The 288358-nt window shown below is 37.7% G+C and overlaps 1 pseudogene; it reads left to right on the forward strand.

Moving 5' to 3' along the window:
* The first annotated feature begins 24091 nt into the window (after positions 1-24091).
* On the forward strand, positions 24092-24646 carry LOC100751177 (annotated as a pseudogene).
* Positions 24647-288358: the final 263712 nt, after the last annotated feature.

The following is a 288358-nucleotide window of genomic DNA, read 5'->3' on the forward strand; positions in this document are numbered from 1 at the left end:
AGAATAGCTGAATGTGCTTACTATGTAGTTTATGAATTAGTTACTTCTTCAAGTCGGCAAAAGTATCCAATAAAATGCCAGTTGAAGTATCTTATGCCTCCTACAAACTCTCTGTAAGGAGAACAACAATTTGTCCTCCATGTATTACAGATTGGTATTAAACTCTAATTGCCATTCATACAGAAAAAGACAAAGAGAAGATAGGGAAACAGAGAGACAGACACACACAGAGAGAGGATACTTGGACCATTAACATTAATTTATTGTAAGCCATATACATACCATGTCAAATCCTTGAGTCTTGGGTTGCCAATATGTAAAAGAAATGGACAAATGTATTTTGAACCTATTGGACACCCATAGATATGTGGTGCTTAAACAATAAACAAATCATATTTATCACCTACTAGACACCCACAGGTGCGTGGAGGTTTAGACAACTACAACATAGATCTACACTTTTAAAAATGGGTTACCTCTGTCAAGAAGCACTTCTTTCTTTCTGATCTTACCTAGTCATTTACTATTGAAGAAATTTAGTTGGTATTTGTAACAAAAGAAATATGGCACTTTGGGGCACTTTCTACTGCATTAGATGGCGCAAAGGAACACAGCTCTATTTTAAATGGCTCTACCAGCTCTCCCCAGAAGGGTATGATCTGACCCGGAGGGACTGCCATTAGTGCATAAGTGAGAAGTGGAGTGAGCTGCCACTCTAAGGGTCTTTTAGTGTCCATTCTGCCAGCTCTCATTACATTGCCTGAATCCATTAAGACAGAAATGTTACCACCATGAAATGATTTTTGTGACTAAAGAGGACATTTTGAGCTTTAATCAGTGATAGACCATCTAGTTTGACAAGACCGAGTGACATGGGGTGCTCTATTGCCATCTTTACTACTGAGCAAATACATCCCTAAAGGAAAGACCTTACTCTCATTAAATTGCCCTTGGTTGGTGTATCAGTGCTCCAGTGAAAATAATTATTCTGAATATGCTTAATGTAAACATTGATGCCAATCTTTACTCTGTGGATGCCTGATCCACCCACAATAGCTCAGTGAAAGCCTTAAGGTTGTGGAGATAACTGTCAGGACATTTCATATTGAGCATGTGTCCATATAACTCTAGTGTCTTAGAAAGGAGGGAATGATCTCACTTACGTGAAAAATAAAGCCTGTCTCTGCTATGTGTTGTCTCAGTAACAGTCTTGAATGGACTCTCAAAAATGTTGTAGCTTGAGATACTGAAGAAGTCAGCCAGATTGTGATGCCAGTATGTTTTTAAAGATGTGTGTGTGTGTGTGTGTGTGTGTGTGTGTGTGTGTGTGTGTGTGTGTGTGTGTGTTAATATAAAATATCATATATGTAGGGTGAAATTGTGGCAATATGATATACAATAGGATAAAGAGTCCTATAGGGAAATACACTTTAAAATGACCGATTAGGTGCCTTGGTTTATACACACATATGAAGTTTGGAAAGAATAAAATTTAGAAGTATATAAAATTGAAATGGATATTAGAAGGTTTTTTTTCCAACTGTCTGGATGGAAAGAACATTAGAAGCAAGCATATGGCTCAGGGAATGGAAATGGCTAACTCTGAGCTTCATGAAACCTGACTCTGTGTATGTTTACATTGTATGTAATATATATATATATATATATATATATATATATATATATATATATATATATATTGCTAAAGAATTATAAAAATTATTTTAAAATATTATTGCCCTCAACAATTTATTCTAACAAAATTTTAAACTAAGTCTCTCACATGGAAACCTACAGCTGTTTACATTTAACCACCATGACCTGACACATTCCTTTGCTTATTGGTGCTTCCATTCTTTTGCCTCTTTTCAGAGGTCATAGGACCCTTTGGGGTTTCATGCTTTCATGACTGATCCTACATTAAACACACTGATACTGTCATTGTTCTATTGGTCTACAGCTTCACTCAGCCTTGGACACTTCCATGGAGAAATCCAGGCCCTTGTACATAGAGACTAAATCTCACACACACATGGACCCTAGCATGAAGAAAAATCAAAAGTTCTAAAATCAGTCTAAGCCACCACTAGCACCATGTTTCTCATTTAAAGTCACCAGTCTCAGGCCAAAATGATTAGCAAAGGCAGTTTCTGCACCAACTTCAATCCCAACTTTGCTACTCCCTTTGGTCAACAATAAAAATTCTCCAGATACATCTGTTGTACAAACAGGAGCTAAAATGGATAAAGCAGCTTCCAAGACAAGACTCAGTCTTTGACCCAAACTCAGCTAAAGATTCCTGTGACTGAGTGTTATGTTCACCATATCAGGACAAGCCATGTAGTGGATCACCTCCCCTCAAATTCTCAGTGCAAAGATATCATAAAATATAAGACTTGTGTTTATTTAAGATGTCTATTAATCTCACATGGCCAGAAGCATAGAAGCCTTAAAAGTCTCTGTTTTGGGAGCTGAGAAGGTGGTTTGGCCAGTAAAGTGCTTGCCCTGCTTTCAGGGTGAGCTGCTTTCATGCCTATGGTGTACATACAAGGCCAAGACAGTGCATTAGGAATTGCAGTAGTGGCGAGATTGAGACAGGAAGATGCTTACAGCATCTCTTGCAACAAAGCCCCTTTCTCAAAAATGAGGTGAACATGGAATGATGCTGGCCAAGACAGTACATGCTCATGAGCACACCCCAGTTACAACCCTGTCTGTTCTTAGAAAGTGTGTTAGTCCCTCCCAAATCATTATAGACATCTAATGGGTAGTGTTTTCATCCTTCTGCTCATGTGAGTTTTCTTATTTGGAGGCATTCATATTTGTGAAAAGACATTCCTGGGATGAAGAGAATGTATCTAAGGTAGCACGTCACTTCTGCAGCAGTCTGTTCATCTCACTACCTCCACTCCTGTTGATTATGCACAATAAACTTCCCTTCTAAGAAACATACTTGAGATTAACTCTACTCCCAGCTATTACTATTTTACTTTCTTCCTCTCAATATTCAATTTATTTTGCCTTCAGAGTGTGTGGGCTCTTCGAAAATGACATTCATAAAATGTAGCACTAGTTTTTTTTCTTTCAAAATTGTGGTGTCTTTAAATGTACGGGGTCATAAATAAGCTCAGTGGTTCAACTTGTGTGTTTCAAACCCTAGCTTGTTTATCTCTGTCACTGCAAAGGCCTTTCTGGTCTGTCTTTCCTGGTGCCTATGATAAAATGCTTACATGGGAGTCATCAGTCTTCTATCCTCCCTTTCTCATCTCCTCATTTGTTAATTTCCTCATTTCAGTCAAGCTCTACTTTGGGGTCTGTGATAGGCCCTCATGCAATGTGTTCCTGAAGCATCGGGAAATCAAAGATGGGGGAGCATGTTGCCTGAGTGGTTACCTTGCAGAACTGTCTCTTGGCTTCCTTAGATTATTTATTAATGGTACTCTTGTGTCTCAAGGGTTTCTGATATCTCAGCTTAGAAGATGGGTACATGTCTCTCTACCCTTTTCCTGAATGGATTTGCTAAACCAAAATAAGTGACACTCAGCTTTCCTTGCTGCAGTGGTTCCACTCCTGGGTACTATGAGATCACTCTGTTTTGTAATGTTGTCAACAGAGAATGGGAACCGACTTCTTTGTAAAACTCTGTGGGTACAAATCATTGTCAATTTCTATATTCATGCTCTCCTCCTCCTTTGTCTAGGTGTCTAAAACTACAAAAACAATGAGATTATGGGTGTAATACTTTCATTTTTGTTCTCATGTAATGGTACCATTACATTGTGGGGCAAGGTTTTACCCTTTACTTTCAATACTCAGAAATTAAAATGGTCATACAAAGGGATCCTCTGAGCCAGGGAAATGACTCAGTAGGTAGGCACTTGCTCATAGCTGTCAATCTTAGTTTAATATGTATATCCCAAATAACAGAAGGGTAGACACATCTGCAAATTTTCTCCTGGCATCCATACAGGCACTGAACATACACACAGAAACACACACACACACACACACACACACACACACACACACACACACACACACACACACAAATAAATAAATAATACTTTTATGTGTTATATTATTAAATGGTAGTTGGCTTATTTTTGCAGACCCACGTTTAAAAAATAGTTACTTATCAGTTCAAAAGTTACATTCCCCAAGCTGTATGACAGGCATTATTTTTGGTTTCCTCAAAGAAATGGATCATGCTTATTTTTTAGGAGTATGACTTCTCCAATAAGGAAGAATTGACCAAAAATATTGCAGCTTATCACCACAAGTAGGCAAAAATCTGTGACTCACAAAACTGGAGTAGCCAGAGTCACAAATATCCACTGACACTGTCATAACAGAAGCCAGTGGATGTCCTTGTTGTGCAAGCCTTTCATTTTTATGAAGAACAGAGTGGAAGAAGAGTAAGTACATTTTACTTAATTTCCTGCTTATATAAATAAGTGTGTTATGTTGGCCCTGCAGAGAGTTTGAATGATTGATAGCTGTCCTAGTCCATAGAAATGTCTTGGCAAGCATTGAAAACATTATAACTCACCTTCTTTTCTTTACATCTCTCTCCCTTTTTCAATCCTCTAAATATTCTGTAACTGTGCAGTACATTTGAAAATATTTGAGTAATTGAGTTACTAGAAAACTTTACTTACAACCATTTCCAGAGAGAATGGGAAGTACTGACTAAGTTAGAGATTTCAGAGCACAGGGTCAAATGTTTTCTTCACAATCTTCTTTACAAAGCATAATTTTCCAATTATTTTCTACTGTATTTTTCCTTTTCTGGTTGCTTCAAATTACATGCAAAAAAGCCCCTGTACAAAGTGATGAGTCTCTGAAAAGCTGTAACTATATTTACTTTCTCTATTTGTTTTCCCAAACTGCTGAGACTTTTTTTAATCCTAACTTAAAGCATAAAATATAATTGCTTCCTGTGATGCAGAGCAAGTAGAACACGGTTATGTCAGGAGTGGGAGTGGAAAATAGTACAATTACTTTTTGCAATACTGTTTGACAGTTTGTTACCAAGGTAAATTTATGTCTATTCTATGACCCATCAATATTACTGCTAGGTATATATACAAAAGATAAATGAAAATATACATCCACACAAAGAATTGTGTCAAAATATTCATGACAGGTTTATTCATAATAGAATCAAACTTTAAACAGCTCATATGTGACTCAAGAAAAGAATGTATAAATAAACTATGATATACTCATTCAATGGGATAGAGCTGGCAATAAAGAGAACTAACAAAGAGTTCATGCAGCCACATGGATGAATTTCAAAAGTAGGAGGAACAAAGAAGAAGCCAACAAAAATAATCTGGATAATTCTTTTTTGTTAAATTAGAGACTAGATTCAGACAGCTCATGCTCTAGCAAATAAAACTGTAGTTATGTCTGAGTTGCCCATTATATCAGAAAATCATTGGAATTTTGTCAGAATGGTGAACATATTCTCTACCTTCACATGACATAGATATACACTCCCTCAAGTCCTGTAAAGACTAATCTAACACTAAGTTGAAAATCTCTCCATTTAATTTTGCATGAATTACAGGTAATTTTTCTTTCTTTTGTTAGGCAACCACTAGACTGTGTAGCCTCCACCATAATTGAAATTATTATAATCCTACCTTAAACTCCAGAGGGCTATAATTATGGGCACAACTATCATGCCAAGCTGCTTTTTTAAAATTACCTTTACTTAAGTGTTTTCTTGTGTGGTGGCATGCACGACCTACAATGCATAACGGGATTCCATGGAAAACTCCTGAGTGTTTCTCTCCCCTTTCATATGGATCTTAGAGATCAAACTTAAATCATCAGACTTGGCTTCCAATGTCTTCATTATCTAAAACACCTCACTGGCTCAGCTATATTTTATTGTTGTTTTGCTTTTTGTTTACTGGCACATACAATGTTTAACATAAAAGTTGAATTGATTACTGACTTAAAAATATTTAGACATGGTGGTGATTACTTTTGTTTGAATGATCAACTAAAATATCCCACATAATTTAACTGTCTAGATTTCAGAAGGATATAATTTAAACAAATTGACTTTCCTTTGAAATAATACTACTCAGGTGGATGAAGATAGACAAGTTGCTCAGAAAGGAAGATGCATAGTGGCGAGTTTGATTTGACTCTTTGAGATGTCCCCTCTTGGTCTGCAGAAGATGCACTCTCATTCACTGTAAAATATGGCAGCTTTTCTCCAGCCTTTTAATCCCCCGTTGAAACTGTTGTTCAAGCCTGCACACATTGAGAATCCCTCAACAGGCTGTGTTTCCATAAAGGCAACAGTAGAAACATTTTTGTGTCTTGTCCACACACATAATCAGAGTTCTCAGTCCAGTTAGTTTTCTCAGCATCTTTTTAGTTTTTTATTTTAATTTACATTTCTTTTTTATTTTTAAAGCATTCTTTTTAAATTTTATATAGCAATCCCAGTTCACCCTCCCCCTTTCCTCTTGCTCCCCTCACCTTCCCTCCACCCCACCCTCCATCCTTTCTTCAGAGAGGGTGAAGCCTCCATTAGTGGTCAACAAAGTCTGTCACATCACCTTGCGGCAAGACCTCCTTGCTGCATCTAGGCTGAGCAAGGTATCCCTACATAGAAAACGGGCTCTTAAAAGCTACTTTATGCACTAGGGATTAATAAATCCTGGTCCCACTGCCTGTGGCCCTATGAACTACCCAAGCCACACAACTGTCAACCACATTCAGAGGGCCTAGTTTGGATCTATGCTGGTTCTCCAGCTGTTAGTCTGGAGTTAGTGAGCTCTCCCTAGTTCTGGTCAGCTGTTTCTGTAGGTTTTCCCATCATGGTCTTGCCCCTTTTCTTCATATTACTGCTCCTACGTCTCTTTGAGTGGACTGCAGGAATTTGGCAGAGTGCTTATCTATGGATCTCTATATCTGCTTCTATCAGTTACTGGATGAAGATTCTATGATGACAATTAAGGTTGTAATCATTCTGATTATAGGGGTAGGCCAGTTCTGGCACCCTCTCCACTTTTGCTTAGAGTCTTAGCTGGGTTCATGCTTGTGGATTCCTAGGAATTTGTCTAGTGCCAGGTTTCTGGCTAACCACACAATGGCTCCTTCTATCAAGAAAACTCTTTCATTGCTATCCCTCTCTGTTCTTCCCCCAACTCAACCATTCCATTACTCCATATTTTTCTCTGCCTCTCCTCCTTCCTTCCACTCTCATCTCCTACCTCCATGGTCTCAAATTACACTGGAGATCTTGTCTATTTTCTCTTCCCAGGGAGATCCATGTATATATTCTCTTAGAATTCTCTTTATTACCTAGGTTCTCTAGGTTTGTAGAGTGTAGCTTGGTTAGTCACTGCTTTATATCTAATATCCACTTATGAGTGAATACATACCATGTTTGTCTTTCTGGTTCTGGGTTACCTCACTGAGGATTTTTTTTTTCAGTTCTATCCATTTGGCTGCAAATTTCAAGATGTCATTGATTTTTACCACTGAGTAGTACTCCATTATGCAAATTACCACATTTTTTTTGTGTATTCTTTGGTTGAGGGGCATCTAGGTTCTTTCCAGGTTCTGGCTATTATGAATATTTCAGCATCATATTTATCCTGATGTTCTCAACATTCATTGCTTTTGATTACTTGGTGTGTAGTTATTTATATTGGTAAGACTGTTGCTCTCCTTGGGAAAGCAAGAAATGAAAGCTAGATGCAATTATAGACTCCAGTACCAATAAAACTTTCTCAATCACCTTGCAACATAAGTGAGATTTTGTGATTAAAATAGTAACAACAAAGAATTAAGGGAAGAATTATAACAATGGTTAGCTTGCATGTAGGACTTACTAAATTCAAGCTATCCATAAAAACAGTGAAGTGATTCTCCATTATGATCACAGACTCATATCTTAGTTCTAAATGTACTTGAGTTAACTTACGTTGCTAACAATTATGAAAAGTGTGAATAATTACCAATTTTTGAATGGGTAAATTTAGTAATTTATTCTTTATTTTGACCATGTGTTTCTTTTGGAAGGAGAATTTTTTTTCCAATTCAGCATAGATTTCCTTTGAGCCTGTTTGCAGTTACATGAGTTTTTAAGTAGAAAACAACATGAACTATTATTCAATTATTCTGTTTCATATTGTTCGTAGAAATGAACATCATAAATGGAATGACTATGTGTGCCCAGACCATAACTTCACAGTAGAATTCAATACAATAAAATCTCATGTATCATGCTATGACCACATAGTACTCAGTATATTTGTGACCTACTGCATGTGATTAAATTATCTAAATATGTCACGACTTAATACAGCAAGTATTAGTACAAAACAGAGTGTGTGAAAGTGCATCTGATAGTCTCTTCAGAGCCTGAATCCTATAAGTTTTGGAGTCTGCTGTAATCTAAGAGCTTGACTGGGGCTTAAGGTTTTGATTTTAAGAATACTCACTCATAAGTAGATATTATAAATAGAGCAAAGGATAGCCATCCTACTATTTCAACCACAGAGAAGCTAGGAAATGAGGAAGAACCTAAGAGAGACATACATAGACCCCTGGAGAAGAGAAAAGAGAAAAATCTCCTGAATAATTGGGAGCATGGGTAAGGGGAGGCAGGGGGAGAAAGAGGAGGGGAGAAGGGGAGAGAGAGGAGAACATGAGGGATCAGGAAGGTCAAGTTGGGGGAAGAACAGAGAAGGAGAGCAAGAAAAGAGATACCTTAATAGAGGGAGCCATTATAGGTTCAACCAGAAATCTGGCACTAGGGAAATCTCCAGTGATCCTCAAGGATGACACCAACTAAGAATCTATGCAATAGTGGAGAAGCTACCTTAAATACCCTTCCCTTCCCGTATATTGGGATTAATGACTACCTTAAATGCCACCATTAGAGCCTTCACATACTAGCTGATGGAAGCAGAAGCAGACTCTCACAGCTATGCACTAAGTAGAACTCCTGGAATCCAGTTGTAAAGAGGGAGGAATGATGAGCAAAGGGGTCATGACCATGCTGGGAAAACACAAAGAAACATCTAACTGAGCAAGTTGGAACTCACAGACTTCAGTCTGATAGCTGGGGAATCAGCATAGAAATGAAGCAGGACCCCTGAAAGTGAGTGTCAGTTAGAGGGGCTGGGAAGTCTATGGGGCCTCTGGCAATGGAGCCAGTATTAATTCCTAGTGCACAAATGTGCTTTGGAAGCCCATTCCCTATGGAGGGACACTCTCTCAGCCTAGATATAAAGGGGAATGCCTAGGTACTGCCCTAAATAATGTGACAGACTTTGATAATCCCCTATGGGAGGCCTCACCCTCCCTGAGGAGTGGATGAGGGATGGAGTGGGGTTGGGTTGTGTGGGAAATGGGAGTACAAGGGGAACAGGGAACTTGGATTGGTGTGCAAAATATGATTGCTTAAATAAAAATTAATTTATGAAAAAGAAGGCTTCTCTGTATGGCTGTTGCTGGAAGGTTTCAATTTCTCATCTCAGAAACAAGTTCATTGTTTCTTTCGGTGTCCTCATAACATAGCAGTTGGCATTCCTCAAAGTGAGTTATCCAAGAGAGCAAGTACCTTTTATGGACTTATTTCAGAGATCAGAGTTTTTCTGGCACATTCTATTCATTTTGAGTGCATCAACATGTGTAGTCCACATTGTAGGAGAAAGACATAAGATACCACCCTTTGAAGAAGGTTCAAAGAATTAGTGAAGTCTACTGTGGTGATGCATACCTTTAATTCCAGCACCAAAGCAATAGAGTCAAATGGATCTTTGTGTGTTTGAAGCCAGTATGGCCTATGCTGAAAGTTTCAGGCCTGCCAGAGATATACAGTGATACCCCATCTTACAAAGAAAGGAAAGAAAAACAATGTGTGAACATATTTTAAAGTTAATCCTTACTGAGCATTCATCTGTCACTTACAGAATAAAATGGGGGTAGACTTTAGTGTTTAATCATAAAGAACTAGTCTCAACAATAAGACACTGTCATGGGAAGAATGAACCAAAAGCCAGAATGGGAAGCTAAATAATTCTCAGAAAGCAAAGCCAGGGTAGAGAAAGAGGTTAATGAGGCATTTATCTCTGTCTGGCTTTGTCCTCCTCTTCTAGTCCTAATCCCAGGGCTCTTATGTTTTGCCCCTCACTAAAGCAAGTCACTTTTGCTGTCTTAAATTAACATCCAGAAGCCAAGCAGCACTAACACGCATCAGTGTTTGTTAGCACGTGACTGCATAGTTTGATATTAGACATTCAGGGTACCTTTCAAGCCTACATAATTAGGAGGGGGCATTCAGAGTGTCATTATACCCTCAATATCTTGGTTTATTTGTGTTAAACTGAGAGGGATCAAGCTGGTTTTTACCCAAGGCCCTAGAAATGGCTAGTAATTTTTAACAGTGTCAAGTCTTAGAGAACTAAATATTGTTTTCCTCTTCATGAATCCATCAGTTGTGGTTGAGGCCTGCCATCTATTACTTTTCAGATAAAGCTATGTTGTTTCCTGTGTGATTGTTGTTCTTTAATTTGGAGTCCTCCTTCTTCATTAATTTGGTGGATTTGCCCAGTCTTGCTCTGGGCAAGTCTTCAGGGCATAATGCAGTATTGGTATCATTTTCTTGTTTCATTAAGGTGCCCAGAGGACTTGCAGCATCATATGCCAACAAATTTAAATTATTAATTTTATTACAACAAGCATTCCATAATGACAGGACTGAAATGCTTTGTAAATTAGTTTTTAAGTAGAAAAATAAAGAGATGGAATTTAGACACTTGGGAAATAATGAAAAGTGAGACAATATTGTTATTGATTTGAAGTCAGGTCAGGGGATAAATACTTATATATTTTAAACTGCAAAATTCACAAATCACTGACTTAGATGAGATAGTAATGATCCTTCTGAACAACCTCCCAAATGTGTAACAATGAAGAAATTAAGTAATCACAAGAAACAGAAAATGGTAACATTATTATATAAAATTTTGAGAATCTAATTAATATTCTTTTAAATGACTCCACCTCTTAATTAAAAGCATGTTTTCATTGAGCCTGGTTTAGAGCTTACTATACACAGAGACAAGGGATGATTCAAAGTCCCATTTCTGAATGATCTTGGGTAAATCACAAAAACCAATTTGAAACTGTCTTCACCTGAAAAATGGGGACATTAAACCCCCACACAGGGACTTTTTTGTGGCTCAAATAAGGTATTGCCCATGAAAGCAATTTGTAAACTGTGAAATACTCTAGAATACAGAGAATTTATAAATTTACAGATATTTGTCATTTTCAATTAATTTTACTGAGAGTCCTTTGTCAGTGTTAGGAAGGAAAGAATGGTGTGTTCTATTGTGACTTTATCCTTCAGATAGCAAAAAAATGACCCTGAAAAATATAGCTTGACATGGATTTCTACCTCTATAAGTGCAGTACTATAGGCTCTGGGATAAATAGTAGCATCATGGATCAGCAGAACAATTATTGTCAGTGTATGTTTTTTGTTTGACACTTAAACAAGAAGACACTCAGGTAAGGGGCACAAAAAAACAGTCATCAAAATTCATTAAAGTTTTACTGTGTCTAATTTGCCATGATATGTCACCTTCATGTTTTCTGTCCTGTTTGCTTTACTAGCCTCTGATTTGCAGCTGTGATCACTCAGATGGTACAAAGAGGAATCAGCTAAAAGGTAGAAATAGGCAAGAACTGGATAAATAACCTTGGTAAAAATCTGAGCAACCACATTGCCCCTTCAGATAAATAAGCCAACATAATTCCTCAGGATACAGAAAGCCATCTTCTCAGTGAAGGGCTTAGCTGGTATAGAAATACGAAGGTTCACTTCACCCATAAGGTAAACAAACCAGCGCATTAATGTGGCAGCAACATAGTGATCTGTATGGTAGAAGCCAACAGGATACCTGTTGCAGAATAAAGACTAGAGTTAGACAGTTCAGTGCTAAGAGCTGAGGAAGCATAATACCAGTCAGAAGACAGTACTGTCCCATCACAGTGTCTTTCATGGCAAGGAAATCTAAAGTAAAACTAGTCTAGAAATCCATAGCTACACTACCAGAAAGAAAAAGTGAAAGAGACCTGTGAGCTATCCTGATGCTTTGCTTAGGTATGTAGTTTATTTTATGACTGACTGGAGAGCAAGGGATAAGGAAAGATCCAAGGTGACAGCTTCACTGTCCCAACGAGGCAAATCTGGGACAAAAAACAAGAGAACTGGTGTTTCTATAATAGAATTTCATAGACGCCATCACTGAGATAAAAATAATATTATGATTCCAAGATTAACAGCTTATCATCTCTGAAAACTGTAGGGTCAGGTATGTTTTTGTGAACTAAACCCTGGAGAGCTCTTTAAATTTGCATCTCCTTTTCTGCTTAGAGAACAATGAGTGTCATGGAATCACTAATATGATAACTATGGGGCAAATTCTGAACACAATGTCATTTCCTATGTTGTCTGATTTCTATTTAGGAGCATATTTCAGGATCTTCCTCACACTACATCATGAATAGTGGTGTCCCCAGTGGTGATGATGAATTTGTGGTTCTCAAACTTGACAATAGGCTCACATATGCTCTGTGAATTTACACAAGATGAATTAGAAACCTTTTGGTATGTGCTAATGTTTTTGTTTGTCTGTTTGTTTTGATAGTGAATGGTTTCTGTTGGACAGAGCAACTAGCTTCACAGTAGCTCATATAAGCTGGCTGTTAAATTATGATTAGCATAACCAGGTCAGAAGTGACTGGACCATTCAGCTGTATACACTCTTACAATGACTACATCATTTCACTCTTTCAGCCCAGATACACAGAGGAGGGCCCAGGCCCTCCCCTAAATGATGTGACAGAGAGTGATGATCCTGCATGGAAGGCCTCAACATCCTTGGGGAGCAGGTAAGGAGTGGGTTGGGATGGTTGGTAGGGAGTGTGGGATGGCAAGGGAAAGGGGGGGTTGATATGTGAAATAAGAAAAAAAAAGGACTACATCATTTCAAAACTCCCTGTGGAGAAGAACATTAACTAGCTATGTTGATTTTCACTCTTTGCTGTTCTTACACCTGCCCTCTCTTCTAAGAGAACTTAGATCTTCAATCAAGAACTTTTTTACCATCCAGGAAGCCTGGTGAATAGACACTAGGGCAACTGAGTCAGTCTGTCTATCTTTCCTGGGGTAGAGATGGGTTTCTCTTACCTTTCAGAGAACACAGGAATGTTTCTCACATTCACATAAAAAATAAAACACTATAAGAGCACAGGAGAAGGCTTATGGCTAGAGAAAATCAAAACAAACACCCAGGTTAATTAAAGGGCCATTTTTTTTCAAGACTCAGGATACTGAAGCTATATTTTCCCAGAGCCCAAGAGATTACTCTCTGAGCAGCTTGCTGCTGGCTGGCTGCTGACTTTGGAGGACCTGTCATCTGTTCTTAAAGGAGAATGGGGCAGTGCTTATTGTCCCTTGTATCTGGCTCCTTCATTTATTTCCCTTTATAACTTTAGCCCCTGACTTCAGACTTTCTGATGACCACTAAAAGATATTTCCATGTCTCCCACTCAAGGGAATGCCCATCTGCCTAAACTCTGGCACTTCTAGCTGGATTTGACACAAATTTGTCACTAACAGCAATCTCTTTTTCTTTGCTTTCTTCAACCCAAGACTGAACATCTGCCTTGTACCCTGGCAAGAATAATACATCCCACATGAGCAAACACAATATGCTCTCCTAGTATCACACTCAGAGACAGAATTTGGCTTGCCAGTAGGGATAATTGCACCATATTACATAGAGAATGCATTTATTCCTGGCCTAAGTCACATGCAGTCTTACATAGAGAAGCATATTTCCACTAACTATTAGAGACTAGGAGGACCTTATAACAGTCAACTTCCTCCAACATGTAAGAATATCAAACATCCTTTTCTTCTTGTGACACAGAGGATGTTGCCAGTATTATTCTGCAGAAAATGATATCTTTATTTTGATAGTTTTCAGTTGTTTTTACTTTTGTAATAGGATCTTGGATCTTGCTGTGTAGCACTGACTGGCCTGGTAGTCATCACATATTTAGGCTTGCCTTACATGCAAGCATCCTGCCTTAGCCACACTGTGCTGAAACTATAAGTGCATGCCTCCATATCTGGCTTTCTGATAGTCATATTTGACTTTATAGCCTAAACATATCTTCAGCATCTGATATAGTATCACAAATAGTATAGTCTCTTTTTCTTTTTATTTGTTTTGTTTTTGTTTGTTTTTTTGTTTCTGTTGATGTGACCAAAAACGTCCTAGGGGAGAAAAGAGTATGCTTGGCCCAGGTTATAGTCTACAAACAAAGCTAAGAAGTGACAAAAGCTCAGTGCAGGAACCCTGGAGATAGGAATTGAAGCAGAGATCACAGACAAGCACCGCTGTTTGGCTTGCTCTGCCATTTCCCTTAATCAACCCAGGACTACTTGTGCAGAGAATGACACTGCCCATATGAGGGTTGGTCTCCCAAGTCAACCATTATTCAAGAAATGGCTCTTCACATATGTCCACTGACCAATCTTATGGAGGCAATCTTTTAACAGATTCCTCTTTTTGTCAAGTGACTTTTGATAAAAACTGTCAGGTACATATACCTTCAATGAATGCTGGCTGAATCACAAACCAACAAGACTTATTATGGGCTTCAAATAAAATATCCAAATTTTACTTCATCAGAAAATTGTGGAACAAAATGTCAATTCACATAAGGCAGGCACATTTTCAAATGTAATATTAAATATAACATCTAAATTAAAGTCCTAAGCAATATGTAAAAAAGTAATATGATCCCCCAAAAGAATTCAAGCAAAAAGAGTCCATTGAAGATAAAGTTAACATGTTCAAATTTTCATGTAAAAAAGATAGAAACATAGTTTCTCAGTTCAAGCAAGTTGATGTAACAGCTTCCATTATATGTAGTAAAGAGTTAAGCTAGAAATTATGTCTAATGCTTCTATTTTCAAAGCCTCTGTCCCAGATGATTCTGCTATGACAGGCATCCCTTCCCTGTGGAAATCTTAAGGATTTTTCTAACCACCAATTTTGAGAATTATTGAAAGTTAATTTAGAATTCAAAATCCAGGCTATAGAAATAAAAACAAACAATCTTTGGGATGCTAATCTAAAATGGGAATATTTCCCAAAGCTCCTGCTTTCATCTCTTTTAGAAACAGGCCACTCTCGGGAATAAGACAAGTTACAAGGTATTGCTCTTCATACATAACCCCCACCATCACCACCAACGTGTCCTGAATCCCAACAACTAGCCAACTCCATCACTAGTAATCAACTCTTATCCCAAAAAGTGAGCATAATCAGATGCTAAATCAAATAAATATGTCTTACTTTCTGTTCTGATGTCAGCCAAATTCCATTTCTGGTGGAAAGCCAAAGGGAACAGGAGCCAAACGCATATGGCTGTGGGCACCATTGTGCCAGAAAGATGTCAACACATTGGAAAGGATTCAGAGAAGGGAAACAGAGGTGATTAGAGGGCTGGGGAGTTTACTTAAGAGGGAGATTAAGAGAGCTAAGTGTGTATATATTGGCTAAGCAATATATGGGAGGAAGCAAAGAGGTAGATGATTTGAAGTGTTGACAAGTCCATTCAAGAAGTTAGTGACATGGAAAGCAGAGAAAATAAGGAGTATTAATAAAAAAGTATCAGGAAATAAGGGTAATAAGCAATGCCTAGTTGTCATGACATTATGCAAGAACATGATAATTCAAAATAAAAGTGTTTTATTACAGCATATGTGGGAGTAGATATACATTATAAAAAGGAATAAAAAGCCATGTTCATAAATAAGAAGATCTGAGATATATGCACAAGAAAAAAGTATGGCTGTTCCACCCCCTGGCTCATTGGGCTTTATTTCTACGACTAAACCGACTATTCCCTTACTGCCATCAAAAAGACTTCAGCCATACATAGCAAATTATTTCACACTAGTCAGCTCTTATACCACAACTTAAAATTCTTGGCTTCTTTCCCCAATCAAGTGTTTGGAACATGGTGAGCATTGAGTTATAGTAATTCTAAGTACCCCTCCACACATGTACAGGAATGTAACAATTTAGAAGGCATATTAATTATTCTTATACAGTGCATATTTCCATGATTATTTTGTGTAATCAGAGTTGTTTAATCAATCACCATGATGAGTCCTGGAAAATTTCTTTTGCTCCAGAAGTAAAACTTAAGATCTCATAACTATTAGATGTCACCCCAAAATTATGTCCTTCAAATTAAATTCAAATTGACAAATATATATCTTGTTAAAGAAACAACAAAAAATGAAGTCTCCACCAAAATGATGACCTGGAAGACATAATCTTGATGAGCATATAGAAAGTCAATCATAAATATATCAAGTAGATTTTCTACATTTTTGGATCCTAGCAACATTCATTCCTAGAAACAGTGTCCACATCTACACCAAGAAACTCTAATCTACTCACTGTTTCTACAAAATTGCCTTTTGTTATAAGTTCATGTAAAAAGGACAATGTTACCTGGGCCTTTGTTTCTATATTTTTTAAATGCAGAGAACATTCATAAGTCTATGCTTGCTAAGTGTGAATTGATACTGCAGTTCTTCTCTCAGACAAGCAATAGTGTATGGTATCAATGTCACATGTGTATACCTTTCCACTGGTGGATGGCTATGTTTATTAACATGGAATATTCTATTTATTTACACTTGTTGAAAATGCCTAATCACTTCAATTAGGCCTGTGATCTGCCTAAGACAGGATGGGTTGGTCTAGGACCATCCACCTCTCTGGAAAGATATTTGCAGTCTAAAGCAAAATAAGTGAAGCTGGAATTTGACATCATGTATTAGTTTTGCTGGAAATACTGTGATTTCCAATGACTTTCAGGTGCAGTTATTCCATACTTCTCTTAGCAACATTCAGACAGTCTTTCTTAATGACTTTCACACTTGATGAGTTTTCCAAAATGGTGAACAGAGGTTGGTGCAGTCCTCTTATTCCTCTAGCAACAATGAAGTCAGTCTCTTTTTGTTATCTCTGTCTGAAGAATTTAACATAGTCATGATATAAGATATTTTGAAATGTTATGGAAGTGAGCTTAAAAACATACTCCAAGGTTGGCTGCATCAGTAAAGGCATCTGCTACTAAACCTGGCAACCTCTGTTTAATACCTGGAACCCGAAAGGCAGAAAGAGAGAACTGATTCCTATAAGATGCCCTCTGACTTCAATCTATGAACCCAGGAACATGTGTGAGGAGTATACACATTCACATGCACACACACACACACACACACACACACACACACACACACACACACACCACAATAAATAGATAAATAAAATTGTAGTACAAATTATAAAAGTTATGCTCTAAGTCTGAAGAATTGTCCCAGTGGTTAAGATAACATACTGTTCTTCCAAAAGACCAGAATTCTGTTCCCAGCACCCACATCATGTGACTCACAACAGCTTCTTGTACAGGTCCAGGGGATCTAAAGCCTGAGTGCCTCCACAGTCACTTGCACTTATATATATCTACATACGGACAGATACACATTTACACACATTTAAGAGTAATAAAAACAAATCTTTAAAAAGCACACTGTAACTCTTAATAGTAAAGTGAAACCCTTATCTGAAATTTTGGAAACCAGTTCACAAACAGAAAGGACCTAAGAACTACATGAACAAAGCAACATGATCACTTGGAAACTACCACACCCTCAATTATACGGCTTAATGTTTAGTGGAAGTTGATATCAAACTAAGAAGAGGATACTACATGAGATATAAAGGGCTTAACTTATATCCTGATAGTTGATACTGCCTCCTGAATATAAGAAAGATAGCTACAATTATGGCTTAATAGCTCTTTGTATGGCTCCATTCTTTATGGATAACAGGACTTGCAATAATCTGACTACTAAGTACTATCAGTCCTCCCATTTATTAATGTGGAGAAGTCAGTTGTAATTCTTTCTAGGTGTAATATGGTATCTAAATACAGGTAAACTGGCCTGGGGTCTGAATTTCAGCCCCACTTCCTCCTATTGCTACAATCCTTTTCTCTGTGGGGGATTTCAAATAGACTATGCACTCACCACAAGTCTGACCATCCAATAGATTCTGCCACCTGAAATTCTTCACTCTGATTTTAGGCAGAATGACTTTGCATATTACATTACTCTCACTCAAAAAATTTCAATGTCTAAGGACACAGGCTCTAGGGAATTGTCTGTAGATCTACAAAGATGACACCAATTAACAATCTAAGCTACTCTACAGAGGACAGTCTACCTTAATTGCCCAACCCTGATAATGAGACTGATGACTGACTTATATGCCATCCTATAGCCTTCACCCAGCAGCTGGTGGAAGTAGAAGCAGACACCCAGAGTTAAATATTGAATTGAACTGGGGTCTAGTTGCAGAGAAGGAGGTGTGATGAGCAAAGGGGTCAAGACCAGGCTGGTGAAACCCACAGAAACAGCTGACCTGAACAAGGGAGATCTCTTGGTACCCAGACTGATAGCTGGGAAACCAGTATGGGACTTATCCACACTCCAGGAATGTGGGTGTCAGTCAGGAGACTTCTGAAATCTATGGGGCCTTTTATAGTAGATCAGTACTTTATCTCTAGCATATGAATAGCCTTTGGGGGACCTTTCCACATAGAGGGATGGATACTTTCTGAGCCTAGACACAAGGGATTGGGCCTAGGCCCTATCCCAAAGGACATGACAGACTCTGAAGACCACCTATGGAAGGTGGTCTCCCTGGAGACCAGAAATGGTATGGGATAGGTAGGATGTTAGTTGGACGGGAGGGCAGGGGAGGAGGGGAGGCAGAGGGAGCTGAGATTGACATGTAAAATAATCTTGTTTCTAATTTAAATAAAAATGGAGAGAAAGGGTAAAAAATTTTCAATGTCTCTGCCAAGGAAATAGACCATTCAACTCCTGAACTCTAGCTTGTCCATCTCAACAATTCATCATTATATCCCTCTGCCTAAGAAAGACAAATTTTATCTCTGTTTGTTAAATTTTGTTACTTGTGTAACTATTGGGCAAACTCCCGTAATAAACATCCTTTGTGAAAGCACACACACACACACACACACACACACACACACACACACACACACACACACCTGGCAGTGGCACAGTGAATACCCAGTAGATATGTGGTCCCATGTCTCCTCTCTTTCCACAACATTGTCATATACCGTCTCTGACTTCTCGATGCTGCAATTTTGCCTTTCTGCCTAAAACTGCTTTGGTTTATACCACACTGTTAAGAATTTAATTATTCATTACTAATTGCCTCTACTACTTACTATTTGAGGTCATGTGTTAAGCTTAATTTCAGAAGCCAGGTAGAGTTTTTAACAGTTACTCGATATCTTTTATTGAATGACTGATTCATCAAATCAATATGGACAGCTTCAGATGAAATTTGTTTCCTGTAGTTTTTCAGAACTTTGAATCAAATACTGACTGCCCTCAGGGATGGTTCCTCCTATATTCCCTTAACAATGATGAGTTCTGGCACAACACAGTCATTTTTTTTTCCAAAGTCTAGTCATTAGGAAAAGCAAATAAAGCTATTGTCCGAATAAGATTGGGTAAGATTGGGTATACTTATTGAAGACCAATGCATTCTCTGAATTTGTAGTTTTTAATTTTATTATTATTCTATGTGTATGCATCATATGAATGTGGCATATGTTTACAGGTCTGAGGATGATGCTCAGGAATCAATTCTTGGTTATTTCCTTCCCCTGTAGTATCTATGCATTGAAATAAGGTGATCAAACTCACACACCAAGTGCTTTTAGAATATATCCCTCATAAAATGCCTATCTATCTATCTATCTATCTATCTATCTATCTATCTATCCATCCATCCATCTATCTATCTATCTATCTATCTATCTATCTTTCATTTTATAATTCTAAGGTATCTGTACCTAAATCTTATCTACTTATGTAACTATTTTGAAAGCAACTGAAGGTTCAGACTCCTCAAAGTAGAGTATTCAACTTGCTGAAATGAGTCCAGAAATGAAGAAGCTAACACATCTATGATGTGCAGGATGCTGCTTCTTTTCATATATTGCATTGGGCTTGCTCTTTACCCAGAACCCACTGTGCCAAATCAGGCTTGTGATTAAGATCAAGTCTACCGGGAAATCAGCAAAGAGTTGGAGAGCATTTGAAAAGGGCCTTGCTGTCCAAAGCCTGAAACCCTGGCTAACAGCTGCTATAGTGCTATTGTTTTATTATTATTTTTTTTTGCTTCTTTTAAAGGGCAAGCTCTGAAAAATAGGGAATTTATAGAAAGAATTTTAGAACAAAGAATGCTTCAAATATAATTTTTTCTTGAAACAAAGTGAATGGCCAACTGTACAGAATGAGCATATGTGGGTGGCTGTGCCTGCTTCAGGGTCCATTTGGAACAAAAACACCTTTTCCTGATTGAAAAGACCTATTCTCCCCTCAGGCAGACAATGAATATACTGACTACTCTCATATCCATTTAAAGCCTCTCAAAAATGTGCCTCCCATCCCATGATGAGCAGAAATTGTTTCTTCATTGGGACAAAGGATACTGAAGCTGGAATAGACATTCAAGGCCTTCCATTTTCCATTTATTTGTTCCTTTACCTCCTTTCTGTCTTTCATCTGAAACTAATGGCAATAAAGAAAGAACAAATGTCTCAGTAATGCAGAGCACAGAATGCAAAACCAGATCAAGCTCATTCTCTACTAGGCCTCAAGTGCCTCTACTTTCTACACACAAGCCAGCATATCAAACAACAGTTAATCTAGAGGATTGATTAAACAAGGCAGTGCCATGAAGGCAAAATGCTGTGATATTTTGTGTCTAAATTAACCATGTGTTCTAAGCCCATGTGATTTAGAAACAGAAGTTTCTAGGTTTCCATATTCCATTCAAAAATTTGAAATTTGTTCCTGGACAATCATGACATTGTCTGAGGATATGTTTATGTCATTCTCTCTCTCTCTCTCTCTCTATATATATATATATATATATATATATATATATATATATTCATTAGAGATTGGTGAGTAAAATGTCTGAGAAGTATTATGATTTAAATATAGTATCTCTGAAATTGACTCCTATACTGAAAGTGTGGTACCTAGATGCTGCTGACTAAGACACTCTGGAATGTAGAAGGTAGGGTCTAGTTAAAAGAAGATCTTTTTGGCCACCTCAGCCATTCTGTTCCTGTGTTCCTCTACTCTAACTTCCATGTACCATGAGGCAAGGAACATCTTCCAAGGTAGACTGACACCAGAGTGTTTTCCTTCCTGCCTTTGACCTTTTGACCAAGCAACATGGACTAAATTCTCCAAAATAGTGAGCTTCAACAGAGCCGCCTTTTCAAGATGTTCTCTCAGCTATTTTTATTTCAGCTATGCAAATGTAACTAAGGAAATAAGAAAGAAAGCCATAGAGAATTACCTTCCTTAGGTTTTTATTGCTTTGAAGAGATACCATGAACATGGCAACTCTTACAAAGAAAATATTTTATTGTGGTGGTAGCTTACCGTCTCTGAAATTCAGTTCATTACCATCATGCCCGGCAGCATGGCAGCATGCAGGCAGATGTGGGGCTGGCTACATCTTGACCAGAAGGCAGCAGGAAATCAACTGATTGTCTCACTGAGTGAAGCTTGAGCAAAAGACCTCAAAGGCCACCTTCATAGTGAAACACTTCCTTCAACAAGGCCACACTTCCTAATAGTGCCACTCCTTTTGGGAATGATTCTCTTTCAAATCACCACAAGTATCAGCAGAGAAAGAAAACCAACAGATACTGTGGAATTGCAAGAGAGCAAAGAAGTATGCCAGGCAGCACTGTTTATGGATGGATGGTCCAGTAAGGAAGAGCAAGATTTCAGGCTGCTGCAGGGCCAGAGATCACATCTCTCAGAACTAAATGTTCCATTCAACTGTCTCATTCAGTCTTACTTGTCTTCTACAGATTCTTTATCCAAGTATGTCAATCAAATGCATCCAATAACATCATGATATTCTTGAAACAATACATGATGTATAGAAAAGAAAAACTAAAACATAAGAGGATAATTAAATAGAATGCATCAATTATTTAGACTTCAAGGACAGCATTTTCAAGAATGCAAATATGTTTCCCAAGATCTGGTATAAATCCGTTAAGAGACAATATTTGTGGAGAGCATGAAAAAATAAGGGCATTTCTGTCTCTCATAAAACACAAATGGTTAGGAGTGTTTGGAAGCATATTATTGCCCAAAGCACTCATTCTGTCTAGGTTGACTTCAGTGTGACCTCTTGCTAATTAGACACAGAAACTATCATAAATATCTAGATGTATGTGAGGGGAAGAATCCTTTCATCCCTCAGTCAAATCAATATTTTATTTTTGAACTCTTGAGCCATTTTATAAAATTTGCTATTTAATCATAAAATCAAGCATAGTTCTGGGACATAGGCAAAGGAACTCATGAAGGAAGCATAAACTCAGAGACTCTGGTTGTGCGGAAACCCCCTGAGTATCCCAGGTGTCCACACTCCAAGCTTCTTTGTTTTAAACCAATCACACTGTGTCTTTAGCTCAGCCCACTTTATAACTTTAATTAAACAAAATTAAAATTAATTATTAATGGAGCAATTAGATGAATTAGCTAAGGTGACCCAATACTTAATTTTTTTCTCTTTAGAAGATGTCACCAGCTCATCTACTCAGCACAAATGGTGTATGAACAGTGCTGAATAACAACAAAGTTCTTCCCTCAGGTGCTTTCCTTTTATAAGAGTCAGTAAAAGACAGGCTGTAACTCAGGCTTTAGTGAAGACAACTGCTACTCTCAAAATAAGAGATTATCTTTGGCCATTCTCAGAAAGAGTTGAAACATGGCTCTGTGACCTGTTGAACTAAAGGACTAATTCAGTACTGTTATTGGATTTAATGAATATTTAGAACCAAAATGTATTAATTACCACTAGTTTCCTCTAATTTAGAGATTAACATAATCCTATGAAGAGGTTTTTCTAGAATGGTGATTGAATCATCTTTTATAATGCAAGAATCCCAAACTGAAACTTATTTCGTATTTTGTATTGTTCGATATTTTGCTTTGCATTGCTGGGATTTTAGGCCTTTCTCAAATAAGTATTTTGAGCATTTGTTGTGAGCAACATATTTATTCTATAAAGCCAAGTAAGTGTTTCAAATTTGGTGAGATATCTCAGTGGATAGTGCAACTGCTGCTCTTTCAGAGGACCAGATCTAGATTCTCACTACCAATATGGTAGCTCATAACCATCTATAATTCCAGTTCATGATGAATTGACAGTCTTTTGGCTTCCAAAGGTACTAGGTACATACACAAGTAATGCAGATAAACACATGAAATCAAACATTCATGCACATAAAAATGTAATTTAAAAACACAAGTGTTAGAATGATTCATTTTGAAAGGAGTTTCATTGTACTACTTGGCAGGGAATAGGAAAGGACTATCCACTAGGGTGTGTTGAGCCTTCTGTGTTGTATTGTTTAGAAGCATTAAGAAACATGAATGAAGAAATACTTGAAACAAAAAAAATTAAAAAAGACAATGGGAGAATTCTTGAGAGTCCTTGTCCACTGAAGTTCCTGAATTATTCTCAAAGGATGAGGTCTGTATCTGTCCTGACACTCTATGTTAAAACTGGCCATATCTGTATTTCTTCATAAAACAACAGCAAACAGTACTAAATTTTTAATGATCATATCTTTACATAGAAATCCTGGATGTTCTTCAAACTCACATGTTTTCATGGAGAATTGTATTTTATTTTCATTGGACAGGCAAGATCAAATTGGTATTATTTTAATATCATGCGTACATGACATACTTGAAGTGTTTCAAATAATACAAGTGCCAGAAGTATTCGAGTCTGGGGAATTCATGTGGTGGTCAGAGTGAAAGCAGGTGTGATTGGGTGCAACAGAAAGAATTATGGCTGCCAAAGTGTTTGAGTCCATCAGAAATTTCAGCCTGAGTTTAGCAGTTGCATGAGGCATGGGGAACTCTACCTTATATAATGTGGATGCTGTGCACAGAGCTGTCATCTTTGATGGATTTCATGGAGTACAGGACATTGTGGTAAGGGAAGGGACTCACTTTCTCATCCCTTGTGTTGAGAAACATATTATCTTTGACTGCTGCTCACAACCATTGAATGCACCAGTCATCATTGGTAGCAAAGATTTGTAGAATGTCAACATCACACTATGCATCCTCTTCTGGCCGGCGGCCAGCCGCCTACCTCATATCTGCACCAGCATCGGTGAGCACTATGATGAGCTGCCATCCACCATCACAGAGATCCTCAAGTCAGTAGTGGCTCGCTTTGATGCTGGAGAATTAGTCAGCCAGCGAGTGTTGGTCTCCAGGCAAGTGAGCAGTGACCTCACAGAGAGAGCAGCAACATTTGGGCTCATCCTGGATGACATGTCCCTGACACATCTGACCTTCCATAAGGAGTTTACAAAAGCCGTGAAAGCCAAATAGCATGGATAGCTTAGCCTTATGACCTGAATTCAATCTCTGGAACCCAGATAGCAGAAAGAATGAACAGACTCCTACAAGATGTCCTATGGCCTCCACAGAGAGACCCACAAACAAACAAACAAAGAAACAAACAGATAAATGAACAGTTTCCTTAAAAAGGAAGTTGCTTTTATTATATTTACCTTTGAATACTAAGTTGATGAACACACTCACTCTTTTGTTTCTTGTAAGTAGAAAATATCTGAGGTTCTCAGAAAACTAGAACACTGGTGGTTCAGGGTAGAAGAATCTTATTTAACAGTGTTTCTGTGGTCATGAAGGCAGCTTTCTGGACAATGGTTTGTAGTAGCATGTGGTACTTCTGTTCAACTAAATTATCATGAATAACCAAATATTTTTTCTGACCAAGACCAGCAATTTGCCAGGCAGCAGTGGCACGCACCTTTAATTCCAGCATTCAGGAGGCAGAGCAGGCAGACTCTGTGAGTTTGAGACCAGCTTGGTGTACAAGAGATAGTTCCAGGACAGCCTCCAAAGCCACAGAGAAACCCTGTCTTGAAAAACAAAATAACAGCAAAAGAAGACCAGCAATTCTATCCAAAATTATGGACTTTGACCTGGTCATTAAGGTACACTCCACATAAATCTGAAACATTGAGGAATCACATGTTCTAAAGAAATGAAACACATCTGTACAACATAGAGAAAATAACACCCACCTTCATTTGTGGGAACAACTAAAATAAGAGATTTTAGGGGGTTACACCTCCATGTCTTTGTAGTTCATATAAACACATGCCAGCATCTAGTATTTTTTAAGTCAAATAAACAAAGCCATTAAAAATATCAATGCCTGTGAATTCAATCTTATCCAAAAAGCTATCAACCTTCATAATCTTCTCTTTGCAGTTTTCCTTTGTTCTATCCTCTACCTGGCAGATAAACAAAACAGATGATGAATATCTTAGGTGATATTGATTTGTACCCTATGTAAACTTAACATATAAAAGTATATATCAGAATGCTAAAACTCATGTCAAGAATGTCACATGCTTGAGCACAAAGGCAGAAGCTTCAAAATCATGTTATCTGCCTGGAAAACTTGAATTATAGGTGCTATAAACTCTGGTATTATCTAGATATTTCTCCAGTAGACCACAAGTAGTTTCTGGTCATATGCACTCACTAATCCAGAAGTCATGAAGACATTTTTCCTTTCTTTGTATCTCTCTTCTATTCTTCCTCACCATCTAGCCCTAAAGCATAAATATGTTTATGCTTCCAATATAGAAACTAAGACCTAGAGAGCACAGAGAATTATTAGGGCCATTAATAAAGCTTGTTCTAATCCTCAATGGAATCATATGTGCAGATAAATTCTGTAAAGTGGTGATGATGTTTGAGTCAGATTTGAGGATTGCTTATAATCTGATAGGACTGTTGCCCTCCTAAGAAGTAAATGAGTCATGAGCCACTGTCCTTATTTTTTTTCAAACAAACACACATCAGAACAACAACCATCTGTGAGCCAGAAAGAGAAGTCTTGCTGAAACTAAATTGACAGCCTCTTTGCCAGGGATTTCTCAGTATCCACAATTACAAGAAAATTAATTACTCTTAATGTACTTGGTCTTTGGCATTTTGTTATGCTAGCTCAAGCTGGCTCATACAAAGTCATATTGCATTTCTCTATAATATATAGGAAACATTAGATGTTTATTTTCATAAATTATTGTTTGATAGCATTCTTCCTAATGAAAGGGACAATTGGGTTATTTTAATGAAAAAAGTTGTGTCAGATGGTTTCTATTTATCTAACAAATATATTTATGTTAATTTCTATTATATTGCTATAGCAAACCATATATGCAAATTAAATGAGAGAATAATGCTTTATTTTTTCAAAGGTTTTGTCCATCATATGTATGTGGACCTAGCAAAACTTTTTAATTCAAGACAGCTAGGAAAAAGAGCAGGAGGTGGAATAGCCCAGTGACATATTTTCAATGTCTACATCCTGCCTCATAAAGAACCTGGGACATCACAAAACAGAGACACCATCTGAGGACTCTATGTAAACACAAAAGTATGAGCAAATTTTCATATCAGAAAGAGCACTATCTGGAGGAATTAATTGTAATGGCTATTATATTAGACTGTGATCCATGTTTTTTTGCATTAAATTTTAATATTTTAGAACCTTAAACCTTTAGGAAATATGAGAGTGTTTTCATAGTTAACAGTTATTGTAGATAACAACCTGCAGTTGCTATAATGGTCTATGATCAGTGCTCCTATGACGTAGGCGTTATATTTCTCATTCTATAGCTGAGAAGATTAGGATAAAAAAGTTAAGTAATTTCTTATTGTCACACAACTAGTTAGTGGAAAGCAGTCTATTATTCCACATTTGTTCTGTCAAAATGCAAAGCACATAGCATGTACTATAGCGCTCTTATAAAAAATCAAACAAACAAACAGAGAAACGCACAAGGCATAGTGTTAGTCAAGAGTCCCTAATTGTTAGTCCAGAGTCCATGAGCTCTCAAGATCAGGTCACCTGTCTCTGTGGGTTCCTACTCTGCATGTGTATGACAGTTGTATATCTTGGTGTCTTTGTAAGACTCCTGTCAATGAGATTGGGACTTGACCCCTGGCACTCAGTGGCATTAGGGATCCTGTTCCCCATGCTGGATTACTTTGCCCATCCTTGACTCAAGGGTAGGAGCTTGGACCTCTCTCAACTTGATGTGTCTTGCTTTGCTCAACAACAAGGAATGCCTGCTCCTTTCTGAATAGAGCTAGAGAAGGAGTCATAGGGGACACAGGACGCGAGGGAAAGAGAAACTGCAGTCTGTATATATAAAATAAATGAAAAAAGTTATTAAAATAAAACTTTTAAAAACTCACAACGGTTACAGACTGCTTTTATAAGTTTGTGACACATTTTATATGCCTTTATATTGTTTCCAGTCATCAGATTTTCATGAATATCTCCCCCACATGATCCAGGTATATTTTCTGAGGAGTTTTCCATGACATGGGTCCCACCACTCCACTTGTCCCTTTAATTCTGACATGCAACCAATGTTTTCATCATCTAACTCAAAATCTATGTCTTTTTCATCCAACCAGCTAAAAATATCTCTCAATCCAAGATTACTGAACCATGATCACCATTGACATTGCCTGATGCTGCTTCTTCAGAGAAAGATCCTTTCAAAAATCCTTCTGCATCTCCTCTGTATATGCCAAATGTTTGTTTTATCATTATTTTAAGGGCTTCTGTTCTATGCCATAACTAAGAATTTCCCAGTGTAGAAAAGCATGTTAATTTCACACTAAAATAATTAAATTCAGCTGGGCAGAGGGGGCCCACGCCTTTAATCCCAGCACTTGGGAGGCAGAGGCAGGTGGATCTCTGTGAGTTCAAGACCAGCCTGGTCGACAAGAGCTAGTTCCAGGACAGCCTCTAAAGACACAGAGAAACCATTTCTCAAAAAAAAAAAAAAAAGAACCTTAAATTCTACACTGTGAGTAACTTCTTCCACCAAGGAATTTACACAAAATGTTTTACTGGCACCTTTCAAAACTTATAGGAAGAGTGCATTTATTCATGTGTGTGGAAAAATTAATGTGTTTAAAAATGGTATTACATTCTTCTATATTTGTTTTTTCAAATGTTTATGTATTGTTATTCTGGTTATATTCTACCTATAAGTGTTCTTGAGGTTGAAACCTCATCTATTTAAATATATGCTTAATTCAGATGAATGTGCTGTGCCCACTAAAAAACAGAAAATCAGCTAGAACCTCCATAAACCTGAACTGTATAGAGGTGGAATTTGTTTGAAGAACATGAAACAAATACGACTTTAGAGGTCAGATCAGACTGAGTCAGCTGTAGACGAGTAAAATGTCAGTATACGGGAGGAGTTTCCTCTCAAGAAAGCTTTGTAACAATATCTGATGGGCTCCTTTGCATTATCCCATACATGTGAAATTTTTAAAAGATATGAATAGTGCATTTATTTTATCATTGCAATTATTTTACCTCTTACTACTTTCTGGGATCTTCCTTCCTCATGTCTGAACCCATTTATTCCTATTTAGTGCCTGACTGGCTTCACCATTAGAAAAATATATTTGTATTTATGACATATGTCAAATTGGAACCTAATGTATTTCAAATCTTTGGCACTCTAGCTTTATAACAATTTATTGAAACCAAGCAACCCAATGTCAACCTTCAAAGGGAAAAAACTGCATGCACATATATGTATGTATGTATGTATGTATGTATGTATGTATACAGCAAAATGTACTCTAAATTTCTGAAATATGTGTACAAGGCCATGGATACCATGTATCCCATATAAATTTAGCCCACAATGAATTATCATAAAACATCCAATTATTTAAATAAATGTAAATCAAAATACAAATTCATAATATTTCAACACCATAGATGATATTCTGCTGAAAACAAATCATCTCTGAGTGGGGTAAAATGGCATTCTTAGGTTTGGCTTACTATGTGTCTTCCTTCCCATAGGGGTTTAGAAGGAACTCATTTAGGTATTTTTTTAAAAATTTTTCCATCTTTTTTTATTTGAATTAGAAACAAGATTGTTTAAATGTCAATCCCAGTTCCCACTCCCTCCCCTCCTCCCCTACCACCCCCCAGCTAAAACCCTACCAATCACATATCCTTTCTGCTCCCTAGGGAGGGTGAGGCCTTCCATAGGGGGTCATCAGCATCTATCATATACTTTGGGATAGGGCCTAGGCCCACCCTCGTGTGTCTTGGCTCAGCGAGTATCCCTCTATGTGGAAATGAGTGTTTCATTTAAGGTCCCTATCCTTTTCTCATTAACAAAACTCAAAGTACCAATACCACCGTTATTCAATATCAGAACCAATGTGATCAAAACTAAATGCAAAGGTCAGGGCTGAAGTCACAGATTGCTCTACTAATCACATAATTTCCCCTGTTCTCTATGGACCCCAACCAGAAACCTTAATTTGTTCTTTCACTTACAATATGACAAGCCAGCATTCTGCTTGACTCTTAGCCTCCATGGTACTACTGTACTGGTCACACACCTTTGATTACACCTGTATTCCTAGTGAGCTCACTGCTGAATCCCTGGCTCATTCTTGGTTTCTCTCTTATATAAGATACAAATTAAAATATTACCAAGATACAACAAAAGAAAAGACCAGCATGCCTCTGCTCCTATGGGTATAGAAGAATATACCCGAAGATGCCCCCAACCTCCCCCACCCAAACACACACAAGATTTCATCACATCTCCAAGCTGAGGCAGCCAGTCCTATTTTCTAAGGTTCTAGTTTGTTACTTTCCATTGACTAAAATATTTTCCTATCAAGTCACCCCTGTGATTAAATCAAAATTTAATCTGTATTGCTTACACTCAGTAGTATTTCTCATCAAAGAATCTCCTATGCCATTCTCTTCTAAAGAAATGATACACCTACTCTAGTTATAAATAAGGGATAAAACATTTCAGCTTGTATGTGTTTCCTAATTTTCCATTGTCTGCCATTACACAGTCCTTATCAACACAGCTCAGCAGGGATATCTTGTGAGTGCTGTTTTTAGGGTCACTTGTTCCATGTTGCTCACTACAGCAACACAGGTAACTCATATGCCTTGTCTATTCTCCCTAGCACAGTCCTGCTGTACAGATTTTCTTAAAGCAGTCACCTAATCCAGACAGGACTCGCTAATGATGATCACATCAAACAGTATTCTGAGTTTGGAAAGACATTCTGTGCTCACCTCTGTAGTTAGTGTTTTCTGGTCCATCCCACCAGTTCCTCCAGTCACTTATGTAATTAATAATCACTCAGAGGCTAATATTAAATATCATTATTTTACCAATAGCTCAGCCATATTACTGACTAGCTTTTATAAATAAATTAACTCATGCCTATTGTTCTATATTTCACCAGGCAAGTTGTGACTTGTTATGTCACATCTTGCCTCTCTAGCAGCTACATGGCATCTCCCTGACTCTGCCTTCTTTGTCTGCATACCTTTGTTTGTATTCCCTGCCTAGTTCTATCCTGTTTGGCCATTGACCAAATCAACACATATTCACAGTATACAGAAGGACATCCCATATTATACCCCCCTTTGATGGAGATGAATATGAATATGAATATGGAGATGAATAGATTCTGAGGTTTCATATTCAGAGAATGTATTTTATGACTGAGAAACATTGGATGTTCAACAATTTTCAAAGGGTGGATATTAAATAGTAAAGCTTGTTTGTTTCAACTGACTTTACATAAATAACATTTTTTATCACAAGTTTCTGTATTTAACATTTGATAAGTAGTCCACTGTGCTAAGATCCAGAGGCATGAAATTTCACACGTATTTCTTGATGTTAGATGAGGAAGAGGACTCCTTTGTTATTAGTATTAAGACAGGAGCTCATAGACAGTGGAAACATGATCCTGGGAACCAGAAAACTCATTTAATTCAGATATTAAATAGTTTCATTGTCAGAGAAGATGATCTACAACTTGAGAAGGGTTTCTTTTCACTATGCTGGGTGGCTGTGAAGCCTCCTTCTAGGCAAAACCCTAAGTCATGCCTTCTTTAAAATCATTTGTCTTGACCCTTCAAGATTCTTATTTGGGCTTTGTAATCTTTAATTGATCATATTGAATCCTTAACCAAGTCCCTAGGGTTTAAAGTGTTCTCTGCAAGGAAAACTTAGCAATGACCACAGATAAACTTCTCTAAAAGTAATTAACATCTATTTAGTGCTTTGCTGTTTTTCATTTGAAAAGCAGTGGGATCTTCAGAGAGGTCAGACTGTTATTGCTATCTTATTTCTCCAATAAGAAAATTGAGGCCACATTCCTTGTGCAGCTAAATGTCATGTTGTAGTACGAGGTGCAGAACCAGCAGTAATTCAGTTCTCTGGGTGCCTGGCCCATCTCTTTTTCTAATATTTATCACTCATCCATTTACTGTTTTCACAATGATCAGACTTGCTTGCAAATACTATAATAAGCAGCATTTCAAGTATAAGACACTATCTGCTACTTCCAATCTATTTCAAATTATGTTCTGTCTGTGCCCCCCCCTTGGTTGTTGTTTAGGCTGTGCCATTGTGTATGGGTGAGTAAGAGATGGAGTTTCATGTAACCATGTCACCTAGGCTCAAACTTACTATATGGGTGAAGAAGAAAACCTTGCATGTCGTCTTCCTGCCCTTTTCTCCTGTGAATGAGATATATATCATCAAGTAGTATGGTTTCTAGTCTGAGCTGTTATTTAAGGGTCTCCTCTTTGATGTAGTTATAATATACCCCATTTCTTCATTTGAGCTTACTTTCAAATAACAATCCATGAAATAAAAATATTTATTGAATTTAAATTAATCAAATGTATTATGCCACTGATTTCTTCCTGCTCAGCTCCTGCCTCATATTCCTAGACTGCTTCTCCTCAACTTCAAGCTCATATCATGCATTTTCTGCACTGGGCTCTTAAGACATATCCTCTGTGTTTAGTCACAGCTTCTCTCTGATCAATTAAAAGTAAGAAGCAGCACTTATGAGGCTCAATGCCTAAAGGCAGATGATCATAGAATAAATAAAACTTTAAAATTCTTATCTCAAAGAGGAGACTCACAGATTTTGTTCCTGTTATTGTTGCAGATTTTCAGCTTTCTATTTTATAACACAGGGAGCAGCTGAAGTAAAACATGTTTTTATTTTCATTTTCAACTTGCATATATTAACAAATGAAAGGCATATCAAGCTGCAAGACTCCCTCAACTTCAGTCTCCCTTCCCCCACTACATTTTAGGAGCTTAGAGTAGGGCTACCAGATTTTTTTTCTTAAAAAATCTAGGGACACATATTTGCATATCTGCTCGCATGTATTTGAATTTTAATTTGCATAAATTTGCATGCTAAATGCAAAAACCTCAACTTCAAGTATATAAAGAGAAATAAATTTGATTAATTACTGCAACCTATAATAGTTGTTCCCAATCCCATTAATCTGATTGTGGTGGAATATTGAAATCAGTATTGGCCTAAAGGCTGGGCAGCCAACCTCACAGCTGGTGCTTACACTGGGCCCAGCTCCACTTGCATGAGCGGATCAGATATTGCTATGACTGATAACAGACCACTATATCCCCAGGACACAAGTTTGGGGCAAACACTAAAATAAGAATGGGGAACTAGGCTGGGTATGGTCTTGTGTTCAGTGTCTTTCATCTTGGCTAACGGTGAGCAGAATAAAACTTCTTCCAAGCTCTCAGAATCAGTGCACTCATAGATGCCTGGAAGCCCACCACAGACAGGACCTTTTTGTCTGGATCAAAGGTCCTGAGAGTAAAACTAATAGTTCTGGTCCAGTCTTAACTTAGCTGTATATAATGTCACCACCTTATTTGTACAGAATGTTTCTTACTAATTTCTTGAAATTCTTTCCTGATTTTTCCATTCTTTATGTCTCCTGCCCTTCCATTCTTCCCTTTCTTATTACCAACATATTACATAGATTTTAAAAATAACAAAAGCTGTAACCAAGCATTGCTGAGGCTTTTCTCCCATACTTTAGTGTCTAGATCTTTCCCTGTATTTCCATAATACCAGTATTGAAACTTCGGTATGTTACTTGCCATGTAAGAGTGACCTTATATATGTATGTTTTTCTTGTATAATGCTTTCAATTTTGTGAATTGAATGCTACACTGAAGTGAAGTAGGTCAAAAATATTATTATATAGAAATAGTAACTACAGGAGTGTTCATGTGAGAAGGTAGAAGTTGATTTCTTTGGTTCATAATGGATTAACAGTTGCCAGAACAGCCGGTCTAGGCAGGCAGAGGCAGGTGGATCTCTGTGAGTTTGAGACCAGCCTGGTCAACAAGAGCTAGTTCCAAGACAGCCTCCAGAGCCACAAAGTAACCCTGTCTCAAAACACCCGCCAAAAGGTGCCAGAACAGGACAAACTGTACTTGTACCACATTGTTCACTGAAGTGAGTGAATTACACAGTGTTTTATTGAATCCCCACTACAACCTACTGGAAAAGTGAGAGATTTTATCTAATGTGTAACATATTAGAAAACTGGGCTCTTGGGGAATTTATCACAGCTCACCCCTCTACATAATCTGTCACAATTCACTTTTCTAGGATACAGGAGAAATGAGACTCAGACACACTAGGTCTCAAGCCCCTAGCCTGGAGCTGCTCAGTTACAAGCTTCTTGTTTTGTCATCCTCCCTGAAAGCCTTTAGACATAACTCCAACCTCAGAGTATGTGCTGTACAGAAAGTGGTAGAGATATGCAGAGCATCTAAGTGTGTTTATAATTTTGCTGTCCATTCCCTCTTGTTCAATTTAAATCTAATATTGCCAGAAATCTGGAAAATTACAATTTAACATTTTTCTTTCATTCAAAAGCCTCCTCCATACCTTATCCTGGTCAGACTGATGGGAATATATTATAGTAGCAGAACACAGAGCTGGGGTCATGGCTCTTAGCTTCTCCAATTATACAGCTTGCTGCAAGGAGCAGAGACAGCCATGAGTGACAGCCCACTCCTCACGGCCATGGAGTGCTATCTCCTTGGCCCCTGGCATTTGACCATGTTGAATTATGAATGTGCTCCCAATCACACTGTTTGCCTTGGAGCTGAGTAGGGTGAATACTCCACCTTTTGGGGAGCTGGAGTTTAAAAGTAGAATATGCCATTTTAAAAGTAAAGTTTATTCAAAAACTCTTGTTATCTGAAGATTTTCTGGATTATGGGGAAATGGCACTGGCTCCTGGATGGGCTTACATAGCAGGTCTCTGTAGGTCCTGTGGCTTTATTTAATGTTAAGCAAAACTGACCAGTCAGGCAAGGATGGGCTGGGGTATTCAGTCAGTTCCTGTTTCTAGCTTTCTCTACAGTCTTTTCCTGAGAATCAAGCATCTCAATTCTGTCTAAGATGAAAATTCTGTATAGAGGAATGCAAAATCTCTCTTTCATTTGGGGAAGGAAATGCTGTAGTTTGCCTGACTAGTAATAATTAACAGAGTTGGTTAAACAGGAATCTCAGTGGGTAAAGAGGATTGCTACCAAAACTGAACCTCAGAATCTGGAGTAAAAGCTATAGAAAAGAACTATATCCAGAAACTTTGCCTCTGACTTCCACAAGAGTGCCTATCAAGTACACACACACACACACACACACACACACACACACACACACACGTGCACGTTTTGGATGGGCTTACACATGCTTGCATTTGCATACAAATACACAACAAATAAGTAAATTAATAAATAATACAGTTGATGATTTAAAACTATTGACCAATCAGTGAAATCAGAAGTGAAAGTTGTAGGTTGCTCTTATTTGGCTAGGATTAAGTTGGTTAGGATTTCTTGGGAGCAGAGAGACAAAGGGAATATCGGTACCAAGCCTTTGGCTTCTCTGGGTCTTCTTCTCTTAGAAGATGGAAAAGTACAGTAATATAGACAATGGCAGACTTTCCATTGCAACCAGAATGCTAAGTTTTCCTAAAACATCTCAACATTATCTACAGATTTTCCCTTAGTTTTAGAATGAATGACTTAGAGAGAATATATTTGATGTCTAAAAACCTATTTCTGACTTCATTTCAGTACTTCTTCATTCACTTCTTCTTAATAGAACAAACATCTGGTATGTCAGATGACCTTATGTCATTGATCAAGGAATAGGGACCCTCTTTAGATAAGGAGGTTCATGCTGTATCCTGAAACATGACTACCTATACAGAGTGGCTAGTGATGTCTTTACTCACTTTACCAAGGAACATGAAGAAATGACCAGTACATGCCTAGAATGTTGTGCTACAATATTAGTCATAAGTAAATTGCACAATAAAAACACAAGAATATACCCTCTTGTTCTGCCTAAATACTCCATAAAACATTAGCAATAGAAACTATAGATGGGTGACTGGAAGACCCACCCTGAGTCTGGACACACCTCACCCCTGTCGACACTCCACCCTCTGTCCTGTGGCGGGCATTTGAACATCAAGTGAATCTGGGCACTGCTCTGCTCGCCAACCTCCCCCATCAACATCTGCTCACTTCTGCCTGAGCACACCTGGGAAGAGCGGACCTATCCAGACTGGGAAAGCCCATCCTGAGTCCGGACACACCCCACCCTCCTCTACCCACCACCTTCTGCCATCCAGCTGCCACCAGAGGCTGATCCCTCCATCTGCCACTGAAGAGAGGGAGAGAAACCACCTGAACACACAGGAAGAAGATATGGGAAGAAGACAGAATAAGAACTCACTCAACAACAGAAAGACCAATATGATACCACCAGAATCTAGAGACTCCACACCAGCAAGATCTGAAAAGCCCAACTAGAGAATGAAGAAGAGCTGGACTTCAAAAATTATCTAAGAAGATGATAGAGTACGTTAAAGAGAAAACAAGAAAATCCCTTAAAGAAATAGAAGAAAAAAAAACAAGCAAAAAATTACATGAAATGGAGGGAAAGACAAACCAAAAAATTCAAGAAGTAAACAAAGTTCTTAAAGAATTTAAAGAAAGCCAAGAAAAAAACAACTAAACAAGTGAAGGAAGCACTCAAAAGAGTTCAAGGCATGAAAGCTGAAATAGACACAATAACAAAAACACAGAACGAGGGGATGTTGGAAATAGAAAGGCTGGATAAACAATCAGGAACTAAAAATGTGAGTATAACCAATAGAATTCAGGAGATGGAAGAGAGAATCTCAGTTGTTGAAGACTCGCTAGAAGATATACAGTCATCGACCAAAGAAAATCTCAAGTCCAATAAATCCATAACACAAAATATCCAGGAAATATGGGACACACTGAAAAGGCTGAGCCTAAGAATAATAGGTATAGAAGAAGGTGAAGAAATACAGCTCAAAGATACAGAAAATATACTCAATAAAATCATAGAAGAAAACTTCTCCAACATATAGAAGGATATGCCTATGAAAGTACAAGAAGCTTACAGAACACCAAACAGAATGGACCACAAAAAGAAGTCCTCTCGACTCATAATAATCAGAACACCAAACCTATAGAATAAAGAGAGTATATTAAGATCAGCAAAGAAAAAGGCCAAGTAACATATAAAGGCAGACCTATCAGAATCACACCAGACTTCTCAATGGAAACTGTGAAAGCCGGAAGTTCCTGGATAGATACCCAACAAACACTAAGGGAGCATGGATTCCAACCTAGAATACTGTACCCAGCAAAACTTTCAATCACTATAGATGGAGAAAACAAGATATTGCATGACAAAACCAGGATTAAATAGTACATGTCCACAAATCCAGCACTACAGAAACTACTGGAAGGAAATTTCCAACCCAACAAAGATAACTAAATTCACAAAAACATAGTCAACAGGTAATCCAATTTTACCAAACACGAAAAGAAACAGGAGAGCAAAATACACACACAATGACACCACTAACAATAAATCCAAAGCAAACAAGAAGCAACAATCAATGGATATTAATAACCCTCAATATCAATGATCTTTACCTGCCCATAAAAAAGATACAGGCTAACAGAATGGATGCAAAGACAGAATCCATCCTTCTGCTGTTTACAAGAAACACACCTCAACTTGAAAGACAGGCGTTACCTCAGAGTAAAAGGTTGGGAAAAGATTTTCCAATCAAATGGGCCCAAGAAACAAGGTGGTGTAAAAATCCAAATATCCAACAAAACAGACTTCAAACTAAAATCAATCAAAAGAGATGAAGAATGGCTTATCATACTCATCACAGCAAAAGTCCATCAAGATGAAGTCTCAATCCTGAACATCTATGCCCCAAATACAAAGGCACCCACATTTCTAAAAGAAACATTAGTACATAAAACCACACACAATTATAGTAGGAGACTTCAACACCCCATTTTCAGGACAAGACAGGATCACCAGATAGAAAGTTAAAAAAGAATCGAAGGATCTAACATGAGTTATGACCCAACTGGGTTTAACATTCCATCCAAACACAAAAGAATATACTTTCTTCTCAGTGCCACATGGCACCTTCTCTAAAATTGACCACATAGTTGGCAACAAAACAAACCTCCACAGATACTAAAGAATTAATACCCACTGTATCTTATCAGATCACCATGCTTTAAAGCTAGAATTCAACAGCAATACAAATTGCAGAAAACCTACACACTAGTGGAAATTGAATAACACCCAATTGCACCAATTCTGGGACAAGGAAGAAATAAAAAATTAAAGACTTCCTAGAATTTAGTGAGAATATATACACAAATTACCAAACTTATGGGACAGTCTGAAAGTTGTGCTAAGAAGCAAGTTCATAGCATTAAGTACCCACATGAAGAAAGTGGAGAAAAGTCACATTAGAGAATTGACAGAACAACTGAAAGCTTTAGCAAAAAAGAAGCAAACTCACCACAGAGGAGTAGATGCCTGGAAATAATCAAACTGAGGGCTGAAATAAATAAAGTAGAAACTTGGAAAACATTACAAAGAATGAATGAAACAACGAGTTGGTTCTTTGAGAAGATGAACAAGATAGACAATCCTTTAGCCAAACTAACCAAAAGGCAGAGAGAGAGCATGCTAATTAACAAAATCAGAAACGAAAAGGGGGATATAACAATGGACACTGAAGAAATCCAGAGAAACTTCAGGTCATCCTTTGAAAACCTGTACTCCACAAAATTCAAAAGTCTAAAGTAAATGGAGAATTTTTGGATAGCTCTCACTTACCAAAATTAAGCCTAGAACAGATAAACAGTTTAAATCGACCTATAACTGCTAATGAAATAGAAGCAGTCATCAAAAGCCTCCCAAACAAACAAAGCATAGAGCCAGATGGCTTCACTGCAGAATTCTACCAGAAATTCAAACAAGAGCTAATACCAGTTCTCCTCAAATTGTTCCATACAGCAGAAGCAGAAGGGACATTGCCAAACTCTTTTTATGAGGCTACAATCACTTTGATACCCAAGCCACACAAAGATTTAACTAAAAAAGAGAACTACAGACCAATATCCCTCATGAACATCAATGCAAAAATGCTCAACAAAATATTGGCGAATCGAATCCAAGAATACATCAGAGAAATCATCCACTATGATCAAGTAGGCTTCATCCCATGGATGCAAGGATGGTTCAACATATGAAAATCCATCAATGTAATCTACCATATAAACAAACTAGATGCTAAAAAAGCATTTGACAAAATCCAACATCCCTTCATGATAAAGATCTTGGAGAGAATAGGAATAACAGGAACATACCTAAACATGATGAAAGCAATATACAGCAAACCAAGAGGCAACATCAAACTAATTGGAGAGAAACTCAAAGCGATTCCTCTAAAATCAGGAACAAGGCAAGGCTGTTCACTCTCTCCATATCTCCTAAAATATTGTACTTGCAGTTCTAGCTAGAGCAATAAGACTACAAAAGGAGATCAAAAGGATACAAAATGGAAAGGAAGAAATCAATCTTTTACAATTGCAGATGATAGGATAGTCTACATAAGTGACACAAAAAACTCTACCAGGGAACTCTTTACACTGATAAACACCTTCAACAAAGTAGCAGGATAAAAAATTAGCTCAAAAAAAGTAGCCCTACTGTATAAAGAAGATAAATTCAATTAGAAAGAAATCAGAGAAACATCACCCTTAACAATATCCACAACAACATAAAATATCTTGGGGTAACACTAACCAAAAAGTAAAAGATGTGTACAGTAAGAACTTTGAGTCTTTAAAGAAAGAAATTAAAGAAGATACCAGAAAATGGAAAAATTTCAGTCTTGCCAAGATTAATCTACAGATTCAATGCAATCCCCATCAAAATCCCAACAAAATTCTTCACAGACCTTGAAAGAACAATACTAAACTTTATATGGAAAAACAAAAAACCCAGGATAGCCGAAACAACTCTATACAATAAAGGGTCTTCTGGAGGCATCACTATCCCTGACTTCAAGCTCTATTATAGAGCCATCGTTCTGAAAACAGCTTGGTATTGGCACAAAAGTAGACAGATAGACCAATGGAATCGAATTGAAAACCCTGATATAAACCCACACACCTATGAACACCTTATTTTCGACAACGATGCTGAATCTATACAATGGAAGAAAGATAGCATCTTCTACAAATTGTACTGGCAAAACTGGATTCAGATATGCAGAAGATTGCAGAGAGAACCATATCTGTCACCATGCACAAAACTTAAGTGCAAATGGATCAAAGATCTCAAATATAAATCCAGCCACACTGAGTCTTCTAGAAGAGAAATTGGGATATACCTTTGAATGAATTGGCACAGGGACTGTTTCCTGAACATTACACCAGTAGAACAAACATTGAGATATGCAATTAATAAATGGGACCTCCTGAAACTGAGAAGCTTCTGTAACGCAAAGGACACAGTCAGTAAGACATAAACAACAGCCCACAGATTGGGAAAATAACTTCACCAACCCCCATCTGACAGAGGGCTGATTTCCAAAATATACAGTGAACTCAAGAAGCTAGCCACCAAAAGACCAAACAATGAAATTAAAAACTGGGGTTCAGAGCTAAATAGAGAATTTTCAACAGAGGAATCTTAAATGGCTGAAAGACACTTAAGAAAGTGCTCAAAATCTTTGGCCATCAGTGAAACACAACTCAAAAAAAAAACTATGATATACCACCTCACACCTGTCAGAATGGCTAAAATCAAAAACACTAATGACAATCTATGCTGGAGAGGATGTGGAGAAAAAGGAACACTCCTCCATTGCTGGTGGGAGTGCAAATTTGTAAGACCACTTTGGAAATCAGTATGGCACTTGCTAAGAAAAATGGGAATCATTCTACCTCAAGATCCAACAGTTCATCTCTTGGGCATATACCCAAATAATGCATATTCATACAAGAAGAACACATGTTCAACCATGTTCATAGCAGCATTGTTTTTAATAGCCAAAACCTGGAAGGAACCTAGATCCTCCTCAACTGAAGAATGGATAGAGAAAATGTGGTATATTTATACAATGGAATACTACTCAACAGAAAAAGCAATGGAATCTTGAAATTCACAGTCAAATGGATGAAACTAAAAGAAACCATTCTGAGTGAAGTAACCCAGTCATAACAAGACAAACATGGTATGTACTCACTCATATATGAATTTTAGACATAGAGCAAATGATTACCAGCCTACAATCCTCATCACCAAAGAAACTAGGAAACAAGAAGGACTCTAAGAAAAAAAATGCATGAACCCCAGGAATGGGAAGGGGCAGGAAATCCTGAGCTAATTGGGAGCATGAGGGTAGGGGAGAGAGAGCTGTCAGAATGAAATGAGAAGAGGAGACGAGAGGAAGAAATGGAGGAGCAGAAATATTGAGTTGGGGAAGAATAGATGAGAACAGGATGAGAGATACCATATTAGAGGGAGCCATTATAGGTCCGATGAGAGATCTGGCACTAGGGATATTTCCAGAGACCTACAAGGATGACACAAACTGACAATCTAGGCAAAGGTGGAGAGGATAACCTAAATGTCTTTCCCCTATAATGAAACTGATTACTACTTTTTCTGCCATCCTGGAGCCCTCATCCAGTGGCTAATGGAAGCAGAGGCTGACACCCACAGATATACATTGAACTGAACTCTGAACTTAGTTGCTGAGAGGGAGAAATGAAGATCGAAGGGGTGGGTACCAGGGTGGTGAATCCCACACAAACAGCTGGCGTGAACAAGGGGGAACACATTGACCCCAGATGCTGTGTGGGAGGCCAGTACAGGACTGATCCAGACCCCTGAACATGGATGTCAATTAGAAGGCCTCTGCACTCAAGGGGGCCTCTGGTAGTGGATTACTATTTTTCCTTGGTGTAAGAAGGAACTTTGAGAGCCCATCCCATATGAAGGGATGCACTCTTGACCTGGAAACATGGGGCAGGGCCTAGGCCCAGCCCAGGATGATGTGGTAGACTTTGGGGAGCCCCTGTCGAGGGCCCTACCATGCCTGGAGAGTGGAAGGTGGATGGGGCTGGGGGTAGGTCGGGGGCAGGGGTCTCCGGTGGAGGGAAGGAAGGGGGAGGGAGAGGGGATTGACATTTGAAACAAGCTTGTTCCTAATTTGAACTAATAAAAAATTACAAAAAAGGAAAACATTCAAACTTAAAAAAAATCTATAGATGGCAGTATATAGAAGCAGGAAGCTCCAAAGTTAACCATGACATCACTCTGATGGAGCAACTAATCTGGATCCTCTGTCTTAAAGATACTTGTCCTAGCATAATCAGGAGATGCATTGTGCTATGAAGTGGTGCTCCAACCATCTCCATGAACTGAAAAGTAGAATATCATGAAACAATAGAGTTCAACATCCCTCATGCTACCTGGTTCTAGCAGCCTCTCTTCCTTTAATAGAAAAGGAATACAGAGCCTGCGTCGTGAAAACCTAAAGAATCCACACATATTAGTGTTTCTGAATAATGTTTTACTAGTTCCTAGAATGGGGTACTAAATCATATGCCAATTTGCTACTATCCAAGACCCAAATTACATGTAAAATATTTCTATGAAAAAATGTGATTTTTAAGTATGAGGTGGCATAATATCACTGCAAAAAATCAAGTTGCATATTCTTAACTTAATACCATAAATATAGAACTTGGGAAAGATCCTGTATGTGGCATAAATTAGATTAATTTTCTCTTCACTATAGTGGAAAGAGAAAACACTGATTGCTTTAAAATTCTATAAGCTCTTGGTGCGATGTCATTAAAAGTTACCCTTAAGTTAAGTGGATATAGAAAATGATGGAGAAACCACTCTAACCTAATCAAGCCACTTCAGCATTTAGAGAAGATTTTCAGGAATGAAAACATTTTTGACATTTTTGATGAGTGTTTGGCCATTCAACATTTTCTAATGTTGTAAAAGAAAATGATTAGTAGATGGTGAAGCCAATTGAAATGCTGGTACCCACAAAAGCATGAATAAAATACAGGTGGTATTCCTGCCTCAGGAGACCTAGCATATGGAAATCCAGGTTGGCTAGGAAGACATGCTGGGATACTATCATTTTTTTTCTTATATTCTCTATGTATCAAAATATTCTATGTAAGAAAATATTCTCTATGTAACAAAAGGGTTTTCTTGGTACTCTACTGCAATCCCCACCCTCAGACATCAGGCCCTGATATTTCACTTAAACATGAGTCAAATTTTAAGCCAAACTACAGGGGCATATTTATTGAATGTGCCAGCAAATTATGTATAGCTAGTCAGCCATTAATTCCTGGAACCTGCAGAGTGCTTGAAGTATGCTATTAATATGAAGTAATGATTAATTAATAAATGGATTAATTAACTTGTTTTACATAAGAGATCTCAGTTCAAAATATATAAATTAAATTTCTTGTAAGTGCTTCCTACTAGCTTCCAATAGCATGAGAAGCATAAAAAAATTAGGAAAAGGATATTCTTTCAAATATTTAAATGAATTATCTTTTCTTATGGTATGCTCTCATTATAAATGGACAAATTAGTGAATTTAAAATGTCCAGGTTTGTTATCAGTTCACGGCTCTGACAAATAATGGAGTGATGATTGGAAACCTTGAGAGAAGTCTATTGATAACCAGCAACTCCAATGAAACATAACGGGAAGTCCTAATACTTCTGGGTAACTTCTGCACAACTAAATCCTTATCAGAAGTTTTACACAGCATGGCTGTCTATCACAACCAAGTTAACAGCAGCCAGGCTTTCTGTTTCTTTTTTCTCTTTTACTACCCCTCAAACCTAATCAGACAAAACATTCCAAATTTCCACACTTCCTCTGCAATATTCAACTCAATTCTCCAGCCCACTGACCTGAAGCCACAGATGTCTGAATCCTGGGTGAGAAAGCCCTTTCTGACTCACACAGAAGCAGATTGGTTTAGCACATGAAAGTATCCTGTAGCAGGTGGCTTCGCCCAGTACTGGTGAATGTTCCTGCTGTGTTTGCTAGTTTTGATTTGCTCTTATATCCTCCTGTCCCCTGGATTTCCTCATTGTTTCATAGCTTCCTCCTCTCCCTGTACTCTGGGTCTCTTTATAAGAAATGTTCCTTTTCTTTCCATTTTTTTTTCTGTCATTCTTTCCCTCTATAACAGTTGAAGCTCTAGTTCACTGCTTACATGAAGATGGATTTTAAACCCAAGAAGCACAAGACCACAGAGAAATCAAAACATAAGGGCAAATGAAACTACTATAATGTTACATGGGTGAAAACAGTAAAGAAAGATGGTTTAAGAAAGGGCATAGACCAGAACTTAGGCTACATGATAATCGGGTTACATGACTATCCTTGGCATAGTCCTTGCAAAAGGATGCTTGCTCCAGATGATATTCATCACTCTTTACTGACTGGCACAGATAAAAGCAATGCAATTTAGCTGTTTAGAATTGATCAAGGTTTGCACCTCCCGCAAGGGAGCAAGAAGACTCAGAGAGGCATTGTGCTATCAGTTCCCTTGTCACTAGTCCCCCTTTTACTAGGCCAAACAACATTAAATAATCCACTCCCTGAAACTGTACCTTTTCTTCTTTCTTTCCTTAATGGTCTCTAAACAGGATATTTATCTGTAGTGGATAGAGGAATTTGCCCAGAAGGCTATCATTTTCCATCAAAGGAGTGGTGCAGCTTCTCCTCAAGTTAGTCACAAAATCTCTGCTATCCTTAATGCTCACCCATCACTTTCATTTTTCCTGTGTTTAATGTCAATAACCCTAACAGGTCCCTGTTCCCTTAATCTTTGTCGACAACTTAACCCCAGTTCATTTTAAAAAGCATATTTTAATTTAAACATGTATTATTAAAGTATGTGTATGATGAGTGCATGCATGTGTAGATGCATGCACACACATGTGTGCACGTGTGTGTGTGTGAGTGTGTGTGTGTGTGTGTGTGTTGATGTGTATGAACTAAAGCATGTACAGAGGTCCACGGACAATTTCTAGGGTCAGGTCTCTTCTCTAGCTTTACTTGGGTTATGGAAATTGATCCCAACTTGCCAGGCTCATATCCTTGGATGGTAATTACCTTTACCTGTTGAGGTATCTCTGTCTCTAAGACAAAATCTAATACTAGATCAACTCTTTTGAAATGGCTGTATCGATATTTTCCTTTTTTGTTCTTTATACTGTTTACACCAATTTCAGTATAGCCAGCATCACAAACTGTATTGTAACTGTTAATTTGTAGATGTAGAGGAACATCATTTTACTTGTGACTTACCCATGTAAAAATGGATAGCATATTAGGACAAGAACTTTATTAGTTTATTTAACTTAAAAGGATGATTTGTTTGTCTAACTACTTTTCAAAAAAAATAAAAAAAGATACTGTAGTATGACAAAAACTTAGAATTCCTCGAAGTTTTGTGGTTAGTTTTGTCATCACTGAGATTAGATTTACCAGCCACTCTGGACTGTAATCATTGGTTGATTATCTTCAAAGAATAAGGATCCTGAGTCATCACCTTCCTCTAAGTACCACCAACAAGGTTTTCACATGTAACTCAGTAATGTGCCTTACAGTGGCAGATTTACAGTGTCAGTGGACTGGGCTTCTTTTCTCTAAAGTGTAAGTCAAGCTCTTGATCACCAACTATTAGCAGGAAGGTCAACTACAAAGGTTTTCAGCTTATCTAGATTACACCATACCTACTCAGTAGAAATTACACATAAAATGCCATGAGAATGATATGGAGTAGAGATGTACCTCAGTGCTACAGTACTCACCCAACAAATGTGAAATCATGATTCAACATCCCTAGATCAGAAAAAAAATCCGCTAAGTTGCTTAAAGTTCAGGAAGTTCTCATGTTTGATATCTCTCAGTAGCTAGCAAAACAAACTAGAAAGAAAAATAAACATAAATGAACTTTCCATATCTTCTGGAAATTAATGTTCAAACAATATGTGTGCAGTCCAGTGAAGGTCTGACACAGGCTCTGAACGTTCATTGTTTTCTTAGAAGTCAATTCAGTTAGTGCCTCATACACCTTCTCTCAAAATGGCAATTTTAACCATTTTTGAGTGTTATTGTGTATTTTTGTTGCCTAAGTAAAACAGTTATTAATTCAACTTACTTTTACAATTTTACACAAACAGACACATAAGTATTAATATAGTGACTTATTTTCTGGGTCCATTTCTTGTCACTGAAATCATTTGTGGAACTTTTTTTGAAGATTGCTGTTCATGATAACAACTTATATTCTCTTCTAGCCAAATGAGTATTTTTCTACTACTTCATCAACCATTTTGCCAACATTATTTATATGATTGCTTACTGATCTAAAGCTCAGTCTCTCTCTACTTGGATAAATTTGTCTTTTAAGAGTTATTGTTGAGAATATTTTTTTAAAAATGTAAAAAAGGGAATATGGGGTCTAGAATATATACTTTCTAAAGTAATGTCTGATTGACAGGGAAAGAATTCACATGGGTAGGTGAGTCTCTTGGGAGTTCATTGCAAATTAACAAACAGCAAAACACCTACCCCAGAAAGATCCTGTTAACACAATTGTAGGATTATCCTATGTCAAACAAAGCAAAATGGCCAAATACAAGGTAATATTTCTGAGCTTTTTCAATGCAATAGAATACGAATAAAAAAGAAAAGATGAGGAAGAGGAGATGGCTAATTAGTTAAGAGTAACTCTTTCTCTTAATTGTAGTTTTTGGACAATCCAACAACTCCTCTCTGGAAAATATAGTTGTTTTACTTTTATTTAAATAATATTAAATCTGTAGGTGCCCCCTGATCAACATTTCCTACATTAATGGCATATGATAATATTATAATTTTCAGAATATGTTCAGAATTTTTCATATCATCATTGTTTAAAATCATTTCTATACATTATCTTTTATAGAATCTGCTTGAAAAATACCTTATGTATAAATATATTTTACAAATAATATTTCCTTGTAAATGGATATGTAACTTACAAGCTTTTTAATGCATCTCTGCTTATTTACTTTATATAATACTATTAGTGAAAACTCTTAGATAAAAGATACTGCTGCAATAGGGAAGGTGGAGAATACTGTTTTTTCAGGGACCAGAAAGCCATTTCTCGCTCCTTAAACAGGGCAACTCACAACTGCCTGCGATGCTACATCCAGGGAATCAAAAGTCATTTTCTAGCTCTAGGTACCTTCACTTGTGTGCACCAACACTCAAGTAAGTATAAAATAGAAAGACAGAAGTAAAGAAGGAAGGAAGAGAAGGAAGGAAGGAGGAAGGAGGGAGTGAATGAAGGAAAATAGACTTTGGACTGATATTTTTGCAATTTTGTTCTTATTAAAAAATGAACTGAGTTTCAGTCCTTATATGTAAAACATAATAGTCTCTAGTCACTGTTGACTGTTCTGAGTGAACTGTGTGCTAGTCTGGGTATAAGAGAAATAACTCCTTGGGGAGGCTTTGTTTGATCTACAGAAGCTTTATTATTATTACTATTCTATGACAAATTGGAATGCAATTTAATTGGAGACATAACCAACCAGAAGTGAGAAGCAGAAAAGGAAGCAATCTAGAAAGGCTGTATTTATTGAAAAAAACACCCTGAAAGCATAAAATATGATCTAATTTTGAATTTTAAAAGACTGGAAATGAGAAAATTGGAGACTTTAAATCTATAATGAAAAGTTCATAATGTTCTGTCAGTAATACCAATAACTAGAGTCCTATTTTAATTTCAGTGTACCTATAACTAGCTTTCTCTCACTGCATTCCATGACCTGTGTGTATACAGAATCTTTTTCAGTAACACACAGAAGATACTAAGCACCTGTTTTGAGTTTTGCTAACATAAAAGCAAACCCTCCCTTACCTTCAACTCTGAGGACTTTGGGGCTGCAAATAGGGGAAACTCCATTTATTTTCTGCTCTTCTTTATTGTTCAGAACACGAAGTTTATGATGAGAAGACAGAATTACTTGATTTCATGCCCCAAATGAACTTGGGGAGGAAAGCACTTATTTTATATTAAAGTTTGTAGTCTATCATCCAGAGAAGTGAGGGTGGAAATTCAAGGTAGAAATCTGAAGATAGAAAATGAACCTGAGACCACAAAGCAGTGATTGTTCCTGGCTTCTTTTCACCACATGCTCATCTTATGTCCTTATAGCACCCAGAACCTCCTGTCCAGGGCTGGCATTGGTCATAGTGAGTGGGGCCCTCTCATATCAATCATCCACAAAGAAAATGCAATATATGGTTATGCATGGGACAGTCTGGTGTGGACATTTTCTTAATTGTTCCCCCCCCCTTCCAGAATGACTCTGGCCTTTGTCAAGTTGAAACAAAACTGGATAGCACTAATGTTTGGTTATTTTTGGTCTTGATGAAACAGTTTATGTCTTAACATGTGAAAAGTAAATATGTGGAAAGTTGATTCAGACCCCCTGAAAAAGGATGTCAGTGAGGAGGCCTCTGCAATCTATGGGACCTCTGGTAGTAGATCAGTACTTATCCCTAGCATAGGAATGGACTTTGGGAGCCCATTACAAATAGAGGGATACTCTGTAAGCCTAGACACAGTGTGGAGGGCATAGGACCGGCTCTGAATGATATGACAGACTCTGAAGATTCCCTATGGAAGGCCTCACCCCTGGGGAGCACAAAGGGTATGGGATTGTGTTGTGGGGGAGCAGGGAAGAATGAGGATACTGGGCAAAGTATTATTCACTTACATCAACACCATTGAAAATCCAAAAGCATACTGTGTGGTAGCCACAGTATTAGAAAGTTATTGAATACATGATGTATCATGTTCTTAGGACACACACACTGAGTACATCCCCATCCATGATGTTTGCTATTCAAGACAGTAGGTAGTTTTGTTTCAATGTAAAATATCTCCCAACATCATGTGTTAAGTAAGTTTTTACCAGTTTAGAATAGGGTCTGAGAGTTACAATTTCAGATGTAGATTGGCCTGCCCAAGAATTCACAGCCAAGTAGACAGTTGAAGTATGGTGCACACTGTATGGAATGGAGCCTTATTGGAGTTCTTGGGTATTTGGGCCATGCCTTGATAAATCACCTTGTCAGGAGTCTTTTCCTTCTTGCTTTATTTCTTTCCATCCCTTTGTTTTCCTTACATTCCCCTCAGGCCCACCCACCCCTAATCCTTTCCTTTCCAGTCATGATGAAGTGAGTATCTTTTCTCCACTGTGATGTTGCTCTGCCTTGCCAGAAATCTAAAGCAGCAAAGCCCAGGGACACCTGTGCTGTAACTTTTGAAATCATGCATCATAAGAAATCTCGTTCTCATAAATTGATTTTCCTGTGCTTTGTCACAGTAACAGAGAGCTAACAGAGGAATGCTATTTAATTCCTCATTTGAAAACTGGAAACAACCATCTCACCATGTTACTTTTGAAAACATCTTTCTTTATTTTTTTGTTTAATTTTATTTTTATAATTGTAATTAATCCAATTTTAAATTAGAAACAAGCTTCTTTTACTTGTCAATCTGAGTTCCTTCTAACTCTCCTCCTCCACCACCTCCCCTCATCCAACCCCCTCCTGCTCCCCAGGGAGGGTGAGGCCCCTTATGGGGGATATTCAGAGTCTATCACACCATGTGGATCAGGGCCTAGACCCTCCCCTGTGTGTCTAGGATGAGAAAGCATCCCACCATGTGGAGTGGGCTCCCAATTTTTATAAATATATGACTATATATTTTGTGGTACTCCGTTAAGCTATGATGCCTGTGCACTACATCAATGACCAGGATGACACAAATACATACTATAGCTGACAGCTCTTTAACTGGACTTAAGACTGCTTAATAAGAGGTAAATGATTCCTGGTCTGGAAAAACCTAGCTACCTACTCAGAGCTAGTGAAGTGATGGTTATATGAGGAGAATATAACCATAAAATAAAAAGCCATAAATTTCTAAGGTGAGTATAATTTCTAATGATCTGTGAACATTTGTACTTATGCCCACAGAGAAGTTCAATCTTTGCTTCTCATCAACTGACAAAGACCACAACAGAAATTCACAACTAGTCAAATTCAGAATTGGAAAGTTCAGACCCAATGGATACATGTACAAATCACTCCCACCAAAGGCTCAGGAAACAGGGCAGAAATTGTAAGAGCTAGAGGACCAATGACTTCAGTGTGAGATTGTATAAACTGTCATCAATATGACTGGCCAATTTTGAGCAGAACAAGTACAGCACTAGTGGAAATATCCAGGTGGATATAGAAAGACAAATTCTCAGTTCTACACAAAGAGACCACAACCCTTCATAAAGAAGTATAGGCACCTGAGGACACCAGTGAATGTAAAAGGTGGTCTTCCCCAGGAAACAGTACATGAACCAGTTGTGCAGTGAACCAGTTGTGCAGTTTCAAAAGGTCAGTCCTGAAAACATACATACAAGTAACATTATAAAGATTGAACATATTATATTTTGGAATATATACATACATATACATATATATAACTCATATATATATATATATATATATATATATATATATATATATATATATGAATGCAATAGCAATTACTGAAACAAGAAGCCATGAATTTGAAAGGGAGAGAGGAGGGATATTTGGGAAGTGATAGAGGGATGAAAAGGAAAGGAAAAATATCACAGTTATTCTATAATCTCAAAAATCAAACAAATTTTTTAAATCCAGTATTTCTATTTCTGCAGCCTTAGAACATTTCTATCAAATTCAAACTCTATAATATCCACTTGTTTATGTGTATCCATACCTCCATCACACTCCACCCATCACCAGACCATCTTAGCCTTTGTCTAGAGCACTTTGACCATTTTGAAAGCTCCAAGGCAATGCTCACCAAGGCATTAAAATATTCAAAATATTTTACACGCAATACTAAATGTGAAAGCAAAAGTCTGCACAGTGCTAAAATTGATAAATACCTGGGAATTGTTTCTCTTTTGAAGAAAGGAAAATGTCCTTTTGCATTCTGTTATGTCTGGATTCCAGGCATTCTCATGGATTCATTGCCATTAAGTCTTGTGTGTTGCTATGCATGCAAATGTATGTTAAATTAAATAATTAGAACAAGAGCTGTAGAGATAGCTTACCTGTAAAGGTATTTGCCACCAAACCCAGTGACCAGAGTTCAGTCACCAGAATGCAGAGAATAGAAAGAGAGAATCAACTCACACAGATTGTCTTCTGATCTTCCTGTTTATGTCATGGCACATGTACACCCTCCCACACACAAACACATACACACATGAATAAATTCATTAAAAATTTACACGGCATAAGCAACAAAAAGATGAGAGAAAAAGAAAAATCAACAGAGAGATAGAAGGAAGGAAAGATGGAAGGAAAGAAAGGAAGGAAGGAAACTATATACCAGATATAAAGTCCTTTGTTACTCACAACTTGGAAGGTTGGACAGATATAAAACAAGAAAATAATAGAGTTAATAACATCACATTTTACATCCACTATAGGGTATTCAACAATAAGCAATAAAAGGAGAATGAGAAAAAGTAAATAGGAAAAAAATCAAAGCACCTTTTTATCTCTGAGATTAAAATGTCACTTTTCTTCTATGTTAAGGTTTCATTAAACAGAAATTCCCATACCCCAAACTCTCTACACAACCTACAGTGAGACCACAGACTCCTGTGTTTGCCATGATAGAGCTGAGGCCTCAAGGTGCACAGACCACCTTCAGTTAGTCTTGGCTGTCACATGCTGCCTGGTCAGGTCTTATTTCTTTCCTTTCTACCTGATGCATGATGCCATCTCTCCTTTCTTAGGTCCCACCCACATGTCAGCTGGGGCAGCCTGGCTTTTTGTTTCAACATGGAAAGAAGTATCATCTTCCTTTTTAAACAAGGTGATATTGTTTCGGCATCCATCCATCCCATCAGCTACTACAGAGAAACCCCTGGCCATCTGACTGCTCATTTGCTTGCTGATGCAGGAGAATCAACCCCAGGGGGGATTTCTGTGGGATTTCTCTCCATTATACCCACCCTGATTCTTGCTTCTTTTCACATTCTGTCTGCTTGTCTTCTGTTCCTGGCTCCTTCCACACTGTTGCTTATATCTAATTTCTCTTTTCTTCCTTCTTTTTGCCCCTCTCCCTCTTTTTCTGCTTTCTTCCGTTATTGTTATTGTGATTACTAAATAAGGACAACATAAATTTCAAATTTCACTTTTTAGTTGGAAATGGTTTAGTAATGAATGATGTATGTTAATCACATCAAAGCTTTCCCAGTTTCCATTTCTCCATGTTTAACTGAATATCCTTTAAAATCTAGGTGTGTTTCTGGGTATTCAGTTAAACATGGAGGAATGGAAACCGGGAAAGCTTTGATGTGGTAAACATACATCATTCATTACTAAACTATTTCCAACCAGAAAGTGAAATGTGAAATCAATTGCCACATAGTTTCTGTCTATCTGTTATGAGCTAAATTTTCTCATAGATGAAGTACAGGATGTCAAAAGAAGAGATCATTCTAAATGTCAGTTTGGTCACATTAGGCATTTATGTACATTCTCATATGTGCATGAATACATAACGATTAACAATTGAGGTCAAAGTAAAATGTCTTTTGTTCTGTGACTAATGTCCTCAACAATCTGGCTAGTTGTGATTACTGCAGTCATAATCTGTTTTATTCATATTGTTAACGATTTACTTTCTTATTAATAGTTTCACATTTTCTTATAAAAATCAATGTGTTTAAAACTTTTTCTTTGACTTCTTGGAGCCAATAGGCATCACACCAGGCCTTTTCTAAAAGAATAAATTCATCCACTACTGTAGCCAGGAGGAAAGGATGTCAGTAATTGACCCATGACACTTCTTTTTAAATAAATTAAATATTAAATATCCAGTGATTTTTGGAAAATGGTATAATAAGAAGAAACACTCTTAAAACAGACGTACATATTCATTTCTTCCAAATCTTCTCATGTTTCAAGGACAAAAGTCACACTGGGGGAGTGAATAAATTATCTTATGCTTCACATCCATGGCTCTTAACTATTTATTGGACTTGGAATCCTATGAGACTTTTATATAATGAAAGAATAATTAAAGCAAATATTTATTCACAAATTGTAATAAGATATTTTTCTATTCATTTTCTGTATATTAAGTCTAATAATTTTCAAAAGTATTTGAAACAAAACTTCTATTCCTACTTTATATTTGCATTGTCATTCAACAAGACACACACTACTTTATGTGCCCAAGGTAATGAAGGAAGGTAGGAAGGCATGGGGGTATGAATCCAGAACACATATTCCATTTTTACAGCCAAGTGTCAATCACCAAATGATTACTGCCTCAGATATCAGACATAGGCTTTCTTACTATGTCAACCCAACTTGGAAATTTACAGAATTCTGAATGCTATGCCACGTATCAGGATTTCAATTGATAATTCAAATTTTTTATTTCAGTTTTAAAGAGTTTCTTACATAAGGACACTGGATTTATATAAAATCCACAAACCCCTCTATCTAGCCTCACCACTCCTCCTATGTCTCCAACAACCCCATAAATTCATATTATATAGAGAATGGTGTTTGGAGAAGCATTTCAAATATATATATATATATATATATATATATATATATATATAGAGAGAGAGAGAGAGAGAATAGGATTAAAAGAATATATCTTAACACAATAAATTCTATATATGTCAACACCACAGTCATCAGCACACTAAATGGAGAAAAATTCAAAGCTATCCCACTAAAATCATGATTGATAGAGGACTGTCCACTATCCCTACTCATTTAATACCCCCACTTCTTAGTGTAGTGCTTAAAGTCCTAGGTACAAAAATAACTGAAGAGAAGGAAGTTAACAGTGTACAAACAGAAAAAGATGGGGCCAAATTATCACTAGTAACAATAAAATTGTTGTTATGCATAGCTGATTTAAAAAATTACAAGAGAAAATTACTAGAAAATCTCAGTTTCAGTGACATCGCAGGATACAAAATCAACTTTTTTTTAAAAAAAGTAGCCTATCTATACACCATAGCTATCATGTGAGAAAGAGAAGGTGGAAACATTCCTACATGTAGAATCTTCAGATATAACTAGGAATAAACCTACCAAGGGAAGTAAAAGACTGGAAATCAAACACTTTAATCTGCAAAGAAAGAGATTTTATAAGACATTAAAATGTGAATACCTCCAATGTTCATTGGTTGTTGGAATTAATCTTATGAAAATGGCCATCCTATACAAATCAATTTACAGTTTTAATGTAATCCCTGTCAAAGCCCATGACATTTCACAGAAATAGAAAAAATACTAACATTCTCAGGGAAGTACAAGAGTTCACAGATGTCCAAAGCCATTGTGAGCAAAAGGAATATTATTGAAAAGAGTACAGCCCAGATTTTAAGTTTGCTTCTAGAGGTATAGTTATGAAATAGCATGTCATTCTTCCCAAAACAGACATGTAGATACATGGAAATATCAGAAGGTGTAAGATACATAAATGCTACTACAGTCATCTGATATTCAGCAAAGACATAGACAAATAAAAATATTTTTAAAAAGTGATGCTAGGAAACCTGGATGTACACATATAGAAGCAGAAAATGAGATATGTGTCTATTGCCCAGCAAAATGTCAACTGCAAATAAATCAAAGACCTCAATGTAAAACATGAAACTGAAACAAAACAAAAAACAAACAAACAAAAAACAACCACTAACAGCTTCCTGCAGAACACAGCTGCATGAATTCACTTGTTTGTGATTAAGGCCAACAACTGGCAAGTAGAACATCATAAAACAAAAAACGTTACATAAGTCATATAAAATAATAAATTCAATGAGGAGGAAGGCACTTTGCCCCCAAAATGGAAGGTATCTAGAATATGTAAAGAACTTATATATATATATATATATATATATATATATATATATATATATATAATATATATATATGTATATTATACACACACACACACACAGAGAGAGAGAGAGAGAGAGAGAGAGAGAGAGAGAGAGTCAAGAAAGCAAATGGCCCTTTTTAAAATGGGCTATGTATCTGAACAGAGCTACTCAGAAGAAGAAATAAAAATTTCTAAGAAATACCTCAAAAAAGTTCATCATCTTTAGTGAATAGGGAAATAACAAATCAAATCTTCTTTAAATTTCTTTTAACCCAATCAGGATGGCTACGAAAAAGAAACCAAGTTTTAACAAATGATGGTGAGGACTTAAGAAAATGAGGACCTCATTCCAGGTTGGTGAGATTATAAGCTGGTACTATCTCTATGAAAATCAGTGTGCAGAATTTTCCACAAGCTATAATTTTATCTACTATATGACCCAGCTACTGCACTCATGGAATGTGCCTAAAGGTCTTGATTTCCTACTACAGAGATATTTACTTAGACATGTTCATTGCAGCTTTACTAGCAATAGCTAAGAAACAGAAACAGCTTACATGGTCTTCAACTGATGAATGGATAATGAAAAATGAGGTGTATGTTCACTGTGGAATTCTATTCAGTTATGAGGAAAAATAAAACTATGACTTTTGCAGGTAAAGGGAACTAGTGAATATTTCATCAAGTGATAAAACCCAGATCCAGAGAGACAAAAGAAGTATGAACTTTCACATTGTGATTATAGGTCAAATCTCTAGATTTGATTATGCTACCTCCAATGAATCAGAAAACAGGGAACTAGAAGGAGGTCAGATATCACAGATGGACCTGAGGAGGGAAATAGGAGGTGTGATGGCTACTCCTGGGTGTCAGCTTGTCTACATCTGGAATTCACCAAAACAAAATGAAAATGCAAATCTGTGAGGGATTTTTGTTCAATTTGAGGTGTGAAGATAGATTTTAATCCAGATATTTGAGGTGAAAAGACATGACTTTAACCAAGATCGTTTTATTTAGGAGGATACACCTCTAATGTGTTCCACACTTTCTGCTGGAAGACTATAAGAGGAAACGGAAGACTGAAGATTCTGTTCTTTGCCTCCTTGCTCATGAATCAATAGTAAGTTCATTTCATCCCTGGCATTGGAGTCTACTTCTTTGAGAATCTAGCATGTATTGAAGACCTGCTGAGACATACAGCCTTGTCTACCAAACAACTAGTGAACTCTTGCACCTTCTGTTCATAGTCAGGCATTGTTGGATTAGCTGGACAATAAGTCATTTTAATAAAATACTTTTTCTATATATAGAGAGAAATTAACTCTCTTAAATTCTGTTACTCTATAGAACCCTAATACAATAAGATACAGACAGATAATGGGATATTTAATTTTAAGTGGAGATGGAAAGGAAGGGGTAACATAAAAAAAAGAAAGAATATTTCTATTTTGACCTAGCGAGATCCCTCACTGTCCTTGCAAAGGATTAAACCAATTTTCAGCACTCATATGGTAGCTCAAATCCCAAGTGATCCAACCTCCTCTTCTATCCTTTTCAGGCAGTAAGCACACGTTTTGTGCACATTCATACATGAACACATAAAATAAAATAAATAAATTGCTTTTGAAAGGAATGTTTGGCATAATTTTAAATTTACATAGATCTTACAAGGAACTTCTGCAGTGCTAAATCAAAACCATGGATCATTTATATCTTTCTCTAGACATTTATTTTTCAAGATTTTGCTATTGTTTTCTTCTGACTTATTCTAGAATACATTCTGTATTTAATGTATTTCAAAACATCCAGATTAAATGCAATATGGAGAAACAATATATATCCGTTTCTGCAATATGTTCAAAACTTTTAATAAACACATGTGGGAAATATAAAGCTTATGCTGGCACTTCTGCTCTTACTCCCTTCTTGCCCTTCTATTTCCTTTTCGTCCCTGCTTTAAGATGCTTATTTGTTATGGCTAGAATAATAGCAGTAAATTCTAAATTAGAAATAAATTCTATTCCCAAAAAGTAATAATCTGTCAACTAGAGTTTAATAGCTACAAATTTCTATTATGTTTCTGGATCAATACACTACCAGGCTAAACAGTAATCTTAATTGTGCCATTAAATATTTTGAGGAAATCACATACTAAGTTCACACACCTGTCATGGTGGAAGGCAACTTCATCAAGAATGAAGGTGTTTTGTGCTGGCTTCCCTCATTTTTCTCTCCCAAAGGGAACCTTTTTTATCATCCTTTGAAATAATAGATTATAAATGTGTAGTGAACAGGTTCACAGAAGTGAAATCTGCCTTGCACAACGCATTGTTCATTTTCATTTTCCTGTTGGAATGGGATATATTTAGTTTTGAGGAAATAAAATTATGTTTGCCTTAGTCTTATGTGCTTTTCAGCATAGGCCTAGGATGAGTTGTCAATCCAAGGCTTTTGTATTATCTTGTAATAGGTTGACTATTTAGATTTTGTCTTCAGATTAATGATCTATTTTATTTTTGCATATGTTGTGAGGTGGGGTGTTGAGCAATATTTACAGAAAACTACTCTTCACCAAACATATTAAAAACCAGTTGACATAGAAGTGAGTGACTGTTGTGGGAAGTCCTAATATGTTATATTACACACATATATAAATGCTCACACAATGTAATACTTCAGCTTTATATTTTTAAATTGGCAAAGCTTTCTTTATATTTGAGATTATTGTGACTATCCTGGTTCTCTTGTTTTGCATATCAATTTTAAGAGCATTTTGCCTATTTTGTCAAAAAGGATGTCAATAACCATTGTGTGTTATTTGTAGGTATGTCATTGTTAGCAATTGAAGCTTTCTCATCCATATGTTTCCACTTACAACCTCGCTTACTTCTTTCAACAACATTCTGTAACTTTCATGTCAAATCATTTACTCTTTCATTAAGCATATGTCCTTACAGTTTTATTTTATGATGAATGAATTTATGTATTTATGTTACAAACATATTTTTCACATTTCTAAAAGGACTGCACAATGACATAATTGTTGTTTATATGTTGGGTCTTCATCTTTTGAACTTTCTGAATCAGTTTGTTTCAGGTAAACTTGTGATTTCCTATATACAAGTTCAATCCATGTAAGACCAAAGGGTACTTTTCTTCTAAACTTTCAATTTGCATGCTTCTTTTTTTCTTCCCTAAAAACCCTGAGTAGACCTGCTACAAATGACTTGATCATCTGGCTTTATGTGCAATATTTCAGGTTGCTGTGGCAAATTTCAGTTTTGTCTCTATAAAGCGTTTTCAGAAATGTCTTTCACAACCATCCCAGAGCACTCCATTTTGTTCTTTCATTTTTCTTTTTATGATTTGAAGATAGACTTCTGTTTACTTCCTTATGTTGCATCTCTTAATCCACCTGAATGCAAGCTTTTTGCCACAGGGATATTTATGCTTCTCAGGATTGAGTTGTACATGTGATACCTAAACAGAACCTTATAGATACTTGGTGAATGATAAAGGAATGAGTCATTGGTCAATGATTTAGTGCCTCAGCTGGATAAGTCATCTTCTCATCTACTCATATGCAGAGTATCTTTGAGTTAATCATGTCTTTTTAAACTTTTGACAACAGTGAATACTATAAATTATAAACTTCCAAATTCTGATTTTTTTCATTTTTCCTTTTTATTGAAAATAGTTTCTTTTCTCATACAGTATATTGTAGAGAAGAAAACAGTTTCTCTTCCCTCTACTCCTCCTAGCTCCTCCCTTCTTTAGTGTCCTCTGGGTCTACTCCAATTTGTCTATCATTTGAAAATAGAAGGTATATAGAGGATAACAATGGAACATGACAAATAAAATATAAGAATATAGAATAAAAAATATGACCTCCAGGTTGGACCAGGCAACCCAACGAAAGGAAGAATGCAAAGAGCAGGCACATTCGTCAGAGACCCATTCATTCACACATATTTATATATACTAAAAATTCCCATAAAATACTAATCTTAAAACTATAATATATACATAGAGGACCTTGTGCAGACCATTGTAGACTTTGTCCTTGCTTCTTCAGTCTCTATAAATTCACCTCAAATTTGCTTAGTTGATTCAGGGGGTCTTGTTCCCCTAATGTCCTCCATGTCCTTTGGCTCTTACATTCTTTCGACCTCCTCTTCTGTGAAAGTTTATGAACTCTGAGAAGAGGAAACAAATCTGAGAATAAAATATAAAATATTTGCTTTCATTGCTATGCTTATTTTTGTGTATGTCTGTTCCTGTGTGAGCTTGTGCCATGGGAATAAAGGTGTTTACAGAGTCCAGGAGAGGTTTTTGGATCCCTTGGAAATGGAGCTACAACTGATTATGAGCAGCCCCAAGCTGGGTGGGGGAAACTGAATTTGAGTCCTTTTTGAAGAATAGTATGGTACTTTTAATAAGCAATTCATCTTCCTCTCCTAAAATATTCCCTCCTTTTCAAACAGAGCTTTTAACTTAAAATAAATTCTTTTCTCCTATGGTATTTCCCAATTATAGTTTCCCCTCCCTCTGTACCTCCTGGTTCCTTCCCTCTTCCCTTCCCCTGTGGATCTACCTCCTTTCTGCATCTCATTAGAAACAACAGGTTTCTAAGAGATAATAGTCAAATATAAAAAAATAATAATTGGATTAAAATTATCATATCAAAGTAAAATGAAGTTGGATACAACCCAACAGGAGGAAAAGGAGTCCAAAGAGCAGTAACATGAGTCAGAGACACTCATTCTCATGGTCAGGAGTCCCATGAAATAACTGAGCTAAGAGCTATAATAAATACACAGAGAACCTGGTGCAGTCTCACATAGGCTTTGTGCTTGCTGCTTCATCTCTGTGAGTTCATATGCACCTTGCTTAGTTGATTTATCAGGCCATGCTCTTTTGGTGTCCTCTACTCCTCTGACTCTTACTGTCTTTTCACCTCCTCCTCCATAGGATTTCCTGAATTCTGAGGGAGAGCTTTTTAGAATCTGTCTCTCATTTTTACTTCTAATTTAGACTCTCTGTGTAATGTCTGGCTCTGGGACTCTGCCTCTGTTCCCATGTGCTACAGGAGGAAGCCTCTAATGATGACCGGACAAGGCAGAGGAAGCTCATCAGTGGGCCATGTGCTGAGTCATTCTCTGCCCCTGGAAAGGTCTGATACTGGGGCATCCCTTTGCCATAATGAGGGTACTCCCTGAGTAGGGAGATGAGTTACCAGAGAGCACAGTTCCATTCATTGGCAGCCTGGGCAGGAGAGGACCAGAGTGGGTGGATCTCTCTCTCTCTCTCTCTCTCTCTCCCTCTCTCCCTCTCTCTCTCTCCCTCTCTCTCTCTCTCTCTCTCTCTCTCTCTCTCTCTCTCTCTCTCTCTCTCGGATGTCTCTTTTCTACTAAAATATTTTAGTGAATTTCAATTTGAAAATTTCCAAATTGAGCAGAGGTTTGGGTGTGGGGAGTGTGTCTGTGTGTGTATGTGGCTTTGTGTGTGGTGTGTGTGTGTGTGTGTGTGTGTGGTGTGTGTGTGTGTGTGTGTGTGTGTTTGTGTGTGTGTTTGTGTGTGTGTGTTGTGTGTGTGTGTGTGTGTGTGTGTGTTTGTGTGTGTGTGTGTGTGTGTGTGTGTGTGTGTGTGTGTGTGTGTGTGTGTGTGTGTTCTCAGTAGTAGAGTTACCTTTGCTCCATGCCTGAAACATTAACGGAGTTTGCTGTTGCTTGCCTCTGACCGTGTCTATATGACAATTTCTTGCTCATCCTGTGAATTCTTTATTAATTCCTCCCCTATGATATAGCTATAATATTTTGTTTGGTTTTCTTTCACGGCATATGCTAGCTTTTGACTATTTTTTGTCTGTTTTGATGTTCCCTGCTATGCTTTGGGAACTACTTCTTACTCATCTTCATTTATCTATAGCACCTAGAAGAAATTTATTATTACAGCAGATACTTCATACACAATTTAGCAGAGTTTCTCTGGCATGAATTGCACTTGTTTTAATTATAGGTGCACTTGATCAGCATCTTAGAATATACCGGTCTTGAGAAGGCCTCCAAAGGATGTATAATTATTAAATTGATGAAGAGAAAAAATGGGGTCCTCCTAACAGGCAAGAGGAATCCTATAACTGAAGTACAGAAAGAATGCAGCCCTTTTTAGGAAAGTAATAGTGTTTCATGAACCCAACATATTGTAGATTGTGCTGTTACTCATTTCTCAGGAACACAGATTTTAAAAGATGAATGAATGTCTCCCTACAGTCTGTGTCCACTTTCTTGGCTTTGGGGTCCATTTGGTTCTACAACATGAAACTCCTTCAACTGCAAGCAGGACACTTTACAGGAAAATTGTTAAAGTTGCTGTCTTGTAGCTCCACCAAATGAGACCTTAGAAAAGATGAACAGGAAAATGCCTGGCTGCCATATAATTGACAGGGAGGGAGGTAGATCACATATTGTGTGTCCTAAGGAATCACACATAGTGTAAGCAGTTCACTGATCTGTATCAACACATTAATGATTTATGTAGCTTTTAATTTACAACACAGACATATCTAAAATAATCAGGTAGAAGTAGGCATTAAAAATTCACTGCATGGGTCATAAAATGATTAGTTATTCAAGTGACTTCAGATTTGTATTTCATTAAGGGATAATTTTAATTTACTTTTAAACAGTTTATATACAGAGATTTAAGGACTCTTGCAAGATGATTATGCATACTCTGGCTTTTATGTATCCAATATACTTGAGACACTCACATCTCTTTCTTTTTTTCCTTGCAAGCAGTATTAATTCGCTTGAGAGCATACATTCAAAAAATATGGCCCATAATTTTGTAAAAACAACTTTAATTTACAGAAAATGCTTGGCATTTCTTTCATTATTATTTCTATTATGTGTTCCTTGTGTGGATTAGGGACTCGGGGAGGCTTCTTGCTGTTCTAACCGTGAAATGGAATCATCCAGGCATTGCCTGGTCGCTTTGCCTGAGTATGTAACCTCTGCATTCTGATTAAAATCAGAATGGCATCAGGATGTTACTGAAAGAGCCCTCAGAAATCCTTAAGTCAGTTTGCTCATTTGTGGCTTCAAAATTGGATCCAGTGATTTAGAGGCTTGAATGAAACGCAGGTTGGAAGCAAGTACCCTCTTCCTGCCTGATATATGTTCCCTTGTACCTTGAAGATCCTTCTGTGCATTGTGGCTTTGGAACTTCTATGGTTTAACAAGCAAGCTCACTGGTCCACTTTGAGTGTTTATTGTCTGCCTCCTTCCTGATCAAATACTGCAGCAATCTGTAAAAACATAACCAGGCTAGGGGCAGTTTAACTTGAAATTAATCTTATCTAGGCTATTAAGCACCTAGTTCATCCAATTTTTGCAATTCTCTCACAATAAACATTCCAAGATGTTGGCCTCAACTCCTGAAACCAATACAATTACAAGAAAATAGCTCAACTGTTACCAGACTTATCTAAAAGGAAATGTTGCTCCTCCTGTCAGCAGCACCTCTTCTTTCAGTGTATCCCCTCCTCATTTTTATTCACTACCATGCTCTATCCTACGTATGCCTCCCCTTTCTTTCAATGGACACCTGTCATGTGGAACTTTTTTGAGGCCCTTCTGAAGCTCATGATAAATCATGAATATTGTCAGGCTTTATATAACCTTCTCAAAGTCAAGAAGTTTGGTACATTCCTGTTCTTGCCTAAATGCAGTTTTTCTTTCTCTCTCCATAGAAGATAATTCTCGTACCTTGCATGCCAAGCAAAGTTTCTATTTTCAACACAAGTTGTAAATGCCAAGTTAAATGATCCAGTGAACATTCACTTAAAATATTTAACTTTGTGGTACATAAGTTACCCACGCCAGGCTAATATCCTCTGTCTGTGACAAACCCCTGATATTACTTCTAAAATTTCCTGCTGCAGACCCCATTTTTCCTTAAAAGTTAGATATAAAATGGCAATTTAAACACTGAGTTGTATGTTTGCACGTTCAGTTATGTGCCAAATATACTAAAACTAGACTTGAAAGTCTCACAGCAGTTACTGCTATCTCTCCACTGTCACCATCTGGAGCTCATGCTGACGTCAACGATCATTCTGTGGAGAGATCCCGGGCTCTATTCTCGTGAAAAAGATGCTAAAACTAACTCCTGTCCAAGCTTTTAGAAGCAGTCTTTTGCCTCATGTCTAGCCCTCCTTCTCTCACTTTTCTGTCTCCTGGAAGTTTCTCATTGCAAGTCCAAACTCCATCTAAGTTCTAGAACCTTCCACATTCTATAGGTCACTTTTCCTAACAAGAAAAGCCCATGCATTCCACAATACCGTTTAATACAACTTCCATGGCGTCTAATTCCTATTTATTCACCAACACCCACGTAACTCTCCTATCTTGAATTCATCGGCTCTTGACACTCTGGATTTTGCCCCTTATTGCTATGTTATACCCTAAACCCCATGATAATGAAGATCACATTTCCCATTGAAGCTGTCTCTAGAACACTGTTATAAGTGCACTTGACAGGACTCAGAATATTTATGTGCTAGAATGGCCTTGAGTTGTTTCTGTTCTCAGAGGTGATTAGCCCATACCCCTGCAACCTCTTACCTTTCACTTCTTTATGTGCATAGACATTCACTTGTGAGGAAGGCCTGTGACATTTAGTGCCTACTTCTAATTTATATTCTCATCAACCCCAGCAATTATACTTTAAGCTATTTTTAATATGTATTTTTTTAAATTTTAATTATAATTACATCATTCCCCTGTTTCCTTTCCTCCCTCCAATCTTTCCCATATCCCCACATTTCAACTGTCCCTTTATCTACACACTCCTCACCTACTCTCAAACTCTTTGCCACTTTTTATTTATTTATTATTGCTATACTCATATGTACATAATGTACATAAATGAATGAAAAAATCTGCTGAACACATTTAGTGTTACTTCTGTGTATATGAGTTCAAGGTTGATTTCTTGATATATGATAACCAATTAGGAAGCTCATCCCTGAAAAAGACTAAGGTTTTGCATATTGGGAATCATTAGTTGCCTATAGTTCTTTGACTTGGGAGGACCCCTGTGAAGTTTACCCCTTCCATGTTACTATGTATATTGATATGATCTTTATTCAAGTCTTATTTGGGTAACCATATTGTTGAGGTGTCATGTGTGAGGCCCCCCATCCCCCACCCCTGCCCCATCATATCTAGGAGACAGCCTCAGAGCATACTTTCTATTCTTCTGGTTCTTACAATCTTTCTAAACCATTTACCATAATGTTCCCTGAGCCTTATGTGCTGAAGTTGTCTTGAAGATGCATGAGCCAGGACTGGGCACACCAAGATCAGTCCATCTCTGAAGTTTGACCAGCTGAGGATTTCTGTAACTGTCTTTGTCTGCTACAAGGAGAAACTTCTTTGCTGAGGGAGGGAAGCTGCACTTATCTCTGGGTATATGAAAGCATTGGCAAACACTGTTAGTTTTTATATTAACTGTATAATCTACCAGAGTTCTACACATGCTGAAGCAAAGCCACTAGAAAGATAGGGTATGTAGGAGCAATGCTCAGATTACTTGATATTCAGTAATATCAAACATTCAGAATGGACCTGGCCATAAATAAAAACCCATATTTATTATAGTCACGTCATGTTTATTTCTGATTTGAATGCTTACAAAAAAGGTTACTTTGTTGTAAATTAATTAATGCTGCATTTATTTATCAGGTCAAAATAAATTTATATGACAGAATATTTTCACTGAGCTAGAGAGTAAAAGTAATTATGCAAGTATTTAGTTAATAGTACTTTGTTTCTAGTCTAGTCTTAGTTGCTTTTCTTTTTTCTATTTTAAAAGTATTCTGAAAAAATTAAGGAAGGAAGGCTTGTAGGCACAGTCACAGCAGGAGGACTGTGTCACACATTCACACTGCCACAGTCTGAATCAGCTGATCACACTGCTAGTTTCCTCCAGGAACAGAGTGTATTCGATGCCTGTGCTCAGTTCACTTTCTCTTTTTATAGAGTCTAGGAACACAGACCAGGGAGTGGTGCCACCCAGAATGGGAAGGTCTTCCCTATCAAAATGATCTGTAATGAACATATCCAGAGTCTGATAACCCTTGGGATTTTAGATCTTTTGAATTAGATAGCTGAGACTCTACAGCACATCCAGGAAAAGGCTAAGCCATCTATGTTCCTATTTGATATATTTTCTCTCTATCATCTATGACAAAGAAAATAATAGAAAAAAATTAAACATAAGACACTTTCAGAGACACATTTTGTTTTAAAGTATCTCTAGTAATTTTTCTACTGCTACAGATACTACAGTACACTAGGTTTGTGCTACTATGAACACTAATGTTTCTGTTAAGAAGGTTAATACATTTCATAAAGAGGAAGCAGGGATGATTTGCTACTCTTGGTTCCAAGCCATAATCACAACTTGTGCTCTACCCATAATCTTCCTTGTAGATGACCTATCCATATGGAAAAACTAAACCCAGAGCTGGGAGAGCAGCCACCAACACAAAAATGAAAATGGTAGTAAGAAAGAAAGGCTGGGAACAGGTAATAAAATAGCAGGCAGTGTTCTCAGAGCACCCTTTATTCCACCTCCTATTGTAATTCTCTGAGAGCCTTTATTTGTTCTTTAAATCCAAAGTACTCAATGAGTGGGAGAAGCGTGGAGGACCATGCTTCGGAATGTGTGATATGGAAAGTATAGTTATGGATGTGAAACTCCAGTGATACCCAATAGAGGGTTGGCAGAAGACAAAGTACCAGCGTGGAATGCAGGCTTCATGACTGGTTTTGATAATCCACTTGACTAGATTTGGATTCAAGTAAGATAATAGCTTCTTTAGGGTCTGGTGTTAGTGAATATGTCTTCAGGAAGGACTAACTGAGATGAGTATACCCTCCCCACCAGTGAGGGGCACCATTCAGAAACAGACTAGTTATAAGAAGATCCAAACTGAAAGCTGGTTCTTTTTACCTGCCTGACTCCTCTGCCTGCAGACAGATGCATCAACTCTGCTCTACTGCTGTTACATTTAGTTGATATTGAAATCCAACTTGTTTGAACCTCCAACATGAACTGGAGACCATTGGATTTCCAGGAATCTCACAGGCCTTCAGCTCTAGAAAAACTCTAAAACTGCTGAGGTTTTCAGGTCATGGCTCTACTGCATTCATAGCTTCTCCAGCTAACTGATGGTCATTGTTGGACTCTCCTGTTTGAATATGGTAAATATACAATGTAAGTCAAACTAATAAACTGCCTTTGTACTATATATTTATTGTATCAATAGCATTTCTCTAGAAAGCCCTGATGAACACAGCATACCTGAGATTTCAAGAGTAACTATTTCCCAGAAATGGACATCTAGGCCCTGTGAACTCACTTAATTGCAGCTTACACTCTCAGTTGGTATAATTTTCTCTGGACTTTTCATTCCCTTGACCACTATTTACCTGTCATGCTATTCAACAGCATCCTTATGATAAATGTATTTATTGAATACTTACTTTGAGAATGGTTTAAAGATTCAGTAATACTGTACATGTCTCTCCCATTTTTCATGTTTAAGATAATGATGGATGCCTGCTATCATTTTTTTGTCTCTACATTTTAAAAAGTCATTGCAGCCTTTGAAAGGTTTAGTGAAAAGTCATTTGAAAGACCAAGGTATTAAAACTAAAACTTCTATTGAAAATCTGGCAAGTTATTCTCTATCCCAGCTGCATATTTAAAATCACTGAGAAATATGATTGTCATCCATGTATAAGTATACTAGGGCCTCACACAAGACCCATAAAATCATGATCTGAGCAACTCCAATCTTGTGCAGACATGGATGACAATCACTAGGTTAAAGAAATCCTAAGTTTGCTAGCTGTGTGTAATTCTATGGAAGGTATTACTAAAGAATGTAATGCATAATTCTTGCATTAGAAAAAAAATTCTCTAATTGAAAGGTAGAAACCATCAAGTCATTCTGTTACAATAGAAGGTAAGATTGATTGCAAACATTTGTATTAGCCTTATGTAACATTCCTAAGTCACAAGAATATGTGAGAAAGCTTAAGTGAAATTTACAACAGTCCCATTTCACTGAAAAATACTTGGGGAAATTTACTCTAGAAGAATTGTTACAAGTGTAGAGACTGTTCTTTTTGCCAGAAAATCATGATCTAGTAGAGTGGATTTGTATTTGCAGTTTGAATGTATGAACATATATATATATATATATATATATATATATTATATATATATATTGTGTGTGTGTGTTTGTGTGTGTGTGTGTGTGTGTGTGTGTGTGTGTATGTACAGATGATCTTGTGTCACAAAAAGCATATCATATAAAAAGGATAATATCACTTGTCAAAACACACCTTCTCCCTTGTTTGACACAGGGTCCTGTTGTTGTTTAGTGCTGCATAAAGTGGCCAATTAGTGCCTAATTATTCCCCTGTCTTCACCTCCCCTTTCATCTTAGGATCACTGAGATTACAGCAACAACCTACATTGCTTGGCTTTTGGCTTTCTTTTTTTAAACTGGGAATTTGAACTCAGTTCCTCCTGCCTTCTGAGCAAGCATTTTATCAACGGATCATTTCTCCAGCCCCAAATGCACTTTTTCTTTTGAGAAAACTTAAATGTTACTCTATAGATGGATTTGTATAACACCTGAGGGAAACTTCTTTTGTTGTTGTTGGAAAAAGAGTTTTGAGGAATATAAGAATCATTTTTTTCGGTGGACTATGATATCGCTGCAACAAATTCTTTTAAGGTCCTATTCTTATTTTGAGGGCACCATCATTTCTGAATGAACAACTTGTCCTCCTGATGTGACTGTTTTGAAAGACAACACAATCTGAGAGAATTCTCATCTATATCTTGATCAGCAAAGACAAAATGGTTCACTTTGTTCTATTGCTTCTCTGTAGTAAACATGACTGTGGTTTTGTAATGTGTTCCATGGTTTGGTACCAGACAAAATGGACAGGGTCTCCAGAACGTCTTCTCGTGCTTGTTTCCCTCCAAGAAAAGACAGGTAAAGAAAGCCTTTTGAGGTTTCTAGGCTAGATTCCAAAGCACCTCACTGTTTTTCTCTGTTCTTGGTCTGGAAAATTATGACTGACACCAAGTCAGCTTGAATGACGCACAGCTTGGCTTCTCTTCTGGCCCTGATTTTCAGTAGACCAAGGCTTTTCTATTTATTAAATTAATACAAATGCGTATTAATTTTTGTTTGTTTCTCACTTCCTTGAATTTTCTTTTGTCATTTATCTGTTAAGAAAAGACTATTTCTGTCTTTTAGGGCAAGTGTTTGCATAAATGCCAGAATTATTCATGATAGGTAGACAACATTAATGAAGCTGTTACAGATTGTGGGATACTCCGGTCTTCACCTTTATGCATATCAATTTTCAATCTCCCTAATGTACATACTCACATGGATATAAATGAAAAGAGAGGCACAAATAAATACTGAGGTGGCACAGCCTGTGACCAGTCACATGGGAGCCAGGAGAGTCTCAAGTTCAGAGTAAGTCCAGTCTTCATAATGAGATGCTATTTAAACCAGAACCTTACATTACATTGCAAAGAAACACTAGAAAATAAAATTACTGTTTATAAAATAGGAGTTGTGCCTAGTATGCACTGTGGGTGTGAAGGATGTGTAATATATACATATATATGTGTGTGTGTGTGTGTGTGTGTGTGTGTGTGTAGTATCAATATGTATAGTGTATATTCATGTGAACAAGTGTAATCCAAATTCATATTGCCCCTGAGCCATCTCACTACTGCCATGATGACAATGTTGAAGTTTCAGAATGTATATTGAGTTTCTCTGAAGAAAAAAAACAACATGATTGCTCTAATTAGTGTATCCTAAGTCTTCCAATGTATCCTTGCAAATACAAACTCTATGTAGTTTTAAAGGCTCAAATATGTCTATAGATAGCATGATTTTAGTAAAATTGGACGAAAGTAAACTAAGGATACCATGGCATCACTTTTTCATTTTACTCACAATCAGAGATAACCAGGAGTGGTCCTTAGCATAGTCACTGAGACAAGAGCTGTGGAGTCAGCTGTCCCAGAGGCTCTAGTCCTCTTCCTTCAGCTTTGGCTCATTGAAATTTCACTCCTCTTCATTTCAGCAACACAGCAGGTGTCTGCTTCAGATGTTTCCCTCCTTATCTCCACAGCTCAAAGACAGTGTATGACTGCATTCCTTCCTCTGGAGCACAGGAAGACATATGCCATCTGGGAGATGCCTGTATCCTTACACTCCCTGGCACCTGGGCACCTCCACTGTACAATGGAGTTTCACTTTCCATTTGCAAACCTACTTCTCTCTGCTCTAAGAACAGCCTGTGGTGAGACCTTTCCCCAAGGGCTGTGATTCCGTGTGCATGCAGCAGCACCTGTCTAACACCAGCTTCCCTTTCTCCTGTTTGGTTTTGAGAAAAGCTCTTGGGAAAATCCCATTTGAAGAGCATGTTGCACCTAAAGTGAAAATGGTTTCTTCATCTCAGAATGCAACAACTTCAGTCCCAGCTAAACAAAGAAATGGTGTGAGCCACAGGAAATGGGTCAAGCCAACAAGCAAAGTTCTGGTTTGCAGAGTTAGTAGCTTCTCACACACAGGAGCTAAAATAATCATGCTGCTCCATAGACACATGGGGTCACACCTCCTAAAATTAACTAATGAGAAGCGAGTGGATTGGTCCTTGTTCATAGAGACACAGTTTTCACCTTTTTTAAAGTTGAAATTGATTGGACTCGCCCTCCCTGGGGAGCAGAAAGGGTATGGGATAGGTAGGGTGTTAGGGGGGCAGGGGAGGAGGGGAGGGAGAGGGAATTGGAATTGACGTGTAAAACAATCTTGTTTCTAATTTGAATTTTAAAAATGGAGAAAAAATAAAATTGTGATCTTCCAAAAATAAGTTGAAATTGACAGAAAATAAAATAGTCCTTGGTGGTAGAGTATTAAGAGAGTAGAAGGCAAATCCCATAAGAATCAATCTATTTATTAATGACAGGGTACTCCTGGATTTCTAACTCTTAGGAAACAGGCAGGAGGACCATGAGTTCAGGCACAGCTATACCACACCCAGTTTTTATAAGGGATTTGGGAGTTGAACACATGCATGGCAAGCACTTTACTGAATGAGTTATGTCATGATTCCCATGTTGACTGTGTTGATGTCTAAAAACCTTGGCTTACATAAAGGAATTCTATCTTAAAAGTTACAGTATTCATTTTTCCCTTATTTTCTTGTCAGCCATCTTTCTGACTCCTTTAATGGCATATTTGCAGTACCTCATTTCTAATCAATTGAAATAATTTCCATGGTTGTTTAATTGGGGAAATAAGCATGGAAGACAAGAGAAAAGTTACCTAAATCCATGGGAGTAGCTCAGTTTTGGAAACAAAGACAGCCCAGGCTTCTTGTTCTTGTTGTAGTCCACTCCATGGAACAATTGTCACAACGAAAATGCCATCCATCACTCATCAGCTGTGTGTACAGGAGCTGAGCCCTCCTTTTCTGGCTGCCAACACTGAGTAAGCCAGTAGGCCGGAAGTTGTCCAGTAGAGGGATTAAGGGTACCCATGTCGAAATTAGCTTTAAAATCCTGATTGGAAGTCAGTCTGCCTTGCACTGAATTTGGCTTAAGAACTGGGAAAGAGAAGCTGTTTAGAGAAGCCAATACAGCCTCACATTTTGTGGTCACACTGAATGTATTTAAAACCCAAGTCTGACATTTAGCAGGAATGTAACCTTGAGGAAGTTGGTTAGACTTCACAGCTCTCCTATTCTTCAAGAAAGTAGTAATGCCTACTTCCCAAGGTAGTGATATTTAAAAATGACTGTACATCAAAGGCTGAGTAGGCAGTAAATACTCAGGGAGTGTTTTCTCATCCTTCACATCCCCCACTCTTTCCCTCTCCAATGCCCTCTCCCAAGAATCTGCAACTTTTTCACAGGTGGTACTTGTCATGTCATCACCATGTGAAATACCTGAATATTAATGCTAGACTCACAAGATGGGCCCACATGACATTTTGAAAACACAATCTGGGACTGATGAATTTAAGCCGTTCAAATCCCTGGGAGATGTGGGTTCTGTGACACAGACAATTCTGGAGACAGAGCTTTACATTAAATGATACTCAGTCTTATTTGTATATAAAGTGTCCATTTAGCTACCTTTGTCAACAGGATGCATTAAACTGTAATATGTATGTGAATAAGTGTTTAAATATGCATGTATATATGCAAAGATGCTCATATATATGCACAATGTGCATATATAAAGTGTAGATAATAGTGGATCTGATTAACATTCCCTTAAATCTCAATAACAAATGAAGAATGTCACTGCTTAAACACAGTGGGTATAGCCTGGAAGTATGAGGGCTATCATGAAATACAAGTCTGTTTTGGGATCTTGTGACCAGGAAACTCATGCACAGAACCTCAATTTGGAGACCAAAGAAAATCATTCTTGACAAGCAAGTCTTTGCCAATGCCTGACACTTCGATGATGCATCAGAAACATCCTTCTGTGGTCTTCCCTTGCCATTTTTGCCTAGCTTTTCTTCTTTGATTAGGGTACACAAAATTAAGAAGATAAGAAACCAATCTCTTCATTCTAGCATCTGAAAATTACCTCCACATTTATAGCACCAGTAATTGTCCCCCAAAAGTGATGTCTGGTGTCCAGAAGCCCCTAATACAAACAAGTACCTCTGATCCTAGGTAAAATATCACAGGCAAAATACAGCATACTCTTTAGAAAATAAAACTCGAGCATGGATTAGACATTCTTATTTTACAAGGGAAAATGAGAGAGATTAAAATAAATTTGTCCAAAAACAGAGCTTCACTCATTGGTTTTAATTGTCTGGAGAATCTCATTTCTCTGTGTATTTCCCCACAAGAAAGGAAGCAGGGAATCATGAAGAGAGAGGGCGAAATAAAGACAGTAGCAAAGCAACAGAATTTATCTTTATGAAAGCAAATTCTGTAGATATTTTGCCAAAAAGGACACATAGTGAAAATGGATTAGTTCATTTGAGTGGTTTGTGGAAAATATATATTTCCCGAAGCAGGTGGTGCTATCAAAGTGAATAGGGAGAAAAATGTCCTGTATGAAAAATATTTTTTCAAAATGCTATTTTTCAAGTGGAAAGGCAAATGACACAAAATCCTCCACTGACTCTGACAGTGTATTCTAATGGGTTCTGGCTGTATTTTAGAGAAACTCTCACTCACATACAAACAGAAACAACGGTTTTCAAAAAGGATATGTATAGAAAACCCTGGAGGTTTCACATTTGTAAGATGGGGGAAAACAGAAAGACAAACTGCCTGCCAGATAATGAGATGAGTGAGCAGGTAAGTCACTGGAAGCTCACTACATGCACTTTTCTGAGCTATTCCCTCTCCTGTAGTTGTGAGCAAAGGGACTGGGATGGAATACTAAACAAATCATTCCCCTAGAGATACTTTAGTAAGAGACCATAAAACACCACCTATAAAACATGATCTGTGTTTTAACATTTGAATCAATTCTTAGTCCATTCTTACTCCATTGTTTTTCTTACTTTTAAGTTCATTTTTAACAAATAAAGTTCAACTAACAGATGTTTACTGAGGTCCTAACATAGAATATGACTGGAGAAACACTGAACATTTTATGGTGTGTGTTCATAGGCAATAGAAAGAACTTATGCAAGTTGATCAGGGGAGTTAGCCTGTCCCAATAAGAGATTAAATCATTGGGTGGCTTATAAAGGTCTATCTCTAACTTCCCAATATCCTCCTCAGTTTATTCTCCCTGTTGGAATATTTCTTGACATATTTTAATAGAAATAGAACATATTAGGATGTATAAGCATCAATTACACTATGTAACTGATGATGTCACTTCTTTGAAGTAGCCAACCTATCTTTGCTCATGCCTGGTGGGGGTAAACTATGCAACAACTAATCCCATGTCTATCTACACAACTGCTATTCATACCATAACAAAGACAGGGCCCCTTAAAATTAGATGAGGAAGCCCACGCCCAGATGCACTCTGGAGTCTTGTGGCATGTACTTCCTTAACTTATGGACAATAAACACTTCCCTGGAGACTGCTCCATATTTCTAAACACACTAAGAGCCAACAAAAATCTCAGGTCTTGCACAAGTTGCCTCCTGATCCTGCCACTGCTCCAAAAAAAATCTTACAATTATTTTATCTTCTATCATCTGATTTAGTACCTAATTAAATATCTACATTGTATCCACATTGGCTAATCAAAATTATTTATAATTTTATAAACTGTGTCCAATAAGTAAATAAGTATTTAATGGTTGAACTCTGCACTTGAACTTGCCTCCAAGTTCCATCCTTGCCAGGGCACAGAGGCTAAATACTGACTGTTAGTCCTCCTGGAATGTTCACTCAGACCCCCCTGTTTTTCTCCTCATGTGATCAAACCATTGATATTCAATATCTCAAGCTACAATTCCCTGAGAAGATACAATTACAGAACCTTCTACCCAGTATACAAGGAGCCATGCACTGCTTACATGTTTCCTCTCTACCACCTTATTACATTCTATGAGTTCCATCCATTGGCTGTCTACTGGGTTATTAAAAAAAGAATCATCTCTGCTGAATGTTCCTATATTTCACTCTGCTCATCCAAGTTGTGGTAGGCAACTAACTTTGTTAAAATGAAAAGAAAGAGGGACAAGGGTAACTCAGCAATTAAAAGCAGTTTCTTCTCTTGCTGAGCACATGATTTCAGTTTCCAGAATACATATTTAGTTATTCACAACTTCTTGTATCTCCAGCTCCAGGGAATCAGACAATCTTGCTGGCTTCCTCTATCATCCATATCCATTGTGAACAACCACACAGATACATATACACACATATAAAACATAAAGGTATCTTTGAAAGAAAACAAAAGAGAAGCACAGATCGTCCCATCTTGGGTCAACTTAAGATGCCTCACTGGGGTCATTCGGTATAAACCTCAAGATCCCTCGAAATTACTTTCTCTTATTAACAGGTCATTATGGGAAAAGAGTTAGTCAAATGGACTGGTTAATATCTTTGTTAAGGGGAATCAAAACCTAAGATTAAGTGCCCTTCTCTTCCAGTTTTTACTTAGCAAGCAGAAACAGACTCAGTTTATAGCAATAAAGGCACTAATTAAGCAGAGTATGGGAAAATGTCAATGGGAATTGACAGCTGTGACTTCACACTTAAAATATTAAGTAAAAGTTGCCTGCATTCCATTTCCTTTCTCTGCCCTATCCTCCTCCTTACTTCTCTAGTGTTTGATTAAATACACTACAACTAAAACATCAATTCATTCTAGTTAGAGAGTGAGGCATTGTGAATTAATGAAGTCAGACTCATGGCCGGTTTGATTCAATTCTATTACACTCAAGTACTTATGATAACTGGACCTTAATTCTTCTGACATAGAGACCATTAGTATTATTTAGCACATATGGTATTGATTAGCTAAAAGTAATTTGTAACTAGGAAATGCATATGCCATATTTACATATATTTACATATATTTACATACCCCCACATATATATGCCTACACATATGTGAATGTACATGAAATGTATATTTATACTAAACAATTTAACTATACACATATTTGTGACTGAAAATTCAGGGCTTACTAATAATCATTTCATTTTCATTTTTATTTTATGGGATACTTTATATCTTATGCATTGGAGCACTGGTTTTCTACCACACTTTATCTTTTGGTTTTTCTGTAAAGGAAGGGCTATAATTTAAATCGATTTGCATTTCCATCTCTTCTTATTTTGGTGGCATCTGAATTAGAAGATTTTACTACAAGAGATCAAGTTAAAATAATTATATTTATTGCAGGCTAATTCTAATAACAGACAAATTGCTTCCTTAGGTCACAAGTATGAGTTCTGAAGTTACATATTTTTTGGTGGAAATCTTAAGTGCAAGGATGACCCAGGCTTCATTACCCAGCATCACGCTTAGAGCAGTGATACTTCTGTTTTTAAGTTGTATTTATCGAATGCTAACCAGCTTCTGAGCACTTAATTGAATATATCAATTTTCAGTAGGCTAGAATTGTTGTGTTTATTTAGAAGATTGTTCTAGAAGTGTTTCACTGGCAACACTGGAAATCTGTAATATATTTTTGTGTGTGTGAGCAAAGCTCAGGGTGTAGCTGTAATTTGCTTTTGCAATCATTTTGGTTATTCTGGCAGAATGCAGTCCTGGATCTCACATGGCAGTTTACAAATTAGAACCTGTAGAAATAATTAAAAAAAGGAGATATGTACAGGGATGCTACGTGAAAATGCAAAGCTCTAGCAGCTTGCTCAGCTGAGTGATAACTAGACGTGAGGCAAAGACTAATTGTGCTTATCTATGTTTCAGAGTGAGAACAACACACAGGCTGGCTCTGTGGTAGCAGGTAAAAAGGAGGTACACAGCGTTTTTCTCTCTTAAAGGTTCATATAATAAAAGAGAGCCAATACCAGAAACTATATGAAAGAAGAATCAGGGATAGGGTACAGCATGTGTTAGAGAGACTCTTATGATTCTTTCTGCCTTTTAGTAGTTCTGCCCTCACTAACATATTTTTGTTTTCTATTCAGGTAAGGCAAACACCTGCCTAGCCTGAGAGCTGAACTCGAACATGGCTTTGGGAGCTGCGTGCCTAATGTCTTATATCTAGGTTCACTACCATTTTCTTTTGTCTTTTCTATCCACACAATAACATCTAACACATACTTAGGCACATACCACTCATAAAATATTTCCTTATTTTTAAGTTAACCAAATGTTGATGATATGTATGTATATATCACATGCATTTAGTTTTAGATATATGATTACACACAAACTTGTGACGCGTTTTTCTTTCTCTTCCATAGATGTTAACTACAATTCCAGAGTCAACACTTCAGTATCCCAAAGAGAATTATTGTCCCACAGGCCTGGACCCAAACTGGAATAGCTGTCACAAGCAACATTAATTGCCCACCTTATTGGCAAGGGGAAGGTGAAAATTGGTACATAGAGAAAGAGACAGGAATCCTAGTTCCTTTAAAGAGGTGGCCACTGGGGACCTGAGGCAGCCCATTTCAGTTGAGCTGCGTGGAGGCAGGTTTGTTGTCTCTCTGAACTGTTCCTATAGACTGGGTAAATAGATATTCTAATTCCCTAGAGCCAGGAAACATCTTTGGGATTTTCTGCTAATCTTACTGCAACTAATATTAGTTTGGGGATAAAGAATTTTCTAATTTTTAGCAATTAACCCAGGAAAGCCCAGTTGTGTGCCCTTACTAGGACCCCAAAGATCCTACAGAGAAGAGCTCACATCCACCCACATCCAATTACATAGACATGTCTCCTTCCCAGTAATCCCCATCTCTGCCATCAGAAGTGGAACAATGTCATTCTTAAAGAACTATGGCACAAGTCCTTCTCATCTAGCCATTTTCATGTTTATTGCCTCTCTGAATTCCTCAGGCACCACACCTACCTTCTGTTTCTTCTCCATTGCCAGGTGTCCTGCACTGCATCTCTAAGATCTTCTTTCTCTGAGTTTTTACCTGAGTGATTACCATCCAAGTTCAGAATTCACATTGCTTTGCAGCTTCTAAGACAACATGAAGTATACAGAGTTGTCAGATCACAGTGTGGTTGATGAGGTTTTTGTTATTGTTGCTCACAGCAATAGTGAAGTAGAGGATTTTGATAAATATTCCTTTGCCATTTTAAGTATCCTCCATTATATGTCTGAACACAGCTATTTAATGTACCTTCCACTTTACTCTGGGACTGCTAATGTGAAGTCCCTGAAGAAACATTGGCATCCCAATCTGCCCAATATCATTATAGAATAATCCAATAAAATATTCTGTGTGGGAAATCATGATAAATCAGCAAGCATTTAATAGAAGAGTAGAAAAAGGAGGTGACTGAGTTGAATATGAATATACTTGTCATTCTAAATTTTCCCCACATGGTGGACCGTTGTGGAACATATACATGGTGAAACATGCATGTACAGTATGACATTACTACTTGAAGAAATAGAGAGGGTGTCTTTCCTAAGTAAGATTCTGGGACAGAGCTTACCTCCAAGAAGACTACAGTTGAGTAGGAAGTTTATTCCTAAAGTTCACATGATGGTAGATTTTATGTGTCAAAAATTAGGTTACCTGCTATTTTATTTTAGTTGCTTTTTATGGCTGTGATAAAATTACATGACCAAGACAACCATTAGAAGAGTTTATTTTAGAGTTCCAGTTCCAGAGAGTTAAAATTCATGATGGTCAATCAAAGGTAGAGAAGGCAGGCCTGAGACTTGAGAAATCAAATCAAGAACCACAAATTGGAGACAGAGATGACACCCGGGATGTTGGTAGGCTTTCTAAACCTCAAATCCTACCATCAGAGACATACTTCTTCTTGCAGGGCGACAGGCCCAACCCCTCCCCAAAGAGCCAACAACTGGGGGACAAATATTCAAATGCCAAATAATTATGTAACCATTTCCAGTAAACTACTAAATATTTGATCAAAGGTCAAATTTTGTTTATGTAAATGTGATCTTCCTATGAAAATTGGTGTAGGTTCCTTCCCTAAGTTGGGAGATCTCATCAAATTAACTGAAAATATGGGTAGAGAAAAAGTACTGAAGTGGGTAAGACCTATTCTTCTCTGTCCATTTGACTCTGGAGGTTGCCAGCTTTTGGACTAGAAGTTATTCTACTCAGCTTCCTGGCTTGGAGACATTCAATGCAACTGGGTCTACAGATGTTTTTTCTTCTATCCTCAGTTTGCCAACCAAGTCTAGGAGGCATTTCAGGCTTCCATAGTTATAAGCTGATTCCTTCCACATATCTGTCTGTCCTATCTCTGCTTCTGCTTCTGCTTCTTTCTGTCAGTTTGTCACCTCTCTCTCCATAGGCATAGTTATACACAGTGTGTGTTTAGAGGGAATGTCAATTTTCTCAGGAGAACTCTCACTTAAATGCTGATATTGAACAGTATTAATGAGTGCCATTTTTTGACCAGAAGAGACCAAGCCATAGGCAAGCTCACTTCAACTCCGTCTAGTCTATCAGAAAATGCCTGTAGCTTTCCAATTGGATGCTCGGCTTGGTTTGCTCTAAAAGAGAAAATAAGTTTTGTCTTTCCCCCTCTGTTCTTAAAATCTGTCCTTTGCTATTTGGCAAGAACTAGTAGCTTTTCTTGTGGTCTAACTGGATCTGGAAATAACATGGTTATTTTTGTTTAAACATAATAGCACAGAGAACTTGAGCTTATATGCAATTTAGCCTTATCAAGCCCAGACATATTTGTTTGTGTACAATCAGCATGCTGAATGATGTCAGAAGAGCTCTGAAAACAATATATTCTGAAGCCAGAGTTGTTAGTGGGTGGAACCCTCCCAAATAATAAGCGTTTTACACATGGTTTGAAGTAGAATGAGTTATTTAGTCCAAAGCAACCTGCTTTAGCACATACAGCATGTCATACGGCTGAAAAACAAAACAGAAGGGAGAAGATGAATGAAAAGGAATAGAATAAACATGGAAGAAATTTTTATTGGGAGATGAGTCTCTCTAGACATTCAATAAGTAATTGTTGAATATTCTAACTTTGAAAATAAATAGTAATTACATGCCTGCATGTATGGATGCATGTATATACATAGTTACATAAAAGTATGGCAAATTCAAGACATCATTGATGTAATTATGTACAGGGTTGGTAATATTGATGCATTGTCCCACACTGTGGTTCATGAAGTCTGAGGAGTATACTTGTAGCCCTGGTCTTTCTTTGTCCTAGAGTCATCCCTTTTCACTAAGTGGGATATACTCCACTCCATATATTCCCTAGATGCCCCATCCTACTCATATACATATTGTTTACAGTTATACATTTATGTGTGACACTTGAAGGCCCTTATCTCTAAACTTTCACTGTCAGGCCCACAAAGGAATGCATTTCATTTCTACTAGCAGTGTTTGCTTTGTTTGAAATTGCATTTGTAGACTTGTAAAGGAAGAGAAAAAATTTTATTTGAAGTTCATTTTTATTTTGTGATTTAATGTAAGTGCCTGTGTGTGTGTGTGTGTGTGTGTGTGTGTGTGTGTGTGTGTGTGTGTGTGTGTGTGCATACAGCACCTGCTTGCTTTATGCCTTCAGAGGTCAAAAGAAAATCTCAGGATTTATGTAGAGTTGTAAGCTCATATTTGAGTTATAGAAGCAAAATCTGGGCCCTCTGTAAGAGCAGGAATTGCTCTTAAACACTGAACCATCTCTCCAGCCCTGAAATCAATTTTAACATAATATTTTTGTTAATCTTTGAGAATTTAATATATATATGCAATATATTTCATGATGCTCACTCCTCACTGTTCCCCCAATCCCTCTCAAATTGACCCTAATCACCTCTCCTCTCCAATATCCCAACACTGTGTCTTCTCTTTTTCTTTCTTTTTTACATTTTTAAATTATTAGTTCAAATTAGAAACAAGCTTGCTTCACATGACAATCTTTGCTCCCTCTCCCTCCCCTCCTGTCCCACCCCCACCTATCCCCACCCTAAACTCCCTTTGCTCCACAGAGAGGGTAAGGTCTTCTATGGGGGATTCCCAAAGTCTGTCATATCATCCTAGGCAGGGCCTAGGCCCTCCCCCATGTGTCCAGACTGACAGAGCAACCCTCTACATGAGATGAGCTCCCAAAGTCCTTTCATACACCAGGGATAAATACTGATCTACTACCATAGGCCCCATAGAGTGGCTAAGCCTCCTCACTGACATCCACATACAGGGGTCTGTCTGTATCAGTCCCATGCTGGCCTCCCAGCCATCAGTCTGGGGTCCATGTACTCCCCCTTGTTCAGGTCAGCTTTTTCTGTGTGTTTCACCAGCCTGGTCTTGACCCCTTTGCTCATCACTCTTCCCTCTCTGCAACTGGATTCCAGAGTTCAGTTCAGTGTTTAGCTGTTGGTGTCTGCCTCTGCTTCCATCAACCACTGGATGAAGGATCTAGGATGACATATACCGTAGTCATCAGTCTCATTATAGGGAAGGTAATTTAGGGTAGCCTTTCCACTATTGCTTAGATTGCCAGTTGATGTCATCCTTGTAGATTTCTGGAAATCTACCTAGTGACAGATTTCTTTTTAAAACTATACTTGCTCCCTCTATTATGGTATGTCTCATCCTGCTCTCCTCTATTCTTCCATGAACTCAACCTTCCTGCTCACTCATTTCCTCCCCCCCTCCTCTTTTGCCCCTCTCTTTCTCCTAGCTCCCTTTCTCCTACTCCCCCATACTACCAAATAGCATAGCAGATCCTGTACCCTTTCCATTCTCTGGGGGACCATGCTTTCTTCTCTTGGGGTCCTCCTTGTTTCCTAGTTTGTGTGGTGATGTAGATTGTAGGCTGGTAATCCTTTGCTCTATGTCTAAAATCTATATATCAGCGAGAACATACCATGTTTGTCTTTTTGTGACTGGGTTACCTCATTCAGGATGGTTTCTTCTAGTTCCATCCATTTGCCTGCCAATTTCAAGATTCCATTTTTTCCCTGCTGAGAAGTACTCCATTGTGTAAATGTACCACACTTTATCCATTCTTCTGTTGAGGGACATCTAGGTTGCTTCCAGGTTCTGGCTAATACAAACAATGCTGCTATGAACATAGTTGAGCATATATCCTTTTTGTATGAATGTTCATTCTTTGGGTACATGCCCAAGAGAGGAATTGCTGGGTCTTGAGTTAGACTGATTCCCAGTTTCCTGAGAAATCACCATACTGGTTTCCAAAGTGGTCATACAAGTTTGCACTTCCACCAGCAATGGAGGAGTGTTCCTTTTTCTCCACCTCCTCTATTTAAATTAAAAACAATCTTATTTTACATACCAATGCCAGTATCCTCTCCCTCTCATCCACCCATTTCCTCCATGAACCCCCCAATCCTATCCACTATGCATTCCCAAGGGAGAGTAAGACCTAACCTGTGGAATCATCAAAGTCTGTCACATCATTTGGGGCAGGACCTAGGCACTCAACCATGTATCTAGGCTGAGAGAGTATCCATCCATAGGGATACTCCAAACCCATTGGAACACTAGGGATAAATACTGGTTCCACTGCCAGAGGCCCTATAGAATGCCGAGGCCCCCCACCTGACATCCATGTTCAGGGGGCATGATTTGGTCCTATGCTGGCTTATGAACAGCTCATAGCCTGTAGCAAGCCACACTGAAGATCCAGGAGATGATAGTAACAATGAAAGATGAGGATTACCAAGAAAATAGAAAGTGACTCCTAAAACCATAAGAGTATGTGGGAAGGCATCATAAACAAACTGAGCTGTACAAGGAACCTACCAAACCCAGTATATTTTTTGTGAGATTGTGGACCAGGAAACATGAACAAGTAACATTATACAGATTGGTAAGGTTGTATTTAGGAGAGTGTGTTTGTGTAGGTTTATGTAGGTGTAGATTTATGCAGGTAACAATAACCATTGAAAAATAAGATGATACCATGGATTTGAAAGAATGTAAGGAAAGGTCTGTGGGTGGGTCTGTTAAGAAGGAAATGAAATGAAAATGACCAAATTAAAGCAAAATAGAAAGAAAAGGGTGCAGCAAGAGGTTTGAAATTGGGGGGATCAGAATGTTCATCCCACTTAATTCTTGACTGGAATAGACTCTGGTTGTACAAGTCTACAAAGCCTCTGCATTTGTTTGACAGATCAACATGCTAAGAGTACCAATCAATAGACATAAATCTCTGCAGTGCCAGCAGTTACAGCACTGGAGCACACCATGCAAGGAAACCCTCCTACAAATAGCAAGTCAAGTACCACCCCATTATCAGCATTGATTTATTGACCTATTGATATGCTTAAAGAGTCTTTATTGTAAAATTAGTGAATATTTAAATAGTACTCAAAAGAAAGTGCAAGTACTTTTAACAAATTGAAAACTGCTTCTAATGATTTGACTCTTGGGATTCTTCCAAAACACATTTTCTAGTAAGTTTTGTGTGTGTGTGTGTGTGTGTGTGTGTGTGTGTGTGTGTGTGTGTGAGAGAGAGAGAGAGAGAGAGAGAGAGAGAGAGAGACAGACAGACAGACAGACAGACAGACAGACAGAGACAGACAGAGACAGACAGAGACAGAGACAGAGACAGAGAGGCATAGAGAGAGAACATGTACTGGGTAACCTATGGGTGTGCATTCAAGTGTGGAGATCAGATGCAACAGGGCAGCCACTTCATGGGGCTCCCAATTTGGTTTTCTTAAGACAAATTTTCCCATTGGCATGGGGATCTTCAATTAGGCAAGAATGTCTGACTAGCCAGGCCTAAGGTTCCACCTATCTTCCTCTCTAGTACTGCAATTATGTAACTTCTCCCACAACTCTGGACTCTTTACATGAGTTGTGAAGATCAAAATCAGACCTCCTGTGCTTGCAAAGCAAGCATTTTACTGACTGAGGCATCTCCCTATGTCTGACACAAAATTTCTTTTTGATGTTGCTAATCTATGATATAATTTTCTACTAAAAATGGAGAGAAAAGAAAAATTCATTTAGACTGCCTAAATGCCCTTTGTACTTGTTTTGTTTTATATAGAAGCACAGAGGAATATCATTCTGTTCTTTGAACATTTTACTTTAATAGATTTTTTAACATAACGTCAAAACAAAAGAATAATCTTAACACAACATTATGAGGAGTGGATGGATGCGTTCTCTGATAGTTTCTTTGTGTCCATCTCCCTCATGTATTGTGAGTTATTCTTGTAAGTAGGCAGTGTCAAAGACAAGTTCCTTACTTAAACTGAGTGGCCAGGAAACTAAACTCCCAGCCCTGTTACCTTGACACTCCTAATACCAACAGGCTTTGACGTCTTATATCATTTCTCAGAAGAGAAAGTGAAATGTTACTGATAATTGGCACCATACAAAGAGTTACATTGTGCATTGTGAGAGGTCTGCATAGAGGAAAGCATCTCTCATGAGCTGGCATCATGTTTGTAAAATAAAAGGCTAACATTGCCTTCCTCAGTTCAACCATGTGAATTCCCAAAGAACATAGAGACCCTGAAAGGAAATTTTGAGACATGTAGAAGTCTTAATTCGATGTGAGGAGACTGAAGCTCAAAATTTGTGTAGTTTTATTTTATATATTTTATTTATCTACCTTATTTTCCACATAACTAGAATGAGTTGCCTGTATAACAGAGGATGCCCAAGCTCCATTTCAGCACAGTTCCAGAGTAAATGGATAATTGTAACTGAATTTGTATAAATTGTCATCTCCCATTTCTACCTCCTTCTTACTTTTTGCATTGGTGGTACCAAATGGAAATAGCTGGGCTGGAAGAGTAAGAACCAATGTCCCTCCTCTAGAAGTTTATTGTACCAACTGCAATATCTGACTCTAGAAACTATTTTATCTGTCTCTAGCAATACTAACAATCCAACCTACAGGACCATCTCTGAATTGGAGTTCTGAATTGCAATGCTACTGAACAAGCCCTACATTGGAAGTCTAAATACCCATCCTTCTAGACAATCACTGTTTTGGAGTATGTATTCCAACCCCAGTGACCGGGCCAGTCTTGAAGCCCTTGAGACTGCAGCTAGGAAGAGTCTCCTCAGAAAGTCTGGTTCCTGTTTTACATTACAGAACGTAATTGTTTCCTTTGTGGACTCTATCTCTTAGCTTAGGCGCTCATCCTCCTCATTCCAATCCTCAGGGAATTCTTTAAATTGCGGTATTTCATTCCATTAGTAAAAATCATTGGTTTGCTTTTGTATTTCTAGGGAACTTGATAGACACTGGTTAAAACAAATTACATCAAAACTAAGCCACCCCATCAAGAGAAGGTTTTTGAGAATTTCTATGTCTCTCAAATTTACCCACATTTTCTCTTGATTGTATATTTTCTTGAGCTGAGGTCCTTTCTCTATCTTGATGAACCTTGTGCAGGGGTCTCTGCTGTTGGCAACTGTCCATTGCTGAAGTCTCACAGTTCTAGCTTTGCACTGTGAAAACAGGAAATACTTCTATCATAAAGACTTACATAGGCTGCATCATAATCACTACCAAATAGGGCCCAACAGGAACCTTATGACCTCTGTTTGCTTAATACTGTTAGAATTTGTGGATTAGAACAGTTTTCCTGTGGGCTGGCATTTGTAGGCAGAACTAACCAGGTGGCCATTATATCTACAGACATGAATTAATGTGCAGCAGTCAGTGAGATGCCTTACTGCAAAACAAAAGCCTTCTGAAATAATTGGCTTCTTGCTGCAGTCATGCCATACAGATCGACAGGGAGCCATGTGGGAATTGGTAAACTTGGGAGCACAGACACTTCCCTCCTGGTGTGGCATTATTCATGTGCCCAGAACCTTCTACTTGAATGTTAGGTGATGGTTCAGGAAGATAATGGCCTCTGCCAAGGATGTGAATTCCTGGAGGACAAGAAGCTGCTGTACTGGGACTTCATTATAACTTCATCTTCTTGCAGGTTTGTTGCAGCTTGGAATTATGAAACCCTTCACAACTGAAGATGAGTTCAGTTCACAGCTCAAGTCCATATTGGGAACAGAGATTTGATTCACTCATATAGAATATCTGTAATGTGCATAATATATTTGTGATATATATAAAATGTGGACCCTATATTTTGAAATGTTTCAATATTAATATTATTTCATATTAACTCCATAAGTTATGGTAGTCTTGTAAATTTAATTATTACAATGCACTTTTGGTAGTTCCCTTTACCAGTTAGAAGGGATACAAAATCATTTTAAGAAAATATGCCCAAATACTAAATCCAGAGAACACAGGTGACTGCATTGTTGATATCAGTTGAGTTTTCATGAATGTAAAATTATTGATCTAGAGACAATACTAAGATTTTGAAACTTTAATTACAGTTTAAATATAACTGAGTGTCAGTATTGGATAAAGGGTAGAGTAGAGTAATGACATAGGATTACAAGAAGCCTTAAAATGTACTTACTGGATAGAAATTGGGGGAAGATGGAAGTTGACTCATGATGGTTCAAAATATCACTGGCAGTAATGTATAGGCTTGATTGACATCATTATTGTTAAATCATGCATACTGAATTGTAAAAACTTGGTTCTACTAAAATTCATGATACTTTTACATGGAGACCAAAAGGATGCAAGGGTCAACCATTATATAAAGAGCTTCAGTTCAACATTCTGAATTTTTTAAAATATTTGTGATGTTAAAAATTTGAGTTATTTAAGTAAAAATTAACAAAACATTTTATCTTTTGTTGTTTTGCAGTATCATTCATGCCTTCTGTATTTTATTTGATTTCTGTGTATGTGTAAAACATGCATTTGGGTGATCAAGAATGCCAAAAGGAGAAAGACAGACAGAGAGAGAGAGAGAGAGAGAGAGAGAGAGAGAGAGAGAGAGAGACTTTAAAGGAAACTAAAGCGTGTTTTCTGTCACTTTGTCCCATCATTTTCACCCACTCCCAGACTGCCCTTGGGATTTGTTTGGCAAATTCTGGATTCCACATTCTGTCCAAAGCAAAGCAGTCAGGCTACATAGTCTTCATTAATCCTAGGAATATATGTAGTGTCTTGGTTTCTGTGTTAATGTTCCCAGTTACTCCAAGGAAAGACATAGTTTCTGAGTAATAAGATTTCAATGTATTATGATCCAGTTTCAGAAATAGTGACATGGCTCAAACTTCAATAACAGGCATTTTTGTCTTTAAAACACTCTGTTATCTTGGCAATCTGAGATCTTAAAATTTCCTATTGTGACTACTGTTTATTTTTCTATGTTCAAGGACTCAACTGCAACTTCAGATTTGTCCTTATTTTCCTCCTTTTAAAATTTTAAATTAGAAACAAGTTTGTTTTATGTCAATTCCAGTTTCCTCTCCCTTTTCTCCTCCCCTGCCCCCCACCAGCCCCCATGCCATCCCCTTTCTGCTCCCCAGGGAGGTTGAGGCCTTCCATGGGGGAAATCTTCAAAGTCTGTCATATCATTTGGAGCAAGGCCTAGACCCTCCCCCTTGTGTCTAGGATAAGAGAGTATCCCTCTGTGTGGAGTGGACTCCCAAAGTCCATTTGTGTATTAGGGATAAATACTGATCCACTTCCAGAGGACCCATAGATTAACCAGGCCTCCAAACTGACATCCTAGGTCAGGGGATCTAGAATAGTCCTTGCTGGTTTCCCAACTATCAATCTGGGGTCCATGAGCTCCCCCTTGTTCAGTTTAGCTGTTTCTGTGGGTTTCTTCACAGTTCAGCTCAGTGTTTAGCTGTGGGCATCTGCTTCTGCTTCTATCAGCTTCTGGATGAAGGCTCTAGGATGGCATATAACATAGTCATCTATTTCATTATCTGAGAAGGACATTTAGGTAGGTTCTCAACTATTGCTTAGAAAGTTAGTTGAGGTCAAACTTGTAAATCTCTGGACATTTCCCTAGTGCTACATTTCTCTTTAACCTATAATAGCCCCCTCTATTATGATATCTCCTTTCTTGCTCTCAACTATTCTGACTCAATCTTCTTGCTCTCTCATGTCCTTCTCTCCCCTCCACCTATCCCCTTCTCTTTATCCTAACTCCTTCTCTGCTCCCCCACTCTCTCCAAAAGCTCAGGAGATCTTGTCCTTTTCCCCTTCTACAGGGGACCATGTATGTTTCTCTTAGGGTCCTCCTTGTTTCCTAGCTTTTCTGGCAGTGTGTATTGTAAGCTGGTAATCCTTTGTTCTATGTTTTAAATCCATATATGAGTGAGTACATGCCGTATTTGTCTTTTGTGACTAGGTTACCTCCCTCAGGATGGTTTCTTCTAGTTTCATCAATTTGCGTGTGAATTTCAAGATTCCATTGTTTTTTTTGTTTTTGTTTTTGTTTTTTTCTGCTGAGTAGTACTCCATTGTGTAAATGTACCACATTTTCTCCATCCATTCTTCAGTTGAGGGGCATCTAGGTTGCTTCCAGGTTCTGGATATTACACATAATGCTGCTATGAACATGGTTGAACAGATTTTCTTGTTGTATGAATGTGCATCTTTTGTGTATATGCCTAAGAGTGGAGTGTAAGAGTGGAATTGCTGGATCTTTTGGTAGACTGATACCCATTTTCCTGAGGAAATGCTGATTTCCAATGTTGCTGTAAGAGATTGCACTCCCACCAGCAGTGGGAGTTCCCCTTTTTCCATATCCTCTCTAGCATAAACTGTCATTGATATTTTTGATTTTAGCCATTCTGACAGTAGTAAGAAGTTATCTCAGAGTTGTTTTGATTTGCATTTCCCTGATGGCTATGGATGTTCAGCAGGTATTAACAAGTAGGGTTGTAGTTTACGTCCCTTATTTCAGTTATGAGACAGCCATTAACATATTAAAGAAAGGTTTTTTTGAAATGGCCAACTTATTTAGAACCTGTGGAATTCAAAATACTGCTACATTGTTGATAGACTTGGTGCTTAGTTAAGTATTCTTTGGAGGACTTCTTTTGGCAGAGCTTTTAATATTTTGTTTTATTTGAAATGAAGAAAACCAAGTGCTTGAAATACAGAAAAAAAAGTTAGCTTGAACAGAAGCAATGGGACAAGTTCCACCCTTACTGGAAGCCAAATCACATCCTATATATATGAGAGGCTGTCAAGTCACCTTCAGCAGGCCAAGAGGCAAATGAAAAATCTCTCTGGTCTGAAGATTCCAGATAAAATAAAGCTTACCTTTCACTGGACCAAATGATTCTCTGGGACTTGGAAAACTCCAAGGTACCATCCCTTATGGAATGCAAATTAGCATCTGTGTTTGTGGTGATTTAAATGAGAACAATGGTAGCATCATGTGTCTAAAATCTTAGTCCCCAGTTGGTGAAACTCATTGGGAATGATTAAGAGGTATGACCATGTTAGAGAACACCTGTCACTGAGAGGTGGGGGGGTGCTTTGATATTTAAAAGTCTCTTGTTCCCAGTTATTCTGCACTCTCCTGCCTTCTCCACCCTACCCTAGCCTTCTTTCTGCCTCATGCATGTGAATCAGATGTAAGAACTCACCTATTGTAACAGTACCATATCTGCCTCCTTGCCTCTATGCCCCCAACCAGATAATCATGAAATAATTTTCTATAATTTTAAGCAAGTTCCCAATAAACATTTTTTAATAAGTTGCCTTGGTCATGGTGTGACTTCACATTAATAGAAAAGCAATGAAGGAAATGTTTTTTACAATCATTTTAAAGTTGTGCATATCACACCTGCATCATTAATTAAGAAGTTAATGAGTTGTGTAAACATTTACACAAATCTTACTTGAGTCTCAAACTTGGAGAGTCACCCATGCTTTTCTCTTCATCCCCAGCCTACTTCTTCACTCCTCTCTGCTCCCTCTACCCATTTCCTCTCTTCTTTTCTATACCCTTTTACCTCTCCTTCCTTTTCTCTCTATCCCTTTTCTTCTCCACTCCCTTTCCTCTGTTTTTCTCTCACCTCCTCCCTCAGCTGTCTTTCTCTTCTATCTCTTTATCCTCAACTTTATCTTGCCTCTTCTTTTTGCTTTTCCTTTTTATTTTTTCTTCTCTCCCATCTCCTCTCCTCTTTGTTCTATTCTTTTGTTTTTCCTATCTTCCTCTCTATTTTTTCTTACTTTTCTCTCTGTGTCCCTCTTTCTTCTTTTTTCTTCATTATCCCTCCCCTCTCTCTCTTACTCCTTCCACATACAACCTGGTTGAAACACAAAGCTCCTTGTCATTTATCTTTCTTCTCATGTTCTTTGACAGTGTCTGCCACACTTTCAGAAAACAGAACCATGTGGGTAAACCATGAAATGGTCTAGTTCCTGAGATTCTTGAGCTGAGGAGAGAATGAAAAAGTGAAATATCCCTTTCAAATACTAGGGTTTGTATGAAACACCCAAGATTTCAAGCAGACAAAAATGAGACATGTGAAAACCTGAACAAATAAAAAGGCTCACTTCTGTAAGAAATGCATCTATAAAGCTGATGGCTGATGTGATTTAATCTTTTTTTTTTAAGGTAGGAAAAATTTCTTTATCTTATTCTTAGGAAATATTATCTTGTATATCATTATAGACTTATATTTTAAAATTTATCTCTATTTTATGTGTATGAGTGTTTCACCTGAATATATGTACATGATCTATGTGAGTGTCTGGTATCCTTAGAGGTCAGAAGTAGGTGTCAGATCTCCTGCAACTCAAATTATGAATGGTAGTTACTTGCCATATAGGTACTAGACAACTGAACCTGGGTCCTCTGTTTTTAACCTCTGAGCCATCTCCCTAGCCTCATCATTAAAGACTCTTAAACAATGCTATTTATCAATATGAATATTGTGAATATTTGCAGGGGAAATAGGTAGCAAACAGATACATTTATTAGGCCAATTATTTGATGTGTTAATGTCAAAATTAATAGAAATACTCCAAAAATTTCTTGAAGCAATATTATAACTATTAGAAAGTTTGAATCTTTATTTTACACAGAAATGAGACCATGGCATGATGTTGATGAAGTGACACAGATAATCAAGATACGACTTTTGACATAAATTCTATGATAATGGACTTTTTTGTTAGATCACTTGAAGGATATCATAGATCAACCCAAAGCACAAAGACTAGAACAGATAAAGACTCACATCAACTGCATGCTGTTTTTGCTTCTCTCATTTCACATATTTGTGCTTATTCTCATCTGATTAATATGTTTTTCTTCTGTTTAAATTCCTTATGGTGATGCTGTAGTTCTCCAAATGTCATCTTTCAGGTGCTCCTCATGTATGTGTCAGTGTCATATGGATTTTTTCTGTGCCTCAGTAGCTGGCTCAAATATTGTGAATGTAAACTGAACTTTTATTTTCCATTTCTGGTGATGCTATTATCTTAGATTTATGGAAATGGATACTAATGAGTTTTAATTATTTATCCACAACTTTCAAAATATGTTAATGATTTGAAACATTAAGTTTCAACCATGGTTTCAAAGACATTAAATCCAAATTGATATTTTTTGTTTGAATGATTACACTTTTCAGTAGCAGAGTTTGAATCTTACATTTTCTCACATTTCCTCCTTCTTCATTCTGGGCTTTGACCAAGATTGAATGAAAATACATTACATAGAGACTCAAACTAAAAACTAACTGGTTGAGATTTCTTAAAGGAAGCCTCCAGTGTCCACAATTGCAAACAACATTTACAAAAAATATATTTGCAAAACTTCTAAGTTAAAATGTAGACAAAAAAAGAGAGAGACAGATTGTTTGAAGTTTGAAAATTTTGATTATTTTTCTCTTCATTTTAGAAAATATATGATGAAACTCAGTAACCTTTTCAGTGGTGACTTTAATGTTTAATTGATATTCCCATACTTTTAGACAATCCTTTCAGCCACCTCAGACAACACATTAGTCACTGTACAGTTGTCCCATTTCTAATACTTCCTGTCACCTAATGGCCAAGGCCATCACCAATATCACAAAATGTCTAACTATAGGCAAAATTGAACTGGAGGATTTTATTACTTTCTATTTTTCATGAACTGATTCTTCATCTCTCTTATGAAGATTTTAAGCTAGTTCAAAGCAGTGTGTTAAGTGTTCATTTCAAAAACTAATTGAAAACAGGTTAATCGATATGATAATCATCTTAGATATATTTTCCAAATGGTTTATTATGGTGAATAAATAACATTATCAAATAGTATTTGTAAATCAATATTCAACAAACAGTGCTTCTCAAGAATGTGTACAGAGTTCCAAGTGTCACTCAAGGTGAATAGTAAAGACATTGAAAATTGAATAATGAAGACAAATGAATAGTAAAGACATAAAATGTAAGCAAGAACAGGGTATGTCAGAGTTCCAAAATTCAGTTGAAATACTTCTCCATTTCAGACCCTACTCTGAATTCTTTCCACTTGGAAACCAATGTTCCTATACAGTCCCTGTTAGTAATTTGGTTAAGTGTCAGCATCTCAATGGTCCAGAGTCCACTGTCAGTGAATGGATCATGGAAGAAGAAGGTATAATGAAACAGCATTGAAGTCATATGCTATAGATACAGTCTCTGACCCAGAACCAAGAGATAATATGATTTCTACAGATGTACCTTATAACAGACATTAATATGCAGAGAATGTGCCTTCAATATGTGTTTACAGAATAAAGCATCATAGAATGAAAGATAAAAGACTTAGCTTTTAATATGCTTTCATTTTTTAAGATGTACTTAAATAGAATGGGTCTAATGTTCAACTAGCTCCAATTGGCTTTACCTAGTAGACCAGCTGCTAAGGCCTCTTAGGTAAATAATTAAATGTTTTTAAAAAACCACACAAATACATATATAAGCAATAGACTGGAACAAATAGAGCCTCAATGGGCCATTTGGAGCTTGGGACAATTGGAAGATTATTGAGCTGGTAGCCCACTGTGGCTCATACTAACATTTTTAGAGCAGGTTAAAAATGCTAACCTGAGCTTGCTTTAATGAAAGTCCTTAATGTGTAAGATTAAAAAGTCATAATGGAATGTTATTATACAGGGGGCAGCCAGGATTAAGAAATGGTCTGAGTAATGCTGTTTGTTAAATATGCTTTATCTCACACAGGGGGGTCAGTGATCTTGATGCTTTCTGAAGCAAAATAAAAGACTAAAAATATTTTTGAGCATAAGTTTGGTATATGTAGATGAATTTGTATGTATTTATCCATTCCTACGTATGCTTATTATTTCAATATATGTCAAAGGAAATTTTTCAGGTACTTTTTTTAAGTTATGTTTGAAACATCATAGAGATGTTTCATTCCAGGTGATTTACTTTTAAACATCTGTGAGCTGCTCTTAGTTTCTTAAGGGACAAGCTCTGTCTGCTTAGAATCAGGTTCTCAGTTAATGACACTAAGAACAAAAGCTACATTTTAAAGCCACTCATAACTGTAATGTGATGGTATTCTGCCCAAAATATTGGATTGGTCTCTTGCTCTCATACCTGCTTAAACATCTGAAGAAAACCATGCTTAGGCAAAGGAATTTCTTCTTGTATAAGCTTCAGTGAAGTTATTTGGTCTGGAGCTACTGTCTTCATTGAAGTAATCATCTGAAATCACTGAAATGTACATGACCTTTTTTTGTGAGATCTTCTCATTCTTTTTATACTCAAAAAATTCCTACCAAGTAGTCCTATTTTCTTCATCACTGCAGTAACCTACGTTTCCTGTTATCATGTGTGTATCTTGCTTTGGATCTGACATGCAGAGAGAAGGAGCATTCCTCTGACACAGATGAAGTCAGAGGAATTCAAAACATGAAGGCCATGGCTCCTGCCTCAGCTCATGTCATTATTTAGTGGAGTATAAGGTTTCCAATTTATAATCAAATTGTCTTCTAACAGTGCCACATAGCACCGGAGAGCTAGTATTGATAAACCTAACACAAACCAAAATAAAAATATAGGAAATTATACTAGCAATAAATCTTACTCTCTCACTCCCTCTCTGCTTTTGCAATATTCAGTATCCTTAGTGAGGATAACTGCTTCAACAAAGCCCCCTGTTCAGGGGCTGTAGTTGAATGCTCAGATCTAGCTACAAGAAGACTACTGCAACCTGGAAGGTGTCAGCACTGATCTACATAGTTTGTTAACATAGTGACACTGGAAAATGAGAGAAGAGTCACAAAGATTTGCAGATGTTCAACAGTAGGGAATCATTTATTCAGTGATTGTTATTAAACATTTATTGCCTGTAGTACACAACAGGCACAATTCCATCATCTTCCATGATACTGAAATTCATACTCATCCTGAGTCCATTAAGAAATTGCATTTTCCTAAAAATTTATTGGATATATATACCTTAGAAACACCTATACAAAGCCTGGTGAGGTTAGGAGTGTGTGCTAACCAGAGACGAATACTGGATAGGTCTTGAAGTATGTGATAAGTAGTGGCCAATACTATGGTGCAGCTTGAATTGTGTGTTAAGTAGAAACCAGTGCTGGGATGGGGGTTGAAACATTTCTTAAATAGATGCCAATAGCAGAGTGCAGGTTGAAATGTGTGTCAAATAAAGACCAATACTGGGTGAATCAGAGGACGTAACAGTGACCGAGAGCAGTCTCAATAGAGGGTATATGCAATGCCACTGTTACCTCCTCTGTCTTGGTGGCCTCTGTACTAAATGAATGTCCTGTTTCTCTAGGGCTTAATGTTTCTGAAGTGTGAAGCTTCCAAGTTTGCAAAGAATTGGGAGCTTTGAATAGTCAGGGACAGCACTGACTACTTTATAAAAACCAATTTTCAAACCACTGTCCTCAGAATTATTCAAGCACTCCAATAGGCTTGCACAGACCATCTTAACATGGAAGGGTATGCAATATTTTTTAAAGGTAGCATTATTATGAAAATTCCTGCAAATGGCTCTCTTAATTAATGGCCATTCTTTGACTTATACTTTATCTAGATTATAGCAAAGCCTAGAGCAGGCTTTGCTTTTCTAATGCTGTGACTTTTTAATTCTTCATGTTGTAGTAACCCCAAACATAAAATTATTTCTGTTTCTATTTCATATTGTAATTTTTCTACTATTATGAATCATAATGTAAACATCTGTGGGTTTTGATGTTCTAAAACAACCTCTATGAATGGGTCATTTAACTCCCAAAGGCTTCTCAACCCACAGTTTGAAAACTGGAGATGTAGAAAGAATCTAGTATGATAATTGTTCCCAAAACAAAACAGAGAGTTCATTCAGGCCAAAAATACCTGGAGAATTCAGAAATTATCCAGAGAAATTTATCTACAAAGCCCTTCAACCTGGGTACCTGAAAATCTAAGTTCCAGGATCCTCTAGCTCTCTGAACAATGACAAATTAAGTTTAAAGCACAGATAATTAATCATACAGATAATTCCAGCTGAGTAATATTACACATCAAGTATCCATCCTAAGACCCAGGACTTAAATGTTCTTTAACTGAAATTACTTTGCTTTCTTGGCTCTTTTACTTCTTCATTCAGACAATATAGACCTGGCATTCTTAGTCTCTTGCGTGACTGTCTGGACTGCCCACCAAACCTTTTCCTTATTTTACTGTGAAGATGAAATCCAAGTACTTATTTAGAAACACGGAAAGGCTAAGCCTAGGAAGCAGATGAGTCTGTTTTAAAATCTTATGTTTAAGATATGACTCATACATTCTTCTGCTGAACGGCAAAGGATAGTCTGGAAAATATGGAGTTCAATCTTATGGAAAGCCTGACAGAACCTCAGAAGGCCTATGCCGAGGAAGCCTTCAGCACAGGCAATATCCTCTCTGGCTTCCTCATTGGTGGCACTTTTTTCTGTCTTGCCCTCTTTCATTTACCTGTGCTTTAAGAGTTACACAACAGAAAAGCATTGGTGAATGCAATTTTCTCCTTGACATTAACACTTGATAATAGCTTAAGTTGCCACCCCATCTTCTAAACTCTTTGTCCTAGGGATTCTTCCAAAAGTAAGAGGTTTTTTTTTTTTTTTTTTTCTATCATGTCAGTCGGGCTGTCTGGCAGTGTTGACACATTCCTAAACATGAAATTGTCACAATCTTTCATATTGGGGTTCTACTCTTATGCCAATGCTGAATATGATTATTAGTATTTCATTTGAAAAACATAAAACAAACATTAGAAATTGAAGAATGTTCCTTAGGTCAACCCATTATGGATCATAGAAGAAAACTTCCTTTAGGAAAGAACCAAAGGTACATTAAGACCATAAACAAAAGATGAAAGGCACTTGGTATCCCAATGCCTCCATAGGTACCTACCTACTCTGCTAGATGAAGGACCTTTGTGGTTGAAACAACCATGGCTTGGTAAATAAGTTGACCAAAATCAAATTATTTAAATAATATTTCTTATATATCTACCCATTAGCATGAAAAGGTTATGAGGATGATGATAACTTAGGGTCTCAGAAATGTGTGACACTTTTCTAAACTGCTCCCCATTGAAGATGTTTGACCACTTGGATGCCTCCACTGAAGATGCTGAGTAGGAACAGTTAGTTACAACAATAGTCAATTAAGCTGAATGTTTCAAAGGAGAGAGTTGCCTCATTGCTTTGTAACAACTTTCAGATTTGAAGGAATTTCTTCAAGGGAGCCTTTGTGGAAAGTGACCTTATAGAAAGTGTTTACATCTCTCAATATTTTTTCTGTTTAAGAATATTTATTTATTTGTTGTTTTCCAAAAATAACTACAAAAGAGTAATGGAGATAGATGCTAGATATTAAGTTATTAACTCATTTTTATCATTTAGTTTATAATAATTAATTTTCTTGTGTCTTCCAAGTTTGTGAGGTATAAAGACATAATTTTAAATTACATTGTTTATGTAGGAGTCAAAAAGGCAAGTAAAAAGATTTTTCATTTATTGATTGTTACCAACTAACATTTCTTGAGCTCCTACTGTAAATCTGATACCAAGGATTATTTATGGTTTCTCTGTTCTACACCCCATTCAATAACTTTCCTATTGGCTTGATAATTCAAATAGAAAAAATGGTGTCTTTGTAAGTTACCTTTTAGCAGATACCAAAGACAAGAATAATGGTGAAATAAAATGGCTATATGTGCTAGGTGCAATAGTATCTAGAATTAATATCTGTGTGAGTTTTGGAACAAAGAAAGTTCTGAACAAATATCATGCATTTAAAAACCCTTGTGAGAATTCATGCCCTAAGAATACACCCTCCTATAATCTGCCATTAAGCTTCATTAGCTATGAAGTAGGTATTGATGTGATGCTAATTTTGTGGATGTAGAGAACTAAGGCAAGTTCATGCTACATAGCTTGATAAAGATCCCATGAGTGACAATAATGCATTTTTTTCTTTGTTTCAAATTCAGGCCACATGGAAGAATGGGAAGGGTGAACAAGATACAGTACTACTAACTAGTGTCTTGGGCCAATCAGTTGATTTTTCAATAGCTTAACCTTCTCAAATTATGTGAAAAATACAAGAACCAAGGACCTTTTGACTACCTGTAGCAACATTACAGAGAGATTAGAGAAGCGTGAGATGCCATCTCTCATGAAGCATTATATATATTTTTTTTACATCACATCTCCAACAGTAGAGACATGCAGATTCCCCACGAAGAAAACAAACAAACAAACAAAAACATGGTGATTCTGGCAGACTGGGAGAAAAACTGACTTGTGATTAGTCAATCATGTCAGCTGAATCAAAAATAAATAAATAATATTTTCATTTAACAAGCACTAACATATTGAAAATACAGACATATGTTTCTCCTCCCTCCTCTACTTATAGAACTTATACTTTGCTTTATCTTTGTAGGTTTTATCTTTGAAAGTCTGGCACCCACTACTGATCTTCCAACCAGATGGAAGAGACTAAACAATCTCCAAGCCAGCGATGTATTGGTTAAAGAGGTCTTTTTGGAACCTTGGAATAAGGCAGTGAGCTCTAGGTCATTTCAAGTGCGAAATAAAGAACTCCCCGAATGTCAGCATAGCTATAAACTATTGGTTCAATATCTTTTTGGGGAAGCATCCGTGTCAGAAGGACAAAAGCAATAACTGAGATTATGGGATGATTAATGGAGAGGGTTTCTTCTCAGTAGGAATTGCATCAGGTCCAATGATCTCAATATCCAGCACAGAACAAACAGGGTTTAAAAACAGACTCTAAGTAATTCTGTGACATCAAGGAACTCCTACTCACTGTTGTTTGAAGAACTCAAGAGGAAAGTAAGCCCACTAAAAGTCTAATCTAAAGAACGAAGCAGGGTGTGTTGGTTAGTGGGTACCTAGGAGTACTCCAGCCTTGAAACAGTAAGCTTAACTGTCTCTTCCACTAATTCTGGGTAAAATATACAGAAACTGTCAGTCTCCTGGAAAAGGAACAAAAGCAAAGGGCTACTCTAAAAACGATGTTTATCACAGCACTTTCTGAGAAGACATTTTATCAGTAGACATGGCAGTTTACTGTCATTTGCTTTCCAGTCAACGTTTTTATAACTATTTACATTCTACATGAAGATTTGGGAAAAAGTTGTCCCACATCAAACAGAGAAATAAATGATCGAGTTTTTGTAACACTTTACTTCAGATTGGAAGTCTAGTTTTTCTCCCTCATTCTGCCTTCTCCATACTATTTTGACATGAGTCTTTTGAAAAGACAACAGAATACTGTGAGAACTATGTTTTTTGCTAATTAATGGTGTAGTTTATATTGTTATCTGAGTTCACCATAGATTTGAGACTTCTTGAACCTTTATGTCTTCACAACAAAACACAAGTAAAAACAAACCAAACCAAACCAAAACAAAACAAAAAAAGCTGTTGCGGACATAGCTTTAAAAAATTATGAAGAAAAAAGGGATTGCAGTATTGTAGAGGCTTGTTAAGCAAACCTCCAATCTGCAGACAAGCAGGCAAAAAAGCAAACAGGCATATCAACCATAAACCTAAAGTGCAGGCAAAGGCAGAAGACTGCTTTAGAGAAGATCCTGTTATGCATTTAAGGTCTTAGCAGGAAATCAAATCTCCCAGACCATCTAGGACAGCAGGTGCTACTTAAAGTCAACAGATCATGGACTTTAATCCTGTATTCATACTACATGCCCAGCCCCAGATGCCTGAGTGCTTAGACTGTATTTGGCATCTGTATCTCAAGTAAGCCTGACATATAAAGTAACTACTGCACCCTTGTAACACTAGGGATGGACAGAAGACTCTGTACCAGTAAGGAGGGGGATTCTGGGTTAGGGAGTTGGGGCTTTGAGAAAACAAAACTCACTGGCATTTCCTCCCAGAGATGGTCAGATCTGATTTCCAGATTTAGATTGAAATATGGAAGTCATTTTCTTGTGGCATCTGTTAGCACTCCTGAAGGCTCTTTGTCATAATCAACCCGACAACTTGCCTTCTTAGGAGCTTGTGGGCAGAGTTTCTCAGAGATGTGCTTAATTGAAATCACACTTGGAGTCTCCAGCTCTGATGTAGAGTCCCTGGATTTTCTTTGTTTTCAAACTGAAATAGAAGAGAGGATGGATGGCTGGTATATTGGATGATACATAATCACATTAATACTTTATTGCCACATTTGTCAATATATTAGTGCAATATGTTATCATATACATTATTAACTGTTGCTATTAAATGTTTTATGCTGATCTTTTACATTTTTTATTTCAATTGTGATAAATTTGGATCAGAGGGCTCTTTTTTCTTTTAGAACAAAAGGAAGCAAAAATATTGCATTAAAGGAATTTATCAGGGCTGAGTTCTGTCTCATAAAGAAAGCCAGCATTTTCTTCCCCCAGCCTCTGTACCTGGCCTTCCTGCACTCAGCAGCTGCAGATATTAGCACTTGAAAGTGGCAGATCGACTGGATTCATGCAGGAGGAACTGATAATTCCCAGCTCTGGCAATATCTCTGAAGTCCATCGACACAGGAGCCCACACTGTGTGATGGTTGTGAGGTGGCCTTCGATAATCTGGATTTACAGTGTAGACATCCATGTCCAGGGAGTAATATTTCTAAATGTTATCTCTTGAAGTTAGGATTATGTTCTTAGCTGTAATTATAGAGTACTGCCATCGTTTCTCATCAAAGGCCAAAAATTAGGGCTGATTTGAGGCATTTCAACATCATATTTACCTTTATTTTCTCATTTGTGTGAGGTTAGAGGACGGAAAAAAACTATAGACTTGAAATTTAGTGAGGTTCTTTTATAGTTAAAAGATTACCAAGAGTTACAGTTCTACCTCATGAATTCTACTTGTGTGACTCGCAGAATAATAACAGTCTCCTACATTGGTACTTCTGCTTGAATTTCATCAGTGAAAATGTTTCTGGAAACCAGTTTTTCTGCTTACACTTAGAGAGCTTGCTATTTAAAAAATTGTGCCACACATCAATCAATTAGTAAAAAAAAATCATCCTTAAGTTTGTTTTCTTCTATCATGATTCATATAATAATTTTATCTAACATAAAAATGACAAAATTGTATGTATAGCATTGGTCATAAACAGACATTCCTTCTAATAGTGTATTTAGAAATTAAGATGCCATATTGAAGTCATTGTGTAATGACAGATCATTCCTAGCTTCCAGGATGGAGGCTGGAAACTGAGGTTCACAGACCATCCAAGACTCAGCTCACTCAGTTTTGAAGTTGGGGAGCAGCCAGATAACTTTTCATTCATTCTTTGCATTTATCTGTTTCAAATACAAATTTTTCTCCCTGTATGGGGACTAAGTACATATGCATTACATATCATATTATGCTCATATGTAGATAGTAGTTCTGCTAGTTAAATTATTCATTTAATGGAATTTTTGAGTCCATTCATCAAGATTCATTTCTGAAGATGCATTGATATGAAGCTAGCCCTCAGTCTCAGGAATTCTTACAGAGTTAGATTCACGTTCCCATCCTAGAATTCTATTCTCAGTGATACAGCTGTTACAGGTGTGTATATAAATTAAAGGAAGATTAAAATACAATGGATGGCTTATTCCAAGTACCTTATAATGTATGTTATGTATCTGATATAATAAAATATATTCAGAGAAACGGAAAGTGAATGTGGGGGAGTAAGTGAAGAAAGAGTAGGGAGATGCATTGTGCTTAACACACCTATGAGTTTAGCTGGATGAGAAGATATAATTTCGTGTATTACTTGTGAGGGGCTTCACTGACATTAACAGACATTGGAGAAGTAAGGTTATTCTCTCTTCCTGATTTCATTAATTAATCGAATGCTTTCAAAAATGCTTGTCCAGCAAACTATATGATTAATCTCATTTGAGAACTGGAAATGGTTCAGGTCACCTCTCAGAATGGAGTCATTGTACCCTCAAGCTCTGACTCACATTCTAACTTATAGCAGTACTTAGCAAATATTTTCAATTGCGTGTCAGATGCTGGCTGTCATTTCATGATTTTTTATGGTGCCTAAACATCACGTTTTTCACATGTATGATAAAAGCAGTGTATTCTAGTATACTAGTATTGTAATAGTAGCATTCCTTTCTCTTCTCAGATATTCTCAGTCCTTGAGTCCCATAGACTTCCAATTATTCATCTCCTAGTCTTTATCTCTGTCCTTTTATGTTTATGTTGGAAACTGTCTGGGATCTGCATGAGAACCATAGCAAAGTATGCAGATACACACCAGGTGAGAGTTTGAAGATAGAGCATAAGGGAAAGAACAGATAGGGACTAGGAGGAAGGACCAGAAACTTAAGGAGTGAGCAAACACAGATGCAGGAAATGAGCAGAAGGAGACCAAGAAGAGAGCAGACAGAAGTTAAGGCAACAAGCACACCATCACCTTAACTTTTAATTTCATCTTTGCAAAATTCTACCAACATGGTGGGTAATTTCATCTTAATATTCACACACATTTTGATGAGATTTCACCAGTGGTTCAAGTTTTGCCATAATGAGAAAAGCACAAAATTAGTAGCAGGCTGAAAGAAACATTTTGTATTGCATATATTTGAATCATATTCTGTATCATCTTCCTTGAAAACATTCTACTTGAGTGCTGGAGATATAACTTAGTGGTTAAAAGCACTAGCCATTCTTTCAGAGGTCCTGAGTTCAATTCCCAGAACCATGTTGTGGCTCACAACTATCTATAGTGGGATCTGATGCCCTCTTATGGTATAAAGTTGTACATGCAATTAGAGCACACATATACATAAAATGAAAAATAAATCTTTAAAAAAGACTGACTTAAAAAAAAGAAAACATCCTATTTATTTCTCTTCTGCTATACCTTTAATGTCAAGGAAAAATACTCTACAACATTTATCTAAGAAAATTGAGTAATATTTGAAATGGCTGAAGCAGAACTGTTTGTAGGTTTTTCTCTTCCTCTCCTCTTTTCTGTTTTTTTGGTCCCTTCCTCGTTAAATGTACTGGATCCCCAACCCCAGTAGTTAACTTTGACTACCAACAGATCTTTCTCCCTGTCTTAGACACAGAATGATATTCCATTTTGGGTTTTGTTGAGTGTGGCATGTCATGCATTATGGCCTGTAAAATGGGAATAGAAGTGGAGATGATGCTTTGGGGGCCATGTGTGTAAACATGGGTGGTCCTTCCCACCTGACTCTCTGCTTTTTTTTTACTTCTCTGGGCCCACAAAGAAGGTGGCATGGGAGTCATAGAGGCCAGTGGTCTGATAACTGTGAAGGACCTTACTTACCACTATTGTCAGAGGAAGAAAATTCCAGACTGACCAGGAATTCTCAATTGAACTATTATTAACTTAGCTTGAATTAATTTCATTTTGGTCGATCCTAATACACTGAAGGACTTCTTTGTTATTTTAGCCATCCTAAGCCCCCAAATTCTCATTCCAAAAGGTAATTAATAACTCCCTCTTCTGCAGTTCACAAAAAACATTATTCATGGCAAAGGACATGTCTTTATGAATATCTCCGATAAAGCTATCCATGGTGGGTTAATGATATGTTTCATCAAAATATGCTTTATCAGCAAAAGTTGGGAAGTCTTTCAGTACTTGAGTTTAACTGTGACACTGGGCCTACAGGCCAGTGATATAACTATGCCAACTCCTTTGAAATCATGGCTGTCTTAATTAGGGTTCCTATTACTGCAAAAACACATCATGTCCAAAGAACAATTTGGGAAGGAAAGGATTTATTTGGTTTACATCTTAACATTGCAGTTCATCACTGAAGGAAGTCAGGCAGGAACTCAAACAGGGCAGGAGCCTGGAGGCAGGAGCTGATTTAGAGGCCATGGAGCAGTACAACAATGGCTTGCTCAGTCTTCTTTCTTATAGAACACAGGACCACCAGGTCAGGGATTACACCACTAACCATGGTTTGGGCCCTCTGCCATTGATCACTAATTGAGAAAATGACTTACAGCTGGATCTCATAGAGGCATTATATCAGCTAAGGCTCCTTCCACTCTGATGAGTCCAGCTTGTGTCAAGTTGACACAATAAACAGCCAGTACAACCTTACACAGTGCCACACATTACACATGCAAATCTGGATGATCTGAGGCAGAACTCTCCAATCTACATTTTGAAATTGGCAGGGTTTATTCTGAGGCAAGTATCTCTTTGACCTAAGTATAAGGGAGAAAATTATTTTCCTACAATGGCGAACTCAATAGCTAAGAATACTTTGAATTTTTAGTGTTTTCTAAATATTAAAGAAAAGTTTGCTTATTGATCAGCAAAATAAGTAAATGAATGAATGAAGAAATAAATAAAATGTTTGTATCTAAATTGAGGCTGTAATTTGAAATAGAGCTTGTTTTATACAGATCATTAATACTGATCTTACACATAATTGATGCTGGTTGCACTGTACTAGGTAGAGGTTCAGACAACAGTATCTGTCCTATCCAAAGGGATGACTCAGAGTAGGCTTTCTTAACTGCAGATATTTGAGTTGCACCTCAGAATTGTTTGCTTAAGTAGGTGGATGGAGAAATTAACATTTTATTTTCAGAAAATTCAGGGGTGATTATAATACACAACCAATGCTTATACATATTTATTTAGGCTGACAGTTCTGAAAACATCAGCAACTGTGGTCACCAAAATTCATCCAAAGTGTCTGTGTTCAGACTCCTGAGATGCTGAGGTAGATGTGCTATGCTTGGGTCTAGCAACTGGCTGAATTTTAACCATGACCATGGTTAAGAAAAGAGAAACTGGGATAGGTAAGGGTTGCAGAACAAGGTTCCTGGTGATAGTTACCCAGGGAGAGGTTTCAGAAAAAAATAAATAAAAGGTGTTCTGTATTCCTTCAATTCCAATTTCTAATCCACAAAATTCAAAATAAGCCAAGACGCTTCCTCTATCCATCCTTATTCTCTTCCTTCTCTACCTCATCTTTCTTTTTCTCCTCCTATTTGTCTTTTCCTCCTCTTCCTTTTTTCTTTTATGCCCCTTCTTTGGCTTTTGCTTCTGTTCATCTTTCACTTTGGAACCACTCATTATGTGTATGGTCTATATTAAAAACACCAACTTTGTCTCAGCTTTGTTCCCATTGTTGTTTGACTAAAACAAACCCCTATACAGCACCCTTGTTCCATGTACCTGAATCAAAGCTTATTTCTCACTTGCTGCTAAGTCTCATACTTGCTGAAGATGTGTAAAGAACATGAATGCATTTTAAAGCTATAGCACCCTACATAAATGTACAATATCACTACCAAACAGCCTTAGAGTAAGTGGGGGACAATGGTATTTCTCTTTCTGTGCCGGCAGGAAGACTGTTACTCACTATTGACTTACTTTCATTTCTTCTCCTTAATGGGAGATTGGTGAACACCTCAGGCTCACCTCTGTTCTTTATTTCTATAATTGTCTAGAGCTAATCTTAATTCCAAGAGGCTATAATTGGTCCACATCTCTGCATGTCTTCTCTCTCTCACTTTCTCTTTTTTCTCACTTCTATTTTCTTTTTCTCTCTTCTGTGTCAGGAAGTGTCTCTCAATTCCACCCTTTTTCTTTCTTTTTATTATTATTACTTAAGCATCATAAAGTGGAAGTCAGCTTGCTGAGAGAGATTTCAGAGACAGATGAGGCCAAGTGGTCCATTGGGAACACTCAGCACCAGTGACTCTGAGAGTCCCAGCATATGGAGCCTGGTCTCCAGGCACTGACATTAACACTCCTATTGCAGGTAACTCATTTACCTTTGGTGTCATTTTACAATAAATATACCATCTACAGACACAAATTAGACAGCTATTGAGATTAATTTTGAGGCACTATCGGCAACATCTTAAATCAAAAATCATTCTTTATTAGCATGCTTGGTGGTGTAGTATGCTTGCCCTCCCCCCATCCCTGATCCCTGCCACAAGAATAAATGAGGCCCCATGGTTGACATAGCGCATCAAGTGTTTTATAATAGTCTAATTGTAGCTAATGGTTTGTGCAGCTAATTAAGGCCCTATGAATTACAGTAATCAGTCAGGCTCATCCTTTAAAGCAGATAGTTCTATTGAACCATTCCCTTAGTAAGAAACAAAAAAGTATAACTGCATATATCTATAAGTACACACATGCACATATGCATGCAGGCAGCAACACAGCCTGTGATGGCGAACTGGATTCATCTGAGCATATACACCACACACACACACACACACACACACACACACACACACACACACACACACACAGCCTTTATAGGGCTGCTCTCTTTCATCTTACCACAAACTATTTTAAAAGGCACAGAGTTTTAACCACAATGTAGTCTCCATAGGTGGGGGAAACAGTGTGTATGCACTTACATGAGAATTTACAATTAGCTTCCTCCCAAGTAAGCCATCTCTCCCCTCCCATTCCCGGTAACCAATTTATCCAAATCAAAACCCAAGAGTTATCATTTGATACTTATTTAAATGGTGACAAACACTCCACTAGAAGATGAAAATGAAAAAAAGATCCCATTTGCCAAGGGGATGATTAACAAGCCAGAGGCAGTAGTAGGTTCTTTTGGTGGCAGAAAGATCTCAGGCAATAATTGAGAGGAAATTACAAAGAGGGAGATCGGTAGTTCTTCCTTTGCATGAGACTTATTTAGTAGGAAGTCTCCTACATAACAAATGTATTAGATTACAGCAGAGCTCTCCAAAGGTTCTCAAGGATACTGCATTTCCTGGTTTATTTAACACTGGATTGGACATAACAGGAAAGAACTTAGGAAGTGATTCTCAAGGACTGTGGAGAACCAAAGAAGGAGCAATACGTCTTTCCCGGTATTTGTATCTTTGATTCTTTGAAGAAAAAAAAACATAGAAATGTCATCAGCATGACCTCCACTGGAATAACATGTATCCCAGGCCCTTAGGGTCCTATTGCCATGAGGAGTGGTGAAAAGGATTTTCATGAAGGTCATATGTTTTCATTCTTTGCAGCTCAAAGCTTCACAAAACTGCAAGGACCATGAAAGTTCAACCAGGTCTTTTTGGTGTTTAACGCTATCAGATTTCACTCCCACAAGCAAAGGACAGCACCAGAGGTTCTATTTCACAACATATACAGACAGTAAATCTATATTCCTAAAATGTACACCCTGTGCCTTTCTATCTGGTTAAAATTTTCTTAGGGTGATGGCAATCCTTTGTACATAAAACTATGAATTAAATTTTAATCTTTTATAAATTTCATATATCTGTATTGTATTTACATTGCCTTTAATATTTCTTCTGCATCCTCTAGTTTCTCCCATTCTCTTCCACACTCCCTTTCAAATTTATAGCCACTTCTTTAATTATTTTTACACCTACAGCCTTATGGATCCATCTAGTTTTGCTTGTTTGCCTAGGTGTTTAGAGGTAACTTTTTGAGATTGGATACCCTATCAAGGGTTTTCTTCCTAAAGAAAAGTTATTTCCCCTTCCTAGTACCCATTAATTGCCCATAACTCTTTATCTATTAGTGGGAACTTGTGATGGTTTTCCAAACCATGTGGGTTTGTCAGCTGGTATTTCCCTTGTGCAGGTTTTTTCAGATGAGCATATTTCTCAAATTTCACAGATACAGTGTCCCCATCATATCTAGAGGACACATAATCACAACAGACATCCTGATCTCCTGACTGTTAGAATCTATATGTATCTTCCAATGTGTTATCTGGGCCTTAGTTATAGGTAAAATAGATTGTGCTATAAAAGTATCAATTGGATACAACAAACCCATGGTCAGGTATTCTCTGTATTTTGGGCAATTGTACATTTCCATAGTGGTCTCTGTTTATTGCTAAAAGGACCTCTTTTAAATGAGTTGTGAGAGCTATGCTTATTTTTTGATATAAGGCTAAGTATTTAGAATGCAGTTAGAAATTATAATGGTTTAAGTAAATGGCAGCAGTTAAGTTCTTGTCTAGAGTCAATGTCCTCAACAGTAATGAGTAGTCAGCTAGCTTCACAGTGTCAGGTATGAATTCCCCTTACTAAGATATCCTTAAATTCAATGAAACAGCCTTAAAATGCAAATGCCATGTTGTACTCTTGGGAACTTTCTTGCCATGCTCGTCATTGCTGTAGTTCATAGGTAAGTCAATATCCCTTTAAATCAAAGCCATTCTATATCATTTCCACTTCAAATGTTTCTTCTTTATTAATTTACTTAAGATTAAGTTGACTCCTATTTCCTATTAGAACAAAATTGTAGTAAAGTGGAAAGCTCATTGGTCCAGAAAAACAATCCCTTCTGTCTTTTAATCTAGAGACTTTAGTGTGTTGAGTGTTTGAAATTTAAGTCAATAGGTGGATGTTTAATGTATGTATTTTCCTGAAGAATTCAAATGTTGATGATTCATACTTTTTCATTTCCAGTGTTGTGGCTTTTAAACCAGGATACCTTTATGCCTGCCTTCTGAACAAAAGCCATGGTAACTTGCTTTGAAACTGCTGTTTCTTTGTGTCATCAAACTTACAATTTTGCAAAGCAATAAATGCATTTTTCATGGTCAAAGTTACTTTTTCTATTTCTGCAACATGAACTATGTCGAGAATTGTTGCTACCTAGTCACCATGTTAACATTTGACTATACACACTTCAAGGGTTCTGTGAAGTTTGCTACCTTACAGATGCCCAGATCTCACACAAAATGGGGTTGACAGAAATGAGGACAGTTATTACCCTGGCCCATTTCACCACCTCTCTCCATCCCCCTCTCTCTGAACCTTTGTTCCCTATGGTGATCCCTGTACTCTTTGTAGACCTGTCAACTCAGCTTCTGCTGACCCAGATAATTTTCACATAAAAGTTTCTGATTCAGTGTAACACTAAGACCTTGGTAGCTAGTGCGGAAGAGCCTGGGACTTGCTTTACACTGCAGGAAATGGACTTGATTACCCTCCCTTCTTGCCTGCCTCCTTCTAAATGTTATAACTATACTTCCTTCAGCACCTGAGGTGCATTTGACAGCTGCTTTGGAAAGTTATTCTTTCTACTTTGAACTAGTGGAATTTATTCATAAAGGAGAATGTATTCTTTTTCCCAGAGTATTTCACAGTCTGATATCCAAGTATCTTGTATTTGTATTGATGAAACCAGTGTCCTATATAGTCAACATGGTCATATTATAACAAGAGACCCCTTGTAATTTTATAGAAACTCTAAATCATGCCCTCTCCTGGTAAGGCCAAATGCTTCTTATTTTGTTAAATGACACTCATGATTCTCTGTTCATCATAGTATTTACTGGCTCCCATACAGGGATGGCATGCAAGAGATCCCTCAAGGAGTAAAACAAATTTTGAAAGCTTATAATTTATGTGTGGGTAGATTTCAACAGTTTTCATATTTTTTTGTGAAAGTACCACAAGTTGGGCAGCTGAACCCAAACTTCCCTTTGGTTTCAAACCTCACTGAGTTGCTTACTTGGATTTCCACTGAATACAAGTAGCACCAACCCAGTTACTGAATGCAGCATCCAACTACTTGCTTCTGATTGATGCAATCTTATTTTCCTTGTTTTGTTTGATCCCATTCCAAAAAGTAGGATGTGTATTAATTATATAAATATAATATAAACATATAAGCTTGACCACTGGGCACATAAATAAAGAATATATGTGCCAATGGAAAAGCTTAAATATTCATTTAAATGAAATTTTTAATAACTATATTATTGTAATGAGTTAATCTACTAACATTGTTTAGTCTCAGAATCCATAGTATACCAAAAGGACCCCATTCTAAAGCATGGGCAAAGTGGAGAAGTAGGGCCTGACAGCAACACTAATATCTGGAGAACATTTCAAAAAGCAATTTGATGTATACTTCTGTCTTTAGGATGGGTCAGAGTATTTGCCTTTATGGCAAAAAGCACTTTATTTCTCATGGTGTATTTTATCACTTCATCAGCCTCACTCTACTGCATGCATCCATGTAGCACAGAATTAAATCTATGGGTTTCAGTGGGCTAGTGCCCATGCCAACTGCAAACTCAGAAATGCCACCAACATCATCTGGCTCTGTGTGTATGGACCTCTCACAACAAGTCCAGTATTTATTTGTTTTTGATATGAAAAGAGAGATAGAGAGACACACACAGAGAGAGACAGAGAATAGAGGCAGACACAGTGTATGGTAATTGGACAACAACCTTACTCACTTGTCACTTGTCAGTCTCTGCCATGTCTAAGACAGGGTCTCTAGGTATTCTCCACTTCACATGTTCAACTAACTCACCCACAAGTTTCCTGAGATTCACCTCTCTCCACTGCCTAACTTACTTTAGAAGCACTGAGATAATAGACTTGTGCTACCATGGTCATCTTTAGGTGAATTCTGGATCCTCACACTTGCAGAGAGCAAATCAAGTCCTTTACTAATTGAGGCATCCCTCAGCCAACTTGCTTTTTTTTTAACTTCAGAAATCAAGCTATGAACTGTATTAGCTGTACCATATGCACTAAAATGTTATGTTATAACCTCTTAATTGTGTTACCAACAAGAACAATACTTAAAGCAAGATAGAATGAAGGGATTGGAGTTAACCACTGTGCTTCAGCAGTGGCTCTGAATCTGTTGTCACATGGATAGCCAGGAAAAAAGGTGTGAGCATCCTGGATAGGTCTTCCCTGGTCAGCACCATGTCTCATCTAATCTATACTTCTCGTACTTTGCTTGATCCAACTTGAATTTGCCTTCTTCTGTGAAGCATTTCTGCTGCACACCTGGCTATTAGACCTCTCCTCTTTTTGAACAGTGAAGTTGCACACTTTCTAATTGTTTAACTTGGTTCCCTCATGAACTGGTTTACCCAGGCTCTGGTTTGTGGAGACTGAGGTAATCACCAACTCACAGTTCTAGACTATCTACCAGTGACAATGGTAAAAACAGAAAACCTGGGAAAATTGAGGCAGTGAGGTGTTGAGGCATAACTTCATGAAACGGGGAAGATGACTAGAGGTTGGAAAAATGAAGTCAAGGGCAATAGGCTGAATTTATTTCAGATGATTCAGAAATGTTAGCTCTCTACTACAGAATTCAATTTACACAAAATTTGGAAGCACACTTTATTTAGCTTAAAATGCTTTTCTAAATAAAAGTCTAGTGAAGATGATTATTAAAATGTAGCTAATGACTGCATTGATTTACATTTTAGATGCAGTAAAACAGTCATGAAGTAGGTTTTAGAAATAAGCTGTCGAGATTTTACTGAGTTTTGACACTGAGGCACTGTATGACCTTGGTAACTTTATTTAAGTTTTGTGTGCTTCTCTTTCATCATCCAAGAAATATGTAGACACTAATCCATAACAGTGTTATGAGAATTTCATGATTAAATGGATTAATACAGCTAAACTTCTGGAAAATTTTCTCAGCATACAATCCCAACATAAATCTAAGCTTTTAATATTATATGAGTACTTGAAATCTCTTGGGATATTAATATACATTAGCATATTCTCACATATAGACTAAGCTGAAGCATCTGAAGCTGAGGATATAGTTACCCCAGGTAAGTGATCTCTTGTTTTTGTAAGATGGGGAGTAGAAACCAAAAATAAGATCCATTTTCTTAGCTATTAGAAAAATATTTAAGATTTTAAGCATGAAGCAATGCATAAAATATTTAAAAAATTATAAAAACTACGTAACTTATTATTATCATTTCCAAGATATAAGTTGCAATTAGTGTTCTTTATAATCACAAAAAGTGACTTGACACAATCCCTTCTGTGCCAAATAAAATCAATTTATAGAGGACCAGAATAAAATTTATTTTTATATGATTTTAAAAAGAGAATAACAATCTTGTATTTTCTCCCCTGGCCATGTTTTCAGATTCAACCACATCAGATTTTTTTAAAATAAGTATAAGCCCTTTTTGATATTGCAGGATAAAAATGGTCTTAAGAACCATCTGTCTCTGTGACTTCAGTGTCTCAGTCTCCATCCATGAAATTCACTGTGGGGATTGAAGCTGTGATCACTAGAATTAATCACACATTTACTTCTTCCTTTCTTACCTTCTTTCTTTCTTCGTTCCTTCCTTTATTTCTTTCATTCTTTCTTTCTTCCTTACTTCTTTTTTTTTTTACAAAACAGGGTTTCTCTTTGTAATAGCCTGGCTCTCCTAGAACTTGATTTGTAGATCAGGCTAGTCTGGAACTCACAAAGATCCACCTGTCTCTGCCATCTGAGTGCAGAGATTAAAGGTATGCACCACCACCTGGCCCCACACATTTCCTACTAAGTAGAAATCATGTTTATGCTTTCTGTTCAGATACTGGCTATGTTTGTTAGAACTATTCTCTTGTTTCCCCCAAATTATGGCTCAGAGATCCTCCTGGAGTTGGTATTTAGACATTTGTACAGAAAATATGTCAGCATAGATCAGGAAACACAGCAGCTTAGTTACATGATAGCCATTACCTTGCATAACTACAGAGAACAGATTATGGTACCAAAGTGAATTTCTAAGTCATAGCTCAGCTCTTTGTAGACAGTTGATTCAGATAAAATATCTAAAGCATTTGCTTCCTGAATGAGCCAATCTACATTCAGTCAGCTCTTCGTGATTCCTTGCTAACAAAACCTAACTTTACATAAGCACATTTGGGTTCTGCTCCTACCCCAGCACTACTGATATCTGTCACATTGCCTATTGATAACTAATATGTTCTATGAAACTGTAAAGATAGAACACAGAAAAAGAATGTCACATTATTCCTGGCCCTGAGAATCCACAATCAGTAGAATAATCAACTCACAAAGAGGCCACTGAACTGTGACAGCAATATTCTAACAGGGTGCAGAGACTGCAGAAGAAAAGGGCAGAGCCTTCCTGGTTGGCATGTGGAAAATTCAGGACACTTCTTTCTTTTGCCTAATTTCATAACTACTCCTGAATATTATTAATAGGGAAAAGAAAGGGCTTGGAAGACCAAGAAGACACAGTATTGAGAAAGACATTGAGAGGGTTAAGATGGAAGTAAAATGAAGATCTTTCTTCACACACCAGTGAGGTTTGGGTCTGTCAATATATAGAAACTCAAAAGATGATATATACACGATAAAGCGAAAGCACAAGATGTTACTTCTGAATGGGGCAAAATAAAGCAATGATTTCAAAGGCTTGTGACGAATGTGATTCGAAGTTATTATTAGTGTTTAAATTCTGCAATTAATTGGTAAATAAGCATATTGCAAAACAAAATTATGATGGTCATAATTGTAACTAAAACAAGAAGAATGAAACAAGTGCATTACAGGATTTCTTGAGACAGTCAAGTCTGAAACAGGACCTTCAATGTGATGGACATCCATTAGGAGATACCAGGAAAAGTATGTGTCTGGGGAAAACATTTTATTTCCCCCCATGAGTTTTTCAAGAGTCTGGGAAGTAGCAAGGCCTCACCTCCTTAATCATGACTTAGCGGGATAAACACTGAATTTTCTGCACTTGGTTGTACTAGGGAGTGTGGGAGATTCTAAAGACTTTCTTCGGGATACATGAAATCAGTGGCTATTTTAGATGGCTGTGTCCTTCTTAAAAGTACTTAAGATATTTTTATCTTCCATGTAGTAATTTCATAAGACCTTATTAAGAGACTTGCCACTCACAGAGATTTTTCGTTTTATTTTTGCTTTTAAACAATCTTATTGTACATACCAATCCCAGTTCCCTCTCCCTCCTGCCCTCCCATACCCCCCATTCTAATCTCCAACTACTCCCCAGGGAGGGTGAGGCCTCTCATAGGGATTATAAAAGTCTGTCACATCATTTGGGGCAGGGCCTTGGCCCTCCCCCACGTATCATTCTGAGAGAGTATTCCTCCATAAGGAATGGGCCCAGAAAGCCCATTCATGCACTAGGGATAAATACTGGTTCCACTGCCAGAGGCCCCATAGACTGCCCAGGCCTTCCACCTCATCAAGTGGAAGTAATCAATGTTTCCCTGTTTTAAGAAATGAACTAGAGCAGACTCAAGATGCTTATCTGCTTGTCAGAAATCATACTGGGTTTTAAGTCAGAAAATATAGCAAAGTTAAAGTGATGTATGACAATATATAGAATTCCCTTCCCCATTGTGACCATCTCCTTCTCCCTAATGTAATTGAATGCTGCAAAAGGAGAATAGATCAAAAGTTGCACTGCTCCATCCACTAGATCACCTTGGAGAATGCTTACCAAGGTAGCATTTCTCTACGTACCCTGTCAGTACTTGACCCGAAAGCTTCTTTCAATGCATAAACTGGGTTCAGAATTCACATTTATTTATACAAATTTGGAAAAGCCCAAGATAAGTAGTTATCTTGGCACTAATAACCTAACTGATCGCCCAAACCTAATACAAATCTCCAAATTTTTCTGCCCTGGAAGCCAGGAGGCTCTACAAGGACTCCGTTTCAAGGTCCAAAAACCTTAATTTGCATATGTAACATTTTGTTTGGAGTATGGGTTTTCCCCATTGTCCTTTCATTTTCAAAACATCATCTCCTCAGAATAGACAAAGATAACATGGTGATGTGTTAAGTTGTAGAACAAGAATAGGAAACTTGGCTCTCCCACTGGTTTCCACATGAAGAAAACTTCCAGAACTGGGGATGCTGTTGACCAAATGGTTGTTCTCACATATACCCTCTGTTTTAGGGTATTTCAGGAAATATTTAAATTTCACCTTAGAAAATTTTATCTTGCCATATTGTACAAAAATTTATCCTCTTTAATAACTCATAATTTATACAAAAGCCAGGTGTTACTATAAATCTTTCCGCCAAAAGCTGCCTGAACCCCATCACCACAATTTTATGATATAGTTACCTATAATAGTCAGAACTTATAATTAGGTTAGTTAGGTTTTCTAGATATAGAGAGATGTATTTGAGATGGATAGGTATTCTTCAAACCTTTCAAAGACCTACAGAAATATGGCATTTAAATGCTTTAGGGATTTTTCTTGGCAGTGAGACACAACTGCTCCTGGCACACCAATTACATCAGAAAGGAGGATGGGCATTGAAGAAACTCGCTATGGATTTTTCTTTCAGCATGGCAAGATTAGCCATTTGAGCAAGAAACTGCCCTTGCCTAGACTGTTTGTTGCTTTATAAACTGGACATACAGGACCCACAAGAAAGTGACTGCTGAACTTACAAAACAAGACAGTACTAAAGGGTTCCTGTTGAAATGGAGAAATGTGCCAGACACACTGTGGCCTATGGGCTGAAGATGGATGCCCCAATGTTACAGAGGAACTTTGGGTGACTGTCCAGGTAGCAGATGTCTCTGTCAATTCTAAAGTTTATATATTTTTCTTCTATGGTCTTTGATAGAGTTGAAGACAGATAGTTATGGTTATAGTTTTCTTCAGTTATTATAAAAGATAAGTTATCCTTTTTATTTAGACAGAAAAGAGGAGATGATGGGGAATGTACTGCTGTGTATGTTTATCTTATTGATTGTTGAATAAAATACTGTTTGGCCAATGAGAGAGCAAGTTATGCAAGACTAGGAGTCAAAGAGCATTCTGGGAAATATAGTAGAGAAGTGGTGATCCAGGTAGGAAGTGACATAACAAGTAGACTCATATTTAAGCGAAGGAGAAACAGGAAGGGTCCCCTTTTCCCTTCGCCTCCTCCACCGGCAAGGGAGGACACCAACAAGGCATCTGATAAGATAAGTCTTACAACATATATAGATTTATGATAATTAACACTGAGCTAACAGATGAGAATCCTAGTCATTGGCCAAGCAGCATTGTACCTAATATGTCTGTGTATTATTTTGTCCATCCACGTGGTGAGCAGAACTCGGGCGGCTGGTGGAGACTGCCCACGTGGTGGTGGGGTTCAGGTGGCTTTCGGAAGAAAGATTTATCGTAACATCCAGGACTGATACATTCTTATTTACTAATACATTTTTAAAAGGAATACCTTGCTTTATTCATCTATAATGGTTGAAAGTGTTTCTGGGTATAGTCTGGGATAGCATCTGTGGTCTGTTAGAATCTGCAGAACAGAATACATGTCTAAGACCTGGCTTTTAGGGTACCCATTGAGAAATCAGGTTTAATTCTAATAGGTCAACCTTTATATGTTACATGGAATTTTCCACACTCAGCTTTTAATATTCTTTGTTTTGTATGCTTTGTCTTTTCATTATTATGTGGTAAAGAGACTTTCTTTTCTGGCCCAACCTATTTTCTATTTTGTAGGGTTCTTGTACCTTTATTGGTATCTTCCTTTAAGTTAGGACATTTTTCTTCTATGACTTTGTTTAAAATATTTTCAGGGCCTTCAAGCTGTGATTTTTCTTCTTTCTCTATTCCTATTTTGCTTAAATTTGGTCTTTTCATAATGTGCTAGGTTTCCTGGATGTTTTTTTATCAGTAACTTTTTGGATTTACCATTTTCCTTGACCCATATATCCATTTCTTTTATCTTATCTTCAATTATTGATATTCTTTCTTCCATCTCTTGGATTCTGTTGATGAAGCTTGGCTCTGTAGTTGGCTTACATTCCTATTTTTTTTATCTCCAGAATTCCCTCAGTTTTTGTTCCTTTATTGCTCCTATTTCCATTTTCTAGTTTTGAACACTTTTATTCCTTTCCTTCAGTTTGGTTTTCCTGGCTTTTTTTTGAGGGATTTATTCATTTAATACATTTTTTTGTGTGTTTTCATGTACTTTTTCCAAGGATTTATTCATTTCTTCTTTAAACTCCTGTGTCATCTTCATATTTTTGTTTTTATGGTCTTTCTCTTGTGCTTCCATTATGTCAGAATATTCATTGCCTGCTATGATAGGATAGCTGAAGCTGTTCTTAAGTGTGTTCTTAAGCTGGAGTTTAGTCATCTAGCCTAAATGTTAATATCTGGCTCTATCTTTATTGAGTAGATATTCCATTTTTCCTTGGTTTCTGTTTCCTTTCTTGATTCTTAGAGAGTGTATACGTGGTACATTGCCTGTTTTACTGGCCTGTCTGGTTGGTATGTTCATGGGACTTCTTGCTGGTGTTTGAGGCTGAAGGAAGGGAAGTCCAAGAAATTATTTTCTGTTGTAGCACTAGGGGTAACCCTGAGGATTGGTTCTGCAGGAATTAAGAGAGTGTCAAAGGTCCACAGCAACCTGCCTCTTAATCTGATCATCTGGCAGGCATGTCCTATGGTTCAACAGGGGGTTTCTGCTCCAGCTGTGGGATGGGACACACTGACTACAGGGAACTGGAGGCCAGGTGGTATGGTCTCTGGGATACACAGGAGGTGTGGACAAATGTGGGTGGAGGCTGCAGCTGATATTGTGTTTCAGCATGAAGAACAATCCCAAAGATGAAGCCTGAGAAAGCATAGACAGCATAGAAGGTTCAAAGGCAGCCTACCCGGTCTTCTGGCTGTTATGGTCTATGATTAAGCCAATGGTGTTCACCTGATTTGGAGGCTGGATCACAGTGATGGTCAAGAGGTAGGCATGAAGGATTAAGAGGGGAATCTGGTCTTCTGGCAGGAGTAACCTGGTCTTCTTGAAGGGGTGGCCTTGTCTTTTCTGCCTCACTCTACCTCATTATGAACTTCATTTTAGAACTAATTAGGGAATAAAATTAAGTACTTCTTTTAAAAAATATAGCTAAACCCCACAACATCTAGAACAGGTTGGAGATAGGCAAAAATGAACACAGGAAAAATAGCCATGTTCTTAAGCACCAGCACTTGCCAATAATAAGTCACATATGCAATGGTGGAGACATGACACTGAAATGGAGGCAATAAATCACTGTGGCCTGGTTATATTGTAGGTTCTCAGAGTGGCAGAGTAAAGTACATTATTACCCTTGTGTGGAGTGGAGCTGGTGAAATGAACCTACCACACTGTTAGTTGTGTAAAGTGTTTCACATACAATGCTGTATAGTAGTTATTCTACCTCATGATAAGTGACTGTAGCATAGGTTTATGGTCATACTCTCCTTTTGTTATTATTTTAGAGCATGCTCCTTTTGATCATAAAACAACAGTTTTCTATAAAACTCACACTGTGCAATGCTAGCAATAGCCTCATGTGAAGTCCAGGACATATATTCTGTGCTGTTTTCACAACAATAAATCCCATGCTTACACATGCTTTTATTTGCTGCTATTGTTAAGGGATACATAAATGCATGTTTGATAAAATACTGAAGGAAAAAACATTTTAATTGACATTGGACAATTACTGGAGGAGAGAGTTTGAAGATATCTCAAGTAATTGTGAGAAAGTCCATTTCACAGCAGTGAGAATGTTAATACCCTCAAAATGCTTCAGTATGCCAGCCTATGTACTTTACATCATGCCAATAAGAAATATGGCTCTGTGTTCTACAACCTTCTCCTAATATTAAGCTGGTTACTACAAAAGGTGGCTCATATATATCCTGAGTCCTTGCTGAGGACCATTTAGTCTTTTCGGTATTAAATGTATTAACTCATATTCCATTGGGAACCTTGTAGTATTGCCCAGAGCAGTTCCCATGATTCAATCAGATTCCTAGGTTCACCTCTTTCCTGACTCCCATTTATCTTTATCCTGTGCATAGAGCAAGCAAGACATGATGGCTGTTCTTCATTGTCAACTTGGGTACATCTAGATTTAACTCATACACAGTCACTGAGTAGACCTATAAGGGATTTTCCTTGATTGAATTATTTGAAATGGAAAGACACAACCTAAATCCTGATCATTTGATGTAAGAATATTCATCTTAAACCAGGGTTATATCTTCTGGCAACTGCCTATATAGAAGACATGGAAGAAAGGAGTACATGCTCTTTTCCTACTTGCTCTTATGCTTGCTGACAAGTTTATACCTTTACTGGCATTAGGGACCACTTCTTCAGGATTCTTGCAAATGCTGAAGACTAGCTGAGATATTTAGCCTTGTGAATTGCACAGCAAATACTTTCTTTTTTTCCCAACTTTTTTATTTGAATTAGAAACAGGATTGATTTACATGACAATCCCAGTTCCCTTCTCCCACTTGTCCTCCCCTACCCCCCCAACTAAAACCTTATCTGTCACATATCTTTTCTGCTCCCCCTGGATGGTGAGGCCTTCCATAGGGTGTCATCAGAGTCTTTCGTATCCTTTGGGATGGGGTCTAGGCCCACCCCCGTGTGTCTTGGCTCAGGGAGTATTCCTCTATATGGAATAGTCTCCCACAGTCCACACCTATGCTAGGGATAAATACTGGGCTTCTACAGGAGGTCCCATAGATTTCTGAGGTTTCCTCACAGAAACCCATGTTACTGGGGTCTGGATGAGTCCGATGCTGATATTCCAGATATCAGACTGGGGAGCAAGAGTTCTCAGGTCAGCTGTTTCTGTAGGTTTCATCAGACTTGTCTGGACCTCTGTGCTCTTCACTGGTCCTTCTCTGCATCTGGGTTCCAGTTCCGATCGGTGATTAGTTATCAGTGTCTGCTTCTACTTCTACCAGCCATAGGAAGGCTATAGGATGGCATATAAGTCAGTCATCAATCTCATAATCAGGGGAGGGCATTTAAGGTAGCCTCTCCTCCATTGCTGAGATAGTTGGCTGGTGTCATCTTTGTAGATCTCCATATATTTCCCTAGTGCCTGATTTCTCTGTAAACCAAAAATGTCTCCCTCTATTATTATATCTCCATTCTTGTTATCACATATTCTTCCCCTGACTCATACTTTCTGCTCCCTCACATCCTCAGCATCCCTCTTCCTCTCCACTTCTCATTCTCCTAGCTCCCCACCTCTTCCCTTGCTCCCAGTTTGCTCAGCAAATCTTGAATCTCTCCCCTTCTGCAGGGGACCATGTATGTCTTCCTATATGGTGACTGCAATATGGTGAAATAGTTGAAGCATAACCTATAAGCTACTTTAATAATTCACACAAACATGTGCGCGTGCATGCACACACACACACATATATATTTATATATATATATATATATATATATATATATATATATATATAATATATAAATATATATATATATATATATGATTTTCCTTGATTGAATTATTTGAAATGGAAAGACCCACCCAAATCTTGGGTTATATCTTCTGGAAGCTGCCTATATAGAAGACATGGAAGAAGGGAGTACATGCTCTTTATATATATATATATATATATAATATATAATAATCATATATATATGTTATCATATTATATATATATATCATGTATGTATATCATATATATATATCATATATATAATATTATATATTATATATATAATAATCATATATAATGTTTCTCTAGAGAACCTTTACTAATACAAAAATGGATCTCTTTGATTTAGAAATATGAAGGATGCAAAAAAGATTAATTGCTATAAAATATATAAGGTAAAATCACTTCTAGAGCCATAAACATCTTGTTGTGGTTCAGATTTCAAACATCTTAATGTTTAATTATCATCATTTTTCACTGTCAGAAGAAATGCATTTTAGAAGGAAAGGCCTAGAGGAAGAAAGCCTAGTTGTGAGGGAAAATTCCTTAAAGAGGGTATTGGAGCCCAGGCTCTTCTCTTTCTCTCCCTTTGCTTCTCAGTTGCAAGGATGTGAGCCCATTTCCTAGACAACATATTTTCACCATGTTGTACTGTGTTATCATAGTTCCAAATGAAAGGATCTAGCAACAGGAACTGAAAACTCTGAACCATGAGTCAAATGAGTTTTCCTATCCTTCTCTAGTGTTTCCTCAATGTTGATGTCTTCATCACAGAATCCTAATGAGGAGTGTTCACGTGGCTTATTTCATGTACCAATACTGTTCTAGCTCTTTACATCAATGAGTCATGGGTGTGTTGGACATTGCCCTGCATATGTAGGAAATTCCAGGACAGCTGTAATCCCTGACAAACTCACTGTACAGATTGTTCTCAATCCCAGTAATTGAGGCATATAGGCATATAATGAAACATTGTCTAAAATGTGAATCACATGTGATACCTGCCAGTGTTTTGCAATTGAGTCTTAAGTACACATTGTGTTCTTCTCTCCCTTTTTTATCTAGATGAATGTGACTGTTGTTCTTGTAAGTGGCATGAAGTGAAACAGAGAGACAAAGCTATATCATTGCATAAGACCTGACTTGAATCTCAGGACTTGCATCCCTGGAAGTGACACTAAGAGGCACTGTTAACAGGTCTGGTGCTTCAGCATCAAATGACCTCAGCTCTTGCATTATATGAAATGCTGCTTTGAGATGAAGCTGATCATGTGGTCTCCTATAGAACACTGCATATGATTCTGTGACCCTAGCAAAGAATCCTATGTAGTTTGGCAGCTACTACTATCAATTTGAGAGCAATAGGGAGTACAGTAAAGAATATAGACATCCATATTTCACTTTAAACTGAGGCCAACCTATCTAGGGCAATTTAACAACTAGCTATATATGGGAAGAAACATTATCAAGCATAACGGGTTTGGAATAATATTCTGCTGGAGAAGTATCAATAGACTGGGAATATCCAGAACAAAGACAGTGAAAAAATTAACCATGAGATTACTACATGTTAACTTCAGGTACCATATCCTTCTTAGGAAAACATTCTAAATACCTCAGGGATAAAGGAGCTTCTACAGCACTCTCTAGGGACTTCCCTTTTCCTTCTTTCAACTTCCATTGGATAAGAAACTAATTTCTTACAGACAATGAACCATAAAGTCACTTTCATATAAACATGCAGCACCTAGTGGCTATTTTACAATTTAAGATAAAGACAAATTGAGTAAACCAGAGTATGATTTTACCACACTACATACCAGCTGTCAAGAAATCAGGCCTGGAACCTCTAATGTATGCAAAGGAGATACTTGCAGGTAAAGTAATGGTTGTATTTCTAAGTAGCTGTGGCATGAAGAGAGGGACGTGAAAACAGGTCTTGGAAGTGGAAGAGAATGGCTGGGGTGGGCACCTGTATCTGAGCTCTTTTTGTTAGGAAACCTGACTAGGGAGTGGTATATGTGACTAGGGAAAGGATAAGAGCTCAGTGGGAGGTTATCAGGGGCAGGCACTAGAAAAGAGGGCAGTAAGCTTAGCTCAGTCTATAAATCACAAAAGCAAACTAAAGTATGTTACATGTTCAGAGGAATGTGCTCTTTCATGAAGTTTTCTTTTGATTTGAATAGCATGTACAAACACTAGAGAAGGGGAAAGAATACCATTCATGCTGTTTCTATGTCTTTCTAAAAGTTTATGTGGCTGGGATGAAAGTATAAGACTATAATTCGTTTTGTTAAATTTATGTTTGTGTATATGTATACCTTTAACTTTGTATAAAAAAGTTTAAGACTAAAATTCTTTTTGTCACATTTGTGTTTGGGGGGGAGGGTTTGGTTGTGTCTTTGTGTCTCTCTATGTGTATATGTATGTGTTTGCTTGTCCTGGTGCACATTTGGAGGTCAGAGAACAGCTTACAGGTCTCCCTGTATTATGTGGGGCCTGGAGATTAAACTCAGATTATTATGGTTCATGGCAAGTGCCTTTATCTTCTGAGCCATCTTGCAGGACTCTAAGGCTTTTTTATAATTTATTAGAAGTTGTAAATATACTATTCATTGGTATTTTTTAAACTGAATGATGTGTTCATTAATCTTGATGACCCACTTGGGGAAACTGAGAATCCCCATGGAACTCAGTCTCTGGGTATATCTGTGAGGGATTATCCAGATTAGTCCAATTAAGATGGGAAGAACTACCCTGGCTGTGGCTGGCCCCATCCCATGGTCTGTGACTGGGAACTGAATAAAAATGGAAAAGGGTACTAAACAAGAGTATCTGTTCCTTTCTGTGTCCTTACACTGGGCCAGCTGCCATGTTGAGTAATAAAACACATGATGACTTGACATAACGATAGTGATTCCTATGCGCACTAAAGAACCATTGGATACGTGAGGGGACAGAGAAGGAATAAGAACACAGAAGGAATAAGAACGTCATTCAGAACTATGTGCTTCAAAATAGCTCACCCTGCTGTTCCTTCCTGGACGCCCAGCACTTCATTCTAGGATTCACACCAGGGGCAACTCAGCTACTGTCCCACTTACTTTTCATGAGCTCTGTAGGGGTGCTCATACATAAAGCTGCCAAATCCACTAATCAGATAGTGACATGTGAGGATGTGCAGCAGCCACTAACTGTTTTCTAGTCTCATGATAAAAGTTATGCAAGCATGCTTGAGTACTGTTCACCTATCTCCACATAGAGCCTAAAACAAGCATTTGTTCAATGGCCATTTAATTCAACAAATTAATGAAGCAGAGACTAAATATGTTATTAATTCAAGTTCTGTTCGTTAAAAATAAAGAATATTCTGGGACTGAAGAGAAACTCCATGAGAAAAGTGCTGCCCCACAGGCATGAGGACCTGAGTTTAAGCCCGCAGAAGCTTTGTAAGAAGTTGAGTGTGTTGGGGTATTTGTAATTCCAGCAATGTGGAGATAGAGAGGAGAGATCCTGATTTTCATTGGCCAGTCATCAGTTCCAGGTCAGTGAGTTCTCAGAAAACCAAACCAGATAATACCAGGGGTGATGACACCTGGCAGACACTTGGCATGTACATGCATGTGGACACACATAAACATACAGGCACAGACATAAATACAATAGTGCAGTTAGTTTCATTAAAATAGTGAATCATACTTGAATTCTAATTCTACCCTTTCCCCAATTTCTGCCTCATTGTTTCTGCAAACCACCCCTCTGGCACATGCCAGGTTATTTTTATTGTCTGCTGAAAGATAGTTCTTCTGGAAATGAGAAAAATAATCTCTGAAGCATTTATATTTCATTACTATTCAAGTCAAGTGGAGGTTGAATAAATTCAGAAAAATAAGAAATTCATTATTAAAAAAATGAGAAGTTGTGTCTTTTTCTGCCTGACATTTCCCAATGGTTATTGGCACCTCCATTTTACAGTGGTTTGGGGATTATTGTAGCGAAAATGTGGTTACAAAAATACAGCCTTGCTTCCAGTCATCACAACATGGACCTCACCATGTGACAATGCAATTTGTGTTCTAAAATGCGTATTAAATTCCAGTCCAGTCCACAAAGCTGTGCTTCCTAGCTATCCCAACCCGACACACACAGTTCTTCACTGCATGAAGCAAACCTGATGTATGGAAATCAGAATTGTCTTCAACTCAAAGGTGATGCTTTCCTTTATAAGAGTATTCACCAAAATGTTCCTAAGAAATAGCTTCTTCTTTTCTGCATTTAAATGGTAATAAGAATTTCGAAAACCCAGTCTGGAAAGAAAACTTCAGATCAACTGTGCTTGTAGAAGATACAAAGATAAAAGCTTACATATGAATACAAGCTTCCATTTTTTCCAAGTGTTGCAGTTACTTGCCATAATCCAATTAAAGAAAAAGTTGCCTTATCAAAAATACAATGGAGTACAAGGACAATTATATGAAAATATACATCAAATTTAAATAACAAACCACACAAACTCTTTTAAAAGCTTTACATTCTAATTGCAGGGAAAGGTGAGCAGATATTTAGAACAGGACACTGTGATGACTAATCTTAGATGTCAACTTGATACACCCAGGATGAGAAAATCACCTACATCAGATAGGTCTATGGGCATGTCAGTGGCTCATTTTCTCAATTGATACTTGCTCTGGTTAATTTTTATCCACTTGTTATTCACTAGAATCCTTTGGGAATTAAGGAACTGCCTCCATTAAATTGGCCAGTAACAAGTCTGAGGGGCATTTTGTTGATTAATGAATGATGGGGGAGGGTGCATTCCACTGTGGGTGCTGCCCCTTTGGGAGGTAGTCCTGGGATACAAAAGAAAAATACCTAAACAAGACATGGGAAGTAAACCAGTAAGCAGCATCCCTCTCTCCCTCAGTTCCTGCCTCCAGATCCCTGCCTTGAGTTTTTGCCTTGCCTTCTCCAAATGATAAAATTCAAATGCTAAATAAAATCAACTTTTTCTTCCCATGAGTTGCTTTTGGTCTGTGGTTTAGCAAAGCAGGTGAGAAGCAAATGAGAATGATTGATGTAGGAAGTGCCTGCAAGCTGCTGGAAAGGCCATCCTTGGGCAGGTGGTCCTGGGCCAATAAACAGGGTTCCCGCTTCAAGCTTCTGCACTGAGTCCCTCCCTTGGCTTCCCTAGGTGATCCACTATGATCTGTAAGGCAAACAAACCCTTTCCATCCTAAGGTCCTTTAGGCAATGGTTTCTCTCACAGTAACAGCAAAGAAAACAAAGAGAGAAGTCATTTTGGGAAACAAATGTGCCTACTCTTGTTCCCTATACACCAGACAAAGGATTTTTCTGAGATAATAGCAGAGGCAGTAAAAGAACAATAAGAAATATTGTTTGCTTTCTACTTCTAGTTGCACCATTATCACCACTTGTCATGCCCTTTTCCATGGAAAACTGCTACTATTATCTTCTCCATTTCACCCTTCCACTCTTCCTTCCCTCCTTCCTGCTTGCTCAATTTCTTTCTTCCTTTCTTTCATTTTATCTTCTGCATGGTCTCAATCCATAGCCTACTGTAGAAATAAATTGTTGTCAGTACTCTTAGGCTTTGCCTCACAGGTGCTGGGATCATTGTCATGAACCTCCTTAACAGGAAGTTTTCTGATTTCAAGACATTCTCTGGCTTTCTGGATTTCTTTGGGATTTGTCCAATGAGGACTTCCTGCAGAAGATAAAAGAGTATAACGGAAAACACCTCCAGAGCTGGCTTCCTCTGCCTGACTCCATGTTGTTACTATGACATATCTGTAGCTGTATGTCCACATTGTCCAACAGGTGGCATTTTTGGTTTGAGGCATGCTAGTATGTCTTATTATTAATATGAGCTCAATAATATTTGTTGATCCCTTAATTCTATTTTGTACAGTTTTCATCACAACTCCTGTTTTCTGATGCGAAGCTAACCATTTGTAGTTTTTATTCATCTATTCATTTCATTAATTTATGCAATATTACAATTAACACATGTCATTCCCTATGCTGAACAACTGAGTTGAAAATAAGAGAGATGAGTTGAAATATTGTACTGGGGATAATTCTGTATATTAACAATAGTTCAAATCCAGAGTTTGCTATAGGCTCAGACCATGTAGAAAATGAAAGTAAGAAAAGAAGGACAGAAGAAAAGGAGGGAGGGAAGAAATAAAGGAAGGAAGGAAGGATGGAAGGAAGGAAAGAAGGAAGGATCTAGGTAGGTAGATCTCCCTAGTAGAGGTAGTTCTCCTGTTGAATGAGGACTTATTGATTGATCAAGTTGCCTTGGTGAAGCTGCATGAAAATGTAAAGAAATATTGAATATAACAGAACTAGATCTGAGATTCAGACATCATATTTTATTATGCTCTTCCTTTCACAAATACACCCACTCAGGCTAACTGAAAGATTCAATGGAAATGCAAATTTACCTTTTCCTCGATATGGTAGTTTCAATGAGGATGTTCCTGTGATATGTCAACACATGGTGGTTTCAATTTATTGACCTATGGGGGAAGTTGTAACACCTCTAGGAGGTGGAACCTTCCTGAAGTATGTTTGTCACTGAGAATAGGGTTTCAGTGTTTAACTTGATTAATTTCCTGTAGCTCTCTGCTTCATTCATGCAGTTGATTCTTAGCTTCCTACCGTGCTGCCATGCTTGCTCTATTGCTGCCTTGACTCCCTGTCATGATGGACCATTATCCCTCTGTAACCATAAGTCAAATAAACTTATTCTTCTAAAGTTTGCTTTTATTCAAGCCATTTTATCACAGCAACAGAAAAGAAACTGGTACACTGAGTAAGACATGAAGGTTATATGAACCAAAACTTTTGTTACATTATACATGCAAAGTGGTCAGATATCTATCACCAGCAATGGAACTAAACCTGAATTTAAAGTAGTTCATGAGACCAGTTGCTCAAACAGCAGTCAGTGGAGTATTTTTTTTTGCCCTTTTAGGACTGGTAATTATGGAAGGAGTTGCATTTCTAATGATATTTGGAACCATAAGTAGGGCATGGCTGAATTTTAGGAAATAAATGATTACATGCAGGAGGAAGTGTGGGAAACCTCAGGTCTTGCAGGCTTCTCCAAGTCACACTGTGAATGCAGTAACTTCCTCAACCCCACACATCGTCAGGCTGAGTCTGATCCTGCTGACTGAGAAGGTATCAGTGGTGATTTCTATATTGCCTTCATATCTGAATGCCCTCAGGTGAGGGTGGATTCACTTGCCCTTGTTTTTTTTTTTTTTATATTTTTGGAGTGAGGCATCATCTGTCACACCTTATGTCATTTAAAATATTTCTTGGCTTGAACCCTTCCATTTTGTTATCACATGTAAGATTGCCAGCAGTTCCGGCTGTGAGCTATTTGAGTTCTCAGGTGTGTGCTTGAAGATGTGGAGACTCGTGCCAGGAATATAGGTTAATGCCAGATTCCAGAAAAATTCTGCAAATGATTTTTAGAATAACTCATAATTCACTCATGGATTCTCACTCTGGGAAGAGATGCATCGTGTTGAAACTACTCTTAAGAAAGGTGGGCTTGAACGCACCCAATATTTTTTGTATGCAGACTTCATCAAAAGGTATCTCCTTCCAGTCTTCAACAACTGATTGGGTTAGAGCAATTGATAAAGTCTAGCTTGTGAATATCTTTTTCTTTTTAGTACACTCCATTTTTATATAGACAGCAGTTTGTAAAGGTTGATTCCATATTTAACCTGGTTATTTATAATCCATTCTATGGGAGCTGATCACAATTGTCCACCACCAGGCCCCAGCTCTTCCTTTCCTCTAGCATAGGCACTGTTCAGCTGAGTAATTTTCAAAATTCTGCTTCTGGCTGATGAAAGATGCTTCATTAAAAAAATCATATATTGTGTATTTGCTACATTCCTCACTGTTGTGGACCAAATAGCTAACATGAAGCAAACTGAAGTAAGGAGGTTGCATTACAGTTCATGGTCTGAAGGTACTGTCCATTGTGAGAAGGAATGAATGGTAGCCACAGCAGGACCCAGCTGTTGCACATGTGGGTAAATTTTGTGTTCAACTGGCTTTCTTCCTTTCTTCCTTTTATTCATTTCAGAAACCAGCCCATGGGATCATAGTGCCCATGCCCAGTGTCAATTTCCTTTCTTCATTGAAATGTTACTGGAAACAGACTCACAGACATGTTCAGGTCAATCTCCAGGCAATTAAAAATCCCTTCAAACTGAGAGTGAAGATTCATCAGCACACATTCTGCTAGGTGAGAGCTGTTCTACACTATCTAGAACAATAGAAAATTACTAAAAGATATAAATGTATGGCCAGTTAGGCCTATGTAAAAAAACTTTAAGGAGCAGTCCTACACCCTGTCATGATCAGATTACATCTCTGTGCTACAAGGCAAGAAGCTTTAGCTTCGGTCTGGTATTTCATCCTTCCTGCCCATCCCCATGCTCCTACTCAGAGAATTCTTCAATGGAAGTATGAGTCACAGTCACAACCTCAGAATGAGATTTTGGGGAAAAGATTGAATGGGATTACAAATTGTCTGCTTGATTACATGTAGGAAGGAAATATGTCAGGGTGTGTGCTTGCCTGTGATTGCACAGGACAGGAAGTATGTAGCATTGTGGATTTTGCATTTATAAGTCCCTAACTAATTTAATTTACTGACATACCCCGAGCCTGAGTTTCAGATATGGACCTAGCCAGTATTTAATGAAGCCTCTTATTTGTTAAAATGTATTTGTTGTCAGACTGATGAATCTCTGAATGACCCCAGACACATAACACAATCAAGAAGGAAATCCTTTCCCTTTGACCCCATTTTGCTATGGGATATTCCACTGTACAGTTTTAAAATATATATAAATGTTTCTCCTTTTGATATTCATTAAGGTAGTTGAAATATTTTTCTATTGGAAACAAACCTTAGAAAGTTATTTGTTGTTGGATATTTGTACACTGTGAAGATATATTGCTATGACTGCTGTAATAAAAAGCTGAATGGCCAATAGGTAGGAGAAATAGATGGGACTTCTAGGCAGAGAGAGAACTCTGGGAAAAGAAGGCAGAGTCACAGGCAGACAGAGAAGAAGAAGCATGGGAAGTACAGAGTAAAGATAACTGAGCCATGAAAAAGAATAGAGATTAAAAGCTGTGCTTATAAGAACTAGCTATGAATAAACCTAAGCTAAGTATCCATGTTGTTTTCTGTGATCTGGTGGCCCAAAGAAATATTCCTCTATAGTTACTTTTTAATAAACATCTCCAGTATATATACTTAGCAGTAGACTTGCTGAATCTAAGAGAAAACATACATGTAATTTTGATAGTTATTGACAAATTTCTTTCCACAGAGGTTGTACCAATTCTTATTCTCAAAAACATTGTGCATATTACCTGTATTTTTTAATACAACATGTTGTGAATTTTTACTTTATTTTTTTTGTCTCTGCTGGTGCAATAGTTTGAGCTGGTCCTGGGAACTGGTTCTAACTTACATTTGTCTCTTTCTAGTCATTTACATGGAAAGCCATTTATGTTGCATTTGAGAGTTCATATTTTTCTCATTTTTCTCTCAGTCTCATACATTTTTACTGGAATTGTTTCCCACATGAGTCTGTAATCTTCACTTTTGTGATTTGGATAATATATAAAAAATATATTTCTAACATATGACTTAACTGTCTTGCCACAATACCTTTCCTCCCTTAATTTTCATATCTCCACTTTCTTTTAGTATTGCTTAATTATTGCTTTCTGCATGTAATTTTTGCATTTTTCTTCCCAATCTTTCATTAAAAAGAGTATGTCTTTGCTTTCTTCTGTGTCCTTTATTTTAAACAGTTATAGTGTCTTGATGGAACCTGCATGCTTATGAGGATTCTGACCCATTTCCTAATGGTTAGAAAGAATCCTACTCTGGATCGAGGCCAAACACATTCTCAGAGACATTTTTAAAGCTCAATGAAAACACATTTACAGAGACAGAAGGTTAAGTGATTTTAAGATGAAAGGTTAGATGGCTGGTAGGTGACAGCAAAAAGTTTATATGGTTCTTAAACAACACATAAACTCTTGGTTGGGTGGCTGATTTCACCAAATCTTCCAAGTACAGTGTGAGATGCCGTGTCTTACACAGAAAGGAAAAGGTGAGCCTGTGTAGCTTTACTATGGTGAGCAGCTATAAAGCAGAATCATAAACTGAAAATTGAGACATTCAAAAGTTTCCAAAATGAAAAATTCATGCACAGCTGTTTCATTTTGAGTTGTCTCATTCAGGAGATTTCATGTCTGTGAAACCAAACCTAAACAAAACAGGGCTCTCCAGATACCTTGCTTTGACACATTGTCTCAAAGTAGAGGAGCAGGGTTCAAGCAAGGAAAATCAAAACATTCCCCTGCCTTGGTCAAGAGTTAAGGCAAATAAAACCTATCAGCATTCTAATTCCTTAAGAACAACAACAAAAAATTAGTTTTTCTTTTCAATGGCAGTGCAAAACGTCCTAGCACTCAGTTTTTTGCATGGTTTTTGAATTGCCAATAAATATCAAGCTAATTCCTAGAAACTACTGAGAGTCTATTAGCTGTCTGACACATTCCATAAAGCATGGCTTACATGTTTCACATGGCATCTTTCACATGCAAAGGGTGGGGACCATCACTATACCCTGCTTTAAGATGAGACATTGAAATATAGAAGGGGGTTGAGTTTGACCTTAAATCCTACATCAGGGAAACAAATCTTCTGGTTTAAATCCTGCATATTGTAGTGTGCTTTAAGTTCTTTCTTCACTTTGGAACAACAATAGAGTATCCAGTGCTATTCGTCTCCAACTCCATCCACCAACATCTTAGTGTCTTTGTGAAAATCCAGAAAAACACATATCAATTGTGAAAATACAGTGGATAAACAAAGGTGTTTCCTTTTTCTCTACACTGACATGAAAGAAGAGTTGAGAGCACAGATCCAAAATTCTATTCACTTTCTCTTCTTCAATTTACAGTAAAAAACAATGGATTTTCATTGTTGTTGCTGGTTCCTGGAAGGAAGTCTTTAAATCCTTGGAATTCTTCAATAACACATGCAGAGAATGGGACAAAAGATATAGGGTTCTGTTATAGACATAAAGGCCTGCCCTCTGCAACCCACTTCCTCCTAAATGTTCTAAACATCACCCCAAACATCAGGTGACCAAGTGCTTCACTACATGAATCTTTGAAGGCTATTTTACTTTTAAAATATAACATAAGGATTGTGTTTAGCCTTGGGAAGTGTCAAATAATAGACTCTGGATGGGATCTGGTTACCAGAAAAACCAACACTTGATTAAAGAGTGCTCCCTGAGAGTGGCTGTCACCTCTAGAGAGAATATGTTCTAAGAGCAAGCAGATGGTCAATGACTCAGCCAGGAACAACTGTTCTATAAACACTCATGGATGCCTCCTTGTTCAGGGTGGTGATGGTATTATTTTGCTAGTGTAGTGATGTTTCCAGACCTTTGTAATTGTTAAGTGTAGCATTTCCTGAATTTAACAATACAATAGTGAATTTTCATATAATCAGGGCACTGTGGCTGCCTTTGGCCACCAGCAGACTGAGATACTGGACATCTCCAACCTCTGCCTTACACCTGTAACAGCTAACACTGACTCTTATTGTTTAACGGGGTATTTGTGTTGTCCTGTAACAGGTAGTACACAAACACTGTTCATTTTTCATACCCACTGCTCCTGGGAATCTACCATGAATCTGTGTGGTGGTGATTCTCAGGGCCAAACAAAAGGATAGCACTATGGTTTACTGTGCAATATCTTAAGAGTTATAGCACTGCCCTTCTTCCTACCCTCATCTCTGTATCCCCTCATGCTGAGATGTGAGGAATCTGCATAGCATGCCCAGAACTACCAAACACCATGTCTCCATGCCACAAATAGACTTTACCTTAAAACTGTGAACCAAAAGGAATCCTTCCTCCTTCTTGTTGATCTGGTCAAGGATTTACTCACAGCAAAGAAAATACATAATATATTTAGTGTGATGGTGCATTTATCCTTCCCTCTCAATCCACTTCACTCCTGATATATTTAAATTTTCTACCTGTTCTGTAATAATGTTTATGATTTAAATGACACAGATGCCAATAACAGTGATAACAATGCATTCTAGCATCAGATTAAAAAATGCACATCATTCCAATCATAAGAATTCTGACCCAAGTGCCTGAACATTTGAATTCAAGTATTCTGGACTGAAGAAGGTGAAGCCAAAAGCTCTAGATCCTTCCTAACTCTGGAACTCTTTTAGATTTAAACTATTTGATTGGTCTCCATTTTCCTACCACTCATTTACTTGAGTGTTGGACAGCTGGGAAACTGGGAAACTGAATAACCAAATTCAAAATTTGATTGATCAGCTTAAGAAGTATCTGTGAAGTATCTGTCTATTTCAGTTTTTATTAGAATGTGAGGTAAAATTTATGGATGTTTTGCAGATAACAGGATACATAGAAGATTTTTCTTTTTCCCCTAAAAGCATTTTTATTAATTTCAAATAATTAGAAACAACTTGAGTGTCAACCAAGAAGAGAAATGAGAAATTGTTATTTGTCTGTATAACAATAATAAATATGCCTACCCATGAACAAGTTACACAATTACAAATATAGCATGCTATCATTTACCCGATCTTAAAACTTATTATTGGTTTTGGTCTCACATTGACAAAGAGCATGTAATATTGTGGCATTGATTGAAATAATGTATTCCAAGGAGAAAACAAATACGATATGCTGCTTATAAATAAAGAGCCTACTAAAAGTAAAGAAAAACAAAGACTGAAACTTCTGTAAAGTCAGTAGCCAGTTTTGACTCTGTGATAGTCCATTTAATCCCAGTGATCACAAGCCCTTGAGTCTGCTAGTATTCATTATTTCCTTGTTTGGCTACTGGATCAACTAAAGACTAAGGAGGATATACACCACAAAGGTTCTTCCCAGCGTTTGCCAACCTAACCTCCTGTTCAGCTTGTTCTGGGTATTTGTTAGGTTTCTATCTGCAACCTCTTAACTGAAACCAAAAGACAGTCTCCAGGAACCGTTCTTATTTTCACATGAGAAAGAAGGGAAGGGGAGCCATTCAGCAAAGGCATGGCAGCACCATGTTGCTTCATATATCCAGACACTACATTGTTTCCTTGTATTCACTAGTTTCTTACCATGTTATCACCCTAGCACTTCAAAACATGGTTGTAGGTGATGACTAGACTAAGCTCCAGTCTATGAGTATAGTAGAATATCATTAGGAAACATTTCATTGTTTCTCCCATCTATCAGCTAAGGAGAGATCATGTGAGCTTCCGGAGACTGAAACAGCAAGTCCTGGGCTTGCCTGCATATTGTACCATGCCCTCTGCATATATGTTATGGTTGTTACCTTGGTGTTTTTGTGGGACTCCTAACCATGGGAGCACATGTGTCTTTGACTCTTTTGCCTGCTATTGAGGCCTTGTCCACCCTAAATATGAGGGCTTTCACCTTGTCATATAGTATCTTGTTTTATCCTGTTTGGTTTTCTACTCTCAGATGTCTGTGCTTTTCTGAAGAGGAAACAGAGGTGGGTGGACCTGGGGAAGTGCAAAGGGGAGCTACGAAGAGTGGAGAGAGCATAAACAAACTGGTTGGGATATATTTTACAAATTCACAAACACAGCCATGTGTAACCAAAAAGGAGAGTTCTCACAGGAATAGAATCAGCCCGAACCTTGATCTTGGACTTGCACCTCCACCAATGTAACATCCTAGTATCTGTATATGAGCAACAGTCTGTAGGATTTTCTTATGACATTACAAAGACTGATGCATTCGTGAATATTAGTTCTCTCACTGATAGTGCTATCCATTTTGAGGGTCTTGTGTATTTTTCTTGGGCTCTGATGTTGGCCCTCCTTAGGATGGGAATTTTGAGTTATCTTTTGGTGCCACTGCTCTCAGAAGTGAGAAATTTGGAGTATGAAACAGAGGACTAGTAACCTTCATCAACTATGTCTATTTAGCCTACCTGCAATGATGAAAGAAGATGTTCTATGAAGCCAGAGACTACTGCCAGTGGGTTGAGTCCCTGCCTGTTATACTTGGGAAGACAAAGAGCATCATTATATTTTAGCTCTGCTGCTGGGTGTTTGAAGATAAGTTAGATTAACAGATGGCACGATCCAGCTGTGTGATCTGAAACTAGAATCACCAGTGTACTGTCTAGTAGAAACCAACAGATCTTAAGAAACTACCCAGCTATTTGTGCCTGAGCTCCTGTGTTTATACGTAGGTTGCTGTTTCTTTGCTCTTTATTAGGTGAAAGAAGAGTCTGTTTCTTTTAAATTCAACTAATTGAGCATAGTGGGTTCTTCCTTACATAAGAGACCATATGCTGTCTGTTGTCTGAAAAACAACTGTCATGTCAATGTGTCAAAACCCAGGCTGGTTTTGAGAAGATACCTGCTAACAAAGCACCAACATTTCACTAGGATGTGAGTTCTCTGAAACAGACAGAGCCAGTTGGTTCAATCTGTACCATTTTAAAGATTTTAAGGTGGAGTTTATGGGAACTTCAGTCCTCAAACCTAGTTATATTTTATGAGAGTTAAGACAACAACAGGGGTATGGCTCTCCCAAATAACTGAGGGGCCGCAACAGATAAACAGGAATGGCATAATATATGAAATAGGTTATTTCTTTTCTCAGGAAGGTTGGTTTGAGAGAGGACAGGTCATTTTGCTAAATAACATTTTTTGGCATAAGAGTATTCCTGGCCATTTTATAGTCATGAAATAAAGCATTTCCAATTTTCCCATTTTTATCTTACACCTATAACTTTTGAAATAAGAATTGAGGATGCTTACTTTTAAGTGAAGGTCTTGAGATCATTCTCAGTCCAATTATACTTGGCATTCAAGAGAGGTCAATTTCTTATCTGGGCAACCCAGAAGTCTGCTTGAGAGTAGACTTCTCCTGAGCTGGGGGACATATGGCAATCCTCACAAAACCCCAAGCATATGCAGAGCCTCCATACCTTTTATTCTTTGTGAGTCCAGATGCTTTTGGGCTTTCACTGGCTATATCACTGACTTTTATGTTTCTCACAACTCTATCAGGTCTCTACTTTGCATTTTCTTAACCTATTTTTTTAATTTAAATTAGAAACAAGCTTGTTTCACCTGACAATCCCAGTTCCCTCTCCATCCTCTGTTCCCCTGCCTACCCCACAGACTTCCTATTTCATCCACTTCTGGTCCCCAGGGAGAGTGAGGCCTTCCATGGGGGATCTTCAAGTTCTGTCACATAATGTGGAGCAGGACCTAGGCCCTCCCCCATGTGTCTAGGCTGGAGAGTATCCCTCTATGTTGAATGGGCTCCCAAAGTCCATTCGTACACTAGGGGCAAATACTGATCCACTACCTGAGGCCCCATAGGTTAAATAGACACCTACTAACACCTGATTTTTGACAAAGAAGCTAAAATTATACAATGGAAAAAAAGAAACCATCTTCAATAAATAGGGCTGGCATAACTGAATGCTGGCATTTAGAAGACTGCAGATAGATCTGTATCTATCACCATGCACAAAACGTAAGTCCAAATGGAGCAAAGAACTCAACATAAATCCAATCACACTGAGCCTCTTAGAAGAGAAAGCAGGTAGTACCCTTGAATGAACTGGTACAGGAGACTGCTTCCTAAACATTACACTGGTAGCACAGATACTGAGATTGACAATTTATAAATAGGACCTTCTGAAACTAAGAAGCTCCTGTAAGGCAAAGGACATAGTCAACAAGACAAAAAGGCAGCCCAGGGAATGGGAAAAGATATTTACCAACCCCACATCTGATAGAGGGCTGATCACCAATATATACAAAGAATTCAAGAAGCTGGTCACCAAAACACCAAATAATCCAATTAAAAAGAGTGGTACAAAACTAAATAGAGAATTCTCAATAGAGGAATCTAAAATGGCTGAAAGACACTTAAGAAAGTGCTCAACATCCTGAGCCATCAGGGTGATGCAAATCAAGCCACCTCTGAGATATCGTCTTGCTACTGTCAGAATGGCTAAAATAAAAAAACACTAATGACAGTTTATGCTGCAGAGGATTTAAAGAAAGAGGTACACTCCTCCACTGCTGGTAGGAGTGCAAACTCTTAAAGCCACTTTGGAAATCAGTATGTGGGTTCCTCAGGAAAATGGGAATCAGTCTACCACAAGATCCAGAAATTCCACTCTTACACATATATCCAAAAGATGTACATTCATAAAACAAGAACATCTGTTCAACCATGTTCAGAGCAGCATTATTTGTAATAGCCACAATATGGAAGCAACCTAGATGCCCCTCAACTGGAGAATGGATGGAGAAAAATGTGGCACATTTGCACAATGGAGTACCACTCAGCAGAAAAAAAATGGAATGTTGAAGTTCACAGGCAAATCAATGGAACTAGAAGAAACCATCATGAGTGATATAACCCAGTCACAAAAAGACAAACATGGTATTTACTCACTCATATATGGATTTTAGACAGAGTACAAATGATTGCCAGAGTATAATCCACACCTCCAGAGAAGCTAGGAAACAAGGAGGACCCTAAGAGAGGCATACATGGTCCCCCAGACAAGATCTCCTGAGGTAATTGGGAGTATGGCAGGAGAAGAGAGGGAGTTAGGAGAAAGAAAAGGGGAGAAGAGGAGGGGAGAGAAGGACATGAGAGATCAGGAAGAATAGAGGAGAGCAAGACAAGAGACACTATAATAGAGGGAGCCATTATAGGTTTACAGAGAAATCTGGCACTAGGAAAATGTTCAGATATCTACAACATTGAACCTAACTAAAAATCTAAGCAATAGTAGAGAGGCTACCTTAAAAGCTCTTCTCTGATAATGAGATTAATGACTACCTTATATGCCATCCTAGAGCCTTCATCCCGTAGCTGATAGAAACAAAAGGAGACTCCCACAGCTAAACACTGAGCTGAACTCTGGAATCCAGTTGCAGAGAGGGAGGAGTGATGAGCAAGAGTCAAGACCAGGCTTAAGAAACCCACAGATACAACTGACCTGAACAAGTGGGAGCTCATGGACCCCAGGCTGATAGCTGGGAAACCAGCATAGAACTGTTATATACCCTCTTAACTTAATTTTTTAATATCATATATCCCTCTAATTGTGAAATTCTTAGTGTAAGAAGAGAAAGATGTTGGCTAATTTATGACATGGCATTGGCTGGATGTTTTAATTAAAAGTAATTTTCCATTACTGCTGATACTGGTAACTCAGAATGCATTGTGTCTGATAGGAGGAATAGTGAGCTGTCTCTCTGAACGAGGGAAGACTCTAGTCTGGTTTCTCTGTCTTATATCACATGATATTCAAAACATACTGTCAGTTGTCTGCAAAAGAAGTGACTGTCCTCCATGGACCTTATTTCTCAATTCTGTTCATGGTTACGGAATCATGGGATCTCTGGGCTCTACTGTAAGATAATCAGTGATTGCCACAAAGTCTGAGATGAGTATACAGTGTTCTGATATCCTCAAAATACCTTCAAGAAACAGCAATTCTGTGAGCCTCAGCCTTTTCTGACCTCTCACTGTCCTTCCTATTAGAGAGAGTGATAAATGGGGGGATGTAGATTTTAAACACAGGATATTTCCCTGTCTTAACAAAGCTATGACACTGGATCATTTCCAGTGCAAACATCACCATGCTTTGAACCTCAGTATTTTTACTGAGATGGAAAACTGCATCAAAGAAACAGCATTTGGGGTTTCACTGTGAATTCCCTCTTCCATCTTATGACGTGATGCTGAAGTCTTCGGCAGCCATCCAACACCTGGTTAAGCCAATTATGAAGGAGTTTTCACATTGTTATCCTATCTCTATCTCTATAAGCTCAAGTGTCTCAACCAGTTAAGTGGTGATGCCCCATCAGAGAGCTTGGTGTTCAGACTAGCTCCATAGTGTTTCAGAAAGCATTCATAGTGTGTTCCTTTCAGAATGTACAGGAATAAGAGGATGAAGGGGACATTTTACTGGTCTATTATTAAGAAAACAGGATTTTGAAAGAAATAGAGAACATTTAGTTTTGAATGAAATTAATATTAATCAACAGTTTTTACCCCCAAAATAATGCTATCCAATTTTTCAATTAAACAAATTTCTCCATTCTTTTGTGTTTCTAGAGCTATTAGTCATATATCAGACTTGTGGGCCTCAGCTACAACTCTGCATATTTTCCCCAAGATTCATTTGAATACAGAATTAACTGTTTTTGGCATACAGAAATGTATGATTAAGGTCTCTTTATTCCAGAAGACACCAAGGTAAAACACAGGCCAGAGCTAGGTTATAGAACCCAGCCAGCACGGCCAGAACAAAAGGGGTCAGGGTCCCCACGTGCAGCCCCTTAAGAAGCTCCCTTACGTCACCCCGGCTTTCCTTCACCACGCCCTTATGGGCGAGTCCCAGGTCCACCTGGTACCTGTCCCAGGACTATTGGGCGGGGCTAGGGTGTCTCCCTACACAGAAATATAATGTTCATATCAGAAAAGACATTCACATAAGTCCAATTATTTGAGAATTTCTACAGTTGAGGCTTGAGCTGACTATAATTTTCTACTGATAATCTGCCTAATATTAATTTACACTTGATACTTTTGAAAAGTATACTTAAATGATGACATAAATATGGAAAATCCTACACTCAATGTTGTGGACAAACTATTTATCTTGTAATTCCTCTTAACTCTTGGATTGCTCCTACCACTGCATGAAGTCTTGTTGGTAGGATGGTCATGGATTTTAACACAAATGTCACTTTCTTGGGTGGCCACCCCAATCCAAGCCAGCCTGTTTTGGTATTGTGTACCATATTAAACACTACCTAGATTAATTTCTGTTGCAGCTGATTATCTTGATATTTAAACCATAGGACTTTACTAAATAAAATACGAGGACACCTGCAAGAATCCCTTGTGCTCTTTAGGTATTCCTAATGTGAAATATAAAAATTTTGTAGTTACTTTACCTGTCTGTACAGCAGCTCAACCCACACTGACAGCTTCTACTGTGACCCTGTTACTCACTCTCTATGCTCTACCTCCCATCTGCAAGTGTGACAGTCATCATAGTGCAAAGAATCTGGAAAACACTCCTGTGGGGAAATTATCCAGCCCTGGCAAGCTTCAAAAGAGAGCCTTGTTTGTGGGATCTTCTGTACGGTGTCAGAATTCCCTCTGCAGGCCACTTCTAATAAACTCATTACATTAAGATCAAAATGACTGACCAGCTGTTCTCTTCCCTAAAGTATTTGCATTTTAAAAGGTGAGAAAAAAAGACTAAAACCTAGAGGCAAAGTTTCTGTTTTCTGGTACTCAGACATGGAGAAATATCTAGCAATCCATGAGAAACTGTAAGGAGATGGGGAAGGGTGTGGGCTCTCTGCTGTCTCTTTTTCACAAGATGGACCCTGGACATGCTTTCTAAAATTCTCCAGTCATTTGTAAGAGTCTCTAGGGGATCACCGGCCCCCATATTCTGCATTGGTTTTTTGTGTTTGGCAGCCCTTACGTTCATTAAAATCACTTTGCACTGTAGAGATGCATGTGTAGTGGCTTCATTTGGGACCAATTCTCTCATCATGTTGGGCACAGGCTGACTCCCAGCAGGGGTCACAGCTGGTCTAGAAGAGTTAATTATCCTCAGGATGGAGCCACAAAGCCATAAGCCTGTCACTCAGGCCTTTGCTCCTGTCACTCAAGCCCTTCCTTTTGCTTGCTGGTACATTTAGATTATCAGAGGAGCAACAAGGAACACCTATCACCAGGAAGACAAAATTCATCTCTGCTTTAGTATAATGGGTGAATAAACCAAAAAATGCATGGTGAAAGCATCTATCATCATTTGCATTCAACTGATCTGAGATGAACGTGGTGCCTGGAATCATGCAAAAAACAAACAGTTCTTTTAAAGGTAAGCCAAGTTCTGTTTCTAAAGAGAAAATGGATTTTAAAATGCAACAAAAAGTGGAAGTTAAAAAACATCAGGTTGATTTCTGGTGATAAAATTAAAGAGCATAAAGCAGTTTAAGGTTTTAATTTTTCTCTAAATTTCAGGTCTTGTGAGAATGAAACAAAAGACTATAAGAAGTTCAAGGACAGCCTGGGCTATGGAGTACCCCCCCCCTTTTTGAGGAAAAACAAAAAAGGAATAACAAGCCCACAAGACAAAATAACACAAATATGTCTAAAACACAAATTTTATCATTGAAAATTTCTGGAGAAAATACTTTAAAAGAGAAAATCAATTTCTTGGTTTAGGTGATGAGGCAAAAAGAAACACTAATCACATTTAAGCTGAGATCCAAGTCTCCCCTGTGATGTGAAAAATTAATAATTCCAGATGGAAATGAAATTTATGGACTAAAAATAGGTTTGTTTGGCAGGATTTAAAAGAAGGGAGAAAGAGAGAGAGAAAGAGGGAGGGAAAAAGAGAGTGTGTGTGCCTTTTGAGAGACAGGGAGACACACAGAGAAGGGAGACAGACAGAGGAATTGTGAGTCAAGTGTAGACCTCAACATCTCAATGATATGTGTGTTTTATGTGTTGTATGATAACTACAACACATTTAGAAATGTAAAGGAGACCAAGGAGGGAATGAGGAGGAAGGAAAAAACCACCATCAACATGGCTAATTCCTTCACACCCTTACAATACAAGACTCTACAAGAGTGAGGAAAGCAAACAAGCAAACCAAGGCAAAACACATCTATTGTCTATGTCAAAAATTGCTTCCAGAAGCAATTTCATATAGAACTGAACAACATGACAAGTGAAGATGCTTACATATACCTTAAAAATTCAGGTTTTATGCATTTGTGTAAAAAAAAAAAAAAAGAAGGGTTCTATCTTGGTTCCTTGTTTGAGGGCAGAGTATATATGTGGTAGGGAAATAATTCATGGCAGCAAAAACATGAGTGGTATGTCATTATGTACCTGAAGGCAGGGAGAAGAAAACCCACATTTTCCTTTGTATTCTGTTATGATAAATCTTTACTCCAAAAGCCGCCAAGCCCCACTGCCACATGTGGGATTTATGCCAGCCACCCGCCCAAGTTAGGCCCAAAAGAATACATAGAAACTTGTATTAGGTACAAAGCTGCTTGGCCAATGACTAGGATTCTCACCTGTTAGTTCAGTCTGAACTATCATAAATCTATATATGTTATAAGACTTATCTTATCGGATGCCTTATTGGTGTCCCTCCTTGTTGTGGATAACATCATGCTGCTGGAGCAGGAGTGGAGGGGAAAAGAAGGCCCTTCCTGTTTCTCCTTCACTTAAATATGAATCTCCTTGCTATGTCACTTTCTGCCTGGATCATCACTTCTCTACTACATTTCCCAGAATCCTCTTTGACTCCTAGTCCTGCCTAACTTGCCATTTCATTGGCCAAACAGTATTTTATTTAACAATCAATAAGATAAACATACACAGTACATTCCCCATCAGTATTCAGCCTAGGCCCAGTTCATGTAATGGTGCCTTCTATTCCTAAGTTTCATTTCCCTCCTCAATTTAACCTTTCTGGAACTACATTCAATAGGATACCCAGAATTCACAGAGATATGTTTCCATGGGGATTCTAAATCCAATGAAGTGAATTACAATAATTCACTATCATCCTCAAACCTACATTAAAAACACAAATAAAAAAACTAGATAGGTGGTATGCACCTTTAATCCCATTGGCTAGTCATCCTAGACTGCTTGAGTTCAAGTACAAACAGTTTTTCACAAAAACATGGAGGACTTGTTCTGAAGATTGGAATCTGAAGTTGCCTTCTAGCCTGTACACATTGATATGCATGTGCACAGTTCATAAACATGAACACACACACACACAGGGGTGGGGGTAGTGAGGGATGGAGGGAGGGAGGGTGGGAGGAGAAAGAACACATGAACACATAGAAATAGTCTTCAGTAATATCTAGAAGTCAAGAACTATGAAGGACAGCCTGGAATATCAGAAGGTAAAAGAAAGTCATGACACAGGATCTTCCTCAGAGATCCCCGCCCCAGAGATGGACCATGCCACACCTTGATTCTGTGCTTCTGGTACCCAAGTGTGAGAGAATGTGTTGAATGTGTTGTTCTCTGTGGTAACCACTTCAAGAAAACATAAACACTACCTTCCATTATGAATAACTTCCTAAAATCTGAAACTACTAAAAGAACTGTGTCCTCTTTATTTCAGCCATTTCCTCATCTCCCTACGTATACACTGGTGGATTCTTCCACAGCAACTGATAACAATTATGTTGACTTTCTTTACCAAGAGTTTAGTTTATCTGAGTAGTTGGTTAGTTTTGTTACTGAGTTTTGCTGTATACTCTTAGCTGCCTCTGAACTTGGCAACAACTTGCCTGCCTCCACCTGTAAGTCTGGCGCTTGCAAGTAGGTGTTATGATGCCCAGCTTTAAGCTTGTTTCCTTTATTTTTTCATTCTATAAGCTTCTTTGCTAATCTTCTTTCACCTTGGATATCTTCACAAATTATTACACATTTATGTTTGTCTTGATTTGTTTTATGCTAGATACATATATCTTCTTTGATTCCAAAACCTGGGCAGGCCTTTTCTAAGTAAGAGTACTCATTTTTGTTGTCCTATGGGCCTATAGTGGCAGGAGAAGAATTCACTAACTACCTTGTTTTGTTAGAACTATGTGCCTTCTTTCGCCTTCATGTGTGTTTGCATTTCTAACAAGAGGAAAGGGATGAACTTTGAAATGTGAAGTAAATAGGCAAGGTATATTTCAGTTTATTCACAGTTCTACCTTCATTATTTAGTTTGCTACCAAGGACAGTTGCAACAACACCCACTGTTTTTAACAATAATTATATTTTGTTGTTGTGTATCTTCAGTGAGAAATAGAACATGTGTCTTGAGGAAATTCAAAATTCAAACACATACACAATACAACACACACACACACACACACACACACACACACACACACACACACACACACTATATCAGGACTAAAAGCCTGAACCCAAGAAGCTTAGTTGAATAAAGTCTAAAGCAGTTATTTTCAGGTCTGTGCTTTCTCAGTGAACAGAATGACATTCATAAGCAATTAAGTTGAGTTCACAGTAATAAATCATAATTCAGAACTTGAAAGATTCCTGTTGAGGTCAGTGGTTTTCTTCATGAATGCATTTTGTGATGGTTCTTGTATGGGATTCCAGCCCTGCTAGGCAATAAGGAAACCTAGAAGGCTACCTGCCCACTCACTGGACTTTCTTGTGGCTGCTTCAGCTAAATCCCTGATACTTAGGAGCTAACTTGGGAAGGCATATTTGCCAGGACTTATGCCCACTTTCTTCCTGTGGGCAGGTCAGAGCATCAGTGACTCCTCGAAATATCTAACAGATGAATATATCATTTCATTATATGAAATCTCTGATTTCAATATCTGTATTTTCCCTTTGCTGTCCCTCTGTTGAGGCAAATTAAATTCTGTGAGGAGACATACCTTTTATTTCAAACACTATGGATACTCTAAGTGGGCAGTTTCACCCATGTTTGACACAGACATGTTCAAACTCTTAATTTAAATAACTGCGTCGGATATATGTGCAAACTGAAATTCAAATTGAAAACTGCAGTCTTGGAAATGCTAGAGATCAAATGTGGAAGACAACAGGAGCCTATTCTGCTGCAGCGGGGAGGGTGCTTGCTGCTACTATTGGTTTTTTCTGAATGGCTGATAGATTGCTAACCACATGCTGGTTTTCTCAATAGGACTCCCCTCCACCATAGGGGCATAACCTGGAAAGATCAGAGGAAACATTGGAGTTACTTGCTGAACAATGCCATACTTGCTTATTGCTTCCCACTGCTGTCAGAAGCCAATGTTTTTGACGTTAGATATTTCCTCATATAGTATTCTATTTGGCTTGAATTACGGAAATACACTAAACATATCTCCCCAGAGACCCAGAGCTGCAGTGTAATAGGCTGTTGCTAATAGCTTGAAACTGTACAGCAATCTAGTTTTAAAATACAACACAAATCTTTATCTAAGAGCGGTAACACCTCACTCTTGTGTTGGAAGAGTGTTTTCACATTTCCTCTTGCGATGCATGAGAGGGGGAAAGCTTCAGGAGAAATGATGCATTCTGGGCAAGGAGCCAATTTAAAAAGTCTGTTCTTTCCAGTTTGCTGTCACTTGTCGTGGTTAAACAAAACACGGAGGAGAAAAAGAGAAATTGGCTTCAGTGTAAATGTCAACATTCTGATTAAAGCAAACATGAAGCATTCAGGACTCTTGACAAAAAAAAATTAAATTGAATTATGAAGGGTATGCAAATGGAGGCCTTCATTGGTGTGACTACCAGGACATGTGCTTTGTATTTTCTGTCTGTGCTGAAGAAATCTGTGCAGCAGGACAAGGTGTTCAGAAACAGGAAAAGGAAGGTGCACAGTATATTTTCCTACTGCTGACAGTTGAAATCTACCAAAATATTGGTTCAGAAACATGCTAACACTTCACAACTCTGGAAGGGTTAGGAGGCTGACAGGGATCACTATTGTGTTCCCTGGTCTGTGTTCCCTGCAAATCCTCTTCCTCCCCTGGGACAAAATTCTCCCAAAATATTTGTTCAGGGCTTTCAAATGCAGTCTTTTGTTCAAGGGGAGGGAATAAAGGAGATGCATATTAAATGCAGATGTCCACGAAATGCAATGTTATTTCTTGCTTATCTTTTTAATGGAAGTGTTTGAGATGCAGTTGGAAGGATTCTCAGCAGGCATTCATGATATGAAATTTTAAAGGTAGAATAATACATTCAATTTTAGTAATTAAAATTAATGGGGAAATGAAAAGTAGCCAGTGCACATTATTCCTCTCTCCCCCGGGGAGGATATAATTGGCATTTTGGATGAACATGCATGGTCCTGTAGGAAGGAACTGCAGACTATGCATGTTTATCTGTCTGTGTCTTCATACATGAATGTGGTTGTAGCTAAATCAAGGAAATATTTCATTGTCTCAGGCTAGTTGTTCTCCCTGATTCTCACCATCACCAAATTTTCCGAACCAAACTTCTACCCAGAGTTTTACACTTGTTTTTTGTTCCTCTTTAGGATATTCCATATCTGCTTTCAATTTTATAGTATTCACTCTGATTACCTTTGCTGACTTAGAAAACATGTACATGGCCACATGGCCGCCCAATACCAACTAGAAAAGCCCAAACCTGGGCCATACTCTCATGTCTTTCTGAGATGGACTTACATTAACTTTATATTCATTTCACAAATATTTCCTGGAGATTGAATGTCTGTCATTTTGTTTTCTCTTCACCTTGTTGCCTGTGCAGTTTCTACTGTTGACTAATTTATTCCTTTCTCAAAACATCATGGGCTTTTCCATTTTTTCTATTTAGTCTTTTCCTTGAAGAGACCTTTTCACATCTCCATCTGTATGACCACACACCTTTTAGGAATGCCTGAGAAAGGTTCTATTTTCCTGAAATGTTCCATTCTGCTGTACTTCAAAGTAACCTCTTCTTCTCCAGAATTCTGATACCATTTTATTTGTGACCCTAGGAATATACTCAATGCATTCGTCACACCTTCATATGCTGTACTTACAAAACAGACAGACCTTTGCATCTCCATACCTTGCTTAAAACTAGCAGGTGATGAGGGTGGGAAGAGATACCAAACAAAGTGATACATCACCTGTCAATATTCAGAGTCCCTTACCCATAGAATGAATATAAATATGCTCCATCACTTCTAGGGCATTGTCATAAATAAAGGTGCTGACTTTATGGATTGTTGTAGCTCTAAGTGTTAACTATAGTTTACATTACTTCCACTCTTTTCATTGATAGCATACCTGATGGATGAGTACATGAATGAAGACAGTTGTATATATAAACACAGAAGATTAAGCATCAGAAGCTTGTATTTGCAAGACACTTCTTATCCACCATTGACAAAACTGAGGGGATGTTGTTAGAATCTAAACAACTTACAAGAAACCTCAAAGCCTATGGTTCTTCCCAAATTGCCAGGGATATTTCACTTGGGATACTTGAACCAATAAGAGAATGTTGTCGAATGAGTGATAGGTACACATTCTATTCCCATCAGGTGACATTGTCCAGCCCTAAACATTAGTGAATGAAATGTAGTTCAGAGGACAGTACATGTTCATTCTCAACCTCAACCACCTCCTACTGCCACCAGATCCTATGGCTTCTGGGATTTCACATGCATTAATTAATAATTGTATTCCCTGTAATAAACACAGATCTGAAAACCCAGATTAGTAATTGCTGTTAAAGACACTTATAAATGCTGCTCACAGCCTTATCTGTAGACATTCAAATGCTATGAACACTGAGACATATTTAGCATACATGTACCCTTAACCCTCAGGGAACATAAAGGCTCCCACATTATGGAGTAACACTCCTAATATTCTAGAAAATAAAAAGACTGGTGACTTCCTCAAATGACTATTCATTTTCATGAAAATAAGACCTGCAAAGTTCTCCATAAGACTTAATTGACAAGAAATTAAGATCGAAAACTAATTCTCAAGATGATGTTTGGTAGAACTTGCCCTCAGTCATTTATTCACTCATTTGGTGTTGTCTTCTGGTACACCCAACTATCCTCATAGTGGTATTCAGTAAATACAATTTGTACTAAAAAAAACCCTGATGTCTCTGGGATTGTCCAATCTGCATGTGGAAACTACATTATCTTATAAACAAAAACTATAAAGCCTGAACAGGAATTCCTAAGACATTATCAGAGACATAGTTTCAATCTGTGAATTAAAATTGAAAGCACACACATTCTAAGCATTTTACGAGCAACCTGGGAGCTGGTGTGAAACAAAGCAGGTGTTTATGTAGCAGGGAGGTCGCTTTCTCCTCATGACACACTGTCCTCCCCAGGACAAGCAAAGTAAGAGTGGATTTTTGCCAGCCTACTTCCTGTACCTTCTCTTCTCAGGTCTGTGTACCTAGACTCGCAAAGGATGGCTTTTACTGTTTTTGTTTTCATGTGGAGAAAAATACATGTTCCCCCCTTCAAAGTAAACACTCTGGAAGCAGTTGCAATTGTTCAGATTTCTTTAAAGACCTTGACGCCACTTCCCAGTGCTTTTCGACTGCAGGGAACATAATGAAATTGAAGTCCCTTGTGGAGCTTTTCTTCTCCTCCTTTCAGCCTTAACAGAAAGCAGTAGGGAACACTCAGGCCACCAATGTCACTGCCATTTCAGCGTCTGCTTTGGTTTATACTTAAGAAAAAAATGGCACTGACTTAATCCTTTTTTTATTTTTCTGTACACATGTTTTGCTTAGAGAAGCCCTGAGATTTGTCATTTTTCTCTTCACCTCACATCTTCTCCCTCACTGTCCTCACTTCTCCCATGTTCATCTGGGGAAGAACAGAGGTTTGAGACTGAATGTAGGCCTTTTGCTATGATTCTTTTGACAGAAACCCTTGTAGTTTTTTATTTTATTTTTCTTTTATCATGATTTCAGTACAAACATTCCATCAAGGAGTACTGGATAATTACTGGGAAAATCATAGAGTCCTCCTTTGAACAGAATTTGGAATCCTTATTGGGCATTTTTTTAAGGTTGCAATGCCTATAACTATGTTCCACTCCAAAGGGTCATTCCTGAACTTTCCAGGTATTTGGAAACCAACTGTTGTCCTTTAAGCTCTGAGCTTTTGATGACTGAGTCATCTTCATGGTCCCTTTCTGATGTTTGATTTTTGGCAGCTGTACCTAATTTCTCTGTAGAATCATACAGTACAGACAGAATTCTGCTGGCCAAAGGTTGTTGTCTACCTTGATTCTTGTCTTCTTGGCTGAAAGAACTCGACACATACATCCAATTGAATAAGTTTATTTAGCAAGAAAAGACAAGAAAATTACAATATACATAGGAAAGTGAGAGAGATTTATTGAGGGGTCCTGAAGGGTGCATGACATCCCATTGGGTTCTGTTTTGCAAATATGTCTAATATTTTTATCAATTCTTATATGGTAGGTAGCATGAGACTGAGGTAAGCTGACTTTTGTATGGTGGACCATATCTTAATTTAGCAACCTTCTTCCTTCAGTCCTCTTGAAATCTCACAGAGCAGTGACTAGGGAGTGAATGTAGAGTCAAAATCACATTCTCAGAATGTTATAAATGAAACTGGAACTTTTGACAATACAGTCCTTGTTAGTGGATATGTATGGCAACTGAGAGAGTACCCTGACACCTTAGTCCTTGATACAATGGAAAGGCTCTAAATGTAACTTCAAGAAAGTTTTTATCACTTAAAGGTATTCTGACCATCAGTACACAGTTACCAACACAGGAAGTAATTTCTTGACTTCTCTTACATATAGTTCCATGACTACTGAGCCTCCTTTCCCCAACAAGAGATAGTAGCCCATATAATTATATGAGTAAGAATAACTACGATCCTGGTTCTGTAGTATCCTCTTTAAGCTGAGAAGGGCATGTATGCCTTGCCTGTTAGCTCAACATCTGTGTCACTTATATTAGTGAGGTAACAAGTCTGGTTAGTCAAGGCTAGCAGTCTTATGTTAGAAGTAACAGTTGATTTTGTTGACTGGCAGTACCCAGATAAACCTTGTTTAACCTTCAAATCTGATTTCTCAAAAATCTGCATTAAATAAGGACTCACCTTCCTGATACTTTAAAAATTCCCATTCCTTAATGCAATACAGTATATTCTCCTTTGACTTTTCCAAATCTCCAAGAATCCAACTACAAAAGAACAACAGTGGGTAGAAACAACCTGCAAACCAACCTTGTCTTCTGATTTGGGGGAAATTTTTACAGAAAATATTAATGTCTGTTTTCTGATAGTGAATGTGTTTTATTCAGATAGGATTACAAATCTGTTCTCAGACATGTGGGAAAAAAATAAGAGAACTGGATATGCTCATTTTTGGTATAGACACAGTTTCTTTGAGGAAGAGAAGACATCTATTTGCTATCATGTACTTGAAACAATCTGAGATCCTAACACTTACTCCAACTCTGAATTACCCAGCATACTGATACACTCTATAAGACTCTAGCTACCTTCCTTCAACTTAAGAAACAAAGGTTTTATAATTATGGTGCTACAAAGACAAATAAAATCCAAAACAAACATAAGACTGAATGTTGGTACCCATTGTTCCCTTCATGCTTCTCTTCTGGTTTTAGAAGGAATTAACCCTGGAGCATCATGAACCCTGAATGTTTAGAAGTGCACAGTCTGGCCCTGTTCTTGGTTTAGGTTTCAGTGTTGTGCTAAGTGTGCTCTGTGAGCCAAAGGGAAAAAAAGATTCCTCCTTTTTTCATAGATTGTGCATAGGCAGTTGCTAACAACAAAGACTGGTTTGTGTAGTGATATCTACTTCCTGTAGTAACAGCACAAAATGGATGTGGCTTACTTTTAGACTTTCCAGGGTGACTGTGGAAGCAGAGATCTCTGGGACAGGATTGTGTATGAGACTGTTCCTAATATCAAAAGCAAGACTCTGATAACCAAAGAACTGGAAGAAAAGGGTAGTTTAGAAAATAGACTCAGAATATTTTACAAAAAGGATGTTATTAACTTTAACTGTTGTCCAGAATTATCTTTATAAAAGCAAACATGGACATTCATATTATACATACACACACATATGTATGTTCATATACATATATTCACACATTTCACAAATAATGTAATTTGAAATAAGAATTCATAAATATTATAGATGACCATGCAAAAATTCTGATTCTGCAAAAATCTGAACACTATGGTAATTTTAACTGTAATCTTTGGCACACAAGCATATAGGTACGTGATCACACAAAATATTTTACAGGAAATAAGTTAGTATACAGATTATTTTTGTAAAATATATTTACTAGAAATACAATTGATCAACCCAAGGCTCTGACTTATATTTGTGTACTCACAGATATGCATTTACACATGCACATACATAAATACACACATACAACCACTTATCAAAGCACATATACACAAACACAAAATAAAATAACAAATTTTGAGTTTAATTTTTATGATCTGATATAATTGATTAATATCTGTGAAGAGTGATCTATTTAGGTACATATTCAATTTTACTGTTTCTTTTCCTCTTCACTAGAAAACAATGTTTATAGTACAAACATGTTTATCATGTGACCAAATCACATACAAAATTGTGTCTCTTCTTTATTATTTATTATTTTGTGAATTATCTTATGAATTTATTTTTTAAAGATTTTAAAGTATTTCTATTTATACTGTTTTCCTATATTTGTGTTTGTAATACATGCATTTAATCTTTTAAAATACCAAACTGTACTTTTTTTCCATTTTTTTATTTAGAGAATACTTTATTACTTTTTGTAATCAAACCCATGTAGATAAGACCTTACATACTTAATACAGTGCGTTACCCCTGTACAAATGGAAAAAAAATTAAGTTCAACATTTCCAGACCAATATGGCTGTTAATTTCTGTACTCAACACAGTAAACTGAGATACTTTTTTCCAAAGTTGACAGCTCCAAAAATTCAATATATATATATTATATATATATTGAATATATATATATAGCAATATGTTATGCATCAATAGCAGCAACAGCTTTTCCAGGTTCTGCAGTCATTTGAATAAAATTGTAGAGACATCCTGCACACTCCATTTTAAAAAAAAAGTAAAAAACAAAATCCCAGAAAACAGCACAATTGTTACTCTTGTGGTACCTGGCACCATTTTTTTTAATTAGCTTCTCAATCATCATCTGGAAGGAAAATATTCTGAGCAACATCATTGAAAACAACTCTGATAAAGCATGGTCACTACTATGTATCATAAAGCACGTCCACATATTAGTGAATACATATCATGTTTGTCTTTTTGTGATTGGGTTGCCTTGCTCAGAATGGTTTCTTTGAGTTCCATCCATTTTCCTGCAAATTTCAAAATTCCTTTGTTTTTTCTGCTGAGTAGTATTCCATTGTGTAAATGTACCACATTTTCTCTATCCATTCTTCGGTTGAGGGGCATCTAGGCTGCTTCCAGTTTCTGCTATTACAAATAATGCTGCTATGAACATGGTTGAACAGATGTCCTTGTTATATGAATGTGCTTCTTTTGGGTATATGCCTAGTAGTGGAATTGCTGGATCTTGTGGTTAGACTCATTCCCATTTTCTTTAGGAGTCGCCATACAGATTTCCAAAGTGGCTGTACAAGTTGGCACTCCCACCAGCAGTGGAGGAGTGTTCCTCTTTCTCCGAATCCTCTCCAGCATAAACTGTCATTGGTGTTTTTGATTTTGGCCATTCTGACAGGAGTAAGATGGTATCTCAGACTTGTTTTGATTTGCATTTCCCTGATGGATAAGGATGTTAAACACTTTCTTATGTGTTTCAGCCATTTTAGATTCCTCTATTGAGAATTGTCTATTTAGTTCTGTACCCCATTTTTTAATTGGATTGTTTGGTGTTTTGGAAATAGCTTCTTGAATTCTTTGTATATTTTGGAGATCAGCTCTCTGTCAGATGTGATTTTGGTGAATATATTTTCCCAGTCTGTGGGCTGTCGTTTTGTCTTGCTGACTGTTTCCTTTGCCTTACAGAAGCTTCTCAGTTTCAGGAGGTCCCATTTATTAACTGTTGATCTCAGTGTCTGTGCTACTGGTGTTATGTTCAGGAAGTGGTCTCCTGTACCAATTAATTCTAGGGTATTTCCCACTTTATCTTCTAGTAGGTTCAGTGTGGCTGGGTTTATGTTGAGGTCTTTGATCCATTTTGACTTAAGTTTTGTGCATGGTGAAAGGCTTGGGTCTATCTGTTATCTTCTACATGTTTGCATCCAGTTATGCCAGCACCATTTGTTGAAGATGTTCTCTTTGTTCCAGCATATATATTTGGATTGTTTGTCAAAAATCAGGTGTTCGTAGGTGTGTGGGTTAATTTCAGGGTTTTCAAATCTATTCCACTTGTCTACCTGTGTAGTTTTGTGCCAATACCAAGCTGTTTTCAGGACTATAGCTCTGTAATAGAGTATCATGTTAGGGATGGTAATGCCTCCAGAAGTTCCTCTATTGTACATGGTTGTTTTGGCTATCCTGGGTCTTTTGTTTCCCCATATAAAATTGAGAATTGTTCTTTCAAGGTCAGTGAAGAATTCTGTTGGGATTTTGATGGGGATTGCATTGAATCTGTAGATTGCTTTTGGTAAGATTGCCATTTCTACTATGTTGATCCTGCCTATCCAAAAGCATGGGAGATCTTTCCATTTTCAGGTATCTTTTTTAATTTCTTTCTTTAGAGACTCAAAATTCTTACAGTACTGGGCTTTCACTTTTTTGGTTAGTGTTACTCCAAGGTATTTTATGTTGTCTGTTGCAATTGTAAAGGGTGATGCTTCTCTGATTTCTTTCTCCAATAATGTGTCATCTGTATATAGTAGGGCTACAGTATTTTCCAAGTTAATCTTGTATCCTGCCACTTTGCTGAGGTGTTTATCAGCTGTAGGAATTCCCTGGTTGAGTTTTTCGGGTCACTTATGTAGACTATCATATCATCTGCAAATAGTGAGAGTTTGACTTCTTCCTTTCAGATTTGTATTCCCTTGATCTCCTTTTGTTGTCTTATTGCTCTAGCTATAACTTCAATGACAATATTGAAGAGGTATGGAGAGAGTGGACAGCCTTGTCTTGTTCCTGATTTTAGAGGAATTGCATTCAGTTTCTCTCCATGTAATTTGATGTTGGCTGTTGGCTTGCTGTATATTGCTTTTATTATGTTGAGGTATGTTCCTGTTATCCCTGATTTCTCTAGGACCTTTATCATGAAGGGGTGTTGGATTTTGTCAAAGGGTTTTTTGGCATCTAGTGAGATGATCATATAATTTTTTCCTCAGTCTGTTTATATGCTGGATTACATTGATGGATCTTCGTATGTTGAACCATCCTTGCATCACTGGGATGAAGCCTACTTGATCGGGATGGATGATTTCTCTGATGTATTCTTGAATTTGATTTGCCAATATTTTATTGAGAATTTTTGCATCATTGTTCATGAGGGATATTGGTTTGTAGTTCTCTTTCTTAGTTGTGTCTTTGCATGGCTTCAAGATCAAGGTTATTGAAGCCTCATATGAAGAGTTTGGTAATGACCCTTCTGCTTCAATTGTGTTGAATACTTTGAGGAGAATTGGTATTACCTGTATTTTGAATTTCTTGTAGACTTATGCACTGAAGCCATCTGGCCCTGGGTTGTTGTTTTTTGGTTTTTGGTTTTTTTGTTTTGTTTTGTTTTGTTTTGTTTTGTTTTTTTGGTTGGGAGACTTCTAATGACTGTTTCCATTTCATTAGAGGTTATAGGTCCATTTAAGTTGCTTATCTGTTCTTGATTTAATTTTGGCAAGTGTAATCTGTCCAGACAATTGTCCATTTCCTTTAGATTTTCAAATTTTAGGAATATAGGTATGACCTGATGATTCTCTGGATTTCCTCTGTGTCTGTTGTTATAACCCCCTTTTCATTCCTGATTTTATTAATTTGCATGTTCAGTCTTTGTTGTTTGGTAAGTTTGGATAAAGGTTTGTCTACCTTGTCAATTTTCTTGAAGAACCAACTTTTTCTTCTATCGATTCTTTGTATTGTTCTCCTAGTTTCCATTTTATTGATTTCAGTCCTCAATTTGATTATTTCCTGGTGTCTGCTTCTCCAGGGTATATTGGCTTCTTTGTGTTCTAAAGCTTTTAGTTGTGCTGTTAATTCTCTAGTGTAATTATTCTCCTGTTTCTTCATGTGGGCATTTAGCGCTATGAACTTCCCTTTTAACACTGCTTTCAAAGTATCCCATAAGTTTGTAATTGTTGTGTCTGCATTCTCATTGAATTCTAGGAAATCTTTAATTTCTTTTTTATTTCTTCCTGGACCCAGGAATTGTGCAAGTGGGTGAATTTCCATGTGTTTGTAGGTTTTATGTAGTTCGTGTTGTTGTTGAATTCTAATTTTAAAGCATGGTGGTCTGATGAGACACAGGGAGTTATTTCAATTTTTTCGTACTTGTTGAGGTTTTCTATGTTGCCAAGTATGTGGTCAATGTTAGAGAAGGTTCGATGTGGTGCTGAGAAGAAGGTAAATTGTTTCATATTTGGGTGGAATGTTCTATAGATATCTGTTAAGACAAATTGTGCCATACCTTCTATTAGATCTTTTGTTTCTTTTATAAGTTTCTATCTGGTGTTCCTGGCCAGTAGTGAGAGTGTGGTGTTGAAATCTCCCACTATAAGTGTATGCAGTTTTATTTGTTATTTGAGTTTTAGTAATTTTTCTTTTACAAATGTGGATGCCTTTGTATTTGGGGCATAAATGCTCAGAATTGAGATTTCATCCTGATGGAATTCTCCTGTGATGAGTAGGAAATTACTTTCTTCATCTCTTTTGACTGATTGTAGTTTAAAGTCCAATTTATTGGATATTAGGATTGCTACTCCCGCTTGTTTCTTGGGTCCATTTGATTGGAAGATCTTTCCCCAACCTTTAATTCTTAGATACCATCTGTCTTTGAAGTTGAGTTGAGTTTCTTGTATGCAGCAGAAGGGAGGATTCTGTCTTCTTATCCATTCTGCTAATCTGTGCCTTTTTTTATAGGAGAGTTAAGACTATTAATGTTGATGGATATTAATGACAATTGATTATTATTCATTCTTCTTTGTTTTTGATTTGTCGATTGTGGTGATATTATATGTGGGATTCTGTCCCTTTTTCCTTTTGGCTGTTGGTAAGTTGGGATTACTACTGTCTATGTTTTTCTGGTTGTAGTTAAATTCCTTGGGTTGCAGTTTTCCTTCCAGTACTTTCTGTAGGGTTAGATTGGTGGATATGTATTGTTTGAATCTGGTTTTGTCATGGAATATCTTGTTTTCTACATCTATAATGATTGAAAGCTTTGCTGGGTATAGTAGTCTGGGCTGGCATCCATGGTCTCTTAGTGTTGGTAGAATATCTATCCAGGACATTCTGGTTTTCAAAGTTTCCAAGGAAAAGTCAGGTGTGATTCTGATAGGTTTGCCTTTATAGGTTACTTGATCTTTTTCCTTTGCTGCTCTTAATATTTTCTCTTTGTTGTGTATGTTTGGTGTTTTGATTATTATGTGACGAAGTGACCTTTTTTTGGTTCAGTCTATTTGGTGTTCTGTTGGCTTCTTGTATTTTCAATGGTATGTCTTTCTTTAGGTTGGGAAAGTTTTCTTCTATGATTTTGTTGAATATCTTTTTTGTGCCTTAGAGTTGGATTTCTTTACCTTCTTCTATACCTATTATTCTTAGGTTTGGTCTTTTCATGGTATCCCATATTTCCTGGATATTTAGTCATAGGGATTTGTTGGACTTAAGATTTTCTTTGCTTGATGAATCTATTTCCGCCAGTGTGTCTTCAACTCCTGAGATTCTCTCTTCCATCTCTTGTATTCTGTTGGTTATGCTTACTTCTGTAGTTCCTGATCATTTACCTTGCTTTTCCATTTCAGCATTCCCTCAGATTGTGCTTTCTTCATTGTCTCTATTTCAGTTTTTAGGTCTTAACTGTTTCCTTGAGAGATTTGTTGATATCTTGTTTTTTTTGTTTGTTTGTTTTTTGTTTTTGTTTTGTTTTGTTTTGTGAGACAGGGTTTTTCTGTGTAGCTTTGGAGCCTATCCTGGTACATGCTCTGGAGACCAGGCTGGCCTCAAACTCACAGAGATCCACCTGCCTCTGCCTCTCGAGTGCTGGGATTAAAGGCATGTGCCACCAACGCCTGGTTATATCTTGTATTTTTTGGTTAGTTTTTTCTTCCATTTCTTTAAGGGATTTCCTCATGTCCTCTTTGAGGTCCTCTATCATTTTCCTGAAGATGTTCTTAAGGTCATTATCTTCTGGTTCATCTGCATTGTGATGTTCAGGTCTTACTGATATATGGTTCCTAGTCTCCGGTTGTGTCATATTGGTTTTTCTGTTGTTGGATATGCTTTTACCTTGTCCTCTTCTCATGCTTTCTTCTGGTGGGTGTAGCAAGAGTTTTTTGTTCTCCGGGTGGGTGTGGGACCAAGGTTCTCTTCTGGTAAATACAAACAGATCCAATACTCTGATGTTGGTCCTCTTCTCATGGATGGAGGTGTCACTGTTACCCGGGTGTAGGCAGTGTTCGGGCGTGCCAGGTCCTGCCAGTCTGTCAGTTGGAGACAGAACTGTCACTGGGCCTCGGTATGTCAAATCCACCTCCGAACTCTGTCTGGCACACAGGTCCCTTGTGTCAGATGACTCTGAGCAACAATGATGAACAGGTGCCGGAAACAGCTCCTGGCCTACCTGGGACGGTGGATGAAGGCCAGGCTGCCTCTGGGTGTTTGGTGTTCTGAACCCACATCCTCCGAACTTGGTCCAGCACGCAGGTCGCTTGAGCAGGTGACTTTGAGCAGAGATGATGAACCGGAACCGGAAACAGTTCTTGGCCTACCTGGATGGGCAGATGGAGGCCAGGCTGCCTCTGGAACCCGCCACCACTGAACTCGGTCCAGCACACAAGTGGCTTGCTTCAGGTGACTCTGAGCAGTGACAACGAACAAGGGCCGGAAATAGTTCTTGGCCTACCTGGGCCGGCTCATGGAGGCCCGGCTGCCTCTGGGTGTTTGGTGTTCGGAACCTGCCGCCACCAAACTCTGTCAGCAGGCAGGTAGCTTGCATCAGGTGACTATCTTATAAATTTATATAGTTATTTTAAATTTTTAGTTGTAAATATTCTGTCAATGTTTACTCTCAGAATTCCTTTTTGTTGTTATTGTTAAGTATAAATATATTCTTAATTTCAAAAATAATGTGAGAAATATTAAAATATATTTGTGCTTATATTACATATGACTCATGTTTGCTTATCCTGAAAAATGTGTTAATATTTTGCATTTTACTTATTTTATTAAAATTATCTTTTCTCATTTACATTATTCATCCAATTTCCTGTTTCCTCTGATTTCTTTTATTCCTCAATGATAGACTTTCCATTTTAAACCAATAATAAATTATTTTAACTTTCAAGGCTGTAAAATCTATATGATCTAAAGAGAAAAACATAAGTATGGCCTTAAAACCATAGTGACTTTAATTTTTTATTGAAAATAGATTTTTTTCTTATATAACATATCCTGTTTATGGTTTCCACTCTGTCTAAACTTTCCAGCTCCTCTCCAACTCCCCTTTTCCTGATCTACTCCTTTTCTGTTTCACATGAGGATACAAACAGGTATCTAAGGGATAATAATAAAAAGAAATACTATTATAATACAATAAAATATGTTATAACAAACAAGAAAAAATAACACATTTGAACTTAACAAGCCAAACAGAAGGAAAAGAGCCCATGAAAAGTCAAATGAATCAGAGACCTACTTGTTTACAGACCTACTCTGTAAACACTAAGCTGGAAGAGATAATACTTATGCAGAGAACCTGGTACAAGCCTGCACAGGCCCTGTGCAAGCTGCCTCTGACTCTGTAAGTTCATATATGCTTTGATCATGTTTATTTAGAGGGCCTTGTTTTCATGGTACCCTCAGTCTCCTCTAGCTGTTACACTCATTCTGCCTCCTCTTCTACAGGATTTCCTGAGTTCTGAGTGGAAGGATTTGATGGAGACATACCATTTAGGGCTGAATCTTCTAAGGTCTTTCTTTCTGCATAATGCCTGGCTATGGAACTCCATATTTTCTCCCATCTGCCCAAGGAGAAAGCTTCTCCAATAATTCCTCATCAAGTTGCTAATCTATGAGTATAGCAGAATGCCATTAAGAGTCATTGCATTGTTCTTTTTATTTTTAATACAGTATTACTTGAATTTTACCTCAGGTTCCTTGGTTATCTAGCCTCAAGTTCCTGGTTACCAAAGCAACATTGGGTAAGGGTTCCATCTTGTGGAGTTGGCCTTAAGTCAGATCAAATATTTGTTGTTTACTCCCACAATAGTGTCACTATTGCCCTAGCATATCTTGCAGGCAGGACACCAGTGTAGATCAAAGGGTTTGTGCCTTGCTTGTTGTTAATGTTTTTTGTTTGTTTTTACTTTTGGTAACATGCAGAGTACCTTCCTATAAGATAGACACAAGCATGTAGGGATGAAGACCTTAAGTAGGTACCAGCACCACTTATCCTTCTGCAAAAAGTTGTATAGGTGTTATCCTCAGGAATGAGGACTTGCCCTCAGTCTGTAGAGAATAAACTATAGTCTTGGGAACAACCCAGGCTGTTTGGGAATTTTCAGTTAACCTCTTTGGCCAGCAACTCAATAAGATGTAATCAAGTCCTGGTACTGAAAACTTCATTTGGTGTCAAGAAATTTCCCATTTGGGATCAATCTCACCCATTATTGGGTAACTTCATTTTGATGGCCTTTATATGCGTATAACACAAAATTCTACTGCATTAGATTTCCATACTAGCCTTCAAATAGCCCTTAATTTTACCTTTTGTTCTACATATTCCCACCTTTGATCATCTTTTTGCCCTCCTTCACTTGGTCCTACTGTTCCAGTCTTCCCAAACCCTACCTATCCATCATTATCTGTTCTGTCTGCCCTCTTTGTCACCCACTTTGTACCTATCCTCTGTGGTTCTAAGTAGTGTACCTTGGTTACCATTGACCTAATAGCTAATTTCTAAATATAAATGAGTAATACAATATTTGTCTTTCTGGGTTACCCCAGTCAAGATGATATTTTGTCTATTTCTACCCATTTATTTTCAAATTTTATGATTTCATTCTTTAATGACTGAGTATTATTCCATTTTGTAAATGTACCATATCTTAATTCAGCTGATAAGAGACATCTAGATATTTTTCTGATTTATGTATATTTTGAACACAACAGCAACAAATGTTAAAAATGTGTCTCTGTGGTAGGAGGAAGCATCCTTTTATGTATGTGCCAAAGTGGTATAGCTGCATCTTGAACTAAATCGATTACCAGCTTCCTCGGGAACTGCCACACGGGTTTTCACAATGGCTGTTCAAGTTTGCAGCAACAGACTTGTGTTCCCCTTCTTCTGCATCCTTGCCAGCATGAGTTATCATTTGTTTTATTTATCTTGGCCATTCTGGCAGGTGTAAGATGAAATAGTTTTAATTTTCTTTTCCCTGATGATTATGGATGTTGAACATTTATGTAAGTGTATTTCAGCCATTTCTGTTTCCTCATTGAAGTGTTTCTCTTTAGATATATACTTTATTTTTATTTTGGTTATTTGTTTTCTTGATATTTAGGTTTTTTAATTGTTTATATAGCTTGGCTATTAACACTATATGAGATGTGCAGTTAGAAAAAATCTTTTCCCATTCCATTGATTTTCACTTTAGTTGAATGTTTGTGTTCTTGACCATGAAGAAGCATGTTTTATGAGGTCTCATTTATTGTTGATCTTAAAGCTTATGCTAAAGATGTTCTGTTCAGAAAATGGTTTTCCTTCCCAATGAGTTCAAGGATGTCTCTCACTGTATCTTCTGTCCGATTTAGTATATCTTGTTTTATATTGAGGTTTTTGATCCATTTGAAGTTGAGTTTTGTGCAGGGTATTAAGAATGGGTCTATTGCAACTTTTCAATTGGTTGCCATCTAGTTTGACCAGCACCATTTGTTGAAGATGCTGCTTTTTTTGTCCAGTGTGTATTTTTGGCTTCTTAATCAAAACCCAGGTATCCATAGGTGAGTGTGTGTGTGTGTTTATGCCTGGCCTAGAATTATGTCTTCCTTCTGTTTACTTGGGTATGGTTAACTTCTTGAAGTTTTCCTTCTAGCATCTTCTGTAGGGCTGAATTTGTAGATAGATAATACTTAAATTTGGTTTTATCATGCAATGTCTTATTTTCTCCATCTATTGTGATTGAAATTTTTGTAGTTTGCACAGGCATCTGTGGTCTCAGGCTCTGAAGAACAATTGTATAGGCCCTTTTGGAATTTACAGTCTCCATTGAGAAATCAGGTGTAATTCTAATAAATCTTCCATTATGCATTATTCAATCCATTTTCCTTATAGCTTTTAATACTATTTCTTTGTTTAGTGTTTTAATTATTATATAATGAGTAGATATTTTTATAGTACAGTCTATTTGGTATTTGGAAGTAAAAAAAGAAACAAAAATGTGGACAAATGACATGAGTGCTCTTAGGTCTGGTGGAGGAGAAAGTATATTATAGATAAAAGGGAGAGCACTGTTAGAGACAGGGATATCTGGGGCAGTTCAGAGTGAAAATTACAAGGCTGAGCTGGGCCATGTGGAGAGAGAGGGAAAAGAAAGAGGAGGAGGAAAGAGGGGAGAACCAGACACAGCAGTAAGGAGGCACCAAAGGTACAAACAGACTGGTAACCAAAATATCTGAATTATATAGGGAAGTGCCTCTGAGGGAAGTGCAGGCCAGCCCCTGGTCTGGAGAGTTCAGGGTAGATTGTGGGCCAGGTAGAGGCCAACAATATCCTATAACAGATAGGGACTGGGAAATTCTGAGAGAACTTAGTGGCAGGTTCTCCTTTGATATGTCAAACAGGCATCTAAGGCTTTTGTCCTAGGTTTGAAAGTTAACAGTCTTCGTGCTTCTTACATACTGATAGGCCTGTTCTTTAGGTTAGGGAAAATTTTCTTTTATGATTTTTGTTGAAAATGTTTTCTGTGCTTGTGACCTGAGTTTTTTCTCCTTTCTTGATTTCTATTATTCTTAGATTTTTGTCTTTTCACAGTGTCCCAGATTTTTTAGAAGTTTTGTGCCAAGAATATTTTAGATTTAACGTTTTGTTCAACTATGGTATCCATTTCCTACTGTGTCTCAATGCTCGAGAGTCTTTCTTCCATCTTCTGCATATATATATATATATATTATATATATATTATATATATATATATATATCTTAAATATAATTTTTTTATATTTTTTATTTCCATATTTCCCTCAGTTTGGGTTTCCTTAATTGATTCTATTTCCACTTTCAGGTCTTGGAGTGTTTTATTCATTTCCTTTCATTTTTTGTGTTTTTGTAGATTTCATTAAGGGATGATCCATTTCCTTTTTAGGACCTCCATCATATTCATAAAAACTATTTTACTATCTTTTATTTCTGATTCATCTATGATGCAATATTCAGGGCTGGCTGTGGTAGGGTTTCTGGGTTCTAGTGGAAACATATTGTCCTGGCTATTGTTTGCTTTATTTTTATGCTGGTATCTAGGCATAAGGGTTTTGGAAAAATGCAATTTGTGGGTGTTTTTTGAGAGTGTGATATCTGTGTGTTTCTTGTCTGGTAAGAAATTCTTCTGAGATCCTCATTGGTGTGGCCCCTAAGCTCCCATGTAAAATGGGTTTCTAGGTATTTGAAGTTGACAACTAAGAATAAAAAGGGGTTATTCACTATGAACAGCTTAGTTCTCTGGGAACCAGGGCAGAGAATGGGGAGAAACTGTAATAGATGGTTTTCTTCAGAGCTGTGGGTGAGACTGGGGGATTGGTGTTAGAAGAATAAAGAGATGAAAATCTGCAGTTAGTCTATCTGTTTTCCTGGCTGGAGTGGCCCATAGGCTCCAAGGGAGTGTCTGCTGAAATCTGGGGCTGGGCTAAAGCTGTGAGCAGGGGAGTACCATTAGGAGGGGAAGCTCTGTGATCCACTACAGATGGTAGCATGGGGTGGAGCTGGTATCTTCAGAAGGGAGGCTGCAGCAGATAGTCTACCACAAAGCTAGGGAGAAGACAGGGGAATTGGTTTTGGAGGAGTTGAAGAAGAGGTAAAGATCTGCTGTTAGCCTGCCTGCTTCCCTGGCTAGTGTGATGAGTGATGTTTGAAGACATATTGTGTAGTGCATTTAAATTAAATTCTCGGAATAATTTTTGAAATTCTCTTATGACAATGCCTAATTCAGGAGGAAAAATGCTTTAATAGTATAATGCATATTCACTCAGTTTCATAGGAGTTGATTTATGTGTATACACACACACACACACACACACACAAATACTCTTACACATGCATGCATATACACATATACTTATTCCAACCCACATAAATATACACACAGTGTTGTATATTTCTTAATTAATGTTTACTTATTTCCTGTTCTCTTGTATTATTGACAGAATTTTTCCCATGTTTTAATTACTGTTAATTTATAAAATAGCTTTGGAGTTCTCTGTGTATTTTATATTTTTAAATGTTATTGTAGTACACTGGCAATTCCAGGTAATTTTTTTTTCAATTTACTGTTTTTGAAGTAAACAGTCCTATAATCTGTAAATTGTACTATCATTTTCTTTACAGCACTGTATTAGTCAGTTTTTCATCACTGTAGCAATTACATAATACAGTCCACCTATAAAGACAAAAGATTTGCCTGGTTTCCCAGTTCCAGAGTTTGTTGTCCATATTCAGTTGGCCGTGCTGCTTTGAGTTTACGGTGAGGCAAAACAAAAAACAAACAAACAAAAAAAAAACAAAAAATAACATTTTGTGGGAAGATTTTAGAACTAAGTTGTCACACATCTTAATAGAGTATCTTAGGGATTCTATTGCTGTGAAGAGACAATGATGATGGCAACTCTTATAAAGGAAAACCTTTAATTGGGGTGGCTTTTTTACAGTTTCACCAGTTCACTCTGTTATCATCATGGTGGGGAGCATAGCAGCATGCAGGTAGACATGATGTTGGCTACATATTGTTCAGAAAGCAACAGGAGGTGGACTCCATGTCACACTGAGGGAAGCTTCAGCAAAAGAGATCTCAAACCCAGTCCCACAGTGGCACACTTCCTGCAATAAGACACTGTAGTTGCAAATTGAAAGACAAGTACAGAAAGCAAGGCAATACAAATAGGAGTCATCTGCATCCATTTTATTGGAATTAAAAATAATGAATGGGATAAATACTGAACTACTACAGGAGGTCCTGTAGATTTTTGAGGTCTCCTCACTGAATCCCACATTTGGGAGCCCATTCCACATAGAGGGAAACTCCCTGAATCTAGGCCTTATCCCAAAGGATATGATAGACTCTGATGACCCCCTATGGAAGGCCTCACCCTCTCTGGGGAGCAGAAAGGCTATGTGATAGGTAGGTTGTTAGTTGGGGGAAGTGGTAGGGGAGGAGGGAGGGAGTGGGAACTGGGATTGACATGTAAAACAATCTTGTTTCTAGTTCAAATAAAAAAAAAATAAAGTACATTTAAAAAGAAATGTACACACCAAAGCTGCAATGGATGTTACATACAACCCAATTTTAATAAAGGTGCCTGAGTTTCCCAATTTAAAAAATAAATATAATGAATGGTCTTAGTCTCATTGTCTAGAAAGGTCTCTATGCTTTGGAGTTGTATGTTTTGCCTTTTCTTGTTTTCTTTGACTGAGAGAGAATTTGTATTGAATTTTGGAATACCCCTAGCTGCGAATCACTGAGAACCTGCAGCCAGATATCTAGTGAGGTTTGGCATGCTGATATATGAGCAGAAAGGGCACTGGAGAATGTTCTTGCAGAAAGCTGAAAGACTCACTCATAAGGCAATGTTGGAAACACTGGTGTTAGATTTCCAGAAAGCTAACACTGTCCAGCACCCCGCATGTACTCCACCATTTCAGTTCAGAGGCGTGCCCCAGACACCTAATATCAGGAGTTCTCACAAACACCTTTCAGCTCCTCCAGTTTTTGAACTGTTTGAACTTTACAGTTCCTAAAGCCCTAAATCATCTCTGAGCCCCTGAGCTTGACCTGATTTATCCAAGACTTTAGGCAAAGAAATGATGGTTAGCTTAGTCTACCTGGTTTATTTCATTCCTCAATGATGAATTTCTAACTCTGTGATTCAAAAGCAGCAATAATGATTTATATAAGTCAAGTCACAAGAAGGCGTATCGCTATCTTATAGGTCTATTTACAAAGGGAATTACAGAAGATACCTGCTTACTAGGAAAAAAAATCACCAAAGTTGAGACAGTGAAAGTGCCATTAAGTCATTTTTCCATCCCCTAGAACCTGGCAGCGAATTGTTCCCTGAGGTGCACTTCTTTGCTTCTCTTGCAGCCAGGTTTTAAACATCTTAAGCTAAAGCACTGCCCTGCCCTCCCCCAAGCAGTGACTATACTACCTCATAAATCTCTGTGGTCTGGGTCCCTTGTGATGCTTATTTCTCTGTCCCTGGGAGGCCATGTAGTTTTGTCATGTGGTAACAAAAAGAAAGCAGGCATTAGCCCTGTGCATGCTTCACACACTGAATCTGTTAGCATCTTTTGCTTATTTCTTTAATTTGGGAAAAACAAATCTTAAAGATGCCTCACTGCTATCAGTGTGCACACGCTTATTCCTCCCAGGGGATGCAGGGAGCTCTGTTCTGTGACTCCAACCTGGATAAGACCAGTGTTTTGTATATAACACTGAAGCCATGGCTCATAAGGTAGTCATGGTTCATCTCTTGCCCTAACGATTCTCTCACCTCAGTTTACCTTAATACTGAGGATACATAAGATACCAGATTCTAAAGGAACTTGCGATTTAGAAAAAAAATTTCTAAGAGTTATCAAGCACAAAATTTTTGTTACACATTAAAACCTATATGTGGGTTATTTTACTAATATATCCATCCAATTACTTATATATGCTTTAATGAGGCAAATTACAAAACAAAACAAAACTCTAATTTATTAATTATGAACTTAATTACCCCCACCCAAGCTCATTTGTTAAAACTCTAACCTATAATGTGACAACATTTAGATCTTGCTCATTTAAAGGGGTTCACAAGGACAAGGTGCTAATCAAATGGACAGGGACCTCAAAAGAGCAGAAAAATGTCAGGAATGAGTGTACACAGTCAATAAGCATTGTGAAGACACATGCATTGTCTTTATGGATAAGTCACAGAAAAGGGGACTTGAACCAACAACCAGCCAGCACCTTAATTTGTGACTTCTTGTCTCAAGAAATTGAAAGAACTAAAAATCCCACTTGTCAACCTTCCATAAGACTATGTGTTTTTTTTTTTTTAAGTTTTTTACAAAGTAGCATGGATTATACTGCTGCTATTTGACTTACTATTGTCACCATCAACCTTAGAAGGTAACATTTTTTTGCAAGTACTCCATCCAGCTACCCTCTCCAAAAAGCAACAGCAAATATCAAAGATGTGTGGCTTTTCTTAGAACATCCCCCACTCATTCCAAGTGCAGCATTTATGATTCCTTTAGAAGATTTTTTTTATTTATTCATTTGGTTGCTCTAATGAATTATAACTATGGGGTGGCAGGAGTTGTGTCTATCTAACAACACAATTGTTTATGTGTGACACAATGTCCATCACATAGAACATACACTACAAAAATGAGTCAAATTTCATACATAGGTTTATTATTATATAAATCTCAGGAAGACATTCTGTAATTACTTGTCCCTTCCAATTTAAAGATTACATAATTCATGACTATAGTCTCATTTTGGTATTGTCAAGGGACAATTTTGTTATCTTCAAGCACAGGGACTAAGATAAGATGAAGACCCTACATTGCTAGGGATTATATGTTCTACAATTGTATTGTATAACAGCCCCTGCTCTGTATAATATTTGTGTCCAAGATGTACTGCTGTTTAAATCTTCAGTGGTGCCCTATGATATCCAAAGAATCAGTAAAAATACTTGGTTGGTATCCATGAATTTTCAGAACAAAGTTCTACCTTTTTCCTTTCTATTTTATATCATTCTTTGCTCCAATTTTAACAGCTGTCACCTATTTTTATTAGAATATGTCACAGTAAACTTTTAAGAAAGACCTCATACATTGCCTTTGTCTGCATAGTAAATAAAATTTACACTTTAAAATTCAGTACAAATGTCACTTTTCTGTGAAACTTGAAGGATAATGCAAATCAATTTGTCTTCTATTATTTTTCTATAGCATTCTGAATATCATTAATTTCAACTCTACAATCTTGTATGATAATTCCACCCAATGCCAGCCCCCCAACATTCAAATTACCAATAAAACTGATCAGAAAATAATTATGTATTAGTTTGGGAGGAAGAAGTGATGCCCTTTTCCAAAGCTTATGGTTGACTTCTTGCCTGGTCTTTTTTTCTCTCTTCTCTTTAACATCTATAAAGCCTCGCTTCTGAAATCATCTAAAGTGCCTATGAGTTATTAGTGTGACAAGGGGATAGAGAAGAACCTGGTCTCAGCCTCAGAGTAAATTCTGTGAGTCAAAAGGCAGTCATTGTCATGCTATATACTTTTATATTATTCTGTTTTGTTTCATTTAATTTTATTTATGTGATTCTCTACATATAAACACACACACACACACACACACACACACACACACACACACACACACACACACAATCAATCAGATGCATGAGATCTGAGTGATAGGCCTGAGCTTAGTACTGAAGATGAAACTCAAGTACTGTGAAAGAACAGCAAACAGTCTTAACTGTTGAACCACCTTTCTAAACACCATGCCATATAATCTGATGACAAATGTTACACAAGTACAGACTTTTCCATTGCAATGTTAAAAACTTTCTTCTTAGCATCATGTATGTTTTATTGTATGATAATTGAACAGAAGATTATATAATTCTCACAAACAATATACCTGCTCATGTGGTGTCATCTCAGTCAAAGGTGCTCATTCGCAGACATCTTTTCCAATTATTTCACCTTCATTGTGTGATGTTTTCATTTCTTATGACAGAACCAATTGTCTTGGGAAATTCTGAGGTATACTTGATGTTTCTAACAGTGTCAACCCCAATATTGCTTAGACTTATACAAATTTTCTAAAGTGTTAAATTTGGTTATATCAAATTAGAACAAAAATGTACAACATATATATTAACATATAAAGTGACCTAGACAAAGCTGGAAAAGTGCTCAAGTCAAAAAGTGCTATTAATTAACAGAACCATCCTGGTTATAAGCAAAATGAATTCAAAATTTATAATAATCTTAAAAACTTACATATACTGCTTTTTCTCTAAACAATTTCAATTCCAGTCCCTTTTGCTTGCTTCAGCTGAAGAATCTCTCAATCAGACATGCTTCTGAGCATGAAACATGACCACTCCTTTACTCTTTCAGGCATATCCTCACCTGCAAAATAAAATAGAACTCCTTCAATATTGCATTGTTTTCACATGCTGACCTGAAACCAATTTTTACGACTGGTGCACCAAAGCTCAACCCTTCACTTTAACAGCTTCTTAAAATTCCCCACCCCTATGCTGTGTATTCTGGCTTCATGTTGTCACTTACTGAGGCTGTTTCTCCCACTGAAAAGACCTCCTATTCTCATATCATTGAAGGTGGGGTAATAATGAGTGCACTAGACCCAAGATAAATAATAAATGGGTGTTTTATTGGAGAACAACCTACACAGAAAATAGTAAAGAACCGTAGCGGCTTCCTGCTCCAGAAGATGCAGTCTCTGGATGAGACCCAAGCAACAGTGCATGTCCTGCCCACTTCCCCAACTTCCAGCAGTCACATCAGCACCTGGAACCACCCAAATGAGTGTGGCCACTAACAAATTCACTGGTATGATGAGAGCCTACTACAGACCATGGCATTCCTACTGAGAGCCCCACACAGATTTTGGGAGACCATTCCTATGGAGGTATACTCTCTCAGCCTAGATATGTGGGGAAGGGCCTAGGCCCAGCCCTGAATGATGTGACAGACTTTTATGATCCCCCATGGGAGGTCTCACCATCCCTGTGGAGTGGAAGGGGTTGGGATAGGGAGTTGGTGGGGAGCATAGAAGGACAGGAGGGAGGAGGAACTGGGATTGGTATGGAAAATAAGATTGTTTTTAATTTAAATTAAAAAATTAAAAGCTAAAGAAAAGAAATCCGCAACAATATTCCCCATTTGTAAGAACAAAATCAAATACCTTCTCTACTTATCTGAAAGCTACATTTTGATTATCCAAATGTAAATCTTTAACAGTATAGAACATAACAGTTGCTTTCATTAAAATACAAGTATATAGCCAGGCAGTGGTGGCACATGCCTTTAATCCCAGCACTGGGTAGGCAGAGGCAGGAGGATCTATGTGAGTTCGAGACCAGCCTGGTCTATAAGAGCTAGTTCCAGCATGGCCTCCAAAGCCACAGAGAAACCCTGTCTCGAAAAAAACAAAACAAAACAAAACAAAACAAATACAAGTTTATCACTTCCCATCTTCCCTTTCTTCACTCTAACTTTTTCCATGATACCTTCTTATTTCTTCTCAAATTCAGTCTCTTTTTCTTTTATTCTTGTTTTACACACACACACACACACACACACACACTGCTGATTTCTTTTAGTGTTCTTGTAAGACATTACATCAGGTCTGACAACGTCTTTTTTTTTTTAAACTACCTTTAAAGCATATTTATTGAGTCTTTTGTTTGATAGGTAGGATTAACTATAGACACTTGGAATATTTCCCCCACTGAATTATATTTATTACTTGATGCCTTAGTCATTGACTTGCTATATTAATGAATATGACTGGCCTGAAAAGTTTTTTCTTGATTTTCTTCACATCACTGGAGCTGGCCATCATCTTGACTCCCGTTTAAAAGGGAGGGTCTGACAATTGCTTACTGGCAATTGTACCATCGTTATCTTAGGATGATAGCCCACTTTAAATAATTGAGAGACAGGATGGGGGACAGTTCTGGATTCTTTCTTCTAGGATTGATACCCCTGGGATGTTTATGCCACAAATCTACTGGTTTGATAATGACCTATAAGTTTTCAATATGTTACTACATTTCTTTGAAGTCATAAGGCCTAACTGTACTCGAGGTTCTCCTGCATTTTAACTTTTTGAATATAGAGATTGGGGTTGAGAAAAAATTGAAAGTATGTGCATGGGTAAAATGTCAAGTTGCTTCTCTTCAAAGCTGGAACATGGCTTGGTATCTCAGGAGGGTTCTGTGACCTGTGTGTAGCAATGCCTCTTCAGCCTCACTCTGAGTATAGACTGGGTTACCTGAAATCATGCTCTTGAAGATTCGAAAACTGACACCTCATCATGTGGGCAACCAAACTTTGGTAAGTTTGTTCTCTGCTCAACAGACATGAGATCAGCTAGCCAGAAGTCTCATGCCAGAAAAGGAGCCACACCAATCTGAGAGTGCCTTACCAACTTAAGCTTTCTTTTTTTACGTGTCAAAGATGTTGGACAGAATCCCGTGCTTGAAAATGCAATAAATGAGTTTCTATGAAGTAAATACTGACCCTTGGACAAAAAATCACATGTAGATATTTAAAATTCTGAAATGCTTGAGAAAAGTCTTATGTGGGTAAAATCCTCTTTCACACTTAAGGTCATCATTTGTCCTAACAGAGTAAGTCCTTCAACAGATAAGTAAAATGAATTAAGACACAACAACCTGGAGACAATTATTAGGGAAACAACACACTCTTCATGTTTTCATTAGAAGATCTACAGCAATATTTTAGAAGAGAAATACTCTTGTGTTTGGTTAACCTGCATTCCACAAATACAGGTCAAGTACTTTCTGCAAAGCAACTTTAGACAGATCTTGGGAAGTTCTTGCTGACACTTCCACAGGAGCCACCTGAGAATTCTTTAACCAGATTGTCAGCCTGTGAATTTGGGGAATAACATATGGGAAAAACAACTGTAGAATTTTTGCATGCTTAGTATTTTCCCTGCTAGACAGGGCTTCATAAGGAAGAGGGGTTTAAAATATATATACATATACACATATATAATTTTATTATTATTATTATTATTATTATTATTATTATTATTGTTTTCTGATGCATAGTTTCTCTGTGTAGCTTTGAAGCCTATCCTGGCATTTGCTCTGTAGACGAGGCTGGCTTCAAAGACACAGGATCCACCTGCCTCTGTCTCCCGAGTGCTGGAATTAAAGACACTTGCCACCAATGCCTGGTGGTATTTAATTTTTATATTCCAATCCCAATTCCCCCTCACTCCTCTCCTCCAGCTTCTCCACTCCCCTCTCCTCCCATCTGTTCCATGGAGAAGGTAAGGCTTCCCCTAGGAAGTCTATTAAATCTGTCCCATCATCTAGTTGAGGAAGCACCAAGGCCCCTCTCCAACTCCCACCCCCATGTGTAGGCTGGGCAAGGTATCTCTCCATAAAACTGGCTCTACTAAGTCAGTTTGTGTTTTAGTATTAGGTCTTGAGTTTACATTCATAATGCATCCCTTTACAAATGAAGACCACACACCTTATGCATTCTTAAACTATGCCAAATTCTAAAAGCCATGAAAGGGGGTGAAAAAATTCAACATCAGAGAAAAGGGAGAAAGAAAAAAGAAGTATGAAGTTGAAGAAATTTTGGATAAACTGGATAACAACAAGAAAGTTAAAAAAAATAAAAAAACACCACCTGTCACACATATCTAGCTAGTCTCACTGAAGTTTCAGTAGCCGGCATTTCATCTGTCATATGAAAACATTTTCAATACCGTCTACCAACACAGCACTAAATTCTGGACTACCATTAATGTCAACCCATTTATAATTTTGGCTTGCAGCACTACAAAGAGGCAGATGACAGCCTACTATTTCACACCTGCTGGTGAAATGAATAAAAATGACTGAAATCTTTAAAACCAAAAGAAAGTGGAAGGAAAACTAAAGCCAAGAGCACTCCACAGTAAACCAATGTAAACTCCCTGCTTGCCCTGAGTTCTGAGGCCCATGCTTTAGATGAGATGTCTTAAATAGGTCTTAAAATAAGCATGGAAGAGCCCACAAGTAGAAGCTAACCTGCTTGTGAAGGTTTTGTTCTGATTTTGATTGTTGCAGTTTATGTGACTCCTTGGAATCTTATAGCTTATTCTTGTCAACACTACTGTCCTTAGCCCAAATGAATAGGATAAATACCTTTCTCAACATTTCCATCCTAAACATTGACTTACAAAAACATTGTGCGTTATTTATATATCTGTGCTTATTTATTTATTTGCTTATGCTGTGGTTACTTTGTATTGTTATGTCCGAAAAGTTTACAAAGCACAATAAGGGTGTATCAAGTGTTAGACCCTTGTGTAATTACTAATTTTGCTGTTTTAATTCATCCAACCTCAAGCGCAATGAGAAATAGCGCTGATAATTAGTTGCTGTGGTTATGAATCTTTCAGTTTGTTTGCTCTGCCAAGAACAGTGATAATGATGCCTGAGTCTTGCATCTTTAAAGGGGAGAATAAAATCCCTTCATTTACTACAATATCAGTATGCTGTTTTCCTTCCTCTTTTTTTTGTGCAGCACATACTACTTTTAAAATAACATCATGATATGATTTGCCTTTTCCCTGTCTCATGATTTCCATTGATTACACTGAATAAATTGAATGTGAAAATGCTGGTATCTAAGCAAATAACAGTTTCTCTTTTGATATTATCAAATAATTTCAGAAAAAACACAAATTATTCATGAATAATAATTTAGTGGTTTTCTTTATTTCAATTCTTTCAAATTCTCTTCATAAAACATAAATTCAGATCATCTAGAATAAAGCTGAATAGAAATGTACACCCAACTTAATTTAAAATAAAACTAAAAATACACGCCCCATGTACATTCCATCCTAAAGGAAGTCAAGAGTCACACATATTCTTGTAGAGTCCATTTCTGTCATTCTTCTTCAGTGTAGCTAAAGAATAGATAAGGGATTCAGACAGAGTGTGCCTGTGAACCATTAATTGGGGAAGAAAGTCTTGTGACTTTTTCTTTCTCAACAAAATGGAAAGACAGAACTAAGCAGAAGCTCTTTAGTGGAGGTCAGTAGGAAGTACAGCAAACTTTATTATCTTATTTAGTTACATACCTGTTGGAGATTGTTCTAGCTGTTCTGACTGAATTCCTGCTTTAACAGGAGAAAAGGAATCCAAGGAAGAAGGGGCACAGAGAAAGGTATCTAGAAGCTTCTCTCATTAAAGTAACTAAAGAGTATAAAATGAATTTCCAACAGGGTAACATTGTACCAAAAATAAACAGGCTTGACACAACATGCATATATCCCACAACAAACATGTCTATGACTTCAAAGAAGCCCTCAGCACAAGGCCATGAGCCACATTACCAAGTATTTGAGCTTGATCTCATCTCTCAGTTGTGCACATGTTCCACTCTGAGACATCACTGATATGGCAATGACACAGAGTTTCTCTACAGACAGACTTCTAGCTAATAAACACTTCAATATGACTAGCTATTTCCAAAGTATCAGTGTCTGATATGAAAGAGAAGTAGTAGAAGATAGCCATGTCCCCAATAAAATGGACTGTTTTCTTCTTGCCAAAAGGTGACATGCTAAGAACTGCCTCAGTGACTTTAGAAGATTGAAAATTCGACATAATGAGAGTTGAAAGTAATGATTAGGAAGAAAATGATTAAAAGTATTTCAACTTTGATAACCCACTCACGTTAAACTCTAATTAAGTTGTCTATAGTTACAGAGTCTCAAAACATGAGAACACACAATTGTTAAATGCATTTCTAAAGTATATCCATTAAAATGTGTTCCTAAGGCCCATCCTAAGTGAGAAATGTCTGAATAGCAGCAATTTATATTATTGTTTTTGCATGTGACCACCAACAAAATTCTCTTCTGAGTCTTGCCAGTTTCAACTGTATTTTTTTTTTGCATGTCAATGAGGGTACAATGAATGTTTGTACCTGCAAATGGCCAATATACTACATCAGACTAGGTGCTGTCAGAATTCTCTAATTAAAAAGAATTGTCTCTGAAACACTCATCCGTGGCATAGCTAGGAAAGCTTGTCAACAAAACATGATTTGTAGAATATAAGGAGGGGGAGAGCAAGTGGGTTATCATCCATCTTTACTTGGGAAGGATCTAGAGGAAGTTTGTACCATTTATCCAGTGTATAAGCAGTCAGATGCCCTGACTTTCTTGAATTATCTACCTAGGTTGAGAAGCCTCTTTCTAAAAAATACATAGATTGCCTTCCAAGCTCCTGTCACACTGAATCTTGATATGTGGAATCATGAAATTATAGAGAATGACAGAAGGGACCTTCAATTTTACTTAGTGTAAACTTTGTAATTTATTGGTAAATAAATTCAGTCACAGATAAGTTGAATGACTTGTCCAAGGTCTAGCAGATCATAACTCAGGTTTCCTTTTTGCAGTCTAGTTGTTTTCTACAAAGATTTCATTTCCTCAAAAGCATGTGTTAGCATACTGCAGGCACATTCTCAAATCTGAGTCCAAGGAACTTAAGTAAATTCGGGGCAAAGAAAAACTCTCAAATAAAGCAAGAATAGCTACCAAGTCAATTACCTCTTCTTCTGGGAAAAATGTAGAAAGGAAAACAAACAAAATCATTTCATGAGCTTATAGTGACAAAATTATTCATTGAAACAACAGGAAGTCCCCATGACCCATGTGCCCACAGAAGTGATTGTCCACAGATATCAAACAATTACAACACTAGAAAAAAATGTAGTTTACTTCAGTATAGTATTCTCCTCGAAACAAGACTCAACCTACAGAACTAATGAAATTTTCCCTTTGGATGCGGTAATGCCCTAAATAATTTTGCACTGTCTAACATATGTCAAAGGGTGAGATCTGTAGATATTTGGAAATAGTAGTTTGTGAAGAAATAAGATAAATACTGTTTTCAGAAGTGACTTGTTGTCAAAGTAGAAAGAAAAAAAAGGATTGTTTACAAATTATCAATTCTCAGATTGCATTGTGTATGGAAATTGGGGGAGACCCTTATGTGTATATGTAAACAGAGAGATGGAACTATAATGAACAGATACTGAAAGGCAGCCATGTTGTTGGGTAAGAGTGGGTTTATGAAATATTGACAAACATGAAATGATTGTCATCGGTCACTGTCAGAAGAGAACCAGTCTCCTCCTCTCTTTTACAAATGATCCAATTAAAGGAAACATGTTGGCTATAAAAGTCAAAATCAACAATGCACTGTACACTGACAACCCATCCAACATAGAAAAATCAATAGTGCATTCTGCCTCCATCCAGCACAAAGAGACAGTGTGACTTCCCCACCTCTTTAGTCAAATATGACACTGTATCAATCGATCAAAACTCAGTACTTATTGAGCAAGACTTCTGAAGAATGCAAACTGTAGAACAACCTTACATCCCCTCCTCATTTTATTTCAACATCTTTTAACTTAAAGGTATAATACTTGTGACTGTTCTGTTCTCACAAAGAATTGTTTCTGTGTAATCATTATACAGTTTGACATTGACTCTATTTACGAAATTATAGAACTCTGTAGAGCTAGAAGCAGAAATGTCTACTCGCAGATTTTAATTTTAGTTTTCTCTATGCCATGTCTTCCTGAAACTTCTCCATTCAGTGTGACAAACAAGACATATATATGGTTCTGATTAGTCATCAAGTTTGCACTAGAACTAAAAATAATGTCAAGGGGAACTGAATAAGTACTAGAGACAGAACAAATTACAAGTTTGGTAGAAGTAAAAACCAATCCATTCCTTATATCTGATGCAGTATACAAAGGATAGTGGAGTTGGTTCAATTTAGATGTGAAACTATATATCCAGTAAATGTGAATTAAGTATTTTCCTTCTCTGCTTCTCAAGTTCCTTCAATAATTAGGAATGTAACAGAGCTCATGAGAGCCTACCAAGTATTTTGGTGAGAGCTGCTAAAAGTCAGTTTTCTTCAGTAGTGTGGCCTCTGGCCTCCTGTGGATGGCACTATACCCATACACATCAGGACAGCATTAATTATACTTGATGGTTATAGAAGGAGCAACAGGAAGAGGAAGAAAGGGAAGGAAAGGCAGGAGGAAGAGGAAGAGGAAAAAGAGGAGGAAGAAGAATGGATTTTGAAGGAAGATATGGGTGAATGATTCTGGAGATGTTGAAGGGTGGAAAGAGTTGATGTGTTCTGAATGTGTTGTGCTTGTTTATTCAATTAATTAAAAAAATAAAAGCAAGAGTGCAAGGAAAAAATGAAGAGGGGGAAAAGAGAAAAATGCAAGGAATGGAGGAAGAAAGGGAAGAAAGAAGGAAGGAATGCAGGAAAGAATGAAGGAAGGAAGGAAAGAAGGAAGGAAAGATAAAGGTAGTGAGAAAAGTACATTGGTGCAATAGTAATATTTTCATTGTGTTAATAACTAACAAATTTATAGTTGAAATTAAGGCACATTTGATCAGAGAGGTTTCATTCCTGGTGCTGTAAACCTACTCAAATAACAATGGCTAGAAAGTTCACGATCCCTAGAGAACTCTTTATTACTACGTTATTAAATATTATAATTTCCTAGTAAAACAACAAACACCAGACCTTGACTTTCACAACCTAGTTAAACTATCTTTAATACAACTCTTACATCTAAGATTCATCGAACATAGGCTACAAGACATCTACTATAGTGACTATTGTACTGTCTTGTGGATCTTAGGAATCCATAGTAATATCATCACTTTATATAGAAAGAGGACTCACACAAATGCTGTACACACACACACACACACACACACACACACACACACACACACACACACACACGTATATCTCAATTCATCTACTGATGAACAACTGGTAATTTGCATTCTTGGTTATACTCAGTGATGCAGGAATGAACATGGGGGTGCAAATTTCTATTATAGGTTATGGACTTCATGAAAATGAATTAAAATAGATGGACATAGAATGTATAATATTAAATAAATCAGGCAATCTCAGAAAAAGTAAACCATAGATTCCTTCATAAGCAGAATCTTACTAATAATATATGTACATATGTAAACAAATGTGCATGCAGGTAAGTACAACATGAAGAAAAGAAAGCAAGAAAACTAAATATACATGAATGAGGAAAGACAAAATGCAGGACTTGGAGACTAACTGGGACAGAGGATGTAAAGTGAATTGTTTTTATAGATTTGACTTTGTCAAGAATATTTTTGCTTTCATGGTCAGTGAACACAATATATTTGATACTAAAATCATAAAATTTAATATGATGCTTTGATGATCTGTTCAAAATGACAATCATAACCCTATATAATTTCATTAAGTTGTGTAGACTTTGGTTCTTTTAATTTTCCGTGTTTCATGTTCTTATTTGTTTGTAAATTTAAAAAGAATTAAATTCATTATTAAAAACTACTAGACTTAGGAAGAATTTTGAGCCACCAAAGCTTCTTTGACACTCTACATGCATTTCTTTCCATAGTTCAAGTATTCAACTAAAGAAACCATGCAAGTGTTTCAATAATTAGAGCCATCTCTGTATTCACATTTTAAAAAACCACCTTCTAACCAAAAAGCATATTTTTCCATTTACTGCCTATGCTGATGAAGCTATCTTTTGAATATTTTTTCATATTAAATTATAATTAGAATTGTCTTGTTAGGCAAGAGAAATCCAAAACTTATAATAACATTTAAGTTATAAGCCAGCTTTTCTTAAGGTAATGGTATTATTTTAACCTATGTTCTTTTATATGCTCTTAGGAAGTAAGCAGGAATTCTGAGAAATATGTAGTTTGTAATTAATTACAGGTCTTCAGTTGTATCATTTCCTGGAAATATTAAGCTGAAATGATAAAAATTGTTTGGATACAAGAAACATATTAGTTTAGAAGAGATGCCAAGAATATCCCTAAGAAACCTGGGCTGGAATTTCCATTCCAACACCATCAGTTATGAAAGTTATGGGAGCTTGAAACATGAGCAGCATCTATCTTAGCTTTCTCAAGAGAACAAAGGCCCTATGGTAAAATAATGAATGCTATATCATGATACATACTCAGAAAATATAGATAATGCCTTTCAGATTAGGGCACATATTTTTGAAATACCAAATAGTAGTCCCTTTACTATTATGCTACATGTTTCATAAAAGTAATAATTTGGAGAAGAAGTTACTGAAATAAAAGTCTCAACCAAAATTTCACACTGATTGTCAAAGATGCCCTTCTATTGCCAGCAAACATTTTTTTTTCTGAGCCATCTGTCATGCATCTTCTCGAGGGTATTCACATACTCTTGTAGAGTTAACTCTTATGTTTTCAGTCATGAAATCCTACCTAGCCTTGCTGCTTACTTAAAGCCCTACTGCTTTTAACAATTGTGTTTAGTGCCAGGGTCTTTTGATACTGACTCAAGTTATTCTACTATTGTCTTTGCTCTTGCATACCCCAGTAAAGCATTTAAAGGGTCTATATTCATGAAATGCTGTCTTTGTGTGCCCAAGTACAATGTCTTCATTTCACATAGACAAACTGAAATTGTTACAGTAGTTTCATTTTGCATGAGAAAATATTTAAGTTCAGAATGAATAAGCAATTTGCCTAGAGTCTTAGAGTGGGGCAGACTCCTTATCTTCTAGGGAAGAAAAGCCTAACTTTCAAATTCATTCATGTCAGAACCAGCAAATAATGAAAGAGCACATTTTGTGATGCTCTAGGAGACATTTGGCAGCAATGTAAGGGAGAATGTGAGATATTTGAATAAAATATTGTAAAACGATAGAACTAGAATCTATTTGTACCCACCCCTATTTCTTCGCCTTATATTCCAATTCCAATATAATCACTTCCTTTCCCAATAAAACATCTTCCTAATCCTTTTTCTAGTGGTTTAACATTTTTGCCAATGGTGGTTACGAATTCACCCAGATTTTCTCTGAATTAAATGAGCTGTATAGCCATTCAATTGTGTGACTGACTAGTGTACATGGATGTTTATTTTCTTTCAATTTGACCTGCTTGCATTTTCAATCTTCTGACTTTTTTTGGTTTTTCAAGACAGGGTTTCTCTGTGTGTAGCTTTGGAGCCTGTCCTGGCACTCTTTCTGGAGACCAGGCTTTCCTCGAACTCACAGAGATCCACCTGCCTCTGCCTCCAGAGTGCTGGCATTAAAGGCGTGCACCACCAACGCCTGACTCAATCTTCTGACTTTCTGAATTAGTTTCTTACTGTATGTTCTATGGGGAATATTAGAGGATCTTCCCCTTCATATGATCATACAGTCTTTCTTCACAAACTCATGAAACTGTCACATACTACCTTGAGTAAACTCATGACTAAGTATTAATGTCTGAGTAGTTTAGCAATCTGTTTATAAATGGCTGACAGTAAGAAACCCAAAAGATTGAATTTGGCATGCGAAAGGCTGGCAAGTTTGGTGAATAGGTCTGCAATCATACCACATTAAGTGGTTTCCATGATGCTATCCTCTTAATCAAAAGGAGCAGCAATAAAGATTGTCTGTTGGGATTTTGCTCTAACAAAACATTGAAAAGATTTGCCTCATTTAAAGAAACATGTTCTTCTAATGTTGATCCTTTCTTAGTCCTTCTATGGTTGAAAATACTAGTTTGATCTTTGTTTATGAAAACAATCATCAATGGCTAGTGTGTCTTTCCAACTAAGCATTCACTTTATGTCTTATATTTCTTGTGGTTTATCTTTTGCACCAGGAGCTTAGAGGAACCAAGGAGAGAATGAGCTGAGGAATGGTAGGTGTGCCTGAGTTTTATGAAAATAAAGGGGATTTAAAGATGCAGAGAATCTGTGCTCAGCATCATTTTTATAATCCACATTGACATCAGATGGCTAGTAGAGAATTTGGGATCTGAGACCTTGGCTCAACAACCTTCTAGTTCAACATGGTTTACATTTTCCTTAATGTGATGTAGTCATTTAATCATAATAACCATGAGAGTCAGGTTTCCAGATAGGAACTCCATAAGTGAGTCTTGGTTATATAACTTGAAGGTTTCTGGCCTGGCACATCCTGCTGCCCTTCTCTGTCCCAAAGAAACACATGGACACTATATTATTATAAATCTGTTGACTGGCAACTTGGGATTCTTATTCTTAACCCACAACTACTAATCTACGTATTTCCATGTGGTCTTGGCTTACCTTCAAATCCTTTGCCTTATACATAGTGACTGCTAAACAACTCAGCAGAGAAGAGAAGGGTCCAATTTCCTGTTTGTACCTGCTTATATTCTAGTTCTGCCCAGCTATGTCACTTCCTGTATATCTATACAGACCTCTAGACCTCTATGGTTAGGTAGTAGCAGTTTCTGCCAAGCTATGTCACTTCCTGGCCTGGGATCACATGAGGACTCCTCTCTGCCTAACTTCCCAGAATTCATCTTGTCTCCTAGTCTTATCTATCATCCTGCCTGGCCAATCAGTGTTTTATTCATCAACCAATATGGCAAACATATACAGAAGAACATTCTGCATCATGGTTTGATAAGTTGTGCTACAAAGGAAGAATGAAAAGCCATCAAACAGAGTGCCAGCCTTATAGCCTACTTTGCATATCCCACTACTGAATTGGAGGCTATAGAATGCAGTTTCAGTGCAGAACAATCCCAACTACACAGAGTTTACAATTAGCCCATCCAAGTACTATTTAGTTTAATTTTTTTCATTGAGAAAATATCCCAACCTCAGCCATTAAAGAAAAAAAAAGAGAGATTTTGTTTCTGTTTCATTCTCACTCTGCCTGTAAATTAATATCTTCACTTCTCTGATAGTATCAGGGCATGAAAGTTATGTTTCCAATTTTTTATTTATATTTCATGCTACACCCCTAAGCACTAAGTAAATGCTCTTCAGCTTTTCTTTTAAATTAACCCATGCTTATTTGGATGACTGCCTCTACTTTGGCTCCAGAGAAATTGATATAGGGCTGCAGTGATACTGTTAGGCATGCAAATGACATTCTAATAGCAAAGGCTCCTTGATTCAACTGGGATATCGCTTCTAAAATCACATCTCAGTAATTTATTCTCTCAGTTCCCCAAAGACTTGGCTTGAGGTCAGGGTTGGTGTGAGAGACAGCATCTTTCTTGCTAAATCTACAGTAAACTTTGATTTTAAAAAACACCCCTCTTCTTCCATTACTAATTTGTTATAAAAGAATTTTCACATCAGACATGGCCAAATGGTGATGAGTTCATCTGATCTAAATGAGTCTCTCTGGATATAACTAAGAAATAATTATGGTATGAGGTTACACGAGGTCACAGAAATAGTCTCTTACTTCTTGATCAACCATGTCAACCATTTGGGACACCAGAACTGGAGCAGTGTTTGCAAATAAATCATAGAAGAATAAAAGATTATAAATAAACTTAGGATTTTATTTTTGTTGTTTTGTTTTTTGTGTGTTCATTTGTTTATGGCGCACCATTAAGGTGAGAATTTGGACTTGATGTCATAGGCTTCTATTGCTCAACTTGATAAAGAATGTGAACCACTAATTGACTGATAGTATAGTTTTAGGTCAGTACCATATAGCTGGGCATGAAATGTGGACACTTAAAAGTTTCTTCCTTTTTTCAGATCATTTTATTGTTCATTAAAGGAAAATAAATTTTCTCATGACATTTATGTTGATGAATCCATTGACGTTATTGTTTTAAAATTAAGCAGGTAAAGACAAATAGGCTTCTTTCCTTTACAGGGTATGAGGAGATGGTGGATATTAGAAGACAAGTCATCAGGTAGGGCAAATAGGAAAATTGTGGCTCTTAGGCAGACATAAGGAAGTTAATCTAGAAGGTGGGAGGAAGTTAAAGGGGACTAGAAGAATATAACTGATTAGACTGAGTTGAATCTCCCTTAGCAAAGTGGGAGGAAACTAAACATAGGAGAAGGATGTAGATAGGTAAAATAACAATATGAATGGCTGAAAAAGTGATCATCATACTATAATCATACTAGCAAGTATGTATACTCTTCTATAGTACATATGCATGTGAGTGTGTTTTGTGTATGTATAATATCTATCTTACACATATTTGTGTGAGTGTTTATCTGTGTATGCGTACTGCTTCTGCTTTGTACTCCTGAGTCTATGGGGTCTTAAGCTGTTTCCATATTTAGTCCATGTGACTGTTGCTGCTTTGTACCATGATGTACAAGCATCAATCTTGGGATGTTGGAGAATTGTTCTTCAATTTAGATGAAAAAATTCAAAATTAACCACAAATTTACTGTTTGGGTTTCAGAGTTTTAAAGTACTTACATTAGTCAGATTCTGTGTGTACAACACTCATGTTGATGGTGAGATAGATTTCTGCTCCCCTCTCTCCCCTTCCATCTACATAGAATCCTCTTAAAACTTTAAACTTTTCCCAGAGGCCACTTTAAATGTAAGACTTTGGTGTGAACAGAAGAAATTTAATGTTTACTTCAAATTCCTTTCTAAATTAAATACTCAGAAAATTAAATGTTATCAGCACTTTACTCACTAAGGTGAGATTTACACACACACACACACACACACACACACACACACACACACACACAAACACACAAACTGTATGCATCAACTGGGAAAGCAATCTCAAAGAAATTTCAAGAGATTTCAATATCAACGTTATAGGTTCAACATGGAATCAATGGAACATTTTTGTATGTCACTCAGTGATAAAATAATGACCCAATCTATTGTCATAAGGCAATGGTGTTGTGCATATATGTTTTCAAAATAAAAATGCAATGCAGTCAAATGGTCTCAGTACAGATGAATGGAAACCTCTACCAGGTATCAGTGATACTGTTTTTGTAAAAATTTTTTTTTTAATTTTTTAATTTGGTTTACATGTCAATCCTGGTTCCCCCTCCCTCCCATCCTCCCCTGCCCCATACCAACCCCCTATCCCATCCCCTTTCTGCTCCCCAGGGAGGGTGAGGACTTCCATGGGGGATCTTCAAATTCTGTCACACCAATTGGAACAGGGCCTAGGCCTCTGTCACATATCTAGGCTGAGAGAGTATCCCTCTATGGTGAATAGGCTCCCAAAATCCATTAGTACATTAGGGGTAAATACTGATACACTAACAGAGGCCCCATAGATTGCCCAGGCCTCCTAACTGACACCCATGTTCAGGGTTTCTGGATTGGTCCTATGGTGGTTTCCCAGATATCAGTCCAAGGTTCATGAGCTCCCCCTTGTTCGGGTCAGCTGTTTTTGTGGGTTTATCCAGCCTGGTATTGATCCCTTTGCTCATCACTCCTCCTCTTTGCAACTGGATTATAGGAGTTCAGATCAGTGCTTAGCTGTGGGTGTCTGCCTCTGCTTCCATCAACTACTGGATGAAGGCTCAGGATGCCAGATAAGGTAGTCATCAATCTCATTATAGGGTAAGGACATTTAAGGTAGCCTCTCCAGTATTGCTTAGATTGTTAGTTCCGGTTATCCTTATAAATCTCTGGACATTTCCCCAGTGCCAGATTTCTCCTTAACCTATAATGGCCCCCTCTATTATGGTATCTCTTTTTAAAACATTGTTTCTATACCCCTGAAACTGGGTTCCAATGGGCTAATTCAAGCTTTCTCAACTGTGGTGGGGACTGAAAAGAATTAGATTGCATGAATCACTGGTGATAGGATCCTGAGGAGGAGGTAGGAAACCAGGAAAAGTGGCCTTTTTTTCATAATTTTAAAAAAAAATGTACAGTAAGTTCCGTTGCTCTAATAGAAAAGAGCTAATGATTCCTAACAGACATCACCTTCCTTTGCTCTAGATTTTTTCTAGGAATTCAACAAGTTGTTTCAATTAAAGCTTCAAAATTCCTAAACCCAGTTTCCAGATAATTGAAGGTGATTCAAATTTTCCTCCTTAAGTTTGTCTTATTTTTTGACTCAAAATATCCTGTATTTTATTCTTTTATTTTGAGATTATACCATAATTGCATAATTTCCCCCTTCCCTTCTCTCTCTCTAAACTCTCCTGAAAACTTGTCTTCTCTCCTTTAAATCCATGCTCTTTTTCCATTAATCATTGTTACATGTGTATTTACATATTTGTGCATGTATGTATGTATGTATTTATATTTCTAAAACTAATCTTCTCAGTCTACATAATGTTACTCATATATACATATTCAAGGCTGGCCATTTCTCCAGGGAAGTGCACATCAATTTGTTATTAAATAACAAACTGTTAGCTCTGTAAACAAACAAGAATTTTGTAAGTGTAAAGAGAAGACTATATCTTCCTTCTCACTTTTTAAAGCTTACTTCAGACAATTTGGTTGGTAGGGATGCTTTTGTGTTTTGATAATGTGCTCTGGGAATCTTTGTCAGAAAACAGGACAATGTAACTCCATACATCCCATGAGTAAAATTTTATTGTGTGGTGATTTGGCAATGTGTGGATGTATTTTGCCATTTCCATCTGTTGTTATAAAATACCCTGGACAAAAGCATCTTAGCTGAAACAGGTTCTATTTTATCTTCCAATTCACAATTACAGTCTATCGTTGATGAGGAATCAAGGCAGCCACTTGAAAAGGCTAATCACATACCATCTCTAATCAAAGCAAAGAGAAACAACTGCTTCCTTTCTAGCACTCAGTGATGTTTCTCCTTTCTCAAAAAGTCTAAGGTGCCAAGCCCAGGTAATGTTGACACTCACAGTAGGCTGGCTTTTCTCACATCAAATAAGACAATGACAATAACCCTACATATTTTCAGGCCTACATGATCTAGACTTTCTCCATGAATTTGTAAATTATATTGAAATTGCAATAACCATCACATGTGTGTTAGGTTTCCCATTACTACACAAACTGGTATTTCTCCTTTTGTTAATTACATCCATCCTGGATCTTCTGGGCCTCTGACTAAACAAGGCTTCTAAGAGATTGACTAGGCAAGCAGTCTACCCAAATCAATTACTTTATTTGACTTATAAACTTAAGGAAACAAAACATTAATGCTTTGTTGCTTATAGGACTTACGACAACTGTTCTTTCTAGATATTACATTGCTTTATGGTAAAGCTTCAAAATGAGCTCTTCATGAGTAATCAATATGATTCATATAAATGAGAAAAATGAAAATAGAACTGTGGCTGCCACATTTGGATTGCATATGTCATGTCACTCTCTCCTGTCTCTGTCTGGATTTCTATCCTATGTTTCATGAGCTCCTCGAGTTATAAAATGAACAAACAACAATGTATGGATCAAATGTCTATCACTGTATAAAACAAAAGAAAGCATATCATAATAAATAGGAAAGAGGACACGTTTGTCTTTAGGTGAACTTAATTAAAATGAACTTTGTGGTTTCCAAACCAATGCTATTCTTCACTGAGACAGAGTTGATTAGACTTTTTAACCTAGAGAGAAACTAACTCTATATTAATACCTGTAGTCATCTGTAAGTGCTTTTAAAACACTAACATTCAGGGTTATTTCTGAGATATGTTCCTCCATTTTATGAAAGCAAGTGCACAAACATCAGAGACTAGTTCTTGTTGTGCAATGATGCACAGTCCAGCTTCTTCAGCTTCCTAGATGATTTCTGAGGTTCAGTCCCCAGATGTCACCAGACTGGAAAGCTACATGGACAGTATCATTATGAGGTGGGTTGTGTAGATGCTTTCATCTGCAATTAACTTGTTGTTCACTTGGTATCCAAGTCTTGTAAAAGTAAATGTTGGCTGTCAGTGTGAACTGTATGAGAAGAAAAACCGCCTGTAGTGCACACTGGGAGAAAGAAAAGCTGACATGGATCAGAAGAGCCAAGAACAGACATTGACCCAACCACACAACTCCAGAATGCAGAAAATACTTCTTGTTCAATGGTAATTCTTGTAATCTACACCCAAACTTGTAGAGAAATACCACAGAAAAATCCCTTCTCAGCACTAGGGAAGATGACTTGGTTCCAGCAGCAACCCTACCTTCCCTCTTCCCCCCTGAAAATCAGGCCTCAATTGTCCTCCAGAGAAGAGAGAATAGGCTTGCTGTCACAGACTTGAAGCTCTGTGGGCTTTTCTTTCCAGGGTGAGCTTCTTGTAGAGCCATCCTTTATGCTACTTGGCCATGTAGTTTGAATCAATTGTGGTCGCATTTAGACAAACTAGTTTGAATTTGAATGGCACTTAAAAACTTTGCATCTCTAATAATGACTACTAAATGCTGGGATTCAGTTTCCTTATCTGTAAAATGCTGGTGATATTTTATTCATGACACATGGATAACATTTAATAAAGTATAGATGAATTTAGTATACAATGTTCAGGAAATGTTTCAAAATGGGCATATCAGGGAAGATTCAACAAGCCTATTATTATAAAAGTAGCTTGAGTAAATCCCTATAAAATCTCCATAATATCAACTAGTGTCATATAATCAATACTAAATATTTTGTGGAAACGCAAATGATTTCTAGTTTTAATTCAGACACACCAATTCCATAGTTGATGAGATTTCCTTCTCATCACCAGATGGGTATTGCATAGTTAATGTTGTAAAATAATTTAGTTTATGTAACTGCATCTTCTGGGATCACATGCCCTTGGTTAAAACTCTGGCTTTGACCCTTACTATGTGCATTTAAGTGTATATTTAATCTATCAATGTAACAGTTTATCTGTCTTAGAAAAGGGAGAATATCCTAGCACACATCCCCCCAGGGTTACTTTGATTTAAATTATCTGGAAGAATGGAGTTGCTGTAGGTTTCATGTTTCCATAGGCGTAAATCACAGGTGGGAATTTTGGCCCTCTGGCTGTAGTCTTAGATCAAGCTGTAAATCCACATGATATCATTTTGCTTTATTTGTTTTCTACTGTAGCACCTCAGTGGGTGTGAGCCTTGAATTCATGCTGGCTTTCCTGATCAACCCAAGACTCTATGAGCAAATGTGTTACCATTCATGATCTCTAAGAGTAGAAATTGATCTTCCCTTAAGAACTTCAAAAATTGATCGCAGTAGCAGGGCAGTGGTGCCACATACCTTTAATCCTAACAATCAGAAGGCAGAGGAAGGTGGAGCTCTGTGAGTTCAAGGCCTGCCTGGTCTACAAAGCTACCCAGAAAAAGCCTGTCTCAACTCCACCCCCCAAAAAAAACACATAGGTCACTGTATTACTGCACACCTCCAGAGGAGTGCTTTCTTTAATTTATCCAAATTATTGTATGTCTTTAGCATTCTCAAGTTAACTATCAGTAAGCATGAGATGGTAGAATCATGAGGAGGTTAGGCTGATCATCGGGGGAAGAAACTTGGAACCATGCCTAACATAGAAAAGGTTGGACTCAGGTTTAAACCTGGGAGACCTAAAGTATAATTAGAATTGAGCATTATTATTTTGTATTCATATATTTATTGTGGGGAACAAGTGGATAATACATAAAAGCATCTAGCAAAGGGGTTGGTACAAAGTGAGTTCTTTTTCAAAACAGGAGCTTCAAGATAGTATCTTCATTGCCTATTCTCAGCACAGGTATGTATAATGCAACAGTACAAGATTTCCTCCTTTCAATCCATTTGGTGAGAGTTAATGGCATTTTGATCTGCATATGTATATTTTTAAGAGACACTTCTAAGATGTTAGCTAACTTCCCTGGTCCTTCTGTCACAACTAAGCATGATGAACCTGACAGTTCAATTTCAGTCAGTGTTGTCCATGGTGAAGATGGGGCAGTGGAAGTAGAAAGAGGTGTGGTATCCTTTGTTGTTATCATTGCTAGTTATTATGCATTCATTTATTTCTTCAATAAAACCAACAGAGTTTCTACTCTCTACAATGATCCCACTGTTCCTAACCCTGGAAGGATAAAAAATGCAATTAATCACTAGAAAGCTATGCATACACTCATATTTTGCCTTTATCAACATTGAATTTACACAGTAAATCCAAACTGAGAGAGTAAAATCCATGAACCTCCATGGGCTGTTGTGATGGCCCTGCATTCACAGAATTACTCATTCTGTCCAATATTGTTGTCATAGCATGATAAGCCATCGAAACTTTGAAATGTGTTTTTATAGTGAACTTGTTGTGAAAAGAAACATAACAATTTATTTGTGCAAACAGGAGCATTGAACATTACATGTGTTACCCGCACAAAATTATTGGTAGTGTGTCCTAGCCTATTAAACATCAGCTTAGTGTCCAATCTGTGCAGTTCTCTTTGGTTCAAACAAGTACCAGTGTAAGAAGTCAAATCTCATCATTATATTTTCCTCTCATCAGACACAACACAAGCAGCAATGAGAATATGGGCTTCAGATGTAACACAACTTCTTTAAGGAGACAGCACTGAGATCCATTATATTTAAATGTCTTGTTAGAATTTGTAAGAAAATAGAAATGAGCATGCTGGAGAGATGTTTCAGTGGTTAAGAGCACTGGCATCTCTTCCAGAGGACTCAGACTCAGTACCCAGAACCCACATGGCAGTTCACACCTGTCTGTAACTCCTGTTCTAGGGGAATTTGAAATCACTCACATAGACATGCAAGCAGGCAAAAAATAATGTACATAAAAAATAAAGAAAATATTTTAAAAAGAAAATAGAAATGAGAGGAATGGATAAAGCTAAGAGAATGACAAAAGACAATGGAGATAATCAGCAACTTTCATGAAACAAAATGGCCCAAAGAATGGTAAATGTAATTGAGTCATAATTTCCAATAGTTCTTCTGAGACTATTGCATCAGATGAACAGAAACAATGAGAAACTGAAACGTCCAATTTCCATAGAAGAAATATAAGTCAGAACATATAAAAATGAGAAATTAAAGTATTAGAAACAAATATTAAAGTAGGTTGATAGCCATCATTCCTCAGAATTATAAAGAATTGATCTAGATATTTCTATGAAATGCAGTTGGGTATTGAGAATTAGAGACTGGTTTTAGTTATATTACACAGTATAATTTGAGTGTCTTTTTTTTTTTTACTACCTTCCTATAACACTAGAAAAGAAAGAAACTTGTGAAAGACCAAGATTTGACTCCTGGAGAACATGACACGTTTAGGTAACACGTGGGACCAATAGGAAGTATAAGTGTCTGCCATTACAAGGAGTAATATCTACCAGATCATGACTGTTACCAAGGTCAAAAGAGGAAACTATTCAAGAGGAAAAAAGTGGTCAACCGAACCATATAAAAAGGCACCAACTTCTAAATTAAAAATTTAAATTTACATTTTGATTATTTGTTTACTTAGTATTTATACACATGGGCATGTATAATTGACTATATATGCATGTGTGTAGGTCACAAACTAAAGTCCAGTCCTCTCTTGATTTGGTTTACTTTTTGAGTTCTCTTCTAAATCTGAGGCATGCTGATTACAGGCCTACACTATTAAAGCAAGCTGTTACGTGGATGCTGGAGATCCAAACTCAGCTACTTATGTTTACATAGCAAACTGAGCCTTCTCCAGGATGTTAAACAAAAGGAAATAGGTCCATAGTTGTGACACGATGGAATACGTCATTGATACTGCATAGTTCACTTTGAAAGAAAAAGGCTGAACTTACTGCATCTGATCATCAGTCCCAGTTAGTTTTTCTTTTTTCTCCATTTTTAGTTGAATTAGAAACAAGATTGTTTTACATGTCAATGACAGTTCCCTCTCCCTCCACTCCTCCCCTGCCACCCCTAACTAACACCCTACCTATTTCATACACTTTCTGCTCCCCGGGGAGTGTGGGTCCTTCCATAGGGGTCTTCAGAACCTGCCCCTATCTTTTGGGAAAGGGCCTATGCCCACCCCATTTTGTCTAGGCTCAGAAAGTATCCCTTTATGTGGAAGGGGCTCCCAAAGTCTATTTCTATTCTAGGGAAAAATACTGATCTACTTCAAGAGGCCCCATAGATTTCTGAGCTCTCCTCACTGATACACACATTCATGGGATCTGGATCAGTCCCATGCTGGTTTCCCAGCTATCAGTCTGGGGACCAAGAGCTCTCCGCTTGTTCAGGTCAGCTGTTTCTATGGGTTTCACCAGCCTGGTCTGGACCACTTTGCTCATCACTCCTCCTTCTCTGCAACTGGATTCCAGTTGAGTTCAGTGTTTAGCTGTGGGTGTCTGCTTCTACTTCCATCAGCTGCAGGATGAAGGCTCTAGGATGGCATATAAGTTAGTCATCAATCTCATTATCGGGGAGGATATTTAAGGTAGCCTCTCTGCTATTGCTTAGATTGTTAGTTTGGTTCAATCTTGTAGATCTCCAGACATTTGCCTAGTTTCTGATTTCTCTTTAAACCTATAATGTCTCCCTCTATTATGGTATCTCTTATTTTGCTCTCCTCTATTCTTCCCCCAACTCAACCTTCCTGCTCCCTCATGTGCTCCCTACCCCTCTTCTTCTCCCCTTCTCAGTTTCCTAGCTCCCTCTCCCCTTGCCCCATGCTCCCAATTTGCTCAGGAGATCTTGTCCCTTTCTCCTTCTCTGGGGGACCATGTATGTTTCTCTTAGACTGCTCCTTGTTTCATACCTTCTCTGGTGATGTGGATTGTAAACTGGTAATCCTTTAATCTATGTGAAAAATCCATATATTAGTGAGTGCAAGCCGTGTTTGTCCTTTTGTGACTGTTACATCTCTCAGGATGGTTTCTTCTGGTTCCATCCATTTGCCTGTCAATTTCAAGATTCCATTTTTTTCCTCTGAATATTAATCCATTGTGTAAATGTAATACATTTTCTCTAACCATTCTTCATTTGAGGGGCATCTAGGATGCTTCCAGGTTCTGGCTATTACAAATAATGCTGCTATGAGCATCATTGAACAGATGTCCTTGTTGTATGAATGTGCTTCTTTGGGGTATATGCCAAGGAGTAGAATTGCTGGATCTTGTGGTAGACTGCTCCCCATTTTCCTGAGAAATTGCCATACTGATTTCCGAAGTGCTGTAAGAGTTGGCATTCCCACCAGAAGAAGAGGAGTGTTCCCCTTTCTCTACATGCTCCCCAGCATAAACTGGCATTGGTGTTTTTGATTTTAGCCATTCTGACAGGACTAAGATTGTATGTCAGAGTTGTTTCAATTTGGCTTTCACTGATGACTAAGGATTTTGAACACTTTCTTATGTGTCTTTCAGCCATTTTAGATTCCTCTATTGAGAATTGTCTATTTATCTCTGTACCCCACTTTTTAATATTGTTTGGTATTTTGGAAACTAGCTTTTTGATTTCGTTGTAAATTTAGGAGATCAGCCCTTTGTGGAATGTGGGGTTTGTGAATATCTTTCCCCATATAAGGCAAAGGTTTGACAATGAGTTGAAAAACTGGAATTATCAAACTGTATATGTATGTGAACAAATTGTTTTCTCAACCAGTGATTTTAACAAAAAGAAAAATAAAGTAGTTATTGTTTAGAAAAACTAAATTATTCACAATCCATTGCTATGTCCACTTTTCACCTATATTCTTCTAAGTCAGATGACACATATACACACAGCTAAGTCTCAAGAAATACAAAGCAAGATATTTGCATTTCCACACATGAAAGGAGCAATGAAAATGTCCTACAAATTGAAACCTGTTGGACTGAATACATGTTTGAAAATATTTTAAAAATATGAAATCTTTTCTGGTGGGCATTATGCTTCAAGACAGTGAAACACAGTGAATTTTTCAGACTTTGCCTATATTCAAGACAGAGAAAATTGATGCCCTTCTTTAACACACTTCTGGAAGAAATTGTTTTCTGGTTGGTTAGTTGAATTTTTTGCTTGCTTCGTTAGTTGTTTATTTATTTGTTTGCTTATATAATTTAGGTTTTTGAAACTGGGTCTCATGCTATATAACCTAGATTTGCCTGGAGATTACTTTGTAGTCTTGGCTGGCCTCAACCTTTTCATAATGTTCCTACCTTTCCACCCCAAATCTAGGATTAAAAGTGTGGACAAGCATGCTTGGATTGTAGAAGGAATTTACTAATTCATTTTGTAACTTAGGCATTAGTCACATTATCAAAGTATCACATTGCTTAATGAGAATGTTGACTCTTTTCTGTGAAGCTATTATCTGCTTCAGGAAGAAATGAGAAGTAGTGAAAATTTTCACAATTTTCTTGTTGTTGCTCTTTGCTTTCTGCTGCAATTTTTCACCATTTTTGTTTCAAATACATACATAATATTGTTAGTATTACCACTTGTGTTGATTTTAACCATCTTAAAAAGCTTGATAGACAGATACATGATAGATAGATAGATAGATAGATAGATAGATAGATAGATAGATAGATAGATAGACAGATAGATTAGATACTAGACAGATGGATAGATAATTTGGGGTTTCTGATAAAAATATCTGTAAAATTTTCATGTTTGAACACAGATCATCAATACATCTTTCAGATCCATATTAAAATATTGGGATATTTCAGGTTTATTTCTGATGAAATGTAACTCTCTGATTGGGACCTAAGTAATTCCATTGGAAATGGCACCCTATCACAAAACCCATCCCAGTGGTGAACACTCTAATGCTTAGATAGCAGTCTGTGTAATGAAGCCTAGTTGATTTTTCCTCACTGATTTTATCCTTTGTTTGTTTGACAAGCACACAGCATAAAGTCCTGTAGAAAATTTAAAATAACAGTATCTTTCCATGCAGCTGAGTCAAAGAAGATACAAAATTTTGTTGATTCCAACACTAAAAAGTGCTTATCAAAATGAATTTTAAAAGAAATAGTATATGCAGACACATCTTTTGACTTTCTCCATATTCTTTGTCAGCAAAGCAAGTCATGAATATACTAGGTAGATCTGCTTTAGGAAGTTAGACTTTTAACAAATATGCTACAGATCAGGACAAAAGTAGTCCCCATTGTATGTGCTTTTGCATTGCACACAAGGTCTTCTTGCAAAGATGCTGGTGTAGGATGATTCTATAGTATTATCCTTGCTTAGTCTAAGGCTATATTTTCATGCTTATTTTTTAAATGCTGGTTCTGTGCAGTGAAGTATTCCTCACACTCTTTATCACCTATATTTGGGTTGAAATTTGTAACTTGATTTAATCAACAGAATCTGATGAAACAGTGACAATGCCAATTTAAGGCTGCCTGTGAAGGATAGAAGTTTCCACTTTACTTGGTTCTAGCTCATACTAGTGCTGTGAACACTAAAACTACACTAAAAGTCCATGAGGAGAAGTGGCAGGCTTTGTTCAACTGGACAAGTGGCATCATTTACTGATAGTTTCCAGCCACTGCCAGTGTCTACATGTATATTATATCAGGAAACCACCTTAGAAAGTTGGAAAGAGGTAGGTCCTAAATAACAGGATTTGATTTACACATCTAGTGATTTGTAATTGCACATGTAGCAGAGCGATTGCTCAAGCATTTGTAATCAACATTCCATAGGAAATGAGAAAATAACAAAAGTTTCAGGCTAATACACTTTATAGATGCAATGTGCCCATTATTTATCTCTTACTCGATAGTCTATCTTCTATCTATCTATCTACCTACCTATCTATCTGTCTGTCATCTATCTTTCATTCTTTCTCAACATTATCTATTAAATGCTATAACAAATAACCTTTGCCCTCTACTCAGGAGGTTAGTTTCTGCATCCCTACTAGGTATGCAATTATGTATAAACTAAAATCTATCTTTAAAAATTAGATCATTTCCTGAAAGTTCTGGAGTATATCTACACCAGCTACCTGGAATTCTGTGTAACTGTAGCACTCACCTAGTTTTCATGAAAAAGGCTATGTATGCACTCCATTAAATAAATCATAGCATCACAGGTTTTACCTCGCTATAGCCACGTGGCATCTTTTAGCTGTTGTCTCTTTCCTAGCAACTGCATTCTCTCCATTCTTTTCTCTCCCAGAACTCTGACCTAGAGCCATATCTCAGCTGGCAGTTGAACTTGCTCATTGTCTATAGAACTGTAGCATGGGCTCATGATGGATCTAAGAGTTCATTATTGCCTTTGAAACCTGTTATTGGTTCACTGTCCACAGTGGACTTTTGGCATCTTTGCTCATTTATGTCAGCATAAAATGGAATCCTAAAGATTCAGAAAGACACCAGGAGAATCACGAAATACATTTGGTTGCAAGCAATTCTCACTGGTTCTAAGGAAGCTCACCTACACTCTGTGAGCTGAGGTATTGTGTCCATGGCTAACTGCTCTGTGTTTCCCTGTGGGTCATTTAACTTTGCTGTCCTAAGATTTCCTATCACCAAAAAGGAAATTAAAAGTGGAAGTCATTCTCCTGGGTGGTGGCCTAAGAGTCAGAGAACCTCTTATCATGCTGTTCATAATTGTAGGCTCACCAGATTAGAGCTGGATGGGTCTTTAGCAAGCAACCAAATAACTACTTGTTTCACAGAACCCCCTCCCTGGAACTTAGAAAAGTGAGCACATTGCTCCATATTTAGCCAATGATACCTGAACTTTCACCTGAGAATATACTGATCTGTAACTGAAGCCTGTGATACACAACATGCTTCCCTGATCATGAGAATGTGTGCTGACAAATCTATGTTCAGCGAAAACATATTTGAATGTACAAGATGACCTAGAGACAATATAACCAGTCCTAATTGTCAGTGCATTTATGATTATAACCCTTTTTGTCCAATTTGATTTCCCTAAACACAAACGTTCAAGATTCTAATTGCTTTTTCTGTTACACAGATTTCGGGAACCAAAAGAAATGCCTCTGTTTAGCAACTTGTGTTAATGTTGTCAGAGGTTCTGAGGAACACTTGGATTTATTGGTCATCTTGGGATTAATCATGGCCTTTTATAATCCTAAATCTTTTAGGTAGTAGTGACACAGATTGCCCAAGCCTTGAAAGGGAAACAAAGGAGACACACCCAGTGTGCTGTTGTTAGAAACTGGTGCTAGCCACACAGATAACGAAATAAAAAGTTACCAGTTATGGGGCAGGGGATGTAACTCAGTTGCCATAATCCTTGCCATTCATGCAGGCATCCCTGGGTTTGAAGCCTCGCACTACATAAAGCAGGTATGGTACTCAAGCACTCAGGAGATAGAGACAAGAGGATGAGAAATTCAGCCTCATCTTCAACTATGTAGAGCATTCCTGACCATCCTGAGCTGCAGAGCCTTGTCTTAAAACAAACAAATGAAATCCAATGGTGTTGTGAACTGTCACTGAGTTCTATCATTTGCATCATGCCTGTCCTCCAGGGCTGCATACCTTTGCTGAGGATAGGAATTCGAGTGGGTAAAAATGGGCATAGTTTACAAGTGATATTTTTATTTAGATATTGGAGGCAGCAAAAAATCATTCAGCTTAGGTCCCGTGGATGCCCCATTCTTTGTATTGTAGAAGAAAGGCACGACTGCACCACATGAGTAACATAAGGTGATGGGAGTCAGAACCCCTGACTCAGTGGTATGGTGGCTTGCTGAGGCATTTTCTAGATGTATGGAATGAACTGTTTCAAGTCTCCCCCACTTGCTGCTATAATTTTTATATCTCATTTTACCTCTGTAATTAAGACAGGTCTGGTAGGTATTTAAATTAGCCCAGCTTTCATCTCTATCACACATTCATTTCAAAACTTTTATGAATATTTAATAGAGGTTTTATAATTCATGGTGATATGATGAACAGCCTTTTGGCCGTTAAGTCAATTGACAGAAAAAAAAATTCTCTCTTCAGGCAGAAATAATAACGATTCTATTCCTGTCCCGAGATTGGTGATTACACAGTCACCTGTTTTCACATTAAACTTTGATGATAAATTACTCAGCAACCATGATAATATCAGAAGTTTTACTGGCCAGAACAAATTGCCAGTAATTGCTTGCAAGATAAAAAGAAAGAACGGAGTCTTTTTTCCTCTGTCCTTCCCCCGGGGGATTGTGACTGAGACCCTGCAATCCTACTGCTTCCAATTTCTTTCATTTGTTATTTCCTTTATATTCTGTTTTATTTTACCTTTTTTGTTTCCTTTCAAGCCTTAATCTGCCCTTCTAGTGAGAATATATTAATATTCCATTAGCATGGCTGCAGATTTAGCACGCACACATGGAACACAGGCTGCATAAAAACAGTGAACTTCCAGATGGATTGCAGTTCAAACAGGTTCATTTTCTCCCCGACACCCCACAGGACATACATGCACATTTGAAAAAATATTTGGGGAAATGTCTCTAGATTAAAGCATGCATCAAATGGTGCAGTTTCCAAAGCAACCCAGAGGTTCTATTTCGTTTAAATATATCAAAGGTTTAGGAACAGACACTCTGATGATAATACCTAAGTGTGTAACAGAGGATTATAAAACCTAACCTTGGCGTCAGATCCTGGGGGCTTCAGTATACTGCTTCAGTATTCATGCCAGCACAAAACTCAAACATAAATGCCTAGAGATGGAGTCATACTCCTTCCTTCCCATCCATTTCTCCATGAGGCCCAGGGGGAGGCCCTCCCTGTAGCATATTGGGGAACTGGACCATCCGGCCAGGCTTTATGTCCCCTGTAATGGGGTCACAGACTCCACTGTCTCCCTGGGGAGGTAATTCTGCTGCCTAATAGCTTCCACTCCAACAAACTTTTTTCCTTGATATGCAGACAACTCCTCTCTGCTCATTTCCTTCTCTGTAATGCCCCTTTTACTGCCCTGCAAATTCCTCTTTGGGGGTTTCCAACCCCCGAGGCAGAGAGTGATGCCATGGCTTTGTAGCAGTATCTTCATGGAGCTAAACTTGCTACTTCCAGTTCTTTGAATTTCACTTTGTGTGTGAAAGCCTCCACACCCGCCATCATTTTTGTGGCTCTTCTTTGTATTTCTTCCCATATATGACTCCTATGATGAATTTGACCCTATAAACTGCAATGTATCAATGACTAATGATAATAAATGCTCAAACACTCACAGTAGGCACCACATGTATACATGCACGTACACTGGACTTAAATGCATTAATAGAATTCTGTTCCCAAGGCCATAAATTCTAAAGGCATTCTAGTGCCCTTGCTTTTATGCAGAGGTGGGGAGTGGCAGTGTAGAAAAACCTGCAGTGTTCCTTCCCTTTCTAATTTCTCTCAACTTTGTTGCTCAATGAGAGTTTGGGACTCTGTTCTTGGATGAGAGGAATTTAGCAACCTGCATGGAGAATGAGTTCATTTTAGTGTGTAATGCAAATTTACTTCTGCAAGAAGGCTTTCCAAAAGAATAGCTTGGGTTGAGGCCCACTAAGTGACTTATGATAAGGAAAGCCAGGGCATTCACAAACCATCCTGTCTTCTAATGGAGGTCTCAGTGCTAAACTTCTCCCCAAGCAGGGCAGAAAGGGAAGAATTCTATCTGAGTTTCAGGTGAGCTCATTTGGGAACTGATACCTAAATTCCCTGCTGAGCAGGAGGGGAAATTCTCTGGCATCTTGTCTCACACCCATGTCTCCAAATGGGATCTCAAGGGTGTCCTTGCATGTGGCACCATACCAGTTGCCACTTTTAAACATGCAATACCTCTGTCATGGAGGCTTCAATGTGTGACCACTGTATCATTGTGAGGAAGGCTTAAACCCAGCTCTGCCTTTCTTATTTTGGGCTGCAGGGCCTAATAAAGCAACAGCCAACTGGGCTACATACATTGAGTATATCTAGATGCTGAATAATTTAAATAATTCTAGTCCACTGAGGTGGAGAGTAAGTTTAAGAAAGCACATGTTTACAAGAAGGTGAGTAGGTAGCCAATCTAGATTTCTTCAGTGTGAGTTTACACACACACACACACACACACACACACACACACACACACACACACACACAAACACACACGAGACACAAATGAAGACAGGTAGACAGAGACACACAGACACATATAGACACACAGACACACATAGATAGAAATAGACGCATGCACAGGCACATATAGACACACATAAATGAATAGAGACACACACAGGGACACATATAGACATACAGCTCTACACATTCAGACACATCAATACACACACAGATGCAAACACCTGCACAATTCAAACACATAACATGCATACAGATACACAAATAGCCTTGCACCCTGTCACATAGACTTAAAGTAGTAAGTAAACGGTATCCTGCTGCTGCTTGCCTTGTGTTTAATGCACATAGGCTTAGATTTGATAAATCGCTTCATTCTATCTCTGAGTCTTTTCATATGTGCACACTGCACCAGAGGCACTCCTAACAATATGATAGAAGTTTTAGATGCCTCCATATAGTTCCTCCTTTCATCTGCAAGCTGCAATGTGAGGGGAAATGGTTGTTATTTATGCTTATTTGTTGCTAGCATGTGCATGGAATCTTTTGGCCCCCATGCAAAGTCCTCAGCTACAGTTCAGCCATAATAGCTGTTGTTTCTTATATCTGAGAACAATCACCACACTTCCAATTTCTCTCTTCTGACAGACTTTTCTGAATGAGACATGCATAGATCTGTGATTACATAAATATTTGTGAAGCATTCAAAATACCCACCAATGCCATCTATTTCAGTCTACTATCTTACCATGTACAGCATAGATTGGAGTCTAATTGAGCACACATGGCTTCAGCTAAAGATGCCAGGGCAGACCATATGGCCTTAGAGATCCCTGGGAAAAAAATGAAAATCTGGAAAGACAAATATGTGATTCTGATATTATATATTTATGCTAGATATGAAGACGCTGAACATGTGAGTTTCTGTGGTACATACTTCCTTGATCACAACTGTATAAAAGTGCAAGCTAGAAAGGATGTAACACATAGTTAAATCATTATTTACTGTAATCACTTCTGGTTATGTTTTATAAAGACTTTTGTTTTATGTGTATTTATATGCTGTATGGAAATGTGCCTGTAGACTTCAGAAGAGAGGACTGGTTTCTCTGTAGGTAGAATGAAAGATGGTTGTGAGTCACTCCATGTGAGTCTCTTGAAAGAGCAGCAAGTGCTCTTAATCACTTTGCCACCTTCCCCCAGCCTTAGTAATTTTTATTTTATATCTACCATCACAACCACTACCACCAAGTATTGCTTCTAGTTTCAAAGGCTTAAACCCTAAACAGAAGCTATAGTCAGAACACAGATATTAGAGATCTTAGTATTTTTTCTTTTTCTTACAAATAATTATGTTGAAAAGAATTCTTCCCAATTCTTACAAGGATAATTTGCTTATCCGTGGATCAACTTCTACATATTCCATCCTTATAATAACCTTATACAGGAACTAGACTCTCCAGGGACAGTTACATTCTAAGAAGTTCACCAAATGTCCCCTACAAACAATGGCACAAATCCAGGTATGGAGTCCAGATTTGATCACATGGTCTCAGACACTATGTTCCTGCTATTTGTAATGAAAGACATATCCTTATATTTTGCATTGAATTCTAATTTCAGACATTGCATGTTGCCAACATGAACTGCTAGATGGAAGAACCAAGTAATTATTAAGATGCAGAGGTGCATATACTGAAGCAGAACAGACTGCAGCTCTCTAGAAGTATTTAAAGGACTCTGGGGAAGACCTGCACTGCTCCCCCAATGAGCTATACAACCTGCTGTCTAGTGCCTGCATTTCTTTACAGAGAGCAACACCTACCATTTCACAAACACAGGGAAGGCTTAAAATAAAATCTCTGAAATAGTTACAAAACAGTCTTAAGTACATACCCAAATTAGACAAGCTCTCTTTACCTAGTAAGTTTGGTTAGACAATAGAAAATAAAACAGTAAAACCTAAGATAGATAAAGATGTCTTTAAATGAAAAATGCTGAAGCAAATTCAAATAAAACAATCAAATACGTGCACAGATGATAAGGTTTGCTTAGTCTGGGTGTGTTTTAATCATTAGCCCCATTACATATGGGTATCTATGAATATGTAGGTGTCTTGCAATATAGGCAGGAGTTGGCCTTTCTTCTGTCCCAAGTTCTGCACAACATTGAGATAAACATTTTCACTTAACAAGAATAGGCAATCCCTTTGCTAGTGCAATGTGTACTTTATAGCCTAAAATTTGTATCTATTTCTCTAGAAGTTCAAAAATCTAAAGGGGGAGTAAAAACTATTAAAGACAAGATTCTGGGCTCCCTGAATCTGGTAGCACCCCACTCTTGCATCCTTTCTGCCAACCGACCCAGGAACTAGGTGAGTCAATCTCTGCCCTTACTCGGCCCCCACCCAAACCATCACTCACCCCGACCACCCCCACACACCCCACCCCCCATGCCTGTGCCTGCTGGCTTGGGGTAGACACGCCCAGGAAGGGAGGAGCTCCCTGCTCCCTGAAACTGGTAGCACCCTACTCTTCCATCCTTTCCGCCTACTGACCCAGGAACTAGGTGAGTGAGTCTCTGCATAACCCAACTCCCACCCACAACATCACTCACGCCCCCTCCCCATCCCCCTGCCTGCGATCACCTGCTTGGGGTAGACATGCACAGAGAAGGAGGAACTCCTTGAAGCTGGAAACACTCCACTATCCATCTCTTTTTGCCAACCGATCCACAAGGAGTAAGGAGACTACCAGGAGAGGCAAGCCCATCCAAAGTTGTGGACATTGAATTCCTGGCCCCCACACACCACTGGGTCACAAGAAGAGATAGAGAGACCCCACCTGCACCCACTAAAAGAAGATATCGGGAGAAGACAGAATAAGATTTCACTCAACAACAGAAAGACCAATATGACACCATCAGAATTTAGGGACTCCACTCCAGAAAGATCTGAAAAGCCCAACACAGAGCATGAAGATGAGATGGACCTCAAAAATTATCTCAGCAAGATGATAGAGACCTTTAAAGAGGAAACAAGAAAATCCCTTAAAGAAATAGAAGAAAAAGCCAGCAAAAAATTACACAAAATGGATGAAAAGATAAACCAAAAAATTCAAGAAATAAACAAATCTCTTAAAGAATCTAAAGAAACCCAAGAAAAAACATCCAAACAAGTGAAGGAAGTTCTTGAAACTTCAAAGCATGAAAGCTGAAATAGACACAATAAAGAAAACACAGAATGAGGTGATGCTGGAAATGGAAAGGCTGGATAAATGATCAAGAACTAAAGGTGTGAGTATAACCAATAGAATTCAAGAGATGGCAGAGAAAATCTCAGCTATTGAAGACTCGCTAGAGGACATACATTCATCAACCAAAGAAAACCTCAAGTCCAACAAATCTCTAACACAAAATATCCAGGAAATTTGGGACAACCTGAAAAGTCTGAACCTAAGAATAATAGGTATAGAAGAAGGTGAAAAAATACAGCTCAAAGGTACAGAAAACATATTCAATAAAATCATAGAAGAAAACTTCTCCAACATATAGAAGGATATGCCTATTAAAGTACAAGAAGCTTACAGGACACCAAACAGACTGGACCACAAAAAGAAGTCCCCATGACACATCATAATCAAAACACCAAATCTACAAAATAAAGAGAAAACACTAAGATCAGCAAAGGAAAAAGGCCAAGTAACATATAAAGACAAACCAATCAGAATCACACCCGACTTCTCAATGGAAATTCTGAAAGCCAGAAGGTCTTGGATAGATACCCTACAAGCACTAAGGGAGCATGGATGTCAACCCAGACTACTGTACCCAGCAAAACTTTTAATCACTATAGATGGAGAAAACAAGATATTCCATGACAAAAATAGATTTAAGCAATACATATCCACAAATCCAGCACTACAGAAGGTTCTGAAAGGAAAACTCCAACCCAATGATCATAACTACACTCACAAAAACACTGGCAATAGATAATCTAATTTTACCAAACACAAAAAGAAACAGGAGGGTGAAATCCACACACAATGACACCACCAACAATAAATCCAAAACAAAGAAGAACCAATGAACAATGGACATTAATATCCCTAAATGTCAATGGTCTTAAATTACCCATAAAAAGATATAGGCTAACAGAATGGATATGAAGACAGAATCCATCCTTCTGCTGTTTACAAGAAACAACCCTCAATTTCAAAGACAGGTGATACCTCAGAGTAAAAGGATGGGAAAAAATTTTCCAATCAAATGGGCTCAAGAAACAAGCTGGTGTAGCAATCCTAATATCTAACAAATTAGACTTTAAACTAAAATCAATCAAAAGAGATGAAGAAGGGCATTTCATACTCATCACAGGAAAAGTCCATCAAGATGAAGTCTCAATCCTGAACATCTATGCCCCAAATATGAAAGCACTCTCATTTGTAAAAGAAACATTATTAAAGCTCAAACCACACATAAAACCACACACACTTATAGTAGGAGACTTCAACAACCCCCCTTACACCACAAGACAGGACCACCAGACAGAAACTTAACAAAGAAACAAAGGATCTGACAGAAGTCATGACACAACCGGTTTTAACATATTTCTATAGAACATTCCATCCAAACACAAAAGAATATATCTTATTCTCAGCGCCACATGGAACCTTCTCAAAAATTGACCACATAGTTAGCAGCAAAGCAAACCTCCACAGTTACAAAATAATTGAAATAACCCCCTGTATCTTATCAGACCACCATGCATTAAAGCTAGAATTCAACAGCAAAATGAATTGCAGAAAACCTACATTCACATGGAAAATGAATAACACCCAATTGCAACATTCCTGGGTTGAGGAAGAAATAAAAAAAAAGAAATTAAAGACTTCCTAGAATTTAATGAGAATGTAGACACAACATAACCAAACTTATGGGATACTCTGAAAGCAGTGCTAAGAGGGAAAGATCATAGCACTGAGAAACTGGAGGCAAGTCACATTAGAGAAGTGACAGAACAACTGAAAGCTTTAGAGCAAAAAGAAGCAAACACACCAAGGAGGAGTAGATGCCAGGAAATAAATCAACCTGAGAGCCGAAATCAAAAAAGGAGAAACTAGGAAAACAGTACAAACAATCAATGAAACAAAGAGTTGGTTCTTTGAGAAGATCAATAAGATAGACAAACCTCTAGCCAAACTAACCAAAAGGCAGAGAGAGAGCATGCTAATTAACAAAATCAGAAATGAAAGGGGGATATAACAACGGACACTGAGGAAATCCAGAGAATCTTCAGGTCATACTTTCAAAACCTGTACTCCACAAAATTCCAAAATGTAAAGGAAATGGACAGCTTTCTGGATAAATATCACTTACCAAAATTAAATCAATATCAGATAAACAATTTAAATCAACCTATAATCCCTAATGAAATAGAAACAGTCATCAAAAACCTCCCAAGCAAAAAAAGCCCAGGGCCAGATGTCCTCACAGCAGAATTCTACCAGAAATTCAAACAGGAGCTAATTCCAGTACTCCTCAAAATGTTCTGCACAATAGAAGCAGATGGGATATTGCCAAACTCTTTCTACGAGGCTACAATCACTTTGATACCCAACCCACACAAAGATAAGACTAAGAAAGAGAACTACAGACCAATATCCCTCATGAACATCGGTGCTAAAATACTCAATAAAATATTGGCGAACCAAATTCAAAAACATATCAGAAAAATCATCCACCATGATCAAGTAGGCTTCATCCCAGGGATGCAAGGATGGTTCAACATATGAAAATCCATCAATGTAATCCACCATATAAACAAACTGAAAAAGAAAAACCACATGATCATCTCACTAGATACTGAAAAAGCCTTTGACAAAATCCAACATCCCTTCATGATAAAGATCTTGGAGAAAACAGGAATAACAGGAACATATCTAAACATGATAAACGCAATATACATCAAATCAATAGCCAACATCAAACTAAATGGAGAGAAACTCAAAGCGTTTCCTCTAAAATCAGGAACAAGACAAGGCTGTCCACTCTATCCACATCTCTTCAATATTGAACTTGAAGTTCTTGCTATAGCAATAAGACAAGAAAAGGGGATCAAAGTGATACAAATTGGAAAGGATGAAGTCAATCTGTCACTTTTTGCAGACTACATGATAGTCTACATTAGTGACCTGAAAAACTCTACCAGGCAACTCCTATGGCTGATAAACACCTTCAGCAAGGTAGCAGGATACAAAATTAACTCAAAAAAATCAGTAGCCCTACTATATACAGATGATAAATCCAATGAGAAAGAAGTCAGGGAAACATCAACTTTCACAATATCCACAAGCAACATAAAATATGTTGGGGTAACACTAACCAAAAAAGGGAAAGACCTGTACAATAAGAACTTTGATACTTTAAAGAAAGAAATCAAAGAAGATACCAGAAAATGGAAAGATCTCCCATGCTCTTGGATAGGTAGAATTAACATAGTAAAAATGGCAATCCTGCCAAAAGCAATCTACAGATTCAATGCAATCCCCATCAAAATCCCAACACAGTTTTTCACAGACATTGAAAGAAAAATATTCAATTTTATGTGGAAAAATAAAAAATCCAGGATAGCCAAAACAACTCTTTACAAAAAAGGATCTTCTGGAGGCATCACCATCCCTGACTTCAAGCTCTACTATAGAGCCATAGTTCTGAAAACAGCTTCATATTGGTACAAAAATAGACACATAGACCAATGGAATAGAACTGAAAACCCTGATATTGACCAATGCACCAACGAATACCTTATTTTTGACAAAGGTGCTAAATCTATACACTGGAAAAAAGGTAGCATCTTCAATAAATGGTGCTGGTACAGTTGGATTCTGACATGCAGAAAATTGCAGATAAATACATACCTGTCACCATGCACAAAACTTAAGAGCAAATGGATCAAAGACCTCAGCATAAATCCAGCCACACTGAATCTTCTAGAAGAGAAAGTGGGAATTACCCTTGAACAAATTGGCACAGGAGATTGCTTCCTGAACATTATGCCAGTAGCACAGACATTGAGGTCTGCAATTAATAAATGGGACTGAAAGACCCCCGAAGAGGTACTTTCGTAGAAGGAGACCCGCACCCAGGAATCAGCGAGACCACGAACTTGGATGCAAAACCGCAAGAGGCTTTATTGGAGATACGGGACCCGGGAGACTTAGCTTCTGTGAGGCCAAGTGCACCGAGCCAAGGGAAAGGGGTCCTTATATAGGGAAAAAGGCGCAAGCTAGGAGCAGGGATTCTATTGGATAATTCTAATGAGGCATTGTACAGAGCTATTCCCATTGGTCAATGTAAATGAGGCGCTATACATGGTTATTCAAATGAGGTGCAGTACAGAGTTATTCAAATGAGGTTAAACACAGAGTCTTTCAAATGAGGCGAAATACAGAATCATTTCTATTGGATGGTTCAAATGAGACACAGAGCCATTCCAGATCAGCATATTCTCAAGGTCTGGTGTCTGGTACAACAGACTCAATTCCCCCCCCCCGCGCTTCCTGATGGCTGACCTTGGGGGCGGAGACCTTGGGACGGAGTGTTTCTCATCGGGCGGGGGCTCAGGGGCAGGGCTCCAGGCCGGCTCACTTGGTGTTTGTTCTCGTGCCGGCCCACCTGGTGCTCTTCCTCGGGCCAGGCATGCGGCGGGCGGCGGGGGAAGTGGAGGCCGGCGGGGGGTGGGGATCGGGGAAGCCGCAGACCAAAGGAGAAGGCAAACTTGAGAAAGAAAGGGCTAAGGGGCAGGGGTCTTTCAGGACCTCCTGAAACTGAGAAGCTTCTGCAAGGCAAAGGAAACAGTCAGTAGGACAAAACGACCACCCACAGAATGGGAAAAGATCTTCACCGATCCCACATCTGACAGAGGACTGATTTCCAAAATATATAAGGAGCTCAAGAATCTAGACACCAAAACACCAAACAATGAAATTAAAAAGGGGGGTGCAGAACTAAATAGAGAATTCTCAACAGAGGAATCTGAAATGGCTGAAAGATTCTTAAGTAAGTGCTCAAAATTATTGGCCATCAGAGAAATGCAACTCAAAACAACTCTGAGATACCACCTCACACCTTTCAGAATGGCTAAAATCAAAAATACCAATGACAATCTATGCTGGAGAGGATGTGGAGAAAAAGGAACACTCCTCCATTGCTGGTGAGAGTGTAAACTTGTAAGACCACTCTGAAAATCAGTATGGCGGTTGCTCAGAAAAATGGGAATCAGTCTACCTCAAGATCCAACCATTCCTCTCTTGGGTATATACCCAAATAGTGCATGTTCATTCAGCAAGGACATATATTCAACCATGTTCATAGCAGCATTGTTTGTAATAGTCAGAACCTGGAAGCAACCTAGATGCCCCTCAACTGAAGAATGGATTGAGAAAATGTGGTACATGTATACAATGGAGTACTACTCAGCAGAAAAAAGCAATGGAATCTTGAAATTTGTAGGCAAATGGATAGAACTAGAAGAAACCATCCTGAGTGAGGTAACCCAGTCACAAAAAGACAAACATGGTATGTACTCACTCATATATGAATTTTAGACATAGAGCAAAGGATTACCAGCCTATAATTCTCTTAACAAAAGAAACTAGGAAACATGAAGGACTCTAAGGGATAAATGGTCTTCAGAAATGGAAGTGGCATGAATTCCTGAACTAATTGGGAGCATGAGGGTAGGTAGGGGGGAGGGAGCTGCTACAATAAGAGCAAGAGAAGAGGAGTAGAGGAGAGGAAATGGAGGGGCAGAAATATTGAGTTGGTGGAAGAATAGAGGAGAGAGAACAGGATGAGAGATACCATATCAGAGGGAGCCACAATAGGTTCGAGAAGAGATCTGGAACCAGGGAGATCTCCAGAGACCTACAAGTATGACATGATCTGACAATCTAGTCAATGGTGTAGAGGATAACCTAAAAGCCACTATAGGTCCAAGAAGAGATCTGGAACCAGGGAGATTTCCAGAGTCCTACAAGGATGACACAAGCTGACAAGCCAGGCAATGGTAGAGAGGATAACCCAAAAGCCCTTCTCCTAAAATGAGATTGATGACTTCTCTTTATGCCATCCTAGAGCCCTCACCCAGTGGCTGAAGGAAGCAGAGACAGACATCCACAGATATACACTGAGCTGCAATCGGGAATTTAGTTGAAGAGAGGGAGGAATGAAGAACAAAGGGGTCTGTACCAGGTTGGAGAAACCCACAGGAACAGTTGACCTGAACAAGGGAGAGCACATGGACCCCAGATGCTGTTGGGGAGGCCAGTACAAGACTCATCCAGACCCCTGAACATGGATGCCAATAAGGAGGCCTCTGTACTCCAGGGAGCTTCTGGTGGTGGTTTAGTATTTTTCCCTGGTGCAAGAAGGGACTTTGAGAGCTCATCCCATGTGAAGGGTTACACACTGGCCCTGGACACATGGGGAAGGGCCCAGGAGCAGCACAGGAAGATTTGGTGGACTTTGCAGAGCCCCCATTGAGGGCCCTATCCTGCCTGGGGAGTGTTGGGTGGATGGGGTGGGGGGTAGGCTAGGGGTGGGGGAGGAGAGATAGGGGTGAGGGGAGGGAGAGTGAAAAGGGACTTACATGTGATACAATCTTGTTCCCTAACTAGAACTAATAAATAAATAAATAAATAAATAAATAAATAAATAAATAAATAAATAAGACAAGATTCTGTACCTCAGACATCTACTCTATACAGCAGTGACCAGTGTATTCCAAAGGCATTTGCAAGACTTCAGGAAACACACTAGCATACTGCAGGATAGTTATATAAATAGGAAATAACTGTAATCTAAACTTGGGATTATGGTGTGAGCTTGTAAAAGTCAGCTGCATCCTTCAAAGAAAATAATTTACTAGAAGAGCATATCTAGTGAAAAGGCATGCAGGAGCTCAAGGGCTTATAGTCAGGCATAATAAAAACCTTATTTTTAATGTCTAGACGTACAACTAGCTTTGATAATGTTGGTATTATATACCACAGCATACACTATGGTAGCATATATACTACATCTTACTGATTCTAATTATTATTTTCCAAATGTCAGATCCAAAGAAAACTCTATTTCCCCAAATTCTGGAGGTTAGTCAAAAGCTAGAGGAACTTCTGAAGCCTGTCCCTCTCTAACAAAAAATAAGCTTTTCTCTTATCACTAGCAGAAAGAATAAGTGCTATTTGGTTATTTGTGATACCCATTAGTATACCAAAGCACTGGCCAGCAGGCTCTCTTGAAATAACAATTACTTGAAACATATTTCAAAGTCCAAGTCACAAGCCTAGCTCTTCTCATCTCCTCCCTTAACTTCCACAACTCTCCTGCTTCCTTTCCCCCAGATATGCATTTTCATAATAGCCTTGCTATTATGTTATACTCACACTCTTTGTCTTACTCTCCCACTCTCCTCTCTTTCTGATCTCTCTCCCTATCTCTTTACTTTGCTCCTGCTTCTCTCCTGGCAAGGTCCAGTTGCTGAGCAGGTCTAGTCTATTACTTTCTCTCTCTGCTCTGAGCTCTTACTGCTGCCTCTGACTGTTCTCTCTTTAATATCAACAATAAAACCCTTTCCCTTAGCCACACCATTGAATAGTCATGTCAATTCCTATACCAAAGGGATATAATTTTTTGAGGATCCCCTCATTAACCACAAAATGCCGATATGGTTTCCATTCATTTTTTTTTTTCTTATTTAGTTGCTTGGGCCAAAACTTCTATTGGTGTGTTGAAGTAGAATGGGCAAGACTGGGCATCTTCTCTTGGTCCTGATGTTAGAGAAAAACCTTTCAACTTCTTTTTCAGTTTTTGTCTTGTCTTATACATTGACAAGGATCATTGTAAGAAATAGCATGAAACGCAGAAAATCCCATTATCAATCAAATCAAAAGTAAAATTCTTTAGAATAAATTTAACCAAGAAGGTCAAAATCCTTTCTGTTGAAGGTTATGGCATTGATTGAAGAAATAAAGGACACAAATAAATAGAAAGACAAACCATGTCCAAATCTCATAACTGTAAAAATGTCCAAACTATAGGAAAAAAGGATGTTTATTCAAATTCAATTAATATTTTCTATGAAAATGTTAAAAAATGCTAAAATTTACATAGGAAGAAAAGAGTTCTCAACAACCAAAGTGATTTTGAAAAAGAAGAAAAAAGCTAGAAACTTATCACACTTTCCAATTTCAGTCTGAATAACAAAGGTCTATTGGTAACAAAACATGTGAAATAGATATATATGCAAATGTTACTAAATCAAGACCCTGGAAAGTAACAATGAAGCCTGTGGAATACACTTCTTTCACAAGAGAAACAAGAATAAACATTGGCAATTAATTGGCCATCAAGAAATGGTTTGGGGGAAATAGTATATTTTCTCCAAAAAGGGCAGATTTGGATTCCTTTCTTTCATTTTATGAAAAAAATATAATTTAAATTTATTTAAGATTTAAGTGTAAGAGCTAAAACTCGAAAAGTACTGGTGTAAAACACGAGAATGATCTTTGGTGTTGAAGTTGAAAATCATTTTAAGGATATGACATAAAAATTACAGCAGTGACAAAAGTTTAAAAAAAAATAAAAATGAATCCTGGGGCAAAAAAACCTAAGTGAATCTCGTGAATCTGGAAAGGAAAATAAAAAGTAAGAAGCAAGAATACCAACCACATGAGGAACTGGAAAGAATATTTGAAAGCCAAAAAACAAAAGAAGGTTAGGATCCAAAGTAGAAAACTAACAAATACAACTCAGCAAAAATAAGTGAATCATCTAATTTGAAAACTAGCCAAAAGACAAAAATGGCCTTTTTAAGAGATGAAAACGAATTGTCTAAAGATATAGAAAGAGAAGAAGGAGGAGTATAAAGGAAGAAAGTGAGGAAGAAAGAAAGAGCGAGAAAGAGAGAGAGAGAGAGAGAGAGAAAGAAAGAAAGAAAGAAAGAAAGAAAGAAAGAAAGAAAGAAAGAAAGAAAGAAAGAAAAGGAAAAGCCTCAATACTTCTCTCAACAAAGGGAACCCTAATCTTTGTACAATAATATTCTATAATTTCTAGGATGGCTGTTATCAAAAGGACGGAAGATAACTTGTCAGCATAAATGTTCAGGAAGATACTTAGAAAAGTTTTTCAAGAAATTTATATGTTAAGGTATTATGAAAAATAGTACATGGTTTCCTCAACTCATTTTAAAATAACAGCTGAGATATTGCCCATCAATAAGCTTTCTGGGTGTAAGTTCAACCACAATGATAAAGCATCTTGATAGACATCTGCACCCTCATCAATAGCATCATCACTCACAATAGCAAAGGTGTGGAAATATCTTGCAGGCCCACTGCTAATGAATGAGTGAAAATGTAATGGTGTGTATTCGTCAGACATGAGATAGGAACACTGACATGATTGGGCCTGTAAGGAAGCATTATGCATTTAGTAGTTTAGGATATAGTTATGCATGGAATCTATCAACTGAAACTGATGGAAACATGGTGTAGAATGGTAGCAATCAGAGGTTCACAGAGACAAAACTGAGGAAATTTTTACCCAATGGTGAAATCAGTTGTAATTATGAGAATCTAACTTAAAACATGACAATTTAGAGTTAATAATAATATAATCTTACCAGTAAAATTACCAAGATAGTGTTCTTAAGACTTTTTCAGACTTAGGAAGATGTATATGAACTGGATATAGTTATTGTGTTCATTAAACTGGTTGTAGTTAACACAGAGAATTCAAGGAAATCAAACTTATGCCTACTTTAATCTTTTACCCCTACTGACTAGTTCATGGTACCAGAAGGTATTCTGCATGTTAACAGAGAAGGAAGGTGAACAATAACCCAGCTATAAAACCTTGAATCTGCAATGGTAACCTAAATGATACATTGGTGCAATAGTGACACAAAAGTGGGAGTAACCAATCACATCTCATTGGATTTAAGACCTACTCCATGACATGCAACCTATACCCAATATTCCTTGGGTGTCCAAGAATTGAGAGTAGATAGGTCAGGCTCCTAGGAGAAAACCAAATTCTATTATTCTGATAAAGGAATATAGCAATAAAATGCCACCTAATTATATTCTGTTGTATTCATAGGCCAATGTCTTGCTTAACGATCATCAGAGATGTTTCCTCTTGAAGCAGATTAAAACAAATACAGAGACCCACAACTGGGCAGTATTGTGAGATCACTTGGATCAATTAGTCCTAAATGGTATCTGGGTCAAATCCCTCCTGTCACTGCTCAGAAAACTCTTCAGAATAGGAAGTAGAAATGTTATAAGAGCCAGTGGGGTTGGAAATCACTAAGGAAACTAGGCCTTCTAGATACAACAGGACTGATACACATATGAACTCAGAGTGACTGTAGAATCATGCACAGTTCTAAAGTCAGATGGAATCCCAGCAACTAGAGTTAAAGTGTGCACAAGCCCCTATCCGTTAACCAGAAGCTACCTCCAACTGATATCTACTCATAAAGAACAAAAATGTTTTATTTTCCAATAGAATCTTACCGAATATACAAGCAATACTTAAGGGCAGATTTCAAAACAAAAGAATTCATTTCTGTTTTTGGAGTTTTTGTTTTGTTTTGTTTTTTTAGTTTTTGCCTCATAATGCTTTGTTTGGACACACTCTTACTGATCTTTTGCTTATATATCAAGGTTTCTGTTTTTGATTTTTAGTGATATTTTTGCATGTAAGAATGTGTGTGTATCTAGGTCTATATTTTTTTTCCTTTGGCTCATTTTTTTCTGTTTGCTTTGTCCTATTTTGTCTGATTTATTATATTTATCTTGTTTTAATATTATTACTAATTATTTCTCCTCCTCCTTCTTAGATATGCTTGCTTTTTAATAAGAGAGTGTAAGAAAGGGTGTGGATTTAGTTAGCTGAAGAGGTGAAGAGTGAAAGGATCTGAGATAGGGAATTGTAAATAGAATATTACTGACATAAAAAAGAGAACATATTGACCAATAAGGGTTTTCCTAGAGGAGTAAGAAACATGTCTCACCTAGATATTTTTGAAACATAAATACTTTTGCTTGGTTTCCTAACTGTAGGATGGAATACTTTTTTTCTCCTTTGTTACTTATTTCAGGAAAAAATAAATTTTAAACAATTACCAGTTTTTATTTAATTGTTGAATATATAGGTAATGCCATTTTTCCAGAAGAATATGAGTCATTTCATGTCATTATTTACTTGTGCTTTAGAAATAGTTGTTAATATAATATATTCCCTACAATTCAGCAGTCTTCTTTATGGAGCTACATGGCTAGTAAGTGATATTCAGGATATTTACTCAAATACAAAGTTGAATTGCTTCGTATCTCTACATAGCTTTAAAATAATACTTCGGATTTTTTAATCTCATCATTTCTCAAATAGAACATAGAATTCAGGAAGGTAGACACTACAATTCTTTTACTACTGTCACATCTTAATTTATTTTTTATCTTATCAACTCCCTTCAGTCCTGTTTATGCTTCATCTTCTTCACCATTTCCTTATCCTCGTCTTCCCCAACATCTCACAGGATGCATTCACATGATCTGTCATGTAAAGAACTTAAAAGTATGAACTAGTTTTACTTTCCTTTATTCTTGTTTTTCTACAATAAATTTTTCCTTGATGACAAAAAAAATGTTCCAAAAATGCAAATCTACTGAGGATATGTTACTTCTAAAACTTTACAGTTTGTCTGTTTTTGCTTGTTTTTTTTTTAATTTCCATATTTCCCTAAAAATATTCCAATATACATCTCTGGTCCTGATCCCAGGTTCTCTGTTCAATATGTTTACCTGCAACATAATCCTTAGACTCCTTCTACTTATACTACAAAGGCAGGCAGAGGCCTTGGTAATATCTAATTTACATGAAGACTCTGGGTGCCTTCTTCTAATGTGAATGCTCTTCCAATTATAAGCCACAGACAGCATAGTTTCTTTTATTGTTGAGAAATTGTTACCTGGTATCTCTATAGCCTTTCAATAGCAATGATCTTGACTTACTCACAAATGAACAATTTATATTTTAGTGATGGCAATAATATTTTAAGAACATCTTGCTGTGTAGCTCAGGTTGGCATTGTGTTTTCAATTTTTCTGTCTTATTCTACTGCCTGAGTGCTGGTGTTATAGGTATATACCATCACTCATGGCTCCTCAATGAGTCTTCTACTTTTTTGAAATTATAATATAATTACAGTATTCCCCTCTCCTTAGTCCTCCTCCAAATCCTCCATGTACCTGCCTTCCTGTCTTTCAAATTCATGACCTCTTTTTCATAATCACACACACACACACACACACACACACACACACACACACACACACACACAAATTCTTAAATACCTTAATCTCACATACTTAATGTTATTTAAATGTTTATGTGTAGTGTTCATTTTTTTCTATGTTTTTCTTTCTTTTTCTCAAGGGTTTGTTCTCACTTTGTTATTACAAAACAAGAAGTGTTAGTTTGATGTGTGCATTTTAATTATGTCATAGAAAAATAAAGGGTAAGGAAATGCATACATTCTTAAATGTCTAATTACTATGTGCTCAGTCTGTATAAGATTATTTGGATATATGTTTCAGGACCGATAATGTATTGGATTGTATTTTTTTTACTATAAGGAAACTTTCTTCTGTTCTGTGCATTCCTTAGCTTCTTATAGTTCTTTGTCTAGATTTTAGGCCTCATGAGCTTTTACCATCCATGTTAGCACGTTTGGGTGATATGATCTAACAAAGCCTGGGTGAAGATCATAATGTGAAGCTAGCCACAGTCATAGAGGCCAGGCAGTGGAGACACAAACCTTTAATTCCAGCAGCCACTCTAGTTAGCTATAGAGGCTGGGAAGTGGTGGTGTGCATCTTCAATCCCACCATTAGTGAGGAATATAAAACAGGAGCTCAGAGTCTCATGCAACATTCAGTCTCCAGTCACTATGAGGATAGCATCAATCCACCTTTGGTAGAGGTTAAGAAATCTCTAGTGGTTTCCTGCTTTGCTTTTCTGATCTTCAGCTTGAACCCCAATATCTGTCTCTGGGTTTTTATTATCAACCTATAAGTATCTTTTAGTGTCAGTCTTCCTCATGTCATGTTTAGGCAGCCATGTCAATAAGAACTTTTGGAAACAGCTACAGCTGTGTTTTACTTTTCTCAGTTCTTAATCTAAGGTAAACTTTTCTTCTTTATTTTGGATGCTAATAAATGCTGATAAACTATATCACATCATCTATTAAGCTGGAGCTGAAGCTAATCTGGTTTAAATATAAAGGAGTTGCTCCTATGATGACATGAAACTTGACATCAGATCTCAAAGCAAGGGCACTAACCCAACAGTCAAGAAAGAGAATAAAGACACCTATTCTCTTCACAGGAGTACAGATGTTGGGTATCCACTGGTTAACTCTGCTATGTTCTTTTTCTGAAGGGTGTGCCTGCAAAGCTTCCATCCTTACAACAATACAGATTTTTTTGGTGGGGGATGGCAAAGCACCATTTACAAATGTGTTAAGTCCCTGTGACAACTGATTAATTTTGCTCTAAGGTTCTGAATACAAAACAAGGAGTGTTGGTGTGAAATGTGCATTTTAATGATGTCACATTAAAAGTAAGGGATGAGAAAGATAATTTAATTTTCCTTATCTGAAAGGTCAGTTCTCCTGAGATAAAAATTATCCCTGTGGTACCTCTGCCTTCCTCAGAAGCTGCCCTTCTGCTGTCTTTTTCTGTCTTCTCTCTTCCTTGGGGAAGGGTGTATTTATACTAAAGACAATTTGCCTGTTTTGTTTGGAACAAAAGAGGGTTGGAAAATACTGGTTGGAAAATAAACATGAGTGTCTGTCCTTGGTTTCATCATTATTAAGTTATTTTAAATGATATGTGTAAGAAAAGAGATGAAATAAAAAAAACAGCTTTTAACATTTGCCAGTTATTACATCTACCAAGACTGCTTGTAAAGCAAGATGTTTCTGTAAGAAAATTTGCACATGACTTGGACTTTCACATACTCTATCAAGGATATCTTTTTGACACTTCAGACTGAATCTTTTAAGAACAGCAGGATTCAACATAGGTGTCTTTATAAGCTTTGAGTTCAATATAAGATTGTGGAATTCATGGATTTACATCCAAGTCTACACACACTGGCCATCATTAAGTTTATGACCCCCTCAGCAAGACTCAATAGTTTTATATGAGCAAACAGATATTTAGAACATCATTACTCAATTACCTCAGTACAAATAGCTAACTTTAAGCTGCATCAAATAATGCAAAAGGAAGTTGTGTTCATGTTGCCTGTCACCACAACACTTGGGAAGCAGAGGCAAGAGAATTACAAGATAGAAACCAGACTCGCTTATGTTCCAAGCTAAGTGGAGTTAAAAAGTGAGTCTCTTTCTAAAAACCAAAATAAAACAAAGAAAATACCCAAATACAAAGTATAATCTTAGCTAAAAATAAGGACCAGCAATATGATGGTCTTGGAGAATGAGTAAGCCTGGGTGTGTGCTTCCAGCCTGTGTCATGTTCCAGAAAATGCAAAGATAAAGAATGGCAATTCAGGTGAGAATCTTGAAGGTGGAGGAGCTTGTTGTCAATACTGATTTATAAAGACATTCATATTTATAACTATGTGTCCTCTGGGCCTGTGACACATTGAGGGTTCAAATGGGATGAGAATGTCTACTTCAAACCTTTCTAGATAGAGTCCACTTGTGCATGCAGGAGAATGGTATATCATTCTCCTCAAGTGCCTCCAATAAAGTCTAATGGAAGGTAAAGCTGTGAGAGGGACTTAAATATGGTAGAAAGCATATTGTCATCACTGTGCTAGGGGTTGGGTTTCTGAGTGTGAGTTGCTAAATCCAATGTACAGATTCACACACTCCAAGCCTTTCAGACTTGGGCATTATATGTTTGAAAAGTAGAGATAATAAATTGCCTGAGTGTTTATGATACTGTGAGAAACTGATTACTTATCCAGAAGGTAGTACCTAAGGAGAAGCAACTCTCTCTTCTCAGCAGAACTATTTGGAAAGTTCTGCCAAAGGAATCTTGATAAAGGTAAGGCTTAATGTAGACCTAAATCACTGTGATCCTAAGGTCATGCTGGTGAGTATGTGAAACAAAGGTCATTAGCATCTTTGTACCAACAAGGCTTCCAGAAATTTCTAGTTCTTATGGATAACTCCCCAAAATTAACATGCATAAGGCTGATAGCTCACTCCCTAATGATTAGACTTGGATCTTAACAGGTAGAATATCCCCTAATAACATTTGTAAAGAAATGCAGAGGTTTAAGCTTAAACTACATTTAGCACACAATAAAGTAATAAATGCATCCTCCCCACCCCCAGTTATTAGTTTTAAATATAGAATCGAGGGAAGATGTTGAGGTCCCTATATCTGTCCCTGTTGGTTCATCCTTAACACCTTAGTTAAGTGTTGCATAGTAATTGAATGCAAATGAACAGAAGTCTCACAATATTATTGATGACAAGGATGGATGATGAAAATGAAGAAAGCCATGTCCCTACTTTATTGTCTTCAATGAGGACTAGGCAAATATGCACAGCTAATAAGCCCGGGACCCAAATTTAAAAACAAGTAAGCTGGGAAGATGAAAACATTGCTGGAAAAAGTGGACTTTCTAGGCATAATAATTACCTTCTTAAAACAATTTGCCAAATATATTCCTGCAAACACTATCACATGGTCCTCCATTGTCATAAATAAGTTATGGTTTCTATGTCTATTATCCAGTGGCCATTTGGTCCTCTGTCCACAAAGTTATTATGATAATAGGAAAATGGTTTGGATCAAAATGGCAACTATTGAAAAATCAGCTCTATTGTCAAATAAATAAAAATTTCAAATTACTTACTCAGACTACCCATAACCTCCATTGATATAACTTTTGAAGTAACTAATATAAAACTCACTAATCTGAACATAAGTTTCCTTAGAACCCCAATACTTCTCACAATTTCAATTCTCAGTATTCTAAAGAAAGACATGTATCCTTTGTTCTTCTCTGTGTCCTACTCGTTAGTCAACTAGAGAAACTATGGGTTTTTACAGATTAGTAGTTTAATGTCTAAACTGAGGAGTAGAAGAGATGTAGACACTAATGAGAAAGGGGTAATTTCAAATATTTATGAATGAACAAGTGGTTCATAACTGGGATTAAATAATACAAGAATCACTTGAAGAAGATAAAATGATGAAGGACTGAATTTACTGGTTAAAAGATGACCCAAAAGTTTCGAATTTGTTGCTTCATCTTCCGATAGTAGGAGAACAAGACCACTCAGGTTTTTGTTTTTGTTTTGTTTTTGTTTTGTTTTTGATTTTGTTTTGCTTTGCAAACTCTGTGGGGAATGTTATTATCTAAAGATTCCTTTTTATAATGCAAACTAAAACCCACCACTCTAGAGCCTTCCCAGGATATCAGTGTAACTCTAAGAACACAATAGCTAAGGCTGCCCCCCACAAATGACTGGCCATGATCAGAGGTAGGTAGTACCAGTTGTTTATACTGAAGTCAACTGATAATATTCATCTATATTCTCCCTGACTTCAGGGAGCAGGGGACACTGGTGCAGGGTGATAACTCTGCATATGTGAAGAAAACCTCCTGTAAAAAGATGCATGAAAATTATGAGAAAAAAAAACAAATACATGAAATTTAGGAACATCTAATTCATTAAAATTAATTCACATAATATCAAAGTATGCATCAACCTTCAATTTGGTTTCTCAGTAATATGAATGTAATCAGTTTTTTTTCAATATATCAAGTCAGACAAAAATAACTGAATTAACTGCATTACCATGAGAAGTTTTGTTACATACTGAAAATGGTTTTCTTCATCTCCAAGGACAGATATTTGAAGAAAAGTTGTTCATGAAAAGAATGTGAACTTTGCTATAAAGTAACTCCTTATTTTTTTGACATTCTTGACTTTCAATACAGTTTATCCAAATTATATGAGACAGGCACAGAAAAATAAATACAGGGAAAGACAAAGCCATTAACCTGAGGAAAACTTTTATGAAACACCTTTTAATTCATGTGGGACATGAGGCACAACTGTCTAGCCTACAATAATGAAGTGCTTACTCAATTTTATTTGTTTTTTGTTTGTTATGTATGTATGAACATATACTTTGTTACTTTGAGTATGTGCATGTCTGAGTGTGTCTCTACAAGTGTAAACAGGTTCACCTACATGTCTGTGAACAGATCACTAGTAGACACTGGGAATTTTTCCTCTCTCACTCTTCATTTTGAGAAGCTCATCAATTTGGTTAATAGGTTTTGGAGACCCTCTTGTCTAAACCCCATTGTATTGAATGATGTTTTGCTCTTATTCTTTTGGCTCTTTAGCCTTTTGTGGGGGAAGGCTTTTGAGGGGCCCACCACCTAGTTCCCAATTAAATCACACCTGGTGTCTTATTATTACTTATGAATTCCAGGCCTTATTTTGGCTTCTTGCTAGCCAGCTTTTCTTAACCTAAATTAACTCTTTTACCTTTTTCCTCTGGGCTTTTATCTTTCTTAATTCTGTATATATCACTTTCCTTCTTAGTCCATGGCTGTCTGCATGGTTGGTCCCTGATATCCTACTCTCCTTGTTCTCTTGCTCTAAAGACTTTGTCATTACATTGATGGCCAAGATAGCTGAAGGGGAGTCCATTCAAGTATCTCTTGCTTCTCTGGCTATTTCTAATATCCCCAACCATATTTTTTCACCTGTATGCATTTTGTGTTACTGTCCAACATAATTTTCTGCATGTGCTTTCTCAAAGAACAGTACATGGCAGGTTTTGTATTTATTCTGGCTAAAACTCAACACTGAAATTTTTAATGATGAATTCCTTGAAGTGACAATTTTACACTTTTACATTGTAACACTTTCTGTTCTATGGGTCTCATTAAACTGAACTTCCAAACAAGCTTGCTTTCCTTTTCATTGATTTGGTTATACATGTCTTTTACACTTCAGTATTCCACACATGTCCAGTGTGTGTGCTGTCTCTAGACCTACTGGTGATTACAAAACAGACCTTATGAATATTTTCTCTACTTTAACTATAACACCAACACAAACATTCAATCAAAAGACAAGAACCAACCCTAATGTGATTTAAAGATCCTTCTTCCCAGATCTTTATAGAGGTTCTACATGGTTTTCTATATCATATAATTATGACATCAGGGTGATTTGAGTTGACATAAAAACAATGACCTCAAAGTTTATTTTTGTAACATATTGAATAGAAACACTTTTCTACCATTTCATATCCTAGTGTGAGTTTATATAAACAGAGTCCATACCCCATGTCTAAAGATATCTTAACCTCTCAAGTTCTGCCTGGTATCCACCATTAGAATTTTTACAACTGTGCTTAGCTAGATAGTCCACAGATCAATCATCAATAAAAAGTCAACTCTTGAAAACATTGACTGCTAAATTGATTTATTTGCTAGAAGTGATGGGATAGGATATGTAGGTAAAGAAATACAGAATAACGTAATTAGTCTCTCAGTCTGGAAGAGTTCAGAGGGCAAAGAATATGACATGACACATATTATAGTTATATTTGGGAAAGAATAATTGGAATGGAAATTATTTTGAATATTTGATTCTGTTTAGTCAGTCATGAATATCAATATGTCAAACACAGTGACTCACTTATAATGCTTAAATAATTAATGTACTCATGCACATATATATATGCATACATGCATACATAGACACACAGTACAGGATATATTCATATATGAGCACAAATATATTTATATTCATGTATACATGTATTTAGATCCACATATATAACTTATATTGCTTACATGTATGCAATTTATATGTCCATTATATTTATATATAAAATTTACTGGATGTTCCATGAATTATTTAATTCAAGGACAGCAGTGGAAAAACGAAGCATCCATTTCACCTTTTAAGCCCTTGTAGATTGTAGTGACTTGTTCATAGTTATCATTAAGACAAAAATTAGATTAATCCCAATATCATCCTTATTATCAAAGGTCCTTGACACTCTCCTATGCAGCCTCATTCCACAATTCTGAGCCAGAATAACTCCATGAAGTGGTCCTTTGCATTATGTTTTCATTGATACAGGCTCTGAGGCTCACACAGCTTGTATTTGTGAAGCAATGTGATGAGCGAAATGGCTAGGATTGGAGTTCAGATCTCCAAGGCTCATGTGAAAGACTACCTGTTTGACACTATGGGCTTACTTGGGTTTGGTTATGGTTTTGACCTTTGTTCTAACATAAGAGAACAAAGAATTCTAGAATATGCTCTTTCACACATCCTTGAAGATGCCTAATGCTAAATTCCTGATAATATGTCATTCACACCTTTTGCAGGTTATGTGTCCATAGCAATAGGAAAGACCACCAAATTCACCCCATAGTGCCAAGTTGCCAGTGGCATGCTGGTTCCTAGTAGCTGCCAGTGACTTTTGTTGAGTTTTAAGACATTGTAGCACACATTGGTCAAGGACAAGTGATACCTATCACTTACTCATGGATTTGGAGTTGCGCTTTTCTCCAGGGTGCCAGCTGTTAAGCACATACTTTGAGTCTCAGTTTCCTCTTGCATGATACTGTATCACATACTGTTATTGGGACAATAGTTAGAGATTAAGAAAATTTAATGAAGCAACAGGATGGGATATAGACACTAAACCTGGTACTAAATATGCGTTCTGTATACTATCCTTTTTTGTGATACTAAATGTGAAGGTGACTTTGAGAAATGAGTGGCTTTTAAAATAAACCCATTCTAGAAATTCAATCTTCTTGTGTTTCAACTATCCTTAGATGTCTGCTAAGTGGCCTGAAGCCATTAATGATTCCCTCATTGGTCTTAACAAGCTAACATGCCCAAAGAGGTGACATCCCAACACAAGTAAAGGGAAGCAAAAGGCTTGAACCATTCATTCTGTGAATTTGATTGATGTCGACAGGCAATCTGGACAGCTAAGCCCAATTGCACATTCTTTTTTCTTCAGGTTTCTGGCAGGATTGATTTTGACTTGAATCATCTAAATAATTGCCTTTCCTTCCCTGAGACACGTCTTTCTCTTTGTGGATATGAATAGCTCTAGAAAACAAGAATTGTTTTAAATTAAAAACAAAAACATAAAAACTCTCAGACACAGAGAGGTTAATTGATTTGACAAAAGCCACATAGCTCCTCAGACATGACTCTAACAGTAACTCCAGGTTTCCTATTAACAAAGTAAAGACATTCTTAGAGCTGCTAACACATATCTATGGTTTTAATAGGAATAATAATGTTTATGATCACATACAGCTTTCCTTTGGGGTATAGAAAGCCTTATTTGAAGATGGTATAGTAATGACGAAATCACATGTGAAGAATTGTTATTATTCCCATTACCTAAATGTCTCTGCTTCATACTTACGCACTTTACATAGAAAAAGCAGACAATAAATGGCTGGAAAAAAACATAAGGGATTAAAGTCTTTATGTTATCAAATTATAAATAATGGAAATAGGAATTATAAAGCCATCCATTCAGTCAAGTGTATATGAATATCCTCTTATAAATAAGATGTCATGAGGTAGGAAGACAACATCTTGGACTCCACATCCATGTGATGAGCAAGAGCTGCCATGGGTAGAGACAAAAACTGCACTGGGAAATCAATCTCTGTCTGTGGTTTGCAAACACTAAGATCTGGACAGTCTGAGAAGAAGCTGGATTGACACTGATAAGTTTTATTTACACCCTGGTAAATTAATCTGGGGGAAAACAACTATAGAAATAAATTATTTTGAGAGAAGACAAGATAATAATGTTTACTACCAGGCTGTAAATGCGCAACCCTTCCATGTACTAACTAGTTGGAAAGCTCCCTATCTGCATTGGTAGTTGATAAATTCCCATTAGAGGGATTCAGTCTTGGGGAGGAGCATTCACAATATCATGCTTTTATTTTGTGTTTAACACATGTTGTCAGAAACCCATGTACAGCCCACTTATTTAGTCAGGTAGCCATGGGAGGCTCATATAGGTAAAGTTCATTGTCTTGTTCAAGTTGAACATGACAAGCTTGCTGATATGAAAACAATCTGCAAACAAGAGTGCTGGGATTGGAATTGCTCTCTCCACACAAATATGGGACAAGATAGAAGAGAAAGGAATTTGTATCATTATACAACTTGAAGAGGACTCTGAACTCTTTGAATCACTGCCAATTTTCAGATTCTGTTGTCTATCTGTTTGTCTCTCCCACCCCACCTTGCCATACATGTGGCTGAAACTTACTGTAGCTATTGAAGACTATTTAATAAATTCTCAGTTATATAGCATTTAGGAGAAAGAGAAATGAAAGAACACCCAGAAGTCAACCTAATCTCTTAGCTGGAGATTTTGTTTTGTCACTTTGGTCAAGCTGCTACATTTTCATCTAGTCTTGTATTTAAAATTGGAATTAAACTCCTTTTGCAACTTACCTTTAAATGAAATGACTATACAGCCATAGCACTATGATAATTTATTTTGCCATAAAGGTTAAAATGACATGCAAGCACAGGATGTTAGATTAAGACTATTTCTCTGATGGTAATTGTAGGAAATGATAGCATATATGATAATCAGTCAATCAAATTGTCCTGAATACAAATAGGTTCGATGGCTTACAATAAAATATTGACAGATCACTATGTTCTCACTTAGGGACAGCATTGTTGTCTGAGCCTCCACAGGTGCTGCATGTAGAACTCAGAGAATTCAAAGTTTTAGAGGAATGCAATTTAGATTCCACAAGGGGCATTTTCTTGGGATGAAAATTAATTAGTATGATGGGGAGGCCAAAAAGTGTGAGGACATCCCTGAGCAGGTGATTTCAGCTTCCCTGAGGATAGGATGTTTTGTCTTCATTGATGGATGTGACCTCAAGATATGATGCATATGTATGATGTTTCACTGGGAAGGACAGCATGATTAAGGTGAACACATGAAAATGAAACACTGTGCCAGAACAGAGCTGGCTGTCTTACAGACAAAAGAAGGTTTTGGATGGAGTTTAAAGGAAGATAGTTTGAAGAGTAAGTTTCTAGCCAAAGCTGAGATTCATGCTGAATGCATGAAGGAAGCTTCCTGCAATTGGAGCTGTGAAGAGTCTTAAACTGTGAAATGTCTTTATAGGTTTGGACAGACTTAAGGAATGGGAAGGTACCTAGATATGTTCTTTAGAATATTTAGCATCCTCCACAAAGTGAAGTCTCACAAATGTGAACAGTAGTACCTTTAATGCTTACATTCACCTTGATTTCAAATGGCATCCTGACTAAAGTTTTTAAAGGTTTTCAGATGGGGCAGCTATGACAACAATCACCATTTTCTGATCATTATTTTTGCATTTGAAGAACCACCATAATCTAATTATTACATAAGATTATGTATCACATATTTCAACTCTATGCTTATCCATATTGTAAGAATATACAGTGTCTCTGCCTTGTGTTGATTGGTACAATTTTATGTGCTCAAACATGACCTTTCTTGGTTGTAGTCATGGCTTAATAAATGTTTGCTACACAACCATAAATATCAGCATTCAGATCCTGAGTACCCTCTTAAAGCAATACATAGTAGCATGTGAAATCCCATCATGCCTAAAGAGAGAGGGAAGGTAGAAGCCAGGAGAGTACCTGGATACTTGTCGTGCAGAGATACTAGTATATATAGAATTGAGCAAGAAAGCCTGCATCAAATGAGGTGGAAGAAGAGGACCAACACCCAAAGACATTCTGTGACCTCAACAGCTACATGTGTATATCCATACCATACCACACACACAAATAACATATATATATATATATATATATTATATATATATATATGTGTGTGTGTGTGTGTGTGTTGTGTGTGTGTGTGTGTGTGTGTTATTTGTGTGTGTGTGTGTGTGTGTGTGTGTGTGTGTATGTGTGTGTGTGTGTGTGTAATATATTTGGGTTTCTTAATTCACAAAGTGATATTTCTAGATGTCCTTATTTCCTATTATGAAGAAAAATGTTTACGATTTTTCAGACATACCTTCTACTTTGTAGTTGATCAGCTTTTGTGTGTTTTTTTATACCCTCAAGTGACTATAGCACATTTTCTGTACTGAGCTCATAAGACTAGTGAAGGGCATATTCAAAGTCAATTCTATTGACCTTATTTTGCTCTGAAGGAAACCTTCTACTGCATAAGAGGCCAGGCCAGTATCCTGAACCCCAGAAGCCTTCTACTCCTGACAAACAGGTCAGACACCAACATCCCTGCCTTGCCCTTGCCTGCTCTACCATCTCTCCTTTGCTTGGCAACACACCCTAGCCTATACCTGTCATAACCTGCCAACCTGTTTAAATATGTCTGAGAGGGGGAATGTGAATTGAGGAAAGAAACAGACTAAAGACAGAAAATAGATTTGGGAGGGCACCTACTAAATATTGGGGTACCCCTAAGTTTGTTGCTCAAAGTCCTTATATACCCTAACCAAAAGGGGGGCAAAAGCAAAAGGACTTCCTTACCAATAATACAAGGAACAGAGAGATGTAATTACTTCCTTAATTCTCAAAGCATCTAGTAACCACACCTTAAACCAAACATCCTTCAGTAGCCAAACCTTAGACCTTTAGGTATTAGGCCTTTAACCTTAAAAGAACAAGTATAGGTCTGAACTCTCTGACCTTAAGTCAATATGGAATAGAGCTACTTCCATGGACCCCAACATGTACATAAGGATGGAGCCTTCTCTTCCACCAGAGGCCAGACCCTTATACTGACAAATAGGTAGGACTTCACCCCACCCTGCCCAAACTTACCAGCATAACTCTAACTGCCGCTCCTCTCCTTATCATCATATTCCAGTCCGTACCTCTGGTAGAAGCCTTCTACCCTGTCAGAGGCCAGGCCGGCATCATAAACCCCAGAGAACAGACCAACTCCCTGAAAACCAGACATAAACTTCCTGTTCCACCAGAAGCCAGGCCAGCTTCCTGAATTCCAGAAGACCTCATACATAGCCAGAGTTTCAGCCTCAAACTTGACAGCAACCCCCTGTTGGACCAGAGGCCATAGAGGCCACCAGAATTCCAGCCCCCAATGTGGGCAGAGACCCTCTAATCAACCACAGACCACCTCAGCCAGAAGACGAGAGAGAAGAAACAGAAACCAAGGAAGAAAACACCTGTCCAACAAAGACAAATGCAGAAATTGGCTCCTATACCTATAATAACTCCAAATCTAGATGCCAGCATGTAAGTGTAAAAACACAAACAACAAAAGCCAGCACAATATGTCACTACCAGAGTCTTGCAATCTCAATATAGCAAGCCCTGAATATTCCAAAACACGCAAACCACAAGAAAATGGCCTTAAAACCAACTTTATGATGACAGAGATCCTTAAAGAGGTAGTGGATAAATCCCTTTAAAAAACTGAGGAAAAGACAATAAAAAATTGGAGAAAATCAATAAATCTATTAAAGAATGTCAAAAAAAGAAAAACAAATAGTTGACAGAAACAAATAAAACTGTTCGAGACATGAAAACAGAAACAAAAGCATCAGAAAACACAAACTGAAGGAATTTTGAAAAAGGGAAAATCTAGGCAAGGGAAAGGAATTAGAGATGCAAGTATCACCAATATTATATAAGAGATAAAAGAGAAAATCTCATGTGTTGAAGACTATAAAAATAATGTACAGCAAGGCAATTGCCAACATCAAATTAAATGAAGAGAAACTCAAAACAATTCCACTTAAAACAGGACATGATATGGCTGTCCACTCTCTCCATATCTATTTAATATAGTACTTGATTTTCTATCTGGAACAATAAGACAACTAAAGGAGATCAAGGGGAAAGAAATTGGAAATGAAGAATTCAAAGTATCACTATTTGCAGATGATATGATAGTATATAAATGATTCCAAATTTCTATCAGGAAACTCCTAAGGGTGATAAAGTCCTTTGGTAAAGTAGCTAGATACATGATTAACTCAAAAAATCAGTAGCCCTCTTATATATAAACTATAAACAGGGTGAGAAAGAAATTATGGAAAGAACACCCTTCACAATATCCACAAACAATAAAAAATTGACGTAACTCTAACTAAGCAAATGAAAGACCTGTGACAATAAGTTTAAATCTTTGAAAAAGAAAATTGGAGAAGATATCAGAAAATGGAAATACCTGCCATGCTCATGTATCAATAGGATTAACATAGTAAAAATGCTACTAAAAGCAACCTAAACCTTCAATGCAATCCCCATTAAGTCCCAACACGATTCTTTACAGACCCTAAAAGACCAAATGACCAAGAGTCAACTTTGTATGGAAAAACAAACAAACAAACAAAAAACAAACAAAAAGCCAGGATAGGTAAAACATTCCTGTATAATAAAGGAGCTTGTGGAGGTATTAATATTCCTGATCTCAAGCTCTACTACAAAGCTATAGTAATAAATAAAAAACATGGTACTGGCATAAAAACAGACTGTTGGATTAATGGAATAGTATAAAGATCCAGATTTAAATCCATGTACCTATGTGCACCTGATTTTCAAAAAAAAAATCAAAAGTATACAATGGAAAAAAGAAAACACATGCAACAAATGGTGATGGAATAACTTAATGGCATGTAGAAGAATGCAAATAGATCCATATAAATCAACCTGAACAAAATTAAAATCTAAGTGGATCCAAAACCTCTATATAAATATATGCATATATGTATTATATATATAATATATGTCATATATATATAAAACATATCAAGATATACTAAACCTGATAAAAGAGAAAGTGGGAAATAGGCTTGAACACATTGGCACAGGAATACTTACTTACTGCACTAATAGTGCAGACACTAAGATCAACAGTTATTAAATAGGAACTCATGAAATGGAAAAGCTTCTGCAATGAAAAAGATAACATCAATAGGACAAAATTGTAGCTTCCTTAATGGAAAAAAACTTTTTTCTTCAACAACCACACATCAGAGGGCTGATCTCCAAAGTATATAAACAACTCAAAAATCTAGACATTACAAAACCAAATAATCCAATTTAAAAGTTGGGTACAGATCTAAACAGAGAATTTTCAACAGAGACTTTTCAAATGGCTGAGAAGCACTTAAAGAAATGCAAAACATCCTTAGTCATCATGGAAATGCAAATCAAATAGACTCTGAGATTCCATCTTACACCTGTCAGAATGGCTAAGATCAAAAACACAAACAACTCATGCTGGAGAGGATTCAGAGAAAGGGGAACACTCCTCTATTGCTGATGGAAGTACAGAGTTGTACAGCCACTTTGGAAAACAATATAGTAATTTCTCAGAAAACTAGGGATTGATCTACCTCAAGACCTAGCTATATCACTATTGGACAACCCAAAGATTCTCAATTATACCACAAGAAGACTTGTTCAATTATGTTCATAATCTAGATGCCCCTCAACTGAAGAATGGATAAAGAATTTGTGGTACATTTACACAATATATTATTAATCAGCTATTAAAAACAATGACACCATAAAATTTGCAGGCAAATGGGAAAAAATCATGCTGAGTGAAGTAACCCAGACCCAGAAAAATAAACATGGTATGTACTCACCTGTACTTGGATATAAGCTGTAAAGTAAAGGATAACAATGCTACAATCCACACTTCTAGAGAGGCTAGGTAGCAGAGAGGACCCAAGGAGAGTACACTGAAGTCTCCTGGGAAGGGGAAATAGAAGAGATTTTGCGGACCTGGGGTAAGTGGGGATGGGAACAATGAGTGATCACATGGGGATTTCAGGGGCAGGTACTGAAAGCTATGACTGGAAAAGGGGGCATTTCAGGGTCAGATAGAAACCTGGTTCAAGGGAAACTCCCAAGGTGCAATAAGGATGACCCCATCTAAGACTCATAGCAAAAGGTGATATGTAGCCTGAAATGGCCATCTCCTGTGAACAGGCAAGATTTTCATTGGAAGGATTAGGACACCAACCCAGCCACATAACCTTTGACCTGCATTCTGTCCAGACTATGGGATGTGCTATGGTAAGGTGGCACAGAGATTGTGGGAGTGGCTAGCCAATGACTGGTCCAGCCTGAGACCCATGAGAGTAAACCCATCCCTGAAACTACCTGGGGTTCTAGAGAACAGAGGCTGGATGACTCTGAGACCTAGGATAGAACCAAACATGACTGGAGGGAAACAAAGTCACCATAATGATGCATAATGATATTCTGCTATACTCATAGATCAGTGCTGAGTCTAATTGTCATCAGAGAGGCTTAATCTGACAACAGATGCAGAGACCCACACCCAAACATCAGGCCAACGTCAGGGAATAATGAGGAAGAGAGGCAGGAAGGAGTGTAGGAGTCAGAGGGGTCCAAGACACCACAAGAAAACCCAGAGTCAACTAGCTTGGGCACATAGGGGCTCACAGAGACTGAACTGACAATAAGGGATCCAATATGGGACTGACTTTGCACTCTGCATATATGTTACTGTAGAGGGAAAAACATTGCCCATCATTTCAAAGTTGTGTAGCTTGGTCCTCTTGTGGGATTCCTAACAGTGGGAGCAGGAGATGTCTCTGTCTCTTTTCCTGGCTTTTGGGAGCCTATTCCTTCATACTAGGTTGCTTTGTCCAGCCTTATTAAAAGGGGAGATACAAATTTATATGCCTTGTTTTGTTGATATCCTTGGGAGGCTGTCCTTTTCAGGATATATATGGAGGAGGAGTAGATGGTGGGGGGGAGGAACTGGGAGGAGAGGATTTGGGGAAAACTACAGTCTTCATGTAAAATAAAAATTAAACAAAATAAAACCAAATTACAGCTATTAAGACTCATCTTGGAAAATATCCTCTTACCTGCTAATTTTTTTTTGTTTTTGTTGTTGTTGGTCTAGGTAAATTATGATTCCTTCTTCAAATATCTTAATAAGAAAACTCTCAATGAACATGAGAAAATATGAATATTAACATTTCAGGGAAGAAGTTTTAAGTTTCCTTTAAAATTGAAGGAAGCTTAAGAATATAGATTTATAGTACCTTCTGGCCATCCCCCAGTGAGGATGGAATGAGACTCTATCAGGTTTAGGGGGCCATGCTACCTTCGTTATTAAGATTAACTCAGAAATAAAGGCTAGAAACTGGGACTGAAATACCATCAGTTTTAATTCTAGCAATTACAAAAATGACTTTAGATAAATACTTCTCAGCAAGAAGCAGGCAAGGATATTAGAGGATATTTGTGATGGTCCTTAGCTCACACCTAGAGAGATGGTGCATGTCCAATCCCCCAAATTTCATCAGCAGTGTTCACCAGCATGTGTTTCAATGTATGGAACTTCAGATTTTTTTCCTTCCCTGCAGAAGCACAGTTCTTCCTGACCTCCTGTTTCCAAGCCATATGTTGGGCTGTAGCATAGGCCTCACAAAATGTAGTAATCAAGTGAATGGTACCAACTATTGTGAAGCAAAGGACACAAAAGTAAATTCTGATATTTATATTTGTCATTTAGACAGCAGTGTAACTTTCAGCAAGTTCAGTTCAGTATCTCAAGGAGAAATAAAAGACAGAAATTAAGTAGAACACAGTAACCAGATAGCAACATTGACTCATTGTAAGGCCAGGGGTGTAAGCTTTGGGTAAGGCATTTTGATCATGAATTTTGTATTGAGAAATGTTATAGCAGTGTACATGGTCCACTGGGTATGGATATGGTGGTAGTGCCAGGCATTGTTTCTCATGGCTCCTTTGGCCATAGGGATATGGATACTACTATATAGTTGTAGGACTGTATAGGAAGAAAAGATGAAGAGAAATTCTCTCAGGTAGTTGTGACCTCAAGAGGATTCTCTCAAGTGTGGTACAAAACACATTCTTGGCATCAATCTAGTAGACTATAGACTTGCAGGATGATTTACATGAAGGCAACAGAAATGAAAACAAAACAAAACCCCAAAAGACGGTTGTGATTAAATGTTTCATAGATATCAATATTTTTTGTATATTGCTTCTTTGGGATGGTTGGTAGGGAAAGGAAAGCTAAGTCAATATTTTAATGATTCATATATTAACTGTTGGCTATATAAGTTGCTTATCAAGGTTAAAGAAAGGATTAATGGTTTTCATACCAAAATGTTTACCTTTATATGACCTCTCTGGTTTTTCATACTTTTCCAGACCAAAATTCCTAAGGAGACTGCCAAATGATCTTCATACCATCAATAATGATGTCATCTATCTCACAGAATATGATGAAAAACACCCAAACTAGTCATTTTAAAGATGATAGCATGAAGGTGTGAAGCAGTTCCTGTCATGCCCCTTCTATAATAATTAGCACTCAGCATTGCCAGTAAATAAACATGAAAATTCCACGTAACGAAACCAATGTATCTTCATGAGATCATGGCCTCTTAGCTCTGGGCCATATTTTAAATGGAAGAATACGTTTATTAAGGAGTTGAGAGATACATTGTCTCTTCCCACTTGCAGGCAAAGATTTCTCTCTGTGCATGATGAAAAGTACCATCTAGGCATGAAAATACCAAAAGAAATCAAATATCTACTACAATCCTGTATGTGCTTCTATCTGGGAACAACGCATTCCACCACAGAATTTTATGAATCCAGAGCATCCAAAATTGAGCTCAAATTGTCCTTTTCTTTGATATGGAACTTGACTTGATAAGTCTATCTCCCTCCTATGAGTCTTTAAACATTGACCTTTGCTCTTTGGCACCACTCTCTTGGTTTTCTAAATGTTCCTTTGAACTTGACCTCTCACTGATGGGTCTTCGAGAGCCCAACCTAATCAGTCATGCACTTTAACATTCCAGATTCTTGTAGAATATGTCTGGTGTCATCCTGCCATAATCTCTATCACGTGAACTGTGACAGCTCTCTCCTAATCAAATTAGGTCTCTAAAGTTCACCTTCTCTCCCATGTTCTGGCAATGAGTAATATTCTGGGCTCAAGGGGTTTCACAAGAGATTGATAAAAGGTCTTGTCAGAGAGAAATGGAGGAATTTACAAATATGTAGGTCTCTGTGCTAGGGAGGAGAAGATGTGTGCTATAAACTGTGGCTGTGGTAGATCCACCAGTGAAAGGATAGAGGCATGGTGAGAGCTCATCTGGATTGCCTATATGATGGTATTGAGATTACTCTAGATTAAAAACATCCCCTTCCTTATGGGGTTATTTCCTGAAATGAATACATTAAATTGAATAACACATATTAAATATAGTCGTGAGGATCCTATACACTGGAGAATTGAATGGAATAAAAAGACAAAGGCAGAAATCCAGCTCCTATGCCTCTCTGCTTCCTGGCCATTATGAACTAAGCGGCTTGTTCTCACCATAGCCTCTAATACAGGATGAACTGAAGCCTGTAAAGCCATGCGCCACAATAATTATTTTTGCTCCGTAATTGGTTTCTGTGGGTATTTTGTCACACCAACAGAAAAAAACTGACTAAAACCCATGGAGACACCAGGGAAATGAACACATTTCCTACCCCTCTCCTGGAGTGGTAGTCCATTTTCAATGGCTTCCATTGTAGAGCTGAACCCTGGGAACTAAAAAATAGCCTGAGCAGTGCTGGGCACAGTGGCTGCCTGTGAGAGCAGAGGTTGAGTGGTCACCCAGGATGCAATGTTTGGTTGACCACCCTCAGCTCAAAATTGCTCTACTCCCCACACTCTACCCAATTAAAGCTATCTGAAGTCTTCTACCAGATAGCCTCAGCCTTCTCAAATTACTTTTAACAATATATTGCATTTTATGTTTTTTCAGTCTTCTTTCTCATTTGCTATATGGCTTCTTTTACCTAGAATTTTTTAAAGAAATTTATTGGAACATCTTTACCTTTCTTTTTACTAATATAACTCAAATTTAATCTCCTTTAGGAAGCCTGGACTTAAAACTGTATAACAATATGTTTCTGTTTTTAATTTACTTTCCAATAAGTTTGGATTCTATGACACTTACAGCATTGTTATATTTTGACTAAGAACAGTGAGATTTTTCATGTAGAATTTTGCCCCAACTGTCCACAGAACATCTCTTAAGGGTAAGACAATGTCCTCAATGACTTTCTTCCTCAGGACATAGTACATCACCCACACATAATGACTGATTTATTCTAGACTTATGTGGGAGAGTTAAAAAAAAAGAAAACTTCCTGTTTTATTTTTCCAGACTATGATGAACAGGAACATAGTTATCTTGATTTTTCAGTCAGTAGTTGCTGTTTGGGATGGGAAACATTTATAAATCCTTGTGTATCAGCTCTCTTAAAGAACAGAGATACATAAAACTTATCTTTTCTCTCATTTGTTTTGGATTTGAAGTACCTCAGCTTCCTCAACATTTAGTTTGAAAGATATTAAAAACAATAACAACAATACTAAAAAAAGCAGTTTTAAGAATTCTGAAAGTTAGCTTAATAAAATGGGCCAGTCAGCATGATTAATCAAAAACACCCCTTAGCAAAGTACAGCAGTGAGAGAGGAGGTTTGTATAAAGCACATCATACATATGAATGAACTAGGTAAAGGCAATGCCTTGTCCCTTCCTCAAATCCCCTCCAGACACAGGCTGCATCTGATTATGCTTGATGCCACTCAAGCCACAACACCTACAGAAGCAGAGAACCAGATGTGGCTGACAACCAGACATGCCATTTAAGCCATCTAGATTTATAGCCTATTTCTAAATCAGTTTTCCTGCCTTATTCACCAAAAGAAAAAATGAAAAAATCAAAGAGAGATGCCACCTGACTAGTTAAAACCAATAAGATTCCATAAATCTGCCTCAGGCCCTATCACCAATGACAGTTGTTCTGATAATTCTCCCATAAAAAAAATGTAAAATGTATTCCAAAGCAAAGAGATGGGAGGGGACAGGCTTGTCTGCCTTTGGGAAGCCCTGGCTTTGGAGCAAAATTAGCTCATGCTGCTTCTGGCAGGAATCACATTTTGGCCCCTCATTTCATGAGAAAAGCATTTGTTGTGAAATTTAAGAACACAGTGTTCGTGGGGAAGCATAAAGCCCCCAACTCTCACCACAGTCACAGACTACCCAGTAAAGGGGGTCCCAGTCTCTTCACGCCTCGTTAGGACCAGGCTGGGCCAGCTGGCAAGGCCTTAGCTGTCCCGAGGCCTGGGCACCATTGTCCCCAGCTTACCCAACCCGTATCCCTTTGAAGCTTCTCCAAGGAAACTTTATCCTTCTGTTCCAGCTGGCTTTCCTCTAAGCTCTAGCTTCACTGGATTTTCCACTTCCATTGACACATCAGAGCAAAGATGTAGCCATTAAAATAATGAAGAAAAGGGGAGGCAGCAGAGAAAAAAAATCATCCAGAGGAGAGCTGAAATGGAGAATAAGGCTATTCAAAAAATAAAGGCCGACTGTAGGAAAGTACAATGGACCCCCTCCCCAGTCAGTGTGTATCCTAAACTATCCACATTTTTCACAAAACCTCGTAAAGAGTGACTTCAAAGGGTCTGGGGCTCTGTGAAAATGCCAGCTTTCCTAGATCTAAATTAAAAGAAGCCGGTAAAATTCCCAAAGTCATTCTGAGGCGATGGGAAGGAAGGGAAGGGAAGTCAGTGCATTGAAGTGCAGTGAGCCTTCAATCTAAGATTCCCTTTTGTCTGAAAAGACACCATTGTATCTCTAACTGCTTAGACCTAAGACCACCTAAGTCATTAGCCACCCCGGGTTTGACCTCCTTACCCTCACCATCCTGGCTTTGTCCCTCTGTTGCCTAGCATGGAGTTCCTATTCTAGTCGGGTTTCTTTCACTTCGTCAATGAAATATCAAATATACACTTATCTGCCCATGAAATCATTTTGGTGCTTTACCTACATTGTGGGCAATGTCTTTCTGCTTTCTACATAATTAGATTTTATGACCTTAAGATTCAAAATGGGGCTGGAGTGACAGCTTGGTTAGGAAAGTTTTGTCTTGCAAGATTGTGGACCCAAGTTCAGTCAGAAGTTCTATTTAGGAAACAAAAGCAGGATATGAGTTGAATGTATTTGTAGCCCAGGTACTAACCAGGTGGAATCAAGCAGATCCCTGTGTCTTGCAAACCAGTCAGCTTAGCCCACTTAACACAGCCCAGGCCAGTGAAAGACCCTGTCAAACAAAGCAGACTAAACAAATAACAAACAACCCCTCCAAAATGCACAAGGTGGATAATGCCTAAGGAATGACATCCAAGGTTGTCCTCTGTTATATCCATGGGTGCATCCACACACATGCCTTTACACATACATGCTCACCCACACAGGAACATGCATACATCCATACACGCATACATCCCTAAAAGTGATTTAAAATAATTGTATCTTTCTTTTGCCATTGTTAAAATAACCCCCTGCTGGAGACTTTACCAAAGTTATTTCTTCAAGGTGTCAGACTTCACTCACTCAAAACTAAAATACACAGGATGAAGATGTATAGTGAGTCCTAAGTTCTTGAACAGGCCATGTCAAAGTTGGCACTTTGTGCCTACAGATTTTGTTTCCCTGGGCTCTGATTCAAGCATTATGATTTCATTAAGCCACTAGTTTTCTAGGAGCTTTTCCCACCGGAAGTACAGGCAGTGAACTAGCAGTGGATTCTTAGATGCCTACTTAATGACAGAAGAGTCAATGACAGCTGACATGTAACTGGAGGAATTAAAAAGGGAAAAAGGAAAAGTAATGTGGGAACATTTTGCTTCATGTAGATATTTTAATGTACACAAAATGATTTTTGAAGTGAATAACAGAATGATGATAAGTTGAAAAGGGTATATATTCTTCATTGATATACTCCAAAATAGTCAAAATTTGCTATAAGGACTAGAAAATATGAAGTGTCTAAAACATGGATGCTTGTGCTTTTTCCTATTTAAATATTCCTTGTATTATTCAACATGGTCTGTAAACAGTGTGAGCATTCACCATTATGACTTCAGTGCCCCTTCATGTTTCTAAAGTAAAAGTAATAGAAGGAAGCAGTTGTTTATGTAACTTAAATGTTTGTTTTGATTAAGAAAGCATCATTTGGTGCAAGACAAACCCAGAGAGCATACCATGCAGAAACATATGTTACTAAGACATGTCAGGAACAGGGAGGCATTTCAGTTTCAAAAAGCACAATTCCACTTTCAAGTCTTAGCTTTTACTGCTCTGCATATTCCTTGTGGATTGAGTCCTGTGTGTTCCAGAACCCATTTCAGGCTCATGAAGAAAACCTGCTCCGAGGCTTGTGGATTGAAGGCTTGTGCATGTAGTGGGGGCATAAAGAGGCCAAGAGACATCATGGGGAAATAGAGCTAACCCTCAAAACATCAATGGTTGGTGGAGACTTTGACTTTATATATATATATATATATATATATATATATATATATATATATATATTCTATTGTTAATAAATACAATTCTTTTTGAAAATATTGAAAAATACCTGATTTCTTTAAGCGGGGGTGGTTCGAAACAGGGCTTCACCATGGCTTTGAAGGCTGTCCTGGAACTAGCTCTTGTAGTTCACATTCACCACCACAGTCTGGCAAAAAAAAAACTTATTTTGATCAAGATATAGTACGATCACCATGAATGTGGTTTATTATGATAGAAATTAATGTTACTGAAGCAGGGAAGTTCCAAATCAAAGCACAGCAATGTCCATATTTTGTGAAGGTGTCTTTTAAAAGACACAAATCCCATTCAGGTGACCGTTTCTCATTGACTTGGGAGTCCTTATGAGGTTAGATTTCGCTTGCTAACTTAATTATCTTGAGGGTCATTCAACATAAAGTTAAGAAGATAGGCCCTAAGCATCTACCTTTCTTGGTTTTCTTCCTGAAGAAAGAATTTAGTTCACCAATTTTGCATTTAAGATTGCTTGGGTTTTTCAAAAAGGGAAGTAACTTGGGGAACTAAGACAAATTATCTGACAGTTAACTGTAAAGTCACAGAGGGTCTTGAAAAAAATCTTACTGGAGTGACCTAAGTTCAACAATAGAAAGGGATCAGAATAAGGACATTTTTTATTTACTAATTATAGATGTTGGTGCATATGGTGTGTGTGTGTGTGTGTGTGTGTGTGTGTGTGTGAGAGAGAGAGAGAGAGAGAGAGAGAGAGAGAGAGAGAGAGAGACTGAGAGAGACAAAGTGACAGAAAGTTTTATAACTATCTGTGTGTATATGTGAGTGCATGCATGTGTGTTGCATGTATATACATACATATACATATACATATACATATATATATATATATATATATATATATATATACAGATGTTCAAATGAAAAGAGGTTTTCTATTGTCTTATTTTTTGAGGTTTCTGTTTCTATCAATAAATGCTTATTTGTGGTCTGCTGATGACTTTCATTGTGTGAGTATATGTGGGCTTTTAAGTGAAACCAAGGGTACCATTTGGATGGATTGATTTCCTTAATATTGCATTTCTGTTGTCACTTTTGATTTGTTTTTTCTTTAAACATTAACTATTCTTTTGAATTTTATTGGATTCATTAAAAATGTTCCTCTTAACTTTTCTACGGCTCCTACCCAAAGGAATAAAGGGCCTCCCTCAGTCAGTGGCCTTCAGGCTTCAGTAGACCCTGTTCATTCCCAAGAAGTCCTGCAGGACTCTGCCCTTTGGCTGGCTGTTTTAAAGGAGCAATGAACAACCCACAGAAACCCTGACTGCTTTTGTTATGGAGTTTATAAAAATATGAATTAAATCTAATAACTATGGGGTGTAATGAGACACAGAGCATATGCCAGGAGCAGAGTGCCCAAACAGCAGTCAGCCTGAGTGGTTTATCTTATTGGCAAATGTGTTGTATATGATCTGACCCTTAAATTGAGTACAAGAAGAGATGAATAGGGTAATCAAAAGGACTCCGATATAGTCACAGGAACCTGAGGCCATCTGGTCAAGGAAAAAAATTACAACTGGAAATAGTATTCTAGGACTGGGGGATATATTTAGCATCCTTGTCAAATAGTCAGACAGAATAAACTGATAACTAAAATTAGGAAAACCACACTAATCCTCTCTCTCTCTCTCTCTCTCTCTCTCTCTCTCTGTCTCACTCTCTCTCTCTCTCTTTCTCTCTCTCTCTCTCTCTCTCTCTCTCACACACACACACACACACACACACACAGAGAGAGAGAGAGAGAGAGAGAGAGAGAGAGAGAGAGAGAGAGAAAGAGAGAGAATATGCATAAGGTTGATATATCCCCTACCAGAAGGAGGAACAGATTTAATTAAACAATTTAATTTTAGAGTCTCACAAGATTGGTAAAGGCCAAACTAAAAATTGTATTAATAGTAGGGTAAGGTTGTGAGGGATTAACACAGAAAAACACACTAAACAAAGTCATAAATCCCACTCTATTAAAATTGTAGGAACTGGAGATTTAAGGTCAAGTAATTCTTTAGCCTCCTTGGAGAAGCCAGTATAGATCAAACTTGCTAAGCAACTTGGCTTCTTTCAACTTTCATATGGAGGAAAATATATTGAATTAACAAAAATCACACATAATATTAAAGCAAAATCACGTTATCATAACATTTTCTTTCTTGGACCTTCTAGAAACCACCTTGCCAATAATACTTGTTTAAAAATAAAGCAGTTTACACATATTATCATTTCCAAAGCTAAACCATAAGGGTCACAAATTTACACAAATATGTAACTATTTCTATGTTATTTTAAGTATGCATGTTTCTTTTTCATGTTAGCATATAATGATTATGCAAAACAATAATTTTCATTGTGAACATTGCTGTACTTTAATTTGAGGGAAAGTTTTAAATATTAATTTGGTTATTTTTGCATACAAAATAAAATTTATTTGTGTGTTTGATGGTTTATTGACTTATTTTTGAGGCACTGTCTTTTTACATAGTGTAGACTGGTCTGGAAGTTGATATTTCCTTGTCTAGCTTCCCAATTTCTGTGATGACAAGCATCCCCATCATGCCCAGCCAGGATAAGTATGATGCATTGAATAGCTCTTTATGTTTTCTTCACTGTCACCCAGTGTTGCTACATGGTTCAGCAATGTGGACCTGTGTTACTTGCCCCGCCCCAATTCCTGCCAGACTATGTGGGGCAATTGCAACAGAGTTCCTGGTACTTATTGATGTTCTCAAGTGTCAGTTCATACAGAAGCACAGGGTTGAACTTCTCTGCTAACTGCTTCAGGTGAATGTCACTGAGATTCAAGAAACAGCCTCCCTGTCCTCAAAGCACAGATTCTGAATGGAACTGGGATGCAGTCCTTAAGAATATTCTAGATGATGCCAAGAAGGAAGTTCAAGGCAGCAAGCCTGCCCTGGAAGGCAAGAGCATACATCCTAGAGTGCTTCATCTGGCCCCAATTTTCTCATTTGTAAAATGGACTTCATAACAGTAGGTGATTTTAAGGAAAATAGAACAACAGCAGGTACATTCCAGCTCCAGGAAACAGCCTGTCACAATGTTTACTGTTATTACTGTGTGTATCTTTTCATAGTTTATACTACCCCCTCCATGCCTACTCCTTGTTGGTTGACTCTGAAGCATCTTCCTTCCCCATTGCCTTGTTTTCCTACTGGAACTTTGTCCACTGTTGGGTGCCACATCTTTCCCCAAAGCTGGTGTTTTTGATGAGAAAAAATGATGCCTACAGGAACATACACATACCTACAATTTTAATATGCAGTGACAGAGCATAGTACCACAGTGATTAGATGGCATGTTTGCAAACCAATGCAAAACATAATGGGAATATATAGAGAGAGAATATCTGCTTACAGTCTGGAGAACTATGGGGATTTTTAAGACTAGAGGAAGGCAGAAAGGCCAGCAACAGGAAAGTGGTCATGAATGATTATTATGGGCATGCATACCAAGAATGACTTTCTATTGATCCTCTTCTGACTCTCTGGTGTGTATCTGAGTTGTTTGGCAAAATCAGTGTCAAGGAGGAAAATTCCTAGACAGAGAAATAAAAAAGATGAACAATAAATCTTGGCTCTTTGCTTCGCCTTCTTCTTAAACAGACCATGTAAGCATATGTGATTTTCATATTCTACAAAAGTATATATATATATGTATATATATATATATATATATAGAGAGAGAGAGAGAGAGACAGAGAGAGATACTATATACATATAGATGATAGATATATGACATATCTATCTATCGACATATCTATTGTATATACAGATGCTATGTTGATACATGATAGATATTGATCATATATATATATGTTATCCATATATTATACAGATTACATATAGAGAAGATAGATAAATAGATTATAGACAGATGTTGATATAGTATCTATTGTACACACATACACTTCTCCACCCTACACACAGCACATGACTCCCCTCCTCTACTAAAATGTCCATTTGAGGGCTTTTTCAAAGTTTATTATTAGCAATATGGTAGAATATGGAAATTCTGATCACAATTATTTTCCTTCCCCACCAATCTGGAATTCCATTCCCCCTTCTCTGTTGAAGTCAAATTCTCTGGCTCACACATCCCTATCTTTTCCTGCTGAAACAGAAAAGCATTAGTAGCCATCTGACTTGCAAAACAGCTTGCAGATGTGTTTTTTGCAGTCAACAGGTATGAACTTGCTTTTATTCTTCATTTTCCATTTATCATTGATTGAGTTTGCTTAGGCATAAAATTGCAAGCAGAAGATTGGTTTCTTTATTAATCTGAATAATTTTCTACATCTTTTCAGCTTCAAATAGCTCAGTGTTTCCATTCTATAAATGAACTGTGTCTGTGATTCTGAGACTTCTGCTGGCTTTTGTTTGTTGGTTAGATTTCTGTTTGTTCACTTGTTTTACTACTGACACTTTGGGTTTTTTGTTCAGCCCACACATCTAAAATTTCATAATGAAATCTTTGCTTAAGTGTTCACACTCATGGTATATTTATCTCAGCAAACATTTTTATTATTTTAGAAACATATCATTCATATCTTGGAAGTTTTGTTGCATTTTTCCTTTGGCAAATTTATTTATGATTTGACTAATTTTTTCTCTAAATTTGATCACATTTATGATGTAACATTCTACAGATGGACTTACCTTATTACTGTCATAGTCTTTTGTCTTCTGCTTTCCAGACATATTTTCTGTCTTCACTTTATCCGAGTGCATTTTAATATTTTTGCTTTATTTTTTTCTGTGACTTTCTTTTTAATTTGATGCTCACTTTGAGAGGCATGTCATTATTGTATGTGTATAGCATCTTACTTCATTAGATATATGATTCTCAAATCATAGTATATGCAATTATTTTCCTGTTTATAAAAGTAAATATCCATTGTTACAATTAAGTATTTCTTATCCTTAAAATTGTAAAACCCGACATCCATGAATACATTTCAGGAGTCATTGGCAATTAATAGTAGTCATGATGCTTGTTACACAGCTTCTCTGCTGGAATTTTCACAGCAAGATTTATGTTCTATAGTTTGCCATATTCCCTTTTCTAAATAGAGTGCAAACATAGGATTAACTATAGCAAACAGAAACTTTGTATGCAAATAGAAACCTTGATGGAAAGCATGGCCTTCAGAGACAACTTGAAATTATTCACTCTGACAGATCCAGTTTCTGTAAACTTCTACCATGTTAATATTCGATCTTTCCAAAAGTGTTAACATGGATGTTTATGTTAGATGGCTTGCATGTTCAAGGAAAGTATGGATTGGCTGGAGACCACAGAACTGCTGTAGTATTAAGAAATATTCTGCACATGGGATGGGACAGGAAAAGAATAGATGTTTGGGCTTAACATGAAGACTAAGAAGCTAACTCTCTACTCTTATCACCTAATAGCTAAAGAAAGTGAAAAGGACAGCTTCTTTGAATCCTACATATTACCCTTGTATGGGAGTTGAAATTACTGTACTGGAGATGAACTAATTAGAGAAGCCTCCTTCAGTTGTAATATGAAACCCATCTTTTACTTTTGTGTGTCTTTTTTCCCTTGCATTTCTCTAACATTTTCCTTTTGTATGCCAGCATTTAAAAATCCTTGAAGTGTCTGTGAAGAGGGAGTGTCATAAATATAGTGAAGTGTGGCATTATTAGGTAAATTCTGACAGTTTTCAAGAAAGGCTAGTGAACTTGGCATCCAAATTCTAGGATATTTTATGGAGGTTTACTTCCATACTTAGTCATTCCACTGGTGGCTGCAATGCCTGTTGTGTTAGTAGATGTGTAGGGGTATGTAGATAATCATCATGGGGAGACTTTCAGGAAATTAATTGCTCTTTTTCTTATAGGGGGAATTCAGGTTACAAATAGAACTTTAGAACTAGAACATAACAAAATGTGTTCAAAAGGTAATTCCTGGACTCATAAACAAGTAATAGTATTTGAGATTGCCTAAGGGTTTGCACAAGACCTATCCTCTTTTTTCCAAATTAGGTTTGCTTGACACACAACCCTCCAATTCTTAGTTTTCTAAAACCCCATTTCCTATTCAAATAGTAACCACATGTTTATTTCCCTGTAAGAATACCAATGATTTACTGTGTAATTCCCCCGTATTGAGTTCTTCTTCAGAGAATGTCTTATGTGGACCAGGCCTAACATGAATGATCAACTAATAGAAGTTTATCCACCCACGTGGCAGTTTTGGATGCAGTAAATGGAAACATTCTTCTTGGAAATTATCAAAAGGCATATCCACATCCTTGTATTAGGAGCTCTTTCAGCTGTGACATGAAATACTAGTACTATTAGGGAGCTACTTGAATCTCTGTTGTCTTTTTATGAATTAGAGGTGATGATGATAATGAGGGTGATAGAGTGATGATAGTGATCTATGGTACTTTGACCACCTTCCAACTTCCAGGACTAACGCTTTGAAGGAAGGGATACAATGTTGCTTTAAATTTCAATCTACAACTGAAATATGCAAGATGGATAGGCTCCTTCTTCTATAATTAAACTCAATTTAGTTTTCAAATTCCAAATCTTCAGAATGTTAATCAAATCAGTTTCCTTGCTTTCATCTCATAAAAACTTGGTCTCAGTTCACTAGGGATTTTACAGTGGCAAAACAACACAGATAAGCATACCTTGATCAGTCCAGATAGGATATCACAGAGACTGTCTCTCCCTGTCATTCAGAGATTCTGTTACACATTCTTTACTCACAGGTAGTATTCCTGCATTGCTTTTGGATTAGGAATCAAATTGCTGAGCTTTGTAGCCTCCATGTTTCTCCATGGAGTGCAAATTCTGTGTCCATCTCTCAATACCTAGGAAGTGTATCTCCTCCCAATTCTTCCTTGTTTTCAGATGAAGCTCACTGGTATTTTTAAATAAGATTTTCTTCTCAAATTCAATGATTTCTCTTGCCGCCACAAACATGTAAGTTTTAAAGATGCATGTTGTTGTGTCTCCTCAATTCTCAAATAACCTTACATCACATCAAGGTGTGGGGCTGGTAAGCATCAAAAGCTACACACTCTATACTACTTAAAAATCGTTCCAGTATATATGATGTTAACATATGTGATATGAGCAGTTGGGGATTTCTCCAAGTAGATTTTCTTCTGTTTATATTCTCCCATTGTCTCAGCTTCACCTATGCATTTCCAAATACAGTTTTCACCAATTACTTAGGACTGCATTCATTAATTCATTATCGAACCTGATACTATTTTATTTCCATAGCCTCGACAACATTATGTTTCAGCACGCAAGTTCTGCCTCTTTATGTTTATAATCTATACAGATGGTTGTGAATCACTCAAGCCAATGTCAATCATTGACCTGAGGCAAGTGGAATAGCAGAAAGGAGATATGACTACTTCTTTCCATGATAGTTTCCTGTTTAATGCCTGCTAGAGAAAATAGGACTAAGTTTAAATATGGTAGGTGCATGTGCTACAGCATCTTCACAGTAGGAGCTTCAAATAGTACTTCCATTATTTAAATCAAACGCTCCAAAATCCCATGGCATCTGGTATAGTATTTTTACCAAGCAAATGCATAAAGGTGAAAAACAGTAGTGTGGACAAGAGAGAGGAATTGCCTCTCTTAAATGTAAAACAGATGAAACTAGTTGCTGAAGTCTTTCACTGAGCTGCTAGTAATCAAATTTGAGATAAAACAGCCGATATGGGTCAGTACTCTCATTTGAAAGACACTACCAAGTAAATAAACCAAGGGAAACCATGCAACTCCAAGGTTTAGGCTAACATTGTATATATTCTTAATATTTATGCTCTCTGCAACATCTTCAATAAGCTTGACCTAAAGAAATTGGACTCTAGTGGGTGGGGCAAAAGCAAGTGGGGCAAAGGGCTAAAAGCTCTGCCTATTTATTAATGAAAGATAGGCATCAGGGATTAAGATATAAAGTGAGGTAAGGCAAGCCATGGAATAACCTCAAGGCATCAAGGAGACTTTTGAACCCCTTGATGAAGGCGACTCAGGAAACCAGTCAGAAGTTCATGATGATGATTCTCATACAGGTACAAAGAATGGTTTAAAAAATTGAAGTTGGAGTGAAAACAGTTTAAGGAGCATGGCATTCGCCACAAATGGAAGTGGCATTGAAATAGAACAGAAAGTAAGTGTAACTTATAGAGAACTGGGAGTTTATTTCATTCTCAATATAATCACAAGGCACAAGCTCCATGAAGGGATAAAGACCAAAAGTAACCACAGAAGCAAGCAGGAGGCATCTCCACTCCCCCTACCATTTCTCCCACATGCCTGTTTTATTTCTCCCCTAGTCCTGTACAGTGTTCATGTATATAAAAAGCTAACACAGGATTTGATGTGTGGGACTCAGGACTAGGCTGCTAGCCCCATCAAAATTCTACTGCTGTATTCAAAACACTCTGACCTTTAAATAATGGATTAAAGTGTATGGCATGTGTCCTGTGTGTGTGTGTGTGTGTGTGTGTGTGTGTGTGTGTGTGTGTGTGTGTGTGTGTGTTTGTGTGGTGTATCCTAGGGGGCTTTCTACTTTTCATTGTCTGCCCTTAATGCAAACACACCTGTGATGGAAAGTACTTTAAGCAATGATAGTCTTATTTTATCTCAATGTTTCAATGTTCCAATAATTCTAAGGCTTAGCAAGCTCTTAGAACTCAGGCCAGTTTGGTGTTCAGAAAGAGGGGAAGACAGCAGCATACCCAATGGTATCTCTTCAGGAAGTAGTCAGTATGTCATTGTTTCTGTTTATTCAGAGTGGTCATTCCTGTCTTTATTTACCAAGGTAAGAAAAAAGTCAGTATTGGGCTAAGATTTGCTATCCCTGTTCTCTCTGACCTTTGTATATAAGTCCTGGGAAATCAGTGAACATTCTGGGCTCCCTAAGGCATTCTCTTACAAAGAACAGGAGTCATGGGATAAACTGAAGGAAAGCAAAGAGAAAGTGATTGCTGCAGAGTGAGAATTCTGTTATATCTAGTCTCTGTTATAGACAGAATAGCTTCCTAATTGTAGATCAGTTGTAATCTTGAATCAGTCATGAGATGGTCTATATTCCTCAGCATGCCACAGTATATTCTTGTCTTTCAGGATTCTGCTCTGAGGAGTGAGGCTTCACGAGTAACCAGGAGGCTGCCCCTAAAGGCAGATGACACAGAACAGCAAGCATGTTAGCATGTACCTCATCTCTCTGCAGGGTATGTGGGAACAGCACAGAGCTGGTGCTGCTTGGCTCTCCTCAGGGGAACTCATTCTATTCTTCACAATAGCTTGCCACTCATTTGTAGGCAGAGAACATTGTTAAAGCTGAATGCTGAAGTTTGGGGGAAATGTCAGCCTAATTGTTGACATACTCAGCTCTCTCATGGGTGAGACTCTGAAGTCGGAACCCTCAGAACACACACCTCCATGTTGATGGTATGTTGGATGAAGAGAATTTTAGGAGAAAGGGATGAACATTGTGAATTGGAAGGAGGTACTGGGGAGCCATATTTCTTACAATCTAATTGCTCTGTTTTATAGAACCTGATCATTAGGGGATCCCGGGCATGATTCCTCAGAGATGTTCTTGGGAAATAAAGCAAGAGGCTATTAAACAGGAAGTTTAAATATAGCTACAGGGAGGCATACTTCTGACAACTTGACAGATGTCTTGGAGTGACGACTCCTTCCTTCATCGCTAATTACAAAATCATTTGTCTTAAGGAAAGGACAAAAGAGAAGTAATTATGAAAAACACGATTCTTAAGGGATAAAAAGATAACATCAGTCTAAAACATGGAAGCAATCATAACCAGTTAGAAGCCTTATTAGTTTGGTGGAACCAATGACAGCTTGCTTTTTAGAAACCAGAGGGAACAGAGCTCCTGAAGTCGAGGAAAGAAAACATTCAGTTTCTTGTTATGCTAAACTTATCCCAGACTCCGGAGACTTCTTTGATGAACAGTTCATTAAAATTTCCGACCGCAGATGAATTTGAGCTAAAATACACAAATGTTTTAATTATACATTCCTTTTTAATTACACTAATGACTTGTAATGTGTTTATGTTAGTTTAGAGTTTAATTTCTTGCTTTAGATTAGGTAGTTGACTTAAGGACTGTGCTTTTCAGTAAAATAGCATGATTCATCAGTGTTTGATTATAAATTAATGCTCATACGTAAAGAGCTACTGACCTTGGAGGGATATATTTGCTCATAAACCACTGGTTGTCTGTTGGGGCCAGAGACACAGTTCATGCTCTCTTACAGGAATAAGAGACAGGATTTTCTAGGGAAAAAGCTGTGAATAGTTTTCCAGAGGAAACAGCAATGAGGAAGGGATAGGTAAGTGGATGAATAGAGAAGACAACTTCCCTCACCTTGGAAGATTGGTCCATCTGCCAAAGAGCATATACATGTTGATATAATAATAGCCATAACCGGAACAGAGTCTGACTACCAGGGGAGAAATAAACTCTTAAAATCTCACATAGGCTCATGTGTGTGAACATTGGGTGGCCAGGACTTTGGGAAGGTTTGGAAACACCTTTACTATGCCAAGCTTTACTGAAGGAAGTATCTTTGGAGATGGACTATGTGGTTTTACAATCTAGCCCTACTTCCTGCTCTTTCTCTCCATTTCCTGTGTGTGGATAAAATATGGTCACCCTTATTCCTGACTGCTAGGATAGGCTCATATGCTTGCTATAATGTGTTCCCCTCTACAATAGATGGTGCCACCTCTGGAACTTGTTTTTTGTCAAGGTGTTTTATCACAGCAGCAGAGAAGCAACTAATACCTTAAAGGACCCTTTAGGCAGATGTCATTTTCAAGCCCTCTAATTTTCTCTTTCAAAGTATTTTGATAACCAAAGACCTCAACATAAAATGAGATACACTGAACCCAGATAGAAGAGATAATGTGGAACAGCATTGCACTAATCAGCACAGAAGAAGGAACCTCATGAAGCTGAGAAGCTTCTATATTCAGACAAAGTGGCTGCCTACAGAATTAGAAAAGGTTTTTTACCAACTACACATCTGATAGAGGACTGATGTCTAAAATATATTAAGAGTTAAAAACTAGACATCAATGAGGAGTTCTCTGCACTCCAGGGGGCCCTGGTATTGGATTAGTAGTTTTCCCTGGTGTAAGAAGGGACTTTGAGAGCCCATCCCATGTGAAGGGATGCACTCTTGCCCTGGACACACTGGGAAGGGCCAAGGCCCAGGCCAGTATAACGTGGTAGACTTTGCAGACCCCAGGTTGAGGGCCCTACCCTGCTTGGGGAGTGGAAGGTGGATGGGGTGGGAGGTAGGTCATGGGTGGGGGAGGAGAGGTGGGGGTGAGGGGAGGGAAAGAGAGTGGGAGAATGGATTGTCATGTGAAACAAGCTTGTTCCTAATTTGAACTAATAAAAAAATAAAGAAAAAACTAGACATCAAGAAAACAAATAATCCAGTTATAATCAGAATGTATCAATAAATTAATTCTTGCTCTTACTTGGTGTTGTCCTGTGATTCAAGTTAGTCATTATCCAAGGTACAGAGGCTTCCTGATGGTAGGTACAGAACCAGAAACATACTTACTAACATAAACAAAATAAGGGAAACAGTGACAAACATCTAAGAGAGAAAAATAAAGGATGAAAAGATATTTTGACACTTTGTTTTAAATATTTCATGGGAAACTGGTTTCCTTGCTGTGGACAACTGGTGGACTGGGAACTCAGCACTCTTAAAACAGATATTTAAGGGTATACTGTACATACAAATCACAATAGCACCTTGTGTGATAGCATGGACTTTGCAGCCACTGTTTACTTAACAGTTTTAATATGGGTGAGAAGTACTTTAATCTATTTTTATAAAGTTAAGTACTTATGTAGCAACATAATACTCTGTCCATTTAGCAGAAAAACTGTAGTAGAATCTTCCATAGTGCCTGTGAGCTTCATTTTGGAGAAGACAATGAATAATATAGAGACTCAAAGCTGGTCAATGCACAGAGAATAAAAGACTCTTCAGTATCCATCCCTAAATGGGATATCTATGTCACAATTTTCCTCCCCAAGACTCATGACTGCTGTCAAATCATGGCAGGAAGGCAGTAAGAGCTTGAGGTAGTGAACATCTGCAGTGAAGCAGTGTTTTACAGACAGGATAGAAAATTTTCACATATGAATTTATAGTGGCCATGATTATATGCACAAGACATACACACAATCAAGCCAGGAAAATTTCCCAGCATGGATGACGGGGAAGGGGTTCAGAAAATCTCACACTTAAATGATGAGCTATCAACAATTGATGGTTGCTTAAGGAAGGACTCTTCAAGATTGCCACTCCTGAGTGACTATCCTGTACTCTAGTAAATGGCTTCACAATCATGCCCATATAAGTGTCAAGCAGGCTAAAGGGGAATTCAAACAAAACAGAAAGAACACATGAAATTGGGGTAGGATAATGGAGAAAATTAGAGGAAGGGGATAGGAATTTGTTTTATTAAAATAAGGCACACTTTTACCAAAGGCACACTTTGGTAAAGACATATCTCAGATGGGAAATGGAACTGGTTGTTCCAAAACTGAACAAGTTTTCTGTTCATCACACAGGAAGAAGCTGTGCAAGCAATGGATGGAGAGAGGATCTCTGCAAGTGCTGTGAGAATTGTTATCCAGTTGACCAACCAAATGTCCCCTGCTCTGAGAAGCACTTAATCTTTTATGAACTCTTGTCCTAGGCAAGATGAAGTAAGTTTCTGTTATTGGAAACTAGAGTTGTTTTTATTAGTATTCAAAGCTTTTCTCTGTCAAGAAAAATATGAACGATAAACTGATTTTCAGTTTGACCAGTCTGTAGCATTGTGATATTTCTGTTTATTTCCATTGCCACTGTATCCTTACCAGAACATCTCTCTTCATCTGTAGGATGAAGTCTGGGTACTATGCTCTTATTATCTTTCTGTCCCCTATTATGAGAAAACCCCTGAGTTGGGTACTAGAGGCACAAATAGATGTCACATTTAAGGATGAATACCCCACAGTCATGTATTTTCTGTTCATTGACCAACTGTGATCAGTGAACAAAAATCACCATCTTCTGCAAAATCAAGTTGATGGGGCCTTAGAAAGAACCTATTGTAGTTAATCTGATAAATGAGGGGAACCTGAGTCCTGGGTTCTGCAGCCAGGTCAACTACCCCCATGCCAGTGGATTAAGCAAACTCGAGTCTGCTGAGATAGCTGGGCTACTCCTGCCTCCACTGAGGGCAGATGAGAAGAGAGACCACGTTCACCCACAGGATGGGAAAATGATAATAAAGAACACATTCAACAAGAAAAAAACAATATGACACCACCAGGTACTAGGGACTTTACACCAGCAAGAACTGAACAGAAGAGATTCTTTAAGATATCTATTTATTTCTTGAATGTTTTGTTTTGTCTTTTCCTCCATTTTATGTATTTTTTATTGTTTTCTCTTCTATTTCTTTAAGGGATTTTCTTGTTTCCTCTTTAATGGTCTCTATCATCTTCATAAGATAATTTTTAAGGTTTATCTCTTCTTCATCCTCTGCATTGGGCTTTTCAGTTCTTGCTAGATTCCCTAGATTCTGATGGTGTCATATTCTTCTTTCTGTTGTTCAGTGTGTTCTTATTCTGTCATATTCCCATCCCTTCTTCCAGTGGGTGAAGGTGGGGTCTCAAGAGGCAGACAGAGGGTAGAGAGCAGAGGGAGAACCAAGATGTGTCTGGACTCCTGGTGGGACTTCCGGTCTGGGCAGGTCCACTCTTGTCCAGGGGGAGGCTCAGGAAGAAGCAAGCAGGGGGTGGTTGGGGAAGTTGGGTGGCAAAGCAGTACCCAACGTCTGACTAGGATTTCTTACATGCTAGCTCAGTCTTAATTATCAACCATAATCATGAGAGTTATCTTATGGAGGATGCCAGTGGTAAGTGTCCTCTCTTGTTTTATGATCACATGTCAGCTCCAGAGCAGAGAGCAGGAGAAAGAGGAAGAGCAAGCGATCAGCTTCCTTTTTGCCCTGGCTTATATTCTGAATCTGTTTGCTATGTCACTTTCTGCCTGTATCAAAAGACTTCTTTATACTACATTTCCTATAATCCTCCTCCTCCTAGTCCAGCCTAACTTGCTCCCCTTTTGGACAAAAGTACTTTATTCAATTACCAATAAGATAAACAAATACAGAGTGACATTCTCCATCACTCTTCTACTGATGGGAGGAGTGCCAACTCATACAACCACTGTGGAAATCAGTATGGAGATTCCTCAGGAAACGGAGAAGCAGTCTACCACAAGATCCAGCAATTCCACTCTTAGACATATAGCCAAAAGAAGCACATTCATATACAAGGACATCTGTTCAACCATATTCATAGCAGCATTATTTGTAATAGCCAGAACCTGGAAGCAAGCAAGCATCCCTCAACAGGAGAATGGATAGAGAAAATATGGTACATTTACACAATGGAGTACTACTTAGAGGAAAAACAAAATAAAAACTTGAAATTTGCAGTCAAATGGATGAAACTAAAGAAAACATCCTTCGTGAAGTAACCCAGTCACAAAAAGACAAATATGGTATGTACTCACTCACATATGGATTTTAGAGTTAGAGCAAAGGATTACCAGCCTACAATCCACACCTCCAGAGAAGACAGGAAAAAAGGAGGAACCTAAGAGAGACATACATGGTTCCCCAAAGAGGGAGAAGAGACAAGATCTCCTGAGCAAATTCAGAGCATGGGTGGAGGGGATAGAGAGCTAGGAGAAAGGGAAGGGGAGAAGAGGTGAGGTGAGGAAGACATGAGAGAGCAAGATAAGAAATACCATAATAGAGGGAGCCATTATAGGTTTAAAGATAAATCTGGCACTAAGGAAATGTACAGAAATATACAAGGATGACATCAACTAACAATCTAAGCAATAGGGGAGAGGCTACCTTAAATGTCATTCCCTGATAATGAGATTGATGACTACCTTACATCTTATCCTATAGCCTTCATCCAGCAGCTGAAGGACTAGAAGCAGACACCCACAGCCAAATACTCAACTGAACTGGAATCCAGTTGCAGAGAGGGAGGAGTGATGAGCAAAGGGGTCAAGACCAGGTTGGTGAAACCCATAGAAACAGCTGACCTGAACAAGGGGAGCTCATGAACCCCAGACTGATAACTGGGAAACCAGTATAGTCCTGATCCAGACCCCCTGAACATGGGTGTCAGTGAGGAGCCCTTGTAAATCTATGTGGCCTCTGGTAGTGGATCAGTATTTATCCCTAGCATACAAATGGACTTTGGGAACCAATTCCACATAGAGGGATACTCTCTCAGCCTAGACACACAGGGAAGGGCCTAGTCCCTGCTCCAAATGATATGACAGACTCTGAAGATCTCCCACACAAGGCTTCACCCTCCCTGGAGTGCAGAAGGGAGTATGTTAGGGAGAGGAAAGGGACCAGGGGAGAGAGAGGAACTGGGATTTACATGTAACACAATCTCGTTTCTAAATTAAATAAAAATGAAAAAAATCTAATAATTGAAGATAGAATTAAACTACCACATAAGTTTTTACTTTTATAACTATTCATCCATGCATCCATAGCATATTTAACATCAATATCAGGTAATAAATTTGTATATGGATACCTTTGCCCAAATTTCAGATACTGACCTAGCACAGTTGTGGCATTCCCTCCTCTTAGTATATATGTGACCACTTCTACTGGTATGTTCAACATATTTTAGCAGCTGATAGTAGATATGTAACTAGAGAAGTCAAACTGAATGTCAGACAGAGTAACTCCAAGGGTGGAAGAGTGGACCTCAAACAGCTGTTGTCCTACTGGGCAGAGGGCCACACAAGCCAAACGGTAGGTGACTCTGCTCTGAGGTGTTTACTTAATGAAGACAGATCAGTCATGGACTAAGTGCATCCAGGTGATGTGATACTGTACACTGGACACAGCAGGGTGATGCAGTACACTAGATGCAATAAAGTGATGCTGTACGCTAGACAAAGCAAGCTAATGCTGTACACTGGACACAGTCAAGTGATTCTGTACACTGGTCACAGTGAAGTGATTCTGTACACTGGAGACAGGAAAGTGATGCTATACACTAGACACAACCTGGTGATGCTGCTAGGACACAGCTAGGTGATTCTCTACACTGGATATGGTCAGATGATGCTCAGGTAATGTTTCACACTGGATGCAGCCAGGTGACTGTTCTTGAAATTACATTAGACTAAGACTTCCTTCACAGTATGAAAATATTAGGGTGACATCCTGAGTATGATTCAAAAGCTTTTCATGACCCCTGTCTGGCTATCAGCCTGGGAAGGCAAAGCAAGTGGAGTTAAGACAGATGTAATGTCATAGCAAAGGCCAAGTCCCCCTGATATCCCAAAAGGGTGGCAGAAACTAAAGTAACATGATTCAAAAACAACCATGGTTCTTTGAATAGTCTCTCGTCTTTCAAATAGACTGCCATCCATGTAACTATGAACTGTTCTGGATTTGTATTTAAGTAAGGAAATCCCTTCTGGCATATGGATAACCATGTCTTCTTTAGCATGCGTTTAGTTACAACTATTCCTCTGCAGCAGAGATAGGATTTTAAAGATTATTCATTTAAGTAGAATCCACTAGGTGTTTTAATAAGCCAGGGTATTGTGATAGACTATGGGAGAATAACTGCCAGTCTAGAATATTTCTTAACCTGATGTGAGGATGGCCATGAGTTGTGTAGTGTAGTATTAATTTTAAAAGGTTAAAGATAACTGCTTTCAGGTTTTTCTGATTCTGCTTAACACAACTTTATGGTATCTTATGTTTATAGAAACCCCACACTTAATGTTTCTTCCCTACCATACTTTTCTTACAGCTTTCTATAGTCCATGCAGGCTTCAGCAGCACAAATGTCAAGTGATCCTTTGTTCATGATAATTTGTTTCATTGGTAATTCCAAAAGAATGGGCAAAGGCAGCAATCAGGAATTCAAACCTGCATTTTTCCTGACTCTTAGCTCAACTTTTTCTCATAACATCATGTCTGAGGAAACAAAAATATATCCAGATAATAATACAGCACATGAACTTCCAAACACACTGGCATCTCTCCAAAGTCAGCTGTGCATAATTCAAATATGTTGGTCTGGTGTGCCCCACCATCTGAGGACTTGGCTTAACTCACACTTCAAGTTTATTTTACATTACACAGGAAACTTGCATGGCCGTACTTTTCAAAATAAACATTATATTTCCCTACCCTTCATCCTCTGCATATGTCTTCTCATAACGGTTCTACTGTTCCAAACCTTGCCAGCCAGATATTTTCTCTAGACACATTTTTGTCCTTTGTGGACATTACTGAAATGGCTCTTGTCACATTTCAGGTACATTGTCACTGTCTTATCTCATCCATTAGAGGTTCTAACACACAGCTGGGATCTTGCGACATTCAGCACATCGAAAGCTGGTCATCATAAATATCTGATCGATGGCTGAATGTAGGGAATTGAATTCGGGTCACTGAGAAAAGGGAGCAAGGAAGTCAAAGCAAAGTAATTACAAAACTCAGGCTATCTGAGGTGGCTAGTGAGGACAGAGAGGGCAGTCCAAAACGAGCCTTCAGGGAAGGCTATAGTTATCCTGGTGTAAGCAGATAAACACTCTCAGTCTAGTCAAGCTGGGGCAGGGAAGGAAGAAACACATTGGAAACTACTTCTACCCATGACATGGTGCAAGCAGGAGATAAGAAGCAGAGTTCCACATGGGAAGCTGAACATGGTGGCACTATAGACAAAATCTATCCGCTTGCTAGAGACTGCTCTTCTTGTTCCTATGAAGTTTGACTATTTTTGATAACTGCATATTTTCATTAATTAGCTGAAAGTCTTTGGAATTCTCTGAGCAGAGATATCCAAATATCTAGTCCATATCCTTAAGAACTGTCTGGTTGCCTCAGAGTTCTCCAAGACTGCAGAGAGAAAGCAAAGTCAGCAAATCTCTATCACCTCCAGAACCTGAACTGCTTGGAAACCCATTTGGACTTATTTTAAATGTGGTGTTTTAGCATAATATGTCTATCATGAAGGAATCATGAAGGTGATTCACAACATGCAGTATCTGAGATGCAGACCCATACTGTGACTAACACCTCAAAAATCTAGCCACATTGAACCTCTTAGAAAAGAAAGTATGAGGTGCCCTCTAACAAATTGGTACAGGAGACTGCTTCCTGAACATAACACTGGTAGCAGGACACTGAGATCCACAATTAATAAAAGGGATCTCCTGAAACTGAGAAATTGCAACTGAGTTGACTCAGTTCTTCCTGGGTACAAGCCAAAGTGATACAGTGTTATTCTTTTAGGGCAAATTATGACAAGGTTGGTTAAGTGCCCTTCAAGGTGCATCCCTCCCCTTGAGCAACTTTTTTCCAGATAGGCCCTGTTTCCTAAAGTCTTTAGCATCTCTCAAAATAGTGCTATCAGCTGGGACCATGCTTCATCACATGAACCTGTGGGAACACTTCATATTTAAATCAAACTAGAAATGAAGAATACCCTTTGCAATATGTGTTTAGTTGTGTGACTATGGTGAAAGTTTTGTGTGTGCATGAACGTGTGGTGTATGTTTGTGTGCTTGAAGCCATAGGAAGATGTTTGCTATCCTACTCTGTTCCACTGCCTTACTCTTTGAAATAAGGTTTCTCACTGGAAGCTAATGCAGGGATATCCAAATACCTAATCTGTATTCCCAAGGATTCTAGTCTGTGAGCACCTGAAATTCTTTTGTTTCTACCTGCCTACAGTGTCTAGAGGATGGAGGCCACATCCTGATATTTAGGTCAGTGATGAGATCTGTATTCAGGTCCTTGTGCTTGTACAACAATGACTCTTAGCCAGTGAGCCATCTCCCAAGTCCCATCAATGATTTTTTTGAAGTGAATAAATGAATAAGTAAAAGGAGAAGTATGTGCAACAAGGGCCTAACTGTTCTGCATTACCCATAGCATTTACAATATGCTTTGTAATTGTTTAATTTATTTTCTGAGATTGTCCTATAATTATGTCATTTCCCTTTCCTCCCTCCAAACCCTACCCTCCCATGTAGGTTTCCTTGCTCACTTTTAAATTCTAGCCTATTTTTAAAATTAGTTGCATATATATATATATGCAGATCATTTTGTGTGGGATATCCAATTGGTGTGTTCTTCCCTTGGGAAAGATTACTTATTCACTCTCAGAAATGCTTCGATGCCTATGGTTCTTTGTGTAAAGTTCAAACCTCCTGAGCTACCTCCCATCCTTATTAGCATATCTATAGTTGTCTTTGTTCAGCTCAGGTTTAGGCAGTCATGTAGCATGACTTCATGAGTATTAATTCTGAAAGTCTAGGAGACACAATCTCACAGCAAACTTACTGATCCTTACACTCTTTCTGAACCTTCTTCTGCAATGCTCCATGAGCCTTAAATGTGTGAGTGTTTTATAAATATATTCATTAAGACTGGAAATCACCACAACTCTGTATTTTGATTGGTTGTGTTTTTTTTGTAATAGCTTCTGTCTATTACAAAGAGAAGTTTCCTTGATAAAGGGTAATGACTCCAGTTAACCGTGAGCATAAGAACTAATATTGAAAATATAGTTTGTGATTTTGCTGGTTTAATAAGACAGTTGTAGGTTATTCTCCAGGATCCTACATTAGCCATGGATTCTTGGCTAGGTTCCCTCTTGTTGAGTGGGTCTTCCTTGTACCATTAGGGATAATATGCTGTTCTGATAATTTTTGTGGTTTATAGGTATCATAGCTGGCGAGGACTCTTGGTTACTTACCTCCTTTAGAAGCTATCATGACACCCTATGGTTCCATGAATGATAGTCCTATGAGGTGAGGTTCGCATGTCAATTCCAGCTAAGGGGCCTCTAATACCTATATCTGAATTGCATGGTGCCTTCTGGAACAGAGTCTTACCCTCTGCTTCTGAGAGGCAACCAATGGCAATAGCAATAGTCTCAAATGTTTGGAAAATCTTTTGGAAAATTCCCACCAAAAATTCAAAAGAGGCTTCCAATTCCTTGTGTTGTGATTTGTTAGACCATTGGCTTTAGGGAGGGAGCATTGCCAGCACAGACAAGAAAATTTCACATAAAATAAATATGGATATTTATTCTCAGGGCTATATGTATTATGGTTTCCTTAAGGACAATTGAGAGGGGAATAGTAGTGTATACAGGTGATCTGATCAAGGAAATGGGGAAGGATGGCACTCTAATTTGGGTCTAAAAGGGAGATAAATACAAAAGAAGAGAAGGACAAATGATAGGACAGGTGCCTGAAAAAGCCATAGGAATCATACTATTAATAATCTGCATTTTTTTTACAAAATAACTTTTCCTAATGAGTACCTAGGCCATGTAACAATGTGCAGAATGTCATTCCAGTCCCCTGTATGTTTCTCATTAGAAAGGCTTCTCTTCTTACAACAGCCAACAGACACTGAGCCTTTTGTTCAAAGCAGTAGCTAGTCCCTCTTCTCCTGCAGTATTTATAAAACACTTCAGCATTCTAGGCAGGACCCTTGAAAATATTTATGCAATAAACAACTAATTTTTCAAAATAGGTATGGTTATACATATTGGTCAGGGTATATCTTAAACCCCAAATACAGTGCCTTATTTTAGTTATGTGGTTTGACTTTCCAATTACAGCAGCCACGTATTTCCAGAGGTACATCAAGATAAATAGAGCAATATCCATATTTTACAGTCTATAAAACTCAAATCTTGTTTGAAAAAGAGAGTTTACATGCATTTCATATGCCAGCTACCAAGTTTATTTATCAACATATATTTATGCAATATGTGCATTGTAAACTTTGGACATAAGTGTTAGGGTCTGGACAAATATTTATTACCAAGATTCAAGCAGGACTGAGAACCTATCAAAATATTTTGTGACAGCAATTGTAGTTCATGGAGAAAGTGGCATGCAGTGCAAAACCTCCCCAACTTTCAACTTTAAGGTGTTGTATCCGCGGAAGCCAAGCTTTCATTTCCTTCCTTCTGAGTGATTTTCTGAGCTCTATTCAAGAGTTACATTCTCATTCTTTTAATTTTATACCCTGAACTTTGAGTGATACTTTAAAATAATGTCTAAATATAAAATTTTAACTTATAAGATTGTATATATATTTGATAATTTACATTTTTGAAGGTTATGTTCACCATAAAATCAACCAGAACCTTCAGTCAAGTCATAAGGAGAGGAATGTAAAAACAAAAATTTAGGAATATGGTAGGTAAAGGGCTAGTAAGATGGCTTGGTGGCTGATAGTGACTGCTTTTCCTGAAGAACTGGGGTTTAGTTGCAATCATTGTTTGGGGTTCTAGCAGAGGACTGGAATTTTGTTCCCACAATTCATGTGTGATAGTTCAGAGCCACCTGTAACTCCAGCTCCACGGTGCATAATAGTCATGTATGCATTCTAATATTTAAAAGCAAAACCATAAATACAATAAGTAGGTTAAAAGTGTTGCGTATTTTTGACATAATGTTATATAGTTATGTTAAGATTATTCAATGTTCCCCTAGAATGTTGGTTCAGTGTAGGAGTGTGACAATGTGGCTGGATTGTTGAAACCACTTCCAGGATCTAAGACTGAGAGTGAGCTTCATGACAGCAGAACAGGTAATATTGACACCTGTCCCAAATCAAGAAGTGCAGAAGAAAACCCAAGTCCAGAATTGGGGTAAAGAAGTAGAATCTAAGTACAAGAATGTGTGTGGAGATTAGGGCTGTTGTAGAGAAAGCAAGTTAGCAAGTAAGAGGAATGGATGAGTTCCTGATGAAGCATGCAAGCACAGTTCATCTCAGTTACCTCAGGAGCTGTTGCTTAAGAAACCCTTGTCAAGGTAAAACGCTCCAGTGCTATCCTCTATGATCTCATCTCTAGAAGATAGAGTTAGAATTCTGTACATCTGCCTAACCACCTGAGGAATGTTGGAAGAGAATAGCAGGCTCCATCACTTGGTCACTAGACACTCTCTTTCTTTCTTTCTTTCTTTCTTTCTTTCTTTCTTTCTTTCTTTCTTTCTTCCTTCCTTCCTTCCTCTTTCTTCCTTTCTTCTTGTCCTACTTTATGTTTATTTCTTTTCTTTCTTTTTTATTTCAGAGGCACTCATATTTACATATCCATTCCCCCATTCCCTCGCCCTCCCATACTCCCATATTACATACCACCCCCTCTCCAACGCACACCCTTCCTCCTCCCCAGGGATAGTGAGGACCTCCACGAGGAACCATCAAAGTCTGTAATATCATCTGGGGGAGGGCCTAGGTCCTCGTTGCTGTATCTGGGCTGCAATAATATCCCTCCACTGATAATGGGCACCCAAAGTCCATTTGTGCTCTAGGGATAAACACTAGCTCCACTGTTAGAGGTCCCATAAACTGCCTTAGCCTCCTAGCTGTCACCCACATTCAGAGAGCTTGGTTGACATTTATTTCTTGATGTGCCCCTTGTGAGCCATAAAAGCAATTTAAGCATGGAAATAGCAATAGCCTATTCTCTCATATAATACCAGACTTATACAAGTCTCAGGCATGACCACAGCCAGACAATGACAGCAGCCTCATCAGGAACTATGGAACTAAGACTCCAGTTAAGAAGCGGATGTTGAACACATTATACAATTCTCTGAGATCCAAATAAATCCATTCAAATTTTGATTTTCTTTTACTGTTTGTTAATATTCTTTGTTTAATTTAGAAGAAATGTTACAAACATAAACAGAGCAAAATATTAAAATAATGTAATCACAGCAATAAATGTAGATTAACACCAGTTATTTGACAACTTAATAGACAAAGATTTTTCTGGAATACAGCTGCCATGAGCATTGTTGGATTTTACCCATGAGCCTGGAATTCCACCCCTGCGCTCTTTATCATCTATTTTCTAGAACTAGTCAAGGGATGCTGATGCTATAACAGATATTTTAAAACAGCCCAGGCTGGAGGATCGTAGGAAGTCAGATAAAAGGATAGAAAAAGAACGTGTGCACACTGAGCTCACCCATCTTATATGGTACCATTATTGATATACTCAGAACTGCATGGGAATTCTCCCTCTATTCCACCACAAGAAGAAGTGAGGTGGTGTGACATATGATTTAGGTTCATTACTGTGTCATAGATTTGGTTCAGAAAGCTGGATTTACTCTGGGAACTCCCAGGCTTAGCCAAACCTGAGGATATCTAGATACCAGTGGAGAAGGTTGTATGTAACAGCAGGGCCTCACTGCTGTGATTACTGTCTTCTGGTGCTTTGATGTATGAAATAATTGGACCCAATAGGAAGATCTCAATTTTAATGAATACCTTATGATAATAAATTTTATTATATATACCAAGATTTATTTCATTTAATCATCATGTTCATCAGTAAACCATGACACATAAATACTAGCTTTAAATAAGAAAGCTAGTTAGACATTGGTGGCACACACCTTTAATCCCAGCACTTGGGAGGCAGAGGCAGGCAGATCTCTGTGAGTTTGAGGCCAGCCTGGTCTCCAGAGAGAGTGCCAGGATAGGCTCCAAAGCTACACAGAGAAACCCTGTCTCGAAAAACAAAGAAGAAGAAGAAGAAGAAGAAGAAGAAGAAGAAGAAGAAGAAGAAGAAGAAGAAGAAGAAGAAGAAGAAGAAGAAAAGAAGAGGAGGAGGAGGAGGAGGAGGAGGAGGAGGAGGAGGAGGAGGAGAGGAGGAGGAGAGGAGGAGGAGGAGGAGGAGGAGGAGGAGGAGGAGGAGAAAGCTGAAGCCTCAACAAATATTTTTTAATTGATCACCAAACCAAAAAATAGAGTGGGAGCTGATATGTGGCTCAGTTTTAAGTGTGAAAAACTGTTTTCAGATCCCTAGTACTATGCAAAAGCCAGGCACACCTAAAATGCCAGTGCCACTGGTGTGGAAACAGATATTCCAGGGCCTGGATGGCTAACCAGTCTAGCCATTATGGTGTATTCTAGGTTCAGGGAGACACTCTGTCTCCAAAAACAGGTTGTGAGTGAAAGAGGAAGATATTTGGAGTTGACTTCTGGCCTCCATATGGGAACATATAGGTGTACATATCAGCATAACACACACATACATGAATACACACACTATAGACATGGGGAAAGACAGACAGATGGAAAGATGGAAGGAAGGAAAAAAGAAACGAAGGAAGAAAGGGAAAGAGGAAGGGAGAAAGGAAAGAAGGAAGAAAGGAGTCACAGGCCACATGAAATGTGTATTAACTTACAAGAAAGTGCACACAGGTGCTCTGTAGTAGTGATCCCTGATGTAAATATTGCACTTGGTCCCAGTTCTCTGGGAAGAGAAATTAGGGTATTTGCAGTCTCTACAATTTTGCTTGGGTGTATCCTGTGGCTTCCTTTCTTACTAAAAAAAAAGGCAACTTTATTTTCCATGGAGTATTAGACACTAGAAAGTCCTTAATGGGTGTTTTTCTCTGAGCATTTTTTGCTTTTAAAAACATATGAAGGCGGAAATGTATAATCTTAATGAATAAATTATAGATTGTATAGCTTTAACAGGCAGCTTTATGAAAAACTCTGACTCAGAGGAACTCCACTGAACAATGCTGTCACTGGTTTTCTAACTTTAGTTTTAGCTTAAGTGACCCTAAGCAAAGATGCATCTAATGAAGAGATTCCAAGTACAAGTTCTTGAGAAGCTGCTGAAAGCACAGTAAACTTGCCCAATCCAGTTATTAGGGTATCCAATTCTATCATCTACTGGGCTTTCATTAATTTTATTTCAAAATGCAAATGTACTGAAAGGTCTTTTGCATTGCACACAATATTGGCTCTACTTGCTTCCTAAAAATTATGGAAGTTAGTGCAAAGACTTTCTCTTTGGCAGAGTAGAAAATAAAAAGAAAACCAAGCATTGTGGTATATGACATTTATCACTGCACTCAATAAGGTAAGGCAGAAGAGTTGTACTCGTATGAGGCCATCCTGAGCTATAGAAGAGTGAGAGCATGTCTCAAAAAAAATCAACACTAAAATAAAATACAAAAAGAATACATAGTCGACTGTGGAAGCAGAAGGGCTAGAAGACTCCTCTGAACTAAACTGAACTACACTGAACTAAACAGTGGCATGAAGGACATTCTATGCTCCTGTATGAATCTGGGACCAAACAGGCAAACACATGGAGAGAATACAAATTGCCTCAAAATCCAGGTTAAAGAAGTGCTTTCCTATATCTTTCTTTCTGAGCCATTTTTAGATATTTTAATCTGATTTTAGTTCTAAAGTTAAGACCATCAGCAACAAAAGGAAATATTTAATACTTACTTTTGTATTGCAGTGACAAAATAACAACATATAACCTGGTTTATCTTGGCTCACAGTTTGAGGCTACTGCATCCTGCAGGGAAGGCATGGTAGCAGGAGACTGAGGCCGATGGCCACAATCATGATCTTTAGAAGGCTGAAAGTGATGAGTGCCAATGCTCAGCTAAGTTGCTTTTTCTATTCAGTGAAAGCCCTCAGATCATGGAACAGCATCTCTCATAGTTAAGGTGGGTCTAATCATGTCAGTTAAGCTAACTTAAACAATTCCCTGATATGGCCTCAAAGACTTGGCTGCTGGGTGATTTTATATACTTTAAAGCTGACAAAATGAAGCATCAGGAATGATTTGGGGAAAGTTGATTATTCTGTGTAGGATATCAGATTATATTTGTGGAAGACATTTGCAGATTACAGGAATGACACAGATGTTGGTGGCAATTATTGAATGCTGACAACTATGAAGAAGACCCAGGTGGTGACATACTGAGTGACTCTTACAGGATCTTATTCATGATCTGATTAGCAGCTCCCTAAATTTGTAAACTTATGTAATCTAAAAGTGTATAGCTTGATTCACCACTCTCCTGATGTAGGCATGCACACATTCCAGGATCCACAGTAGTATCCTGATCTTCTGTGGTGTGTGTGTGTGTGTGTGTGTGTGTGTGTGTGTGTGTGTGTGCGTGCGTGCGTGCGTGCGTGCGTGCGTGCGCGCGCGCATGCATGTTCACATGTGTGTAAAGAACCTTAGCACCGAAGAAATAAACTTAAAACCACTTGTGAATGATGGCTAGAGTTCTTTCTCACCTGGAGGATTTCTCCTTTCCCCAGCAAGGGTTAATATAAGGGATAATATAGTTGGGAGGTTGAGGAAGCTATAACAACTATAACATTCTATCTGCTGACCTTGAGATAAGATCTGGACCAAAGCTGCAATCTTTGTCCACAAGGGAAAAGGAGCCAGTGATCCAGCTTAAAAATTAGCTCTGTTTGATTCAGAGGTCATGACATCTTGTTCACATAGCAATCTGGACACTAACATCTTCCTTGCTACAGTGAAGAACATTTTGGATTAATATTATTAAATTCCCTCAAAATGAAAAGCAGCTTTGATATATCATTTTGTTGTAGATTCTGCTCTACCTTCTGGTGACAGGATCCACTGAGATGAGTCATCAAGAAGACTGTGAAGTTGTCTTTAGAGCTGACCTCTTAACCATTTTCCTTCCCTGAAAGTATGACCATCAAGGAGTGCCCGCCTTTCATAGCAGATATATCTGCAACCTTGTCTTCCAGTGAACACACAAGATCTCAGGTTTTCAATCTCTATCCAAATTCGAAGTGTTTACCCCAATACAGAATCCTCTCTTTGGCAGATGAGGATTTTAAGTGTAACAATGCACAGATGAATATGTTAAGTGGAATATTCCACAACATAAACACTAGCCAAGTTTCTTTGTTGCTCAGAAATAAACTCTAAACTAAGTTTCACCCTTCCTCTGTGCCCTCATTCATCCTTCTTGCACACAGGTCAGTGGACAAGAAGAAATAGCACTTGAAAAACAGCAAATACAAATAAGAAATCATATCAAAGACTTGAATATTCAGAAGACTTAGCCCTATGGGACCATGGACTGGAAAATGTAGTTGTTTGGCTACATGGAATTCAAAAATTTATTTATATTTCACCTGCATCAAAGCCTTGGGAACCAGCATAAAGGCCAGTTAACATGCTGTTGAAAATGAGCAACGATAGCTAATTGGATTTTTAAACATCACAACAAAATATTAGAAATATGAAAAATGTAGAAGGACTATTGTTACAAAGATAATTTCTGGAATAATGTAAAACAAACTCATAATTTAGCTTGGCTTTGAGAAAGCTCTCTAATTCTCAGTAAGTAACCAAGATTTGAATAGTTTGCTCACTACCTGTTGAATGAAATTAGGAACAAACTTAGTGTTTTTCAATATGGGAAGCTGATGTGCTGAGATGATATTCTGTGGGTAATGTGCTTGTAACACTAACAAGAGGACTTAAGTTTGGATACTCAACTCACATGTCAAAATTTGGTTATGCAGGCAGTATGTACCTAGTATCTTGGTATCAGAGAAATAATATGATATGTTAGCTGGTACATGTTGGACAGCCAGTATAGCCAAACTGTGAAACTTTGAGTTCAGAGTACTAGACTCTTTCTCAAAAAAAAAAAAAAAAGATGAAATGATTGAAGAAGGTATCTGACTTTGACTTTTGGCCATGTATACCTCAACGTATGTGAACACATATATAGACATAAACACACACAGAGAGAGAGAGAGAGAGAGAGAGAGAGAGAGAGAGAGAGAGAGAGAGAAGACAAAAGACCAGGGAAATCACATGGAATCTGAGGAAAATATTTATTTCTCTCAATTTTCCAAGATTCTTTCTGTAATACTCCCTTTGGTTCCTCATTGTGGATTGCCTCCATAGCTGCCGGATGGCATTCCAACAGCTCACCTTTTGTCTTTCTCTCATGGCCTCCTCTTCTTTCTCATAAACTGCTAAGTGGTCATTCATCTGGTTCAAAGAAAAGAACAACCAAGGAACCATCATCATACTTTACAAATAAGAAAACGTATTCTTCTATTCTTCTCACATCCACCTCATATCCAACCTTTCCTTCTCTTGTATCTTCCCTCTTTCCCTCCCTAACATGATGAAACATGGAGGGTCTCACTTTTTCCAACACTCATCTTCAACTCCTTGGCTCCAGGGGTCCTCCTGAAACATTCTCCCTATGAGGCATAGGGCCATGCTTGACTACATTTCTTACTTATTATAGGTCTTTAGGAAGAGTTAAATGGAAAGTTAGAAATAACCAGATCTTCAGTGGGTCCTCTAGAGAATGTTTTTGTTTGGTTTGATGTCAGGACCTTTCATAACTCTCTCATAGCTATTTCCTTATCATAGTGGTTGCTTCTGGGTAAAATGAGAATAACTCATTAACAAAGCAGTGACAGCTAATTTTTAATGAACTAGAAGAAGTTCCACAATGAATCTATAGTATGTCTTTAGGACAATCAGCTGATTAAGATTTTATTTCATTCTTATAAATAAACCTATAGCAACATCAGGCTCAGGCCTAACCCCTGTTTGTAACTTGGTTAAACATTCAAACTTGGTGATTACCAGACTGGCTTTCTATGTTCCCTTTGACTGATGACGTACTTCCTTACTTCGACATTTTATTTCCTAGAATCAAGAACCCTGACATAGTTTTTCCATTGTTTTTGCCGCACTATTTGACAAGACACCCTTAAACAAAGTGGATACACATTGTTCCTTTAAATTCTCCTTTAGGTGCTGCTAATCAGCTGATGTTCTGGGGGAACAGTCTTTAGGTAGGAAGATAGTAGCTTCATGGAGCTATATGAGAAAGACAGGTTATTTCAACTCAAAACCTGGCTTAGTATTGCTTGTAGTGTCAGATCCATCAAAGTTATCATTATTTCTTCATGGTTTTGCTGCTGCTACTGTGTCTACATAAAGTTGAAACTAGAATTTCCAAAACTGACTCAGTTTCTGAATAAAACCTATGCCTAGTCTCAATCCTCAACACTCTTCTCAGCCTCCAAAGGGAAAATACCTTCAGAAAGTAGATGCCTAGAAATATTTAACCAAAAAGTCTCATATCTGTTTTTATATAGAGCTAAGAGGTTTTTCTACACTTCTTCCTTTGATCTGCTTTACATAAAGCAAACTGCTCTGAAACATTAATTCCTACACATTGTGTTTTTTTTCTGAATCTACCAATATTATATCAGAATGTTTTGCACTGTGTCTAGCCGTCTCAGTGCAACATCAGTGATAGCTTGTGTTCTACTCAAATGCCATGAGAACACTGCATAATGCAATACACCCATGTTGGTACTTAGAGTAAGATATGCTCTTAGCACTGATTAGTAAGATGATTTTCCATGGGAAGAGCTTGTATTTGTAATGTGCCAAGTCTTTCCAAATTATATCACCCCTAGCTCTAGCATGCTTTGTGGTCCTTGCAATCAATATTCATATTGGAATCACAGCTAAGCAACTGAGGCTAACTAAATTAAAAGTCTGCCATGAATGGAAGTTCTAAAATACATCAAAGAACTTCCCCCTGTTAGTATAAGCAAAATTATTGTTAGAGATATATATTACTTAGAAAACTGAAATATAGGAGAGCTATTAAAGTAAAAGTAAAATTTACCCTAGGAAAGAGAGATGCAGAGGAAACAATAAACCAGGCAGCTTTCTCCAATTGCCATGCCCTCCCTCCTTCCTTTGTTTTTTTAGTAGTTCTTCATTCTCTTTGACTCCTCCCACCCCTCTCTCACTACTCACCTCTTTGTCTCTCTCTTGCTCTACTCACTCTATCTCTTTCTTCTCTCATTCCCCACTCTCCTCACTTTCCTCTCTTGTCCCCCCCCCACCTTTCTGTTGCTTTGGTCACTGTCCTCTCTGTGTTTGAGTATCTTCCATTCTCTTTGTCTCACAAATATGTTTGAAGAGTATATTGGGGGGGTGTTTCTACTGCATAAGTGGAAGTTACATATTCTTCCTATTCTTTTTAATTTTCTGTTATTTTACTTTATTTTATGTTTTATGTTAGGAGTGCTTTTCTTACATGTGAGTCTTGTGGATCATTTGTGTACCTGTTGCCCACTTAAATCAGAAAAGTTCATCAAATGCCCTGGAGCTGGAGTTATGAACAGCTATGATCCACTATTAGGGTGGTAGGAATTGGATCTGAATCCTCTGCCATAACAAGTGGTCATAACCACTGAGCAATATCTTTTTAAAAATTTAATAAGGAGGATTACACAGCTCCATTATCAACACCCCTTGAAGAGGAAGTAGCATATGTATTTATTCACTGGACTATTCATTTATTCAAGAAATTATTTTGTCATGTACAGTAATGCATGCTGCTTTCTTAGCTGCTTGGAAAACAGGAGCAAGAAGACTACAACTTAAAGGCTAGACTGACAAGAAACCACAATAACAACAAGAAAGCAAAATTTTTTTAGATACATACAAGAAGGAGATAGTGCTGAACACAATGCCATAAATCCTATCTTTATGGAGATGACATGTGTCAGGGAGAAGAGAGACAGCAAACTCATAGTATGTTACAGGGTGTGTTGACTAATAGGGTAGACAGAGTGGAAGGGGGCATAAATGGTCACTGAAGCTGTGCAAATCCTTCTTATGGAAGTAGCAGCGGAGTAAAGACCAGAAAAAAACGAGAAATGGGACTGTAAACAAGAAGAACTGGTTCTGAGGAGGCACCCACCAGCCACAATTGCTTTTAATACCTTCACTCTATTTATGAACAGAATGCTTGTTTGCTCTTTTTCTTTCTTTCTTTTACAATTTTTTTCTCTTAACAATTCCCATGCCTCTTGAAATGTGAAATAGGTGAAGGAAAATACAGTTCGGGACCATTAATTGTGCTTTCTTATTGAGTATATAAATTTGATGTCAAACGGGCCTGGTGGAATGGTATATATTTATTTCAAAAATATCATTTCTTTGAGGCATTGCCGCATCATCCTATTGATTTAGGGATTGGGGTGATTGTGCCTGATGCTTTTATGAAAGGCAGGCTATTAACAAACTAAATTGAAAAACTAGTGAGTCTGACTTTTGGGGCCCAATCCAGCATGCTGCCTGTGCAAGGATTAAATGGGAAAATACTGTAAAAAGACTTATTTTAATGCTGCAGACTCTTCATTGCAATCCATAAACCATATTTGCTTTGGAGGGGAAAAAGTCTACAAGATAGAATTCTCATGCTTGGGCAACAGTCTCCCTGTGCTTTCTCTTGCATCCGTTGCAACATTAATCTTCTGAGTTTAGAAGCTGACCCTCTTTGACCTTGTTGGACAGTAGGATTAAACTCCTGGGTAATACAGAGTAGCTTAAAGAGTCGCAAAGGAAACAGGTTGCTGATGTAGACAGGTCCTAGAAGGATCCAGAATTGAAGTTCTTGATGTGAAGCTAAAAGATTAAACATAGATTGTGGAGGCTAAATTTCCTTAGATTTTTGACAACTTCACACTCTTGTTTCACAGAGAAAGACCAAGGCAAAGATAAGGGATGACAAGATGACACTTGCCCTCTATCATAGTGCCCACTGAGGTCCCAGAGCTGTTTTCCATCTGCCTTGTTAACTCCTTTCAATCCTCCCTATGACCCATGTTCCATGGAGGATGGTCCAGGTGAGCACTTGAGACAAATCTCAAAACTTTAGTACAGCAAAATGGCTCAATGCAATGAACTCACAAGGAATGGACCTGGCTTTTGATCAGAAATGAAGGAATTCTGACATTGCTTCTCCTGCCTGCTGTGCTGGTGGAGCTCATCTAATGGCTTTGTTCCTCTAGTAGCAAGTGGCCTTGATACCATCTATGGTACCGATATACCTGAAAGGCAGGTGTATGCATAAAAGGCTCTTTGACACTGGGTACTTTTCAATTGTGAAAAAGATTGTACAATGTAATATTTCTTCTGATGACAAAGTAAAACCTTAGCTACTGCATTGTACTTTAAACTTTGTATTCTTAAGAATAGGTGCTGAAAACCTGTTCTATGCTCACACAGATCATGTTACCAAGGAAGCATACAGAAGGCAGAGAACAGTGCCCAGGATCCTGATTTCCATTCTTTGTTTTGTATGGAGAACAACACTTATAGGGGAGAACAGGTGAGCCCAGCTGTGGGCTTCAGAGACTAGGAGCTTGGAGAAATGAAGTAAGGGTGAAAAACCAAATCACTGGTGGATTTTACATAACATTTATTTGTAGCTCCCATTTTAGGCCTTGTTATAACTTAAAAGATAAGCAGCAGGTCCAGTAGATCTGCTGAGCCAAAAATTACCCTTTCCAGTGAGCTTGATTAGAAGAGAGGGCCTTCTACCCATGTGGCTGTGATTGGATCTGTAAGCAGTAGGACACTGGAAAAAACAAAGTCATGTGACAAATAGCATGATGTGGTCTTAAAGGAAGAGAAAGCCTTCCCATTAAATACCCAGAAAAAAGGCATTTTCTGACTCTTACAGAATTTTAGAGGTCTGTGTCAGCCTGATTCTTTGTGATTTCAACTGGTCTTGATTATGTGCTAAGGGACCTGGAAACTGACTTTAAGTAGGACCCTTATGTACCTTGTAACACAAGCAGGAGGGGCTTCAAGATGACACACCATATCATATTTTCTGAGCAGCTTTCTGTCTCAGAGACAGCAGCAGCAGCAGCAGCAGCAGCAGCAGCAGCAGCAGGGTGTGTCCTGAATTCTTCAAGAGGATGAAAGGTACCTAAAGGGCTTGAGGTAATAATCAAAATAAAATTTTCAGTTGTTACCATATATGCGTCTTCAGGGTCTTAGCTCAAAGACAGAAGGCAAAGCTGGGTCTGGGGAAGGGTAAGTGTGCTGCTTGCTGATTCCCCAGGCTGACAGGATCCTGGAGATGCTGCAGGGAGTCTAGTCAAGCAGGAACTCATTTATTGCCCCACAGCAAACATCTTTTAAAGCAAAAGCCTGCAGATCAGGAAAATAGCCAGCCAATGGTTTTAAAGGTCAGCTTATCTGGACACCCTATGCTCTACCTAGTGAACTGAGCCATTCATGCAGTAACGTCATCTGGTTCGACCTTGGCAACCAATCACTCTTTATTGAAAACATCTCAGGACTCACCCTGCTGACTTCCCCTCAGTGCCACCTTTAACTGGCTTGTGTGCCCTTCATGGGTCAATATCATTAAAACAACGTCTCTTTGCCTTCTCACTCTTCATTTTCCCCTTCCATGTCTTTACTTCCTTTCTCCAGTTTCTTACGCCTTTTCCCTGCACTCCCCTTTTCCTATATTTACACACTACCAAGGCATGGCTGGAAACAGGACTGTGTTTCCCAGACAACCTTCTGCCTTTTCTGAGAAGACTGCCATTCCTAAGAAGGGCACAGAGACAGCAGAATCTTCCTTCACTATGAAAACTCACTCTGAAATGGCCCTCTCTGCTTCCTACTCCCTGGACTATGGTTGACCATGGACTTTGATGCTGCATGCAACATGGCTCCCTTCTGTATTCTTGTGCTCTTTGATAAAAAATACAGGTTATCCCACTACCCTCCTTTTTTAGTCACACTCCCTTAAAGCAGAAACCTCTCTCAATTCCTCATTTTCCCATTTGGAATTTTTTTTTATCTTACTGCTTCTCCCTCCTCCTGTCTGTTCTCCTTTTTTTCCTTTTTTCCTGCTAAGACTCACACTCCTTTCCAATTGCTGGAATTTAAAATGACTGTTCCAACTAGACAAAAAGAAATCCAGTTTCTATGCAAGACAACCTTCAGACTGATGGTCCCATTACATTAGCATACAGTAAAAGCCACCAGGGGGTGCATCAGCATGCTGTTATCCTGGGTCTCTCTGCCCCAGGGACGCTGAGAAGGTTCCTAGTGTACAGCTCTTCTCTCTGGTAATGAGGTAATTGTACATGCTGTTGACAGCTTCTTGGCCTCCATGGAGCTGCAGCTTTTGTGGCAAGTGAATGCAGTGAAGGTAGGTGTCATATGGTCTCAGCCAGGGTTGCTGGTTTCCTTAGTTGCTTTTTCATTCTCCAGGTGGCTAAGAGGGTTCATGAAAATCCTCAGCCTTTGCTCTGTGTCCAAGGTGGAGCATGTTCTGGTGGAAGGAACTGTTTCCAGACCTGTCCTCTTAAAATGTGGAAGCAGTACCTCAGACATATGCAGGGACCCACCTGTTGGCCAATGCTGTATGAGAAAATTGAGTGCAGATGCTCTAGGGGGTCATTTCTTCTTTTTGCAGTAAGAAAACACAGCGCCATGCATTCACAGCTTACATACAAACTGTTGAAGGTCAACATGATCTCTTCTTCCCCAGTGGTATCCCCAGGTCCTATAGCCTGACTCTGCCATCACCTGCAAAATGTATTCTGTTTAATCTTTCACACTATTCCTCTGTGTCTCCAGAGTCTCCAGACCAGAGTCTCCAGGTGGTGAGTTTGTTGTTGTTGTTATTGTTGGTGGTAGTAGTAGTAATGAGTTTTTTGTTTTTTGTTTGTATTGCTTTGCTTTGCTTTATTTTCTTGTTTAAATATGTGATAAAAGGATGAAGGAGATCTAAGTGCTGTTGCATACCAACATGCATGCTCACATACAGAGGAGGGCCCACATACCTGCCTGCACATTTGCACATGCATACAGAGACAACTCCTGTACATGGGTCTTGAGTTCTTGATGCACTTCAACAGCTAAAGCCTAGAGAAGAGAGAGCAGAGGTTGGAGAGATCCTGGTCTCTATAATATGGTAATGCCCCCACTTTCTCTTAAGAGGGACTGAACAGGAGTAAGTAGATTGGGAGTTTAAGAAAACAGAATGAGACTGTAAACCTCATATCATGAGGACTATTGATAAGCAGGTACCCCTATTACACAGCAACCCTGCTGTAGAATACTCCTCATTTGGCACTGTTCTCTCCCTTCCCTCCTATTCTGCTGGAAATCTCTCCCCACTAGATAGAAGCAAATTCCCTGAAAAACATATAGTGTCTTATAGCCTCTTCTTCCCAAGAGCTTTCTGGAAGCTAGATTACCAAACACTAATGTGGTGTTAAAATACCCCAGTGGGTCAGCCCTTAACAAATGGAAACGAATGTTTAAGTAAGCACTCTGAGACTGGTTAGAGGTCAGATATCCCCAGTCACAGATGCTCACTAGGTCTCCAGGGGCATGTTGAAGGAAAGGGTGGGGATTCCTGTTCTTAGACATCATCAAAGAGAAAAAAGGCATAATATGTTTTCCTAGCTGGTTTTTTTCTCCTCAAATGATCAAATAAAATGTATTGAAACCCTTGTGATCCTCAAATCCTCAGGATTACCTTGGTCTGGGGATTGTGGTTCCTTTTGGTCACAAAATCTTTAGTATAATTTTAAAATCTCCTGTAATTCTCCTCTTGCCATGGATGCTTCAGGTTTGTCCAGGCCTTCCCACACCTGAAACAATGACCCTGGCCTTCTCTTCGTATTATTATTCTCCACAGTGATAGTCTACAATATTGCTAGATCAATACCCTTGGAACTTTGTAGTGTTAAAACTGTTAGACAGCCTGTATGTCAGGGAATTGAAACCCACATGCTAATCACTGAAGTCTAAGTCCTGCCCAGCCACAACTTCCAGTTTAAACCTATTGATTCTTCTCTAGGTCCTTTGTAAAGCATATCTGGTGTATTTCATAAACCATACTGTGTACTTTGTATCCAATAGCTCTAATTTTAATATGGCACTTCACATTTGTTTGTACACTTAATAAAAATCAGAAAAGTATTGGACAGACAAGTTTAAATATTCACTTGTTATATTATGTTACATAATCATTTATTCCTGAGCAGCTCTCCATCGCCTTTAGTTGAGGATGGTAATCCCTTCATTGTTGTGTTGTATACATTCAGAGGAAAATGTATGAAATGGTACAATGTAATTGTGCATAACAGTAAGAGCTTAAAATTCAACTTTGATTGTCATGCTTCTTTTTGCTGTATCTAATGTAGACAACACCCCATGAAAGCTATGCTCATACTTTACTGACTACATGGGGCTTTCTGATGACAATAACTTTTATCTCCCTTAATATGTTCTTTTAAAAATTATTTTGTTCCTAATGAGTGTGTGTGTGCTTTGCCTGTATGTATGTCTATATAACACTTACATGGCTGGCACTATGACAGGCCAGAAGAGGTGAGCAACAGAAGATTCTGAGCTGCCATGTGGGCTTTGGGAATCTAACCCAGATCCTTTTGATGAGGATGAGAAGAAGGTGCTCTTAACACACCAAGCAATCATCTCTCCAACCCCTTTTGAAATACTCTCATTCATTAAAAAGTATTTCCCAGGTAATTACTATACATTGTTACTTACTTTTCATGGACACAGAGCCTGTACATCTAACAGGACTTCTCTATCTTCCTTTTCCTAAACATTCTTGTCTGAAGCTATTTTCCAGTATTAGTTTATAAAGTTTTTAGGAATCCAAGGAAAACTTAAAATCCTTTGACTCTCCAAGCAATAACTACCTTCCCTCATGAAGAGATCCAAGAGATTTTGCAGTCAACATTTTTTATAGCCAAGACTCAAACCTTGGGAATTGACAGTAGGATTTTTGGTATCCTGAACAAGGCTTTCATCTCTATTTATGTCTAGCATTACAGAGAGTGGGGGACTGGATCACTCTCACACTATGGGTTACAACATGGTCTTCATTCTTCTGACTTCATCCCCACAGACTTAGTTTTAAATTTATTTGTACTTGTGTTCTCAACCTTAGCATGCAGTTCTTGTAGCTGTATTTTAATGGAAGTTTTCTTCTGAGCATGGTTCTGGGTACCACTCTGATATCACAGATGCTCTCTAGAACTGAGGTCTATTTTGTGTGTGGAAGATGAATTATTTGTATTTTGCTGCAGAAATCACTTCTTCTATGTGCCACTTGAATGTGAAAACCTGAGTAGTCTTTCAAAACCCCTCCCAGGCTTTCCTGAATCCCTGATGCTGTTATTTGACTATAATGGAGCATGTAGCTACTACAAATATGGAGCTGCTTTTAGTCAGTCTGTCCTTGTGCTTTCTCTGAACAGATCTACTTCAGGTGCAGAACACACTTGCTGTTTTCTCCTTGGAAAAGTGGTCTTTATGAGCATAACATCTAAACCTGAGCTACAAGATGGTTATAGGATGTAGTGATATACCTGCTTCCTTCTGTGAACATTTATGTTGGTAGCCATAGATAGGGCTGCTCAAAAAAGAGACATCAGACCACTTGACTTAGAAGTTGAAGACACTGCATGAAAGACCCAAAGGTGCAAACTCCCCACAGATATATGAGTTTGGGCAATGTCAGGGGAGGCTTTTTGGAGGGCAAGCAGCTGACAGTCTTAGGAGCTTGGATAAGAGTGAGTAACTCAGAGTGCTCGCCTGCCCCTGACATTCACTTTTCTGTGACCTTGGGAAAGTCACTTACCTTCGTGAGGATTAATGACTTAATCTCAGGGAAAGTACTTTGAGATCATTGGCTGACAGTTGCTGTATAAGTACAAAGTATTATTATTAAAATGTCACCGTGCCGGCTGCATTTGCTCTTGAGGGTAAGAGGCAGGAATGACAGCCCCGGATGAGTGGATAAAGATTATGTAAGACAAGGAAATAGAGAATTCTGTCATGAAGAGTTCTGTCCTAAAACATTCCTCTCCATCCATGCTCACATCCTCCAGCAATCTTCAGGCTTGTCTGGGACAGAGGCAATTCTTATTTTCCTTCAATGAACTGGGAGAAACTGTTTTAGAAAGTGTGTGTGTGTGTGTGTGTGTGTGTGTGTGTGTGTGTGTGTGTGTGTGTGTGTGTGAATGTATGTGTGTATAAATATGTGTATGCATGTGCATGTGGTAGTCAGAGAACATCCTCAATTGCTCTAAGAAGTTGATCACTTTGTTTCTTTGGAAAGTGTCTCTCGCTGGTCTGGAATGTGTAGATTTGTCTAGTCTAGATGGCCAAGAAGTACAAGGGGATCTCTTGTTAAACCCTTTCACTAGTACTGGAATTTAAAGCACCACTATCATGCACAAAGTGTTTTACGGGTGTTGGGTTCGGACTCAGGCTCTTATGTTTGTGAGTCACTTTACTGATTGAGTCATCTCCACAGCCCTAGTTCTATAGCCAAATGTCCTTGTGTTCTTTGGTTAGGCTATAAAATAGATCACTAAAAAAATCATTTTAATAGCTCCAAAAGATAATTTCCTTCAGTAAGTGAAGAAACTTCCTACATGTCGACAGAAATCAAAAGTCAGAGAATTTGTAGGCTTGATGTCATGATCATTGAAGCAAAAGTTAACATTTCTACTGTTATCAAATCATTCATCTTTGAGATGTATCTGGTTTTAGCTTAATTGACTTTTGTTGTTGAATCAACAATATTTTAAGGAAATAAGTTTATTGCTTGTAAAAATTCCCAAATTAACTCCTGCAGTCCATACCTGTAATCACAGTCCAGGCTGATACAGGAAGATCCTGGGAAATAACTGAGCAGCCACTCTAAACAAATTGGTGAGCTCCAAGTTCCCTGAAAAACAGTCTCAGAAAACAAGGACATTGCTCTCTCTCTCTCTCTCTCTCTCTCTCTCTCTCTCTCTCTCTCTCTCTCTCTTACACACACACACACACACACACACACACATAAACACACATATACACACATACACACATACATACATACATACACACACACACACACACACACACACACACACACACACACACACACTCACAAACATACACACACATACACATGACAGAAAAATTCCCAACATTCTCGAGTTTCTCAGTCTAAAATATTGACAAATTAGTAACTTGTATACAAGTTTAAATGCAAAATTCTGGGGCATTTCCAAAAGTCAACAGAGAGCTTTGGAGCACTGGATCCTTTAAGAGACCCAGTTGTTCACCTTAAAGTCTACTCCGTATTTGGAAGATTATAGGCCTATGTGCCACCACATCTGGTTTTTTATGTGGTGCTGAAGAGTGAACATAAGGATTCATGCATGCTAAGCAAGCCCTCTAAAAACTCAGCTACGTCTCCAGTTCCATTTAGCTATTTTTAAAAAGCATTGTTCGTTCTTAAAATGAGTGCACTGCGAGCTGTATTAAATCATCTCCTCAAGACTTCAGGGAAACAGTTCCTGCCTGAAAACAAACTTAGGTTCTAAAGAGAAGAAGGAAGCCTTCTTACTGCATGCTGCATTTCTCAACAGGCTCCCCCTGTGCAAGATCATGCCTCCCTGTGCAGAGAGAGAGAGAGAGAGGGCAGCCATCCGAGTCCTGAAGAGCAAAGAAGTTGACCTCTACACTTTTGCATGCAGAACCAGGATGCTGCCAGAGCAAGCTCCAGGCAGGACAAACAAATAGTCCTCTATTAAGACCTGTGTGTGGTCAAATGCTCTGAATTTTTAATTATTACTTAACCACCAGTGTCATTCAACATATAACTTTTCTTGGGAATATTTTGAGGCTTTTTTCATAGGGACAGAAACCTGCATGAATGGAAATACTGACAAAACACTCTTGATGTGAGGTGGTACTTGTCATGTCCATGTTTCTCCCTGATTTTCTTCTTTCCACAACCTGGGTCTCCTGCAAATCCACCAAACATACTCTTTCTTCAAGCTTTTGTCCTTTTGGGGGGAACCCTTTCTCCTTAACCATTTGTCTGAGCCTCCAGGCTGTATGACACGATTATCATCTTGAAAACTTTTTTTTTCAGGGTGTTTGGTACCACTCATCTTTCAATTCCCTGTAGTAATTTTACTCTAACAATCAGCTTCATTGTGTTTTTCTGAAGTGGAATGGTATGTGGAAATCTAAGAAGTCGATGAGGAACTTGTTCAGTAGGTGTTCAGGCCTACTGAATAGGCCTTGCTATTAGTTGTGGCTCCTAAGTAACTGCCGTTAGTCCAGAAAGAAAACTCTATGAGAACATGAATAAAAGACTTTCCTAATATAACTACTTAGTCCATAAATAGTGGAATGAGTCCTGGAATAGTTGATACTTAGAGGCCACCCTTCTGGCTCCTGACAGAAGCAGGATTCTAGCCCAGGCTTTGCATTCTAGCTACAACAGTGCCCACAACACCAACTTGCTCTGTGTGCCACACCCTGAACCTGCCTGTCCATTGGAACTTCTGATGATAACACCTTACCTGAGTGTGTCTGTTTCATACCTAGTAGAACAGGTGTTTGATTGATGGGTCTTTAAAAGCAGGACAGGCTTAGCTTTTGGTGCATTTTTGTGCTGTGTGTGTGTGTGAAACTGCACATACATATTTTACATTCTTCTGTGTGTAAAATATGTCTGGATGGGACATCATTTCTTCAAGGTTTCCTCTTCCATGATGCTCTGCTCCTGGGATAATGGTCTTTAACATGTCACTGATTCACATGCAAGGTTATTTTCTAGGCCCTTCATTGTTTCAGAGTGAAATTGAAAGAGGGGATCCAGCTGTTGGTATGCAATATGCAGCAATTATGAAGTCCATTTCCAGAAGCCACTGTAACCATGGCAACTTGTAAATCTGGAAGAACAGAGACAGACTGTAGAGTGACTAACAGTGGGGCAAGCTTGCAACCAGAAATGACTCAGGCAAAGCTGGTGAGCAGCCTGGGCTATTTACTTTTGAGTTAGAAGCAGTTTTTGCAACTCAGACTTCCTTAATCCATAACTTCAAGTCCTTTAAAGTTCAGTTATCAGTGAAACTTGAATTTCTAGATTTGCCAGAATCTGCCCTAGAGGGCTAAATAGTTCAAATGAAACAAGAGCCAGTATTGTATTGATGTTTATTTCATAGCTCCTTAAACGCCAAACTCAAAGTCATCACATCAAACTAACTGAAGTTGAAGCCTGTGTTGCCCAAACCTCAGAAAGTTCAAATGAGGACTACAGAACCCAGACTCTTGATATGCAGTGCTTCTGAGAGCACACTGAATTCTTTGATATTTCAGAAAAAATAGATAGGACTTATGTTTGAATAGACGACTTTTGTGGTACTTTGACTTCATCGGGTTAGAATTGAAACTGGAGTTGCTGATGGGCAAGACAAGGTGAGGACAGCAAAGGGACAGAGAAAAAGTAATTTTGAGTCTGAAATAATTTAAAACAATTTGTCTATGGTACAGAGTTGATTGTCATGTTCTTGGTCACTCACATGTGTCTCTTTGACTGATAGTATACATCTCTACATACTCCAGAGGGAAGTAAGACAACAGGCAGGGAAGGGTCAAGCTTTCAAGGCAGCCAGTGCCAGAGTACACCCTGGGAAACTCATGGAGATGAAATGTTAAATGACTGGCAGCTGCAAAGGCATCAGAATTGGATTTTTGCTCTTTCTGACTCTTTTGACTCTCTCTTTGATCCCTGCTGGCAGCATGCTGGCATGTGTGAAAACCACAGCTCAGAGATACCATCCCTACTGGGAAAGTGAAAGAAAAGCTATCCCAATGGGCAGTAGGTTTTCCTATCTGAAATGTCCAGGGGAGCTAAAGTCAGGGGATGCTCCATAAATACAAGGGCAGACCCTTCTTCATGGGGACATTTTTGGTTTGTGTGTTTTTTGATCAAAGGGTAAGCAGATAATCTTACATAAAATACCAATTGCAAGGAACCAAGAGCTCATTGGCAGTTTCCAGAGTTAAGTTTCCTGTCCCTCTAAGCATAAATTAGACCCTGGGAACAATGTGATGCAGAAGATTAAAGGTGCTAGAGATGTGATTAGCAGAATATAGGCATAAAGGTCCTAGGAATGTGATAAATAGAGATTGAGGCATAAAGAAAAAGTCAAGATAGGAAGTAAATGCTTGTAAGAAAAACACATGAAAGGATTTCATGCAAGCTTTAAGTGGGTTGCAGAAGATTTCACTGCAGGCGAAGAAAGATTTGTAATGACTCCCAGTATTGTCTTCATAAGGATTCCCAAGAGTTCTGATCATATTTACCAAGCATATTTTCTGCCTCCATATATCATTTCAACACCAGCCTACTGTTGCTCTTTATTCTGGATCTTGACTCTGAGGTTGAAGCTTATTCTTCCTTAAAGAAAGTCATGGAAGAAAGCATGAGTTTTTGGCAGCTCGGGTCCTGACTTTTACATGTTATTAAGGTTCACAGAAGGGGTAGTTTATTAAAAGGAAGGAGTTATTGCTTGAGGATCCTAGCATACCTGGTTCCTTTAGGGCTCCCTTTTAAGTTGCAGGTTGCCCATATTGCCTTGTACACTTCTATGTATCATTAAGAAAGTAATTCCTTTCTTGAGAGATTTCCTCTCATTCTCGTAATTGTCTCCCACTGAACTAACTCCAAAACACTATCAAGCTGATATTGCATTTCAATCTAAGAATTCAGAAGAAGTGGAAACATTGAGTCTATTGCAGCCACTATTCTGCCTCTTATCTCTCTTTGACATAATGAGTGAATGCCTCACAAGAAAACCTTACTTTCATGTTACTTGTATGTGATATGTATAACACAGTGCCCAGCAGGGAAAAAGTTGTCACCAATAGCAGTGAACATGAATAATTTCCATCTAGAATTCACAGGAACTACACCAGTTGTCTTCAATGTAGACAAAATAAAAGGTCATGTGCTCAGGCAACTAGCAACAAGAAAAGTCCAGAGGTAGGGTAAGAGTATTTTCATATGGGTAGGAAGCCTTTGTCATTCTTTCATACTATAAAAGTCAATCTAATAAATAATGGTTAAATTTAAAAAGAAAGGGGGAGGCATGTAGTCTTGTAAGATTAGAATTAAATTGGATAGGGAGACTAAGATACCACCCAGTATTCTCAGAGGTATCCCAGAATGACTTGATTAGGTCCAGTGGCCAAAGACATACTCTTTGCATATGTGCTAGAATTTAATGAATGAGCACTATAGTGACTGGTGTATACTATTGGCAGAGCCACATAGACAAGCAAAACCAAATCATGCAGGAAACTTTTGGTGAGCCAAGTGAAATCTGACAAAGGCTTCACAGGAGTAGCTGAAAGAGTTAAGACAATTACCCCTCTCTGTGTGTGGATGTCAAGTGTAAGATGGGTACAGGAGGAAACTCCAGATGATTGGAAAGGTTAGGGGTTTTGGTGGGGATTTCTCAAAGCTCCTGTGTTGAGGGCTTGGTCTCCAATGTTCAGACATGAGGCTTTGAGGGGGTGATTAATATGTTGATTACAAGGCACATATTTTTATTACCAGAAGTTATCTTTTTACTTCCTTCTGCTATGAGGAAATATTTTCCACTTCCCTAGAGCTCCACCATGATGTTCTGTCTCATCACAAACCCAGAACCAAATGACAGAAATAACCCCAGAACTGAAGTCTCAGAAACAATGAGCTAATAGGATTCTTGCCTTGTCTCAGTTGTTTATATCAGGTGTCTTATCACAGTGATGGAAAGCTTACTTAACATAGTATGTGTGGTTGGGATAGAAACACTTTTTACAAAGGATGGTGATAAGTTAGGTCAAGAAAACAGACTGAAGGCATCTGGCAGGGTCTAATTACTTATTAGTTTGTCAACAAAGAGGGACTCAATGGTGTAGCATAAAATAGGTATTTTATTTATCTTTTCTATTGATTTACATAAGAATTCACTCTTTACCTATAGCAAGTCTTAAAACACCTCTCAAGATGTCCCATCGGTTTTTCCTATTCATGTAAAGGTGTTGTGTGCATATAAAAATAATTATACAAAATTGGCACTAATACACAATTAAACTGGAATATGTTTGCAGTATAGTCCCTACCTAAACATTTTTGTGACTTTCTCTATCCCTTTTCACAGTGATAATTTATTATTTGATCTTAGATGTTTGTGAAACATTTTTTAATTCATTCCTTAACAATTTTAATGAATAATTTTTATTTTTCTACTTGGCTATCCACCTTGCTTTTGTCAGAAAAATCATGTAATTTAGTGATATTATCCTGGTCATGACCTCCTGAATATAGAAAGAAAGGTGGAGATATTAGGAAATTAGTGGGATGATGGAAGAGCTCCTTGAATCTATTGTTTTACAAAGTAAAGAGTTGGCTGAATAATGTTTTGGAGAAGTAAAAAAAGTGAACAAATGGCATAGATGTGGCTGCTGCTAGAAAGGTCAAGGGCAGATTGGTGTCACTGTGGTTGGGCAAGTTGGAGGATCAGAAATCACATGCTGTATTTTAGAAATAGGTAATTCTGAGGGAGGAAGAACAAAGATTGTAAGAAAGGTGAGTGTGGTTTGCACATAAAATGAGTATAGAGCAATTGTGAGTTTTGATTATTAAACTATGGGACAGGGATTTAGGTTAAGGATCACAGATATTTAAAAGCTGTATGAGGAAGAATGAAGAGTGGGAGAAGTACATCAGAGGCTGGATTTTACCTAGTAATGAGCCAGAGAATTAAATACCCAATGTATCTGAAAATATGCCAAACCAGTTGGGCCATAGAAGGAAGCTTAACAGAAAATAGCCTGTGGGAAAGAAATTGAACTTTTGGAGTAGGACTCTAGATTTGGCAAATAAATATACAAGAGGCCCAGTTAAATTTCAAATTCAAATAAGTAATGAATAAGCTTTGACTTTGAATATTTCCCTTGAATATTTGAGATGTAGTTACATTAACAAATACCCAACATTTGGGCACAGTTACTTAAAAACTATTCGATAGCTTATATGTATTTCCTCAGTGAAATATTCCTTGTTTATGTGAAAGTTAAAGCTAATTGGTATCAGTATCCAATATGACAATCTGACTTTGCAGCTGAAAACATTAGGCACACATTTTCAGCCTGCCTGCCCTTAGATCTGTAAGGAAATTAATATCACCATCTCAAGAGATGAGGTACTGTTGGGCATGAAAAGAGTTCTATTTTGGTATTCTAGATATGGAGATATCTGGCCTTCTCTTTAGAGGTACATTATCCACCTACAATGATCTACTGAGGGTTTATATCAGTCATATCTATCAATTCTATGAAGAAATAATTATTTTGCATAAATAATGTTCATATAAGGTATTTGTTGAAATTTTAGCAATCTTTGTCCTGAAATAATATGGCCTTCACAGTGTGGCTGCCAAAGGTTTATCTCACTTGGGGATCTTAATTGTTTATATTTATTTTATCATTTTTCATTTAAGAAAATCACTCTCCCATGAACTTATAAAGGTTCTATTAAGCCTAATGTTAATGCCAGTCTCGAAAGGAGTAATTAAGAAGGTACATTTTGAGAACCTTTCTTGTTAATAAATAATGCACCGTTTATTATCCTTAACTAGGTCATATTCTTCACAAATCATGTAGGTGTTCTTTTTTTGTAATCACTGGGCAAGAGTGCCCTTCCTGCTTCCTGAACCACCATTAACAACTTTCATAAACTACCTTCACTTACCCAATATTTTTATTCAGCCCTCACATCCTTCTTTTGATGGTTGTATTATAAAGAAAGACACAGAATCACTTAGTAACTCTGCACTTTACTGAAGTAGAAAAATTCCAGATTCAATCTCTCCTGCCATGGTTCTAGCATCTTAATTCATAATCACAGCTCTTGTCTCCATATCTTGAGGCAAGACAAGTATACTAGAAGGAGCTGGAGACATTCTGAGTGTCTAACTTTGACCTGAATCTGAAGGAGGAGCTTGATCATATGATACCAGAATCAAGTCCTAATGAACTTTACTTCTAAGACCTTTTAAAGGAGTCTGGTAAGAGATATTGGTGACAAGGAGTAGGTATTGCAGGTATACATATAGGACTGAGGTATGCAGAGCTGGCCTCAAGGTCCAGGTCATGGCTGCCATTAAACTCTGAAGAAATGGAAGTCACATGAGAGCATCTTTTTAGAGATGACTCAAGCGGCAGGGCATAGAGAGACTGTCTAACTTTCCAAATCCAAGGATGAGCCAGAGGCTCTGTTTTCTGTCCCCACTATCAGAAGCAAGCTCAACAGTATGTCAGAGAGGCCTAGCATACCATCAGGGACTGAGATATTCATGTATCCCATAAATTATAATTAAGACAGAAACATACATTTAGAGTATCCCTGATTATTCTTAATTCCAACATTATATTATTCTGTAAAATTACAAAATAAAAAATTCCAAATAGGACACAGCTAAAATAGACAAACCTATGGACACCTTACTTTTAACAAAAGACCCAATATTATACAATGGAAAAAAAGAAAGAATCCTTAATACATGGTGCCAGTCTAACAGAATGTTGAAGAATGTAAATAGATCCATATTTATCACCCTGCCCAAAACTCAGGTCCAAGTGAATCAAAGACCTCAACATAAAACCAGATACACTTAAAGTGATAGAAGAAAAAGAGAAGAATAACCTTGAACACATTGGCACAGGAGACAAGTTCCTGAAAGGAACACCAATAACACATGCACTGAGGTAAATTATTAATAGGACCTCATGAAACTAAAAATTTTTTGTAAGGCAAAGCATACCATCAATAGGACAAAATGGAAGCCAACAGAATGGGAAACAGATCTTCACCACATCCACATCAGATAAAAGGTTAATTTCCAAAATATATAAAGAACTTAAGAAACTAGACATCAAAACACCAAATAATCCAATTTTAAAATGGGGTACAGATCTAAACAGAGACATCTCAAAGAGCACTTAGGGAAATGCTCAACACCCTTAGCCATCAAGGAAATGCAAATCAAAACAACTCCATTACTCCACCTCTTACAGTTTTTATTTCTGTGAAGAGACACCATGACCATGGACACTCGTATAAAGAAAACATTTAATTGGGACTCATTTACAGTATCAGAGGCTCAGTCCAATACCATGAGGAAAGATGATTTTTTTGGTACATTTCTAACAGACATAGTGCTGGAGCAGACAGTGCTGTATCATGCTGGTCAAAAGAAGTCAATGGTCTCACTGGGTGGTAGACTGAACATGGGAAACCTCAAACCCTGCCCCCAGAGAAACACACTTACTCTAACAAGGCCATACCCTCACTAATAAAGCCAAACCTTCTAATATTGCCACTCCCTATGAGATTATCTGGGCCAATTACATTAAAACCACCACAACTGTTAGAATTGCTAAGATTAAAAACACAAGCAACAGTTTATGCTGGAATGGAGAAAATGGAACACTCTTCCCTTTTAGTGGAAATGCAAACTTGTAAAGTCTCTTTGGAAATCAATATGGCAGTTTCTCAGAAAATTGGGAATCAAGCTACTTCAACACCCAAATATACCACTTCTGGACATATACCCAAAGGATGCTCCATCATACCACAAAGACACTTGCTCAATTATATTCATAGAAATTTTATTTATAATAGCCAGGAACTGGAAACAACCTAAAAATATTTCAACTAAAGAATGAATAAAGAAATTTTGGTGCCTTTCCACAGTGTTATATTACTCAGCTATTAAAAATAATGTCATTACAAAATTTGCTGGCAAATGTATGAAACAAGAAAAAAAATCACCCTAAGTGAGATAACCCAGACTCTGAAAAACAATGATATGTACACACTTAGAAGTGGATGTTAACTGTAATTTAAAGGATAACCATGTTACATTCCATAGACCCAGAGAAGCTGAGTAACAATGACAGCACAACAGGGGGAACATATGAATCACTTTGGGAAGGAGAAATAGAATAAACATCTTGCGTAGAGGAAGGGTAGGGAGGATGTGAACAGGAGCAGTCAGATATGGGAAGGTTGAAGGTTGCCAATACTGGGAGAGACAACAATTGGGGGTCATCTCCAAGATGAACTAAGACCCAAGAGCAATGGAAATTCCTAAGAAACTATGAAGCTGACACTAGTTAAGATTCCTAGCAATGGGCATATGGAGCCTTGTTTCCTATAACCAGGAAAGACTTCCAGTGAAGGATTGGGACACCAACCCAGCCAAATAACCTTTAATCTATATTTTGCCCTGCCTACCAGAAGTGCTGGGGCCTAGATGGATCAGAAATTGTGGGACTGACCAACCATTGACTCTCAAGCTTAAGACCTATACCATGAGTGGGACCTTACTACTGACACTGCCTAGAGGCTGGACATATCAGAGACTTAGGATAGAACCAAACACAACTGGCAAAATAAAAAACTCAATGAAATGAAATGATTGCTAATGAAACTGCTATAGCCATAGATTGATAATTAGACCAATGGTCATCAGAGAGACTTCATCTAGCAACTGATGGAAACAGATACTGGAATGGTAAATAAATAATTAAGTCAAAAAAAAAAAGGAAACAGAAACAGAGACATATAGTAAAACATTATGAGGACCTCAAGTAATCCTGCAGAAGAGGGGGCAAAGGGATTGTAGGACTCAGACAGGTTACGGACACCACAAGAAAACCCACAGAATCAAATGATCTGGGCTCATGTGGGCTCAGAGAGACTGAACTGACAACCAAGGAGCTTGTATGGGACTAATTTAGGTTCTCCACACCTACATCACACTTGTGTAGTGTGGTATTTTTGTGGGGCTCCTAACAGTTGGAGAAAGGGCTGCCACTGACTCTATTACTGGCTTTTGGGACCCTTTGCCTCATACTGGGTTACATTGTCTAGCCTTCCACTTGATACAAAATGCCTGGTTGATACCCATGGGAACCCTGCCCTCCTTGAATTAGAAACAGAGGAGGAATAAATATAGGGACTTAGGGGAAATGGGCATCAAGGACAGGAAGGAGGTGAAAGGAAGGCAAACAGAGGTCAGGTTCTATAAATAAATAAATAGATAAATAAATAAATAAATAAATAAATAAATAAATAAATAAATAAATAAATAAAATGTAAAAGTTCCAAACAAAATTATGGACATATTTTTTTTTTTTTGGAAAGAACAAGTTGCATTTGCAAACATCCACATTTTTTTTTTTGTTTTTGCCCTTTCAGTTCTGGTAATTTTATTTAGCACATTCTTTGTACATCTTAGGCAAGCAATCTTTCAAAGAAACCTATCTAGCCCCATCCTGTATCCACAGTGTTTGTGTTGTTTGAAGAGAGGCTGAACTCTCAAATTTTGTTCCTCTGATTGATTTCCCATTCTTTATATTACTTTCTTGCATTATATTTTCCTGAACAAAGTCATCAGGTCTTCAAGAGGAGTTATAAAGTAATGTAGAAAAAAACATCACTTGCCTGAACTTCCCCTTGTACTTTGCTATAGTTAGTTCACTTTCTGTCCTACTCTGTGTCGACATGATAGCTTGTAATTATCAACTGTCCATCATGCTAAGGTTTTCTTAGCCTGCTTAATCCATGAAGGATTCTCAGCTGAGCTGACACGGGTGATGGAGAAACCTCTACTCTATTAAAACAGATAGGACATCTCCCAGCATCCAGGGATAGTTTATAGCAGCCCACCCCTCACAGAGGACATCGGCTGACAGGAGACCAATGTCAGAGAACTGAGAACAGAATGGTCTATGAATCCAGCAGAGGTGACCTAATATCCTACTTATTTTTTTCTTTGAATTTCCTTATAGACATGACTAAGTGATAGGTTTTATTCAGCCAAATTTGTGGAACTCCTTATAAGTTTCAGACACATTGTAGGAGCTGAGTATACAGTAAACAGAAAAGAAAATAGCCTCTGCCCACATAGAGTGTTCACCATAATTATATTTGGACTTCAGTTTCTAACACCAATTTTTTTAAAAACAACAGATTATGTAAAAATAATTTATAGGGAAATCATCTATATGTTTATAAATATGGGATGACTCAAAAACACTACTCTGAAAAGAAAGAGTGTCTTCAGATTTACATTCATAAAGAGAAACCAGGAAGGAAAGAAAGCAATCAGAAAATTATTCACCTGTATGTGAATAACATATGTGCATATATTTCCATATATGTATGTTCACATAAATTCATTTTCTTGGTCCTCTGAATGTTTTAAAAATGTGATAGTTCATCCTATGATTATATTGGTGAGTTTGATTATGAGAACTCATCATGATCTTTCTTTTTTTATTTTTATCTTAATTTTATTTATATTTTCTTTTTTATTTAAATTAGAAACAAACTTCCTTTATATGTCAATCCCAGTTCCCTCTTCCTCCCCTCCTCCCCTAACCCCCACTAATCCATCTATCCCAAGCTCTTTAGGTTCCCAAGAGAGGGTGAGGACTTCCATGGAGGATCTTAAAAGTCTGTTTTATCATTTGGAGCAGGGCCTAGAACCTCCCCAGTGTGTCTAGGCTGAGAAAGTATCCCTTTATGTGGAGAGGGCTCCCAAAGTTCATTTGTGTACTATGGGTAAATACTGATCAAACTACCAGTGCCCTCATAGATTGTCCAGACCTCCAAACTAACTTCCTACTTCAGGGACTCTGGAACAGTCCTGTGCTGTTTTCCCAGCTATCAGTCTGGGGTCCATGAGCAACCACTTCTTCAGGTCAGCTTTTCTGTGGGTTTTTCCAGCCTGGTCTTGACCCCTTTGCTCATAATTCCTCCATGTCTGCAACTGGATTCCAAAGTCATGATCTGTCTCTGAACATATAAGAAACAACAACTTTGGATGGGGCTGTGCTATCTGTGAAGAGAAGGCACCCATGGAATTGTTCAAATAAGAGCTGATAGGTGACTTACATCTCTTTGTAACTCCCTCCTTTTATAGACAAGGAAACTGTGGCTGAAGCAGTTGCCATAATGACTGAGATGCCACAAACACAATTTACAGCACCCTTGGGAGCAAAGCAGTCTTTTTTGAATGGCAATCCAAGGCCTCAATTACACCATAGTATCCAACCTATTTAAAAGAGATCACTTATAAATCATTCTCATGTTAGTCGTGATGATTCTGAGGAGAGGCAGTAAGCCAAAACATGCATAGAATGTCTTGCTCACTTCAGGAGATGATTAAGATATCAACTATGGGACCATTTGCCCAAGGTGATTATTTATAAAGGCTCTAAATCACCACCATAAATGTAGCCAATGAAGAAATTTATTTTTATCAGGGAAAATGCTGAAAGTGTTTCTATAACATAATTTGACAAACAGCCTGAGAATGTGCAGACATGTGCTTACCCTCATGGGCCATGATGTCTTGCTGGCAAATGCTGGACCACCTTCTGAAAAGCCTGCCACTGGATAGCTACAGGAACTTATTTGTAGGTAAAATCCCAAATTCTTATCACATTTGTTTTGATCTAAGTATTTTCAATTATTTAAATAAGAATTTGGTCAATGCTACTCTTCTGTGATAACACCAGCATTGATTGATTGATGTCAGTTACTCCCATGCTCCTTGACATAGTGTCTTCTTAAAGAATACCTCACAAAATCAGTATATGATCTCGCAGTCCATACTCTTGGATATATATCCAAGAGGTGAACATTGAATGTCCAGAGAACACTTACATTTCTATGTTATACAGAAATGTTATAGACGATGGCATGAAAGATCACCAACTGCCTGGCAATGCATGTTGGATGACTATGGAACACAGGAAATCCCGTGCATATGTGCACACAGACATATAAACATAATCTTTTCTCTCTCTCTTCCTCCCTGCCTCTCTCCATCCCTCTCTCTCCCTTTGCCTGCCTCTTCTTCCCTCTCTCTGGCTTCATCTCTCTCCATTTCCCCACATTTCCTCTCTCTCTCTCTCTCTCTCTCTCTCTCTCTCTCTCTCTCTCTCTCTCTCTCTCACACACACACACACACACACACACACACACACACACACACACACAATGGCATGATGCTCAGATAAGAGCATAAAAATGTGTCCGTTGTGGAAACATAGATAAACCCATAGTGCATCATTTTAAATGAAAAATTTGATGCACAACATGGCATCACATTGCATACATGAAGAGTCCGTGAAGTGAACCTCATGTGTGTGGAAAGAAGAGTGATTTCCAGAAGTTGAGTCATAGAGTCAGGGGAACATTAGTCAATGGGTGCATAGTCAGATATAATTAAGTTATTGAGTTTATTATACAGTGAATTGACAATAAATAATTCATGAAGCATAACAATTTGATGGTATGATGACTAGCAAAGGGAGAATTAGTTTTATCTACAGAGGAGACCCCTGATATTCAGGCCCAAGTGGTTGGTCAGCACTGAATATGTATACATAAGAGAAATGCTAAATGGACTCATATATATATGAATGTTGAATAAAGAAGAGACCACAAAGTTTACAGAGAGTGGTGGGGAACAGGGAAATAGCTGAAAAAAGGGAAGTATGAGACGGAAATTATATAAATATAGTATTCATGTGTAAAATTCTCACAAAGTCATAATAAATGCTTACCATTTACTATTAAAATGTAATATCACGTTGAATTCATTATATACTTATATATTTTTGTGTGTAAATGCACATGAGAGTGTGGTAATGCATGGGTACATGTCATTTCATACTTGTGGAAGTTGAAAGATGACTTTCAGTACTAGGTTCTTCTCACTAAACTTAGTAAATCAGGGTCTCTATTATGCAGTGACCTTTGGGCCAGCTAGTCTAAGTGCTTCTGTACTATTATTGTTATTTATTTTTGTTCTTGTTTTTACATCCTAACCACATATTTCCCTCCCTACTTTCCACCCTTCCTCCAGACTGCCCCCTCATACACTTCTCCTTTTCTCTTTAGAAAAAGGCAGGCTTCCCCTGGAGCTCAACATGCCCATGATATAAAGTGACAGTGGCAACTTGATGGTATATCAAAGACCCTTTTCTCCTGTTAAGGCTGGACAAGGCAACCCGGTAGAAAGAAAGGGTCCCTAAATCAGGCCAGAAAGTCAGAGACAGCCTGTGCTCCTACTATTAGAAATCCCATAGGAAGAAAAAGCTACACAATTATAACATATATGCAATTATAACATATAAAGGACCTAAGTCCCTGGTTGTCTGTTCAGTCTCTGTGAGCCCCTATGAGCCCAGGTTATTACTTGATTCTTTGGGTGTTCTTATGGTGTCATTGACCTGTCTGGCTCCTATAATCCTTCCTACCTCTCTTTTGCAGGATACCATGAGATCCTCCTAATGTTTGACTGTGGGTCTTTGCTTCTGTTCCATCAGTTTATGGGTGAAGCTACTCTGATGACAATTGGGCTAGGCACCAATCTATGAGTTTAGCAGAATATCATTAGGAATCATTTCATTCACTTCTTTGCCAGTTGCATTTGGTTTTATCCTAGGTTTCTGGCATATGCTGCTTTTGTGTCCTCCAGGCAGTGTCGGGAGTATGCTCCCTCTTGTGGCATGGGTCTCAAGCTGTACCAGTGACTGATTGGCTGTTCCAACAATTTCTGAGCTACCTATTCCACAGCACATTTTGTAGGAAGGAAAAATTGTAGGCTGAAGGTTATATGACTGGGTTGGTGTCCAAATAGTTCCAGTAGAAGTCTTTTTCTGGTTAAAGGAGACAGCAAGTTCAGGCTCCTCTTTCCTCTATTGCTAAGAGTCTTAGCTAGGGTTGCCCTCATATTTTACTGAGAGTTTCCATTGCATTTGGTCCCTAGATCATCCCAGAGATGTCCCCCAAATCCAGTTGTCTACCGCAGTATTCTTTCTCTTAACCCTCCCCTATGTGATCACTCCTGTTCTAATATTATTCTTATTTCTAATGTCATCTCACAGTATCAGTGCTGAGATAATAGCTGGGCATCATTTCTTTGGGCCTCAGGTTATCAGGCTTGTGCTCAAGCACATTAACCTGTTGAACCATTTCCCTAACCCCTACATTGAACATTTTAAAGCAGCTAGAAAAGAGGAATTTTATTCCTTTCTTCAAATATATATAGTTATGTGTGATAATGGATAAAAATAGTTACCCTGATTTGATTATAACATACTTTAGCACAAATCAATATATCACATAATATACTACATGCAGTATGCACAATTACTGTGTGATTTCAATATTAATTTTCAAGATAGATTTAGAATGTCAAATGGGATTATATAATATACTCTTCAAGTTGTTCCTATCCCTAAATTTTAGATACTGATCCTGTTGTATTGCTGTAGCTTTTGTAAGAACCAACAACAAACTTGGAGGCTTATATTTAACAAAGGTTCACATTTTTGGAGTTCCTTAGGGCCAAGTAAAGGAGTTGACATGGAAGCTTTCTCAAGTTTGTGGAGGAGAAGCTGTTGCTTGACTTTTTCAGATTCAGATGTCTTTGTGTAATTGCTCATTTGTTGCCCTATCATTCTGGTCTCTCTCTGCTTTCATGGTCACTTGACCTCCTCTTTTGTACTTCTCTTATAAGGACATTTGTCATTGGATTTGAGGATCACCAAGGTAATCCCAAATGATCTCCTTAAAATCCTTAACTTAATTACATCTACAAAGACTGCTCTTCTAAATCACAGTTATAATTTACTGATCTCAAGACTAAGGCCTGTGCCAATCTTTTGAGTGTACTGCTCAACTCACTTTATCACTGAAAGTTGTAAAGACACACTAAGAGTTTCTTCCCTCTATAATTTAAGTGTGGTTCGACTAAACAATGATATCAAAATTCTGTCTTAGAATGAGGATTGAATCTCTGAAGAAATGTGGCAAGATGTAAACAATGTAAGAAATGAGCCTATTTCACTGTTTACAGAAGAGTCAAAAGGACGTTTATACAACAGGTCATACCTTGCAAATCTCAGACACTTACATTAAATATTTTGATTACAGTCACTCTTCCTTCTCCTCTATTATTCTCCTCAAATGCTATTCAACTATTCTAGAAATTTCTCCCTCTTGCTTTCATGTTGTTGATATTGTTTTGTTGGTAGATGACCCAATGAGCTCAATTGAAATTGACCACATAGATGTTGCATTAAATATAGGAATGTGGTCACCTAACTAGTAGCTACACCACTGAATAAAATGTCTCTTGCTGCCCCCAATAGAATAGCTGTTAACTGCCAATGACTTCTAAAGGTATAATGGAGCTTTACAAAGATGGAAGATAAGAAGAAAGTACTTAATAACTAGACTGGATTTAAACATGATAAACTATACTCAAATTAGCTCAAACATTTGAAGAGGAAATTATTTTCACTATTCACATTACTTGGAAAACAAAACTGGACAGAGATGTGACAGCAAAACCAAAAAAAAATAGGAGTATATATTTTCAGTAAAAGTGAAATGAATAGCACATTAGAGTGATGATTTACTATGATGGAGTGGGACTTGTCCTGGGATTGTAATAATGTTATACTGTATGAAAATCAATAAACATGGTACAGCATAGCCACAGAGTGAAAGGTAAAACTCATATGGTCATTTCATGAGATACAGAGGAATACTTGATAAATTCATAAGCCCCTTTAAAACAAAACAAGACACAAATTAGATAAAGAAGCACAAGGTCACATATGACAAAACCATACCTGAAAGCTTAAAGAATTGGGACACATAGGAAGGTTTCTACACAACCTTGCATAAAACAAAGGTGCTCATACTCACTACCTCTATTCAACATGGCATTGGAAATCCAAGACACAAAATATAAGGCACTAAAATTAGAAAGGAAGTAAATTATTTTGGCTCATGGAAATCATAAACATATATGTTATAAAACCTAAAATGCTGTCAGCACTAAAATATTTCAAAAAATTTGCAGACACAAAATCTACATTTACAAATTGGTGGCATTTCTACAGACTAATAATGAACTTCTGAAAACAAGCAAAGCAGCCACAGTGACAAGAACCACACAGTAAAATTATCCAAGTCATTTTTATAATCAGAGCACATATTACTTTAATCCAAGGGCCAATACAAGGTCTCTGCACTCCCAATACAAAGCTGATGTATTTTTTACCAGGTCATTTATTAATCTTTATTTTATAAAAATATAAATGATTGATACATTTCTCTAAAAAGGTGGGAGACCTAAAAGTTTCCAGCAAAGATTTGATTCTAGGGAGCCAACAAATGGTACAATTTGGTGAGTTTTCCTTATTTCTTGAGAGTGTTACTAGTCATTTTACTCAGGGGACAGTTTACTTAAGCTGCATTTTCATTATAGACAACCATGGACAAACTCACACAGTGTTTGGAAACCATAAGAAAGTGACACTGAGAGTGGTAGAGTTGTATTACTCAAGACATTTTAATTAGTGGACCAGTAACAAAGAGGAAATATAGCTTCAGGAATGACATAATCATCGCCAAATTTCCCTTCTCTACCACAGTTTAGCTACTGACAGTATGTTCTTGT

Source organism: Cricetulus griseus, chromosome 2 (genome assembly GCF_003668045.3).
Source record: "Cricetulus griseus strain 17A/GY chromosome 2, alternate assembly CriGri-PICRH-1.0, whole genome shotgun sequence".
In the NCBI taxonomy this organism is placed as follows: Eukaryota; Metazoa; Chordata; class Mammalia; order Rodentia; family Cricetidae; genus Cricetulus; species Cricetulus griseus.